Raw genomic sequence first — 288358 nt, 5'->3', positions numbered from 1 at the left:
CCTGGGGCAGGTAGTAGAGTGATACAATCCCTGGGGCATGGAGTAGAGTGATACAATCCCTGGGACAGGGCGTAGAGTGATACAATCCCTGGGGCATGGAGTAGAGAGATACAATCCCTGGGACAGAGAGTAGAATGATACAATCCCTGGGACAGAGAGTAGAGTGATACAATCCATGGGACAAAGAGTAGAGTGATACAATCCCTGGGGCAAGCAGTAGAGTGATACAATCCCTGGGGCACGGTGTAGAGTGATACAATCCCTGGGACAGAGAGTAGAGTGACACAATCCCTAGGACAGAGAGTAGAGTGACACAATCCATTTGGCAGAGAGTAGAGTGATACAATCCCTGGGGTAGGGAGTAGAGTGATGCAATCCCTGGGACAGAGAGTAGAGTGATACAATCCCTGGGACAGGGAGTAGAGCGATACAATCCCTGAGACAGGGAGCAGAATGATACAATCCCTGGCACAGAGAGTAGAGTGATACAATCCCTGGGACAGAGAGTAGAGCGATATAATCCCTGGGGCAAGGAGTAGAGTGATACAATCCCTGGGGCAGGGTGTAGAGGGATACAATCCCTGGGACAAGGAGTAGAGTGATACAATCCCTGGGACAGAGAGTAGAGTGATACAATCCATTTGGCAGAGAGTAGAGTGATACAATCCCTGGGACAGAGAGTAGAGTGATACAATCCATGGGACCGAGAGTAGAGTGATACAATCCATGGGGCAGGGAGTAGAGTGATACAAGCCCTGGGACAGGGAGTAGAATGATACAATCCCTGGGGCAGGGAGTAAAGTGATACAATCCCTGGGACAGAGAGTAGAGTGATACAATCCCTGGGACAGAGAGTAGAGTGATACAATCCATGGGACAAAGAGTAGAGTGATACAATCCTGGGGCAGAGAGTAGAGTGATACAATCCATGGGACAAAGAGTAGAGTGATACAATCCATGGGGCAGAGAGTAGAGTGATACAATCCATGGGACAAAGCGTAGAGTGATACAATCCATGGGGCAGGGAGTAAAGTGATACAATCCCTGGCACAGAGAGTAAAGTGATACAATCCCTGGGACAGAGAGTAGAGTGATACAATCGCTGGGGCAGGGAGTAGAGTGATACAATCCCTGGGGCAGAGAGTAGAGTGATACAATCGCTGGGGCAGGGAGTAGAGTGATACAATCCCTGGGGCAGAGAGTAGAGTGATACAATCGCTGGGGCAGGGAGTATCGTAATACAATCCCTGGGACAAAGAGCAGAGTGATACAATCCCTGGGACAGAAAGTAGAGCGATACAAACCCTGGGACAGAGAGTAGAGTGAAACAATCCATGGGGTAGAGAGTAGAGTGACACAATCCCAGGGACAGAGAGTAGAGCGATACAAACCCTGGGAAGAGAGTAGAGTGATACAATCCCTTGGGCAGGGAGTAGAGTGATACAATCCATGGGACAGAGAGTAGAGTGCTACAAACCCTGGGACAGAGAGTAGAGTGATACAATCACTTGGACAGAGAGTGGAGTGATACAATCCCTGGAGCAGGTCGTAGAGCGATACAATCCCTGGGACAGAGACTAGAGTGCTACAATCCCTGGGACAGAGAGTAGAGTGATACAATCCCTTGGGCAGGGAGTAGAGTGATACAATCCATGGGACAGAGATTAGAGTGATACAATCCCTGGGGCAGAGAGTAGAGTGATACAATCCATGGGGCGGGGCATAGAGTAATATAATCCCTGGGGCAGGGAGCAGAGTGATACAATTCCTGGGGCGTGGAGTAGTGTGATACAATCCCTGGGGCAGAGAGTAGAGTGATACAATCCCTGGGGCGGGGAGTAGAGTGATACCATCCCTGGGACAGAGAGTACAGTGATACAATCCCTGGGACGGGGAGTAGAGTGATACTATCCATGGGGCAGGGAGTAGAGTGATACAATCCCTGGGGCAGAGAGTAGAGTGATACAATCCAGGAGGCAGGGACTAGAGTGATACAATCCCTGGGACAGAGAGTAGAGTGATACAATCCCTGGGACAGGGATTAGAGTGATACAATCCCTGGGACAGGGAGTAGAATGATACAATCCCTGGGGCAGCGAGTAAAATGATAAAATCCCTGGGACAGAGAGTAGAGTGATACAATCCCTGGGACAGAGAGTAGAGTGATACAATCGGTGGGACAAAGAGTAGAGTGATACAATCCATGGGGCAGAGAGTAGAGTGATACAATCCGTGGGACAAAGAGTAGAGTGATACAATCCATGGGGCAGAGAGTAGAGTGATACAATCCCTGGGATAGGGAGTAGAGTGATACAATCCCTGGGACAGGGAGTAGAGTGATACAATCCCTGGGGCAAGGAGTAGAGTGATACAATCCCTGAGACAGAGAGTAGAGTGATACAATCCCTGGGACAGGGATTAGAGTGATACAATCCCTGGGACAGAGAGTAGAGTGATACAATCCCTGGGGCCGGGAGTAAAGTGATACAATCCCTGGGGCAGGGAGTAGAGTGATACAATCCCTGGGACAAAGAGCAGAGTGATACAAACCATGGGGCAGAGAGTAGAGTGATACAATCCCTGGGACAGGGAGTAGAGTGATACAATCCGTGGGACAAAGAGTAGAGTGATAAAATCCATGGGGCACAGAGTAGAGTGATACAATCCGTGGGACAAAGAGTAGAGTGATACAATCCATGGGGCAGAGAGTAGAGTGATACAATCTCTGGGACAGAGAGTAGAGTGATACAATCCATTTGGCAGAGAGTAGAGTGATACATTCCCTGTGGTAGGGTGTAGAGTGATTCAATCCCTGAGACAGAGAGTAGAGTGATACAATCCCTGGGACAGGGATTAGAGTGATACAATCCCTGGGACAGGGATTAGAGTGATACAATCCCTGGGACAGAGAGTAGAGTGATACAATCCCTGGGGCCGGGAGTAAAGTGATACAATCCCTGGGGCAGGGAGTAGAGTGATACAATCCCTGGGACAAAGAGTAGAGTGATACAAACCATGGGGCAGAGAGTAGAGTGATACAATCCCTGGGACAGGGAGTAGAGTGATACAATCCCTGAGACAGGGAATAGAGTGATACAATCCATGGGGCAGGGAGTAGAGTGATACAATCCCTGGGGCAATGAGTAGAGTGATACAATCCCTGGGCAGGGTGTAGAGTGATACAATCACTGGGACAGAGAGTAGAGTGATACAATCCCTGGGACAGAGAGCAGAGTGATACAATCCATTTGGCAGAGAGTAGAGTGATACAATCCCTGAGGTAGGGAGTAGAGTGATACAATCCCTGGGACAGAGAGTAGAGTGATACAATCCATGGGACAAAGAGGAGGGTGATACAATCCATGGGGCAGAGAGTAGAGTGATACAATCCCTGGGACAGGGAGTAGAGTGATACAATCCCTGGGGCAGGTAGTAGAGTGATACAATCCCTGGGGCATGGAGTAGAGTGATACAATCCCTGGGACAGGGCGTAGAGTGATACAATCCCTGGGGCATGGAGTAGAGAGATACAATCCCTGGGACAGAGAGTAGAATGATACAATCCCTGGGACAGAGAGTAGAGTGATACAATCCATGGGACAAAGAGTAGAGTGATACAATCCCTGGGGCAAGGAGTAGAGTGATACAATCCCTGGGGCACGGTGTAGAGTGATACAATCCCTGGGACAGAGAGTAGAGTGATACAATCCCTAGGACAGAGAGTAGAGTGACACAATCCATTTGGCAGAGAGTAGAGTGATACAATCCCTGGGGTAGGGAGTAGAGTGATGCAATCCCTGGGACAGAGAGTAGAGTGATACAATCCCTGGGACAGGGAGTAGAGCGATACAATCCCTGAGACAGGGAGCAGAATGATACAATCCCTGGCACAGAGAGTAGAGTGATACAATCCCTGGGACAGAGAGTAGAGCGATATAATCCCTGGGGCAAGGAGTAGAGTGATACAATCCCTGGGGCAGGGTGTAGAGGGATACAATCCCTGGGACAAGGAGTAGAGTGATACAATCCCTGGGACAGAGAGTAGAGTGATACAATCCATTTGGCAGAGAGTAGAGTGATACAATCCCTGGGACAGAGAGTAGAGTGATACAATCCATGGGACCGAGAGTAGAGTGATACAATCCATGGGGCAGGGAGTAGAGTGATACAAGCCCTGGGACAGGGAGTAGAATGATACAATCCCTGGGGCAGGGAGTAAAGTGATACAATCCCTGGGACAGAGAGTAGAGTGATACAATCCCTGGGACAGAGAGTAGAGTGATACAATCCATGGGACAAAGAGTAGAGTGATACAATCCATGGGGCAGAGAGTAGAGTGATACAATCCATGGGACAAAGAGTAGAGTGATACAATCCATGGGGCAGAGAGTAGAGTGATACAATCCATGGGACAAAGCGTAGAGTGATACAATCCATGGGGCAGGGAGTAAAGTGATACAATCCCTGGCACAGAGAGTAGAGTGATACAATCCCTGGGGCAGAGAGTAGAGTGATACAATCGCTGGGGCAGGGAGTAGAGTGATACAATCCCTGGGGCAGAGAGTAGAGTGATACAATCGCTGGGGCAGGGAGTATCGTAATACAATCCCTGGGACAAAGAGCAGAGTGATACAATCCCTGGGACAGAAAGTAGAGCGATACAAACCCTGGGACAGAGAGTAGAGTGAAACAATCCATGGGGTAGAGAGTAGAGTGACACAATCCCAGGGACAGAGAGTAGAGCGATACAAACCCTGGGAAGAGAGTAGAGTGATACAATCCCTTGGGCAGGGAGTAGAGTGATACAATCCATGGGACAGAGAGTAGAGTGCTACAAACCCTGGGACAGAGAGTAGAGTGATACAATCACTTGGACAGAGAGTGGAGTGATACAATCCATGGGGCGGGGCGTAGAGTAATACAATCCCTGGGGCAGGGAGTAGAGTGATACAATCCCTGGGGCAGAGAGTAGAGTGATGCAATCCCTGGGGCAGGGAGTAGAATGATACAATCCCTGGGACAGAGAGTAGAGTGATACAATCCCTGGGACAGAGAGTAGAGTGATACAATCCATTTGGCAGTGAGTAGAGTGATTCAAACCCTGGGACAAAGAGTAGAGTGATACAATCCATTGGGCAGGGAGTAGAGTGATACAATCCCTGGGGCAGGGAGCAGAGTGATACAATCCATGGGACAAAGAGTAGAGTGATACAATCCATGGGGCAGGGAGTAAAGTGATACAATCCCTGGCACAGAGAGTAAAGTGATACAATCCCTGGGACAGAGAGTAGAGCAATATAATCCCTGGGGCAAGGAGTAGAGTGATACAATCCCTGGGACAGGGAGTAGAGTGATACAATCCCTGGGACCGAGAGTAGAGTGATACAATCCCTGGGAAAGGGAGTAGATTGATACAATCCCTGGGGCAGGGAGTAGAGTGATGGAATTCATGGGGCAGAGAGTAGAGTGATACAATCCCTGGGGCAGGGAGTAGAGTGATACAATCCCTGGGGCAGAGAGTAGAGTGATGCAATCCATGGGGCAGGGAGCAGAGTGATACAATCCCTGGCGCAGTGAGTAGAGTGATACAATCCCTGGCGCAGTGAGTAGAGTGATACAATCCCTGGGGCAGAGAGTAGAGTGATACAATCCCTGGGGCAGGGAGTTGAGTGATACAATCCATTTGGCAGAGAGTAGAGTGATACAATCCCTGGGGCAGAGAGTAGAGTGATACAATCCCTGGGGCAGGGAGTTGAATGATACAATCCATTTGGCAGAGAGTAGGGTGATACAATCCCTGGGACAGAGAGTAGAGTGATACAATCCCTGGCGCAGGGAGTAGAGTGATACAATCCCTGGGACAGAGAGTAGAGTGATACAATCCCTGGAGCAGGTCGTAGAGCGATACAATCCCTGGGACAGAGAGTAGAGTGATACAATCCATGGGACAAAGAGGAGAGTGATACAATCCATGGGGCAGAGAGTAGAGTGATACAATCCCTGGGACAGGGAGTAGAGTGATACAATCCCTGGGGCAGGTAGTAGAGTGATACAATCCCTGGGGCATGGAGTAGAGTGATACAATCCCTGGGACAGGGAGTAGAGTGATACAATCCCTGGGGCATGGAGTAGAGTGATACAATCCCTGGGACAGGGAGTAGAGTGATACAATCCCTGGGGCATGGAATAGAGTGATACAATCCCTGGGACAGGGAGTAGAGTGATACAATCCCTGGGACAGGGAGTAGAGTGATACAATCCATGGGGCAGTGAGTAGAGTGATACAAGCCCTGGGACAGGGAGTAGAATGATACAATCCCTGGGACAGAGAGTAGAGTGATACAATCCATGGGACAAAGAGTAGAGTGATACAATCCCTGGGGCAAGGGGTAGAGTGATACAATCCCTGACGCAAGGAGTAGAGTGATGCAATCCCTGGGGCACGGTGCAGAGTGATACAATCCCTGGGACAGAGAGTAGAGTGATACAATCCCTGGGACAGAGAGTAGAGTGACACAATCCATTTGGCAGAGAGTAGAGTGATACAATCCCTGGGGTAGGGAGTAGAGTGATACAATCCCTAGGACAGAGAGTAGAGTGATACAATCCCTGGGACAGGGAGTAGAGCGATACTATCCCTGAGACAGGGAGTAGAATGATACAATCCCTGGCACAGAGAGTAGAGTGATACAATCCCTGGGACAGAGAGTAGAGCGATATAATCCCTGGGGCAAGGAGTAGAGTGATACAATCCCTGGGGCAGGGTGTAGAGGGATACAATCCCTGGGACAGGGAGTAGAGTGATACAATCCCTGGGACAGAGAGTAGAGTGATACAATCCATTTGGCAGAGAGTAGAGTGATACAATCCCTGGGACAGAGAGTATAGTGATACAATCCATGGGACCGAGAGTAGAGTGATACAATTCATGGGGCAGGGAGTAAAGTTATACAATCCCTGGCACAGAGAGTAGAGTGATACAATCCCTGGGACAGAGAGTAGAGCGATATAATCCCTGGGGCAAGGAGTAGAGTGATACAATCCCTGGGTCAGGGAGTAGAGTGATACAATCCCTGGGACAGGGAGTAGAGTGATACAATCCCTGGGACAGGAAGTAGAGTGATACAAGCCCTGGGACAGGGAGTAGAATGATACAATCCCTGGGGCAGGGAGTAAAGTGATACAATCCCTGGGACAGAGAGTAGAGTGATACAATCCCTGGGACAGAGAGTAGAGTGATACAATCCCTGGGACAGAGAGTAGAGTGATACAATCCATGGGACAAAGAGTAGAGTGATACAATCCATGGGGCAGAGAGTAGAGTGATACAATCCATGGGACAAAGAGTGGAGTGATACAATCCATGGGGCAGAGAGTCGAGTGATACAATCCATGGGACAAAGAGTGGAGTGATACAATCCATGGGGCAGAGAGTAGAGTGATACAATCCATGGGACAAAGAGTAGAGTGATACAATCCATGGGGCAGGGAGTAAAGTTATACAATCCCTGGCACAGAGAGTAGAGTGATACAATCCCTGGGACAGAGAGTAGAGCGATATAATCCCTGGGGCAAGGAGTAGAGTGATACAATCCCTGGGGCATGGAGTAGAGTGATACAATCCCTGGGACAGGGAGCAGAGTGATACAATCCCTGGGACAGGGAGTAGAGTGATACAAGCCCTGGGACAGGGAGTAGAATGATACAATCCCTGGGGCAGGGAGTAAAGTGATACAATCCCTGGGACAGAGAGTAGAGTGATACAATCCCTGGGACAGAGAGTAGAGTGATACAATCCCTGGGACAGGGAGTAGAGTGATACAATCCCTGGGACAGAGAGTAGAGTGATACAATCCCTGGGACAGGGATTAGAGTGATACAATCCCTGGGACAGAGAGTAGAGTGATACAATCCATGGGACAAAGAGTAGAGTGATACAATCCATGGGGCAGAGAGTAGAGTGATACAATCCATGGGACAAAGAGTAGAGTGATACAATCCATGGGGCAGGGAGTAAAGTTATACAATCCCTGGCACAGGGAGTAGAGTGATACAATCCATGGGGCAGGGAGTAGAGTGATACAAGCCCTGGGACAGGGAGTAGAATGATACAATCCCTGGGACAGGGAGTAAAGTGATACAATCCCTGGGACAGAGAGTAGAGTGATACAATCCATTTGGCAGAGAGTAGAGTGATACAATCCCTGGGGTAGGGAGTAGAGTGATACAATCCCTGGGACAGAGAGTAGAGTGATACAATCACTGGGACAGGGATTAGAGTGATACAATCCCTGGGATAGAGAGTAGAGTGATAAAATCACTGGGGCCGGGATAAAGTGATACAATCCCTGGGGCAGGGAGTCGAGTGATACAATCCCTGGGACAGAGAGTAAAGTGATACAATCCCTGGGACAAAGAGTAGAGTGATACAATCCATGGGGCAGAGAGTAGAGTGATACAATCCCTGGGCCAGGGAGTAGAGTGATACAATCCCTGGGGCATGGAGTAGAGTGATACAATCCCTGGGACAGGGAGTAGAGTGATACAATCCCTGGGACAGAGACTAGAGTGATACAATCCCTAGGGCAGCGAGTAAAGTGATAAAATCCCTGGGACAGAAAGTAGAGTGATACAATCCCTGGGACAGAGAGTAGAGTGATACAATACATGGGACAAAGAGTAGAGTGATACAATCCATGGGGCAGAGAGTAGAGTGATACAATCCCTGGGACAGGGATTAGAGTGATACAGTCGCTGGGACAGGGAGGAGAGTGATACAATCCCTGGGGCAAGGAGTAGAGTGATACAATCCCTGGGGCAAGGAGTAGAGTGATACAATCCCTGTGGCACGGTGTAGAGTGATACAATCCCTGGGACAGAGAGTAGAGTGATGCAATCCCTGGGACAGAGAGTAGAGTGACACAATCCATTTGGCAGAGAGTAGAGTGATACAATCCCTGTGGTAGGGAGTAGAGTGATACAATCCCTGGGACAGAGAGTAGAGTGATACAATCCCTGCGACAGGGAGTAGAGTGATACAATCCCTGAGACAGGGAGTAGAATGATACAATCCCTGGGGCAGGGAGTAAAGTGATACAATCCCTGGCACAGAGAGTAGAGTGATACAATCCATGGGACAGAGAGTAGAGTGATACAATCCATGGGGCAGGGAGCAAAGTTATACAATCCCTGGCACAGAGAGTAGAGTGATACAATCCCTGGGACAGAGGGAAGAGCGATATAATCCCTGGGGCAAGGAGTAGAGTGATACAATCCCTGGGGCAGGGTGTAGAGGGATACAATCCCTGGGACAGGGAGTCGAGTGATACAATCCCTGGGACAGAGAGTAGAGTGATACAATCCCTGGGACAGAGAGTAGAATGATACAATCCCTGGGGCCGGGAGTAAAGTGATACAATCCCTGGGGCAGGGAGTAGAGTGATACAGTCCCTGGGACAGAGAGTAGAGTGATACAATCCATTTGGCAGAGAGTAGAGTGATACAATCCCTGGGGTAGGGAGTAGAGTGATACAATCCCTGGGACAGAGAGTAGAGTGATACAATCCATGGGGCAGAGAGTAGAGTGATACAATCCCTGGGACAGGGAGCAGAGTGATACAATCCCTGGGGCATGGAGTAGAGTGATACAATCCCTGGGACAGGGAGTGGAGTGATACAATCCCTGGGACAGGGAGTAGAGTGATACAATCCATGGGGCAGGGAGTAGAGTGATACAATCCCTGGGGCAAGGAGTAGAGTGATACAATCCCTGGGGCACGGTGTAGAGTGATACAATCCCTGGGACAGAGAGTAGAGTGATACAATCCATTTGGCAGATGGTAGAGTGATACAATCCCTGGGGTAGGGAGTAGAGTGATACAATCGCTGGGACAGAGAGTAGATTGATACAATCCCTGGGAGAGGGAGTAGAGTGATACAATCCCTGAGACAGGGAGTAGAATGATATAATCCCTGGGGCAGGGAGTAAAGTGATACAATCCCTGGGACTGAGAGTAGAGTGATACAATCCCTGGGACAGAGAGTAGAGTGATACAATCCATGGGACAAAGAGTAGAGTGATACAATCCATGGGGCAGAGAGTAGAGTGATACAATCCCTGGGACAGGGAGTAGAGTGATACAATCCCTGGGGCAGGGAGTAGAGTGATACAATACCTGGGACAGGGAGTAGAATGATACAATTTCTGGGGCAGGGAGTAAATTGATACAATCCCTGGGACAGAGAGTAGAGTGATACAATACCTGGGACAGAGAGTAGAGTGATACAATCCATGGGACAAAGAGTAGAGTGATACAATCCTTGGGGCAGAGAGTAGAGTGATACAATCCATGGGACAAAGAGTAGAGTGATACAATCCATGGGGCAGAGAGTAGAGTGATATAATCCATGGGACAAAGATTAGACTGATACAATCCATGGGGCAGGGAGTAGAGTGATACAATCCCTGGGACAGAGAGTAAAGTGATACAATCCCTGGGACAAAGAGTAGAGTGATACAATCCATGGGGCAGAGAGTAGAGTGATACAATCCCTGGGCCAGGGAGTAGAGTGATACAATCCCTGGGGCATGGAGTAGAGTGATACAATCCCTTGGACAGGGAGTAGAGTGATACAATCCCTGGGACAGAGAGTAGAGTGATACAATCCCTAGGGCGGCGAGTAAAGTGATAAAATCCCTGGGACAGAAAGTAGAGTGATACAATCCCTGGGACAGAGAGTAGAGTGATACAATCCATGGGACAAAGAGTAGAGTGATACAATCCATGGGGCAGACAGTAGACTGATACAATCCCTGGGACAGGGATTAGAGTGATACAGTCCCTGGGACAGGGAGGAGAGTGATACAATCCCTGGGGCAAGGAGTAGAGTGATACAATCCCTGGGGCAAGGAGTAGAGTGATACAATCCCTGTGGCACGGTGTAGAGTGATACAATCCCTGGGACAGAGAGTCGAGTGATACAATCCCTGGGACAGATAGTAGAGTGACACAATCCATTTGGCAGAGAGTAGAGTGATACAATCCCTGGGGTAGGGAGTAGAGTGATACAATCCCTGGGACAGAGAGTAGAGTGATACAATCCCTGGGACAGGGAGTAGAGTGATACAATCCCTGAGACAGGGAGTAGAATGATACAATCCCTGAGGCAGGGAGTAAAGTGATACAATCCCTGGGACAGAGAGTAGAGTGATACAATCCATGGGACAGAGAGTAGAGTGATACAATCCATGGGGCAGGGAGTAAAGTTATACAATCCCTGGCACAGAGAGTAGAGTGATACAATCCCTGGGACAGAGAGTAGAGCGATATAATCCCTGGGGCAAGGAGTAGAGTGATACAATCCATGGGGCAGGGTGCAGAGGGATACAATCCCTAGGACAGGGAGTAGAGTGATACAATCCCTGGGACAGAGAGTAGAGTGATACAATCCCTGGGACAGAGAGTAGAGTGACACAATCCATTTGGCAGAGAGTAGAGTGATACAATCCCTGTGTAGGGAGTAGAGTGATACAATCCCTGGGACAGAGAGTAGAGTGATACGATCCCTGTGACAGGGAGTAGAGTGATACAATCCCTGAGACAGGGAGTAGAATGATACAATCCCTGGGGCAGGGAGTAAAGTGATACAATCCCTGGGACAGAGAGTAGAGTGATACAATCCATGGGACAGAGAGTAGTGTGATACAATCCATGGGGCAGGGAGTAGAGTGATACAATCCATGGGACAAAGAGTAGAGTGATACAATCCATGGGGCAGAGAGTAGAGTGATACAATCCCTGGGACAGGGATTAGAGTGATACAGTCCCTGGGACAGGGAGGAGAGTGATACAATCCCTGGGGCAAGGAGTAGAGTGATACAATCCCTGGGGCAAGGAGTAGAGTGATACAATCCCTGTGGCACGGTGTAGAGTGATACAATCCCTGGGACAGAGAGTAGAGTGATACAATCCCTGGGACAGAGAGCAGAGTGACACAATTCATTTGGCAGAGAGAAGAGTGATACAATCCCTGGGGTAGGGAGTAGAGTGATACAATCCCTGGGACAGGGAGTAGAGTGATACAATCCATGGGGCAGGGAGTAGAGGGATACAAGCCCTGGGACAGGGAGTAGAATGATACAATCCCTGGGGCAGGGAGTAAAGTGATACAATCCCTGGGACAGAGAGTAGAGTGATACAATCCCTGGGACAGAGAGTAGAGTGATACAATCCCTGGGACAGGGAGTAGAGTGATACAGTCCCTGGGGCAGGGAGTAGAGTGATACAATCCCTGGGGCATGGAGTAGAGTGATACAATCCCTGGGACAGGGAGTAGAGTGATACAATCCCTGGGACAGTGAGTAGAATGATACAATCCCTGGGGCAGGGAGTAAAGTGATACAATCCCTGGGACAGAGAGTAGAGTGATACAATCCCTGGGACAGAGAGTAGAGTGATACAATCCCTGGGACAGAGAGTAGAGTGATACATTCCATGGGACAAAGTGTAGAGTGATACAATCCATGGGGCAGAGAGTAGACTGATACAATCCATGGGACAAAGAGTAGAGTGATACAATCCATGGGGCAGAGAGTAGAGTGATACAATCCATGGGGCAGGGAGTAGAGTGATACAAGCCCTGGGACAGGGAGTAGAATGATACAATTTCTGGGGCAGGGAGTAAATTGATACAATCCCTGGGACAGAGAGTAGAGTGATACAATCCCTGGGACAGAGAGTAGAGTGATACAATCCATGGGACAAAGAGTAGAGTGATACAATCCATGGGGCAGAGAGTAGAGTGATACAATCCATGGGACAAAGGGTAGAGTGATACAATCCATGGGGCAGAGAGTAGAGTGATATAATCCATGGGACAAAGAGTAGAGTGATACAATCCATGGGGCAGGGAGTAAAGTTATACAATCCCTGGCACAGAGAGTAGAGTGATCCAATCCCTGGGACAGAGAGTAGAGCGATATAATCCCTGGGGCAAGGAGTAGAGTCATACAATCCCTGGGGCATGGAGTAGAGTGATACAATCCATGGAGCAGGGAGTAGAGTGATACAATCCATGGGGCAGGGAGTAGAGTGATACAAGCCCTGGGACAGGGAGTAGAATGATACAATTTCTGGGGCAGGGAGTAAATTGATACAATCCCTGGGACAGAGAGTAGAGTGATACAATCCCTGGGACAGAGAGTAGAGTGATACAATCCATGGGACAAAGAGTAGAGTGATACAATCCATGGGGCAGAGAGTAGAGTGATACAATCCATGGGACAAAGAGTAGAGTGATACAATCCATGGGGCAGAGAGTAGAGTGATATAATCCATGGGACAAAGAGTAGAGTGATACAATCCATGGGGCAGGAAGTAATGTTATACAATCCCTGGCACAGAGAGTAGAGTGATACAATCCCTGGCACAGAGAGTAGAGCGATATAATCCCTGGGGCAAGGAGTAGAGTGATACAATCCCTGGGGCATGGAGTAGAGTGATACAATCCCTGGGACAGGGAGTCGAGTGATACAATCCCTGGGACAGGGAGTAGAGTGATACAATCCATGGGGCAGGGAGTAGAGTGATACAAGCCCTGGGACAGGGAGTAGAATGATACAATCCCTGGGGCAGGGAGTAAAGTGATACAATCCCTGGGACAGAGAGTAGAGTGATACAATCCATTTGGCAGAGAGTAGAGTGATACAATCCCTGGGGTAGGGAGTAGAGTGATACAATCCCTGGGACAGAGAGTAGAGTGATACAATCACTGGGACAGGGATTAGAGTGATACAATCCCTGGGACAGAGAGTAGAGTGATACAATCACTGGGGCCGGGATAAAGTGATCCAATCCCTGGGGCAGGGAGTCGAGTGATACAATCACTGGGACAGAGAGTAAAGTGATACAATCCCTGGGACAAAGAGTAGAGTGATACAATCCATGGGGCAGAGAGTAGAGTGATACAATCCCTGGGCCAGGGAGTAGAGTGATACAATCCCTGGGGCATGGAGTAGAGTGATACAATCCCTGGGACAGGGAGTAGAGTGATACAATCCCTGGGACAGAGAGTAGAGTGATACAATCCCTAGGGCAGCGACTAAAGTGATAAAATCCCTGGGACAGAAAGTAGAGTGATACAATCCATGGGGCATGGAGTAGAGTGATACAATCCATTTGGCAGATGGTAGAGTGATACAATCCCTGGGGTAGGGAGTAGAGTGATACAATGCCTGGGACAGAGAGTAGAGTGATACAATCCCTGGGAGAGGGAGTAGAGTGATACAATCCCTGAGACAGGGAGTAGAATGATATAATCCCTGGGGCAGGGAGTAAAGTGATACAATCCCTGGGACTGAGAGTAGAGTGATACAATCCCTGGGACAGAGAGTAGAGTGATACAATCCATGGGACAAAGAGTAGAGTGATACAATCCATGGGGCAGAGAGTCGAGTGATACAATCCCTGGGGCCGGGAGTAAAGTGATACAATCCCTGGGGCAGGGAGTAGAGTGATACAGTCCCTGGGACAGAGAGTAGAGTGATACAATCCATTTGGCAGAGAGTAGAGTGATACAATCCCTGGGGTAGGGAGTAGAGTGATACAATCCCTGGGACAGAGAGTAGAGTGATACAATCCCTGGGACAGGGATTAGAGTGATACAATCCCTGGGACAGAGAGTAGAGTGATACAATCACTGGGGCCGGGATAAAGTGATACAATCCCTGGGGCAGGGAGTAGATTGATACAATCCCTGGGACAGACAGTAGAGTGATACAATCCCTGGGACAAAGAGTAGAGTGATACAATCCATGGGGCAGAGAGTCGAGTGATACAATCCCTGGGCCAGGAAGTAGAGTGATACAATCCCTGGGGCATGGAGTAGAGTGATACAATCCCTGGGACAGGGAGTGGAGTGATACAATCCCTGGGACAGGGAGTAGAGTGATACAATCCATGGGGCAGGGAGTAGAGTGATCCAATCCCTGGGACAAGGAGTAGAGTGATACAATCCCTGGGGCACGGTGTAGAGTGATACAATCCATGGGGCAGAGAGTAGAGTGATACAATCCATGGGACAAAGAGTAGAGTGATACAATCCATGGGGCAGAGAGTAGAGTGATATAATCCATGGGACAAAGAGTAGAGTGATGCAATCCATGGGGCAGGGAGTAAAGTTATACAATCCCTGGCACAGAGAGTAGAGTGATACAATCCCTGGGACAGAGAGTAGAGCGATATAATCCCTGGGACAGGGAGTAGAATGATACAATCCCTGGGGCAGGGAGTAAAGTGATACAATCCCTGGGACAGAGAGTAGAGTGATACAATCCATTTGGCAGAGAGTAGAGTGATACAATCCCTGGGGTAGGGAGTAGAGTGATACAATCCCTGGGACAGAGAGCAGAGTGATACAATCACTGGGACAGGGATTAGAGTGATACAATCCCTGGGACAGAGAGTAGAGTGATACAATCACTGGGGCCGGGATAAAGTGATACAATCCCTGGGGCAGGGAGTCGAGTGATACAATCCCTGGGACAGAGAGTAAAGTGATACAATCCCTGGGACAAAGAGTAGAGTGATACAATCCATGGGGCAGAGAGTAGAGTGATACAATCCCTGGGCCAGGGAGTAGAGTGATACAATCCCTGGGGCATGGAGTAGAGTGATACAATCCCTGGGACAGGGAGTAGAGTGATACAATCCCTGGGACAGAGAGTAGAGTGATACAATCCCTAGGGCAGCGAGTAAAGTGATAAAATCCCTGGGACAGAAAGTAGAGTGATACAATCCCTGGGACAGAGAGTAGAGTGATACAATCCATGGGACAAAGAGTAGAGTGATACAATCCATGGGGCAGAGAGTAGAGTGATACAATCCCTGGGACAGGGATTAGAGTGATACAGTCCCTGGGACAGGGAGGAGAGTGATACAATCCCTGGGGCAAGGAGTAGAGTGATACAATCCCTGGGGCAAGGAGCAGAGTGATACAATCCCTGGGACAGAGAGTAGAATGATACAATCCCTGGGGCCGGGAGTAAAGTGATACAATCCCTGGGGCAGGGAGTAGAGTGATACAGTCCCTGGGACAGAGAGTAGAGTGATACAATCCATTTGGCAGAGAGTAGAGTGATACAAACCCTGGGACAGAGAGTAGAGTGATACAATCACTGGGACAGGGATTAAAGTGATACAATCCCTGGGACAGAGAGTAGAGTGATACAATCACTGGGGCCGGGATAAAGTGATACAATCCCTGGGGCAGGGAGTCGAGTGATACAATCCCTGGGACAGAGAGTAAAGTGATACAATCCCTGGGACAAAGAGTAGAGTGATCCAATCCATGGGGCAGAGAGTAGAGTGATACAATCCCTGGGCCAGGGAGTAGAGTGATACAATCCCTGGGGCATGAAGTAGAGTGATACAATCCCTGGGACAGGGAGTAGAGTGATACAATCCCTGGGACAAAGAGTAGAGTGATACAATCCCTAGGGCAGCGAGTAAAGTGATAAAATCCCTGGGACAGAAAGTAGAGTGATACAATCCCTGGGACAGAGAGTGGAGTGATACAATCCATGGGACAAAGAGTAGAGTGATACAATCCATGGGGCAGAGAGTAGAGTGATACAATCCCTGGGACAGGGATTAGAGTGATACAGTCCCTGGGACAGGGAGGAGAGTGATACAATCCCTGGGACAGAGAGTAGAATGATATAATCCCTGGGGCCGGGAGTAAAGTGATACAATCCCTGGGGCAGGGAGTAGAGTGATACAGTCCCTGGGACAGAGAGTAGAGTGATACAATCCATTTGGCAGAGAGTAGAGTGATACAATCCCTGGGGTAGGGAGTAGAGTGATACAATCCCTGGGACAGAGAGTAGAGTGATACAATCCCTGTGTAGGGAGTAGAGTGATACAATCCCTGGGACAGAGAGTAGAGTGATACAATCACTGGGGCCGGGATAAAGTGATACAATCCCTGGGGCAGGGAGTAGATTGATACAATCCCTGGGACAGAGAGTAGAGTGATACAATCCCTGGGACAAAGAGTAGAGTGATACAATCCATGGGGCAGAGAGTAGAGTAATACAATCCCTGGGCCAGGGAGTAGAGTGATACAATCCCTGGGGCATGGAGTAGAGTGATACAATCCCTGGGACAGGGAGTGGAGTGATACAATCCCTGGGACAGGGAGTAGAGTGATACAATCCATGGGGCAGGGAGTAGAGTGATACAATCCTTGGGGCAAGGAGTAGAGTGATACAATCCCTGGGGCCGGGAGTAAAGTGATACAATCCCTGGGGCAGGGAGTAGAGTGATACAGTCCCTGGGACAGAGAGTAGAGTGATACAATCCATTTGGCAGAGAGTAGAGTGATACAATCCCTGGGACAGAGAGTAGAGTGATACAATCCCTGGGAGAGGGAGTAGAGTGATACAATCCCTGAGACAGGGAGTAGAATGATATAATCCCTGGGGCAGGGAGTAAAGTGATACAATCCCTGGGACTGAGAGTAGAGTGATACAATCCCTGGGACAGAGAGTAGAGTGATACAATCCATGGGACAAAGAGTAGAGTGATACAATCCATGGGGCAGAGAGTAGAGTGATACAATCCCTGGGACAAGGAGTAGAGTGATACAATCCCTGGGGCAGGGAGTAGAGTGATACAATCCCTGGGGCATGGAGTAGAGTGATACAATCCCTGGGACAGGGAGTAGAGTGATACAATCCCTGGGACAGTGAGTAGAATGATACAATCCCTGGGGCAGGGAGTAAAGTGATACAATCCCTGGGACAGAGAGTAGAGTGATACAATCCCTGGGACAGAGAGTAGAGTGATACAATCCCTGGGACAGAGAGTAGAGTGATACAATCCATGGGACAAAGTGTAGAGTGATACAATCCATGGGGCAGAGAGTAGAGTGATACAATCCATGGGACAAAGAGTAGAGTGATACAATCCATGGGGCAGAGAGTAGAGTGATACAATCCATGGGGCAGGGAGTAGAGTGATACAAGCCCTGGGACAGGGAGTAGAATGATACAATTTCTGGGGCAGGGAGTAAATTGATACAATCCCTGGGACAGAGAGTAGAGTGATACAATCCCTGGGACAGAGAGTAGAGTGATACAATCCATGGGACAAAGAGTAGAGTGATACAATCCATGGGGCAGAGAGTAGAGTGATACAATCCATGGGACAATGAGTAGAGTGATACAATCCATGGGGCAGAGAGTAGAGTGATATAATCCATGGGACAAAGAGTAGAGTGATACAATCCATGGGGCAGGGAGTAAAGTTATACAATCCCTGGCACAGAGAGTAGAGTGATACAATCCCTGGGACAGAGAGTAGAGCGATATAATCCCTGGGACAGGGAGTAGAATGATACAATCCCTGGGGCAGGGAGTAAAGTGATACAATCCCTGGGACAGAGAGTAGAGTGATACAATCCATTTGGCAGAGAGTAGAGTGATACAATCCCTGGGGTAGGGAGTAGAGTGATACAATCCCTGGGACAGAGAGTAGAGTGATACAATCACTGGGACAGGGATTAGAGTGATACAATCCCTGGGACAGAGAGTAGAGTGATACAATCACTGGGGCCGGGATAAAGTGATACAATCCCTGAGGCAGGGAGTCGAGTGATACAATCCCTGGGACAGAGAGTAAAGTGATACAATCCCTGGGACAAAGAGTAGAGTGATACAATCCATGGGGCAGAGAGTAGAGTGATACAATCCCTGGGCCAGGGAGTAGAGTGATACAATCCCTGGGGCATGGAGTCGAGTGATACAATCCCTGGGACAGGGAGTAGAGTGATACAATCCCTGGGACAGAGAGTAGAGTGATACAATCCCTGGGACAGAGAGTAGAGAGATACAATCCCTGGGGCAAGGAGTAGAGTGATACAATCCCTGGGGCAAGGAGTAGAGTGATACAATCCCTGTGGCACGGTGTAGAGTGATACAATCCCTGGGACAGAGAGTAGAGTGATACAATCCCTGGGACAGAGAGTAGAGTGACACAATCCATTTGGCAGAGAGTAGAGTGATACAATCCCTGGGGTAGGGAGTAGAGTGATACAATCCCTGGGACAGAGAGTAGAGTGATACAATCCCTGGGACAGGGAGTAGAGTGATACAATCCCTGAGACGGAGTAGAATGATACAATCCCTGGGGCAGGGAGTAAAGTGATACAATCCCTGGGACAGAGAGTAGAGTGATACAATCCATGGGACAGAGAGTAGAGTGATACAATCCATGGGGCAGGGAGTAAAGTTATACAATCCCTGGCACAGAGAGTAGAGTGATACAATCCCTGGGACAGAGAGTAGAGCGATATAATCCCTGGGGCAAGGAGTAGAGTGATACAATCCCTGGGGCAGGGTGTAGAGGGATACAATCCCTGGGACAGGGAGTCGAGTGATACAATCCCTGGGACAGAGAGTAGAGTGATACAATCCCTGGGACAGAGAGTAGAATGATACAATCCCTGGGGCCGGGAGTAAAGTGATACAATCCCTGGGGCAGGGAGTAGAGTGATACAGTCCCTGGGACAGAGAGTAGAGTGATACAATCCATTTGGCAGAGAGTAGAGTGATACAATCCCTGGGGTAGGGAGTAGAGTGATACAATCCCTGGGACAGAGAGTAGAGTGATACAATCCCTGGGACAGGGATTAGAGTGATACAATCCCTGGGACAGAGAGTAGAGTGATACAATCACTGGGGCCGGGATAAAGTGATACAATCCCTGGGGCAGGGAGTAGATTGATACAATCCCTGGGCCAGGGAGTAGAGTGATACAATCCCTGGGGCATGGAGTAGAGTGATACAATCCCTGGGACAGGGAGTGGAGTGATACAATCCCTGGGACAGAGAGTAGAGTGATACAATCCCTGGGACAGGGAGTAGAGTGATACAATCCATGGGGCAGGGAGTAGAGTGATACAATCCCTGGGGCAAGGAGTAGAGTGATACAATCCCTGGGGCACGGTGTAGAGTGATACAATCCCTGGGACAGAGAGTAGAGTGATACAATCCCTGGGACAGAGAGGAGAGTGATACAATCCCTGTGGCACGGTGTAGAGTGATACAATCCCTGGGACAGAGAGTAGAGTGATACAATCCCTGGGACAGAGAGTAGAGTGACACAATCCATTTGGCAGAGAGTAGAGTGATACAATCCCTGGGGTAGGGAGTAGAGTGATACAATCCCTGGGACAGAGAGTAGAGTGATACAATCCCTGGGACAGGGAGTAGAATGATACAATCCCTGAGACAGGGAGTAGAATGATACAATCCCTGGGGCAGGGAGTAAAGTGATACAATCCCTGGGACAGAGAGTAGAGTGATACAATCCATGGGGCAGGGAGTAAAGTTATACAATCCCTGGCACAGAGAGTAGAGTGATACAATCCCTGGGACAGAGAGTAGAGCGATATAATCCCTGGGGCAAGGAGTAGAGTGATACAATCCCTGGGGCAGGGTGTAGAGGGATACAATCCCTGGGACAGGGAGTCGAGTGATACAATCCCTGGGGCAGAGAGTAGAGTGATACAATCCCTGGGACAGAGAGTAGAATGATACAATCCCTGGGGCCGGGAGTAAAGTGATACAATCCCTGGGGCAGGGAGTAGAGTGATACAGTCCCTGGGACAGAGAGTAGAGTGATACAATCCATTTGGCAAAGAGTAGAGTGATACAATCCCTGGGGTAGGGAGTAGAGTGATACAATCCCTGGGACAGGGAGTAGAGTGATACAATCCCTGGGACAGGGATTAGAGTGATACAATCCTTGGGACAGAGAGTAGAGTGATACAATCACTGGGGCCGGGATAAAGTGATACAATCCCTGGAGCAGGGAGTAGATTGATACAATCCCTGGGCCAGGGAGTAGAGTGATACAATCCCTGGGGCATGGAGCAGAGTGATACAATCCCTGGGACAGGGAGTGGAGTGATACAATCCCTGGGACAGGGAGTAGAGTGATACAATCCATGGGGCAGGGAGTAGAGTGATACAATCCCTGGGGCAAGGAGTAGAGTGATACAATCCCTGGGGCACGGCGTAGAGTGATACAATCCCTGGGACAGAGAGTAGAGTGATACAATCCCTGGGACAGAGAGGAGAGTGATACAATCCATTGGGCAGAGAGTAGAGTGATAGAATCCCTGGGCCAGGGAGTAGAGTGATACAATCCCTGGGGCATGGAGTAGAGTGATCCAATCCCTGGGACAGGGAGTGGAGTGATACAATCCCTGGGACAGGGAGTAGAGTGATACAATCCATGGGGCAGGGAGTAGAGTGATACAATCCTTGGGGCAAGGAGTAGAGTGATACAATCCCTGGGCACGGTGTAGAGTGATACAATCCCTGGGACAGAGAGTAGAGTGATACAATCCCTGGGACAGAGAGTAGAGTGATACAATCCATTTGGCAGATGGTAGAGTGATACAATCCCTGGGGTAGGGAGTAGAGTGATACAATCCCTGGGACAGAGAGTAGAGTGATACAATCCCTGTGAGAGGGAGTAGAGTGATACAATCCCTGAGACAGGGAGTAGAATGATATAAACCCTGGGGCAGGGTGTAAAGTGATACAATCCCTGGGACTGAGAGTAGAGGGATACAATCCCTGGGACAGAGAGTAGAGTGATACAATCCATGGGACAAAGAGTAGAGTGATACAATCCCTGGGACAGGGAGTAGAGTGATACAATCCCTGGGACAGTGAGTAGAATGATACAATCCCTGGGGCAGGGAGTAAAGTGATACAATCCCTGGGACAGAGAGTAGAGTGATACAATCCCTGGGACAGAGAGTAGAGTGATACAATCCCTGGGACAGAGAGTAGAGTGATACAATCCATGGGACAAAGTGTAGAGTGATACAATCCCTGTGGCACGGTGTAGAGTGATACAATCCCTGGGACAGAGAGTAGAGTGATACAGTCCCTGGGACAGAGAGTAGAGTGACACAATCCATTTGGCAGAGAGTAGAGTGATACAATCCCTGGGGTAGGGAGTAGAGTGATACAATCCCTGGGACAGAGAGTAGAGTGATACAATCCCTGGGACAGGGAGTAGAGTGATACAATCCCTGAGACAGGGAGTAGAATGATACAATCCCTGGGACAGGGAGTAAAGTGATACAATCCCTGGGACAGAGAGTAGAGTGATACAATCCATGGGACAGAGAGTAGAGTGATACAATCCATGGGGCAGGGAGTAAAGTTATACAATCCCTGGCACAGAGAGTAGAGTGATACAATCCCTGGGACAGAGAGTAGAGCGATATAATCCCTGGGGCAAGGAGTAGAGTGATACAATCCCTGGGGCAGGGTGTAGAGGGATACAATCCCTGGGAGTGGGAGTCGAGTGATACAATCCCTGGGGCAGAGAGTAGAGTGATACAATCCCTGGGACAGAGAGTAGAATGATACAATCCCTGGGGCCGGGAGTAAAGTGATACAATCCTTGGGGCAGGGAGTAGAGTGATACAGTCCCTGGGACAGAGAGTAGAGTGATACAATCCATTTGGCAGAGAGTAGAGTGATACAATCCCTGGGGTAGGGAGTAGAGTGATACAATCCCTGGGACAGAGAGTAGAGTGATACAATCCCTGGGACAGGGAGTAGAGTGATACAATCCATGGGGCAGGGAGTAGAGTGATACAATCCTTGGGGCAAGGAGTAGAGTGATACAATCCCTGGGACAGGGAGTGGAGTGATACAATCCCTGGGACAGGGAGTAGAGTGATACAATCCATGGGGCAGGGAGTAGAGTGATACAATCCTTGGGGCAAGGAGTAGAGTGATACAATCCCTGGGGCACGGTGTAGAGTGATACAATCCCTGGGACAGAGAGTAGAGTGATACAATCCCTGGGACAGAGAGTAGAGTGATACAATCCCTGGGACAGAGAGTAGAGTGATACAATCCCTGGGGTAGGGAGTAGAGTGATACAATCCCTGGGACAGAGAGTAGAGTGATACAATCCCTGGGAGAGGGAGTAGAGTGATACAATCCCTGAGACAGGGAGTAGAATGATATAATCCCTGGGGCAGGGAGTAAAGTGATACAATCCCTGGGACTGAGAGTAGAGTGATACAATCCCTGGGACAGAGAGTAGAGTGACACAATCCATTTGGCAGAGAGTAGAGTGATACAATCCCTGGGGTAGGGAGTAGAGTGATACAATCCCTGGGACAGAGAGTAGAGTGATACAATCCCTGGGACAGGGAGTAGAGTGATACAATCCCTGAGACAGGGAGTAGAATGATACAATCCCTGGGGCAGGGAGTAAAGTGATACAATCCCTGGGACAGAGAGTAGAGTGATACAATCCATGGGACAGAGAGTAGAGTGATACAATCCATGGGGCAGGGAGTAAAGTTATACAATCCCTGGCACAGAGAGTAGAGTGATACAATCCCTGGGACAGAGAGTAGAGCGATATAATCCCTGGGGCAAGGAGTAGAGTGATACAATCCCTGGGGCAGAGTGTAGAGGGATACAATCCCTGGGACAGGGAGTCGAGTGATACAATCCCTGGGACAGAGAGTAGAGTGATACAATCCCTGGGACAGGGAGTCGAGTGATACAATCCCTGGGGCAGGGAGTAGAGTGATACAATCCCTGGGGCATGGAGTAGAGTGATACAATCCCTGGGATAGGGAGTAGAGTGATACAATCCCTGGGACAGTGAGTAGAATGATACAATCCCTGGGGCAGGGAGTAAAGTGATACAATCCCTGGGACAGAGAGTAGAGTGATACAATCCCTGGGACAGAGAGTAGAGTGATACAATCCATGGGACAGAGAGTAGAGTGATACAATCCATGGGGCAGGGAGTAAAGTTATACAATCCCTGGCACAGAGAGTAGAGTGATACAATCCCTGGGACAGAGAGTAGAGCGATATAATCCCTGGGGCAAGGAGTAGAGTGATACAATCCCTGGGGCAGGTTGTAGAGGGATACAATCCCTGGGACAGGGAGTCGAGTGATACAATCCCTGGGACAGAGAGTAGAGTGATACAATCCCTGGGACAGAGAGTAGAATGATACAATTACTGGGGCCGGGAGTAAAGTGATACAATCCCTGGGGCAGGGAGTAGAGTGATACAGTCCCTGGGACAGAGAGTAGAGTGATACAATCCATTTGGCAGAGAGTAGAGTGATACAATCCCTGGGGTAGGGAGTAGAGTGATACAATCCCTGGGACAGAGAGTAGAGTGATACAATCCCTGGGACAGGGATTAGAGTGATACAATCCCTGGGACAGAGAGTAGAGTGATACAATCACTGGGGCCGGGATAAAGTGATGCAATCCCTGGGGCAGGGAGTAGATTGATACAATCCCTGGGCCAGGGAGTAGAGTGATACAATCCCTGGGGCATGGAGTAGAGTGATACAATCCCTGGGACAGGGAGTGGAGTGATACAATCCCTGGGACAGGGAGTAGAGTGATACAATCCATGGGGCAGGGAGTAGAGTGATACAATCCCTGGGGCAAGGAGTAGAGTGATACAATCCCTGGGGCACGGTGTAGAGTGATACAATCCCTGGGACAGAGAGTAGAGTGATACAATCCCTGGGACAGAGAGTAGAGTGATACAATCCATGGGGCAGAGAGTAGAGTGATAGAATCCCTGGGCCAGGGAGTAGAGTGATACAATCCCTGGGGCATGGAGTAGAGTGATACAATCCCTGGGACAGGGAGTGGAGTGATACAATCCCTGGGACAGGGAGTAGAGTGATACAATCCATGGGGCAGGGAGTAGAGTGATACAATCCTTGGAGCAAGGAGTAGAGTGATACAATCCCTGGGGCACGGTGTAGAGTGATACAATCCCTGGGACAGAGAGTAGAGTGATACAATCCCTGGGACAGAGAGTAGAGTGATACAATCCATTTGGCAGATGGTAGAGTGATACAATCCCTGGGGTAGGGAGTAGAGTGATACAATCCCTGGGACAGAGAGTAGAGTGATACAATCCCTGGGAGAGGGAGTAGAGTGATACAATCCCTGAGACAGGGAGTAGAATGATATAATCCCTGGGGCAGGGAGTAAAGTGATACAATCCCTGGGACTGAGAGTAGAGTGATACAATCCCTGGGACAGAGAGTAGAGTGATACAATCCATGGGACAAAGAGTAGAGTGATACAATCCCTGGGACAGGGAGTAGAGTGATACAATCCATGGGGCAGGGAGTAGAGTGATACAATCCCTGGGGCAAGGAGTAGAGTGATACAATCCCTGGGGCACGGTGTAGAGTGATACAATCCCTGGGACAGAGAGTAGAGTGATACAATCCCTGGGACAGAGAGTAGAGTGATACAATCCATGGGGCAGAGAGTAGAGTGATAGAATCCCTGGGCCAGGGAGTAGAGTGATACAATCCCTGGGGCATGGAGTAGAGTGATACAATCCCTGGGACAGGGAGTGGAGTGATACAATCCCTGGGACAGGGAGTAGAGTGATACAATCCATGGGGCAGGGAGTAGAGTGATACAATCCTTGGGGCAAGGAGTAGAGTGATACAATCCCTGGGGCACGGTGTAGAGTGATACAATCCCTGGGACAGAGAGTAGAGTGATACAATCCCTGGGACGGAGAGTAGAGTGATACAATCCCTGGGACAGAGAGTAGAGTGATACAATCCCTGGGGTAGGGAGTAGAGTGATACAATCCCTGGGACAGAGAGTAGAGTGATACAATCCCTGGGAGAGGGAGTAGAGTGATACAATCCTTGAGACAGGGAGTAGAATGATATAATCCCTGGGGCAGGGAGTAAAGTGATACAATCCCTGGGACTGAGAGTAGAGTGATACAATCCCTGGGACAGAGAGTAGAGTGATACAATCCATGGGACAAAGAGTAGAGTGATACAATCCATGGGGCAGAGAGTAGAGTGATACAATCCCTGGGACAGGGAGTCGAGTGATACAATCCCTGGGGCAGGGAGTAGAGTGATACAATCCCTGGGGCATGGAGTAGAGTGATACAATCCCTGGGATAGGGAGTAGAGTGATACAATCCCTGGGACAGTGAGTAGAATGATACAATCCCTGGGGCAGGGAGTAAAGTGATACAATCCCTGGGACAGAGAGTAGAGTGATACAATCCCTGGGACAGAGAGTAGAGTGATACAATCCATGGGACAGAGAGTAGAGTGATACAATCCATGGGGCAGGGAGTAAAGTTATACAATCCCTGGCACAGAGAGTAGAGTGATACAATCCCTGGGACAGAGAGTAGAGCGATATAATCCCTGGGGCAAGGAGCAGAGTGATACAATCCCTGGGGCAGGGTGTAGAGGGATACAATCCCTGGGACAGGGAGTCGAGTGATACAATCCCTGGGACAGAGAGTAGAGTGATACAATCCCTGGGACAGAGAGTAGAATGATACAATTACTGGGGCCGGGAGTAAAGTGATACAATCCCTGGGGCAGGGAGTAGAGTGATACAGTCCCTGGGACAGAGAGTAGAGTGATACAATCCATTTGGCAGAGAGTAGAGTGATACAATCCCTGGGGTAGGGAGTAGAGTGATACAATCCCTGGGACAGAGAGTAGAGTGATACAATCCCTGGGACAGGGATTAGAGTGATACAATCCCTGGGACAGAGAGTAGAGTGATACAATCACTGGGGCCGGGATAAAGTGATGCAATCCCTGGGGCAGGGAGTAGATTGATACAATCCCTGGGCCAGGGAGTAGAGTGATACAATCCCTGGGGCATGGAGTAGAGTGATACAATCCCTGGGACAGGGAGTGGAGTGATACAATCCCTGGGACAGGGAGTAGAGTGATACAATCCATGGGGCAGGGAGTAGAGTGATACAATCCCTGGGGCAAGGAGTAGAGTGATACAATCCCTGGGGCACGGTGTAGAGTGATACAATCCCTGGGACAGAGAGTAGAGTGATACAATCCCTGGGACAGAGAGTAGAGTGATACAATCCATGGGGCAGAGAGTAGAGTGATAGAATCCTGGGCCAGGGAGTAGAGTGATACAATCCCTGGGGCATGGAGTAGAGTGATACAATCCCTGGGACAGGGAGTGGAGTGATACAATCCCTGGGACAGGGAGTAGAGTGATACAATCCATGGGGCAGGGAGTAGAGTGATACAATCCTTGGAGCAAGGAGTAGAGTGATACAATCCCTGGGGCAGGGAGTAAAGTGATACAATCCCTGGGACAGAGAGTAGAGTGATACAATCCCTGGGACAGAGAGTAGAGTGATACAATCCCTGGGACAGAGAGTAGAGTGATACAATCCATGGGACAAAGTGTAGAGTGATACAATCCATGGGGCAGAGAGTAGAGTGATACAATCCATGGGACAAAGAGTAGAGTGATACAATCCATGGTGCAGAGGGTAGAGTGATACAATCCATGGGGCAGGGAGTAGAGTGATACAAGCCCTGGGACAGGGAGTGGAGTGATACAATCCCTGGGACAGGGAGTAGAGTGATACAATCCATGGGGCAGGGAGTAGAGTGATACAATCCCTGGGACAGAGAGTAGAGTGATACAATCCATGGGACAAAGTGTAGAGTGATACAATCCATGGGGCAGAGAGTAGAGTGATACAATCCATGGGGCAGAGAGTAGAGTGATAGAATCCCTGGGCCAGGGAGTAGAGTGATACAATCCCTGGGGCATGGAGTAGAGTGATACAATCCCTGGGACAGGGAGTGGAGTGATACAATCCCTGGGACAGGGAGTAGAGTGATACAATCCATGGGGCAGGGAGTAGAGTGATACAATCCTTGGAGCAAGGAGTAGAGTGATACAATCCCTGGGGCACGGTGTAGAGTGATACAATCCCTGGGACAGAGAGTAGAGTGATACAATCCCTGGGACAGAGAGTAGAGTGATACAATCCATTTGGCAGATGGTAGAGTGATACAATCCCTGGGGTAGGGAGTAGAGTGATACAATCCCTGGGACAGAGAGTAGAGTGATACAATCCCTGGGAGAGGGAGTAGAGTGATACAATCCCTGAGACAGGGAGTAGAATGATATAATCCCTGGGGCAGGGAGTAAAGTGATACAATCCCTGGGACTGAGAGTAGAGTGATACAATCCCTGGGACAGAGAGTAGAGTGATACAATCCATGGGACAAAGAGTAGAGTGATACAATCCCTGGGACAGGGAGTAGAGTGATACAATCCATGGGGCAGGGAGTAGAGTGATACAATCCCTGGGGCAAGGAGTAGAGTGATACAATCCCTGGGGCACGGTGTAGAGTGATACAATCCCTGGGACAGAGAGTAGAGTGATACAATCCCTGGGACAGAGAGTAGAGTGATACAATCCATGGGGCAGAGAGTAGAGTGATAGAATCCCTGGGCCAGGGAGTAGAGTGATACAATCCCTGGGGCATGGAGTAGAGTGATACAATCCCTGGGACAGGGAGTGGAGTGATACAATCCCTGGGACAGGGAGTAGAGTGATACAATCCATGGGGCAGGGAGTAGAGTGATACAATCCTTGGGGCAAGGAGTAGAGTGATACAATCCCTGGGGCACGGTGTAGAGTGATACAATCCCTGGGACAGAGAGTAGAGTGATACAATCCCTGGGACGGAGAGTAGAGTGATACAATCCCTGGGACAGAGAGTAGAGTGATACAATCCCTGGGGTAGGGAGTAGAGTGATACAATCCCTGGGACAGAGAGTAGAGTGATACAATCCCTGGGAGAGGGAGTAGAGTGATACAATCCCTGAGACAGGGAGTAGAATGATATAATCCCTGGGGCAGGGAGTAAAGTGATACAATCCCTGGGACTGAGAGTAGAGTGATACAATCCCTGGGACAGAGAGTAGAGTGATACAATCCATGGGACAAAGAGTAGAGTGATACAATCCATGGGGCAGAGAGTAGAGTGATACAATCCCTGGGACAGGGAGTCGAGTGATACAATCCCTGGGGCAGGGAGTAGAGTGATACAATCCCTGGGGCATGGAGTAGAGTGATACAATCCCTGGGATAGGGAGTAGAGTGATACAATCCCTGGGACAGTGAGTAGAATGATACAATCCCTGGGGCAGGGAGTAAAGTGATACAATCCCTGGGACAGAGAGTAGAGTGATACAATCCCTGGGACAGAGAGTAGAGTGATACAATCCATGGGACAGAGAGTAGAGTGATACAATCCATGGGGCAGGGAGTAAAGTTATACAATCCCTGGCACAGAGAGTAGAGTGATACAATCCCTGGGACAGAGAGTAGAGCGATATAATCCCTGGGGCAAGGAGTAGAGTGATACAATCCCTGGGGCAGGGTGTAGAGGGATACAATCCCTGGGACAGGGAGTCGAGTGATACAATCCCTGGGACAGAGAGTAGAGTGATACAATCCCTGGGACAGAGAGTAGAATGATACAATTACTGGGGCCGGGAGTAAAGTGATACAATCCCTGGGGCAGGGAGTAGAGTGATACAGTCCCTGGGACAGAGAGTAGAGTGATACAATCCATTTGGCAGAGAGTAGAGTGATACAATCCCTGGGGTAGGGAGTAGAGTGATACAATCCCTGGGACAGAGAGTAGAGTGATACAATCCCTGGGACAGGGATTAGAGTGATACAATCCCTGGGACAGAGAGTAGAGTGATACAATCACTGGGGCCGGGATAAAGTGATGCAATCCCTGGGGCAGGGAGTAGATTGATACAATCCCTGGGCCAGGGAGTAGAGTGATACAATCCCTGGGGCATGGAGTAGAGTGATACAATCCCTGGGACAGGGAGTGGAGTGATACAATCCCTGGGACAGGGAGTAGAGTGATACAATCCATGGGGCAGGGAGTAGAGTGATACAATCCCTGGGGCAAGGAGTAGAGTGATACAATCCCTGGGGCACGGTGTAGAGTGATACAATCCCTGGGACAGAGAGTAGAGTGATACAATCCCTGGGACAGAGAGTAGAGTGATACAATCCATGGGGCAGAGAGTAGAGTGATAGAATCCTGGGCCAGGGAGTAGAGTGATACAATCCCTGGGGCATGGAGTAGAGTGATACAATCCCTGGGACAGGGAGTGGAGTGATACAATCCCTGGGACAGGGAGTAGAGTGATACAATCCATGGGGCAGGGAGTAGAGTGATACAATCCTTGGAGCAAGGAGTAGAGTGATACAATCCCTGGGGCACGGTGTAGAGTGATACAATCCCTGGGACAGAGAGTAGAGTGATACAATCCCTGGGACAGAGAGTAGAGTGATACAATCCATTTGGCAGATGGTAGAGTGATACAATCCCTGGGGTAGGGAGTAGAGTGATACAATCCCTGGGACAGAGAGTAGAGTGATACAATCCCTGGGAGAGGGAGTAGAGTGATACAATCCCTGAGACAGGGAGTAGAATGATATAATCCCTGGGGCAGGGAGTAAAGTGATACAATCCCTGGGACTGAGAGTAGAGTGATACAATCCCTGGGACAGAGAGTAGAGTGATACAATCCATGGGACAAAGAGTAGAGTGATACAATCCATGGGGCAGAGAGTAGAGTGATGCAATCCCTGGGACAGGGAGTAGAGTGATACAATCCCTGGGGCAGGGAGTAGAGTGATACAATCCCTGGGGCATGGAGTAGAGTGATACAATCCCTGGGACAGGGAGTAGAGTGATACAATCCCTGGGACAGTGAGTAGAATGATACAATCCCTGGGGCAGGGAGTAAAGTGATACAATCCCTGGGACAGAGAGTAGAGTGATACAATCCCTGGGACAGAGAGTAGAGTGATACAATCCCTGGGACAGAGAGTAGAGTGATACAATCCATGGGACAAAGTGTAGAGTGATACAATCCATGGGGCAGAGAGTAGAGTGATACAATCCATGGGACAAAGAGTAGAGTGATACAATCCATGGTGCAGAGGGTAGAGTGATACAATCCATGGGGCAGGGAGTAGAGTGATACAAGCCCTGGGACAGGGAGTAGAATGATACAATTTCTGGGGCAGGGAGTAAATTGATACAATCCCTGGGACAGAGAGTAGAGTGATACAATCCCTGGGACAGAGAGTAGAGTGATACAATTCCTGGGGCAGGGAGTAGAGTGATTCAATCCATGGCGCAGGGAGTAGAGTGATACAATCACTGGGGCAGGGAGTAGAGTGATACAATCCATGGGACAGAGAGTAGAGTGATACAATCCCTGGGGCAGGGAGTAGAGTGATACAATCCATGGGGCAGGGAGTAGAGTGATACAATCCCTGGGACAGAGAGTAGAGTGATACAATTCCTGGGGCAGGGAGTAGAGTGATACAATCCATGGCGCAGGGAGTAGAGTGATACAATCACTGGGGCAGGGAGTAGAGTGATACAATCCATGGGACAGAGAGTAGAGTGATACAATCCCTGGGGCAGGGAGTAGAGTGATACAATCCCTGGGGTGGAGCGTAGAGTGATACAATCCCTGGGGCGGGGAGTAGAGTGATACAATCCCTGGGGCATGGAGTAGAGCAATACAATCCCTGGGACAGAGAGTAGAGTGATACAATCCGTGGGGGAGCAGAAGGGGATTTTCTGTACCGTTGCATATTTTGCATTCAATGTTTTCCAGGTATGGGAGCACTGAGGGTGGTTAAGGCTTTGTGTGCACTGAAAGGGAGTCCCGGGATCTGGGAACAGTTAGGATGAATCCTGTCCATGAGGACTGGGGAGGGATGTCTGGAAGACAGAACCTAGCAGTATTGGGATGTTGCCAGATCTGGCAATATTTGATGGGTGTATCTAACAGCCTTGAGTGAAGAGTGGGGACAGTAGAATGGGATGCTCACTGCCGTTAGCCCCTTTTGAACCATTTGGCTCTTCCCAACCTGTTCCTGCACATTGACCTCCTCCCCTGGCTTATCTGTGGCCCCTTTTGGACTGTAGAACACCCTCCATCACTTTCTAAATCAATAAGGATAACAATAGTATCATATTAACATAGTAAAATGTCACAAGGCAATTGACAGGAAGGTTATCAGCCAAAAATTGACACTGAGCCACATAAGGAGATATTAGTGCAGGTCAAAGAGGTAGATTTTAAGATGTGTCTTAGAGGAGGCATGAGATGGAGCGATGGAGAGGTTTAGGTAGGGAATTTAGTAAAGCCAACCCCACCATCTCATAAATCAAGAGACAAACTCTTACAAGATCAAAAGATTTGGTGTAGAAATCATGAGTTGTTATAATTTTTAAAACATAAATCAATACAGATATATTGACAGTTGGTCTATTAACCTCATTTAGTAGCTTATTTAATCTCTAACAGGTTGTTGGAAAATGCTTTACACAAAGCTTTTTAAAAATCCTACCTGTTATCACCACCTTGCTATGCATCTCAGTTTAAGCCACTTCAGGAGGGGGCTGGGTGTTCTGGGTCACCTCAAATCATCAATACCAATACCAGCCTTCAGGGGGTGAGGGGCTGGTGGAGAACACACAGCAACCCACCTGCCTGGATTCTTGCAAGTAGCCTTGCAAATACATACACCCCCTGTTCCCAGAGAGCACCCTCACCATACAGAGCCCCCCTCACCTCTTGAGTTGTCAGCCGGCCATGCAGCAGCATATCCTTGTGTCTTGTTGAATGATTCTGGAGATTGTGGAGTGGAGTGGTGGCCCCACTGTCGCGACACTCGCAGGACAGCCTCACTCAGCTTTTGACCATTATTCTTTCCAGAACATAATCTCCTTCAGTCCTACCACCCTCAGAGATCTCTGCGCTCCTCCAATTCGGGCCTTTTGCACATTCTCAATTTTAATCACTCCACCATTGATTGCCCTGTCTTCAGATGCCTAGGCCCTAAGTTCTGGAATTCCCTCCCTAAATCTCTCCGCCTCTCTCTCCTCATTTAACACGCTCTTTAAAACCTATCTCTTTGACCGAGCTTTTGGTCACCTGCCTTAATATCTCTTTATGTGGCTCAGTGTCAAATTTTGTTTGCTAATCGCTGTGAAGCATCTTGGAAAGTTCTCCTACCTTAGAGGTGCTATATAAGTGCAAGTTGTTGCTGTTGTTGCTGTTATTGACTTCTGGCCCTCATTGCCATGTTACCACCTGCTCTGGCACTCAAATAACACCACGGGGCCACACACCCAGCCCGTTAAACCAATCTGACAGGAAGATGAGTTAAACACTGCGTTAAACATGGCTTAGATGGTGCCTCGATTTAATGTCTCACCCAAAAAGATGATACATGCGACAGTGCAGCATTCCATCAATACTGCATTGAAGTGTCTGCCTTGATTTTGTGCTCAGTACTCTGGAGTGAAACTTGAACCCACACCTCCTTTCTTAAGGGCAAGATGAGCCATGGCTGACACAGAAGGTTAGTGGAACAGGGAGCACTTTTACCACAAGTGGCCACTTGATCAGTATTTGGAAAAGAAAATTGCAAAAAAGTTACGGGGAATCATAGAATCATACAACAAAGAAGGCGGGCATTCGACCATTGTGCCTGTGCCACTGTAAACAGTGTTATATTGACGAAACCCAGGGCAAAGATCAGAGAGCTGAAATTTAGAAGAGCTGAATCAGAGTTAACACCTCATTATCGAAGTTCTAGCTAGATAGGGTGTGGATTTGCCCTTCCTTCACACCAGCATTGACTTTCACCATTATTCACTGGCACATTTGTGTCTGGGCAAGATGCAGTACGTGAGTCAGAGCAGCATTAAACTGTCCTGTGAGAGGTCACGGACACAAAGAACCTCTGATTAATCACTTCAGAAAAACAACCCCCAATGAAAACTGTATTTTCCTATCATCTTCAGTCTACTCAATCAGCAAGCTCCATGGCACAGTCAACGATCATTCTCCGTAAACTTGAGCTCATCCAAAACTCTGCTGCTCTTATCCTAACTCACACCAAGTCCTATTCACCCATCACCCCTGTGCTCACTGACCTACATTGGCTCCCACTCCAGCAATGCCTTGAATTTAAAATTCTCAGCCTTGTTTTCAAATCCCTGCATGGTCTCACCCCTCCCTATCTCTGAAACCTCTCCAGCCCATAAACCCTCAGAGAACTCTGCTCTCTTCCAGTTCTGGTCTCTTGTGCATCCCCGATTTCAATCACTCAACCATTGGCGGCTGTGGCTTCAGCTGCCTAGGCCCGAAGCTCTGGAACTCCCTCCCTAAATTCCACCACCTCTCTACCTCTCTCTCCCTCTTTAAGATGCTTCTTAAAACCTACATGCATGTGGAGCTTTTATCTTAATAACATAGCTGTAACAAAAACAAATCCCCATCATTGTCATGTAAAGCATTTCCACACTTCTTAGTTTTAATGCTTTTTTCTTTTTTCGCCTGGTGAATAATATCCCTTTCAAGCACAGCGCTTGCTTCTTTCAATCAGATTAATGGCTTGAGCTCTAAAAGGGGATTGCTAGCTCGCAAGCCTGGTCACATGTTTACAGTGGACTCTTTTGTGAAAGAATGTTTCTGAGTTACCCGTTTCACTGTAGGCGCACAGTCAGTTGATCTTTGTGTACTGGCACCCAAACAGAGTAAACTGAGCAGAAACCCAGGCCTCAGCCTGCAGTGCAGTCAGGCCCCACATCACATGAGTAGATTCTGAGCCAGGCAGACAGAAGGTCACTTTGGTTCATGCAGACGTTCACAGAAAAGGTTCTTGTGGGTACTAAATACAGCTTGACATATTTACACATCAGCTAGTGAGGGCATGTGATGGGAAGAGCTGAACAAAATTAGAAGTATAGATCTGTGCAACTGGGATATATTTGGGTAAATCCAAATGACTGAATTTCTGATGCAGACCAGTTTTATTTTGCAGATATAACACTGGCACTTATACATATAGTAAAACATGCCAATGCTTTTTGTAGGACCATAAATCAGACAAAAACTTGACACTGAGCCACATAAGGAGTCATTAAGACAGTTGATCAAAATCTTGGTCAAAGAAGAATGTTTTAAGGAGGTCTTAAAGGAGGAGCTGTGGAGAGGCGGAGAGGTTTGGGGATGGAATTTCAGAGCTTAGGACTTAGGCAGCTAAAGGGACATCAGCCACTGGTGGAGTGAAGGAAATTGGGGATGTGTAAGACCCCAGAACTGGAGGATTGCAGAGATCTCAGAGGGTTGTAAGGCTGGAGGAGGATACAGAGACAAAGAGGGGTGAGGCCATGGAGGGATTTGAACACAAGGATGAGAATATTAAAATCGAAGTGTTGCTGGACCAGTATCGGTGTAGATCAGTGAGCACAGAGATAATCAGTGAACAGGACTTGGTGGGAGTTAGGATACAGGATGAACACACGTTTACAGAGGGTGTAAGGTGGGAGGCCAGTAAGGAAAGCATTGGAATAGTCAAGTCTGGAGGTAACAAAAGCATGGATGAGGGTTTCAGCAGCACATGGGCTGAGGCAGAGATGGAGATGGGCGATGTTCTATTTATGAACCCATTAGGTCATATGAATCCCACTGCCACAGTCTCCTTAGTTTCTCTTACTCGCCGTTCTTAATTAAATAAATAATAAAATATAGTTTTAATTAAAGGTGATGAAGATGTCTCACAGAGCTAGATTTCCCTTTACCACAGGGATTGTGCCAAACTGCAGCATGGTGGGCTTTGCATACACTCATGGGATATAGGACACTTCGCGGATATAAGGAGGAGCCAGCCTCAGAATCAGCACGGCGGCCCTCCCCCCCCCCCCCCACAACCTATAAGGGAACACAGTCGGGGATAAAATGAAGAGCCAGCCACTGCAAGGAGCAGTGCGAGATGGTCAATGAGGGCGACTGGAATGACGTCACCAAAATCCAGGTTGATGACTGGAGCGTGGGTGGGACCAATGGTGGGGTCGGGACCCAGCAGGAGGAGAGGCAGGGTCGGGGCGGAGGAGCGGCGAAAAGTTGGGGCGGAGGAGCGGCGTGATCAGGACCCAGGAGAGGCGAGAGTTCGGGGCTGAGGTGAGGTGAGAGTTCGAGGCCCAGGAGAGGCGAGAGTTCGGAGCCCAGGAGAGGCGAGAGTTCGGGGCCCAGGAGAGGCGAGAGTTCAAGGCCCAGGAGAGGCGAGAGTTCGGAGCCCAGGGGAGGCGAGAGTTCGGGGCCGAGGTGAGGCGAGAGGTCAAGGCCCAGGAGAGGCGAGAGTTCAGAGCCCAGGAGAGGCGAGAGTTCAAGGCCCAGGAGAGGCGAGAGTTCAGAGCCCAGGAGAGGCGAGAGTTCGGGGCCCAGGAGAGGCGAGAGTTCGGAGCCCAGGAGAGAGCGAGAGTTCGGAGCCCAGGAGAGGCGAGAGTTCGGGGCCAAGGAGAGGCGAGAGTTTGGGGCCCAGGAGAGGCGAGAGTTCGGGGCCCAGGTGAGGCGAGAGTTCGGGGCGCAGGAGAGGCGAGAGTTCGGAGCCCAGGAGAGGCGAGAGCTCGGAGCCCAGGAGAGGCGAGAGTTCGGAGCCCAGGAGAGGCGAGAGTTTGGAGCCCAGGAGAGGCGAGAGTTCGGGGCCCAGGAGAGGCGAGAGTTCGGGGCTGAGGAGAGGCGAGAGTTCGGAGCCCAGGAGAGGCGACAGTTCTGAGCCCAGGAGAGGCGAGAGTTCGGAGTCCAGGAGAGGCGAGAGTTCGGAGCTCAGGAGAGGCGAGAGTTCGAGGCCCAGGAGAGGCGAGAGTTCGGGGCCCAGGAGAGGCGAGAGTTCGGGGCCCAGGAGAGGCGAGAGTTTGGGGCCGAGGACTGGCGAGAGTTCGGAGCCCAGGAGAGGCGAGAGTTCAGGGCCCAGGAGAGGCGAGAGTTCGGGGCCCAGGAGAGGCGAGAGTTCGGGGCCCAGGAGAGGCGAGAGTTCGGGGCCGAGGTGAGGCGAGAGTTCGGAGCCCAGGAGAGGCGAGAGTTCGGGGCCCAGGAGAGGCGAGAGTTCGGAGCCCAGGAGAGGCGAGAGTTCGGAGCCCAGGAGAGGCGAGAGTTCGGGGCTGAGGAGAGGCGAGAGTTCGGGGCCCAGGAGAGGCGAGAGTTCGGGGCCCAGGAGAGGCGAGAGTTCGGGGCCCAGGAGAGGCGAGAGTTCGGAGCCCAGGAGAGGCGAGAGTTCGGGGCCCAGGAGAGGCGAGAGTTCGGGGCCCAGGAGAGGCAGGAGTTCGGGGCCCAGGAGAGGCGAGAGTTCGGAGCCCAGGAGAGGCGAGAGTTCAGGGCCCAGGAGAGGCGAGAGTTCGGGGCCCAGGAGAGGCGAGAGTTCGGGGCCCAGGAGAAGCGAGAGTTCGGGGCCCAGGAGAGGCGAGAGTTCGGGGCCCAGGAGAGGCGAGAGTTCGGGGCCCAGGAGAGGCGAGAGTTCGGGGCCCAGGAGAGGCGAGAGTTCGGGGCCGAGATGAGGCGAGAGTTCGGAGCCCAGGAGAGGCGAGAGTTCGGAGCCCAGGAGAGGCGAGAGTTCGGAGCCCAGGAGAGGCGAGAGTTCGGAGCCCAGGAGAGGCGAGAGTTCGGAGCCCAGGAGAGGCGAGAGTTCGGAGCCCAGGAGAGGCGAGAGTTCGGGGCCCAGGAGAGGCGAGAGTTCGGAGCCCAGGAGAGGCGAGAGTTCGGGGCCCAGGAGAGGCGAGAGTTCGGAGCCCAGGAGAGGCGAGAATTCGGGGCCGAGGTGAGACGAGAGTTTGGAGCCCAGGAGAAGCGAGAATTCAGAGCCCAGGAGAGGCGAGAGTTCGGGGCCCAGGAGAGGCGAGAGTTCGGGGCCGAGATGAGGCGAGAGTTCGGAGCCCAGGAGAGGCGAGAGTTCGGAGCCCAGGAGAGGCGAGAGTTCGGAGCCCAGGAGAGGCGAGAGTTCGGAGCCCAGGAGAGGCGAGAGTTCGGAGCCCAGTAGAGGCGAGAGTTCGGGGCCCAGGAGAGGCGAGAGTTCGGAGCCCAGGAGAGGCGAGAATTCGGGGCCGAGGTGAGACGAGAGTTCGGAAGCCAGGAGAAGCGAGATTTCGGAGCCCAGGAGAGGCGAGAGTTTGGAGCCCAGGAGAAGCGAGAATTCAGAGCCCAGGAGAAGCGAGAATTCGGAGGCCAGGAGAAGCGAGAATTCGGAGCCCAGGAGAGGCGAGAGTTCAGGGCCCTGGACCAGTGGAGTCAAGGAGTGGCGGGGTTTTGGTCCAGGAGCGGTGATGTCAGAGGCGAGGAGCGATGGGATTATGGCCCAGGAATTGTGGTGTCGGAGTTGAGGAGCGGCGGGGTCGTGGCCCAGGAGCGGAGTAACAAATATCAACAGTGGGGTTGGGGCCCAGGGATGGCACAGCAGAGCTTGGTCTCCAGTCGTCTTGGTTAACCCCTGCTACTGGATCAAGGCCTTGCTCTGTCAAGCCTACGTGGTGGCTGGTGTGCAACAGCCACTCCACGTTAAAAGAATTCACGCACGGGCATCTTCCACCCTTCAAGATGTAGCTCATTGAAACACCTGTGAACTCATATTTTTTTGGTGTGGAAGCGGGTCATCCTCGACACGAGGGACTGCCTAATACTATACTACACACCCGCGACACTTGACATTGTCAGCTTTGGATTAGTTAGTAGCAGTCTTGCTCTGAGTCAGAAGGTTGTGTGTTCAAGTCCCATTCCAGAGACTTGAGCATAAAATTCAGGCTGACACTCCAGGGAGGGAGTGCTGCGCTGTCAGAAGTGCTGTCTTTTGGATGAGATGTTCAACCCAGGCTCCATCTGCTCTCTCAGGTAGATATAAAAGATCCCATGGCACTATTTCGAAGAAGAGCAGGGGACTGGTAGCCTGGCAATATTTATGCCTTAGCTTATTATCTGGTCATTATCACACTGCTGTTTGTGGGATCTGCTTTGTGCAAATTGGCTGTCACGTTTTCTACGTTACAATAGTGACTACACTTCAAAAAAGCGCTTCATTGGCTGTAAAGCATTTTGGCTCGGTGTCAAATTCTGATTGGTGAAGCGTCTTATGCTAAAGGCACTATATAAATGCAAGTTGTTGTTGTTGACTGACATTCTTACACTTCATTTCTCTTTGGCCTCTGGAGGCCTGTCAGGAAGAAACTCATGTAAGTGTTCAGGAAACAAAAGATGAAAGAAAGAATACAAATTACTTTCTATCTTAAAGCCTCACCTCCTATATTCAGGTCCGACAAAATTCCTTAATAATCTCAATTCTAATTGTGTTATGAAGTATAAAAAAAATCTCCCTATTCTCCTCAGGATAGGCCGACCCTATAATACACGGAGCTGATTTACAAATGAAACATGTGTCTATGGGGGAGGGGATATCCAGTAAAATAGAGACATTAAACCTTTTTCTGTTTCCCAATTTTAAAACATTCTAATTCAATTTCTCTGATTTATAGCCCGGCAGATATTCACAGCCTCAAGCCCAAAGCCTCAGTGTCCCTTGACAATTAGTGTCAGGGACCAACAGATAGCATTCATCACGAACCTGCTAAAAGGCCTGACTCAGTCAAACTCACAGGCCCAAAATAATTACATTACAGAGATAAAAATGTACTGAGGGCATGCGGGGTGGGGTGGGGTGGGGGGGGGGTGCGGGGGCCTTAGGAGAAAGATAAGTGCAGAGAAGGAAAGAGTGTTGGGGAGAGACAGAGAGGTCCAGGGAGTGGGAGAGAGAGAGAGAGAAAGAGGATGCAGAGAAAGAGGTACACAGAGGGAGAGACAGAGCAGTGACAAGACAGGGGAGATAGGAGTGCTGCAGAGTTCTGGATTTAGTTTTCGGGAATGAAGCTGGGCAGGTGGAAGGGGTATCAGTGGGAGAGCATATAGGTGCTAGTGACCATAATTCAGTTAGATTTAAGGTAGTTCTGGAAAAGGACAAGGTTAGACCAGGAATAAAAGTTCTAAATTGGGGAAAAACCAACTTTGCTCAGCTGAGAGATGATTTAGCTATAGTGGACTGGAATCAGCTACTTGAAGGTAAATCAGTGTCAGAGCAGTGGGAGGCATTCAAAGAGGAGATCCGGAGGGTTCAGACCAAATATGTGCCCTTAAAGAAAAAGGGTGGGATTAACAAATCTAGAGCTCCCTGGATGTCTAGGGACATACAGGGTAGGATAAAGAAAAAAGAGAAGCGTATGACAGATACCGAGGGGTAAATACTGCAGAATCTTTCGAGGAGCATAGAAAGTCCAGGGGTGAGATCAAAAGGGATATTAGGAAAGCAAAGAGAGAGCATGAAAAATTCTTGGCAAGTAAAATCAAGGAAAACCCAAAGATGTTTTATAAATATATTATGAGCAAGAGGATAACTAAAGAAAGGGTACGGCCTATTAGAGACCATGAGGATAGTCTGTGTGTGGAGGGGAAGATGTGGGTATGATTCTTAATGAATACTCTGCGTCTGTTTTCACAAAAGAGAGGGGCGATGCAGACACTGCTATTGAGGAGGAGGAATGTGAAATATTAGATGAAATAAACATAATGAGAGAGGAGGTATTAAGGGGTTTAGCAACTTTGAAAGTGGATAAATCTCCAGGCCCAGATGAAATGTATCCCAGGCTGTTAAGCGAAGCAAAAGAGAAAATAGCAGAGGCTTTGACCATTATTTTCCAATCCTCTCTGGCTTCAGGTGTGGTGCCAGAGGACTGGAGGACTGCTAATGTGGTACCTTTATTTAAGAAGGGAGAAAGGGATAGACTGAGTAATTACAGAGCAGTCAGCCTAACCTCAGTGGTAGGAAAATTATTGGAAAAAGTCTTGAAGGACAGGATAAATCTATATTTGGAAAGTCAGATTAATCAGGGACAGTCAGCACAGATTTGTTAAGGGAAGGCCGTGTCTGACTAACTTGATTGAATTTTTCGAGGAGGTAACCAGGGTGGGGGTGTGGTAGGATCAATGAGGGTAGTGCATATGATGTAGTGTATATGGATGTTAGTAAAGCTTTCAATAAGGTCCCACATGGCAGAAAGTAAAAGCCCATGGGATCCAGGGCAAAGAGGCAAGTTGGATCCAAAATTGGCTCAGAGGCAGGAAGCAAAGGGTAATGGTTGAAGGGTGTTTTTGTGACTGGAAAGTTGTTTCCAGTGGGGTTCTGCAGGGCTCAGTACTAGGTCCCTTGCTTTTTGTGGTATACATCAATGATCTAGACTTGAGTATAGGGGGTATGATTAAAAGTTTGCAGATGATACAAAAATAGACTTTGTGGTTGATAATGAAGAAGAAACATGCGGACTGCAGGAAGATATCAATCAACTGGTCAGGTGGGCAGAACAGTAGCAAATGGAATTTAATCCAGAGAAGTGTGAGGTAATGCATTTGGGGAGGGCCAACAAGGAAAGGGAATACACATTAAATGGCAGGACACTGAGAAGTGTAGAGGAACAAAGGGAGCTGGGAGTGCATGTCCAAGATCCCTGATGGTAGCAGGCTAGGTGAATAAGGTGGTTAAGAAGGCATATGGAATGCTTGCCTTTATTAGCCGAGGCATAGAATATAAGAGTAGGTGGGTTATGCTTGAACTGTATAAAACACTGGTTAGGCCACAGCTGGAGTACTGCGTTCAGTTTTGGTCACCACATTACAGGAAGGATGTGATTGCACTGGAGAGGGTACAGAGGAGATTTACGAGGATGTTGCCGGGAGTGGAGAATCTTAGCTCTGAGGACAGATTGGATAGGCTGGGTTTGTTTTCCTTGGAACAGAGAAGGCTGAGGGGAGACCTCATTGAGGTGTATAAAATTATGAGGGGCCGAGATATAATGGATAGAAAGGGCCTACTTCCCTTAGCGGAGGGGTCAACAACCAAGGGGCATAAATTTAAAGTAAGTGGTAGAAGGTTTAGACGGGATTTGAGGGGAAATTTCTTTACGCAGAGGGTTGTAGGGGTCTGGAACTCACTGCCTGAAAGGGTGGTAAAGGCAGTCACCCTCACCAAATTTAAAAAGTACTTGGATGTGCACTTGAAATGCTGTAACCTGCAGGGTTACGGACTTAGAGCTGGAAAGTGGGATTAGGCTGGATAGTCTCTTGTTGGCCGGCGCGGACACGATGGGCCATAAACTTCTATGATTCTATGAAAATAAAATAAAAATAAAGAGCATTAGAGAAACCAAGAGATACAGAGGGTAAATATAAAGATACATAGTGATATAAACCAGCAAAGATTCTCAATGATGGAAAAAGAATTGAACAGAAGGGAAAGAAAATCAGTAGGCAAATTGGCAATACTTGCTGTCTCCATAATATCAATCTCCTGCATCTATAAAAGAGGTTCATTCTAGTTTAAAATTATGATCTGTTGTGAAATATCACACTCTTACAAAGTTAAACAGCTCCTGCCATGTTTAGCTCCTATAATCTACCACATACCTTTGACCACAAATCCCGATCCAAACATTCCCTCAGTGTTGACAGCTCTGCTATGTATTATCGCAACAGAGGAGGCTGAGGGTTAACCTCATTGAGGTATATAAAATTATGAGGGGACGAGATATAGTGGATAGAAAGTGCCTATTTCCCTTAGCAGAGGGGTCGACAACCAAGGGGCATAAATTTAAAGTCATTGGTAGAAGTTTTAGAGGGGATTTGAAGGGAAATGTCTTCACCCAGAGGGTTATGGGGTCTGGAACTCACTGTCTGAAAGGGTGGTAGAGGCAGAAACCCTCACCACATTTAAAAAGTAATTGGATGTGCACTTGAAGTGCTGTAACCTGCAGTGTACGGACCTAGAGCTGGGAAGTGACATTAGGCTGGATAGCCTCTTGTTGGCTGGCATGGACACGGTGGGCCAAAATGGCCTCCTTCTGTGCTGTAAATTCCTATGATTCTATGATTCTATGACCTCAGGACATCCCAAAGTGCTTTACAACCAATGAAATACTTTTGAAGTGCAGTCACTCTTGTAATGTAGGACACACAGCAGCCAATTTGCGCTCAGCAAGGTCCCACATAGAGTAACTTGGGTAAGAAAGAGAGACAGGGAGATTAAATTTTCGTAGCCAATCTTTCCAATTCTTTGTCAGATCACAAACGCCAGAGGTCACCTTGCACACATCAAGGATCACCCTGCGCTAATGCTCTTAGCCAAAAGGCCTAGAGCCCAAGCACCGTTCCTGGAAGTACTGCAATACCAGGTTCGTGCCATGGAGGTGGATGGGTCAGCAACCCCACACACCTCCGTGGAGGTGGATGGGTCAATCCACCCCACCCACCTCCTATTTCCAAAAAGCATAGGAGAACCACCTTCCTGATCCAGGGAGAACCACGCTGGGGTCATGGTTACTCCCCTGTCAGGTCAGTTACGCATGATCTTAGCCAAAAGGCCGAGATTAATGCGGATAGGAAGAGTGTCAGCTGTGGCTCACTGATAGCTCTCTCAGAAGGTTGTGGGTTCAAGTTCCATCTCAGAGACGTAAGCACAAAATCAAGGCTGGCACTGAGGGAGTGCTGCACTGTCAGATGTGCTGTCTTTCGGATGAGATGTTGAACCGAGGTCCCATCTGCCCACTCAAGCAGATGTAAAAGATCCCACAGCACTATTTCAGAGATGAGCAGGGGAGTTATCCCTGGTGCCCTGGTCATATTTATCCCTCAACTACCATCACTAAAAGAAAAAGTTGATCTGGTCATTATCACAGTACTATTTGTGGGATCTTGCTGCATTTCCTACATTACAATAGTGACTACACTTCAAAAGCACTTTGGGACAACCTGAGGTTATGACAGGTGCTATATAAATGCAAGTCTTTATTCTAACGCAGACAGCAAGAGATACAATGACAGCAGGAAACAGACACAGAGCATGTGACAGATCAAGAGAAATGGAGCAAGACTGTGTGTGAGCAGGGAGAAGAACAGAACAAAGGAGGGAGAGGGAGACGGAAATAAAAACAGCAGAAGAGAGATAGCAAGGCAGGAGACAACCTCAGACCCTGGAGGGGTGGAGGCATGTACAATGGGGGTGAAGCTCCTTTTATAAATGGAAAACAGCAGCTTGCCTGCAGCTCTAGTGAATGATCTCGGTAACTAAACTCACATTCTCAGAAATCGCACACACATTTCAAACCCTACAATTGCAATGGGTCTTTCACTACAGAAGCGATGCAGACCTTCTCCTGATCTGGTTTAAAGTGAAATTTCACTTGGAATATATATGAGAGAGAAACAGTTTGCTGGGGATGGTAGGAGGTGGGGGGGGGGGGGCCGGGTGGGTGGTGGCACGGCATCTCTGCCCTTTACAACCACTTTTAATTAAACATTTCCTTCTCATAGTAAAATGTGCCCCTAATGGATGCCACTTTGACAATAGACTGATAGATAGACTGCCTCTGTTACAACAGGCTATGTCAATTACCACAAGGAGAGAATGAAAGTGTAAAATACTTTGTAATTGAGTCCATCCATCAGCCAGCTCGTCAGTTCCTCCCAAGCAGCTTGCTCTTCCCTGTGAGTCGAAGTTCAGAGACCCAGAGGTAGGGTTGCCAACCCTCCAGGATTGCCCTGGGGTCTCCAGGAATGAAAGATTAATCTCCAGGACACTGCTAAGAACAACCCGGGAGAAAAATCATCAAATAATTGTGTTTTTTCCCCATTTTCTTTGAACAGTTTTGTTCATTAGTTATAAAAATGTTGGAGATGGGAAGGAAGGCGGGGCAGTTGAAGGTCAGCGGTCATGTGATGAAACCTCCAGGAATACATCCAATTAGAGTTGGCAACCCTACCCAGAGGTAATTTGATGACTCTTGTACAGAGGCTTGTTGTCTTTCAATACCATGCCAGTGAAATAGTATTTAAATAAACCGGACACACATTAGCAGGTGCCCAGTTAACAAATGCATTCCTTACACCACACCCTTCGAGAGCCCTAGTTTCCTCCCGATGTATTTGAATTAGTTCAGGTACATGCTCTTTAATAAGCCTGGCTCTATGTTAAAGAAAGAAAGACTTGATTTTAACAGCGCTTTTCTCGACCTTAGGACATCCCAAAGCACTTCACATCCAATGAAATATTTTTGAACTGGAGTTACAGCATTCTCCAAAAACCATTGTCTTCAGCCTCTGCCACAAACTCTGATCCCTAGCCAACTATTCCATCCCTCTCCCTGGCCACTGTCTCAGGCTGAACCAGCCTGTTCACAACCTGAATCTAATTGACCCCAAGGTGAGCTTCCGACCCCATATTCTCTCCATCACAAAGACTGCCTACTTCCACCCCCGTAACATCGCCCGTTTCCACCCATATCTCAGCCCATCTGCTGCTGAAACCCTCATTCTTGCTTTTGTTACCTCCAGACTTGACTATTCCAATGCTCCCCTGGCCGTTCTCCCATCTTCCACCTTCCATAGACTTGAGCTCATCCAAAACTCTGTTGCCCGTATGCTAACTCGTACCAACTCCCACTTACCCATCATCCCTGTGCCCGCTGACCTACATTGGCACCCAGGCTGGCAATGCCTTGATTTTAAAATTCTCAGCCTTATGTTGAAATCCTTCCATGGCCTCAAGCTATGGAAGGATTTGAACATGTGATGTGAATTTGAAAATCAGGCCTTAAGTTGATATTCTTCCCAGAGCTTCTAATAGCTAAAGAAGCATAACAACTGTACCCATTCCTGCAATATTAGTGTGTGCAACTGTGGAGAACCTTACGACATAGATTAGCACGATTCTCCCAGCTCACACGTGGGACAACTTGAGACTTATCTTTCCTCAGCCTACCACTGTGATCAGGAATTTGATTTTTAAAATCATTTTAAATTGGAGCATGAACTTTAGAACCTTTTTCAAAAAGGCTTTAATAGGGAAACTATTTACGTTCTCATTTTCACTTCATAGAGAGGGGAGTGAGAAAGAGAGACAGACAGAGAGACTGTATGGTTGTAACACTGGTCTTTTCTGTTTACACTCAGTGCAGTCTCCACCACGTAAAACATCCATGTTTAAGCCAGTCAGTCAGCAAAAAGCAATAACTATTATCTATTTGCATTAACATCGATTTCATAGTTGCCAGTTATAGCATCTTAAGTGCTCCATTTCAGACATAAACAACTGTACTTACTCACTAGTTCTTACCTCGTTAAGGTGCACTGAATGTCATAAAATAACTTTATTGAGGCAGACTTCATTTATAAATTATTGGATGAGAATCCTTCACCAAAATCCACATGGCTGTGCAGGATATTCCCACCCCATTGAGGACTGACCGAAGCAAAGAGAGAACCCTCTTTACCTACCCAATGAATTGGTGTCACCAGCTGTAATGAATGGCCCAGGTTTGAAAGCTATCTGGTAAATATAGACCTACTTCAGCGTGAAATTAATCTCTCCTCTCTCTAGCAATCTTTAAAACTGTAGTTGAAATTATGTAACATTTTATTAACACTAACCTGTTATCCCGGCCGTCATATACAGCAGGCAAATCGCATTCACATGTATGTGCCTGTTATAAGCAGTGGCGCCTGTATTCAAAAATGAGATACTTATTCACAGAGTAGATTTTTTAAAACCTCTGTGATATCTATTTAATTGTCCAATTACAGTCGGTAAGATTAGTAGCCTTCAAGGGACAGGATAGTGTAGCAACGAAATATCACAATCAGGATCCAGACAATCCATGAGCAATGCCACAGGGGATCTGCTCATACTTACAATAAACAAGGAAACAGAAAGCATTAATGAATATATGTAGCCTCACTAATAATAACATTCAATTTTATGGATTAAAAAATGCCACAAAACTAAAATACGTTTTTTCCAATTGGGCAGCAAACTAATTAAAATCAGATCAAAATGAAAGAAGAAAAGGAACACAAGAAAATGAGAGGATTCTGCAGACCGAAGCCAAATTTAAATGAAACGAGGACCTATCATTGATTGTATCATGTCAGTCAACTCCCCCAGCTGCCTGCTATGAAGAGACAGACACAAACAAACAAAGCTGTAAGAGGGCAGAAAGAAAAAATGAAAAGAGAAATCACAAGGGATATTAAAGCAAACAGCAAATGTTTTTATAAATATATTAAGAGTGGAAAAAGGAATAGGACCCCATTAAAATCAGATGCTGGTCAGTCTGTAAGGGACAATATGGAAATGGCATACTTATGAGTACTTTGCATCCAAAGAGAGGTCTGGATTTCTAGTACCTTTTGTGTGAAAAAGTGCTTCTTGATTTTACTCCTAAAGCTCTAATTTTAAGGTTATGTCCCCTTGTTCTTGATTCTCCCACCGGAGGAAATAATTTCTCTGTATCTACCCTATTGAATCCTTTTATAATTTTAAACACCTGGATACAAGTTTGGTTTATGCAACCTGCCCTCATAATTTAACCCTCAAAGCCCGGCTATCATTCTGATGAATCTGTGCCGCACCCCCTCCAAGGCCAATATATCCTTCCTGAGGTTCAGTGCCCAAATCTGAACGCAGTACTCCAGATGAAGTTTGACCAAGGCTCTATACATTGCTTCCTCACTTTTGTATTGCAGCCCCCTTGAGAGAGAGGCCAACATTCCATTAGCCTTTTTAATTACTTTTTGCACCTGTGTACTAGCTTTTAGTGACTTGTGTACATGGACACCCAAATCTCTTCACTACTTCACAGCTCCTCGTATCTCACTATTTTGAAAATATTCCGATTTGTCTTTCTCACATTTAAAATGGATGACCTCATATTTCTCCAGATTGAACTCCATGTCGCAGTTTTGCCCATTCAGTTAATCTGTCTATGTCCCTGTATAACTTCCGGCTCCCATCTACACAACTGTGTCTCCTAATTTGGTGTAATCTGCAAATTTGGAGATACAACTCTCTATTCCTTCACCTAAGTCATTAATATATATGGTGAAAAGCTGATGCTCTAGTACCCTGAGGAACACCACTTGTCACATCTCGCCAATCAAAGAATGAACTCTTTGTCACTTACTTCCCAACCAATTACCAGCCCATGTCACAAAGTTACCTCCAATTTCGTGCACTTTTCTTTTTGCCAATAGTCTCTGGTGTGGAACCTCTTCAAATACCTTCCAGAAGTTCAAACAGACATCATCCATAGATACTTCTTATCCACACCATGCTAGTGACCTCCTCAAAAACATCAAACTAGATTAGTCAGACATGATCTACCTTTCACAAATCCACATTAATTCTCTGTGATCTGCTCATATTTGTCCAAGTCACTGATGATAGATTCCAATAACTACCCCACAAGTGATGTTAAACTGACGGGTCTGTAGATGCCTTATTTCTTCCTCCCTCCCTTCTTAAACAATAATCTGGTGTTTGATATTTTCCAATCCAAAGGTACAATTACTGAATCTCGATATCTTTGGAAGATTATGACTAAAATTAAGTCATTAAACCGAGGACACGCCTGCCTGTTCTGATAGATGTTGACTATGACAACATTTAAAGAGGAGCAGGGAGTTTGCCCAGTATCTGGGCCAACATTCCTCCATCAACCAGGAACAGATGAACTTACCATTCTTCAGTCACTGTTTGCAGGATCTTGTTTGCAGGATTTTGGCCCCTGCATTCGCCTATGTAAGTAGTTCATCATATGTGAAGCAAATTTGGGACCTCACCGGGAGTCAGTACTACAACTGTACAGGGCCTTGGTGAGACCACACCTGGAGTACTGCATACAGTTTTGGTCTCCTTATTTAAGGAGGGATACACTTGCATTGGAGGCAGTTCAGAAAAGGTTCACTAGGTTGATTCCTGAGATGAAAGGGTTGTCTTATGAAGAAAGGTTGAGCAGGTTGGGCCTATACTCATTGGAGTTTAGAAGAATGAATGATGGTCTTATTGAAACATATAAGATTCTGAGGGGGCTAGACAGGGTAGATGCAGAGAGGATGTTTCCCCTCATTGGGGAATCTAGAACTAGGGGGTATAGTTTCAGAATAAGGGGTCGCCCATTTAAAATGGAAATGAGGAGGAATTTCTTCTCTTACAGAGTCATGACTCTTTGAAATTCTCTACCTTTGAATAAATTTAAGGTGGAGATAGACAGATTTTTGAACTACAAAGGAGTCGAGCGTTATGGGGAGCAGGCACGAACGTTGAGTTGAGACCAAGATCAGATCAGCCATGATCTTATTGAAGGGCGGAGCAGGCTTCAGGGGCCAAATGGCCTACTCCTGCTCCTATTTCTTATGTTCTTATGTTCTAATTCGGGGCTACTTTCTGCAGACCTGATCACAGATTGCTTTAGTTTCGTGGTGAGTGTAGAGAACATAAGAACATAACATAAGAACATAAGAATTAGGAACAGGAGTAGGCCATCTAGCCCCTCGAGCCTGCTCCGCCATTCAATAAGATCATGGCTGATCTGGCCGTGGACTCAGCTCCACTTACCCGCCCTCTCCCCGTAACTCCGCTGAGAGCAGAGAAGGTTAAAGGGAGATTTGAAAGATGTGTTCAAATTAATGAGGGTTTTCTATTGAGTAAATAAGGAGAAGCTTTTTCCACTGGCAGGAGGGTCGGTAACCAGAGGACACATTTTTAAGATTGATGAGGAGAATTTTTTTTACGCAGCGAGTAATGATCTGGAATGCACTGCCTGAAAGGATGATGGAAGCTGATTCAATTGTAACTTTCAAAAGGAAATTGGATATATATTTGAAAAACAAATATTTGCAGTGCGATAGGGAAAGAACAGGGGAGTAGGACTAATTGAAAAGCTCTTTCAAAGAACTGGCACATGCACGATGAGCTGAATGGCTTCCTTCCGTATGATTCTCAGATTGCGTTTTCAAATGTCTTTTTTCAGCAGCAATGAAAAATCTACACACACTTGCCCATTTCCTGACCATCAACGGTAAATTTGATTACACGGATTACACAGAAGACCATTATCTGATTTCCTGTTATCGGAACCTTGGCATTTTCCAAACCACTTTTACATCAATCTAACCCAATTATCCAGCTCCCTCTTATCCAAATTCATTAGACACCAGAACAGTTTGGATCACGAACATCTGACTTGGCAGGGAAGGTGGCGCGCAGAAGCAAATCATTGTCAGTGTGTTGTGACACCTAGTGGATAAGCAGGTTACAGCAGACGTTTAACTGCGAACAAAACAAAAAGAAAAGACAAAAAATAACTTTATTTAGTGCCTTTCATGACCTTAGGATGCCATAAAGCACTTTACAGCCACTGATGTAATGTAGGAAATGTAGCAGCCAATTTGTACACAGCAAGGTCCCACAAACAGATAATGACGAGATAATGACCTGTTTTTAATGAGTGATATTGCTTGAGGGATAAATGTTGACCAGGACACTGGGAATAACTGTTCTGCTCTTCTTCGAATAGTGACATAGGATCTTTTACATCATCCTGAGATGGCAGAAAGGACCTTGATTTAAAATCTCATCGAAAGACGGCACCTCTGACAGTGCAGCACTCCCACAGTACATTTGTGCCATACAAGTGCCAGGCAATGACCATCTCCAAAAGCGAGAATCTAATCACCACCCTTTGACATTCAATGGCATTACCATCGTCAAATCCCCCACAAGCAACATGTTGGGAGTCACCATTGACCAGAAACTTAACTGGACCAGCCACATAAATACTGTGGCTACTCAGGTCAGCGGCTAGATATTCCTAGGCAAGTGATTCCCCTTTTGACTCCCCAAAGCCTTTCCACCATCTACATGGCACAAGTCCGGAGTGTGACGGAATACTCTCCACTTGCCTGGATGAGTACAGCTCCAACAATCACTCAAGAAGCTCGACACCATACAGGACAATGTAGCCTGCTGGATTGGCACTCCCTCCACCACCGGCGCACGTGTACCAACTACAAGATGCACTACAGCAATTGGCCAAGGCTTCTTCGACAGCACCTCCCAAACCCGCAACCTGTACCACATAAAAGGACAAGGGTAGCACGCACATGGGAACACCATCATCTACAAGTTCCCTTCCAAGTTACACACTATCCTGACTTGGAAGTACATCACCATTCTTTCATTGTCACTGGGTCAAAATCCTGCAACTCCCTCACAAATATCACTGTGGGAGTAACTTCACCTCACGGACTGTAGCTGTTCAGGAAGGCGACTCACAACCACCTTCTCAAGGGCAATTAAGGATGGACAATAAATGCTGGGCTTACCAATGACGGCCACATCCCAGGAACGAATAAACAACAGTACTGCACTGGGAGGGTCAGCCTAGATCTTGTGTTCAAAAGTCTCCGGAGTGGAACGTGAAGCGACGACCTGCTGACTCAGAGGCAAGGATGCTACCACAGAGCCACAGCTGCTACCTGGAGATATAAGGGAGCCAGTTTTCATGACATTAGCAAGACAGAATCCGGTATGGGCTGGGGCGGGGAGGGGGGAGAACACCGACTTACTGCTGGAGTTGCACCCCATTTTGATTTTTCAGGGGGGCGTTGATTTAGGGGATTGGTTCACCCATCAGAAATAGGCAGAGGCCCCAACTAAAATTTTGCAAATGGGTCAACTGCAGTTGTCAGGAGCCGGACACCAACCGGCACTGCCACCGATACTTCCTCACCCTGCCCACAAGCCTGGGGCAGTACAGGTTGGGAGGTGCTTTGGGATGTCTTGAGGATGTGAAAGATACTATTTAAATGTAAAGTAAAACCCAGAAAATGCTGGAAATTCTCAGCAGGACAGGCAGCATCTGCAGAGAGTGAAAACGTTAACGTTTTAGGTCGATAACCTTTCATCAGAATGTAGATGCTTTATAAATATTGGGAACACCGAAGCCACTGCCTTCAGTCCCCGCTACAAACTCCATTCCCTAGCCACCAACTCCATCCCTTTCCCTGGAAAATGTCCGAGGCTGAACCAGACCGTTCGCAACCTTGGTGTAATTTTTAACCCCGAGCTGAGCTCCCGACCAAAGGCGTTATATACATGCAAGTCTTTCTTTATATCCACTTCATCATCAAGACTGCCTACTTCCACCTCTATAACATCACCTGACTCCGCCGCTGCCTCAACTCATCTGCAGCTGGAACTTTCATCCATAGGAACATAGGAACAGGAAGAAACTATTTAGCCCCTCGAGCCTGTTCCACCATTCAATAAGATCATGGCTGATCTGTGACCTATCTCCATTTACTTGCCTTTGCCCCATATTCCTTAATACCTTTGGTTACCGGGCATCTATCAATCTCAGATTTAAAATTAACAATTGACTTAGCATCAACTGCCCTTACCTCTTTAGTCCTCTATGGCTGCTATTTTGGCAAGTAGAGCGCTTGCCCCTTAGGAGTATAAACTGGTTCAGTATCACGTTAAATTCTTTTTCAAACACCTCCCATTGATCTTCTGTCATTTAACAGATTTGCTCAGTTTACTGTGGACAGTCTCTGTCTCGGCCTGTTGAAGTCAGCCTTACCAAACCTAGAATTTTAATAGCTCGGGTGTAGGGAGCAGCATTATAACATTTGCAGATGATACAAAACTTGGCAACGTAGCAGATACTAATGAGGATAGTTGTAGACTTCAGGATGACACAGACAGGATGGGGGGATGGGCAGAAGCATGGCAAATGGAGTTCAATGCAGCTAAGTGTGAAGTGATGTACTGTGGGAGAACTAATATGGAAACACAGTAAACTATAAATGGCATGATTTGAAAAATGTAGACGAGCAGAGAGACCTTGGAGTCCATATACACAAGTGCTTAAAGGTGGTAGGGCAAGTTGATAAGGTGGTTAAAAAAGCACATGGTTACTTGGGTTTATAACAAGAGGATTAGAAAATAAAAGCAAAGAGATCATGCTGGAACTTTATAAATCACTGGTTATGCCTCAGCTGGACTATTGTGGACAAGTCTGGGCACCATACTTCAGGAAAGATGTAAAGGCCTCAGAAAGGGCACATAGGAGGTTTACCAGGATGCTATCAGGGATGAGGGACTTTAGTTATGAGGAGAGATTTGAAAAGTTAGGACTGTTCTCCTTGGAACTGAGAAGGTTAAGAAGTGACCTAATAGAGATTTTCAAGAACATGAGAGGTTTTGATAGAATAAATAGGGAAGAAATATTCCCTCTGGTGAGTGGGTCTATAACCTGAGGTCACTAATTTAAAATCATTGACAACAGATCTTAAGGGGAGATGGGAAGAATTATTTTCACTCAGAGTTGCTGGGGTCTGGAACGCTCTGCCTGAAAAGTTGGTGGAAGCTGATTCCATAAATAATTTGAAAAGGGAATTGGACAGGTACTTGAGGAAGAGGAACTTACGGGGTTACAGACAAAAAGCAAAGGAGCGTGGGACTAAGTATGACTGCTCCTTCAAAGAGCCAGCATAGGCACGATGGACCAAATGGCCTCCTTCTGCGCTGTAAGTTTCTATGATTCTATCTCTGTGTTCCTCCAATTCTATCCGCTTGCACCAATTTTAATCATTGCACCATTGGTGGTCGTGCCTTCAGCTGTCCCAACCCTAAGCTCTAGAATTCCCTCCCTAAACCTCTCCACCTCGCTACCTCTCATTCCTCCTTAAAACCTACCGCTCTGACCAAGCTTTGGTCATCTGTCCTGATAACTCTTTATCTGGCTCGATGTCCAACTTGCTTGATAACACACCTGTTAGAAATTAAGAAACTCAAAAACCTGAATTCGGGCACAGACCATTGCTTCCTTGAATATGAATTCAAACGTAATCAAAGTTAATGCTCTGATGAAGATTTTGTCTATAAGAACATAAGAACATAAGAAATCGGAGCAGTAGGCCATTTGGCCCCTCGAGGCTACCCTGCCATTCAATAAGATCAAGGCTGATCTGATCTTGGCCTCAACTCCACTTCCCTGCCCGCTCCGTATAACCCTTCACTCCCTTATCCTTCAAAAATCTGTCTATCTCCACCTTTAAATATAGTCAATGACCCAGCCTCCACAGCTCTCTGGGGTAGAGAATTCCAAAGATTCATGACCCTGTGAGAGAAGAAATTTCTCCTTATCTACATTTTAAATGGGCAACCCCTTATCCTGAAACTATGCCCCCTAGTTCTAGATTCCCCCACGAGGGGAAACATCAAGCTCCCTCAGAATCTTATATGTTTCAATAAGATCACCTCTCACTCTTCTAACCTCCAATGAGTATCGATCCAACATGCTCAACCTTTCTTACCGACGCCCTGTACAGTTGTAACAGGACTTCCCTACTTTTACATTCCATTCCCTTGCAATAAAGGGCAACATTTCATTTGCCTTCCTAATTACTTGTTGTACCTGCATACTAATGTTTTGTTTCATGTACAAGGACCACCAGGTCCCTCTGTACCACAGCATTTTGTAATCTTTCCCCATTTAAATAATAATTTGCTTATTTATTTTTCCTACAAAAGTGCATAAACTCACATTTTCCCACATTCTTATCTATAGATATGTAAAGAGAAAAAGGTTAGTAAAGACAAACGTAGGTCCCCTGCAGTCAGAATCAGGGGAAGTCATAACGGGGAACAAAGAAATGGCAGACCAATTGAACAAGTACTTTGGTTCGGTATTCACTGAGGAGGACACAAACAACCTTCCGGATATAAAAGGGGTCAGAGGGTCTAGTAAGGAGGAGGAACTGAGGGAAATCCTTATTAGTCGGGAAATTGTGTTGGGGAAATTGATGGGATTGAAGGCCGATAAATCCCCAGGGCCTGATGGACTGCATCCCAGAGTACTTAAGGAGGTGGGCTTGGAAATAGCGGATGCATTGACAGTCAGTTTCCAACATTCCATTGACTCTGGATCAGTTCCTATCGAGTGGAGGGTAGCCAATGTAACCCCACTTTTTAAAAAAGGAGGAAGAGAGAAAACAGGGAATTATAGACCGGTCAGCCTGACCTCAGTAGTGGGTAAAATGATGGAATCAATTATTAAGGATGTCATAGCAGCGCATTTGGAAAGAAGTGACATGATAGGTCCAAGTCAGCATGGATTTGTGAAAGGGAAATCATGCTTGACAAATCTTCTGGAATTTTTTGAGGATGTTTACAGTAGAGTGGACAAGGGAAAACCAGTTGATGTGGTATATTTGGACTTTCAGAAGGCTTTCGACAAGGTCCCACACAAGAGATTAATGTGCAAAGTTAAAGCACATGGGATTGGGGGTAGTGTGCTGGCATGGATTGAGAACTGATTGTCAGACAGGAAGCAAAGTGTAGGAGTAAATGGGTACTTTTCAGAATGGCAGGCAGTGACTAGTGGGGTACCGCAAGGTTCTGTGCTGGGGCCCCAGCTGTTTACACTGTACATTAATGATTTAGACGAGGGGATTAAATGTAGTATCTCCAAATTTCCGGATGACACTAACTTGGGTGGCAGTGTGAGCTGCGAGGAGGATGCTATGAGGCTGCAGAGTGACTTGGATAGGTTAGGTGAGTGGGCAAATGCATGGCAGATGAAGTATAATGTGGATAAATGTGAGGTTATCCACTTTGGTGGTAAAAACAGAAAGACAGACTATTTATCTGAATGTTGACAGATTAGGAAAAGGGGAGGTGCAACGAGACCTGGGTGTCATGGTACATCAGTCATTGAAGGTTGGCATGCAGGTACAGCAGGCGGTTAAGAAAGCAAATGGCATGTTGGCCTTCATAGCGAGGGGATTTGAGTACAGGGGCAGGGAGGTGTTGCTACAGTTGTACAGGGCCTTGGTGAGGCCACACCTGGAGTATTGTGTACAGTTTTGGTCTCCTAACTTGAGGAAGGACATTCTTGCTATTGAGGGAGTGCAGCGAAGGTTCACCAGACTGATTCCCGGGATGGCGGGACTGACATATCATGGAAAGACTGGATCAACTGGGCTTGTATTCACTGGAGTTCAGAAGAATGAGAGGGGATCTCATAGAAACGTTTAAAATTCTGACGGGTTTCGACAGGTTAGATGCAGGAAGAATGTTCCCAATGTTGGGCAAGTCCAGAACCAGGGGTCACAGTCTAAGGATAAGGGGTAAGCCATTTAGGTCCGAGATGAGGAGAAACTTCTTCACCCAGAGAGTGGTGAACCTGTGGGAATTCTCTACCACAGAAAGTTGTTGAGGCCAATTCACTAAATATATTCAAAAAGGAGATAGATGAAGTCCTTACTACTAGGGGGATCAAGGGTTATGGCGAGAAAGCAGGAATGGGGTACTGAAGTTGCATGTTCAGCCATGAACTCATTGAATGGCGGTGCAGGCTAGAAGGGCCGAATGGCCTTCTCCTGCACCTATTTTCTATGTTTCTATGTTTCTATCTGCCAAATTTTTGCCCACTCACTTAGCCTAAAACTCTTTGTAGATTCTTTGCGTCCTCCTCACATAAATTATTTAATTTTAGGACAGAACAATTTCAGATAACTCCTTGGGATGTGTTGTCCTGGCAGCGCCGCGCCCCGTACCCCTCACTGCCCCGCTCTGACCCCTTTCTATCCCACAGGGGAAAATTCCCCACAGGCCGCGAGGCTGGCATGGGAGGATGTCAATGGCAGCTTCGCGAGGTCAGGCGCTGCCGGGGCATCCCTTAAAGGGGAGGCCTTTAGCGCCCTGTGCCGCCATCTTTATTTGTCGGCCGACTCATGGGTCAGCCCGACAATGGTGGCCCTTGCGTCGATCGGGCTGCCATTGTACAGCCTGGCACTCCATTTTGGGTGCCGGGCTGCTGGCCCGGTCGATCGCTTCACTGGGAGCCCAGTGACAGCAGCCAAAGGGCTTACAGAGTATGCAGCAGTCCTCCCCTTTAATGGAAGGGGAGAAGCGTGTAGCTAATCAGTGCTATGCGGAGTATGCGTGTAGCGTTGGCCTGCTCCGTACAATGCTGGACTCAGCACCATGCTGCCACCCCGGGAGCGCCCACCTGCTTCCTTTGAGGAGCGTATGGCCCAATTCCGAATGGGGAGGGGGGGGGTGCGGAACCTCTGGGCCGGGCGCAGGAAGTCCCGGTCCTGGAAGGTTACACCTGCCAATCGGGGCAAAGGGAAATTTCCTGGCCTTTATCTGGTCATTATCTCAGTGCTGTTTTTGGGACCTTGCTGTGTGCAAATTGTCCTACATTACAACAGTGGCTATACTTCAATAGTACTTAATTGGTTATGAAGTGCTTTGGAACAACCTGAGTTTGTAAAAGATGCTATATAAGTTAAGTCTTTCTTTTGCCCATCTTCCCCGTAATTCCATGTTTGAATCACTCCAATCTGGCTTCTGCCCTTGCCACTGTACCGAAGCAGCTCTTATCAAAGTCATAAATGACATCCTTTGTGACTGTTGTTACAATGGCAAACTATCCCTCCTTCTTGACTTGTCTGCAGCCTTTGCCATGGTTGACCACTCTACCCTTCTCCAATGCCTCTCCACCGTCATCCAGCTGGGTGGGATTCCACTCGCCTGGTTTCATTCTTATCTACCTAATCGTAGCCAGAGAATCACCTGTAACTGCTTCTCTTCCCGTCCCCGCATCGTTATCTCTGGTGTATCCCAAGGATTTATCCTTGGTCCCCTCCTATTTCTCATATACATGTTGCCCTTTAGCGACATCATCGAAAACACAGCATCAGTTTCCACATATACGCTGATGACACTCAGCTCTACCTCACTACCACTTCTCTCAACCCCTCCACGGTCTCTAAATTGTCAGACTGCTTGTCCGACATTCAGTTCTGGATGAGCAGAAATTTTCTCCAATTGAATAATGGGAAGACTAAAGCCATTGTTTTTAGTCCCCGCCACAAACTCTGTTCCCTAGCCACTGACTCCATCCCTCTCCCCAACTTCTGTCTGAGGCTGAACCAGACCGTTCACAACTTTGGTGTCATATTTGACCCTGAAATGAGCTTTTGACCACATATCCGCAGCATAACTAAGACTGCCCATTTCCACCTCTGTAACATTGCCTGTCTCAGCTCATCCGCTATTGAAGCCCTCATCCATGTCTTTGTTACCTCTAGACTTGACTATTCCAATGCACTCCTGGCTGGCCTCCCACATTCTACCCTATGAAAACTAGAGGTGATCCAAAACCAGGCTGCCCATGTCCTAAGTCGCACCAAGTCCCGTTCACCCATCACCTCTGTGCTCGCTCAACTACATTTGCTCCCAGTTAAGCAACACCTCGATTTCAAAATTCTCATTATTGTTTTCAAATCCCTCCATGGCCTCACCCCTCCCTTTCTCTGAAATCTCCTTCAGCCCCACAACCACCCGAGATCGCTGCACTCCTTTAATTTTGCGCTGCCCTCTTGAGCATCCCTAATTATAATCACTCAACCATTGGTGGCTGTATCTTCTATTGCCTAGGCCCCAAGCTTTGGAATTCCCTGCCTAAACCTCTCCGTCTCTCTACCTCTCTTTCCTCCGTCAAAACGCTCCTTAAAATCTACCTCTTTGACCAAGCTTTTGGTCACCTGCGCTAATTTCTCCTTATATGGCTCGGTGTCAAATTTTTTGTCTCATAATATTCCTGTGATGTGCCTTAGGACATTTCACTACATTCAAAGCGCAATATAACTACAAGTTGTTGTTGTTGTTGTTGTTGCTCTGGTTGGACCACACTTGAATATTGCGTCCAGTTCTGCTCAGCAAGAAATAAGGGAGAGATTCAAGTGCTGGATGCAGTGAGACAGTGCAGAGAAGAGGCACCAGGTTGATCAACCAGTGTCAGCGGTCTGTATTAACAGAACAAATATTGCTTTTTAGTCAAGTAAAGAGGCATCTGAGTGGTGATCTTTATAGAGGTATACAAGACAGTTAGAAAAAGTTTGACTGAAATATTAATTAAAATTAAACTGCGGAAGTAGAATTAGGGGACACGGGTTCAAACTAGTAAAAGATAACTTTAGGACTCATATCAAGGAAATTGTCACCACACAAAGAGTAATCAATATGTGGAAGAAGCTTTCAACTAATCTCATGGAGTCAAAACCCAGGAATAATTTAAGAAACAGTTAGAAAACTCAGTCGGGTAGGGGGAGTGATAGGATCTCACTGGATGGATGGACTAAGATGGGCAGAATGGCCTTCCTCATGTGCAACTATTTTGTGATTCCTGATATGTCAGTGCGCTTGGTGAGCGGGCACCGTTCAATAAACTACTCCACACAATGCAAATATTAGGCATTACAAGAGGGCCACCATGTGGAGACAAGAGACCATAACAATTGCCACACTGAGCCCACAAAGATAAAAGCAGATCAATTCCAAGCTGGGATCTCCACATTGTTTTCTGAAAACTAGGGATGCATCTAATCTAAGAAGACCTGCCCACGACCACAGTCTGCTCACCAACACACTCTGCCCACGGGAACACACTCTGCCCACGAACACACTCTGCCACGGGAACACACTCTGCCCACGGGAACACACTCTGCCCACGGGAACACACAATGCCTACGGGAACACACAATGCCCACGAGCACACTCTGCCCACGGGAACACACAATGCCTACGGAAACACACAATGCCCATGAGCACACTCTGCCCATGGGAACATACGCTGCCCATGGGAACATACGCTGCCCATGGGAACACACTCTGCCCACGAACACACTCTGCCCATAGGAACAATCTGTGAACAAACACACACCTCCCACTGGTACACACTACTCCCATGGAAACGCATTCTGCCCACGAGTACACTCTCCCACACACACATTCTGTCCATGAATACATTCTGACCACGAAAACACTCAGCCCACCAGAACACACTTATCCCACAAGAACACACACTGCCCATGGAAAAGCATTCCTCCAACAGGAACACACTCCTCCCACGGGAACACACTCTGCCCATGGGAATACACTCTTCCCACGGGAAAACACTCCTCCCACAGAAAGACAATCAGCATACGGGAACACATTCCTCCCACGGGAACTCACTCTGCCCATGAGCACACTCTGCCCACAAACACACTCCTCACTCTGCATATGGAAACACACTCCTCCCACGGGAACACATTCTGACCATGAGAAAATTTTTCCCACGGGAACACACTCATCCCACAGGAACACACTCTGCTCAGAAAAAACACTCTGCCCATGAACAAACTCTGCCCCCGGGAACACTCCTCCCACGGGAACACACTCCACCCACGGGAACACACACTGCCAACAAACACACACCTCCTATGGGAACATATACTGCCCACGGACACACACTCTTCCCACAAGAACACACATTGCCCATGGGCATACACTCAGCCCACGAGAGCACGCTCCTCCCACGGGAACGGACTCCTCCCAGGAGAACACACTCCTCCCACAGGAACAGACTCCTCCCACAGGAACACACTCTGCCCATGGGAACACTCGGCCCATGGGAAAACACTCTGCCCACGGGCACAGTCTATCCTTGGGCACATACTTTGCCTACAGAAACACACGCCTCCCACGAGAACACATTCTGCCTATGGGAACACACTCTTCCCACTGGAACACACTCCTCCCACAGGAAGACACTCTGCTCACGGGAACACATTCCGCCCACGGGAACACACTCCGCCCATGGGAACATACTCCTCCCACGGGAACATACTCCTCCCACGGGAACACGCTCTGCCCATTGAAACAAACTGTACCCACATGAACAGACTCTGCCCACGAGAACACATTCCGCCCACGGGAACGCAATCTGCCCACGAATACACTCCTCCCACGGGAACACACTTCTCCAATGGGAACATACTCTGCATATTCGAAGACTTTCCTTCCACAGGAACACACTCTGCCCACGGGAACACATTCTGCCCATGAACACACTCCTCCAATGGGAACACTCTGTCCACAAACACACACTGTCCACGGTAACACACTCCTCCCATGAGAACACATACTCTGCCCACGAGCACACTCCTCCAAAGGGAACACACCCTGCCCATGAACACACTGCTCCCACGGGAATACACTCTGCCCACGGGAACATACTCCTTCCATGGGAACACATTCTGCCCACGAGAACACACTCCTCCCACAAGAACACACACTGCCCATGGGAACACACCCCTCCCACGGGAACACACCCCTGCCACGGGAACACACTTTGCCCACGCGAACACACTCAGCCCACTCTAACACTCTCCTCCCATGAGAAGGCACTCCTCCCATGAAAGCACTCTGCCCACGATACACATTTCTTCCACGGGAACACACTCTGCCCATGGGAACACACTCCTAACATGGAAGCACATCCCTCCTAGGGTAACACACTCTTCCCACAGGAACACACTCTGCCCATGGGAACACACTCTGCCCATGGGAACACACTCAGCCCACCATAACAGACTGCTCCCACGGGAACACACTCTTTCCATGGGAACAAACTCTGCCCATGGGAACACACTCCTCCCACAGGAACATACTCCTCCTATAGGAAAACACTCCTCCCACGGGAACACACTCCTCCCTGGAAACAAACTCTGCCCACGGGAATACACTCGTCCCACGAGAACACACCCTGACCACGAACACACTCCTCCCACGGAAACATACTCCTCCCACGGGAACATACTGTGCCCACGGGAACACACTCCTCCCACGGGAACGCACTCCTCCCACGGGATCGCACTCCGCCCACGGGATCGCACTCTGCTCACGGGAACAAACTGTGCCCACAGGAACACACTCCTCCCAAGGGAACACACTCTGCACATGAGCACACTCTGCCCACGGGAACACACTCTGCACAGGCAAAGACATTCTTTCCACAAGAACACACTCTGCCCATGAGATCACAATCTGCCCATGAACACATTCCTCCGATGGGAACACTGTCCACGAGCACACACTGACCACGGGTACATATTCTGCCCATGAACACACTCCTCCCACGGGAACACACTTCTCCCACGGGAACACACCACGCCCACAAGAACATACTCCTCCCACGGGAACACACTCTGCCCACGGAAACACACCACGCCCAGGAGAACATACTCCTCCCATGGGAACACACTCTGCCCATAGGAACACATTCTGCCCACGAACACACTCTGCCCGTGAACATACTTCTCCCACGGGAACACTCGTCCAATGGGAACACTCTGCCCATGAGCAAACTCTGCCCACAAACACATTGTGCCCACGAAGACACTCTGTCCACGGGAACACACATCTCCCATGGGAACACACTCTGTCCACAGGAACACATTCCTCCCATGAGAACACACTCCTCTCAAGGGAACACACTCCTGCCATGGGAACACACTCCTGCCATGGGAACACACTCCTGCCACGGGAACACACTCTGCTCACGGGAACACATCCTGCCCACGAACATTCTCCTCCGATGGGAACATTCTATCCACGAGCACACACTGCCCATGGGAACACACTCCTCCCATGGGAAAACACTCTGCCCACGGGAACATATTCCTCCCATGGGAGCAGACTCTGCCCGTTGGAACACACTCTGTCCACGGGAACACATTCCTCCAATGGTATCACACTCTGCCCACTGAAAACACTCTTCCCACTGGAACATACGCTGCCCATGGGAACACAAACTGTGCCCACAGGAACACACTCCTCCCAAGGGAACACACTCACGGAAACACACTCTGCCCATGGGATCAAACTCTGCCCACGGGAACACACTCCTCCCACGGGAACACACTCTGCCCACAAGAACACACTCCTCCCACGGGAACACACTCCTCCCATGGGAACACACTTCTCCCCAGAAACAAACTCTGCCCACGGGAACACACTCGTCCCACGGGAACACACTCTGCCCACGGGAACATACTCCTCCGATGGTAACACTATCCACGAGCACACACTGACCACAGGTACACATTCTGCCCATGAACACACTCCTCCCATGGGAACACACTCTGCCCACGGGAACACACTCTGCCCACGGGAACACACCCCTCCCATGCGAACACACTTTGACAACGCGAACACACTCAACCCACAATAACACCCTCCTCCCAAGAGAACACACTCTGCCCATGTGAACACACTCCTCCCACGGGAACACACCCCTCCCACGGGAACACACTACTCCCATGGGAACACACTTTGCCCACGCGAGCACACTCAGCCCAAGGGAACACACTCTGGCCATGAATACTCTCCTCCCACGGGAACACACTTCTCCCATGGGAAACACACTCTGCACATGCGAAGACATTCCTTCCACAGGAACACACTCTGTCCATGGGAAGACATTCTGCCCATGAACACACTCCTCCCATGGGAACACAATGTCCACAAACACACTCTGCCCACGGTAACACACTCTGCCTACGGGAACACACTCCTCCCACAAGAACACATACTGCCCATGGGAACACACTTCTCCCACGAGCACACTCCTCCTCGTGAACACACCCCTCCCACGGGAACACACCCCTCCCATGGGAACACACTTTGCCCACGCGAACACACTCAACCCATAATAACACCCTCCTCCCAAGAGAACACACTCCTCCCATGGGAACACACTCCTCCCATGGGAACACACTCCTCCCATGGGAACACACTTCTCCCACGGGAACACACCACGCCCACAAGAACATACTCCTCCCACGGGAACACACTCTGCCCACGGAAACACACCACGCCCAGGAGAACATACTCCTCCCATGGGAACACACTCTGCCCATAGGAACACATTCTGCCCACGAACACACTCTGCCCGTGAACATACTTCTCCCATGGGAACACACTTCTCCCACGGGAACACTCGTCCAATGGGAACACTCTGCCCATGAGCAAATTCTGCCCACAAACACATTGTGCCCACGAAGACACTCTGTCCAATGGAACACACATCTCCCATGGGAACACACTCTGTCCACAGGAACACATTCCTCCCATGAGAACACACTCCTCTCAAGGGAACACACTCCTGCCATGGGAACACACTCCTGCCACGGGAACACACTCTGCTCACGGGAACACATCCTGCCCACGAACATTCTATCCACGAGCACACACTGCCCATGGGAACACACTCCTCCCATGGGAAAACACTCTGCCCACGGGAACATATTCCTCCCATGGGAGCAGACTCTGCCCGTGGGAACACACTCTGTCCACGGGAACACATTCCTCCAATGGTATCACACTCTGCCCACTGAAAACACTCTGCCCACTGGAACATACGCTGCCCATGGGAACACAAACTGTGCCCACAGGAACACACTCCTCCCAAGGTAACACACTCATGGGAACACACTCAGCCCATGGGAACACACTTCTCCAACGGGAACACACTCCTCCCATGTGAACACTCTGCCCACGGTAACACACTCTGCCCACGAGCACAGTCTGTCCACGGGCACACACACTGCCTAACGGAACTCACGCCTCCCACGGGAACACACCTCTCCCACGGGAACACGCTCCTCCCACGGTAACACACTGCTCCCACAGGAACGCACTCTGCCCACGAGAACACACTCCTCCCACGGGTACACACTCTACCCAAGGGAACACACTCCTCCCACGGTAACAACACCCTGCCCATGAACATACTCCTCGCACGGGAACACACTCCTCACATGGGAGCACACTAATCCCACGGGAATACACTCTGCCCATGGAAACAAACTGTGCCCACAGGAACAGATTCTGCCAACGGGAACACATTCTGCCCACGGGAAAACATTCCACCCACGGAAACACACTCTGCCCACGAACACACTTCTCCCACAGGAACACACTTCTCCCACGGGAACACACTCTGCACATTTGAAGACTTTCCTTCCACGGGAACACACTCTGCCCATGGGAACACATTCAGCCCATGAACACACTCCTCCGATGGGAACACTCTGTCCACAAACACACACTGCCAACAGGAACACACTCCTCCCACGGGAACACACCCTGCCCATGAACATACTCTTCCCACGGGAACACACTCCTCCAATGGGAACACACTCTGCCCACAGGAACATACTCCTCCCATGGAAAAACATTCTACCCACGAGAACATATTCCTCCCACAAGAGCACACACTGCCCATGGAACACACTCCTCCCACGAGAGCACACCCTCCCACGGGAACACACTTTGCCCACTCGAATACACTCAGCCCACCATAACACACGCCTCCCACGAGAAAGCACTCCTCCCACGGGAACACACTCTGCCCACGATGCACACTTCTTCCACAGGAACACACTCTGCCCATGGGAACACACTCTGCCTATGGGAACAGACACAGCCCAACATAACAGACTACTCCCACGGGGACACACTCTTCCCACGGAAACAAACTCTTCCCATGGGAACACACTCCTCCCACAGGAACAGACTCTGCCCACGGGAACAAACTCTGCCCACGGGAACAAACTCCTCCCACGGAAACAAAGTCTTCCCACAAGAACACACTCCTCCCACAGGAACACACTCCTCCCACGGGAACACACTCTGCCCACGGGAACACACTCTGCCCACGGGAACACACCCTGCCCACGAACACACTCCTCCCACGACAACACACCCTGACCATGAACACACTCCTCCCACGGGAACACACTGTGCCCACGGGAACACATTCTGCCAATGGGAACAAACTGTGCCCACAGGAACACACTCTGCACACGAACACACTCCTCCCACGGGAACACTCTCCTCCCACGGGAACACACTCTGCCCACGAACACACTCTGCCCACGAACACACTCTGCCCACGGGAACACATTCTGCCCACGAACACACTATTCTGATGGGAACACTATCCACGAGCACACACTGACCACGGGTACACATTCTACCCACAAACACACTCCTCCCATGTGAACACACCTCCCACGGGAACACACCCCTACCACGGAACACACGCCTCCCATATGAACACACTTTGCCCAAGTGAACGCACTCAACCCACAATAACATCCTCCTCTCAAGAGAACACACTCTGTCCATGGGAACACACTCCTTCCATGGGAACACACCCCTCCCACGGGAACACACTACTCCCATGGGAATATTCTTTGCCCACACGAACACACTCAGCCCACGGGAACACACTCCTCCCATGGGAACACACTCCTCCCCGGAAACAAACTTTGCCCACGGGAACAAACCCATCCCATGGGAACACACCCTTCCCACAGAAACACACCCTGACCACAAACACACTCCTCCCACAGGAACACACTCCTCCCACGGAAACAAACTCTGCCCACGAACACACTCTGCCCACGAACACACTCTGCCCACGAACACACTCTGCCCACAAACACACTCTGCCCACAAACACACTCTGCCCACAAACACACTCTGCCCACAAACACACTCTGCCCACGAACACACTCTGCCCACGAACACACTCTGCCCACGAACACACTCTGCCCACGAACACACTCCTCCCATGGGAACACATTCCTCCCATGGGAACACACTCCTCCGATAGGAACACACTCCTCCAACAGGAACACACTCCTCCAACAGGAACACACTCCTCCCACAGGAACACACTCTGCCCATGAGAATAAATTATGCCCACAGGAACACACTCTGCCCACGAACACACTCTGCCCACGAACACACTCTGCCCACGAACACACTCCTCCCAAGGGAACACACTCTGTCCACGAACACACTCTGCCCATGGGAACACACTTCTCCCACGGGAACGCACTCTGCCCACGATATACACTTCTTCCACGGGAACACATTCTGCCCATGGGAAACCACTCCTACCAAGGGAACACATCCCTCCCACGGTAACGTACTCCTCCCACGGAAACACACTCTGCCCATCGGAACAAACTCTGCCCACGGGAACACACTCCTCCCACGGGAACACACTCTGCCCACAAGAACACACTCCTCCCACGGGAACACACTCCTCCCATGGGAACACACTTCTCCCCAGAAACAAACTCTGCCCATGGGAACACACTCGTCCCACGGGAACACACTCTGCCCACGAACACACTCTGCACATGCGAAGACGTTCTTTCCACAGGAACACACTCTGCCCACGGGAACATACTCCTCCGATGGTAACACTATCCACGAGCACACACTGACCACGGGTACACATTCTGCCCATGAACACACTCCTCCCATGGGAACACACTCTGCCCACGGTAACACACTCTGCCTACGGGAACACACCCCTCCCATGCGAACACACTTTGACAACGCGAACACACTCAACCCACAATAACACCCTCCTCCCAAGAGAACACACTCTGCCCATGTGAACACACCCCTCCCACGGGAACACACTACTCCCATGGGAACACACTTTGCCCACGCGAGCACACTCAGCCCAAGGGAACACACTCTGGCCATGAATACTCTCCTCCCACGGGAACACACTTCTCCCATGGGAAACACACTCTGCACATGCGAAGACATTCCTTCCACAGGAACACACTCTGCCCATGGGAAGACATTCTGCCCATGAACACACTCCTCCCATGGGAACACACTGTCCACAAACACACTCTGCCCACGGTAACACACTCTGCCTACGGGAACACACTCCTCCCACAAGAACACATACTGCCCATGGGAACACACTCCTCCCACGAGCACACTCCTCCATCGTGAACACACCCCTCCCACGGGAACACACTCCTCCCACGGAACACACCCCTCCCATGGGAACACACTTTGTCCACGCGAACACACTCAACCCATAATAACACCCTCCTCCCAAGAGAACACACTCCTCCCATGGGAACACACTCCTCCCATGGGAACACACTCCTCCCATGGGAACACACTCCTCCCATGGGAACACACTCCTCCCATGGGAACACACTCCTCCCCGAAAACTAACTCTGCCCACGGGAACAAACCCGTCCCATGGGAACACACCCTGATCACAAACACACTCCTCCCACAGAAACACACACCTCCCATGGGAACACACGCCTCCCACGGGAACACACGCCTCCCACAGGAACACACAGTGCCCATGGGAACATACTATGCCCACAGGAACACACTCTGCCCATGACCACACTCTGCCCACGAACACAGTCCTCCCAAGGGAATACACTCTGTCCACAAACACACTCTCCCATGGGAATGAACTCTGCAAATGTGAAGACATTCCTTCCACATGAACACACTCTGCCCACAGGAACACACTCTTCCCACAGGAACACACGCTGCCCACGAACACACTCCTCCAATGGGAACACTCTGTCCATGAGCACACATTGCCCACGGGTACATATTCTGCCCACGAACACACTCCTCCCATGAGAACACACTCTGCCCACAGTAACACACCCTGCCTACGGGAACACACTCCTCCCACGAGAACACATACTGCCCATGGGAACACACTCCTCCCACGAGCACACTCCTCCCACGAGCACACTCCTCCCTCGTGAACACACCCCTCCCACGGGAACACACCCCTCCCACGGAACACACCCCTCCCATGGGAACACACTCAACCCATAATAACACCCTCCTCCCAAGAGAACACACTCCTCCCATGGGAACACACTCCTCCCATGGGAACACACTCCTCCCATGGGAACACACTCCTCCCATGGGAACACACTCCTCCCCGGAAACTAACTCTGCCCACGGGAACAAACCCGTCCCATGGGAACACACCCTGATCACAAACACACTCCTCCCACAGGAACACACACCTCCCATGGGAACAGACTCCTCCCACGGGAACACACTGTGCCCACGGGAACACACGCCTCACACAGTGCCCATGGGAACATACTATGCCCACAGGAACACACTCTGCCCATGACCACACTCTGCCCACGAACACAGTCCTCCCAAGGGAATACACTCTGTCCACAAACACACTCTCCCATGGGAATGAACTCTGCAAATGTGAAGACATTCCTTCCACAGGAACACACTCTGCCTACAGGAACACACTGTTCCCATGGGAACACACGCTGCCCAAGAACACACTCCTCCAATGGGAACACTCTGTCCATGAGCACACATTGCCCACGGGTACATATTCTGCCCACGAACACACTCCTCCAATGGGAACACTCTGTCTATGAGCACACATTGCCCACGGGTACATATTCTGCCCACGAACACACTCCTCCCATGAGAACACACTCTGCCCACAGTAACACACCCTGCCTACGGGAACACACTCCTCCCATGAGAACACATACTGCCCATGGGAACACACTCCTCCCACGAGCACACTCCTCCCACAAGAACACACTCCTCCCATGAGAACACAACCCTCCCACGGAAACACACTTTGCCGACGCGAACGCACTCAACCTACAATAACATCCTCCTTTCAAGAAAACACACTCTGCCCATGGGAACATACTCCTCCCACGGGAACACACCACTCCCACGGGAACACACTACTCCCATGGGAACACACTTTGCCCACACGAACACACTCAGTCCACGGGAACACATTCCTCCCAGGGGAACACACTCCGCCCACGAGAACACACTTCGCCCATGAGAACACACTCCCCCCATGGAAACACACTTTGCCCATGCGAAACACTCAATTCACAATAATACCCTCCTCCCAAGAGAACACACTCTGCCCATGTGAACACATTCCTTCCACGGGACCACACACCCCTCCCACGGGAACACACTACTCCCATGGGAACACAATTTGCCCACGCGAACATACTCAGCCCACCATAACACACTCTGCCCACGGTAACACACCCTGCCTACGGGAACACACTCCTCCCACGAGAACACATACTGCCCATGGGAACACACTCCTCCCACGAGCACACTCCTCCCACGAGAACACACCCCTCCCATGAGAACACAACCCTCCCACGGAAACACACTTTGCCGACGCGAACGCACTCAACCTACAATAACATCCTCCTTTCAAGAAAACACACTCTGCCCATGGGAACATACTCCTCCCACGGGAACACACCCCTCCCATGGGAACACAACCCTCCCATGGGAACACACTTTGCCCACACGAACACACTCAGTCCACGGGAACACATTCCTCCCAGGGGAACACACTCCGCCCACGAGATCACACTCCGCCCACGAGAACACACTCCCCCCATTGAAACACACTTTGCCCACGCGAAACACTCAATCCACAATAATACCCTCCTCCCACTGGAACACACTCCGCCCATGGGAACACACTCCTCCCCGGAAACAAACTCTGACCACGGGAACAAACCCGTCCCATGGGAACACACCCTGCCCACGAACACACTCCTCCCACGGGAACACACCCTGACCACAAACACACTCCTCCCACGGGAACACACTCCTCCCACGGGAACACACTCCTCCCACGGGAACACACTCCTCCCATGGGAACACACTCCTCCCATGGGAACACACTCCTCCCATGGGAACACACTCTGCCCATGGGAACATACTATGCCCACAGGAACGCACTCTGCCCACGAACACTCTGCCCACGGAACACATTCTTCCCAAGGGAACATACTCTGTCCACGAACACACTCTGCCCATGGGAACACACTTCTCCCATGGGAACACACTCTGCACATACGAAGACTTTCTTTCCACAGGAACACATTCTGCCCACGGGAACACATTCTGCCCACGAGCACACTCCTCCGATGGGAACACTGTCCACAAGCACACACTGACCACGGGTACACATTCTGCCCATGAACACACTCCTCCCACGGGAACACACTCCGCCCACGGGAATACACTCCGCCCACGGGAATACACTCCGCCCACGGGAACACACTCCGCCCTCGGGAACACACTCTGCTACGAGAACACACTCCTCCAATGAGAACACTCTGTCCATGAACACACACTGCCCACGGAAACACACCACGTCCAGGAGAACACACTCTGCCCACAGGAACACACTCTGCCCACAGGAACACACTCTGCCCACAGGAACACACTCTGCCCACAGGAACACACTCTGCCCACGGGTACACACTCTGCCCACGGGTACACACTCTGCCCACGGGTACACACTCTGTCCATGGGAACACACTCTTCCCACAGGAACATATGCTTCCCATCGGAACACATTGTGCCCAAGAGCACACTCGGCTCACGGGAACACGCTCGGCCAACGGGAACTCACTCCTGTCACAAGAACACGCTGTGCCCATGGGAACTCACTCCTCCCAAAGGAACAGACTCCTCCCATGGGAACAGACTATGCCCACAGGAACACACCCTGCCCACGGGAACACATTCTTCCTATGAACACACTCCTCCCAAGGGAACACACTCTGGCCATGAACACACTCCTCCCACAGGAACATACTTCTCCCACGGGAACACACTCTGCACATGCGAAGACATTCCTTCCACAGGAACACACTCTGCCCACGGGAAGACATTCTGCCCATGAACACACTGCTCTCATGGGAACACACTCTGCCCACGGTAACACACTCTGCCTAGGGGAACATACTCCTCCCACAAGAACACATACTGTTCATGGGAACACACTCCTTCCACGAGCACACTCCTCGCATGGGAACACATCCCTCCCATGGGAACACACCCCTCCCACGGAACACCCTCCTCCCAAGAGAACACACTCTGCCCATGTGAACACACTCCTTCCACGGGAGCACACCCCTTCCATGGGAACACACTACTCCCATGAGAACACACTTTGACCATGCGAATGCACTCAGCCCACCATAACACACTCTGCACATGGGAACACATTCCTCCCATGGGAACACACTCTGCCCACGAGAACACGCTCCTCCCATGGGAACACGCTCCTCCCCAGAAACAAGCTCTGGCCATGGGAACTATCCCGTCTCATGGGAACACACCCTGCTCACGAACACACTCCTTCCAAGGGAACACACCCTGACCACAAACACACTCCTCCAATGGGTACACTCTGTCCATGAGCACACATTGCCCACGGGTACATATTCTGCCCACAAACACACTCCTCCCACGAGAACACATACTGCCCATGGGAACACACTCCTCCCATGAGCACACTCCTCCCACGAGAACACACTCCTCCCATGGGAACACAACCCTCCCACGGAAACACACTTTGCCGACGCGAACGCACTCAACCTACAATAACACCCTCCTTTCAAGAAAACACACTCTGCCCATGGGAACATACTCCTCCCACGAGAACACACCCCTCCCACGGGAATACACTATTCCCATGGGAACACACTTTGCCCACACGAACACACTCAGTCCACGGGAATACATTCCTCCCAGGGGAACACACTCCGCCCACGAGAACACACTTCGCCCACGAGAACACACTCCCCCCATGGAAACACACTTTGCCCACGCGAAACACTCAGTCCACAATAATACCCTCCTCCCAAGAGAACACACTCTGCCCATGTGAACACATTCCTTCCACGGGACCACACACCCCTCCCACGGGAACACACTACTCCCATGGGAACACAATTTGCCCACGCGAACACACTCAGCCCACCATAACACACTCAGCCCACGGGAACAAATTTCTCCCACGGGAACACACCCCGCCCACGAGAACACACTCCTCCCATGAGAACACACTCTGCCCACAGTAACACACCCTGCCTACGGGAACACACTCCTCCCACGAGAACACATACTGCCCATGGGAACACACTCCTCCCACGAGCACACTCCTCCCATGAGAACACACCCCTCCCATGGGAACACAACCCTCCCACGGAAACACACTTTGCCGACGCGAATGCACTCAACCTACAATAACATCCTCCTTTCAAGAAAACACACTCTGCCCATGGGAACAAACTCTGCCCATGGGAACACACTCCTCCCACAGGAACATACTCCTCCTATAGGAAAACACTCCTCCCACGGGAACACACTCCTCCCTGGAAACAAACTCTGCCCACGGGAATACACTCGTCCCACGAGAACACACCCTGACCACGAACACACTCCTCCCACGGGAACATACTCCTCCCACGGGAACATACTGTGCCCACGGGAACACACTCCTCCCACGGGAACGCACTCCTCCCACGGGATCGCACTCCGCCCACGGGATCGCACTCTGCTCACGGGAACAAACTGTGCCCACAGGAACACACTCCTCCCAAGGGAACACACTCTGCACATGAGCACACTCTGCCCACGGGAACACACTCTGCACAGGCAAAGACATTCTTTCCACAAGAACACACTCTGCCCATGAGATCACAATCTGCCCATGAACACATTCCTCCGATGGGAACACTGTCCACGAGCACACACTGACCACGGGTACATATTCTGCCCATGAACACACTCCTCCCACGGGAACACACTTCTCCCACGGGAACACACCACGCCCACAAGAACATACTCCTCCCACGGGAACACACTCTGCCCACGGAAACACACCACGCCCAGGAGAACATACTCCTCCCATGGGAACACACTCTGCCCATAGGAACACATTCTGCCCACGAACACACTCTGCCCGTGAACATACTTCTCCCACGGGAACACTCGTCCAATGGGAACACTCTGCCCATGAGCAAACTCTGCCCACAAACACATTGTGCCCACGAAGACACTCTGTCCACGGGAACACACATCTCCCATGGGAACACACTCTGTCCACAGGAACACATTCCTCCCATGAGAACACACTCCTCTCAAGGGAACACACTCCTGCCATGGGAACACACTCCTGCCATGGGAACACACTCCTGCCACGGGAACACACTCTGCTCACGGGAACACATCCTGCCCACGAACATTCTCCTCCGATGGGAACATTCTATCCACGAGCACACACTGCCCATGGGAACACACTCCTCCCATGGGAAAACACTCTGCCCACGGGAACATATTCCTCCCATGGGAGCAGACTCTGCCCGTTGGAACACACTCTGTCCACGGGAACACATTCCTCCAATGGTATCACACTCTGCCCACTGAAAACACTCTTCCCACTGGAACATACGCTGCCCATGGGAACACAAACTGTGCCCACAGGAACACACTCCTCCCAAGGGAACACACTCACGGAAACACACTCTGCCCATGGGATCAAACTCTGCCCACGGGAACACACTCCTCCCACGGGAACACACTCTGCCCACAAGAACACACTCCTCCCACGGGAACACACTCCTCCCATGGGAACACACTTCTCCCCAGAAACAAACTCTGCCCACGGGAACACACTCGTCCCACGGGAACACACTCTGCCCACGGGAACATACTCCTCCGATGGTAACACTATCCACGAGCACACACTGACCACAGGTACACATTCTGCCCATGAACACACTCCTCCCATGGGAACACACTCTGCCCACGGGAACACACTCTGCCCACGGGAACACACCCCTCCCATGCGAACACACTTTGACAACGCGAACACACTCAACCCACAATAACACCCTCCTCCCAAGAGAACACACTCTGCCCATGTGAACACACTCCTCCCACGGGAACACACCCCTCCCACGGGAACACACTACTCCCATGGGAACACACTTTGCCCACGCGAGCACACTCAGCCCAAGGGAACACACTCTGGCCATGAATACTCTCCTCCCACGGGAACACACTTCTCCCATGGGAAACACACTCTGCACATGCGAAGACATTCCTTCCACAGGAACACACTCTGTCCATGGGAAGACATTCTGCCCATGAACACACTCCTCCCATGGGAACACAATGTCCACAAACACACTCTGCCCACGGTAACACACTCTGCCTACGGGAACACACTCCTCCCACAAGAACACATACTGCCCATGGGAACACACTTCTCCCACGAGCACACTCCTCCTCGTGAACACACCCCTCCCACGGGAACACACCCCTCCCATGGGAACACACTTTGCCCACGCGAACACACTCAACCCATAATAACACCCTCCTCCCAAGAGAACACACTCCTCCCATGGGAACACACTCCTCCCATGGGAACACACTCCTCCCATGGGAACACACTTCTCCCACGGGAACACACCACGCCCACAAGAACATACTCCTCCCACGGGAACACACTCTGCCCACGGAAACACACCACGCCCAGGAGAACATACTCCTCCCATGGGAACACACTCTGCCCATAGGAACACATTCTGCCCACGAACACACTCTGCCCGTGAACATACTTCTCCCATGGGAACACACTTCTCCCACGGGAACACTCGTCCAATGGGAACACTCTGCCCATGAGCAAATTCTGCCCACAAACACATTGTGCCCACGAAGACACTCTGTCCAATGGAACACACATCTCCCATGGGAACACACTCTGTCCACAGGAACACATTCCTCCCATGAGAACACACTCCTCTCAAGGGAACACACTCCTGCCATGGGAACACACTCCTGCCACGGGAACACACTCTGCTCACGGGAACACATCCTGCCCACGAACATTCTATCCACGAGCACACACTGCCCATGGGAACACACTCCTCCCATGGGAAAACACTCTGCCCACGGGAACATATTCCTCCCATGGGAGCAGACTCTGCCCGTGGGAACACACTCTGTCCACGGGAACACATTCCTCCAATGGTATCACACTCTGCCCACTGAAAACACTCTGCCCACTGGAACATACGCTGCCCATGGGAACACAAACTGTGCCCACAGGAACACACTCCTCCCAAGGTAACACACTCATGGGAACACACTCAGCCCATGGGAACACACTTCTCCAACGGGAACACACTCCTCCCATGTGAACACTCTGCCCACGGTAACACACTCTGCCCACGAGCACAGTCTGTCCACGGGCACACACACTGCCTAACGGAACTCACGCCTCCCACGGGAACACACCTCTCCCACGGGAACACGCTCCTCCCACGGTAACACACTGCTCCCACAGGAACGCACTCTGCCCACGAGAACACACTCCTCCCACGGGTACACACTCTACCCAAGGGAACACACTCCTCCCACGGTAACAACACCCTGCCCATGAACATACTCCTCGCACGGGAACACACTCCTCACATGGGAGCACACTAATCCCACGGGAATACACTCTGCCCATGGAAACAAACTGTGCCCACAGGAACAGATTCTGCCAACGGGAACACATTCTGCCCACGGGAAAACATTCCACCCACGGAAACACACTCTGCCCACGAACACACTTCTCCCACAGGAACACACTTCTCCCACGGGAACACACTCTGCACATTTGAAGACTTTCCTTCCACGGGAACACACTCTGCCCATGGGAACACATTCAGCCCATGAACACACTCCTCCGATGGGAACACTCTGTCCACAAACACACACTGCCAACAGGAACACACTCCTCCCACGGGAACACACCCTGCCCATGAACATACTCTTCCCACGGGAACACACTCCTCCAATGGGAACACACTCTGCCCACAGGAACATACTCCTCCCATGGAAAAACATTCTACCCACGAGAACATATTCCTCCCACAAGAGCACACACTGCCCATGGAACACACTCCTCCCACGAGAGCACACCCTCCCACGGGAACACACTTTGCCCACTCGAATACACTCAGCCCACCATAACACACGCCTCCCACGAGAAAGCACTCCTCCCACGGGAACACACTCTGCCCACGATGCACACTTCTTCCACAGGAACACACTCTGCCCATGGGAACACACTCTGCCTATGGGAACAGACACAGCCCAACATAACAGACTACTCCCACGGGGACACACTCTTCCCACGGAAACAAACTCTTCCCATGGGAACACACTCCTCCCACAGGAACAGACTCTGCCCACGGGAACAAACTCTGCCCACGGGAACAAACTCCTCCCACGGAAACAAAGTCTTCCCACAAGAACACACTCCTCCCACAGGAACACACTCCTCCCACGGGAACACACTCTGCCCACGGGAACACACTCTGCCCACGGGAACACACCCTGCCCACGAACACACTCCTCCCACGACAACACACCCTGACCATGAACACACTCCTCCCACGGGAACACACTGTGCCCACGGGAACACATTCTGCCAATGGGAACAAACTGTGCCCACAGGAACACACTCTGCACACGAACACACTCCTCCCACGGGAACACTCTCCTCCCACGGGAACACACTCTGCCCACGAACACACTCTGCCCACGAACACACTCTGCCCACGGGAACACATTCTGCCCACGAACACACTATTCTGATGGGAACACTATCCACGAGCACACACTGACCACGGGTACACATTCTACCCACAAACACACTCCTCCCATGTGAACACACCTCCCACGGGAACACACCCCTACCACGGAACACACGCCTCCCATATGAACACACTTTGCCCAAGTGAACGCACTCAACCCACAATAATATCCTCCTCTCAAGAGAACACACTCTGTCCATGGGAACACACTCCTTCCATGGGAACACACCCCTCCCACGGGAACACACTACTCCCATGGGAATATTCTTTGCCCACACGAACACACTCAGCCCACGGGAACACACTCCTCCCATGGGAACACACTCCTCCCCGGAAACAAACTTTGCCCACGGGAACAAACCCATCCCATGGGAACACACCCTTCCCACAGAAACACACCCTGACCACAAACACACTCCTCCCACAGGAACACACTCCTCCCACGGAAACAAACTCTGCCCACGAACACACTCTGCCCACGAACACACTCTGCCCACGAACACACTCTGCCCACAAACACACTCTGCCCACAAACACACTCTGCCCACAAACACACTCTGCCCACGAACACACTCTGCCCACGAACACACTCTGCCCACGAACACACTCTGCCCACGAACACACTCCTCCCATGGGAACACATTCCTCCCATGGGAACACACTCCTCCGATAGGAACACACTCCTCCAACAGGAACACACTCCTCCAACAGGAACACACTCCTCCCACAGGAACACACTCTGCCCATGAGAATAAATTATGCCCACAGGAACACACTCTGCCCACGAACACACTCTGCCCACGAACACACTCTGCCCACGAACACACTCCTCCCAAGGGAACACACTCTGTCCACGAACACACTCTGCCCATGGGAACACACTTCTCCCACGGGAACGCACTCTGCCCACGATATACACTTCTTCCACGGGAACACATTCTGCCCATGGGAAACCACTCCTACCAAGGGAACACATCCCTCCCACGGTAACGTACTCCTCCCACGGAAACACACTCTGCCCATCGGAACAAACTCTGCCCACGGGAACACACTCCTCCCACGGGAACACACTCTGCCCACAAGAACACACTCCTCCCACGGGAACACACTCCTCCCATGGGAACACACTTCTCCCCAGAAACAAACTCTGCCCATGGGAACACACTCGTCCCACGGGAACACACTCTGCCCACGAACACACTCTGCACATGCGAAGACGTTCTTTCCACAGGAACACACTCTGCCCACGGGAACATACTCCTCCGATGGTAACACTATCCACGAGCACACACTGACCACGGGTACACATTCTGCCCATGAACACACTCCTCCCATGGGAACACACTCTGCCCACGGTAACACACTCTGCCTACGGGAACACACCCCTCCCATGCGAACACACTTTGACAACGCGAACACACTCAACCCACAATAACACCCTCCTCCCAAGAGAACACACTCTGCCCATGTGAACACACCCCTCCCACGGGAACACACTACTCCCATGGGAACACACTTTGCCCACGCGAGCACACTCAGCCCAAGGGAACACACTCTGGCCATGAATACTCTCCTCCCACGGGAACACACTTCTCCCATGGGAAACACACTCTGCACATGCGAAGACATTCCTTCCACAGGAACACACTCTGCCCATGGGAAGACATTCTGCCCATGAACACACTCCTCCCATGGGAACACACTGTCCACAAACACACTCTGCCCACGGTAACACACTCTGCCTACGGGAACACACTCCTCCCACAAGAACACATACTGCCCATGGGAACACACTCCTCCCACGAGCACACTCCTCCATCGTGAACACACCCCTCCCACGGGAACACACTCCTCCCACGGAACACACCCCTCCCATGGGAACACACTTTGTCCACGCGAACACACTCAACCCATAATAACACCCTCCTCCCAAGAGAACACACTCCTCCCATGGGAACACACTCCTCCCATGGGAACACACTCCTCCCATGGGAACACACTCCTCCCCGAAAACTAACTCTGCCCACGGGAACAAACCCGTCCCATGGGAACACACCCTGATCACAAACACACTCCTCCCACAGAAACACACACCTCCCATGGGAACACACGCCTCCCACGGGAACACACGCCTCCCACAGGAACACACAGTGCCCATGGGAACATACTATGCCCACAGGAACACACTCTGCCCATGACCACACTCTGCCCACGAACACAGTCCTCCCAAGGGAATACACTCTGTCCACAAACACACTCTCCCATGGGAATGAACTCTGCAAATGTGAAGACATTCCTTCCACATGAACACACTCTGCCCACAGGAACACACTCTTCCCACAGGAACACACGCTGCCCACGAACACACTCCTCCAATGGGAACACTCTGTCCATGAGCACACATTGCCCACGGGTACATATTCTGCCCACGAACACACTCCTCCCATGAGAACACACTCTGCCCACAGTAACACACCCTGCCTACGGGAACACACTCCTCCCACGAGAACACATACTGCCCATGGGAACACACTCCTCCCACGAGCACACTCCTCCCACGAGCACACTCCTCCCTCGTGAACACACCCCTCCCACGGGAACACACCCCTCCCACGGAACACACCCCTCCCATGGGAACACACTCAACCCATAATAACACCCTCCTCCCAAGAGAACACACTCCTCCCATGGGAACACACTCCTCCCATGGGAACACACTCCTCCCATGGGAACACACTCCTCCCATGGGAACACACTCCTCCCCGGAAACTAACTCTGCCCACGGGAACAAACCCGTCCCATGGGAACACACCCTGATCACAAACACACTCCTCCCACAGGAACACACACCTCCCATGGGAACAGACTCCTCCCACGGGAACACACTGTGCCCACGGGAACACACGCCTCACACAGTGCCCATGGGAACATACTATGCCCACAGGAACACACTCTGCCCATGACCACACTCTGCCCACGAACACAGTCCTCCCAAGGGAATACACTCTGTCCACAAACACACTCTCCCATGGGAATGAACTCTGCAAATGTGAAGACATTCCTTCCACAGGAACACACTCTGCCTACAGGAACACACTGTTCCCATGGGAACACACGCTGCCCAAGAACACACTCCTCCAATGGGAACACTCTGTCCATGAGCACACATTGCCCACGGGTACATATTCTGCCCACGAACACACTCCTCCAATGGGAACACTCTGTCTATGAGCACACATTGCCCACGGGTACATATTCTGCCCACGAACACACTCCTCCCATGAGAACACACTCTGCCCACAGTAACACACCCTGCCTACGGGAACACACTCCTCCCATGAGAACACATACTGCCCATGGGAACACACTCCTCCCACGAGCACACTCCTCCCACAAGAACACACTCCTCCCATGAGAACACAACCCTCCCACGGAAACACACTTTGCCGACGCGAACGCACTCAACCTACAATAACATCCTCCTTTCAAGAAAACACACTCTGCCCATGGGAACATACTCCTCCCACGGGAACACACCACTCCCACGGGAACACACTACTCCCATGGGAACACACTTTGCCCACACGAACACACTCAGTCCACGGGAACACATTCCTCCCAGGGGAACACACTCCGCCCACGAGAACACACTTCGCCCATGAGAACACACTCCCCCCATGGAAACACACTTTGCCCATGCGAAACACTCAATTCACAATAATACCCTCCTCCCAAGAGAACACACTCTGCCCATGTGAACACATTCCTTCCACGGGACCACACACCCCTCCCACGGGAACACACTACTCCCATGGGAACACAATTTGCCCACGCGAACATACTCAGCCCACCATAACACACTCTGCCCACGGTAACACACCCTGCCTACGGGAACACACTCCTCCCACGAGAACACATACTGCCCATGGGAACACACTCCTCCCACGAGCACACTCCTCCCACGAGAACACACCCCTCCCATGAGAACACAACCCTCCCACGGAAACACACTTTGCCGACGCGAACGCACTCAACCTACAATAACATCCTCCTTTCAAGAAAACACACTCTGCCCATGGGAACATACTCCTCCCACGGGAACACACCCCTCCCATGGGAACACAACCCTCCCATGGGAACACACTTTGCCCACACGAACACACTCAGTCCACGGGAACACATTCCTCCCAGGGGAACACACTCCGCCCACGAGATCACACTCCGCCCACGAGAACACACTCCCCCCATTGAAACACACTTTGCCCACGCGAAACACTCAATCCACAATAATACCCTCCTCCCACTGGAACACACTCCGCCCATGGGAACACACTCCTCCCCGGAAACAAACTCTGACCACGGGAACAAACCCGTCCCATGGGAACACACCCTGCCCACGAACACACTCCTCCCACGGGAACACACCCTGACCACAAACACACTCCTCCCACGGGAACACACTCCTCCCACGGGAACACACTCCTCCCACGGGAACACACTCCTCCCATGGGAACACACTCCTCCCATGGGAACACACTCCTCCCATGGGAACACACTCTGCCCATGGGAACATACTATGCCCACAGGAACGCACTCTGCCCACGAACACTCTGCCCACGGAACACACTCTTCCCAAGGGAACATACTCTGTCCACGAACACACTCTGCCCATGGGAACACACTTCTCCCATGGGAACACACTCTGCACATACGAAGACTTTCTTTCCACAGGAACACATTCTGCCCACGGGAACACATTCTGCCCACGAGCACACTCCTCCGATGGGAACACTGTCCACAAGCACACACTGACCACGGGTACACATTCTGCCCATGAACACACTCCTCCCACGGGAACACACTCCGCCCACGGGAATACACTCCGCCCACGGGAATACACTCCGCCCACGGGAACACACTCCGCCCTCGGGAACACACTCTGCTACGAGAACACACTCCTCCAATGAGAACACTCTGTCCATGAACACACACTGCCCACGGAAACACACCACGTCCAGGAGAACACACTCTGCCCACAGGAACACACTCTGCCCACAGGAACACACTCTGCCCACAGGAACACACTCTGCCCACAGGAACACACTCTGCCCACGGGAACACACTCTGCCCACGGGTACACACTCTGCCCACGGGTACACACTCTGTCCATGGGAACACACTCTTCCCACAGGAACATATGCTTCCCATCGGAACACATTGTGCCCAAGAGCACACTCGGCTCACGGGAACACGCTCGGCCAACGGGAACTCACTCCTGTCACAAGAACACGCTGTGCCCATGGGAACTCACTCCTCCCAAAGGAACAGACTCCTCCCATGGGAACAGACTATGCCCACAGGAACACACCCTGCCCACGGGAACACATTCTTCCTATGAACACACTCCTCCCAAGGGAACACACTCTGGCCATGAACACACTCCTCCCACAGGAACATACTTCTCCCACGGGAACACACTCTGCACATGCGAAGACATTCCTTCCACAGGAACACACTCTGCCCACGGGAAGACATTCTGCCCATGAACACACTGCTCTCATGGGAACACACTCTGCCCACGGTAACACACTCTGCCTAGGGGAACATACTCCTCCCACAAGAACACATACTGTTCATGGGAACACACTCCTTCCACGAGCACACTCCTCGCATGGGAACACATCCCTCCCATGGGAACACACCCCTCCCACGGAACACCCTCCTCCCAAGAGAACACACTCTGCCCATGTGAACACACTCCTTCCACGGGAGCACACCCCTTCCATGGGAACACACTACTCCCATGAGAACACACTTTGACCATGCGAATGCACTCAGCCCACCATAACACACTCTGCACATGGGAACACATTCCTCCCATGGGAACACACTCTGCCCACGAGAACACGCTCCTCCCATGGGAACACGCTCCTCCCCAGAAACAAGCTCTGGCCATGGGAACTATCCCGTCTCATGGGAACACACCCTGCTCACGAACACACTCCTTCCAAGGGAACACACCCTGACCACAAACACACTCCTCCAATGGGTACACTCTGTCCATGAGCACACATTGCCCACGGGTACATATTCTGCCCACAAACACACTCCTCCCACGAGAACACATACTGCCCATGGGAACACACTCCTCCCATGAGCACACTCCTCCCACGAGAACACACTCCTCCCATGGGAACACAACCCTCCCACGGAAACACACTTTGCCGACGCGAACGCACTCAACCTACAATAACACCCTCCTTTCAAGAAAACACACTCTGCCCATGGGAACATACTCCTCCCACGAGAACACACCCCTCCCACGGGAATACACTATTCCCATGGGAACACACTTTGCCCACACGAACACACTCAGTCCACGGGAATACATTCCTCCCAGGGGAACACACTCCGCCCACGAGAACACACTTCGCCCACGAGAACACACTCCCCCCATGGAAACACACTTTGCCCACGCGAAACACTCAGTCCACAATAATACCCTCCTCCCAAGAGAACACACTCTGCCCATGTGAACACATTCCTTCCACGGGACCACACACCCCTCCCACGGGAACACACTACTCCCATGGGAACACAATTTGCCCACGCGAACACACTCAGCCCACCATAACACACTCAGCCCACGGGAACAAATTTCTCCCACGGGAACACACCCCGCCCACGAGAACACACTCCTCCCATGAGAACACACTCTGCCCACAGTAACACACCCTGCCTACGGGAACACACTCCTCCCACGAGAACACATACTGCCCATGGGAACACACTCCTCCCACGAGCACACTCCTCCCATGAGAACACACCCCTCCCATGGGAACACAACCCTCCCACGGAAACACACTTTGCCGACGCGAATGCACTCAACCTACAATAACATCCTCCTTTCAAGAAAACACACTCTGCCCATGGGAACAAACTCCTCCCACGGGAACACACCCCTCCCACGGGAACACACTACTCCCATGGGAACACACTTTTCCCACACGAACACACTCAGTCCACGGGAACACATTCCTCCCAGGGGAACACACTCCGCCCACGAGAACACACTCCGCCCACGAGAACACACTCCCCCCATGGAAACACACTTTGCCCACGTGAAACACTCAATCCACAATAATACCCTCCTCCCACGGGAACACACTCCGCCCACGAGAACACACTTCTCTCATGGGAACACACTCCTCCCATGGGAACACACCCTGCCCACGGGAACACACCCTGACCACAAACACACTCCTCCCACGGGAACACACTCCTCCCATGGGAACACACTCCTCCCATGGGAACACACTCTGCCCATGGGAACATACTATGCCCACAGGAACGCACTCTGCCCACGAACACTCTGCCCACGAACACACTCTTCCCAAGGGAACATACTCTGTCCACGAACACACTCTGCCCATGGGAACACACTTCTCCCATGGGTAATAACTCTGCACATACGAAGACTTTCTTTCCACAGGAACACATTCTGCCCACGGGAACACATTCTGCCCACGAACACACTCCTCCGATGGGAACACTGTCCACGAGCACACACTGACCACGGGTACACATTCTGCCCATGAACACACTCCGCCCACGGGAACACACTCCGCCCACGGGAACACACTCAGCCCACGGTAACACACTCAGCCCACGGTAACACACTCAGCCCACGGTAACACACTCAGCCCACGGGAACACACTCCTCCGATGGGAACACTCTGTCCATGAACACACACTGCCCACGGAAACACACCACGTCCAGGAGAACACACTCTGCCCACAGGAACACACTCTGCCCACGGGTACACACTCTGACCACGGGTACACACTCTGACCACGGGTACACACTCTGCCCACGGGTACACACTCTGCCCATGGGATCACACTTCGCCCATGGGATCACACTCTTCCAACGGGAACATACGCTGCCCATCGGAACACACTGTGCCCACGAGCACACTCGGCTCACGGGAACACGCTCGGCCAACGGGAACTCACTCCTGTCATGGGAACACGCTGTGCCCATGGGAACTCACTCCTCCCAAAGGAACAGACTCCTCCCATGGGAACAGACTATGCCCACAGGAACACACCCTGCCCACGGGAGCACATTCTTCCTACGAACACACTCCTCCCAAGGGAACACACTCTGGCCATGAACACACTCCTCCCACAGGAACATACCTCTGCCCATGAACACACTGCTCTCATGGGAACACACTCTGCCCACGGTAACACACTCTGCCTACGGGAACATACTCCTCCCACAAGAACACATACTGCTCATGGGAACACACTCCTTCCACGAGCACACTCCTCGCATGGGAACACATCCCTCCCATGGGAACACACCCCTCCCACGGAACACCCTCCTCCCATGAGAACACACTTTGACCATGCGAATGCACTCAGCCCACCATAACACACTCTGCACATGGGAACACATTCCTCCCATGGGAACACACTCTGCCCACGAGAACACGCTCCTCCCATGGGAACACGCTCCTCCCCAGAAACAAGCTCTGGCCATGGGAACTATCCCGTCTCATGGGAACACACCCTGCTCACGAACACACTCCTTCCAAGGGAACACACCCTGACCACAAACACACTCCTCTCACGGGGAGCCACTCCTCCCATGGGAACACACTCCTCCCATGGGAACACACTCCTCCCACAGGAACATACTATGCCCACAGAAACACACTCAGCCCACGACCACACTCTGCCCACGAACATACTCCTCCCAAGGGAACACACTCTGTCCACGAACACACTCTGTCCACGAACACACTCTGCCCATGGGAACACACTTCTCCCACGGGAACGCACTCTGCACATGCGAAGACATTCCTTTCACAGGAACACACTTTGCCCATGGGAACAAATTCTGCCCACGAACACACTCCTCCAATGGAACACTCTGTCCACGAGCACACACTGACCATGGGTACACATTCTGCCCACGAGCACACTCCTCCCATGGGAACACACTCTGCCCACGGTAACACACTCTGCCTACGGGAACACACTCCTCCCACAAGAACACATACTGCCCATGGAAACACACTCCTCCCACGAGCACACTCCTCCCATGGTAACACACCCCTCCCATGGAACATACCCCTCCCATGGGAACACACTTTGCCCACGCGAACACACTCAACCCACAATAACCCCCTCCTCCCAAGAGAACACACTCTGCCCATGTGAACACACTCCTTCCACGGGAGCATACCCCTCCCATGGGAACACACTACTCCCATGGGAACACACTTTGACCATGCGAACACACTCAGCCCACCATAACACACTCAGCCCACAGGAACACATTCCTCCCATGAGAACACACTCCTCCCCGAAAACAAACTCTGGCCATGGGAACAAACCTGTCCCATGGGAACACACCCTGCCCACGAACAAACTCCTCCCACGGGAACACACCCTGACCACAAACACACATTCCCACAGGAACCCACTCCTCCCACAGGAACACAATGTGCCCACGGGAAAACAATTTGCCCACGGGAACACACTGTGCCCACGGGAACATACTATGCCCACAGGAACACACTCTGCCCACAAACACACTCCTCCCAAGGGAACACACTCTGTCTACGAACACATTCTGCCATGGGAACACACTTCTCCCACGGGAACGCACTCTGCCACAGGAACACACTCTGCCTACGAACACACTCCTCCAATGGAACACTTTGTCCATGAGCACACATTGCCCACAGGTACACATTCTGCCCACGAGCACACTCCTCCCATGGGAACACACTCTGCCCACGGTAACACACTCTGCCTATGGGAACACACTTCTCCCATGAGAACACATACTGCCCATGGGAACAAACTACTCCCACGAGCATACTCCTCCCATGGGAACACACTTTGCCCACACAAACACACTCAGCCCACCATAACACACACAGCCCACGGGAACACATTCCTCCTACGGGATTACACTCCGCCCACAAGAACATACTCCTCCCATGGGAACACACTCCTCCCCAGAAACAAACTCTGCCCACGGGAACAAACTCTGCCCATGGGAACACACCCTGACCACAAACACACACCTCCCACAGGAACACACTCCTCCCACGGGAACACACTCCTCCCACGGGAACACACTCTGACCACGAACACACTCTGACCACGGGAACACACTTCTCCCACGGGAACATACTCTGCACATGCGAAGACATTCCTTCCACAGGAACACACTCTGCCCACAGGAACACACTCTGCCCACGGGAACACACTCTGCCCACTAACACACTCCTCCAATGGGAACACTCTGTCCATGAGCACACATTGCCCACGGGAGCACACTCCTCCATAAACATAGGACCCTTGCACTAGATTCAGGTAATTTATAATGGGGAACAAAGAAATGGCAGACCAGTTGAACAAATACTTTGGCTCTGCCTTCACGAAGGAAGGCACAAATAACCTTTCGGAAATACTAGAGGGCCGATGATCTAGTGAGAAGGACGAACTGAAGGAAATCCTTATCAGGCGGGAAATTGTATCAGGGAAATTGATGGGATTGAAGGCGATAAATGCCGGGGGCCTGATAGTCTGCATCCCAGAGTACTTAAGGAAGTGGCCCTAGAAATAGTGGATGCATTGGTGATCATTTTCCAACAGCCTATCGACTCTGGGTCAGTTCCTATGGACTGGAGGGTAGCTAATGTAACACCACTTTTTTTAAAAGGAGGGAGAGAGAAAATGGGAAATTATAGACCGGTTAGCCTGACATCAGTAGTGGGGAAAATGTTGGAATCAATTTATTAAAGATGAAAAAGCAGCACATTTGGAAAGCAGTGACAGGATCGGTCCAAATCAGCATGGATTTATGAAAGGGAAATCATGCTTGACAAATCTTCTTGAATTTTTTGAGGATGTAACTAGTAGAGTGGACAAGGGAGAACCAGTGGAAATGGTGTATTTGCACTTTCAAAAGGCTTTTGACAAGGTCCCACACAAGAGATTGGTGTGCAAAATTAAAGTACATGGTATTGGGGGTAATGTATTGACGTGGATAGAGAACTGGTTGGCAGACAGGAAGCAGAGAGTACGGATAAATGGGTCCTTTTCAGAATGCAAGGCAATGACTAGTGGGGTGCCACAGGACCCCAGCTATTTACAATATACATCAATGATTTAGCTGAAGGAATTGAGTGTAATATCTCCAAGTTTGCAGATGACACTAAGCTGGGTGGCGGTGTGAGCTGTGAGGAGGATGCTAAGAGGCTGCAGGGTGACTTGGACAGGTCAGGTGAGTGGGCAAATGCATGGCAGATGCAGTACAATGTGGATAAATGTGAGGTTATCCACTTGGGTGGCAAAAACACAAAGGCAGAAGATTATCTGAATGGCGGCAGATTAGGAAAAGGGGAGGTGCAACGAGACCTGGGTGTCATGGTACATCAGTCATTGAAAGTTGGCATGCAGGTACAGCAGACGGTGAAGAAGGCAAATGGTATGTTGGCCTTCATAGCTAGGGGATTTGAGTATAGGAGCAGGGAGGTCTTACTGCAGTTGAACAGGGCCTTGGTGAGGCCTCATCTGGAATATTGTGTTCAGTTTTGGTCTCCTAATCTGAGGAAGGACGTTCTTGCTATTGAGGGAGTGCAGCGAAGGATCATCAGACTGATTCCCGAAATGGCAGGACTAACATATGAGGAGAGACTGGATCGACTGGGCCCGTATTGAATGGAGTTTAGAAGGATGAGAGGGGATCTCATAGAAACATATAAAATTCTGACAGGACTGGACAGGTTAGATGCAGGAAGAATGTTCCTGATGTTGGGGAAGTCCAGAACCAGGGGACACAGTCTAAGGATAAGGGGTAAGTCATTTAGGACTGAGATGAGGAGAAACTTCTTCAGTCAGAGAGTTGTTAACCTGTGGAATTCTCTACCGCAGAGAGTTGTTGATGCCAGTTCATTGGATATATTCAAGAGGGAGTTAGATATGGCCCTTACGGCTAAAGGGATCAAGAGGTATGGAGAGAAAGCAGGAAAGGGGTACTGAGGTGAATGATCATCCATGATCTTATTGAATGGTGGTGCAGGCTGGAAGGGCCGAATGGCCTACTCCTGTACCTACTTTCTATGTTTCTATATCTATATTTCTCCCATGGGAACACACTCTGCCCATGAGCAAACTCAGCCCACGAACACATTGTGCCCACGAAGACACTCTGCCCAAGAACACACTCTGCCCACGGGAACACACTCTACCCATGAACACACTCCGCCCACGGGAACACACTACTTCCACGGGAACACACTCTGCACATGCGAAGACATTCCTTCCATAGGAACACACTCTGTCCAAGGCAACACATTCTGCCCATGAACACACACCTCTGATGGGAACACCCTGTCCATGAACAGACACAGCCCACGGGAACACACTCCTCCCATGGAAACACACTCTGCCCACGAGCGAACTCTGCCCACGGACACACTGTGCCCACGAAGACACTCTGCCCATGAACACACTTTGCCCACCGGAACACACTCTTCCAATGGGACACACTTTGCCCATGGGAACACACTCCGCCTACGGGAAAACACTCCGCCCACGGGAACACTCTCAGCCCACAATAACACACTCCCCCCATGAGAACACACTCCTCCCAAGGGAACACACCCTGCCCATGAACACACTCCTGCCACGGGAACACACTCCTCCCTCGGGAAGATACTCTGCCCATGGGAACAAACTGTGCCCATGAGAACACATTCCTCCCACGGGAACACACTTCGCACACGATAACATGCTCCTCCCACGGGAACACACTCCTCCGATGGGAACACTGTGTCCACGAGCACACACTGCCCACGGGACAACGCTCCTCCCATATGAACACACTCTGCCCACGAATAAATTCTGCCCATGAAGACACTCTGTCCACGAACACACTCTGCCCACGGGAACACATACCTCCCATGAGAACACACTCTGCTCATGGGAACACACTCCTCCCACTGGAACACACCATGCCCACGAGAACATACTCCTCCCACAAGAACACACCATGCCCACGACAACACACTCCTCCCACAGGAACACATTCCTCCCGCGGGAACACACGCCTCCCAAGGAACACACTCTGCCCATGGGAACAAAGTCTGCCCAAGGGAACACACTCTGCCCACGAACACACTCTGCCCACGAACACACTCCTCCCACGGGAACACACTCTGCCCACGGGAACACACTCTGCCCACGGGAACACACTCTGCCCACGGGAACACACTCTGCCCACGGGAACACACTCTGCCCACGGGAACACACTCTGCCCACGGGAACACACTCTGCACATGCGAAGACGTTCGGCCCACGAACTCACATCTCTGATGGGAACACAGTCCGCCCACGGAAACACACTCTGCCCATGTGAACAAACTGCGCCCATGGGAACACACTCTGCCCATGAGCAAACTCTGCCCATGAACACACTGTGCTCACGAAGACACTCTGCCCACGAACACACTTCTCCCACGGGAATACAGTCCGCCCACGGGAACACACTCTGCCCATGGGAACAAACTGCGCCCATGGGAACACACTCCACCCATGGCAACACACCTTGCCCACGAACACACTCCTCCCACGGGAACACAATCCTCCCATGGGAGCACACTCTGCCCATGGGAACAAACTGTGCCCAGAGGAACACACTGTGCCCATGGGAACACATTCTGCCCATGAACATAATCCTCCGATGGGAACACTCTGTCCATGAGCACACACTGCCCACGGGATCACATTCCTCCCAAGGGAATGCAATCTGCCCACAAACACACTCCACCACCCACGGGAACGCACTCCTCCCACAGGAACACACTCCTCCCACAGGAACACACTTGGCCCATGGGACCACACGCTTCTCACGGGAACACTCTCCTCCCACGGGAACACACTCTGCCCATGTGAACAAACTGCGCCCATGGGAACACACTCTGCCCATGAGCAAACTCTGCCCATGAACACACTGTGCTCACGAAGACACTCTGCCCACGAACAGACTTCTCCCACGGGAACACAATCCGCCCACGGGAACACACTCTGCCCATGGGAACAAACTGCGCCCATGGGAACACACTCCACCCATGGCAACACACCTTGCCCACGAACACACTCCTCCCACGGGAGCACAATCCTCCCATGGGAACACACTCTGCCCATGGGAACAAACTGTGCCCAGGGGAACACACTCTGCCCATGGGAACACATTCTGCCCATGAACATAATCCTCCGATGGGAACACTCTGTCCATGAGCACACACTGCCCACGGGATCACATTCCTCCCAAGGGAACGCAATCTGCCCACAAACACACTCCACCACCCATGGGAATTCACTCTGCCCAGGGGAACACACTCCTCCCGCGGGAATACACTCTGCCCACGAGCACACTCTGCCACAGGAACACACTCTGCCCAAGAACACACTCTGCCCACGGGAACACACTCATCCCACAGGAACACACACCCTCCATGGGAACACGCCTCCCAGGGGAACACACTCTGCCGTTGAGCACACTCTGCCCAAGGGAACACATTCCCCCCACGGGAACACACTCTGCCCACGGGAATACATTCTGCCCACGGGAACACATGTTGGCCATGGGAACACACTCTGCCCACGGGAACAGTCCTCCCATGGGAACACACTCTGCCCAGGGGAACACACTCAGCCCATGGGAACACACTCAGCCCATGGGAACACACTCAGCCCATGGGAACACACTCTGCCCATGAACACACTCCTCCCACTCAAATACAGTCAGCCCACGAGCACACTTTGCCCCCAGGAACACATTCTGTCCATGGGAATACACTCCTACCGTGAGAACACACTCTGCCTACGAACACATTCCTCTCACGAGAACACACTCTGCCCACGGGAACACATTCTGCCCAAGTGAACACACACTGCCCACAGGAACACACCTCCCTCGGGAACACATCTCCAATGGGAACACCTTCCTCCCATGGGAACACCTTCCTCCCATGGGAACACACTCCACTCATGAGAACACACTCCACTCATGGGAACACACTCTGTCCATGGGAATACACTGCCCATGAACACACTTTGTTCTCGAGAATACACTCCCCCCGCGTGAACACACTAATCCCACGAGAACACACTCTGCCCACGGGAATACTCCTCCCATGGGAATACATTCAGCCCACGGGAACACATTCTGCCCATGGGAACACACTCCCCCCATAGGAACACACTCTGGCCACAGGAATACACTCTGGCCATGAACACACTTTGTCCTCGAGAACACACTCCTCCTGCGTAAACACACTAATCCCACGGGAACACTCCTCCCACGGAATACATTCAGCCCACGGGAACACATTCTGCCCATTTGAACACACTCATCCCACTGGAACACACTCTGCCCATGCGCACACTCTACCCATGAGAATGCACTCTGCCCATGAACACACTCTGCACATGGTAACACGCTCTGCCCACGAGCACACTCTGCCCATGAACACACTCTGCCCACAGGAACACACTCTGCCCACAGGAACACACTCTGCCCACAGGAACACACTCTGCCCACAGGAACACACTCTGCCCACAGGAACACACTTCTTCCACGGGAACACACTCTGCACATGCGATGACATTCCTTCCACAGGAACACAGTCTGCCCACGGGAACACATTCTGCCCACGATCACACTGCTCTGATGGGAACACTCTGTCCACGAGCACACACTGCCCACGGAAACACACACCTCCCATGGGAACACACTCTGATGATGAGCAAACTCTTCCCACGAACACATTCTGCCCACGAAGACACTCTGCCCACATGAACACACTCATCCCATGGGAACACACTCTGCCCATGATAACACAATCTGCCCACGAGCATACTCTGTCCAAGGGAACACACTCTGCCTACCGGAACACACTCCTCCCACGAGAACACACATTGCCCATGGGAACACACTCCTCCCACGGGAACAAACCCCGTCCACAAGAACATACTCCTCTCACGGGAACACACTCGGCCCATGATACACTCTGCCCATGAACACACTCTGCCCACAGGAACATAGTCTGCCCACTGGAACACACTTCTCCAAAGGGAACACACTCTGCACATGCGAAGACATTCCCTCCACAGGAACACACTCCTCCCATGGGAACATACTCTGCCCATGAGCAAATGCTGCCACAAACACATTGTGCCCACGAAGACACTCTGCCCATGAACACACTCTGCCCACGGGGACACACTCCTCCCACAAGGACACACTCTGCCCACGCGAACACTCTGAGGCCACCATAACACACTCCACCCATGAGAACACACTCCTCCCAAGGGAACACACTCCTCCCAAGGGAACACACTCCTCCCAAGGGAACACACTCTGCCCACAAACACACTCCTCCCACGGGAACACACTTCTCCCACGGGAACACATTCTGCACATGCGAAGACATTCCTTCCACAGGAACACACTCTGCCCACGGGAACACATTCAGCCCATGAACACACTCCTCCGATGGGAACACTCTGTCCATGAGCACATGCTGCCCACGTGAACACACTCCTCCCATGGGAACACACTCTGCGCACGAGCAAACTCTACCCAAGAACACATTGTGTCCATGAAGACACTCTGCCCTCATGAACACACTCCTCTGATGGGAACACACTCTGCCCATGGTAACACAATCTGCCCACAAGCGCCCTCTGTCCACGGGAACACACTCTGCCTACTGGAACACACTCCTCCCATGAGAACACACACTGCCCATGAGAACACACACCTCCCACGGGAACAAACCTCACCCACGAGAACATACTCCTCCCATGGGAATACACTCTGCCCACAGACACATTCTGCCCATGGTAACACGCTCTGCCATGAGCACACTCTGCCCATGACTACACTCTGCCCACAGGAACACAGTCTGCCCACGGGAACACTCCTCCGATGGGAACACTCTGTCCACGAGCACACACTGCCCATGGGAAGACACTCCTCCCATGGGAACACACTCTGCCCATGAGCAAACTCTGCCCACGAACACATTGTGTCCACGAAGACACTCTGCCCACATGAACACACTCCTCTGATGGGAACACACTCTGCCCATGGTAACACAATCTGCCCACAAGCGCCCTGTGTCCACGGGAACACACTCTGCCTACTGGAACACACTCCTCCCATGAGAACACACACTGCCCATGAGAACACACACCTCCCACGGGAACAAACCTCACCCACGAGAACATACTCCTCCCATGGGAATACACTCTGCCCATAGACACATTCTGCCCATGGTAACACGCTCTGCCATGAGCACACTCTGCCCATGACTACACTCTGCCCACAGGAACACAGTCTGCCCACGGGAACACTCCTCCGATGGGAACACTCTGTCCACGAGCACACACTGCCCATGGGAAGACACTCCTCCCATGGGAACACACTCTGCCCATGAGCAAACTCTGCCCACGAACACATTGTGTCCACGAAGACACTCTGCCCACATGAACACACTCCTCTGATGGGAACACATTCTGCCCATGGTAACACAATCTGCCCACAAGTGCCCTCTGTCCACGGGAACAAACTCTGCCTACTGGAACACACTCCTCCCACGAGAACACACACTGCCCATGAGAACACACTCCTCCCACGGGAACAAACCTCACCCACGAGAACATACTCCTCCCATGGGAATACACTCTGCCCACAGACACATTCTGCCATGGTAACATGCTCTGCCATGAGCACACTCTGCCCATGACTACACTCTGCCCACAGGAACACAGTCTGCCCATGGGAACACACTCTGCACATGCAAAGACATTCCTTCCACAGGAACACACTCTACCCATGGGAACATATTCTGCCCATGATCACACTCCTCCAATGGGAACACTCTGTCCACAAGCACACACTGCCCATGGGAAGACACTCCTCCAATGGGAACATACTCTGCCCACGAGCAAACGCTGCCCACGAACACACTGTGCCCACGAAGACTCTCTGCCCATGAGCACACTCTGTCCACGGGGACACACTTCTCCCACAAGGACACACTCTGCCCAAGCGAACACTCTCAGCCCACCATAACACACTCCACCCGTGAGAACACACTCCTCCCAAGGGAACACACTCCTCCCAAGGGAACACACTCCTCCCAAGGGAACACACTCTGCCCATGAACACACTCCTCCCAGGGGAACACACTCCTCCCATGGGAACACACTCTGCCCACGAGCAAATTCTGCCCATGAACACATTGAGCCCATGAAGACACTCTTCCCACCAACACACTCTGCCCACATGAACACACTCCTCCCATGGGAATACACTCTGCCCATGGTAACACAATCTGCCCAAGAGCAAACTCTGTCCACGGGAACACACTCTGCCTACCGGAACACACTCCTCCCACAAGAATATACTCCACCCATGGGAACACACTCCGCCCATGGAACACACACTGCCCATGTGCACATTCTGCCCACGGGAACACTCTCTACACATGTGAAGACATTCCTTCCACGGGAACACACTCTGCCCACGGGAACACATTCTGCCCACAAACACACTCCTCCGATGGGAACACACCCTACCCACGAACACACTCCTCCCACGGGAACACGCTCCTCCCATGCGAACACACTCTGCCCACGGGAACACACTACTCCCACGGGAAAAAACACTATCCACGGGAACAAACTGTGCCCAAGGGAACACACTCCGCCCATGGGAACACACTCTATCCACGATAACACACGCCTCCCATGAGAACACACCCTGCCCATGGGAACACACTCCTCCCACAGGAGCACACTACACCCACAGGAACACACTCTGCCCACGAACATACTCCTCCCACGAGAACACACTCTGCCCACAGGAACACACTCTGCCGTTGAGCACACTCTTCCCAAGGGAACACACACTGCCCACAGGAACACACCTCCCTCGGGAACACATACCTCCCACGGGAACACACTTTCCATGGGAACACCTTCCTCCCACGGGAACACACTCCCCCCATAGGAACATAGTTTATCCACGGGAATACACTCTGCCCATGAACACACTTGTCCTCGAGAATACACTCCTCCCGCGTGAACACACTCTGCCCACGGGAACACTCCTCCCACGGGAACACTCCTCCCACAGGAATACATTCAGCCCACGGGAACACATTCTGCCCATGGGAACGCACTCCTTCCACGGGAACACACTCCTTCCACGGGAACACACTCTGCCCATGGGAACACTCCTCCCACGGGAAGACACTTGTTTCATGAGAACACCCTCTGTCCACTGGAACAGATTCCTCCCACGGGAACACACTCCTCCCACTGGAACACACTCTGACCACGAGCACACTCTACCCATGGGAACACACTCTGCCCATGAACACACTCTGCCCAAGTGCACATTCTGCCCATGAACACACTCTACCCATGGGAACACGCTCTGCCCACGAGCACACTCTGCCCATGAACACACTCTGCCCACGGTAACACGCTCTGCTCACAGGAACACACTCTGCCCATGAACACACTCTGCCCACGGGAACACACTCTGTCCACGAGCACATTCTGCCCACGTGCACATTCTGCCCACGTGCACATTCTGCCCACGGGAACATGCTCTGCTCACAGGAACACACTCTGCCCATGAGTTCACTCTACCCACGAACACACTCTGCCCACGGGAACATTGAACACACTGCTTGGTCTGCAGCATGATAGGGAGAATGAGCACAGGCAACACAGAGCAGGACAAGCTGCTCGAAGAGGGTGAGGATGAGGGAGAGAAGATCTCTCAGCAGGCGGCCAGACCATCCAGGGTCTTCAGGGAATAATTCTCCTGCCTCAACCTCAGTGAGGAACAGTGTATGCGACATCTTCACTTCACTAAGGAATACTCACTGAAATCTGCCATCCACAGCCTCAGAGCAGGGCAAGGATGGCACTGCCCATGTTTGTGAAGCCGACTATGGCCATGAATGTTTATACTTCAGACTCCTTCCAGCTGGTGCAGGCGATATTACCAACAGCTCGCAATTCGCCATCTGCCGTTGCATAAGGGAGGTCACTGAAGTTCTGTATGCAAAGAGATAAATAGATTTCATTCTCTCATGCCAGAGAGAAGGAGGCTGAGCGAGCACATGGCTGCGGCAGGATAGCAGGCTTCCCCATGATGCAGGGTGCCATTGACTGCACACATATCGCTGTGCGGGAGCCACATCTCAATTTGGACCTGTACCGCAAGTGGAAGGGATTCCACTCCCTCAATGTCCAGCTGGTGGGTGACCATATTCAGCGCATCATGCAAGTCAATGCTGGGTATCCTGGCAGCAGTCATGATGCCTTCATTCTGGTGCAGTCCACCGTATCCTCTGCATTTGAGCCACCATGACAAACCAGAGCGTGGTTACTGGGCAATAAAGTATCCAGGAGAAGGCAACCAACTTCGTCTCTTTCTGTCCGGGCTCTCGATGATTGATTCATCTGACTGCAATACCAATGAATGGAACCCAAAATCCCCATTCACCAACAGTCCCACATCGTACCTTCCCTCTGTTACTGACCATCACAGCGCCCTCTTGGCCACAATGCTACAATAAAAGCCACCACAAAACAAACATTCCAAAACAAATGTATAAATCAAACCATCCAATATTACATACCAAAGTCAACTTGTGAATTCTTACATACCCTTGTGCATTCCCTTAGTGCCTATCTTCCATGTACATTTTCCTGTCCTAGTGCTCCTCGGCAGTACTACCCCAGTGGCTGCAGCATGGCTAGTGGACGGCTGCTGACTTTCAGTGGGGGAGACCTTGCAGGATGACTTCAAACAGCTCTGGCCCTAGAAGGACCGGTTTCGAACTGCACCATCTCAGCATGTGAGGCAGCAGTCTGGGCTGGCAAAGGCACTAGTGGATTGGCAGGACGAATGCTGTCATCCTGAGCGAGGATAGCAGGTTCATTCTCTACAGAGCCACTGCCACTCGCCCGGGGCAGGGCCTCAACAATCCTAGTCATCTGTTGTTAGCTGGACTGCTGTGATACCCTTTGAACACTGGTATCGGCAGCCATGATGGCAACAGTCTGAGCTTGCATGGCAACAAGCTGAGCTTCCACTGCAGCACTCAAATGTTGGATGGCTTCTGCTTGCACTGCAATGGCTGTTCCTTCTGCTGCTTCTCTTTCTTTTCTGTTTTCTTTGTAGATTCCTTGGAAAAATAAGGAAGGCAAACCCCGGATCCCAGAGGAAAGGAGTATGACTTCAATGTGAAGTGTGCACCAAGTACACCTTTAAGGTATTATTACAGAGAAATGGTGTCAAAGTGAAGCATTGTGGGACCTTCACTTGCAGTAAATGTGTCCAGGTTTTGTCTCTGCAGCCAGAGATCGTTTCCCTAAAGGAGAAGATGAGCAATTGATGTTCTTAGTGGATTTTGATGACTTCCTGACTGAGATTAAAAGTATGACTTTATTGTCTCTTACCACTTTGAATTATCTTATTACTTCAAACAGGTATGCCCCGCTTCGTGATTTGGATAATGTGAGGTCAGCACCAGTGACACCGAACCTCATTGCTCATATCAGCACCTTGGAAAAGGTAAGGGGAAGGCTGCAAAGTCCAAGACAACGTTGTTTAAACAGTCAAGGAAGAGCTAGAGGCAATGTGAAATCCTCACGGGGGACTCCTTCATCAGGCACACAGACAGCACCCTTTGTAGAGGTAAGGTTCTGTCGAGAGCAGTTTTCTGTATTTCCAGGGGCCAAAGTAGCTGATCTCCAGAATCGTGTGGATGAACTGATGAAAGGTGAGTGTGAAAATACTGTAGTAGGTTAGAACTAATGATATTATGGATAGAAGACAATTTGTTTTGCAGGATTCCTACAAAAGTCTCATTAATGCCCTTCAGCAAAGATGTGCAATAGTCTCCGGGCTATTACCAGTCATGTCCCGATCGATTGAAAGGAATAGCTATCGTGGGATTCAACATCTGGCTTCGGGACCTCTGAAGCTTCACTCCATCGATAATTGGGAGGTGTTCGCTGGACAAGGTAAGTTGTTTAGGAGGGACGGCCACCATCTTAACTTCGTGGGAGCAAAAAGGCTGGCAGAGGGTGTTGGGCTGGCAGAGGGTGTTGAGCATGGTTTCAGAAAGCATTTAAACCAATTTAGCACTGGGATAGTGCAGATCAGTTCAAAATTAAGCTTACAGCATGGGATAACTATATAGATGTTAAGCATGAAGATGAATCTGGCAGGAAGCAAACAAGAATTAATAACTTTAAGAAATTAGATGGGAGACCTTTAAATTGCTTTTATGTAAACGTAAGGATTGTTAGAAGCAAATTGTTAGAATTGCAATCCTTTGCTGTGTTGGAGAATTTATTGTGTATTTCTGAGACATGGCTAGGTGACAATGTTGGCACAGAAATTCACCTAAAGGGCCTCAAAGGTTTCAGAAAGAATAGGGTAGGTCAAAGGGGAAGTGGGGTTGCTATTTCTATCAGTGAGAATCTAACTGCTAGAGAGAGACTTGATATTGGCTCAGCTGAAGCTATCTGGGTTCAAGTGGACCAAGCTCACAGGCAGGGATTAATTATCGGTAATTGTTATAGTTCCCCGGGTCAGACACTTGAATGTGATGAGTTATTATGGAAACAGATCACTGATGCTTTTAATATAAAATGCCACCTTTGTTTGGTGGGTGATTTTAATTTTCCTGGCATCAGTGGCACGACACCACCCATCAGCAATGGCGGCTGAGCGACTCGACGTGATTTGAGCCTCCTGGCTGGGCCTCCTACGGAGACTCGACGCAGCTGGGCCACCTGCTGTGACTGGGCAGTTGGGCTTGGCTATCGGACCTCCACCGACCCCTCCAGCGGCAATCGGAACACCTCCAACAGCGGCAGGTGGGCGGCAGATGGGCCCCTCCTCCATTCCGCAGCATGCTACCCGCCACCACCTCAGTGAGACCCCAACACTGCACGAGGTACAAAAAGCCATAAGAGAGCTAAGAAACAGCTACGGGCGCAGATGGAATCTCTGCTGAGGCACTGAAGTATGGCGGAGAGGCACTGCTGGTGCGAATACATGACCTCATCCCTCCCATTTAGATGGAGGAGAGCATGCTGGGAGATCCTAGTGAAGGAGGCAAAATTCACGAGAACCCCCCCAGTAATTGGGCTCATTCGAAAGGAAATTTAATTTGGGACTATCTACCGGAAAGTTTGAAACCCTAAAGTGCTTATGGAAGAAACTACAAACTTTAATCAAATTTTAGACTTTTACAAGACAAATTCAAGCCTGTGGGCGGGCTTGGGGAACAAAAGAAGCCCACTTGATTATTAGAATTGTCTGGGTGTTGGGACTAAGTTAACTTGTCTGGAGGAATGGACATTCGAAAACCCTTCCCCACAGGAGACATTTACATTACAACAATAATTCAGAGATGGCCAGCCATCAAACCAAACTGAGAAAAGCCATCTTCAGCATGAATAGGAACAACGGGCCCACTATAGCCTGTATGCGAAAAACTAAGCACAAAAGGACATTGCGATTAGCAAGCTAATATTTTCATCAGGAAATAGATTTAGAAATACAACCCACCATAGACATATCACCTTTTAACGAGCCCGCCAAAATATTACAAAGAAAAGTCAAGCCCGTCAAATTTAAACAAAGATTTCTGAACTGATTTGGCGCGAAGATTAGAACACCTCAAATGGTATAACTGGCCCTATTTCAACAGAGAGTATGACATACTTTGCCACAGTACGCCTAGTACCATACTACGCTTGTGAGAAACCAACGCGACAGTTGTAAACTAACTTCTCTAGCCTCGAAGTCCTGAAGTCTTGAAGGAAGGAAGAACATCACCATCGCGGCAGCAACCAACCACAGCCAACATGGTATCAACGAAAACCCACCGCGATCGACCAAACTTGAAACAAATCTTCAACAGGAAGAAACCGAAGAATCGAAAGTTTCCCCTCTACAATCTAAGGCCTGACTACCAACAGGTGAAAACATTACCTAAAGAGACTTTGAACTCATTTCTAATGGAGAAAACCGGGTACTTACCCCATAGATCCAAAACGCGCCTTGCCGCATCAGCGGACTCAACCCAACTGAAGATTGCGCAGTAAGAAGTATTCTGTGACGTTCGGGGTGCGGCAAGCAGAACCTACAGAATCCAACGAACCCCGAAATCGCGAACTACCGCTAACTGACCAGAAAGGATTGGTAAGCATAGTCCCTGCCTGCCCTGGAGTCTAACCTAGCTAGGATTAGGTATTGGGAGGTGGGAGGTGTAATTTTACTGTAACCCCCCTTGAATGTGTAATGTATTGTTCTTTATTAGAGTGATTATAAGTTTGACATTATATTTTCTTGTTTTAATAAAATCAAAGTTCTTTTGCACCAAACCAGTTGTCCTTTGCACTTTATCACATCCCCCAAATAAATCCAGAGTCGAGAACCCAAGGGAGTGGGAGTGATTCGAACCACTCAGGTAGGTCAGAGGTGAACCTGGCCCCTGGGACCACCCCCTTACATAGAGATGCAGTGATCGTGACCATCTTTAAAAAAGGGGACAAGTCAGACTGCGGCAACTACAGAGGAATCTCCCTGTTATCAGCCACTGGGAAAGTTGTCACTAGAGTCCTCCTCAACTGTCTTCTCCCTGTGGCCGAGGAGCTCCTCCCAGAGTCGAAGTGTGGATTTCGTCCCCTACGGGGCACAACGGACATGATTTTTGCAGCGCAACAGCTGCAGAAATAATGCAGGGAACAGCGCCAGCCCTTATACATGGCTTTCTTCGACCTTACAAAGGCCTTTGACACTGTCAACTGCGAGGGTCTACAGAGCGTCCTCCTCTGCTTCGGATGCCCCCAAAAGTACGTCACCATCCTCCGCCTGCTTCATGACGACATGCAGGCCGTGATCCTTACCAATGGATCCATCATAGATCTAATCCACGTCCGGACCGGGGTCAAACAGGGCTGCGCCATCGCCCCAACCCTCTTCTCAATCTTCCTCGCTGCTATGCTCCACCTCACAGTCGACAAGCTCCCCGCTGGAATGGAACTAAACTACAGAACCAGTGGGAACCTGTTCAACCTTCGCCATCTCCAGGCCAGATCCAAGACCACCCCAACCTCTGTCGTCGAGCTACAATACGCGGACGATGCTTGCGCCTGCGCACGCTCAGAGGCGAACTCTAGGACATAGTCAACGTATTTACTGAGGCATGGGCCAAACGCTAAATGTCAGTAAGACAAAGGTCCTCCACCAGCCTGTACTCGCACACAGCACTGCCCCCCAGTCATCAAGATCCACAGCACGGCCCTGGACAAAGTGGACCACTTCCCTTATCTCGGGAGCCTCCTATCAACAAGAGCAGGCATTGACGACGAGATCCAACACCGCCTCCAGTGAGCAAACGCAGCCTGAGGAAAAGAGTATTTGAAGACCGCCCTCAAAACTGTCACCAAGCTCATGGTCTACAGGGCCATAATAATACCCATCCTCCTGTATGGCTCAGAAACATGGACCATGCACAGTAAACATCTCAAGTCGCTGGAGAAATACCACCGACGATGTCTCCGCAAGATCCTGCAGATCCCCTGGGAGGACAGACGCACAAACATTAGCATTCTCGACCAGGCCAACATCCCCAGCATTGAAGCACTGACCACACTTGATCAGCTCCGCTGGGCAGGCCATGTAGTTCACATGCCAGACACGAGACTCCCAAAGCAAGCGCTCTACTCGGAACTCCTTCACAGCAAACGAGCCAAAGGTGGGCAGAGGAAACGTTACAAGGGCAACCTCAAAGCCTCCCTGATAAAGTACAACATCCCCACTGACACCTGGGAGTCCCTGGCCAAAGACCGTCCTAATTGGAGGAAGTGCATCCGGGAGGGTGCTGAGCACCTCGAGACTCATCGCCGTGAGCATGCAGAAATCAAGCACAGGCAGCAGAAAGAGTGTGCGGCAAACCAGTCCCACCTACCCCTTCCCTCAACGACTATTTATCCCACCTGTGACAGAGACTGTGGTTCTAGTATTGGACTGTACAGCCACCTAAGAACTCATGTTAAGAGTGGAAGCAAGTCTTCTTCAAATCCAAGGGACTGCCTATGATGATGCTGATGATGATGGATTATCTGTTATTGTGGTGGGAAGTGCAGCTGAAAAATTTATTGAAAATAAACAAGACTGTTACTTCATTAACATGTTGAGTCAGGTAAGAGAAAATCATATATTGGATCTGGTGTTTAGTAGTGAGCCTGACGTATCAGGCCCTCATGTGAGGGAACATCTGGGCAACAGTGATGACAACATATACACTTCCGATTGGTTGTAGTACTAAAGGTAGTGAGAACCTGCAACTTGTGCCAGTTTTCAGAAGGGAAAACTTCTCCAAAATGGCAGGTGATTTGGAACAGGTAAATTGGCTAACTATCCTCGGTGGTGATGCGACCGATGTTGAATATAAATGGAAAGTTTTTAAGAATAAGATAAAAAAATGTGGAAAGCAAACATGTACCCAAAATCAAAAGCAGGAAATATGGTAAGAAAAAGCCAAGGTGGCTGACTAGCTATCTACAAAGCTAAATAAGATGTAATCAGAAATGTTTCGATAAGTTAAAGAAATTTAACACTCAAATAAATAGGATACATAAGAACATAAGAATTAGGCCCAGGAGTAGGCCATCTAGCCCCTCGAGCCTGCTCCGCCATTCAACAAGATTATGGTTGAACTGGCCATGGACTCAGCTCCACTTACCCGCCCGCTCCCCATAACCCTTAATTCCCTTATTGGTTAAAAATCTATCTATCTGTGATTTGAATACATTCAATGAGCTAGCCTCAACTGCTTCCTTGAGCAGAGAATTCCACAGATTCACAACCCTCTGGGAGAAGAAATTCCTTCTCAACTCGGTTTTAAATTGGCTCCCCCGTATTTTGAGGCTGTGCCCCCTAGCTCTAGTCTCACCGACCAGTGGAAACAACCTCTCTGCCTCTATCTTGTCTATCCCTTTCATTATTTTAAATGTTTCTATAAGATCACCCCTCATCCTTCTGAACTCCAACGAGTAAAGACCCAGTCTACTCAATCTATCATCATAAGGTAACCCCCTCATCTCTGTACCCCCTCCAAAGCTAGTATATCCTTCCTTAAGTAAGGTGACCAAAACTGCACGCAGTACTCCAGGTGCGGCCTCACCAATACCCTGTACAGTTGCAGCAGGACCTCCCTGCTTTTGTACTCCATCCCTCTCGCAATGAAGGCCAACATTCCATTCGCCTTCCTGATTACCTGCTGCACCTGCAAACTAACTTTTTGGGATTCATGCACAAGGACCCCCAGGTCCCTCTGCACCGCAACATGTTGTAATTTCGCCCCATTCAAATAATATTCCCTTTTACTGTTTTTTTTTCCAAAATGGATGACCTCACATTTTCCTACATTGTATTCCATCTGCCAAACCTTAGCCCATTCGCTTAACCTATCTAAATCTCTTTGCAGCTTAACCTATCTAAGAACAACTAAAGAAAACTAAGGATGCTATTAGATCAGCAAAAAGGCTAATGGAAAAAAGGATTGTAGACAACTGTGACAATAATAGGAAGAGCTTTTTTAGTTATATGAAGAGTCAGAGAACTATCAAAGACTGTATTGGGCCACTAAAGGGTGCTCAAGGACAGGTTACAAATGACTCACTGTGTTATGTCTTGAATAAAGAATCTGACAAGATACTGTCAGCTTAAAGTGATGTGTGACCACAGTCCTTTATTACAGGTCGCCAGAGTGCCTCTCCAGCCTGTAAGGCCTCCTTATGTACAGGTGCTCCCAAGGAATTGTGGGATCCCTTGGGACTCCAGGGAATGAGCCCTCTGGTGGTTAAACAATGTATTTTCAGGTTTACATATGTGACAACACTCCCCCCCACTACCCCCCCCCCAAAGTCAATAGTATAACTATTTACAATATGAGTCGATCTGGGGCCTTCCTTTCCCTGGATGATCGTCTCGATGCAAATGCTGGTTTTCATGAGTCATTTGTTGGGCCCTCGAAGGGCTGCTGGGTATGGTGAGTCCTGCTGGGCTGCTGCAGGTGATGGGTTCTGCTTCGTGGTCAACCGCTGGGTCAGTTGCCACTTGTGTGTATGTTGGGGGGTTGAAAAAGGTAGAGTTTATTGTGGGTTGTACTGGATAGTCCATGAATCTGAGTTTGGTTTGGTCCAAGTGTTTTCTGCAGGTGAGTCCATTTGAAAGTTTGACCAGAAACACCCTACTCCTCTCTTTGGCCAAGACAGTGCCTGGAAGCCACTTGGGACCTTGTCCATACTTCAACACAAATACAGGATCATCAATCTTGATTTTTCATGACACATTTGTGCGATCATGATATGTATTCTGTTGAAGCCGCCTGCTCTCTACCTGTTCGTGTAGATCAGGATGGACTAATGAGAGCCTTGTCTTAAGTGCCCTTTTCATGATCAGTTCAGCGGGGGGAACCCCAGTGAGCGAGTGGGGTCTTGTGCGGTAACTAAGCAGGACTCGGGATAGGCGAGTCTGCAGTGAGCCTTCAGTTACCCTCTTCAAGCTCTGCTTGTTTGCACTACTCACTCTGCCTGACCATTGGAGTGGATATGATATGTTTGATCCCATTGTGGGCCATGGACTCTTTGAACTTGGCACTGGTGAAGCACGACCCATTGTCACTCACAAGGACATCAGGCAGGCCGTGCGTGGCAAACATGGCCCGCAGGCTTTCAATGGTGGCAGCGGTTGTGCTTGCCGACATTATCTCACATTCAATCTATTTGGAGTATGCATCTACAACCACAAGGAACATTTTACCCAAGAATGAGCCTGCATTATCGAAATGCACCCTGGACCATGGTTTGGAGGGCTAGGGCCATAAATTTAGTGGCGCCCCCCTGGGTGCATTGCTTAACTGTGAACATGTGTTACATTTGTGCATGCAGGACTCTTAAGTCCGCATCGATACCGGGATCTGGCCACACATGGGATCTGGCTATCATTTCATCATTACGATGCCTGGGTGGGTACTGTGGACGTAACTAATGAAAGTGTTCCTGCTCTTTTTTGGCACCACTACTCGATTACCCCATAGGAGGCAGTCTGCCTGTATGGACATTTCATCGCTGCGCCACTGGTACGGCTTTGTTTCTTCCTGCATCTCTAACGGGTCACTAGACCAACTCCCGTGGAACACACAGTTTTTTACTCAGGACAGTAAGGGGTCCTGGCTCGTCCAGGTTCTAATCTGTCGGGCGGTAACAAGTGATTGCTCACTCTGGAATGCTTCCATTACCATAACTAAATCTGCGGGCTGTGCTATCTCCACAGTTGTGGTGGGCAATGACAGCCTACTGAGAGCATCGGCACAGTTTTCTGTGCCTGGCCTGTGGCGGATGGCGTAGTTGTATGCGGACAACGTGAGCGCCTATCTCTGGATGCAGGCCGATGCATTCATATTTATTCTCTTACTTTCAGAAAAGAGGGATATAAGTGGCTAATGGTCGGTTTCCAATTCAAATTTGAGCCCAAACAGATATTGTTGCATTTTCTTTACCCCATAAACACACGCTAACGCTTCTTTTTTGATCATGCTATAGGCCCTCTCAGCTGTAGACAGACTTCTGGATGCATAAGCAACCGGTTGCAATTTCCCAGATTCATTAGCTTGTTGCAATACACACCCAACACCGTATGACGAAGCATCACATGCTAGTACCAAACGCTTACATGGATCATACAACACAAGCAATTTGTTTGAGCATAACAGTTTTCTAGCTTTCTCAAAGGCATTTTCTTGGCTTTTACCCCATACGCATTCATCTCCTTTACGCAGTAAAGAGTGCAGGGGTTCTAACAGTATGCTAAGACCTGGTAAGAAATTACGAAAGTAGTTCAGGAGTCCTAGAAATGACCGCAGCTCCGTCACATTCTCGATGCGTTCTTGATTGCCTCCGTCTTTGACTCGGTGGGCCTGATGCCGTCCCCTGCGATTCTTCTCCCCAGGAACTCCACTTCAGACGCCAGTAAAACGCACTTCGAGCGTTTTAACCTGAGCCCCACATGATTAAGCCGACTAAGAAGCTCCTCCAGGTTCTGCAGATGCTCGATGGTGTCCCGACCTGTAATCAAGATGTCGTCCTGGAAGACCACAGTGCATGGGACCGACTTCAGCAAGCTTTCCATGTTCCTCTGGAATATCGCTGCGACTGATCGAATCCCAAACGTGCATCTGTTGTAAATTAAGAGACTTTTGTGCGTGTTGATGCAGGTGAGGCCCTTCGATGATTCCTCCAGCTCCTGCGTCATGTAGGCTGAGGTCAAGTCCAGCTTCGTGAATGTTTTTCCTCCCGCCAGAGTCGCAAATAGGTCATCTGCCTTTGATAGCGGGTATTGATCCTGCAGGGAGAAACAATTGATAGTTACTTTGTAATCACCACAGATTCTGACGGTGCCATCTCCCTTGAGGACTGGAACAATCGGACTGGCCCACACGTTGAATTCGATCGGTGAAATGATGCCCTCTCGTTGCAGCCTGTCCAGCTCAATCTCCACCCTCTCTCTCAACATGTACGGTACTGCTCTCACCTTGTGATGGATCGATCACGCCCCCAGAATCAAGTGGATCTGCACTTTTGATCCTTGGAACTTCCCAATGCCCGGTTCGAACAGCGAGGGGAACTTGTTTGGGACCTGGGCACATTAAGTGTCGTTAATGGACGAGAGTGCTCGGATGTTGTCCCAGTTCCAGCATATCTTTCCCAGCCAGCTCCTGCCGAACAGCGTGGGGCCATCACCCGGTACCACCCAGAGTGGTAAATTGTGCACCGCTCCATCGTAGGAGACCTTTACGGTAGCACTGCTGATTACGGGAATCAGTTCCTTTGTGTATGTTCTCAGTTTAGTATGAATGGGAGTCAGGACTGGCCTTGAGGCCTTGCTGCACCACAATTTATTGAAAGTCTTTTTGCTCATTATGGACTGGATCGCGCCCACGTTCAGCTTAATTTGACACCGAGAGTCCATTTAATTCAACCTTGTGATAAATGTGTGCACCCCATATACTTCTGCCTCCTCAGTCTGAGGCTCTGGTTCGTCATGATCCACCGTGGATCTGTCCTCCTCTGCAACATGGTGGTTTGCAGGATTAGCAGGGTTTGCATCTCGCCTGCACATATGTTGTAGGTGTCCTATTGTTCCACAGCCCTTGCAAACGTATCCTTTGAAGCGGCATGAATGAGAACGATGATCACCTCCGCAGCGCCAACAAGATGTTAATGGCCTTGCATTCACCACCCTTGATGGTGGACTCTGAGACATCTGCGGATACACAGCTGCAGGCAGGTGAGTCCTGCCCTGTACGTTACGATTCAAAAACAACATTACTTTGTTCACAGTACTTGCAGCAGCACTAGTGTGCTGAGAGATTTGTTTGGTATTGTCACTGGTGGCGATAAACGCCTGGGCTATCGCTATGGCTTTACTCAAGGTTGGGGTCTCTACAGTCAAAAGTTTGTGAAGTATAACTTCATGGCCAATGCCAAGTACAAAGAAGTCCCTGAGCATGTGCTCCAAGTGTCCTTCAAATTTACAGTGTCCTGCAAGGTGCCTTAGCTCGGCAAAGTAGCTCGCCACTTCCTGGCCTTCACACCTCTTGTATGTGTAGAACCGATACCTCGCCATCGGAGTGTTTTCCTTCGGGTTTAGATGCTCCCGGACCAGTGTGCACAAATCATCGTATGACTTGTCTGTGGGTTTTGCTGGAGCAAGCAGATTTTTCATGAGGCCATACGTTGGTGCCCTGCAAACGGTGAGGAGAATCGCCCTTCATTTGGCAGCATTCGCTTCTCCTTCCAGCTCATTGGCCACCAAGTATTGGTCGAGTCGCTCCACGAAGGTTTCCCAATCATCTCCCTCCATAAATTTCTCCAGGATGCCCACAGTTCTCGGCATTGTTGCGGTGGGGTTCGTCATCTGTATCTCATCACCAGTTGTTATGTCTTAATAAAGAATCTGACCAGATACTGTAAGCTTAAAGTGATGTGTGACTGTAGTCCTTTATTTCAGGTCTCCTGAGTGCCTCTCCAGCCTGTGAGGCCTCCTTATGTACAGGTGCTCCCAAGGAATTTTGGGATCCCTTGGGACTCCAGGGGATGAGCCCTCTGGTGGTTAAACAAGGTATTTACAGGTTTACATATGTGACACACTGAGTATAGCGGAAATATTAAATGCGTACTTTGCATCAGTATTCACCCTTAAGGATGATGCTCAAATATTAGAACTAAATAATACTAGTTTTATCAGTAACATTAACCTGAAAAAGCCTATTGTTATAGAAAGAATTAAGAGCTTAAAAATAGATCGAACAGCAGGGCCGGATGATATCCACCTGAGAGTCCTCCGGGAGATGGGACATGAGATGTGTGAGCCCCGGGCCTGTATTTTTAATAGCTCACTGCACTCTGGAATGGTTCCTAGATTGGAAGGAGGCTAATATAGTCCCCATTTTTAAGCCCATCAGTTTAACATCAGTAATAGGCAAGATGCTTGAAAGAATCATAGGGAATGCAATATATGAATACTTGGATAGAGAGGAACATATTAGGGACACCCAACTTGGCTTCATAAAAAAAAGGTCATGTCTCACAAATCAAATTGTATTTTTGGAAGAAGTTACAAAGTTGGTGGATGAGGGAAGCCCAGTAGACATTGTCTACTTAGATTTCTAAAAAGCTTTGACAAGGTACCATACAAGAGGCTTCTCTATAAAATCAAAGCCTCTGGTATCAGTGGAAATATATTGAGCTGGATTCAGAACTGGCTGGCAGGACACAGGCAAAGAGTAGTTATAGATGGATTTGGATTTGTTTGGAGACTGGTCACCAGTGGTGTCCCGCAGGGATCAGTGTTGGGACCGTTGCTTTTTACTATTTTTATTAATGATCTGGATTCAGAGGTTGGCAGCACAATTTGCATATTTGCAGATGATACCGAGATTTGTGTGAGTGCTAGAACTGTAAAAGAGGCTTGTCTAATTCAGGCAGATCTTAATGTGTTGGGAGACTGGGCTCGTGACTTGAAAATAATGTATAACATAGATAACTGCTGTGTTATGCATGTGGGCAGGGCAAATGCTCAATATTCATACACCCTCCAGGGAAAGACATTAAAGATGGTGGCGATAGAAAGAGATTTGGGCATTCTAGTGCATACATCCTTAAAGGCACACGAGCAATGCCGTGCAGCAGTAGCTAGAGCAAATAGGGTGTTGGGGTGCATCCATAGGACAATTGAATATAAGATGAGGCATACTGTTTTGTCCTGGTACAAGACCTTAACCAGGCCGTACTTGGAATGTTGTGTCCAGTTTTGGTCTCCTCACATGGTGGGTGATATTGAGGCTCTGGAAAGGGTGCAGAAGAGGGCCACTAGACTATTTCCAAGTCTAAAGCATCTTAGTTATCAAGATAGGTTAAAAGAGTTGGGACTCTTTACCTTAGAACAGCGCAGACATAGGGGGGATATGATTGAGGTTTATAAGATAATGAAGTGAATGGACAGTGTTCATTGGTTAGGCAGGACCAGGGGGCATAAATTTAAATTGTATAAGGCAAGATCTAGGTTAGATGTCAGGAGGTGGTTCTTTTCACAGAGAATAGTAGACCTCTGGAACAAGCTGCCTCTCATGTGGTGAATGCAGACTCACTGAACTCCTTCAAGCAAAAGCTGGATTTGTTTCTGGCTGCAGCGGAGATCAACTCTTACAAAAGGTAGGTACTGCAGGGAATTTAATGGCCAGAGTGATCGCTTGGACTAGTTTCAATCGCCAAGATAGGTCGGAGAGAAATTTCCCAGATTTTTTTTCCCCAAATTGGCCTGAGATTTTTTTTTTGCCTCTCCCAGGAGTTCACATGGTTTCGGGTGATGTGGAGTATATATGTTGTGATACACAAGGCATTGCAATTGTGTGGGACAGGCTTGGTGGACCAGATGGTCTTTAGCTATCCGTTATTTTTCGTATGCTCGTATGTATTGATACATGGGCCACCAGACGCTGCATCATGGTTGGGTCTACAAGTGCACTAATGGCGTTTCCCACCACATCCAGGCTGGAAAGGATGGGATCGAAACTCTGCGCAAAGCCGTGTGCCAAGTTGATGCTGGATTCCTCCATGCCCCTTGACCTTGCACGCAGGCTTTCTGGCAGACACCAAGTATTTCATTGTGCATACCCATCAGCCTTCTTCTGTAGGCCGCCCCATCGAAGTCCTCATTTGTGTCCTATGTGACCAAACTTGTGTGTGACCTCAGCAACCTGGCACCTGCACTGCCCTTTCCCCCTGGAGCACACATGTGCCTGCTGACTCACCACGTGCAGATCCTCCATCTAAGCCCTCCTCTAAATGATGCAGAATGTCAATCTATCTATCTCACCCTTGAATACTCAATGACTAAGCATCCGCAGTCCTTTGGAGTAGAGAATTCCAAAGATTCACAACCTGAGTGAAGAAATTCCTCCTCATCTCGGTCTTAAATGGCCAACCCCTTATCTTGAGACTATGGCCACTAGTTCTAGACTCGCCAGCCAGGGGAAACAACCTCAGCATCTACCTTGTCAATCCCCCTCAGTATCTTGTTTGTTTCAATGAGATCACCTCTCATTCTTCTAAACTCCTAGCATAGGCCCAATTTATTTAATCTCTCTAAATCGGACAACCCTCTCATCCAAGGGATCAATCTCGTGAACCTTTGTTGCACCGCCTCCAAGGCAAGTATAACCTTCCTTAGATAAGACCACCAAAACTGTGCACAGTATTCCAAGTGTGGTCTCACCAAAGCTCTATACAATTGTAGAAAGACTTCCTTACTCTTGTACTCCAACTCCCCTGCAATAAAGGCCTACATGCGATTTATCTTCCTAATTGCTTGCTTCACCTGCTTGCTAACTTTGTGTTTCCTGTATGAGGACACCTGAAACTCTTTCTGAACACCAGCTTTTAATAGTTTCTCATCATTTAAAATATATTCTGTTTTTCTATTCTTCCGACTAAATTGAATAATCTAACATTTCTCCACACTATACTCTATCTGCCACCTTATTGCCCATGAACTTTACTTGTCTATATCCTTTTGCAGGCTCTTTGTGTCCTCCTCACAACTTACTTTCCCACCTACCTTTGTATCATCAGCATACTTGGATACATTGCACTCGGTCCCTTCATCTAAGTCATTAATACAGATTGTAAATAACTGAGGCCTAAGCACTGATTCTTGCGGGACCCCACTAGTTACAGCTTGCCAATTGGAAAATGATCCATTTATCCCTACTCTGTTTTCTGTCCATTAATCAATTCTCTATCCATGTTAATATACTACCCCCAACCCCATATCTTGCATAGCAACCTGATCGAATGCCTTTTGAAATCCAAATATAAAAGACTTACATTTATATAGCACCTCTCAAAGCGCTTGGAGTGTAGTCACTGTTGCAATGTTGGAAATGTGGCAGCCAATTTGCAGATAAACTGTTTTTATTATGTTGATTGACAGATAAATATTGGCCAGGACACCAGGGATAACGCCCCTGCTCTTCTTCGAAATAGTACCATGGGATCTTTTACATCCACGTAAGAGGGCAGACGGGGGCTCAGTTTAACATCTCATCCAAAAGACGTCACCTCCATCAGTGCTTCACTCCTTCAGCACTGCACTGGAGTGTCAGCCTAGATTTATGTGCTTAAATCCCTGGAGTGGGACCTTCACCCACAACTTTATGACTCAGAAGTGAGTGCACTACCCACTGAGCCACAGCTGACCTATGTATAATATGACAAATATACTAAATCCACTGGTTTCCCTTTATCTACCCTGCTAGTTACAACGTCAAAAAACTCTCATTTGTTAGAATACGATTTCCCTTTCATGAAACCATGTTGACTCTGCCTAATCATATCATGATGTTACCACTTCCTTGATAATGGATTCCAACATTTTCCCGACAACTGATGTCAGGCTAACAGGCCTGTAGTTCCCCGTTTTATCTTCCCCTTCTCTCTTGAATGGCGGGGTTACATTTGCTACTTTCCAATCCGCTGGGACTATTCTAGAAACTAAGGAATTTTGGAAGATCACGATCAATGCATCCTCTATCTCTGCGGCCACCTCTTTTAGAACCCTAGGATGTATACTATCAGGTCCAGAGGCTTTGTCAGCTTTTAGTCCCATTAATTTCTCAAGTACTTTTTCCTCTACTGATATTAATTACTTTAAGTTCCTCAATCTTATTAGTCCCTCTGCTCCCCAGTATTTTTGGTATGCTTTTTGTGTCTTCTACTGTGAAGACAGATACAAAATATTTGTTTAAAATCTCTGCCATTTTGTTATTTCCCATTATAATTTCACCTGTCTCAGCCTCTGAGAGGACCAACACTTACTTTTGCTGCGCCCTTCCTTTGTACATACTCGTAGAATCTCTTACAATCTGCTTTTATATTTCTTGCTAGTTTACTCTCATTCTATTTTCTCCCTTATCAATTTTTTGTTCATCCTTTGCTGGATTCTAAAGCTCTCCCAATCCTCAGGCTTACAACTATTCTTCACAACACTGTAAGCCTCTTCTTTTAATCTAATACTATCCTTAACTTTTTTAGTTAGCCACGGAGGGATCACTTTTCCCATAGTTTTTATTTCTCAAATGGACTCAGTTAAATTACAAGGAGAGGTTACACAAATTAGGGTTGTATTCCCTAGCATTTAGAAGGTTAAGGAGTCATTTGGTTGTAGTTTCCAAAATATTAAAAGGGAACAGATAAGATAGAGAGAAACTATTTTCGCTGGTTGGGGGTCCAGGACTCGAGGACATGGTTTAAAAATTAGAGTTAAACCTTTCAGGAGTGAAATTAGGAAACACTTCTACAAACTGCAATTGATGCTGGATCAATTGTTAGTTTTAAATCCGAGATGGATAGATTTTTGTTAATCAGTGGTATTAAGGGATATGGGCCAAAGGCGGGTATATAGAATTAGGTCACAGCTCAGCCATGAACTCATTGAATGGTGGAACAGGCTCGAGAGGTTGAATAGCCTACTTCTGTTCCTATGTTCCTAATTTTGGAATATTTCTTCAAATATGTGCCATTGCTTATCGACTGTCATACCTTTTAATCTAATTTCCCAATCTGCCTTAGCCAACTCATCCCTCATACCTATGTAATTGACTTCATTTATGTTAAAGACTCTCATTTCAGATTTAAAGTATTTCACTCAAACTCAATGTGAAACTATCATATTATGATCACTCTTCTGCAGAGGATTTTTTACCATGAAATTACAAATTAATCCTGTCTCATTACACAATACAATATCTAAAATAACCTGTTCCCTGGTTGGTTCCATGATGTAATGTTCTAGGAAACTGTCTTGAATGCATTCGATGAACTCATCCTCCAGACTACCTTTGCCAATTTGATTTGCCCAGTCGAAATGAAGATTAAAGTTCCCCATGATTATTGTATTACCTTTACATGCTCCTATTATTTGTTGATTAATATTATGTCCAATGGTATAGCTGCTATTAGGGAGCGTATAAACTACTCCAGCCGGTGTTTTCTGCCCCTTGTTATTTCTTATCTCTACCCATACTGATTCTATTTCCTGATTTTCCAAGCCAAGATCCTTTCTCACTACTGTCCTTATGTCATCCTTTATTATCAGGGTTACTCCCCCCCCCCCCCCCTTCTCCCTTTTCCATTCTGCTTGTCTTTTCGAAATGTCAAGTACCCTGGAATATTTAGTTCCCAACCTTGGTCACCTTGCAACCATGTCTCGAATGGCTATTAGATCAAAGCCATTTCTCTCTATTTGTGGCACTAATTCATCTATCTTGTAATGAATGCTTCAGGTATTCAAATAAAGAGCCTTTAATTAAAAAATTTTACCATTATTTGCTGATACACTATTACGGTTAAGCTCTCTGTCCCTTACTGTCACTTTCTGCTTTTTACCCAAATCGCAACACTGCTCCATTGCCTTGACTTTTCTCTTTGGATTTCTAAATTTCTCCTCACTTCCCTTTTCTGTTTAAAGCATTATACACAGCCTAATTATTCGATTCACTTGGACATTGGTCCCAGCCTGGTTTAAGTAGAGCCCGTCTCAATGGAACACCTCCCACTTTCCCCAGTACTGCTGCCAGTACCTCATGAATCAAAATCCCTTCCTACCACACCACTCTTTGAGCCATGCATTTAATTCAATTGGGGGGGGGGGGGGGGAGAAGTAGAGACATTACAGGGTGAGGGAGAGAGACACGGCAGAAGGGGGAGGATAGACCCGGGAGGGAAGAGACAGATCGGGGGGGACATGGAGGGAGAGACCAGCGGGGAAGGGGGGGGGGGCGAGGGGGGAGAGACTGGGGTGGGGGTACCTGTTGCTGATTGGTCCCCTTGGAGGATAAGCCACACCCTTAAGTTTCTCTGGAATGAGTAAATGGAAGCACCCAGCCCAAGTTCTGACTGACTTTGCAAATTTACATTTGATACATTCTGACTTCAGAAGCCAGAGAGGACAGATCTTAACAATCTAGCAAAAGCCATCAAGTTCCAGCCGAAGTCCCTTACCCCAGTGCAAGTGCATCCCTCCCCCAGCTGAAGTCCCTTACCCCAATTCTGGCCAGCCTCCGACATTCTACCCTCTGTAAACTTAAGGTCATCCAAAGCTCTGCTGCCCATGTCCTCACTTGCACCAAGTCCCATTCGCCCATCACCCCTGTGCTTCCTGACCTACATTGGCTTCCGGTTAAGTAATGCCTCAATTTTAAATTTTTCATCCTTGTTTTCAAATCCCTCCATGGCCTCACCCCTCACCATCTCTGTAATTTCCTCCAGCCCCACAACACCCCCACCCTCCCCCAAGATATCTGCACTCCTTTAATTCTGGCCTCCTGAACATCCCCGATTTTCATCGCTCCACCATTGGTGGCCGTGCTTTCAGCTGCCAAGGCCCAAAGCTCTGGAGTCCCTCCCTAAAACTCTCTCTCCTTAAGATGCGCCTTAAACCTACCTCTGCCTTAATAACTCCTTATGTGCCTTGTATCAAATTTTGTTTTCTAACACTCCTGTGAAGTGCCTTGGGACGCTTTACTATGTTAAAGGTGCTATATAAACACAAGTTGTTGTTGAATTAAAAATTGAGTGACTGGAGATGGGGGGGGGGGGGGGGTGTGTGGGGGGCGGTGCAAGAAGGAAAACAACAATAAAACATAGTGCAACTTCTTAATAGCAGAGAAATCAACATTTTCCATATAAAAACATCCAGGTAGGGAGAGCATTTAGCTCCCTGGACTCCCAACTATACTGGATGGCAAGGGACCCAACTGTCCTATCCTACTGTCTCACCAACCTTCCCGCCCAACATGCCCATGAAAGGCTAATCTTGCCAATCTCCTCCCTGTCCAACTCACCTCTTCAAGCTCTGACCTTGTGGATGTTGACAGTGAATCAGCCATCACCAACTCTCTCCACTCCTCCCTGCAGAATGTCCATTCGCTTGCGAACAAGGCCCTTGCCATCCATAAACTTATCGTGGATGATTGCATTGACATCATGACCCTGATGGAAACTTGGTTGAGGAGTGATGATAGCTTACCTTCAATGAAGCCTCCCGTCGGGTGATATCTTCCACCACTTGCCCTGCTCAGACTGCCAGTGTGGCTCTCATCACCAAATCACATCCTGGTCTGTTCCCCTCCCCCCGCATCCCACCGCCCCACCCCCGCTCCACTCCTCTGGCTTCCTTTGAGCTTCTTACCTTGTTCCACCCCTCTCATTTAAAATTATAATTCTCTACTGCCACACAAGTATGATAAAAAATTTATCAGAGATATATTCACTGCTTTCCTCCCTCAGCACCGAGTGACTTCTCATCCTTGGTGATTTCAACCTCCATCTCACTTCATCATGTTCTCTCTCTGCTGAGTTCACTACTCCCATATTATCCCTTAATCTCTCCCTCCATGTAAGCTCTCCATATTCATGGCCACTCCTTTGACCTTGCCATCTCTCGTAGCCTCGCTGTTCCCACCGTGTCAATCATAGATAAGGCTATCTCTGACCATTTCATTGTATTGCTCTCCACCCACATCACCCTTCTCCCATCCAATCCTACTTCCTTCTGTGTCCTGGAAAAAAAAACTCTCCTAACTCTTACAACTGCACTTACGAAATCCCAACTGTTCAACCTTTGGCCCTCCATCCACATTTCTGCAGCTACCAATCTGCTCAACACACCCTCATCACCACCTATTATTCCCCATTAAAACAATTACTCTCTCACCCTAACCGTTCCTCCTGGTACAGCTCTTATCTTCACTAACTTAAGTCCAAGCGACGCAGACTTGAATGGATATGGTGGACAACTGGCTTAGCCATTCACCACATTTGGCTGGACCTGGGTCCTCCTCGTCTACCATAATTGCTCACTATTCAAAGATCATTTTGGAATGCAAAGATAACCCCCGGTTACTATTCTCTACTCTATCCATCTTCTTAAACCCCTCTCCCATCTCCTCCCCACTCATCTCCAACAAGTACAAGGAGCTCATTGAGATATGATCAGCTGCCACTTCCCTTCCTTCCCCTAGGCAACAAAGCTAAACTTCCTGAGGTTCACCCCTATCCGAGCCCTGAACTCACATCTCTCTTCAGTTTCTCTCTAATCTCGTCTCTTGACCACTTTACACTAATCTTGTCCATAAGATCCACTTCCTGCTCCCTCAACCCTATTCCCATTAAACCACTGACTACCTAACTTCCTTTTCTGGTTCCCATGTTAGCCAACATTGTTAACGGTTCACTCACCTCAGGTACTGTCCCCTCTCCTTCAAATCTGCCGTCATCACCTCTCCTCAAAAATACAACTCTTGACCCCTCCATCCTTGAAAATTACTGCCCCATCTCCAAACTCCTTTTCCTCTCCAAAGTCCTTGAACGTATTGTCGCCTCCCACATCCATGCACATCTTTTCCCAGAACTCCATGCTTGAATCCGTCCAATTTGCTTTCCCCCCTGCCACAGTACCAAAACGGCTCTCAGTCACAAATGACATCCTTTGTGACTGTGATAAAAGTAAACTATTCCTCTTTGTCCTTCTTGACTTGTCTGTAGCCTTTGACACAGTTTACCACTCCATCCTCCAGGTGGGTGGAACTGCACTCACCTAGTTCCATTCTTATCTATAGGCTAAACCTGTATCAAACCTTGGTTAGATTCTGCATACAGTTCTGGTTGCCAGATTATAAAAAGGATATAGAGGCACTGGAGAGGGTTTACAACGATAATACCAGAAATGTGAGGGTATATGTATCAGGAAAGGATGAACAGGCTGGATATTTTTTCTCTTGAAAAAAGGCTGAAGGGTGACTGAATTCAGATCTTTAAAATTATGAAAGGTTTTAATACAGTGGATAGAGAATGTTTCCATGTCCGGGGGGGAGGTTGAAAGAGAAGAGAACCATAACTAGAGGCGATCAATATAAGATAGTCACCACGAAATCCAACAGACAATTTAGAAGAAAATTCTTCACACAAAGAGTGGTGAGAATGTGGAACTTGCTACCACAGAGTGGTTGAAGTGAATAGTATTTATAGAAACATAGAAAATAGATGCAGGAGTAGGCCATTCGGCCCTTTGAGCCTGTACCACCATTCAATAAGATCATGGCTGACCATTCACCTCAGTAACCCTTTCCTGCTTTCTTTCTGCTTAATCTACATATTGATTGGTAGCAATGCGGTGGAGGAGGATTTCCTGGAGTGTATTAGGGAGGGTTTTCAAAACCAGTATGTCGAGGAACTAACCAGAGAGCTGGCCATCCGAGACTGGGTGATGTGTAATGAGAAGAGACTAATTAGCAATCTTGTTGTGCGAGGCCCCTAGGGGAAAAGTGACCATAATATAGTAGAATTCTTTATTAAGATGGAGAGTGATAAAGTTAATTCAGAAACTGGAGTCTTGAACTTAAGGAAAGGTAACTTTGACGGTATGAGGCGTGAATTGGATAGATTAGACTGGAAAATTATACTAAAAGGGTCGACGGTGGATAGACAATGGCAAACCTTAAAAGATCACATGGATGAACTTCAACAATTGTACATCCCTGTCTGGAGTAAAAATAAAACGGGGAAGGTGGCTCAACCGTGGCTAACAAGGAAAATTAAGGATAGTGTTAAATCCAAGGAAGAGGCATACAAATTAGCCAGAAAAAGCAGCAAACCGGAGGACTGGGAGAAATTTAGAATTCAGCAGGGGAGGACAAAGAGTTTAATTAAGAGGGGGGAAATAGAGTACGAGAGGAAGCTTGCCGGAAACATAAAAACTGACTGCAAAAGCTTCTATAGTTATGTGAAGAGAAAAAGAATAGCGAAGACAAACGTAGGGCCCTTGCAGTCGGATTCGGGTGAATTTATAATGGGGAACAAAGAAATGGCAGATCAATTGAACAAATACTTCGGTTCTGTCTTCACAAAGGAAGACACAAATAACCTTCCGGATGTACTAGGGGACTGAGGGTCGAGTGAGAAGGAGGAACTGAAGGATATCGTTATTAGGCGGGAAATTGTGTAAGGGAAATTGACGGGATTGAAGGCCGATATATTCCCAGGGCTTGATAGTCTACATCCCAGAGTACTTAAGGAAGTGGCCCTAGAAATAGTGGATGCATTGGTGATAATTTTCCAGCAGTATATTGACTCTGGCTCCATTCCGATGGACTGGAAGGTTGCTAATGTAACACCACTTTTTTTAAAAAGAGGGAGAGAAAACAGGTAATTCAAGACCGGTTAGCCTGACATCAGTAGTGGGAAAAATGCTGGAATCAATCATTAAGGATGAAATGCCAGCGCATTTGGAAAGCAGAGATAGGATTGGTCAAAGTCAGCATGGATTTATGAAAGGGAAATCATGCTTGACAAATCTTCTAGAATTCTTTGAGGATGTAACTAGTAGAGTGGACAAGGGAGAACCAGTGGATGTGGTGTATTTGGACTTTCAAAAGGCTTTTGACAAGGTCCCACACAAGAGATTGGTGTGTAAAATCAAAGCACATGGTATTGGGGGTAATGTACTGACGTGGATAGAGAACTGGTTGGCAGACAGGAAGCAGAGAGTCGGGATAAACGGGTCCTTTTCAGAATGGCAGGCAGTGATTAGTGGAGTGCCACAGGGCTCAGTGCTGGGACCCCAGCTATTTACAATATACATCAATGATTTGGATGAAGGAATTGAGTGTAATATCTCCAAGTTTGCAGATGACACTAAACTGGATGGTGGTGTGAACTGTGAGGACGCTAAGAGGCTGCAGGGTGACTTGGACAGGTTAGGCGAGTGGGCAAACACATGGCAGATGCAGTATAATGTGGATAAATGTGAGCTTATCCACTTTGGGGGCAAAAACACGAAGGCAGAATATTATCTGAATTGGTGGCAGAATAGGAAAAGCGGAGGTGCAACGAGACCTTTGGGTCATGGTTCATCAGTTACTGAAAGTCAGCATGCAGGTACAGCAGGCGGTGAAGAAAGCAAATGGTATGTTGGCCTTCATAGCTAGGGGATTTGAATACAGGAGCAGGCAAGACAGGGCCTTAGTGAGGCATCATCTGGAATATTGTGCTCAGTTTTGGTCTCCTAATCTGAGGAAGGACATTCTTGTGATTGAGGGGGTGCAGCGAAGGTTCACCAGACTGATTCCATGGATGGCTGGACTGTCATATGAGGAAAGACTGGATCAACTGGGCCTTTATTCAGTGGAGTTTAGAAGGATGAGAGGGAATAATGGGTCCTTTTCGGGTTGGAAATCGGTGGTTAGTGATGTGCCATAGGGATCGGTGCTGGGACCACAACTGTTTACAATATACATAGATGACCTGGAAGAGGGGACAGAGTGTAGTGTAACAAAATTTGCAGATGACACAAAGAGTAGTGGGAAAGCGGGTTGTGTAGAGGAGAGGCTGCAAACAGATTTAGATAGGTTAAGCGAATGGGCTAAGTTTTGGCAGATGGAATACAATGTAGGAAAGTGTGAGGTCATCCACCTTGGGAAAAAAAAAGTTAAAGGGAATATTATTTGAATGGGGAGAAATTAGAACATGCTACGGTGCAGAGGGACCTGGGGGTCCTTCTGCATGAAACTCTTTTAGATAAATGAAACTCTTTTTTTTTTGGAGTTCACCTGCAAAACATAAAACATTAAACGGTGCCACCCGACCTGGGTGACACTCCAGACATTTACAAGGCCCTTTTTTTTTCCCCCCTTTTTTTTGTGTTTTTCTTTTTTTGTTTTTTTTTGGGCACTAAAATCACAATTTTCCCCAGTGCCCCCTATAAAAGGGAAGGGGGACACTAAAAGCACCGGCAATTAAAACAAATTAAACTTAAAAACGTAAAATCAAATTAAAATTTGGTTGCCGGGCGTGATGATGCACTCCAGTCCCTCCGGTGCCTACCTCTCGCGGAAGGCCGCGAGCGTACCGGTGGACACCGCGTGCTCCATCTCCAAGGACACCCTGGACCGGATGTAAGAGCGGAAGAGAGGCAGGCAGTCAGGTTGAACGACCCCCTCGACTGCCCGCTGCCTGGACCGGCTGATGGCACCCTTGGCTGTGCCCAGGAGCAGTCCTACGAGGAGGCCTTCGGACCTACCCGCTCCCCTCCGCACAGGGTGCCCAAAGATCAGGAGAGTGGGACTGAAGTGCAGCCAGAATTTCAGGAGCAGCCCCTTCAAATAATGGAACAGGGGCTGCAACCTCGTGCACTCAATAAAAACATGGAACACGGACTCCTCCAGACCGCAGAAATTGCAGGCGGCCTGGGAGTCCGTGAACCGGCTTAAAAATTTGTTGCACAGCACTGCTCCGTGCACCACCCTCCAGGCCAAGTCCCCGATGAATAGTGGGAGGACCCCTGCGTAGAGTGCCCTCCATCGGGGACCCCCGCCTCCTCCGGACGGCAAGATGGTACGCCATGGCGTGTCCGGACGGCCGGCGAGGATGGCAAAGTTGAGGGTGTGCAGGAGCAGCCCGTACAGGAAACCCCTCCGCGCGGAACTGAAAGGCACGGAGGGGATTTCCCCGAGGCGGCTCAAGTTGTGAGGCGCCGGCCCCCGAGGGAGGTTCCGGGGTTTGGCGCCGATGAGGAATTCCGTCCGGACGGGGGTCAGTTCGGACGGGATCTCCCCACGTGCTTGAGCCTCCTCGATGCACCTAACGGAGTCAGGGCCCAGAGCTGTTTTTAGCGACTCGATGGCATCGGCCGCGTGGCGGACGTTGGCAGAATTTAGGCGCCGCGCCAGCGTGTCTGGCGCCATCCAGCCCGCTCCTCCGCCATCGAGCAGGTCCCTGACCCTGGTCACCTCACCAGCCACAGCCCTCTCTTCCGACCGCCACATGAAACCTCGGCCGTGGAGGTACGGATTCCAGAGCAGCGGCTCCTGCAGGACGGCCGCCACTCCAGCCGGCGGAGAGCTGCGCTTGGTGGAGACTTTGTTCCAGACCCTGATGAGTTCCCTGTAAAAGACAGGCAGCTCCCGGAGGGCGGTCCTGGCACCCCCCAAGTTCACAAACAGGAGCTGCGTGTCATAATTGAGGTCGCGCTGCTGGCGGAAGAAATACCTCGCCAGAGCACACCACCTAGGAGGGGGCTCGACGTAAAGGTATCTCTGCAGGGTCTGAAGACGGAAAGTCGCGAGCTGGGCGCTGACGCACACCAACGACTGACCGCCCTCCTCAAGCGGGAGACTCAAGACCGCGGCAGAGACCCAGTGCTTCCTGTTGTTCCAGAAGAAGTCCACCAGCTTCTTCTGTATCTTGGCGACAAACACAGGGGGAGGGGTCAAAGTGACCAGCCGGTACCACAACATTGCGGCCACCAGCTGGTTTATGACTAGCGCTCGACCCCTGTAGGACAGCACTCGGAGCAGTCCTGTCCAGCCCCCTAGGCGAGCGGCGACCTTGGCCTCCAGCTCCTGCCAGTTCGCCGGCCAGGCTCCCTCGTCGGGGCTAAGGTAGACTCCCAGATAGAGGAGATGGGTCGTGCTCCAGGCAAAAGGCCTGAGCTCCTCCGGCAGGGAGTCCACCCGCCACTGACCCACCAGGAGTCCGGAACATTTCTCCCAGTTGATCCTGGCGGAGGACGCGGCCGAGTAAATCTCCTGGCACTCACGCATCCTCCGCAGGTCAGCGGGATCCTCTACCGCGAGGAGCACGTCATCGGCGTAAGCCGAGAGGACGACCTCCACGCCCGGCCCTTGCAGAGCCAGTCCCGTCAACCTCGTCCGCAAGAGGCGCAGGAAAGGCTCCACGCAAACGGCGTATAACTGGCCGGACATGGGGCATCCCTGGCGCACCCCTCTCCTAAAGCGAAGGGGCGCCGTCAAGGACCCGTTAACCTTAATCAGACACTCCGCGGCGGTACAAAAGTCGGATCCGGGCGACGAAATGCGTCCCGAACCCGAAAGCGCGCAGAGTTCCGAGCAGATAGTCGTGATCCACCCTGTCGAACGCCTTCTCTTGGTCGAGGGATAGGAAGGCGACCGACAGACCAGCCTCCTGGGAACAATGGATGAGGTCCCGGACCAGATGGATGTTATCGTGGATTGTCCGGCCCGGGACCGTGTAGGACTGGTCGGGGTGGATCATGTGGTCCAGCACGGCACCAAGGCGAGCAGACATCGCCCTGGCGAAGATTTTGTAGTCCGTGCTGAGGAGGGAGACCGGGCGCCAGTTCTTAAGGAGGCGGAGATCGCCCTCCTTCTGCATGAATCCCAAAAAAGTTAGTTTGCAGGTGCAGCAGGTAATCAGAAAGGCGAATGGAATGTTGGCCTTCATTGCGAGAGGGATGGAGTACAAAAGCAGGGAGGTCCTGTTGCAACTATATAGGGTTTTGGTGAGGCCGCACCTGGAGTACTGCATGCAGTTTTGGTCACCTTACTTAAGGAAGGATATACTAGCTTTGGAGGGGGTACAGAGACGATTCACTCGGCTGATTCCGGAGATGATGGGGTTACCTTATGATGATAGATTGAGTAGACTGGGTCTTTACTCGTTGGAGTTCAGAAGGATGAGGGGTGATCTTATAGAAACATTTAAGATAATAAAACGGATAGACAAGATAGAGGCAGAGAGGTTGTTTCCACTGGTCGGGGAGACGAGAACTAGGGGGCACAGCATCAAAATACAGGGGAGCCAATTTAAAACCGAGTTGAGAGGGAATTTCTTCTCCCAGAGTGTTGTGAATCTGTGGAATTCTCTGCCCAAGGAAGCAGTTGAGGCTAGCTCATTGAATGTATTCAAGACACAGATAGATAGATTTTTAACCAATAAGGGAATTAAGGGTTATGGAGAGTGGGCGGGTAAGTGGAGCCGAGTCCACGGCCAGATCAGCCATGATCTTGTTGAATGGCGGAGCAGGCACGAGGGGCTAGATGGCCTACTCCTGTTCCTAATTCTTATGTTCTTATAATCTCATAGAAACGTATAAAATTCTGACGGGACTGGACAGGTTAGAAACATAAAAACATAGAAACATAGAAAATAGGTGCAGGAGTAGGCCATTCGGCCCTTCGAGCCTGCACCGCCATTCAATGAGTTCATGGCTGAACATGCAACTTCAGTACCCCATTCCTGCTTTCTCGCCATACCCCTTGATCCCCCTAGTAGTAAGGACTATATCTAACTCCTTTTTGAATATAATTAGTGAATTGGCCTCAACAACTTCCTGTGGTAGAGAATTCCACAGGTTCACCACTCTCTGGATGAAGAGGTTTCTCCTCATCTCAGTCCTAAATGGCTTACCCCTTATCCTTAGACTGTGACCCCTGGTTCTGGACTTCCCAAACATTGGGAACATTCTTCCTGCATCTAACCTGTCGAAACCCGTCAGAATTTTAAACGTTTCTATGAGATCCCCTCTCATTCTTCTGAACTCCAGTGAATACAAGCCCAGTTGATCCAGTCTTTCCATGATATGTCAGTCCCGCCATCCAGGGAATCAGTCTGGTGAACCTTCGCTGCACTCCCTCAATAGCAAGAATGTCCTTCCTCAAGTTAGGAGACCAAAACTGTACACAATACTCCAGGTGTGGCCTCACCAAGGCCCTATACAACTGTAGTAACACCTCCCTGCCCCTGTACTCAAATCCCCTCACTATCAAGGCCAACATGCCATTTGCTTTCTTAACCAACTGCTGTACCTGCATGCCAATCTTCAAATGATTGATATACCATGACACCCAGGTGTCGTTGCACCTCCCCTTTTCCTAATCTGTCACCATTCAAATAATAGTCTGTGTCTCTGTTTTTACCACCAAAGTGGATAACCACACATTTATCCACATATCTGTCATGCATTTGCCCACTCACCTAACCTATCCAAGTCACTCTGCAGCCTCATAGCATCTTCCTCGCAGCTCACACTGCCACTCAACTTAGTGCCATCCGCAAATTTGGATACACAATTAATCCCCTCGTCTAAATCATTAATGTACAATGTAAACAGCTGGGGCCCCAGCACAGAACCTTGCGGTACCCCACTAGTCACTGCCTGCCATTCTGAAAAGTACCCATTTACTCCTACTCTTTTGCTTCCTGTCTGACAACCAGTTCTCAATCCACGTCAGCACACTAACCCCAATCCCATTTGCTTTAACTTTACACATTAATCTCTTGTGTGGGACCTTGTCGAAAGCCTTCTCAAAGTCCAAATACACCACATCAACTGGTTCTCCCTTGTCCACTCTACTGGAAACATCCTCAAAAAATTCCAGAAGATTTGTCAAGCACGATTTCCCTTTCACAAATCCATGCTGACTTGGACCTATCATGTCACCTCTTTCCAAATGCGCTGCTATGACATCCTTAATTATTGATTCCATCATTTTACCCACTACTGATGTCAGGCTGACCGGTCTATAATTCCGTTTTCTCTCTCCCTCCTTTTTTTTTTAAAAAAAAGTGGGGTTACATTGGCTACCCTCCACTCGATAGGAACTGATCCAGAGTCTATGGAATGTTGGAAAATGACTGTCAATGCAGCCGCTATTTCCAAGGCCACCTCCTTAAGTACTCTGGGGTGCAGTCCATCAGGCCCTGGGGATTTATCAGCCTTCAATCCCATCAATTTCCCCAACACAATTTCCCGACTAATAAGGATTTCCCTCAGTTCCTCCTTCTTACTAGACCCTCTGACCCCTTTTATATCCAGAAGGTTGTTTGTGTCCTCCTTAGTGAATACCGAACCAAAATACTTATTCAATTGGTCTGCCATTTCTTTGTTCCCCGTTATGACGTCCCCTGATTCTGACTGCAGGGGACCTACGTTTGTCTTTACTAACCTTTTTCTCTTTACATATCTATAGAAACTTTTGCAGTCCGTCTTAATGTTGCCTGCAAGCTTCCTCTCGTACTCTATTTTCCCTGCCCTAATCAAACCCTTTGTCCTCCTCTGCTGAGTTCTAAATTTCTCCCAGTCCCCAGGTTCACTGCTATTTCTGGCCAATATGTATGCCACTTCCTTGGCTTTAATACCATCCCTGATTTCCCTTGATACCCACGGTTGAGCCACCTTCCCTTTTTTATTTTTACGCCAGACAGCGATGTACAATTGTTGTAGTTCATCCATGCGGTCTCTAAATGTCTGCCATTGTCCATCCACTGTCAACCCCTTAAGTATCATTTGCCAATCTATCCTAGCCAATTCACGCCTCATACCTTCAAAGTTACCCTTCTTTAAGTTCTGGACCATGGTCTCTGAATTAACTGTTTCATTCTGCATCCTAATGTAGAATGCCACCATATTATGGTCACTCTTCCCCAAGGGGCCTCGCACGAGAATGCTAATTAATACTCTCTCATTACACAACACCCAGTCTAAGAGGGCCCCCCCCCTTAGATGCGGGAAGAATGTTCCCGATGTTGGGGAAGTCCAAAGCCAGGGGACATAGTCTTCGGATAAGGGGTAGGCCATTTAGGACTGAGATGAGGAGAAACTTCTTCACTCAGAGAGTTGTTAACCTGAGAAATTCCCTGCCGCAGAGAGTTGTTGATGCCAGTTCATTGGATATATTCAAGAGGGAATTAGATATGGCCCTTACGGCTAAGGGGATCAAGGGGTATGGAGAGAAAGCAGGAAAGGGGTACTGAGGGAATGATCAGCCATGATCTTATTGAAGGTGCAGGCTCGAAGGGCCGAATGGCTTACTCCTGCACCTATTTTCTATGTTTCTCTCCATACCACTTGATCCCTTTAGCCGTCAGGGCCATATCTAACTCTCTCTTGAATATATCAAACGAACTGGCAACAACTCCTCTCTGTGGTAGAGAAATCCAGGGGTTAACAACTCTCTGAGTGAAGAAGTTTCTCCTCATTTCAAATGGCTTACCCCTTAGCCTTAGACTGCGACCCCTGGTTCTGGACATTCCCAACATCGGGAACATTCTTCCTGCATCTAACCTCTCCAGTCCCATCAGAATTTTATATGTTTCTATGAGATCCCCTCGCATCCTTCTAAACTCCAGTGAATACAGGCCCAGTCTCTCCTCATATGTCAGTCTCCTTCATCCCGGGGATCAATCTGGTGACCTTCGCTGCACTACCTCAATAGCAAGAACGTCCTTCCTCAGATTCGGAGACAAAAACTGCACACAATGTTCCAGGTGAGGCCTCACCAAGGCCCTGTATAACTGAGGTAAGACCTCCCTGCTACCATATTCAAATCCCCTCGCTATGAAGGCCAACATGCCATTTGCCTTCTTCACTGACTGCTGTACCTGCAGGCCAACTTTCAATGATTGATGTACCATGACACCCAGGTCACGTTGCACCTCCCCTTTTCCTAATCCGTCGCCATTCAGATAATATTCTGCCTTCATGTTTTTGCCACCAAAGTGGATAACCTCACATTTATCCACATTGTACTGCATCTGCCATGCATTTGCCCACTCACCTGACCTGTCCAAGTCACCCTGCAGCCTCTGAGCATCCTCCCCACAGCTCACACCGCCACCCAGCTTAGTGTCATCTGCAAACTTGAAGATATTACACTCAATTCCTTCAGCTAAATCATTGATGTATATTGTAAATAGCTGGGGTCCCAGCACTGAGCCCTGTGGCACCCCACTAGTCATTGCCTTGCATTCTGAAAAGGACCCATTTATCCCTACTCTCTGCTTCCTGTCTGCCAACCAGTTCTCTAACCACGTCAATACATTATCCCCAATACCATGTGCTTTAATTTTGCACACTAATCTCTTATGTGGGACCTTGTCAAAAGCCTTTTGAAAGTCCAAATACACCATTTCCACTGGTTCTCCCTTGTCCACTCTACTAGTTACATTCTCAAAGAATTCTAGAAGATTTGTCAAGCATGATTTCCCTTTCATAAATCCATGCTGATTTGGACCGATCCTGTCACTGCTTTCCAAATGCGCTGCTTTTTCATCTTTAATAAATTGATTCCAACATTTTCCCCACTACTGATGTCAGGCTAACTGGTCTATAATTTCCCATTTTCTCTCTCCCTCCTTTTTTAAAAAGTGGTGTTACATTAGCTACCCTCCAGTCCATAGGAACTGACCCAGAGTCGATAGACTGTTGGAAAATGATCACCAATGCATCCACTATTTCTAGGGCCACTTCCTTAAGTACTCTGCGATGTAGACTATCAGGCCCTGGGGATTTATCGGCCTTCAATCCCATCAATTTCCCTTACACAATTTCCTGACTAATAAGGATTTCCTGCAGTTCCTCCTTCTCGCTAGACCCTTGTTGCCCTAGTATTTCCGCAAGGTTATATGTGTCTTCCCTTAGTGAAGGCAGAACCAAAGTATTTGTTCAATTGTCTGCCATTTCTTTGTTCCCCATTATAAATTCATCTGATTCTGATTGCAAGGGACCTACGTTTGTCTTCATTAATCTTTTTCTCTTCACATATTTATCAAAGCTTTTGCAGTCAGTTTTTATGTTCCCAGTAAGCTTCCTCTCATACTCTATTTTCTCCCTTCTAATTAAAAGCTTTGTCCTCTGCTGAATTCTAAATTTCTCCCAGTCCTCAGATTTGCTGCTTTTTCTGGCCAATTTATATGCCTCTTCCTTGTATTTAACACTATCCCTAATTTCCCTTGTTAGCCACGGTTGAGCCACCTTCCCCGTTTTGTTTTTACTCCAGACAGGGATCTACAATTGTTGAAGTTCATCCATGTGATCTGTGCCATTGCCTATCCACCATCAACCCTTTAAGTATCATTTGCCAGTCTATTCTAGCCAATTCAAGTCTCATACCATCAAAGTTACCTTTCCTTAAGTTCAGGACCATTGTCTCAATTAACTATCTCAATTATCTTAATGAAGACTTCATTAAGGGGCCTCGCACAAGATTGCTAATTAGTCCTTTCTCATTACACATCAGTCAGTCTAGGATGGCCAGCCCTCTAGTTAGTTCCGCGACATATTGGTCTGGAAAACTATCCCTAATACACTCCAGGAAATCCTCCTCCACCGTATTGCTACCAGTTTGGTAAGCCCAATTTTTATGTACATTATCACCCATGATAACTGCTGTACCTTTATTTCACGCATCCCTAATTTCTTGTTTGATGCTGTCCCCAACCTCACTCCTACTGCTCGGTGGTCTGTACACAACTCCCACTAGCGTTTTCTGCCCTTTGGTAATCCGCAGCTCTACGCATAGATTCCACATCATCCAAGCTAATGTCTTTCCTTACTATTGTGTTAATTTCCTCTTTAACCAGGAACGCTACCCCACCTCCTTTTCCTTTCTATCTATCCTTCCTGAATGTTGAATACCCCTGGATGTTGAGTTCCCAGCCTTGGTCACCCTGGAGCCATGTCTCCATAATCCCAATTATATCATATTCGTTAATAGCTGCCTACGCAGTTAATTCGTCCACTTTATTACGAATACTCCTCGCGTTGAGGCACAGAGCCTTCAGGCTTATCTTTTTAACACACTTTGTCCCTTTAGAATTTTGCTGTAATGTGGCCCTTTTTGATTTGTGCCTTGGGTTTCTCTGCCCTCCACTTTTATGTGCATTTAAGTGGAGGCTAAACAAGCACATGAGGGAAAAGGAAAGAGAGGGTTATGCTGATCGAATTAGATGAGGATAAGAGGGTTGCACTGATAGAGTTAGGGAGGAGGCACGAATGGAGCTTAAATGTCACCATGGTCTGGTTGGGTTGAATGACACTCCAATGATGTCACTTGTAATACATGCACCGAGCTTTCCAAGAAATCTGGTGTGGGTTTAAAGGGGCTTGGAAGAATGTGATCCGTCTTCCGAATTCTCTCTCCCCACCACCCGTCTGTCTCCCTTTCCCCGCTGTCCGCAGGCTCGGAGGAACAACTTGGTCAATTGCGGGGCCTCATTTCCAGTACTGGGCAGGGTGTGGAGTCCAGAGGACGCAGGTGCAGAAGGAACAGAAAAGGATTAGTACAAATAGTCACTGTTCTTTCATTTCTAGTCAGAACTATTCTAAAGCTTTGCTCTGTTGAATGTTCTGCCTTTATTTCCTCCCTCTAAGATTGAAGGCCAATGCAGCTGCTTCAAGCTGAAGTGACTTGCTCTTTGACACTTACTGATGTTCAGCATTCAATAACCACACACGATTAAACAAGCACTCTCCTCTGCTGCGTCCTCAGCGACATGAATATATAAACACTCCTCCCTCTGGATCTCACCTCAAAGTATCTTCAGAGGTCTTGGATAACCCACTAGGTGGTCACTCTTCACGAATGAATCTAGACAGCGAGTGTCAACGACCTATTTGACTACATTGTCTTCACACACACGCAATTTCCAGCAGGATTTATTAGACAACAATCAAGAGAGGGACTCTTGTTGATTTTTCCCTCACCTGCCCCACACTTCCTAGCCCGGGGATACTAAGGCACACGCCCAGCGCTTTCCCGATTGAAATCCGCTAACTCAGCCTAGACACGGGGTTAAATTATGGTCGTCAACTCTGGTTTAGAAAAGAGAAGGCTGAGGATGACCCGATCAAGGTCTTTAAAATTATGAAGGGAGTTGATGGGGCAGATGTTTCCACTTATGATATAAGTCATTAATAAATCCAATAGAGGATTCAGGAGAAAGGTCTTGACCCCAAGAGTGGTTAGAATATGGAACAAGGAGTGGTTGAAGTGAATAGCATGGACGCATTTAAAGGGGAAACTAGATACAGTTGAGGGAGAAAGGAATAGAAGGATATACTGATAGGGTGAGGTGAAGGAGGTTTTTGTGGTGCATAAACTCCAGCATGGACTAGTTGGGCCAAATGGCCTGTTTCTGTGCTGTACATTCTCTGAAAAGAAGATGGCGATAGTGAAAGGCATGCGCCATTTTATGTGTTGTTTGGAGCACCCAACCCAGCTGCCGTTATTTTGACTCGGACACACTTTAAAAGAAAAACACCTGGGCTCTTTATAAAAATACAGGCTGTAACTTTTGTTTTAACTGCAAATTCCCTGAAATACTTCATACAAATAGAAAAAAAAAATCACAATTGACGACGTGTGTGGGTGTGGGCCCTCACTTCCTCTTGCGGGTGCCATGGCGCGGGTTGTGGCGGTGTGTCACCTTCTCGCGGGCCACTGCCACCTCGCCGCCTTCCACTTCCCTCTGCGCCATCTTGTCGCCCAACGACGGCCCGCCCTTGTCGGCGGCTGCCACCCGCACACCGGATCGCAAGCGCGGCCTGTGAGGCAGCGGAGGGCCAGTACCGGCCGGAGTCCTCGAGTCAGAGCGAGAAGACACCCCCCTCAGGTTGTAGAGCGGTGTCTTCCGCGGGTTCTCCTTCTCAGGGGCCCGCCGGCTCCGCGGGCCCACGTACACGTTGAGCCTGCCAAAAGGAGACTCAGGGGTGTCTCTCCGGAGCGGCGACAGCACCACGCCCTTGGAATCAGAGTGGCGGCGTGGTGGCGGGGCGTCGGAGCCGAACAGCGAGCGGGACAGAGAGGTCTGCAGGGAGCTGGAGCTCTTGGATGGGCAATCGCTGCCGGGATTCTCCCCCAGCGCCCGCTCCTTGCCCTTGGCGCCAGCCGTCCACGGTGTCGAGGAGGCAGCGTTGCCGGCGTGCAGGAGGCTGCTGCCGGCCACGCCCGCTTTCAGCCGGCTCTTGCGCTCGTCGGTGGGCCGCCCCATATTAATGTCAGGGCTGAGGCTCCGGAAGAGCTGGCGGACGTAGAGAGACGAGCGGCTCATCCGCTCGGCCCTGAAGGTGCCGGGCGGCATCTTCAGGATCCTGTTCGTGGCCGGGTCATAATACTTCACCGGAGACTTCTTGTATTTGTATTTGGTTGGACTGGCACTGTCCTCCGAGGCTCTGGATATCTTCTTGTCTTCCCTGGAAGCAGCTTGCGCCACCGACGTGAATTCAGGCGAAGAGAGGACGTAAATGACCGTCCTGGGCTGGACTGGGCTCATGATTTTGCTGTAGGACCTGGGTAACCTCAAGGAGCACAGCCTGGTTTTCATGTCAGACCTCTCTTCCTGCCCTGGCCCGCTCCAAACGTTCTCCGGCTCCTGTTCTATCCTTCTGGATTTCTTTTTCACCACTGGGTAGCTGACCTCACTGGTTTGAGTGCCATGACTGACTTTGACAACCTGGCATCTGGAGGCCAAGCGACAGTGCCGCGAGGCTGGCTTCTTGTGTAATACTGGCTTGCACAGTGCAGGGGAAGGCCCAGCCTCATCATTCCCCTCTTGCAAGTGTGGCAGTGTTTCAAGCATTGGGACATCGAGGCTGCTTTCAGCCGACACCTTTGATGTGTCTTTCACGCCAGATCTGTGCTTCTTCCTTTGCTTCTTTCCGTGGTTGGCCAAAGACTCGCTATCAAAATAACACAGATATCGCCCCTCCTTGAACTCTTTCACAAGTGCCTCCACTTTCAGATCATCTTCTGCCATAATTTCTGACCAAGTCTTTCCAGCAAAAGTTGCAGGTACGTATGGTAGTGACCGAAGCTTCCGCTCGCTTTCAAGGGGTTGCACTTTTTCTTCAACGGGTTCTGCTTTCACATCGTTCTCTGAAGGGGCGGGATTTTCTTCTTCCATTTTGCCACATTCGTCTGGTTGGAAATGGAGCACGGAGCTCAATTGAGTTTTATAGCCACGGTCTTCGAGGGTTATTTGAGTTTCTGTAAGCACCTCCAAATCCTTAACTGCTGTCTTTGAACAGTCCTTCTCTATCTTTACAGAGGCATCCCATTCAGAGCTGCTGGTAGAGTTCAAGCGTCCCAGTTGACTGCCAAGAGAACACATGCTGCCGCCAGAACTACCCACATCATCACCCGTGCCCTGGCGGTGCACTCTAGACTTTCTTTCACTTGAGAGGGTTAAAGACAGCATTTTCTTGAAGCAAGAAGCTGTATCCCGTATTGCCTGCCTGCTGCAAACCATTTCACAATTGTTCGAAGGTGTACAAGAATGGTGATTTCCTTCAGGGGCCCATTTCGTCACTGGAACACTGTTCTGCGGGCTTCTCTCTACTGTTTTTCTTTGCTTTTCAAGCGGACAATACGTAGGTGTTCCTTTCACCTCAGCTGCTGAATTCTCACTGCCGCTGTCTTGCGGATGTGATATTTTCCTGTTACAATATTTCTGAATGACTGTCTCAATGGTCTCAGAGACCAAATCCTCTATGCGGTCTGCCATTTCGGTTTCTTTGAGAGTACTCAAGCAAGTGACCGTGTTCCTGTTCTGTGGCTTGCATTCCTCAGTTTGACTTGGCCCACCAGTACAGCGCGGGCTACAGGCCCCTGCATAGTCCCTGAGTTGAGGAAGAGGCGGTCCAGCTATTGTGCCCTGAAAGTTAACATTGTGCAATTTAGAAAACCTAAAAGCTGGCCCTGAGGAGACATTAGGAAAGTTCATTTGAGGAGACGTAGGACTCCAATGTTCAGGGTGCTCACATCTGTGAGGGCTGATGGCTAAGGGTTTATTGTGGTCCTTTATTCCTTTCCTTGGTACCGGCTTATATAGCCCCAAACTGAGGCAACGTCCTTGCCTATCCACTTTATTGTAAGATAGGATGCCCTCACTCACACCTAAAAAAGCAGTCCTGCGTAACTCTTTATGGGTAGGGGAGCTGATGTCAGCCAACTGCTCTCCAGCTGCTGGCTCTTTACTGATGGTCTCCTTTCTATTTAGTGGATCCCCAATGAGCAGTGAAGATGCAATGCTGTCTTTGGCCCGATTGCAACTCGCAGTGTTTCTCCCAATCAGCAAGTGTGCTGATCGAATGGATTCGTTATCCGTGCTCGGTAACTCCTCTCTGGTTCCAATGGTCTCCTTGTCATCTTGATAAGAATGTACGTCTGCAAGCTCCTTCTTGGGAACAAGCGGGGCACTAATTGATGGCAGGTCCATGTACGTTGACCTGAGAAACACAAATAGATGTTACCTCATGGGAGAAAAAAATATAACAACCTTCCTGCAAGAAATTAGGATCAGCTGGTCTCTTGGTTCATTGATTCCAGCAGGGGAGCAAATTGGCAAGCCATCCCATTGCATATCCTGCCACTGAAGCACGCTTTATTGAGCAGTCCCACTTAAGCCAGGGAGTACACCTGGCATTGGAGCTCTCTTCCCCTTCAGGAGGGAATACCTGACATTTGTATCCCCTTAGGAGGAACTCCTGGCGTTGGTTACCCTTCCCCTTTAGGGAGGAACTTATAGCACTCCCTTAAAGGAGTGCCTGGCATTGGTACTCCCCTACCCCCAATCATAGGGCGGCAGCAATGAAAAGAAAAGGACTTGCATTTATATAGCACATTTTATGATCTCGGGATGTAAAGCACTTTACATCAACATTCTGCTTTTATTTAATTGGGACCAGAATAAATTTCAGCATTAACAGTTCTATTTTTCAGGCTGTTATCACAGTCCTGCATCCTTGGAAGCCTCATCAAGAGAAGGAAGGTACTGAACATTTCATCTGGACGCAACATGTTACTTTTTTCTAACCATCAAAATATTCCTGGTGCTGAAGGCCTTACAACCTGGCCATTGCAGAATCAAGGAGCTAGGCACCCCATTTGCAATCATTTGTACCTTGAAATAACATTGTAGTTTTGTGTTATGTTACAAAAATGAAGCAATTATGTGCATTGACAGCGACAGGTGGCTGCACACAGAAGCCAGCTGCTAACTGGCAAAGAGATACAAGATTACAGATCAAGTCTAACTAAGGCTGCCTTTCTTTACCTGTTGTCATTGTATCTGGATGGATGGTACTGTATGACATCCTGCAGGAAGCGCTCCATGAGGCTTTTAGCTGCTACCTGATTCCTGGACTCGCTGGCAAACCGCCTGTGCCGAGTGGTCTGGAGATGCTGAACCAAAAATAAAGTACGGTCAATCAATGCGAGCGCAACTCTACCAACATTAGACTCTGTTTTATTGTAACTTATTCCCATCCCTGCCACAATTTTCTTTGCCAGCTTCTCCCTTCCTCGCCTGAAGGCAGTTGACTCTTACAGGGGTTTAGTTTCAGGCGTGCCAGCAGCTCTCTCCATTTAGTGCCATCCCAATGAGCACCACTACACAGCACAACCCGATGCTGTTCTCTTTCATGTGCTCTCAAACAGGCATTGATGGACAGCAGTTAGGATTGGCAAGCCTCGCACATTTTCTTCTTCTCTACTGGGAGGCGCTGCAGCCAATTGGAGCCCCATTCCCCAGCCAACTGCTGTGGCAGCAGTGATCGGTGCAGGTTGGGAATGGAGCCTGGGATCTTCTCCGAATGGCTAAGCTGCAACTGTCTTAACCAACAGCCATCCCCAGTGGGAGAGGTCGTACACTGGAGTTTTAACCTAAAATCTGCCTGGATTCACATTTCTTCTACCAGTGTACCTGCTCCTAGATGTTTGGCAGTGCCTTCACTGGTTGGTCATGAGATACCAGCGAGACAGAACGCCCATGTTCAACCTTCCTTCACTCTGCAGGGTGATGCAGTCCCTGCTCAACTCCCTGTCTGGATTGGATCAGACATTAGGTCAGGAACTGAGCCTGGGGAGGAAATAATTGAAGCTGCAACTCCCAGTGTTACCATCAAATCCAATTCTCAAGGATGCCCAATAAATCAGCTTTATTTTACTGCAACTTCTCAGCTACCCATCTAAGCTTCCTAAATTTTTGCACTCCAGGCAAGGGATGTAAGTGCTGAGAATTGATCTCTTCACATTTCAAGCACACTTATGAGGAGCAAGACAAGAAAAAAATATTTTCATTCATAATCACACCTTTCATGACCTCCGGACATCCCAAAGTGCTTTACAGCCAAAAAAGTACGCTAGGAGTGTAGTCACTGTAGCAATGTACAAAACATGACACCCAATCAGCAATGTGATAGTGATGTTGGTTGAGGGATAAATATTGGCCAGGACACAGGGGAAAAACTCCCCTGCTCTTTGAATAGTGCCATGGAATCTTTTACATCCACCGAGAGGGCAGACTCTGTTCAACGCCTCATCTGAATGCTGGCACCTCAGACAGTGCAGCACTCACTCAAGTATGGCACTCGAGTGTCAGCCTAGATTTTGTGCTCAAGTGTCTGGAGTGGGATTTGAACCCACAACCTTCTGACTCAGAGGCAACAGTGCGACCAAAACTTACGCATATCTATTCTAACTATTTTCAACCCCACTAGAATACACAATGGATGAAAAGCAATGTTGCGAGGAGTAGGGAAAGACAAAGCACAACAATAAAAGAAGAAATCAGTGCCACGGGCAAATGGTCCTCATGAAACCAGAATTCCTTTTGCAATTTATACAGTACGAGTTTTTCGTTGTAGCTTATACTGCAGTATCTGGGTTATTCCCCATGTAATATAGTGTGACTGTTATTCTCCGATAACGTAAGCACTGAGGCCAATTTTCAACATAAGTCAGTTCTAAATAGTTAACGTGCTAACAGCATTCAATTTTCATGGGTTGGCCTTCTTAGAGAACTGGGGTTGATTTTGAGTGCAAAGCAAAAACTATTGTGTTCCTAACACAGATGAGACGGCACACGGAGGTTAAAGTAACAATGACCTCAGTCTTTATTAAGACACTCCAGAGTCAGGAACAGGTCTTAGGGGCCGGCTTATATAGTGCTTCCAATGGCCTTCTTCGACCTTACAAAGGCCTTTGACACTGTCAACCGCGAGGGTCTATGGAGCGTCCTCCTCTGTTTCAGATGCCCCCCAAAAGTTCGTCACCATCCTCCGCCTGCTCCACGACAACATGCAGGCCGTGATCCTTACCAACGGATCCATTACAGACCCAATCCACGTCCGGACCGGGGTCGAACAGGGCTGCGTCATCGCCCTAATCCTTTTCTCAATCATCCTCGCTGTCATGCTCCACCTCAGTCAACAAGCTCTCCGCTGATGTGGAACTAAACTACAGAACCATTGGGAACCTGTTGAACCTTCGCCATCTCCAGGCCAGGTCCAAGACCACCCAAACCTCTGTCGAGGAGCTACAGTACGCGGACGACGCCAGCGTCTGCACACAGAGGCTGAACTCCAGGACATAGTCGACATATTTACTGAGGTGTACAAAAGCATGGGCCTTACACTAAACATCCGTAAGACAAAGGTCCTCCACCAGCCTGTCCTTGCCGCACAGCACTGCCCCCTTAGTCATCAAGGCCCTGGACATTGTGGACCACACCTCAGGAGCCTCTTATCAACAAGAGCAGACATTGACGACAAGATTCAACACCGCCTCCAGTGCAGCCTTTAGCCGCCTGAGGAAAACAGTTTTTGAAGACCAGGCCCTCAAAACTGCCACCAAGCTCATGGTCTACAGGGCTGTAGTAATACCCGCCCTCCTGTATGGCTCAGAGACATGGACCATATACAGTAGACACCTCAAGTCGCTGGAGAAATACCACCAACGATGTCTCTGCAAGATCCTACAAATCCCCTGGAGGACAGACGCATCAACATTAGCGTACTCGACTAGGCCAACATCCCCAGCATTGAAGCACTGACCACACTTGATCAGCATCGCTGGGCAGGCCACATTGTTCGCATGCCAGACACAAGACTCCCAAAACAAACGCTCTACTCGGAACTCCTTCACGGCAAGCAAGCCAAAGGTGGGCAGAGGAACCGTTACAAGGACACCCTCAAAGCCGTCCTGATAAAGTGCAACATCGCCACTGACACCTGGGAGACCCTGGCCAAAGGCCGCCCTAAGTGGAGGAAATGCATCCGGGAGGGCGCTGAGCACCTAGAGTCTCATCGCCGAGAGCACGCAGAAATCAAGCGCAGTCAGCGGAACGTGCGTGCGGCAAACCAGTCCCACCCACCCCTTCCCTCAATGACTATCTATCCCACCTGTGACAGGGACTGTAGTTCTCATATTGGACTGTTCAGCCACCTATGGACTCATTTTAAGAGTGGAAGCAAGTCTTCCTCGATTCCGAAGGACGGCCGATGATGTTGGAGCAACTGGAAGCCGCCATAACCTAGTAAATTATATACCATGTCAAAATGAATGCTTGATTCTCATCGCATACAAGAAGATAGCAACATTGGTGAGCAAGTTTGATGCAACAATTGCACCACCTGCAAGTTCAGATGGTTTCCCTGAATTGTGAAATTACTGCTTCACAACTCACTCCCTGATATTGCTCAGAATCTTATAACACAAAAGGAGGCTCATAGTGATTTCAAAGAGTTGGCACAGGCACAATCAAATTAGTCTCGCTCCCCTGCTCTTTTACCATAGAAGCGCCAATCTTTCCTTTTCAAGTCCAATTTCCTTTTAAAAGTTACTACTGAATCTGCTTCCACCACCTTTTCATTCGAGATCATAAGCGTCAAAAATATTCTCTACTTCTTCCCCTGGTTCTTTTGCCAGTTACAAATCTGGTGCCTGACCCTCCTGCCAATGGAAATAGTTTCTCCTTGTTTACTTGATCAAAACCCTTCACAATTTTGAACACCTCTATTAAATCTTCCCTTCACCTTCCTTGCTGTAATGAAAAAAATCCTCACTCCTAGTCTCTGCACATAACTGAAGGTCCTCATTCTTGGTACCATTTGTGTAAATTTCACTTTGCACCCTGTCCAAGGACTAAAGTGTGGTGCCCAGAATTGGACAATACTCCAGCTTTGGCCCAGCCAGCGATTTAGAATGGTTAAGCATAACTTCCTTGCTTTTGTTCTCTTTGCCTCTATTTATACAGCCATGGGTCTCGTATTTTTTAAATTTAAAAACAGCTTTATCAAATTGTCCTGCCATCTTCAAAGATTTGTGTATGTGAACCCCCTGGTCTCAGTTCTTGCACCCCCTTTAAAATTGTATAATTTAGTTTATATTGCCTCTCATGTTCCTCCCAAAATACATCCGTGGTAGAAATTGTGGTCGCAGGTTTCTGGCGGGCGGATGCCTCCAACCTGCAAAAAATCTACACATTTACCTGGTGGTCTAGGAAGTTCGTAGATTCGCAGTCCTGGGCCTCTCCAGGTACCCGCGGGTAGAGGCCTGCGTATCTCAGGGGTACATGCGGTTCGCAAGCGCCCCTGGGTTCACGTGGGCTTGCTCAACCAATAAAAGGGAATCTCCATTCATTCTTATGGGATTTCCCTTTGTACGGAATTGCCAGAAGTATGAAAGGGAATCACTTAAAAAAAAATACATAAACATATGAAATAAAATTTTTATTAACTCTACATGTTTAAAATTAATTGAAATGCTATTTAAATATTTTAAATAAAAATTTAATTTTTGAAATTTTTTAATATGTTTTAACGAGGCTAAAAATAAACTGACCTTATTGGACAGGGTTTTTAATGTATAAATGAGGATAACATTTAATTTCTTATTTTTTTTTTTTTTAAACTCTTACGCTGGCAAAAGTAGACCTTACACCTGCTTTTACCATGCGTAAGAATTTCAAGGGCATTCGCTGGGCAGAAGTTGGGCTCCAATGCCCTTTTCTTTCGGATTCGTACAATCTGTCAGGAGGATTCTTGACAGCTCGCAAGTTCCGGGTTTTAGCACATGCGCAGGGGACCGCTCCAGGCGGATGTGCACCTCGTACGTACCCATAGGGGCTGCAAATCCAGCCCCATCACTTCACAAGTAACATTGCAACTGGAAGGGAAAATGGATGGAACTCTGTTATATGACATTGCAGCAATCGTAGTTGGAGCGAGCTCTTCCAAACTGAACAAACTAATGACTCACTATCAGCATTCAGCCACTACACTCACATATGGAACTGGTACGAGGTAAAATAAAAACACGTAGAAGAGGAAGCAATAGATTCAAGCTCGAGCTTGCACAGTGAAACCGTGCCGAAATCCAGAACCATTTTACCAAGGAACCCAACATTAGGATTACAACTGGAACTGAACTACGCAGATAAAAGCTGGCTCAATCCTTAAGATCGGTGTACCGTGGGCCCATTTAATAATCCATTCAGAAGTTCATTCTATTGAAAGATCTAACCAAACAATTAGACTGGGAGCAGCTCATACCTCTAGATAATTAGCAGCGAATGATCCATTTTTATTTTACAAATTTTTAAATTGCAAGTTATTGCCTGGCACTTGCTCCTCATCTGTTTAGAGGTTGAGCATTCGCCTGCTCCAAGACCACTGCCAAGAGAGAAAATAATTACGTTTCTTTGTCTGTGCTTTGATCTCAGTCAGAGCATCAGATTGAGGGTTGGGGGTGCGAAGGGGCTACAAATGGCCTCAGCACTGCTAGACAGAAAGGAAAAGGAGAAGGGGTGGCATTGCTGGTTAAAGAGGAAATTAATGCAATTGTAAGGAAAGACATTAGCTTGGATGATATGGAATCGGTATGGGTGGAGCTACGGAGCGGAGAAAACGCTAGTGGGAGTTGTGCAGAGACCTTCAAACAGTAGCAGTGATGTTGGGGAGGGCATCAAACAGGAAATTAGGGGTGCATGCAATAAAAGTGCAGCAGTTATCATGGGCGACATTAATATGCATATAGATTGGGCTAACCAAACTGGAAACAATACGGTGGAGGAGGATTTCCTGGAGTGCATAAGGGATGGTTTTCTAGACCAATATGTCAAGGGACCAACTAGGGGGGAGGTCATCTTAGACTGGGTGTTGTGTAATGAGAGAGGATTAATTAGCAATCTCGTTGTGCGAGGCCCCTTGGGGAAGAGTGACCATAATATGGTGGAATTCTACATTAGGATAGACAATGAAAAAGTTAATTCAGAGACCATGGACCAGAACTTAAAGAAGGGTAACTTTGAAGGTATGAGGCATGAATTGGCTAGGATAGATTGGCGAATGATACTTAAGGAGTTGACAGTGGATGGGCAATGGCAGACATTTAGAGATCGCATGGATGAATTACAACAAATATACATCCCTGTCTGGCATAAAAATAAAAAAGGGAAGGTGGCTCAACTGTGGCTATCAAGGGAAATCAGGGATAGTATGCCAAGGAAGTGGCATACAAATTGGCCAGAAATAGCAGCGAATCCGGGGACTGGGAGAAATTTAGAACTCAGCAGAGGAGAACAAAGGGTTTAATTAGGGCAGGGAAAATAGAGTAAGAGAGGAAGCTTGCAGGGAACATTAAAATGGACTGCAAAAGCTTCTATAGATATGTAAAGAGAAAAAGGTTAGTGAAGACAAACGTAGGTCCCCTGCAGTCAGAATCAGGGGAAGTCATAACTGGGAACAAAGAAATGGCAGACCAATTGAACAAGTACTTTGGTTCAGTATTCACTAAGGAGGACACAAACAACCTTCCGGATATAAAAGGGGTCAGAGGGTCTAGTAAGGAGGAGGAACTGAGGGAAATCCTTATTAGTCGGGAAATTGTGTTGGGAAAATTGATGGGATTGAAGGCCAATATATCCCCAGGGCCTGATGGTCTGCATCCCAGAGTACTTAAGGAGGTGGCCTTGAAAATAGCGGATGCACTGACAGTCATTTTCCAACATTTCATAGACTCTGGATCAGTTCCTATGCAGTGGAGGGTAGCCAATGTAACCCCAATTTTTAAAAAAGGAGGGAGAGAGAAAACAGGGAATTTCAGACCGGTCAGCCTGACATCGATAGTGGGTAAAATGATGGAATCAATTATTAAGGATGTCATAGCAGCGCATTTGGAAAGAGGTAACATGATAGATCCAAGTCAGGATGGATTTGTGAAAGGGAAATCATGCTTGACAAACCTTCTGGAATTTTTTGAGGATGTTTCCAGTAGAGTGGACAAGAGGGAACCAGTTGATGTGGTGTATTTGGACTTTGAGAAGGCCTTCAACAAGGTCCCACACAAGAGATTAATGTGTAAAGTTAAAGCACATGGGATTGGGGGTAATGTGCTGACGTGGATTGAGAACTGGTTGGCAGGCAGGAAGCAAAGAGTAAAAATGGATACTTTTCAGAATGGTAGGCAGTGACTACTGGGGTACCGCAAGGTTTTGTGCTGGGGCCCCAGCTGTTTATTACATTTGTACATTAATGATTTAGACGAGGGGATTAAATGTAGTATATCCAAATTTGCGGATGACACTAAGTTGGGTGGCAGTGTGAACTGCGAGGAGGATGCTATGAGACTGCAGAGTGACTTGGATAGGTTAGTGAGTGGGCAAATGCATGGCAGATGAATTATAATGTGGATAAATGTGAGGTTATCCACTTTGGTGGTAAAAAGAGAGATAGACTATTATCTGAATGGTGACAGATTAGGAAAAGGGGAGGTGCAACAAGACCTGGGTGTCATGGTACATCAGTCATTGAAGGTTGGCATGCAGGTACAGCAGGCGGTTAAGAAAGCAAATGGCATGTTGGCCTTCATAGCAAGGGGATTTGAGTACAGGGGCAGGGAGGTGTTACTACAGTTGTATAGGGCCTTGGTGAGGCCACACCTGGAGTATTGTGTACAGTTTTGGTCTCCTAACTTGAAGGACATTCTTGCTATTGAGGGAGTGCAGCAAAGGTTCACCAGACTGATTCCCGGGATGGCGGGACTGACATATCAAGAAAGACTGCATCAACTGGGCTTGTATTCACTGGAGTTCAGAAGAATGAGAGGGGATCTCATAGAAACGATTGGAATTCTGACGGGTTTAGACAGGTTAGATGCAGAAAGAATGTTCCCAATGTTGGGGAAGTCCAGAACCAGGGGTCACAGTCTAAGGATAAGGGGTAAGCCATTTCGGACCGAGATGAGGAGAAACTTCTTCACCCAGAGAGTGGTGAACCTGTGGAATTCTCTACCACAGAAAGTTGTTGAGGCCAATTCACTAAATATATTCAAAAAGGAGTAAAATGTAGTCCTTACTACTAGGGGGATCAAGGGATATGGCGAGAAAGCAGGAATGGGGTACTGAAATTGCATGTTCAGCCATGAACTCATTGAATGGCAGTGCAGGCTCGAAGGGCCGAATGGCCTACTCCTGCACCTATTTTCTATGTTTCTATGTTTACAGAAGGGAGAACAGGAAATAGCCAGGCATCACCGCCTTGATTTGTCATATTGGAACGCTCACCGGTGTCGACTCAGCGCTGATGCCCCCATGGTAAGTTGGCCAGCCAACGTCACCCTCTAGTCTCCCACATGGGAGACTGGCCACTTAGGTGAGGTACAAATGAGTCACAGCTGTTTGCAGAATGTCTGCCAGAACACTGGGAGAACTGTCTGCACTTCAAACCTGAACCACTGCAACAGGCAGATGTGGTCTTTTGAAATGTACTCAACGAAAGTCATCTTAAACAATGACTTGTATTTTTAGAGCTGCTTTCACAACCTCAGAATGCTCCAAAGCACTTTACAGCCAATTAAGTACTTTTGAAGGGTAGTCAGTGTTAGCCAATTTGCACACAGCAAGGTCCCACAAAAAGCAATGAGATAGCTGTTGTAGTGATGTTGCCCGAGGAATAAATATTGGCCGGGATACCAGGGAGAACATCCCCCCACTCTTTAAATAGTGCTATGGAATATTTTACGTCCACATGAGTGGGAAAACAGGAACTCTGTTTGATGGCACCTCTAACATTTCAGCATTCTCTTAGCACTGCACTGGAATGTCAGCCTAGATAATGCGCTGAAGTCTGGAGTGGAGCTTGAAGCCACGCTCTTCCAACACAGAAGTGAGTATGCTAGCACCGAGCCAAGGCAAATATGAACAAGGCTGGCATCCTCAAATATTGCTGTGCTGGATTAACTTTTTTTTGTATACGCAATAGCCAGCGACAGACTGAACCTTTAATAATAAAACCATTATCGTGCCCACATGAAATCCTCACCTGTTCCAGACAGGTGTAAAGTTCTTGACAGCAGCCGCAATAGCCCCTCCTGCTCTGCCTCACGAACGTCTCTGGAATAGGCCGCTCCGCGTATGGTCCATTGCCACTGCAAAGGTCAAAAGCAGAATAATAAATGAATTAAAAACATCATGCGGCAAGCTGACTTGCACCAAGCCGGGCAGGGTTTTAAGTAGAATTGGTAAATGATGGAATGAAGCTACTTGCAAAGGATGTGGAACATGCCCGTCTGATGCTTTCCCCAATAAGGACACACTCCTGCTGTGTAACATTATGCGGGTGGTGTAGTGGAGATGTTACTAGTGAACTAGTAATCCAGAGAATGGAGTTCAAATCCCACCATGCAGTTTGAGAATTTCAATTCATTTTAAAAAATTATCTGGAAATGAAAATCTGATATTAGTAAGTGACTGTGAAGATGTTGGATTGTCGTAAAAACCCAACCAACCAGTTCACTAATGTCCTTTAGGGAAAGAAACCTGCCATCATTACCTGGTCTGGTCTGTATCAGACTCCAGTCTCACACCAGTGGTTGACTCTTAAACTGCCTTCTGAAGTGGCCTAGCAAGCCATTCAGTTGTATCACCACCTCAGGGCAACTAGGGATGGGTAATAAATGCCAGCCTTGCCAATGATGCCTTCATCCCCAGAGTTAATAAAATTAAAGGCGAAAAAAAGAGAGCATGTTCCCAGAATCTCCCAGAAACAGTGCCTGGTTAAGCTTGGTGCCCTAATGCACTGAGAATTTTCCTTCCACTTTATATAACATATACAAGTTGTAATCACTTCCACGGTTTACCATCTATTGCTACTGTATTGCCACTCAGTCACTGCAGTTTTCTGCCCTTCTCCCCTGAAGGCACTAACTTCTTGCTGGGGCACAGTTCCATTTGATGTCGGATGCCCTCTTTCAAGTGGCTGATCTTCATGTCCGAGTCTAGACAATGATGCCTATAGTGTGGGATATGTCAGAGCAGAGTTCCTTCCTGTCCTCTCACTTTCTAGCTGTGCAGGGAGGGGGTTGTCACAATCAGGAACAGGAAACTCAGCTGATTTTGTCTGCCCACTTCCCCAGCCCAGGCACATGGAGGATCTATGCTAAGACCAGCTAACTCATCACGCAGTGGTTGTACCCCAGGGCCTTCCTCGAAATAACTGTGCTGACCCGATGCTGCCACTAGGTGCCCAAAGTGTTCAGTGTGCCATGTTGTACTCACGTTGGTGAACAGTAAAGTACACATATTCAAAGGGAGATCATTGCTCCTGCTGCAAAATAAACAATTCAGTTGCAGCATCCCGCACTTGTTCTTGCATCTCCTAAAGAGCTTTTAGTTGCTTTCTACCTGGAACTGTTGCTGATGAATATTCTAGGCTTCCACCACTGACTGATTTTCACAGTGGCCCGAGGCACTCTCCTTCAACAGAAAGAACACACTACCATTTTCTTTTCCCAATATTCCAACTTTCTAAATACCATTTGTGCTAAATCACAGTGACGGGTATTAGTGCTGGGAAGTATGGTACTTTGCACTGTGGGCAACCGTTGCCTAGGTCAGATAGAGCAGAATAAATGCTATAATCATTCCCAATGCATTTCCTGGGATGGTGGAGCAGGCTCGAGGGGCCAAATGGCCTACTCCTATTGCTTATGTTTCAGAAAATAAACCGTACTGTCTCAACATGACATTTTTCATTTCTTATACCAGGTAGCAAATGGCCACTGAATGAGGCGGCCAAACTTCGGGGCAGTTTTGTGCTATAAGCCCACACCTACTAGGAGTTGGGTTAGGACCGCTCAACACCATTTCCGACAGGACCCTCGCAACCAGCAGAGACAACCAAGCTAGTTTGAAAGGATCCCAGAACTGAAAGGCTGGTGATTAACCCAATGCACCATCCATTTCCTTCAAATGCTGTCATTTGCTAATGAAAATATTTCACTCTCTGCCATATTCTATCCCTTTCCCTCAATGTGATCTCTTTCCTTCATGAGGCGCGGCTTGTTCTTTGATATTTTGCACAATGTAAACACTCTCCTTCAACAAAATCCTTTCATGACCATTTCCTTAAGGCAATTGCAACTTCAATAATATGTCCTTGGTACCATTTCTAATTTCCCTCCTTAACCATCTAGCTGCAGGTTTTGGTAATGGCCTTTTACTTCTCCATGGTGTATATGCAACCTGCCTCCTCTGCCAACAGATCACAATCCCTTTTTGTTTTTCATTTGTCCTTAGGGTTATTAGACTTACCTGGCACTGTCATTCATCTCTGCGAAGCACTCACTCATTCCCCTTTGTGCATCTGTCACGGATCAAATGAGAATTAAATATTATTGAATTCTACTCTTAATTTGCTGGTTACAAATTCAGGTGTTGCTTTACATACATAGGTATAATGGTCCCAGCAACTTCGGTTTAGGCAAATTTTACATTTAGGGGTGTACCTGAAATGCACTTTATCCAAATATAAATAAAGAACTTGCATTTATATAGTGCCTTTCATAACCTCAATGATCCAAAGCACATTAGAGTCAATTAAAGGGGTGGATGATGACAGCCTTCTCGCGGCCCGCCCTGTTATGTGATCTTGGCGCTTAGATCACAACTAATGTCATCTCGAAAGGACAGTTAAACCAATAGTAACAAACCGAGCAAAATCGAATGGTCCTCTCCAAAGAAAACTACATGTGAGCCTAGCCATCTGAATATGCCAACTCAACATTGAAGGCATCTCTCGTTCAAAATGCAATTACTCAAGGTTACTCAAGGAACACAATGTCGATGTTCTGGTGCTTCAAGAAACACACATTGAACACATCCACCAGTTTGACACAAGAGGACGGATCACAGGTTTTGACCTAATCGCATTCAATAACCATCTCAAATTTGGCCTGGCATGCTAGGTTAAACAAGGCATCGAAGACTACACTGTACTTGAGCATACCAGTATTGCCGGAGTTTTCACTACAGCAATACGCATAGGAGAGCCAACAATCTCCAATGTCGACAAACCACCACTTGTACAGTGGCCTGGTCCACCGCTCCCTCCTAAAGCAACATCCATCCATTCATCTGAGAGACTTTAATAGCCACCACACTATACAGACGCCAATTATAATGGAGAAGCAATTGTACAGTGAGCTTTACTGGAGAATAAATTCTTCCTTTTTGACGTCAAAAATCGAGGTATGTTCCATTCGTCAAGGTGGCAGAGAGATTATAACCCAGACCTATGTTTCCTCTCTAAAGACAGCAAAGAAAACTCAATCGCTGCCTCCAGAACTGTTCTCGACGAATTCCCCAACAGTCAATACAAGCCCTCAATTATCAATTTTGGCATCAAAACTCCTGTCATGACATCAACACCGGAAACACGATGGAACTTCAAAAAAGCAGCCTGGGAAACAGTTAACACCATCAGGTAGATTCCGCCAACCACCAATGCTTTCAACAGATTTATAGGAATTATTCAAGCTGCCGCAAAACGCAGTATACCTTGGGGGTTTAGAAAGCCACATAGTCCTTGTTGGTAGGAAGAAAGTGAGGTTCGCTACCAGGAGTATTCGCTGAACAAGAACCCAGCCACAGCTACCGCAATGCTAGAGTCCTTGAACTTTGCGGGACATGAAAGGTGAAGGAGCCTTATGGAGACGACTGACTTCATTCACTCCAGCAGGAAAGCATGGACCTACTCCTTCAACTTAGCGGGGCAAACCCTGCCTATAAATATAGCACAACCATCAGAGCGGACGGTATTGCATCCCACTTGATACAAACATCAAAGGCTCCGGTGGTCAAAGAATTTAGTCGACAGATGAAGCTGCAGCTTTCGACAGCAGCACCAAGACCGTCAACTATGTCTGATCCGGACAAACTAAATGCAGCCCTGTCGACAACCAAATATGGAAACGCTGCTGGTCCAGATGATGTTTACCCAGCATTGTTAAAAGCACTGGGACCCAAAGCGAAGAGATGGTTGACCATCTCCGAGGTACTGGCAAAATTCCACCTATTTGGAGGGAGTCTAAAATAATTGCTCCCCTGAAGCAGGAGAAGAATGCTTGTGAAGCCTCCAACTACCGCCTGATCTCCTTACTTTATACTTGTTATAAAGGTGAAGAGACTACTACTCCACAGAATAGCCCCCATCATCGAGCCAACTGTCCCTAAGGAGCAAGTGGGCTTCTGGAGTGGCCGTAACTGCTGCGACCAAGTGGCAGCTTTAGCAACGCACATTGAAGCAGGCTTTCAGCACGAGCTCAAGACTGCCATAGCACTTGTGGCTGTCAGCAGCACATGACACAGTTAGGAGGCATGGACTGCTTTTCAAACTCTCCAACATTTTACCCTGCAGATCAACGATCCATCTTCTCAACTCCATGCTTAGCAACTGCTGCATCAGTGTGTACACTGGCACCCAGAAGAGCAGATATAGGACATCCCACAGGGTTCTGTCTTGGCATCAATGTTATTCAACATTTACACCAGTTATCTGCCCAAAACAGAGTCCCACAAGTTAGTATACACTAACCTGTCCATCATCGAAGAGACCCCAACCAGTGATTTAGAGGATGGAGGCCTATTTCCGCCGTTGGCGGCTCCGGCCAAACCCGCAAAAGACTCACCTCAACACCCGTCAAGCAAACTAAGCTTTCAAGTCCCCTTTTGTGGCGCAAAGATAAACCATGCCAAAAAAAACTTCTATTTAGAAGTCACGCTTGATCGCACCCAGTCATAAAGACAACGTCTCCAGAGCATTGGGAAGAAACTAAAGAATAAGGTCAACTTGATCCAGAAACTCACCGGATCCACATGGGGAACAGACGCTCAAACCTTATGTATGGCAGCACTCGTCCTGGTGTACTCTACAGCAGAGTACTGCTCTCCGGCATGGCTATCAAGTCCACATGTCAAATCCGTTGATGTCCAGCTGAATTCTATGAGAATTATCATCAGTAAACTTTAATCGACACCAACACCTTGGCTCCCCATGCTTGCAAATATTGCACCGCCACACCTGCACCGTGGATATCTAGTCTCCAGGGAATACAACCGCTACACCAACAAAGACATGCCGATCCAGGATGACTTGAACAACCAAACACCAACCCGTCTCAAATCTAGGCGGCCATTTTGGACCGTTACCACAGTCTTTCAGTGATCTCCCCTCAGCCTTGATGACAAAATATTTGGAAGAACTACAACATTCCTTTGAGGAGCAAAAAGTGCAACCTGTAGGATCAAACCTTCTTCGAAAACAGTGAATAACCATCAACCGCCTCAGAACTGGTCATGGTGGATGCTGCCACCTTCTCCATAGATGCAAGATTAAAGCATCCCCATCATGCAACTGTGGAGCTCCTAATCAGACCCTGGAGCACATCATTGAGCACTACTCAGAAAATCTGCTGTTACACCAGAAGCTTTGGCTTGGATATCCAAATTGGACATTGATGCTTGATTTACCACTACCATACAAAAGAGTCAATTAATTACTTTTTGAAGCATAGTCACTGTTGTGATGCAGGAAATGTGGCAGCGAATCTGTGCACAGCAAGCTCCCACAAACAGCAAGGTGATAATGACCAGACAACCTTTTTCTTTGTGATTTTGGTTGAGGGATAGATATTGGCCAGGACACCAGGAAGAACAGCCCTCTTCTTCAAATAGTACCATGGAATCTTATGTCCAGCCAAAAGGGCAGACATGTCTCATCCAAAAGACAGCGGGGCCAAAAAGACCCTCAGCGCACAATTCGAAGTAAATGATTATCCTCTCCCCCAATCCATGGGGATTTTGCTCACTTTTCGTCTTTGATTTAGTTGGGGCGGTGTTTTGGGCAGCTGCTGGTGAAAGTGGGTCGGAAGGCGGGCGGTATCAGCGTTGCGCTGATGTGTAGCAACGTCCCTCTCCTTCAGTTAAAGGAGAGGGCCTCTGAGCTTTGCAGCCACTTTAGTGGTGCCGGGTTTCCCAAGTCGGAGTGCCGGGCTGCCTGTTTGCAGCCCGGCCGAACCCGTGGCCACCATTGTCGAGCCATCTTCAGAGTCGGCTGACAATTAAAATTAAATGGTGGCCACAGCGGAGCGCCCTCCACTTCAAGAGTGGACATGCGCCCAGCCACTGGTAGCTTCACACAGGGAAAAACTGTCGGGGGCATTGAGCTGCGGCCTCTCTGCTCCCACGGAGCAATTTTCCTTGTGGGGCGGAAAGGGGTCGACGCATGCCCTGTTTCCGCTGCTCCCGGCCCAGGGGCAATTTCTGATGGGTCAGCCCATCCGCCTGCCCCCGGTCGAAAAGGCCTTACCACTCCATTATAATGGACCTTAAGGAAGGGGTGGGGAAAGGAAGAGAGGGAGACAATTTTGTCCCCAGAATCTCTGACAGTGCAGCACTCCCTCAATATTGCACTGGAGTATCAGCAGCCTAGATTTTGTGCCCCAAGTCCCTGGAGTGGGCAACCTTCTGACTCAGGAGAGAGTCCCACCAACTGAGCCTTGGATATTTGCCAGCGTAACCCAGGGGTGTACTGGCTCTCTCGTGATCTGAAATGGATAATTTTGTCTTTCACATATGTATCTTCAATGTCTTGGAAGAGGGAACAAAGGAAACACTCAGTAATACAGAGACAAGTCATTAAACAGTTATATTTCACAGTAAGTGAACATGCAGATCAACAGCCGCGATCAGATTAATTTAGTTTAAAATATAGTTCAGCTTATCTTCACATTATACAAAACAATTAATAGCTGCTTCATCAATAATCTTCCCTTCATGATGTCAGAAATGGGGATGTTCACTGATGATTGCACAATGTTCAGTGCCATTCATAACTCCTCATATAATGAAGCAGTCCATGCCCGCTTGCAGCAAGACCTGTACGACATCCAGGGTTGGGCTAAGTGGCAAGTAACATTCGTGCCACACAAGTGCCAGGCAATGATCATCTCCAACAAGCCAGAGTCTAACCACCACCCTTTGACATTCAACAGCATTGCCATCGCTGAACCCCCACCATCAACATCCTGGGGCGGTGGGGGGAGTCACCATTGACCAGAAACTTAACTGGTCCAGCCACAGAAATACAGTGGCTACAAGAGCAGGTCAGAGGCTGGGTATTCTGCAGTGAGTGTCTCACATCCTGACTCCCCAAAGCCTTTCCACTATCTAAATGGCACAAGTCAGGAGTGTGATGGAATACGCTCCACTTGACCGGATGAGTGCAGCTCCAACAACACAAGAAGCTCGACACCATCCAGGACAAAGCAGCCTGCTTGATTGGCACCCCATCCACCACCTTAAACATTCACTTCCTCCACCACCGGCACACGGTGGCTGCATTGTGTACCATCTACAAGATGCACTGCAGCAATTCGCCAAGGCTTCTTCGGCAGCAACTCCCAAATACGCAACCTCTACCACTTAGAAGGAAAAGGGCTGCAGACGCTTGGAAACACCATCACCTGCAAATTCCCCTCCAAGTTACACACCAGCCTGACTTGGAAATGTATCGCCATTCATTCATCGTCGCTGGATCAAAATCCTGGAACACCCTCCTTAACAGCACTGTAGGAGTACCTTCACTAATACTGAAGCGGTTCAAGGTGGTGGTGGTAAGGGCAATAAATGCTGTACTTGCAAGCGACCCCGCATCCCATAAACAATTTTTTTTAATTTTTTTTTTAAAAACACGCCTCACTTCCCCACATCAGTGCAGGGTGCTTAACTTAAATTAAAGACACCCAACTACCCTTTTGCATGCTAAACCACTTAGCCTGGCTAAAGCTTGCCCATTGCAACTTGCTGTTTAAAGCTTGAACATCTTTGGCCTTTGCAGAACCTGACTATCCTTGCAGTATTTGATTTAAGTGATGTGTCACGTCTAGGTTTAAAAAAAATCTATCTGTTCAGAAGAAATCAAAGACTTGCTAACACAATGGACCCAGATGCTTCTCATTAATTGAGACAAGCTAACAAATTGCTTGTTTAAGATTTTTGGATAATGCAACTTCAATTAACAATTTTATTCCAAAAGGCCTTTGATAAGGTACCCCATAATAGACTGCTGAACAAGGTCAGGGGACAAGTAGAAGAATGGATCGCTAGCTGGCTTAAAGACAGAAAGCAGCTAGGGGTAAAAGGCAGCTATTCACAGTGGCAGAAGGTGGGTAATGGTGTTCCACAAGAATCAGTGCTGGGACCAATGCTGTTCCCAATTTATATTAAAAATTTAGACTTTGAAATCAAACACACAATTTCTACATTTGCAGATGACACTAAATTGGGGCGAGTCAACACTGAGGGGGACTGCAACAAATTACAGGAGGACATTGATAAACTTGCAGACTGGTCATATAATTAGCAAATGAAGTTCAACACAAATGTGAGGCAACGACTGATGTAAATAATAAAAGATCATGTGGCAAGATCACATGACGACAGTTTTCTGTTCAGGAGCCATCTTGCGTAATGTGGTGTGTTAGTGATGTCGTAAAAATATCACATTGGCGATGAAGATAGGATAATCGGATTCCCTAGCTGAGATTTTTGTTGGTGGATGATCCAGCCAACTGACAAAGTGGCTTTGAGAGATTCTTTGTTTTGCAGAACAGCTAAAAATCCAAAGTAAATTACAAGTACACTTAGATGAACTGTTGACATTACCACAGTGCCTCTGGGAATAATAGGGTGCTTGGGCGAGTTCCATGGAACATATGTGGAGCGGCTAGAAATGTTTTTCACCGCAAAGAGTATCGTCGAAGATCCCGATGATGAAAACCGTAACAGGGTTGTTTTAGAAAGAAAACGGGCTATTTTTTTTGAATGAAGCAGGCTTCGAGGTATATGAAAACCTGAAAAATGTGCTTGTTCCCATCAAGCCAGAGCATGCCACTGACAGAGATGCTAACCAAGTTAGAACAGCACTAAAGTCCTGAGCCCCTGGAAATTGCTGAAAGTTATTGTTTTGGAACACAAGATCAATTAATTGACGAGGGTATCTGTGAGAACATTGTAGTTTTAACGAAACTATCCAGTCACTGTCATTTCGGAAATTTTCAGGACCGAGCATTGTGTGATCACTTTGTTTGTGGGATGAAAAATGAAGCAATCAGAGGAAAATTGTTGACAACCCCTAACTTGACTTTTGATTCAGCTTGTCAGACAGCTATGTCGATGGCCGACCAATACTCTCGAGTCTTCAGACAACCGAGGTGAATCACCTGCAGGTTAGAAGTAAAAGGCAGTAGGGCCCCCAAGGCCTCAGCAACTGGCCATGGTAACAGCACATTGAAGTCATGCTATCGTGCCTGGGACAATACATTGCTCAAAGCTGTCCATGTGTGAGGCAGAATGTTTCTTCTGCAAGAAAACTGGCCATCTTGAAGGCATGCCGACTGAAGAGTAAACCGACTTCCAATGCTACAAGTAGAAATCGCCTGACATTACATAACATTGAAGAGAAGCAACAGGACGAGGAGGTTCTGAAGATACAAGTCATCAGGAGCAAGAGGGTATCCAACAGCGATTCGCGAAATATCGTCATCCAAGTAGACGTTGCAGGAACCAGGATACCCATGGAAATCGACACTGGTGCATCTGAGAGCATAGTACTGGAATCACTATGTTTAGACAAGTTACATGATTTTCGACTGGAGAAATCCAAGATAGAGCTGTGAGGCTACTCCGGAGAGAAAATCCCTGTTGTAGGACCTATCACCATACTGGTGAAATACAAGGATCCATTTCAGAGCTTGCCTCTAATAGTAGTGGCAGAAGACAAGTCTGCCTTGATAGGTAGAAATTGGTTGGGATCACTGAAGCTGGATTGGAATGAAATTTTGCGTGTGGAAATGAAATTTGCATCAAAATATGTCGTCATCAAGCAGTATCCGAAGATATTCTGCGAAACAGGCAGTCCGATCCAAGACTTCAAGGAGAGTGCCAGAGTGCAGAAGGACGCAAGACCAATTTACTGCAAGCCATGTTCTGTACTATACGCACCCAAGGAGAAAGTTCAGCAAGAACTCAAGACTAGAGACTGAGAACATTATCTCTAAGGTACATCTAAGTAACTGGGCTACACCCATTGTTGTTGTATGCAAGTCAGATGGTAATGCTGATGCTATGTCCAGGTTGCCATCCGCATCACACGTTACACCCAATAGGGAAGAAGTGTTCTATTTTTCATATATTGATGAACTGCCAGTCACAGTTGAAGAGATTGGTAGAGCAACCAAACGTGACCCAGTTATGTCAAAGGTGCATGATTATATAGCAAATGGCTGGCCAAACTAAGTATCAGAGGAAGATATTCATCCATACTTTGTTTGTAGGAATTAATTATCAGTTGATAAAGATTGTATCGTGGGATGCAAGAATGGTTATACCAAATAAATTCAGGTCCAAATTATGAGGAGCTTTGCATGCAGTTACTTATGGTGGCCAGGTTTAAAGATATAGAGTACACCATTCGTCAGTGTACAACATGTCAATCGGTAAGCAAGAAACCACCATCAGTACCATTATTGACATGGAAATGGCCTCCCAGGGTGTGGCAAAGGTTACATAGATTTTGCTGAGCTAGAAGGACAATTGTTCATTGTGATTAATAATCATTCGAAGTGGGTAGAGGTGTTTCCGATGCGGAAAACAAGTAAAACATTAGACAATTTGCGAAGATCATTTTCTTCATATGGCCTCCCAGAAGAAAGTGTATCTGATAATGGGCCGAAATGTTGTTAAGAATTTGCACAGTTCACGGGCAGAAACATACCAGAGTTCCACCGTACCACTCTGCTTCAAATGGTGCAGCAGAGCACATAGTACAAATTGTAAAACGTGCCCTCATCAAACAAATGTTGGATTCAAATTCAAGGAAATAGAAATTGTCATTCGACCATAAGTTGGCAAATTTACTAATTACATATCATAATACTCCTCATACAACTACTGGTAGAACACCAGCAGAGTTGTTTCTCAAACGACAGCCACGAACCAGGTTCTCGTTGTTAAAGGCAAACTTGGCAGAGTCAGTGGAAGAGAAATAATTGAGAGAGAGAATCATGATAGAGGTAGAGCAAGAGAGAAAAGTGTGAAATTGTCAGGTTAGAGTGAAGAACCATTACCATAAATGGTTAAAGTGGTTACCAGGAAGAGTAGTGAAGATATGTGGCCCTCACACATATTTGGTCAAGATGTTTGATCATGCAAAGGTTAGGTTTGTTCACATTGATCATATTTTACCTACAGATGTGGAAGGAGTTGAAAGTTGGAATTATTCTATTATTTCTGCTGAGTCAGATAGTCTTGTTACAATTAGAGTACTAGTAGCAAATCCTAGATCAAATGTACTAGAAACAAGTCCAGGAGAATGTCAGAATTTAAGTCCGAGTCCAAGTCAAGCAGACAAACCCTCTGAGGTTGAACAGAGTCCACAAGTAGATCAAGGGTTGCCCCTGGAGAAAAACTCCTCAGGATCAGCCCAATGAGTCTAAATTCTACAGCTTAGTTTGGAAAGTTCCGTTCGAGAGCAAAAGGTATCCACTTCGAACAGAAAACCAGTGGTTACATTTGATTTGTAAATATGGAAAAATAAGTCCATTGGCTGGAATTTCCTAACAATCCGCCAGCACCCGATTGCTGCCCAAAAGACCGCTAAGATCCCCATGATTATCACTGGCAAAAACTCCCCCCACCCCAAAAAAAGAAAAAAATCTGCCCAGCAAAAAAAATGAGTGTTGCACCCTGATTCTCGGTGAAAAAGGTGAACTTTGGGTCAATTGGGCAGTTCTTAAAGAAAATGAGCGACAATTAATAAATTTACCACAAATTTACCCTGGGTTGGGCCTAGGAGAAAAACAATATTTTTTCAAAAAACATTAAAAAAATCAGAGAGAGACACATTCTTAGGACCCTTTTAACTTAAATCACAACAGAATTTTAAAATAATTAGTAAAAAAACAAATTACTTACCTTTTTTTTTTGCACAGCTACGCACGCTGAGTCTCCTGGGCTTTAATACTTACCTACAGGTCACCGCTGAGCCAAATATCACACCATGGCGATCTGTGAACGGTGCACACTGGCGGTCCGCTCCCCAGCGGTATTTCGAAACCGCCGGCATAACTCAGCTGGGCAATTTCTCGCCAACCCGGTTATCATCCAAAACGGCTAATACCACCCAGAAACTGGGCGGTGAGCCACTGCAAATTCTAGCTCTATGTCTTATGTATACCATGCAAGTTATGTATAATTATTATTTTGTTGTGATTACTTCTTTATTAGGGAGGGAGAAGTATAGGAGCGCCCCCTAGTGGGCTACCGCTCCACCTAGAAGACTACTGTGGTAATGCAACTACTGATGTAAATAATAAAGGATCATGTGGCAAGGTCACATGATGACAGTTTTCTGTCAAGGAGCCATCTTGTGTAGTGTGCTGTGTTAGTGATGTCATAAGAATATATCACAGGGCGGTTAGACAAGCTTATGAATGCAAAGGGAATAGAGGGTTATGCTGATAGATTTAGATGAGGAAAGACGGGATGAGGCTTGAGTGGAGCATGGATTGGTTGGGCCGAATGGCCTGTTTGTGTCGAATATTCTATGTAATGTAATTAACCACCTCGGTGCCCCCACCCCTTCCTAAATGTGCAAATTCACTTTGCTTTAAAAACTAAAAACATTCAAATCCTCTCTGTGGAAATATAGTAAAAGAAATTCTGACAAGTAACATCCCCACCTCCCAATTACTCTCCCTCTTCTCTCAAGGGACAGACCTGTACTAAAATATGGTTCTGCAGTAGCACAAGATCAAGGGTAGGCCATTCCGCCCCTGAAACCTGTTCCACCAGTCAATTAGATCATGGCTGATCTATATCTTAATTTCATCTACCCACCATGGTTCCATAACCCTTAATACCCTTACCTAACAAATCTATTGATCTCAGTTTTGAAATTTTCATTTGACTCCCAGCCTCAGTTTTTGGGAGTTTTCTAGATTTCCACTATCTTTTATGTGAAGAAGTGCTTTCTTACATCACCCCTGAATGACCTGGCTCTATTTTTAAGGATATGCCCCTTCGTTCTGGACTCTCCCAAGAGGAAACAGTTTCTCTCCATCTACCCTAACAAATCCTTTTAATCATCGGAAATACCTCAATTAGATCACCCCTTAATCTTCTATATTCAAGGGAATACAAGCCTAGTCTATGCAACCCATCCTCATAATTTAACCCTCTTAATTCTGGTGAATTTGCACTGCACCTCCTCCCAGACCAATTTATCCTTCCCGAGGAGCTGAATGTAGTATTCCAGATATATAATAAACGATGTATATTTTACATTTGTGAGCTTAAAGAGTGCTTGCCCTGATGCAGTGGTAGCACATTTGTCCCCACATCAGAAGGTTTTGGCAATAATCAAGACCGACAGCCTTTTCTGGGGTGTCATCTCTCAGCTGAGACATTAAACTTGAATCCTAATGGCCAGTTCAGGTGATGGGATATAACCCATGGCACTACTTGAAGAGCAGAAGCAATTTCTTCCATTATCCTGGCCAACATTCCTCCCTTAACTCAACATCACCAAAATAAAAACGCCTGAAGTGGTTATTTAACATTTACAGAATGTTGCTGCCTGGTTTGCCTACAGTTACTTAACTTAAAAAATTGGCAGAATTGGCTTTTTGTGAAAATCATGATATAAATGCAAATTTTTCATCTGGTGAATGTTGGCAGGCTGTTTTACTAAATAGCCCATCACATCCTAATGTCCATGTGTGTTCTTTTAGGTAGGAATTATTGGACTGTGATCAGGACCCTGACTTATCTGATACTTCCCTAGCTGAAGTGTAATGAGCCCTTTCTGCCAACCTGGCTGTGTTTACCCAAGTCACTGCAGAACTGGGATCAAACTTGGCTCAATGCCGTACCAGGTTGTGCATTTATCAGGGAAGCTACATGCTAAAAAAAATGTATGTATTTAATAGAGCAGTATATATGGCTCAGTGGTAATATTCTAGTCTTAGTCAGTTGGTTGTGGGTTCAAGCCCCGCTCGAGTTTTGAGTGTAATAGTCTAAGCTGACACTCTCGTGCTGTACTGAGGGAGTGCCACACTGTCGGAGGTTCCATCATTCAGATAAGGAGCTCACCTGGCCAATGTTAATCCCTCAACCACCATCACAAACAGATTATCTGATCATTATCACACTGTTGTTTGTGAGAGCTTGCGGTGCACAAATTGGCTGCCGCGTTTCCTGTATTGCAAGAGTGACTACACTTCAATAGTATTTAATTGGCTAGAAAGTGTTTTGGGTTGTCCTGTGGTCGTGAAAGGCACTATATAAATGCAAGTCTTTTACTGTTTCAAACTGAATCCCTAGATTTGAACCGATTAACATTTCCATTATAAAATTTTTTGCCCTACATCACGCTTGAACTCAGCCAGAACCACTATCCACTCTCCTGTCAGCAGCCCCATCAACCAGCCAATCAGATTACCATCCTTCAATCCCCACCATCCACTCTTGTCCCAGCCAGTGCTGCTCTGTCACAGAGTGAAGTCCTTTGTCTTCACACGATGCAGGCTTCCCTTTGGCCTGTGCCTGTTCATACACCATGCCCTGTGCAAGTATTGTCAGGTTATTTTTAACCAAACTGCAGTGGGGTTTCTGGTTAATTTCATCACTATTACCACCAACTGAAAACAAATGGGGTAGATGTAGAGAACATGTTTCCACTTGTGGGGAGTCCAAAACAAGGGGCCATAAATAAGATAAGTCATTAATAAACCACCAAGAACTCCGGATAAATTTATTTACCCAGGGAGTGGTTAGAATGTGGAACTTGCTACTACTAAATTCAGTTAAGTCAATAAATCTGGAATAAAAAGCTTGTATCGGTTATGTATTGGAGAGTGACTGACCAGATACTGTAGGCTCAAAGTAGTGTGTGACCGTAGTCCTTTATTGCAGGTCTCCAGAGTGCCTCTCCAGCTTGTGAGGCCTCCTTATTTACCTGTGCTCCCAAGGGATCCCACAATCCCTTGGGATTCCAGGGGATGAGCCCTCTGGTGATTAAATACTGTATTTACAGGTTTACATATAACACCTTCCCCCCTTGTCAATAGTGTAACTATTTACAATGCGAGTTGATCTGGGGCCTTCCTTTCCCTGGTTGATCGTCTCGGTGCAAATGCTGGTTTTGGTGAATCGTTTGTTGGGCTCTCGCTGGGCTCCTGTGTTGGCCTGCTGGGCGTGGCGAGTCCTGCTGGCTGCTGCGGGTGATGGGATCGGCTTCGTGGTCAACCGCCGAGTCTATTGCCACTGGTGTGTGTGTGTTGGGGGGAGGGGGTCAGAAAAGGTAGACTCTATTGTGGGTTGTTCTGGATAGTCCGTGAATCTTAGTTTGGTTTGGTCCAAATGTTTCCTGCAGGGGAGCCCATTTGAAAGTCTGACCTGAAATATCCTACTCTCCTCTTTGGCCACGATAGTGCCGGGAAGCCACTTGGGACCTTGTCCATAGTTCAACAGAAATACAGGATCATTAATCTCAATTTCACGTGACACATTTGCACGATCATATGTATTCTGTTGAAGGCGCCTGCTCTCTACCGGCTCGTGTAGATCAGGGTGGTCTTCTCTTTAGTGCCCTTATGAGTTCAGCAGGCAGAACCCCAGTGAGCAAGTGGGGTCCTGTGCAGTAACTAAGCAGGATTTAGGATAGGCGAGTCTGCAGTGAGCCTTCAATTACCCTCTTCAAGCTCTGCTTGATTGTTTGCACTGCCTGACCATTGGACGTTGGTTTGAACGGGGCCGAAGTGACATATTTGATCCCATTGCAGGTTATGAACTTTGAACTCGGCCCTGGTGAAGCAGGGCCCATTGTCACTTACAAGGACATCAGGCAGGCCGTGCATGGCAAACATGGCCTGCAGGTTTTCAAATGGTGGCAACGAACGTGCTTGCAGACATTATCTCACATTCAATCCATTTGGAATACGCATCTACAACCACAAGGAATATTTTTCCCAAGAATGGGCCTGCACAGTCGTCATGAACCCTGGTTTTAGGGCCAGAACCATAGTTAGTGGCACCTCTCTGGGTGCATTGCTTAACTGGGAACATGTGTTAAGAGTCCTGCATGCACACATGTAAGTCTGCATCGATACTAGGGCATGACACATGGGATCTGGCTATCGCTTTCATCATTACAATACCTGGGTAGGTACAGTGGAGGTCACTAATGAAAGTGTCGCTGCCATTTTTACCCCACAGAAGGCAGTATGGACATTTCATCGCTGTGCCGCTGGTCTGGCTTTATTTCTTCCTGCTTGTCTAACGGGACACTAGACCAACTCGCGTGGAACACACAGGTTTTTTTTAAACTAAGGACAGTAAGGGGTTCGTTCAGGTTCTAATCTGTCTGGGGGGGGGTAACAGGTGATTGCTCACTTTCGAATGCTTCCATTACCATAACTAAGTCTGCGGGCTGCACCATCTCCACCTGTGGTGGACAATGGCAGCCTACTGAGAGCATCGGCACAGTTTTCTGTGCCTGGCCGGTGACGGATGGCGTAATTGTATGCGGACAACGTAAGCGTCCATCTCTGGATGTGTTAATCTCCTTACTTTCAGAGAAGAGGAACATAAGTGGCTTATGGTCAGTTTCCAATTCAAATTTAGGCCCAAACAAATATTGATGCATTTTCTTTACCCCATAAATACATGCTATTGCTTCTTTTTCGATTATGCTGTAGGCCCCCTCAGCCTTAGACAGACTTCTGGATGCATAAGCAACCGGTTGCAATTTCCCAGATTCATTAGCTTGTTGCAATACACATCCGACACCTTATGACGACACATCACATGCTAGTACCAAACGCTTACATGGATCATACAACACAAGCAATTTGTTTGAGCATAACAGCTTTCTAGCTTTCTCAAAGGCATTTTCTTGGCTTTTACCCCATGTCCTTTCATTTCCTTTACGCAGTAAAGAGTGTAGTGGTTCTAGCAGTGTGCTGAGACCCGGTAAAAAGTTACCAAAGTAGTTCAGGAGTCCAAGAAACAACCACAGCTCCGTCACGGTTCTGTGGTCTCAGCGTGTTCTTGATTGCCTCAGTCTTCGAATCGATGGGCCTGATGTTGTCCGCCGCGATTTTTCTCCCCACTTCAGTCACCAGGAAAACGCACTTCGCGCGTTTTAACCTGAGCCCCACATGATTAAGCCAACTAAGAACCTCCTCCAGGTTCTCGACCCTGTCCCGACCTGTAACCAAGATGTCATCCTGGAAGACCACGGTGCGCGGGACCGACTTCAGCAAGTTTTCCATGTTCCTCTGGAATATCACCCCGGCTGATCGATACCCAAACGGGCATCTGTTGTAAATGAAGAGACCTTTGCGCGTGTTGATGCAGGTGAGGCCCTGCGATGATTCCTCCAGCTCCTGCGTCACGTAGGCAGAGGTCAAATCCAGCTTCGTGAACGTTTTTCCTCCTGCCAATGTCGCAAAAAGATCGTCTGCCTTTGGTAGCGGGTATTGACCTGCAGGGAGAAACGATTGATTGTAATCGCCACAGATTCTAAGTAACTGATGGTGTCGTCTTCCTTGAGGACTGGAACAATTGGACTGGATCACATGTTGAATTCGATTGGCAAAATGATGCCCTCTCGTTACAGCCGGTCCAGCTCGATCTACGCTCTCTATGTACAGTACCGCTCTCGCCCTGTGATGGATGGGTCGCGCCCCCACAATCAAATGGATCTGCACTTTTGCGCCTTGGAACTTCCCGATGCCCAGTTTGAACAGCGAGGGGAACTTGTTTAAGACCTGGGCACACGAAGTGTCATCGACGGACGAGAGCGCTCGGATGTCGTCCCAGTTCCAGTGTATCTTTTCCAGCCAGCTCCTGCCGAACAACGTGGGGCCATCACCCGGTACCACCTAGAGTGGTAATTTATGCACCGCTCCATCGTAGGAGACCTTTTCTGTAGCACTGCCAATTACGGGTATCAGTTCCTATGTGTACGTTCTCAGTTTAGTACGAATTGGAGTCAGGACTGGCCTTGAGGCCTTGCTGCATCACAGTTTATCGAAAGTCTTTTTGCTCATTATGGACTGGCTCACGCCCGCGCTAAGCTCCATTGACACCAGGAGCCCATTTAATTCAAACTTCAGCATTATCGGGGGACACTGTGGTAAATGTGTGCACCCCATATACCTCTGCCTCCTCAGTCTGAGGCTCTGGTTCGTTGTGATCCACCGTGGATCGGTTCTCCTCTGCAACATGGTGGTTTGCAGGATTAGCAGGGTTTGCATCTCACCTGCACATACATTGGAGGTGTCCCATTGTTCCACAGCCCTTGCAAACTTATCCTTTGAAGCGGCATGAATGGAAGCGATGATCACCTCCGCAGCACCAACAAAGTGTTAATGGCCTTGCATTCACCACCCTTGATGGTGGATTCAGACACCTGTGTACGTGCAACTGCAGGCATGCGAGTCCTGCCCTGTATGTTAAGATTTGTAAAAAACATTACTACTTTGTTCACAGTACTTGCAACAGCACTTGTGTGCTGAGATTTGTTTGGTATTGTCACTGGTGGCGATGATGGCCTGGGCTATCGCTATAGCTTTACTCAAGGTTGGTGTTTCTACAGTCAGGGTTGGTGTCTTTACAGTCAAAAGTTCATGGCCAATGCCAAGTACAAAGAAGTCCCTGAGCATGTGCTCCACGTATCCTTCAAATTCGCCATATCCTGCAAAGCGCCTTAGCTCAGCGACATAGCTCGCCACTTCCTGGCCTTCAGACCTCTTGTACGTGTAGAACCAATACCTCGCCATCAGAACACTTTCCTTCGGGTTTAGATGCTTCCGGACCAGTGTGCAAAAATCATCGTACGACTTGTCTGTGGGTTTCGCTGGAGCAAGCAGAATTTTCATGAGGCCATACGTTGGCACCCCACAAACGGTGAGGAGAATCGCTCTTCGTTTGGCAGCGTTCGCTTCTCCTTCCAGCTCGTTGGCCACGAAATATTGGTCGAGTCGCTCCACGAAGGTTTCCCAATCATCTCCCTCCGAAAATTTCTCCAGGATGCCCACGGTTCTCTGCATTGTTGCATTGGGGTTCGACATCTGTATCTCCTTGCCAGTTGTTATGTCTTGAAACATAGATAGAAACAGAAAATAGGTGCAGGAGTAGGCCATTCGGCCCTTCGAGCCTGCACCGCCATTCAATGAGTTCATGGTTGAACATGCACCTTCAGTACCCCATTCCTGCTTTCGCCATACCCCTTGATCCCCCTAGTAGTAAGAACTACATCTAACTCCTTTTTGAATATATTTAGTGAATTGGCCTCAACAACTTCCTGTGGTAGAGAATTCCACAGGTTCACCACTCTCTGGGTGAAGAAGTTTTTCCTTATCTCGGTCCTAAATGGCTTACCCCTTATCCTTAGACTGTGACCCCTGGTTTTGGACTTCCCCAACATTGGGAACATTCTTCCTGCATCTAACCTGTCTAAACCCGTCAGAATTGTAAACATTTCTATGAGATCCCCTCATTTTTCTGAACTCCAGTGAATACAAGCCCAGTTGATCCAGTCTTTCTTGATATGTCAGTCCTGCCATCCCGGGAATCAGTCGGGTGAACCTTCGCTGCACTCCCTCAATAGCAAGAATGTCCTTCCTCAAGTTAGGAGACCAAAACTGTACTTGGTGAGGCCTCACCAAGGCCCTGTACAACTGTAGTAACACCTCCCTGCCCCTGTACTCAAATCCTCTCGCTATGAAGGCCAACATGCCATTTGCTTTCTTAACCTCTTGCTGTACCTGCATGCCAACCTTCAATGACTGATGTACCATGACATCCAGGTCTCATTGCATCTCCCCTTTTCCTAATCTGTCACCATTCAGATAAGTCTGTCTCTTTGTTTTTACCACCAATGTGGATAACCTCACATTTATCTCCATTATACTTCATCTGCCATGCATTTGCCCACTCACCTAACCTATCTGCAGCCTCATAGCATCCTCCTCGCAGCTCACACTGCCACCCAATTTAGTGTCATCCGCAAATTTGGAGATACTACATTTAATCCCCTCGTCTAAATCATTAATGTACAATGTCAACAGCTGGGGCCCCAGCATAGAACCTTGCGGTACCCCACTAGTCACTGCCTGCCATTCTGAAAAGCACCCATTTACTCCTACTCTTTGCTTCCTGTCTGCCAACCAGTTCTCAATCCACGTCAACACACTACCCCCAATCCCATGTGCTTTAACTTTGCACATTAATCTCGTGTGGGACCTTGTCGAAAGCCTTCTGAAAGTCCAAATACACCACATCAACTGGTTCTCCCTTGTCCACTCTACTGGAAACATCCTCAAAAAATTCCAGAAGATTTGTCAAGCACGATTTCCCTTTCAAAAATCCATGCTGATTTGGACCTTCCAAATGCGCTGCTATGACATCCTTAATAATTGATTCCATCATTTTACCCACTACCGATATCAGGCTGACCGGTCTATAATTCCGTGTTTTCTCTCTCTTTTTTTTTTAAAAAGTGGGGTTACATTGGCTACCATCCACTCCATAGGAACTGATCCAGAGTCTATGGAATGTTGGAAAATGACTGTCAATGCATCCGCTATTTCCAAGGCCACCTCCTTAAGTATTCTGGGATGCAGACCATCAGGCCCTGGAGATTTATTGGCCTTCAATCCCATTAATTTTCCCAACACAATTTCCCGACTAATAAGGATTTCCCTCAGTTCCTCCTTCTTACTAGACCCTCTGACCCCTTTTATATCCGGAAGGTTGTTTGTGTCCTCCTTAGTAAATACCGAACCAAAGTACTTGTTCAATTGGTCTGCCATTTCTTTGTTCCCAGTTATGACTTCTCCTGATTCTGACTGCAGGGGACCTACATTTGTCTTTACTAACCTTTTTCTCTTTACAAGCTTTTTCTCTCTATAGAAGCTTTTGTAGTCCATTTTAATGTTCCCTGCAAGCTTCCTCTCGTACTCTATTTTCCCTGCCCTAATTAAACCCTTTGTCCTCCTCTGTTGAGTTCTAAATTTCTCCCAGTCCCCGGGTTCGCTGCTATTTCTGGCCAATTTGTATGCCACTTCCTTGGTTTTAACACTATCCCTGATTTCTCTTGATAGCCACAGTTGAGCCACCTTCCTTTTTCTATTTTTATGCCAGACAGGGATGTACAATTGTTGTAGTTCATCCATGCGGTCTCTAAATGTCTGCCATTGCCCATCCACTGTCAACCCCTTAAGTATAATTCGCCAATCTATTCTAACCAATTCACGCCTCATACCTTCAAAGTTACCCTTCTTTAAGTTTTGGACCATGGTCTCTGACTTAACGGTTTCATTCTCCAACCTAAAGTAGAATTCCACCATATTATGGTCACTCTTCCCCAAGGGGCCTCGCACAACGAGATTGCTAATTAATCCCCTCTCATTACACAACACCCAGTCTAAGATGGCCTCCCCCTAGTTGGTTCCTCGACATATTGGTCTAGAAAACCATCCCTTATGCACTCCAGGAAATCCTCTTCCACTGTATTGTTTCCAGTTTGGTTCGCCAATCTATATGCATATTAAAGTCACCCATGATAACTGCTGCACCTTTATTGCATGCACCCCTAATTTCCTGTTTGATGCCCTCCCCAACATCACTACTGCTGTTTGGAGGTCTGTACACAACTCCCACTAGCGTTTTCTGCCCTTTGGTATTCTGCAGCTCCACCCATACCGATTCCACATCATCCAAGCTAATGTCTTTCCTTACTATTGCATTAATTTCCTCTTTAACTAGCAACGCCACCCTGCCTCCTCTTCCTTTCTATCCTTCCTAAATGTTGAATACCCTTGGATGTTGAGTTCCCAGCCTTGGTCACCCTGGAACCATGTCTCCGTGATGCCAACCACATCATATCCGTTAACTGCTATCTGCACTGTTAATTCGTCCACCTTATTCTGAATACTCCTCGCATTAAGGCACAGAGCCTTCAGGCTTGCCTTTTTAACACACTTAGACACTTTAGAATTTTGCTGCAAAGTGGCCCTTTTTGTTTTTTGCCTTGGGTTTCTCTGTCCTCCACTTTTACTCATCTCCTTTCTGTCTTTTGCTTCTGTCTCCATTTTGTTTCCCTCTGTCTCCCTGCATTGGTTCCCATCACCCTGCCATAAAGAGTCTGACCAGATACTGTAGGCTCAAAGTAGTGTGTGACCGTAGTCCTTTATTGCAGGTCTCCAGAGTGCCTCTCCAGCATGTGAGGCCTCCTTATATACCTGTGCTGCCAAGGGTTTGTGGGATCCCTTGGCACTCCAGGGGATGAGCCCTCTGGTGGTTAAACAAGGTATTTACAAGGTTTACATATATAACAGTATCAGCAATAGTGACCATGAAACTATTTGTGTCAGAAAAACATAGTTGGTTCACTGATGTCCTTCAGGAAAGGAAATCTGCTGTCTTTACCTGGTCTGGCCTATATGTGACCCACAGCAATGTAGTTGACTCTTAACTGTCCTCTGAAATGCCCCAAGCCACTCAGTTCTAACAAATAAAAATAAAACCAGACGGACCACCCTGCTTCAGACACGAAAACAGCACGCCCAGCCCACTCAACTCTACTAACATGGCGACTTGTCAAAATTGGGGGAGCTGTTCCATGGACTAGTCATGCAACAGCCTGACAATCATACTAACAGAATCATACATTTCAACCAACGTCTCAGACTCCTCAGGTCACCATGGTATACAGTCGCAAAGGAGGGAGTGGCCCTGGGTGTCCACAACATTGACTCCTGACCCCATGAAGTCTCATGACTTCAGGTCAAGCATGGGCAAGGAAAGCTCCTGCTGATTACCACCTACCACCCTCCCTCAGCTGATGAATTAGAACTCCTCCACGTTGACCACTTGGCAGAAGCACTGATGGTAGCAAAGGCACAGAATGCACTCTGTGTGGGGGGCTTCAATGCCAAACACTAAGTGGGACTTGGTAGCACCACTGCTGACAGAATCCTGAAAGACATAGCTGCCAGACTGGGCCTGCAGTAGGTGGAGAGAGAACCAACATGAGGAAAAACACACTTTACTTCATCCTCACCAATCTACTTGTCGCAGATGCAACTATCCATAACAGCACTGGTAGCAGTGACCACCGCAGTCATTGTGGCGACGAAGTCCTGTCTTTACACTGAGGACACCCTCCACTGTGTTGTATGGCACTACCACAGTGCTAACTAGGATAGTTTCAAAACAGATCTAGCAGCTCAAAACTGGGCATCCATGAGGCGCTATGGGCCATCAACAGCAGAATTGTATTCCACCACAATCAGCAACCTCATGGCCTGGCATATCCTTCACTATTACCACCAATTCAGGGGACCAACCCTGATTCAGTGAGGAGTGTGGAAGTGCACCAGGTGTACCTAAAAATGAGGTACCAACCTGGGGAAGCTGCAACACAGGACTAACAATGCTTGCTAAAATGGTGGAAGCAGCATGCTATAGCCGGAGCTAAGCAATCCATGGATAGACGGATCAGATAAAAGCTCTGCAGTCCTACCCCATCCAGTCGTGAATGGTGGTGGACAATTAAACAACAGGAGGCGGCTCCACAAATATCCCCATCTTCAACAATGGTGGAGCCCAGCACACGAGTGCAAAAGACAAGGCTTAAGCATTTGCAGCCATCTTCAGCCAGAAGTGCTGAGTGGATGAACCATCTTAGCCTCCTCCTGAGGTTCCCACCATCACAGAAGCCAATCCGATTCATTCCATGTGATAAAGAAACAGTTGAGTGCACTGGATATAGCAAAGGCTATGGGCTCCAATAACATCCTGGCTGTCATGCTGAAGACTTGTGCTCCAGAACTAGTCGCGCCTCTAGCCAGTACAACCCCTACAACCTGACAATGTGGAAAACTGCCCAGATATGTCCTGTCCACAAAAAGCAGGACAAATCCAATCCGGTCAATTACCGCCCCATCAGTCTGCTCTCAAATCAGCAGCAAAGTGATGGAAGATGTTGTCGACCATGCTATCAAGCGGCACTTACAACAACCTTGTCGATGCTCAGTTTGAGTTCTACCAGGACCACTCAGCTCTAGACCTCATTACAGCTTTGATCCAAACATGGACAAGAGAGTTGAATTCCAGAGGTGAGGTGAGAGCGACTGCCCTTGACATCAAGGCAGCATTTGACCGAGTGTAGCATCAACGAGCCCGAGTAAAACTGGTCAATAGGAAAACTCTCCACTGGCTGGAGTCATAAAGGAAGATGGTTGTGGTTGTTGGAGGTCAATCATCTCAGCCCCAGGACATCACTGCAGGAGTTCCTCAGGGCAGTGTCCTAAGCCCAACTATCTTCAGCTGTTTCATCAATGACATTCCCTCCATAAGGTCAGAAGTGTCGATGTTCGCTGATGATTGCAAAGTGCAGTTCCATTTGCAACTCTTCAGATAATGAAGCAGTCCATGGTGACATGCAAAAAGACTTGGATGACATTCAAGCTTTGCCTGAAAACTGGCAAGTAACAGTCGCACCACACAAGTAACAGGCAATGACTATCTCCAACAAGCGAGACTCTAACCACTGCCTCTTGACATTCAACGACATTACCACCGCTAAATCCCCCAACATTCAAACCCCGTGGGTAACCACTGACCAGAAACTTAACTGGAGCAGCCACAGAAATATTGTAGCTGCAAGATTAGGTCTCACCTCCTTACTCCCCAAAGCCTTTCCACCATCTACAAGGCGCAAGTCAGGACTGTGATGGAATATTCTCCACTTGCCTGGATGAGTGCAGCTCCAACACTACTCAAGAAGCTTGACACCATCCAGGGCAAAGCAGCCTGCTTGATTTGGCACCCCACCTTAAACATTCACTCCCTCCAACATCAGCACACCGTGGCTGCCACGAGACACACTGCAGCAATTTGCCAAGGTTTCTTCGGCAGCAACTCCCAAACCCGTGACCTCTACCACCTAGAAGGACAACGGCAGCAGCTACATGGGAGCACCATTATGCAACTTTCCCTCCAAGTAACACACCATCCTGACTTGGAAATATATCTCCCTTCATCGTCGCTGGGTCAAAATCCTGGACCTCGCTCACTAACAGCATTGTGGGAGTGCCTTCACACACTGATTCCAGTGGTTCAAGGCAGCAGCTCACCATCCTTATTGTCTTTGAGACGGTGGTGGGCAATAAATGCTGATCATCACAGCCACACCCACATTCCATGAACGAATATTAAAAAACAACATGGAGTGTCTGGTGCAAAGAGCATAGATGCATTTAAGGGGAAACTAGATAAGTACATAAGTAAAGAATAGTAGGAATTGCTGATAGGGTTAGATGAAGGAGGAGGCTAGTGTGGAGCATAAACATAGACAGACGAATGCCCTGTTTCTGTCCTGTACATTCTATGTAGTGCTATCATCAATAAACCAAAATATGTAAGTGGTAACCTAGGAAGAGTACCTGGAGTGGGAGGACCCGGAGTGGGAGGAAGGAGACCCGGGTTCAGGAGTGGGAGGACCGGGAGGAGTACAATTTCTGATGCAAGAATGTCCTTTTTCAACTACAAATCAGAATCTCAGCGACAGAATCATAGTCATAGAAGTTTACAGCACAGGAGGCCATTTCAGCCCATCGTGTTCATGCCAGCCAAGAGGCTATCCAGTCTAATCCCACTTTCAAGCTCTAGGTCCGTAACCCTGCAGGTTACAGGGCATCAAGTGTCCATCCAATTACTTTTTAAATATGGTGAGGGTTTCTGCCTCTACCACCCTTTCAGGCAGTGAGTTCCAGACCCACCACAACCCTTTCACAAGAAATTTCCCCTCAAAACCTTCTACCAATTACTTTAAATTTATGCCCCCTGGTTGTTGACCCCTCTGCCAAAGGGAAATAGGCCCTTTCTATCTACTATATCTAGGCCCTTCAATTTTATACACCTCAATGAGGTCTCCCCTCAGCCTTTTCTGTTCCAAGAAAAACAAACCCAGCCTATCCAATCTGTCCTCATCGCTAAGATTCTCCATTCCTGGCAACATCCTCGTAAATCTCCTCTGTACCTTCTAGTGCAATCAAGTCCTTCCTGTAATGTGGTGATCAGAACTGCACACAGTACTCCAGCTGTGGCCTAACCATTGTTTTATACAGTTCAAGCATGACTCACCTGCTCTTATATTCTATGCCTCAGCTAATAAAGGCAACCATTCCGTATGCCTTCTTAACCACCTTATCTACCGGCCCTGCTACCTTCAGGGTGCTATGGACATGCACTCCAAGGTCCTTTTGTTCCTCTACACCTCTGTCCTGCCATTTAATGTGTATTCCCTTTCCTGGTTAGCCCTCCCCAAATGCATTACCTCACACTTCTCCAGATTAAATTCCATTTGTCATTGTTCTGCTCACCTGACCAATTGATTGATATCTTCCTGCAGTCCGCGGCTTTCTTCATCCACACAGCCAATTTTAGTATCTTAATCGTACCCCCTATATTCAAGTCTAGATCATTGATGTATAGCACAAAAAGCAAGGGACCCAGTCCTGAGCCCTGCAGAACCCCAATGGAAACATCCTTCCAGTCACAAAAAGACCCATCAACCATTACCCTTTGTTTCCTACCTCAGCCAATTTTGGATCCAACTTGCCACTTTGCCCTGATCCCATGGGCTTTTACTTTTCACCAGTCTGCCATGTGGGACCTTATCAAATGCATTGCTAAAATCCATATACACTACATCATATGCACTGCCCTCATCAACCATTATGGTTACCTCCTCGAAAAATTTAACCAGGTCAGTCAGACACAACCTTCCCTTAACAAATCCGTGCTGACTGTCAGTGTCTTTCTAAATGAAGATTTATCCTATCTTTCAGGGTTTTTTCCAATAATTTTCCCACCACTGAGGTTAGGTTGACTGCTCTAATTACTCGGTCAATCCCTTTCTCCCTTCTTAAACAAAGGTACCACATTTGCAGTCCTCTGGCACCACACCTGAAGCCAGAGAAGATTGGAAAATGGTCAAAGCCTCTGCGATTTCCTCTTTTGCTTCACTTAATAGCCTGAGATACGTTTCATCTGGGATTGGGGACATATCCATTTTCAAAGCTGCTAAACCCCTTAATACCTCCTCACTGTTTATTTCATCTAATATTTCATATTCCTCTTCCTCGACAGCAGTGTCTGCATCACCCCTTTCTTTTGTGAAAACAGATGCAAAGTATTCATTAAGAACCATACCCACATCTTCTGCCTCCACACAAGTTACTTTTATGGTCCCCAATAGGTCCTACCCTTTTAGTTATCCTCTTGCTCTGAATATATTTATGAAACATCTTTGGGTTTTCCTTGATTTTACTTGGCAAGAATGTTCCATGCTCTCTCTTTGCTTTCCTAATAGCTTTTTTAATTTCACCCCTTGGCTTTTTATACTCCTCCAGATATTCTGCAGTATTTAGCCCTCGGTATCAGTCATAAGTTTCCCTTTATCCTACCCTGTATGTCCCTCGACATCCAGGGGCTAGAGATTTATTAGTCCCACCCTTTTTCTTTAAGGGCACATATTTGATCTGAACCCTTCGGATCTCCTCCTTGAATGCCTCCCACTGCTCTGACATCGATTTACATTCAAGTAGTTGTTTCCAGTCCACTATGGCTAAATCACCTCAGCTTAGCAAAGTTGGCTTTTCCCCAATTTAGAACTTTTATTCCTGGTCTATCCTTGTTCTTTTCCATAACTACCTTAAATCTAACTGAATTATGGTCACTAGCACCTAAATGCTATCCCACTGATACCCCTTCAACCTGCCCAGCTTCATTCCCTAAAATTAAATCCAGAACCACCCCCTCCCATGTTGGGCTTGCTACATCTGCCCTTTATTTGTCACCCTCAAACAGTTGATCAATTACCAAGAGAAAAAAAATGAAATATTATGTATTTAATTACACTACAGAAGTAATTGGCTGTAAAGTGGTTTGGGACATGGTGAGGTTGTGAAAGGTGATATATATGCTGCCATCACATCACCCAACAGATGCCACAAAGGAATTATGCCACAGGATCTAAAACAGAATTTAAGATAAAATGAACTTAGCATAAATTATATTAGCACCAATGGCAGCTCCTGTTCATCAGTTAAAACCGAGATATGCAAACTCACGCATCCACAACTCGTGACGTCCTACCCTCGTTGCAGTGGGGAAGCAGAGAGCAAAACTGAGAAATGTGCCCATGGAAGGGAACGAGGGCTACGACTGATAGACCAGGTGACCTGAACTTTACCGGTTCCCGTGCACGTACAATTTATTTATTTTTATTCCATCTACAGTGAATTATTTTTGGACCCTTCAACATCAGTTTTAAGGAAACTAAAGGACTGATTAGAGCCCTGGAGCTGAATTTGGTTAAAGGAACTGTTAAACTGACTGTTCAAGGGAGCGTGTGTCCTTTATCTTACTAAACAGATCGTGGGGATAGGAAGGACCCATTTCCCCTAGCAGCAAGGTCAATATCCAGCAGGCTTAGATTTAAAGTAATTGGTAGAAGGATTAAAAGGAGAGTTGAGGACAACTTTTTTTAACCCAGAGGGTGGTGGGGGTCTGGAACTCAGGAACTCACTGCCTGAAAGGGTGGTAGAGGCAGAAACCCTCATCGCATTTATAAAGTATTTGGATGTGCACTTGAAGGGCCACCAACAGGGCTGTGGACCAAGAGCTGGAAAGTGGATGGATCTTTTTTGGCCAGCAGACACAATGGACCAAATGGCCTTCTTCTGAGCTGTAAATTTCTATGATTCTATGCTGGGTTGACCACATTCAAAAAACCTTATACAGCAGACTGTCTAGAAGGTTAAAGATAAGACAGCTGCAAGGCCTTGAAAGTCTGAGCAGTTGTAAATATCAGAAGCTGTAGCATGGGAGAGAAAATGGAAAGTTACTGAAAAGCATGTTTTTACCAGCAAGGGCATAAAACAAGCCTTTTTACTAAGATCAAGGACACAGTTCTGCAGAGTAATCGGACCAATCCATAAAACAGACCACAAGACCACTACACAGGATATCGAATGATCAGTCGCCCGAAGCTGTATTATTGACTTATGAAGATAGGTTGAGTCTATACACATTGGTGTTAAGAATGAGAGGTGATCTTATTGAAACAAATAATGAGGGGGCTCGACAAGGCGAAAGCAGAAAGGATATTTCCACTCATAAGGTAAACTAAAACTAGGGGACATAGTCTCAGAATAAGGGGCTATCCATTTAAAACTGAGATGGAGGAATTTCTTCTCAGAGGGTTGTAAATCTCTGCTTTAAATATATTCAATGACCCAACCTCCACAGAGAGCTGTGGAGGCTGGGTCATTGAATATATTTAAAGCAGAGATAGATTTTTGAGCGATAAAGGGAATAAAGGGTTATGGGGAGCGAGCAGGGAAGTGGAGCTGAGTCCATGATCAGATCAGCATAATCTTATTAAATGTCGGAGCAGGATCAAGGTGCCAGATTGGCCGACTCCTTCTCCAATTTCTTATGTTTGATGGATTTGTCTGTTGGTCCTCACCTCAGCCAGCCATTCTTCAAGTATGGGCATGAACAACAAATAAACAGGTTATTCAATGGTGAAAGCCATCCAGCTATCCAGAAGAACCCACTCCTGTCCTCAGCTAACACACAAGAACACGAACAGCAGGATCACTGTACAGCATTCAGGACAGGAACTAGACTAAATTCATCCACCCAGGCCAGTGATAATTGAATTTTACTGCAGTGCCTCCATTGCCCCTGTGCTCCCTGAAAACAAACCTGGATTAAAATCCAAATCAAATGCTCAACTGTTTGACCAATAGCTATGCAAGGGAGCATCTTGCTCAAAATCAGAAACTTGCATTTATATAGCACCTTTAACATGGTAAAACGTTCCAAAGCACTTCACAGGAGCATTTTCAGACAGAATTACACATCAAGCCACATAAGGAGACAGTTGGACAGACTTGGCCAAAGAGGTACTTTTTAAGGAGCGTCTTAAAGGAGGAGAGAAGTAGAAAAAGAGGTATAGGGAGGGAATTCCAGAACTTGGGGCCTAGACGGCTGAAGCATGGCCAGAACTGGAGAAGTGCGGAGATCTCGTAGGGTTGTAGGGCTGGAAGATGTTAGATAGGAGGCAGCGAAGCCATGGAGGGATCTGAACACAAGGATGAGAATTTTAATTTTGAGGCACTGCTGGACCGGGAGCCAATGTACATCGGCGAGCATCTGGGGTGAGGGGGAAATGATGGGTGAACTGGACTTTTTACCTTTGTCAGTTGGAGTGATGGTCAGCCTCATTCGTTTATATATCAAGGCTGGGTTAGCACATCAGTGCCTTATCAATTTTTTTCCTATTTTTTCATAATTTATTGAAATTACAGCATATTCTAAATTGTAGGCACCTTCTTTTGAAATTTTGTCTCCGTATAGGCATTCCAAACCCACATTGCATAATAGATGGAGAATGTTCACAGCATAAACATTCTAAACCCACACCACACAATAGACAGAGAATGTTCGCAATCACAACATTCTAGCCATTTTCCACTCATACAGCACAGAAGGGACCATTAGGCCCATCATGCCTTTGCCAGCTCTTTGAAAGAGGCATCAATTAATTTCACTCTCCTGCTTTTTCCTCAGAGCCCTGCAAATTTTTCCTTTTCAAGTACTTAACCAATTCCCTTTTGAAAGTTACTACTGAATCTGTTTCCACCACCCTTTCAGGCCATGTATTCCACATCATAATGTGCTGCAACAAACATGTCTCATCTTCCCGCTGGTTCTTTTGTCAGTCACCTTAAATTTGTGTTCTCTGTTTACCAACCCTCCTGCCAGTGGAAACAGAATAAGTAAGGAGAAACTATCAAAATAATTTTGAACACCGCTATTAAATCTCCCCTTAACCTTCTCTACTCCAAAGAAAACAATCCCAGGTTGTCTAGTCTCTCCACAGTCCCTCACTGCTTGTACATTCTATTAAATCTCTGCACCCTCAAGGCCTTGACACACTTCCTAAAGTGTGGCGTCCAGAATTGGACACAATATTCTAGCGGAGGCCTAACCAGTGATATATAAAGTAGACCGAATGAATGGTAACAGTGTGATCAAAATTGAAAGCATATCTAGAAAGATTTTTTAAAATTACTGCAACTATGGATACGGTAGCATAGTGATTATGTTACGGGATTAGTAATCCGGAGACCTTAATGATCTGAAAACACATTCAAATCCCACAACGGCAGCTGGGGAATTTAAATTCAGTTAATTAAATAAATAGTGAATAAAAAGCCAGCATCAGTAATGGTGACCACATACCAGATTGCTGTAAAAACCCATCCGATTCACTAATGTCCTTTAGGGTACTGTCCCTTACCCGGTCTGGCCTTTGTGTGATTCCAGATCCATCATCATCGGCAGTCCCTCGGAGTCGAGGAAGACTTACTTCCACTCTTAGCATGAGTTCTTTGGTTCCCGTATTGGACTGTACAGCCACCTCAGTCTCTGTCACAGATGGGACAGATAGTTTGAGGGAAGGGTGGGTGGACTGGTTTGCCGCACGCTCTTTCCGCTGCCTGTGCTTGATTTCTGCATGCTCTCGGCGACGAGACTCTAGGGGCTCAGCGCCCTCCCGGATGCACTTCCTCAACTTAGGGCCGTCTTTGGCCAGGGACTCCCAGATGTCAGTGGGGATGTTGCACTTTATTAAGGAGGCTTTGAAGGTGTCCTTGTAATGTTTCCTCTGCCCACCTTTGGCTCGTTTGCTGTGAAGGAGTTCAGAGTACAGCGCTTGCTTTGGGAGTCTTGTTTCTGGCATTCGAATTATGTGGCCTGCCGAGCGCAGCCGATCAAGTGTGGTCAGTGCTTCAATGTTGGGGATGTTGGCCTGGTCGAGGACGCCAACATTAGTGCATCTGTCCTCCCAGGGGATTTGTAGGATCTTGCGCAGACATCATTAGTATTTCTCCAGTAACTTGGTGTTTACTGTACATGGTCCATGTTTGAACAATACAGGAGGGCGGGTATTACTACAGCCCTGCAGACCATGAGCTTAGTGACAGTTTTGAGGGCCTGGTCTTCAAACACTCTCGCTCAGGCAGCCAAAGGCTGCACTGGGACACTGGAGGCGGTGTTGGATCTCATCAATAACTGCTCTTGTTGATAGGAGGCTCCCGAGCTAAGGGAAGTGATCCACATTGTCCAGGGCTGCGTGTGAATCTCCACTGGGGGAGGGGGGGGGGCAAGTGCTGTGCGGCGAGGACAGGCTGGTGGAGGACCTTTGTCTTACTGATGTTTAGCGTAAGACCTATGCTTTCGTACGCCTCAGTAAATTCGTCGACTATGTCCTTGAGTTCAGCCTCTATGTTCTCAGACGCAGGCGTCGTCCCTGTACTGTAGTTCGACGAGAGATTGGTGTGGTCTTGGACCTGGCCTGGAGATGGCGAAGGTTGAACAGGCTCCCACTGGATCTGTAGTTTAGTTCCACTCCAGTGGGGAGCTGGAGCATGACAGCGAGGAAGATTGAGGCTTGGGGCGATGACGCAGCCCTGCTCAACCCCGGTCCGGACGTGAATTGGGTCTGTAATGGATCCGTTGGTAAGGATCACGGCCTGCTTGTCATCGAGGAGCAGACAGAGGATGGTGACATACTTTTAGAGGGCATCCAAAACAGAGGAGGATGCTCCATAGACCCTCGCAGTTGACAGTGTCAAAGGCGTTTGTAAGGTCGAAGGCAGCCATGTATAAGGGCTAGCGCTGTTTTCTGAATTTTTCCTGCAGCTGGTCGCGTTGCAAAAATCATGTCCGTTGTTCCCCGTAGGGGACGAAATCCGCACCGTGACTCCGGGTGGAGCTCCTCGGCCACAGGGAGAAGATGGTTGAGGAGGACTCTAGCAACAACTTCCCCAGTGGCTGATAGCAGGGAGATTCCTCTGTAGGTGCCACAGTGGACTTGTCCCCTTTTTTAAAGATGGTCACAATCACTATAACTCCAAGATCTCCCGGCATGCTCTCCTCCCTCCAGATGAGAGAGAGGTGGTCATGCATTCGCGCCAACAGTGCCTCTCCGCCAAACTTCAGTGCCTCAACAGGGATTCCATCCGCTCCCATAGTCTTGGTTTTTTTTTTTTAAGCTGCCTCGTGCAGTGTTGGGGCCTTACTGAGGTGGTGGCGGGCAGCATGCTGCGGAATGGAGTCGAGGACACTCGAGTCAAAGGCAGAGTCTCGATTGAGGAGATCTTCGAAGTGCTCCTTCCAGCGGGCCCTGACTGCCTCGGTGTCCTTGATGACTCCAGACCCACAGCAATGGTAGCTCACCACCACCTTTTCTCAAGGACAATTAAGAATGGGCAATAAATGCTGGCCTTCCTCACATCCCATGAATGAATAAAAAAAAGTGAAAGTAAGTTTCATCATGTTTTCCTCAATCCCAAAATGTCAGACTAGCTCCAGCTCATTGGGAGAGCAAGCAGCTGCAGGCCATTCTTTGATCCAACAACCAAGGAAAGCCAATGGTTGAAGTCCAAGCTCTAGAACTCCCAGCTTAAACTTCTCCGCCTCCTTCAAGACACTCCTTAAAATATACCTCTGACCAAGCTTTTGGTCACCTGTGCTAATTTCTACTTACAGCTCGTTCCCGTCAAATTTTTAATCACATAATACTCCTGTGAAGTGCCTTGGGACGTTTCACTACATTAAAGGCGCTATATAAATACAAGTTGTTGATGTTACATATAGCCAACATCAAAATATGTTGTTGATACGTAAACAATTGGGGTCAGCTGTGTCCACAAAAATTGCATCTGTTGAGTGCCTAAGCCACATTGTTGCAGCAAAGTAAAGGGACTTCAAGTTATACATTTAAACATGCTCTATGTATATCTAACCCGAAAGAACTTAATGGCAATAACAGATGCTACAAATGCAGTGTGCTATTCCCCAATGCTAACATTCCTCAAATTGATTGAATATTCATATAATCTACAGCACAGAAAGACATTTCAGCCCAACTAGTCTATGTTCCACACCAGCCTCCTCCCAACCCCATCAGTATATCCTTCTATTCCTTTCTCCCTCACTTATATAGCTTCTGCTTAAATCAATCTATGCTATTCACCTCAACTACTCCTTGTGGTAGTGAGTTCCACATTCTAACCACTCACTGGATAAAGCTTCTCCTGAATTCACTATTAATTTAATTTAGAAGCATAGAATGGTTAAAGAAGCAGGCCATTGAGCCAGTGCTGACACACTGCAAAAAGAAAATCCAATTGTTAGGCGAGAATATCTGATTGCAATGTAGGACATGGTATTACACTTGTGCCAATTGTAACTTCCTTGCAAACTTCTTGTTGAATGCAAGTCCCACCACATGGCTTTCAACATATCGCCCAGACATAATACATGACACGGTATATTGCAGAATGTAGAGCATCCACTACTTGCATCAAGGCACAGACTTGAGACAATCTTATGTCTCGACCATGTGTTAGCCATGGCTCAGTGAAAGCACTCTCACCTGAGTCAGAAGGTTGTGGGTTCAAGTCCCATTTCAGAGATTTGAGCATATAATCCAGGTCGACACTGAGGGAATGCTGCACTGTCAGAGGTGCCATCTTTTGGATGAGACATTAAGCAGCCCTGTCTGCTCTCAGGTGGATGTAAAAGATCCCATGGCATTATTCAATGGAGAAGGAAAGTTTTCCCCGGTGTGCTTGCCAATATTTATCCCTCTACCAACACCCAAGAACAGATTATCTTGTCATTAGCAAGATTGCTGTTTGTGGGACCTTGCTGTGCGCTAACTGGCTGCCACATTTCCTACATTACAATACAGTGACTGCACTTCAAAAGTACTTCATTGGCTGTAAAGAGCTTTGGGACGTCCCAAGATTGTGAAAGGCGTCATATAAATGAAAGTCTTTTCTTCAACCCCACAATTCAGATGCAGGAAATGGAACAAATCACAAACCTTGGAGCCTGACTAATGCATTAAAATGGTCTATTTTAAAGCCAGGCTAAATGTGTAACTTCTGCAATACCAGATTACCCCTATAAACTGGACCAGAGGTGATGATTAGTGCAGGGGCTACTTGTCAATTTGCATACACATTAAGATCCACTGAGCCGGACGCTAAATCAGCAGTACCTGACCATAATTTTTCAATCCTCACCAACAGAATTTTCAGGATAAAATTGGAGATGTAATCAACATCAATAAGGGCACAATTCTAATAGACAACCCCGGACATTGCAAAACTCCCAGAGCCGTCACTGGATCCCTGCCATCTTTTCAACAGCATTAAGGAGGGCTCTGCAATTTAACACAAGAATGCAAATACAGTAAGCTAACTTGCTACTGCAGCCCTCACTCCAGTTAATGCAGAAGGAAACCAGAGGTTTGAAGAAAAGATGTTAACAATTTTCAGAAAAACGTTTTTCAAAACAATGACTTTAAAGGAAAAAGGTAAATGGGATTAATTCAAAATATATCATTTTTAATTCGAAATAAGCCTAATCTGACAAATTTGCGAATACTGGTCAATCTTCAGAGCGACTGATAAATCTGGACTATATATTAGGTGTTTGAAAGGACAAAATGAGTCGCTTAGGGCTTACCAACAATATATTTTTAAATACATTCAGTTGCAGGTTGTGAAGGAGAGCTTAAGTGTTGCATGTGAACAGGCTCAGAACTGAAATGTTTAGCAATAACTGCTCGTTGTGTTTTTAAATTTAGAAATTGTCCCGTTTTGATAAATACTCTTCAGAAAATACACGCGTATGTAAGTGGGAATGCTCTTGCTCACCATGAGTATCACTTGCAACAGTCTTTACCACCGCCCCCCCCCCCCCCCGCCCACCCCACTCCGTCCCAGACATTGACAGCTTACAGACCGGGGGGGCGGGCGGTGTTCAGAATCCAGTGTGCAGGTCAAGCATATTAATAAATTCAATTCATTTTGGGGGCATCTATATTAAGTTGAGCACAGTGCACTTGATTCCACAGTAGGGCTCGCACTTTTTCGCCAAAACAAACTCTAATCTGCTCCCTCAGCGTTTCGAAGACATAGAAACTGACACCATGCAAGTTGCAACATTAAAGTAACATTGCAAAGCGTTACTAAATGAGCGCTCCCGCCCACATTCATCTCTCCCAACCCACCGGCCGCTTCCCACCCACCCACCCCCCCGCGCGGTTTATATCGTCCCCAACCCCCCTCCCCCTTACCGTGTATTTCCAGCACGCTTAATGTGCTTCCACTCTCACGGTCAGAGTTCAACTCCTTGCTTCTCTACTTCCTGGCCACTTTTAAAGGGACAGAGACCATTTAGTGGCCGCCGACGCCAAAGCATGGCCGCGCCCACCATTAAAGGGATCCTGCACAAGCAGTTCGTGTTTCTAAAAGGCAGGGAGGAACGCCCACTCTGCTCAACACTTCAAAGACAGGCAAGAATATCTGCCTAAAAAGCAAAAACGAAAAACGCAGCGTGCCGATGCTAGAAATCCGAAACAAAACTGAAAATGATAAACACTCAGGTCAATCAGCATCAGTGGAGAGCAGGTGGGTCCTTGGTCAGAACATCACCTGCCAACAGCATTGGAGGATCAATTTTAAAATGTTTCATCTACCTCAGCATTCCTGAGTGTAATGTACAAATTCAATCTGGCCATCTCCATTTGAAACCATGCATGGTTTGAAGACCAGCTGTCCGGATAGAGGTTAGTGCATTCTTTAAAATTACTCCACATTAATGGACTAGAGCAAAGGTTCTCAAACTGGGGACAGGCACAATAAAATTTGGGAGGAGGGAAGGAGATGATAAGGATCGGCTGAGATAATAGCAAAGCACCAAAGTTCACCCAACTACTCATCCTCTCACCGTTATGAACACCACATGGGTTTTTTTTCTCTCAGATTTTACGATTACTGATGCATAGTACTAAAGCATCATCGACAAGTGTGCTCAGCTACCTCAGTGTTCCTAGATACCACATGTTATAACTAAAGGGTGAGCGCGTTTTTTGAAGTGTAAAGTTGATCCCTGTAAAGGAACAAATCGTCGGCAACAAAGGTAGTAAACATGATGCTTCCTGCTTGGATTTAGAATTCACAATTACTGATTCTAAAAGATCCTTAGCCGCAATGTGTTGGTTCTGTCGACGGTCTTACTCAGGATAGCAAACTAAATTGCTACTTTGGAGACCGAACATCTTGCTCATTAAACCAGCAGATTTTTTCACCCAAATAGCTCTCAACTGAAAGGGCAGATAATGAGAATTGAAAGTCTGCCAAAATACTTACAGCATCCGATGCTGTCTCATACCAAATAGCAAGTGGAACGTCTCTGACTATTTACGAAAGTCTTTGACTGCTAGCAGCAATTGAAATGGCATCAATAGTATGGAAAAAGAAATCTGCTGACCAACGAAGTCTCATCCCAAACTCTGACACCACGAACTAAACTGCAGAATTGCTGATATGGCTGGAGACATCAAGGAGCAGCTAGCTGAAGCAATAAGGAAACGTCCTTTCTTCGCAATACAAATCAACGAGTATAGACTGCCAATGCGGCACAAATTATAGCTTTTGTTCGATACATCAGCGATCAAACATTTTCTCCTCGTTGCCCTTCTGTCCCAACGAGAATTACTGCCGAGTCGTTAAAAATGACACCCAATACATGACGAGGTTAAAAAAATTAAGTCATGACTGGTATCGGACTTGACGCGAGTATTCACCATACAGTGTATGGTGGAACGGTTGCACGCACAGGGAGGCGCTTGCTGCAAAAATCAACACCGTAAGAGCTGTCAGACTGACTGCTGCTATAACTGAACTTTCTAATAGATCGACCACTGAACTCACCTTGTAATGCGAAGAGAAAGGATTATAATACCAGCAACTATCTTATGTCAAGTTTGATGGCCGTAAGAATCTAAACTCATGGGAGCAGTTTCAGATCAACTGAATCATCACTACCTCGACCGCTTCCAGGATTTATTGGACTAATTTGGCCAACATAAACAATAATTTCAGTGAACTTAGTTCTTTGCAGAGTAATAACTCAACATTTTCATTGTGCACAAAAAGTATTGAGCTTTTCTGAAAAGCTGTTTGGCAGCTACTTGGTGCAAGATTGTTCCAGACATTGAAATATCAGTCGCTGAAGTTAAAGATGCGATTCTGGAGAAATTCTTAAGCTTTGTACAAAATTCAGAAAATATTTTCCCAAAAGAAAAATAAACTTGCATTTATATAGTGCCTTTCACGACCTCGTGACGCCCCTTTTTAAGTAGTCCCTGCTGGAATATAGGAAACCAATTTGCAAACAGCAAGGTCCCACAAACAGCATGTAATAATGACCAGATAATCGAATGATTTTGGTTGAAGAATAAACATTGGCCAGGACATTGGGGAAGAACTCCTTTGCTCTTTGAAATAGTGCTAAGTGATCAGTTATAGCCACCCAAGGAAAGGACTGAACCTGTTCAACATCTCATATCAAAAAAATGGCACCTGCGACAGTGCAGCACTCCCTCAATACTGTACTGGGAGTGTCAGCCTAGTTTTTGCACTCAAGTCTCCGGAACAGAATTTGAACCCACAACCATTTAACATTGAGGCGAGACAAACCACAACCAAGGCTGACACCTGAAAGAGGCAAATGAATTGCAGGATTTTATATGGGTTTGAAGCCAATTTTCAGGACTTTGTAGCAAAGGGCCAATATTGTCACAAGTCTAAAAGAATTTGATAGTGCTGGTGAAACTGAAAATTGTACCTCGAGTTCAGGCTCATAATTCAAAGAGCTCTGCAAATTGTCCAAAACACTTAAAATACTTGACCACTGCCTCAATGTACACACGGTGTTTTTTCTTCACTTGCATCAAAAACATGTATGGAAGTCAGCAGTGCATAAATTGATGTGGTTGACCTCCCAAAATCATGGGGCCTACCAGGTCGGTACAGAGTGTGTACGGACCCTGGAAGGCATTGCAAAAGCAGAGAGCATGCAATGAAAACCAGCTTTTCCGAATCTGTCAAGCTCTTGGCAGCCAGGACATTTGCATGGGCAAGATTGCGGTATTTACCCACATTTTTCCCAGCAAATGTCCTGAAAACTCTTGTGCCTGATAAAAGCAGGCGCATAGCCTACTTTTACAGGTGTTGAGTTTTGAAACACTTGAAAAATAAATAAAATTATAAAAATTGTTTAAAAACCCTGCCCACTACATTAAATTTATTTTAAAGCACAACTTAAAAAACTTTAAAAATCAGGAACTTGTTTAAGTATATAAATAACGAATTTAATGTTAAATATGTAGTGTATTTATTAATGCGTTCAAGGGAGGTGGGGGGGCGAGAGGGTTCTCATTCATAATAATGGGAACTCCAGTTTACTGAATTCCTGTTATGGGAACATACTTTACCCTATTGGCTGCCCAGAGCCATGTGACTGCAGCTCCAGCCCTGCTTACGTCCTGACATGCACGTAGTCAGTGGAGGACTCAGGACCAGGAAGTCACATGGGTGCAGCAGCTTCAGGTTTTTTTTTAAAACCTGATCGCCCATGGGAAGCAGCCAACCAGGATTTCTGGGCCCATATTGCACAAACTTAACAGGCTTATCCTGCTCACAAACAGCAAGTCATCAAATACTCTTATTGGTCAAGTTAATTTAGTGGTACTGTGCTTTTTATGTTAATTTCTGTCTTCAGCAATAAGCTAGCCTAGAAAATAAAATTTCTTGTTCTATACAAAAATACTTTCAGAAAGCAGGGTTACAAATCTCCAAATATGTGCATGAGTGGAAAATGAGCAACATTTGGGAACCTCTGGTCAAGAGTATAGGAGAATGCAACATATTCTGACAGTTAAACTAGCTAGCTTTTTAATGGTCCAATTATGTGACTTATTTTCCTAAAAGTAAAGACTCATGCTGGTGAGTAGTTCCAGAGCTGATGGGTAGCCCTCAAGCATCTTAGCCATTCCTCATTTCCATACCAAGTCCAGGAACATTGAAGTAGATTGTACTATTCCCAACAACTGCCCCAGCCAAAAGAATGCTACGTGCACCATTCCAACACCAACCAATATTTCACTACAATTCCATAAAACAAATAGCAGGATGGTAATGTTGGCAAATCTACTTGGCCCCACCCAGATGCATTATCTTTGGATTCATCTGCACTTAACATAATTAGGACCAGGAGTAGGCCATACAGCCCTTCAAACCTGGGGCAGAGGATTCCAAAGATTCACAAGCCTGAGTGAAGAAATTCCTCATCAGTCTTAAGTGGCCAACCCCTTATCCTGAGACTATGCCCCCTAGTTATACTCTCCAACTAGGGAAAGCAACCTCAGCATCTATCCCATCAAACCCCTCAGAATCTTGTGCGTCAGATTGCCTCATTCTTCTAAACTCGAGTATAGGCCCAATTTACTCAGTGGGACAATTCTCATCCCAGGAATCAATCTAGTGAACCTGCGTTGCACCACCTAAGGCAAGGACATCTTTCCTCGGATAAGGAGGCAAAACTGCACACTTGCCCCAAACTAAATTATCCCATATACCAGAAAAATTTGGGTTAATGGAACACACTGTACCAAGAGCAGAAGCAACCACACGTTTGCAAGTGAAACCAGTTCTGTCATATTCGACTTCAGTACTGCATCAGCTTGACCCACAGCACCACTTTACCAGAATAGTCAAACCCCGGGTTCCCTCTCGGATGCAACATTAAATCAAGGTGGACGTAAAATACTTCACAGCACTATGCGAATAGCTACCCCACAGCACTATGCGAATAGCAGGAAGCTCATTGTGCTGGCCGATATGTATTCCTCAAATCAACACCCAACAGTTTGGCTGGTCAATTATCTCACTTGCTGTGGGATTTTGCTCTGTATATTGTAGCAGCTGCTTTAATCTAAACCACTCCGTTGACTTCAGCTCAATTAATTACATTTGAAGTCTAAAGTGCAATGGAATATCCCAAGGATATTAAAAAGCATGATATAAATGCAAGTTCTGAAAAGTTCCCACTTCAAATCAGTGCCGTATTTCGCTAATGGTTTACCATTACATTTAATTTTAATACAAAAATGTTGGGGAAACCCCCTTCATTCCAAAGATTTCATCTACAGCTGATTGCCTGATGCCAATTTCATCATTGATTTAAAGCTAATAAAATGTGATATAATTCTGAAGAGGGATCAGAGTTGCAATAAAAAATCTTCAATTCCTGATGTAGAAAAGTATCTATTCCAGACCAGATCAGTCTGTTGTAGTAACAGCACAGAATTAGTTTACATCCATACAAAACTTTGCCTTTCATACCAATAAGCAGTTCAAATTTTCAACCCAACAGTTTAGACCATTTTGGTTTACTGGCAGAGACTATTTCTAGCTTTAAAAAGAATCTCCACATCAGAGATTGCCCTGAACATCTTGTGCATCATGAATGAGAGAACAGACACACTGAACTTGATCAAAGTCTCCAAATGAAATTAACAGCTGCTGTTTATTGTACAGTTGAAACCACACTATAGGAATAAAATTGCAGTGTCAAAATTGTGCTGCAGTTTGAGGTTCGACAGGAAGGAAAACACTCAATTCCATCTCTTTTCACAAACCATGTAAATAACCAATTCTGGAAACGGTCACACCTTCATGCACCTTGTGCAGTATGAATGGAGACCCCAACATGATGTGCAACTTTACAACAACATTTTTGCTACAAATGTAAAGTCCAGAGGACCCAATCAGTGCAAAAAAAACTCCACAGCAGACTTCTTTGATCTCCTGATCAGCTTCCTTGGTCATCTGGAGTTCAGTCCCACAAAACCCACCTCAAGAAGACAATGACCAGATCAAGTTCTGCACATCAAATTTTATTAAGTGTTCATTAGTTGCTGTTTTACACTTTGTTGAAGGCTGCCACATCAACAGACTGCACGTAATCTTCAAATGCAGTGATAGCTTCTTCCAGCAAATCTGTTCCCACCTGAAAAGAAATATTCAATTAGAATATTCTAAGATGTAAACTGCAATGAGAGTTCACAATGTCCAGGTTTGGGATTCAGAGCACAAGCAATAACAAATATTTGTGTAAGCAATAGGAAAATTAGATTATCCACTGATGAGAATTGTGGTAAACAGCTAATTCTTCACAATGAATTCAAACAGGAAATATTATTTAACATCTTAACCAATTTGTTGACCCTTCCCCCTCCCATTGATTTTCATTCTAGACAACAATCGAAGTGTCATTTGGAATCCAGTTTCATACTTGTGCACCACTATCATACTAGAAAATACAACAGGCAAGTGATCCTATCTACCAATTTGTAGGCAAGAAATTCAGAAAGTCCAACTCAATAAGGAGCAGCAACTCATGGATAATTGTAGGCACCACAATGTATCTTCAAAAAGAAGATAAATGAACCTTTTTTTAAAAAACAAAAAATCTATTTTGAAACATGTACCCACTCCCAATTCTGCACCTCCAATTTCTTCCCCAGACCTTAAGGACACTGGGAAATCACAAACAATTCTGGCATTGATTTGTAATTAGCACATTACACAGGTATGACAATATGGAGGCTACAGCCATCAGATTCAGCTTCCCAGACTTGATGGGAATGTTACCATTTACACACCACCACATACATATCCAACTCATCTTGATGGCTTAAGTCTTGCTTTGAGTAAACGTATGCACTAGAACCACCAAAACAGGTGTTTTCATTTTGGAGCATATTGCTTCATAGAGCACTACATCCATGTTATAAACAGGTTCCTGATGACAAGCACGTGCAATCTCAGCAGTTGGAACAGCACTATGGAATCTGATCCAAGCCATACACCAATTTCAGCATCCACATCTGACACAGCCCCAAATATACTGCCTTACTGGACAGAACATAAGGAAAACTGAAAAAAGGCTTTAAGGGAAAAGAAAAATAAATTACACATGCAATACTTGAGAAAGGTGCCTCAAGCACTGAAATTTAACATCGACTTGGAGGTTGCCTACATAACATTTTATTCAAGCCTACCCAATTCAGCAGCAAATCAGAAATACCTGTAACTGCCATCTCCAAAAATCACATTGAAAGGAAAACACGGTCACTTAATTCTCCCAATTGCCTTGAAGCTTCCGAGGAACAGCCCAAAACTGAATTTACAGAAGCATTTCATTCTTAAATAGGCCACCTTCACTCATACATGATTCGGGTTCAATATTCCAAAAGAGCAGTTGACAAAATGTCTTTTTGAACCACTAAATGCTTGAAAATCCAGAAAGCCAGTAATGCCAAGGGAAATTGGGAAAACAGGTTTTAAGAATGCCCATAAAGACCTCTGGAAGACTTGGCTACTCAAAGAAATAATGGGCACTTCGATGAATGACAAACTGATCAGATGCCTAATATTTTCTGCAATATCAGTTTAGCACTCCAAGTGTTTTCTCAATTGCCAACAATCCATTAGCAAAATGCAGTAAAGCAAGCTTTAAAAAAATTGCATACATGCACACAATATTTTTAGTACAGACTTACAAGTATTAGCAGTAGCCAAGAGTTTTAGTAATGAAACTACGTCTACTTCAGGTAAAGAAACTAGTAGCACTCAGTTGAAATTATCAGGAGAAATGCGTTCACTAACCAGTGACTGAAACCACATTCTTACCTTGTTATCTTCAACCACACACTGAATCTGTAGCTTCCTGATGCCATAGCCCACTGGAACTAGCTTGGCTGTAATGAAACAGACAAGCTGAAGAAAAAGATATTCAAAACAAAAACCCTCCCATATCAGATTTAACCCAACTGACAGCAGAGAAGCCAACTCTCAAAGGCAATGGTTTTACCACAAATGCATGAAAATTAGCCCTTTCCTGTCAGTTTATTTTGTAATCTGGAAGTAAAATCAATCCCACCTCCAGCTATGAAAACCAAGGCAACAATGAGATGTAGAAAATCTGAGCAATCTAGAAGAAAACAAAGCCTGCCTTCCTGCATGTTCATGGATTGTCTATCAACTACATTTCCATATGCAACTATTTCTCGTCAGAAACTGCAGTTCAGGAATTTAAACAAATGACAGCCCTCAGCATAAATACTGAAAGGCAGCCAGCTTTCCAGCTTGTGTACAGCTTTGTTACTTGTCCATCAAGAAACTGTACATGAGGCTGGAAGAATTCAGTTGTCCTGAATCATGCATCTATTTCCAGGATATTTCACCATAATTTACAAGTTCCATCCTATTTATATTGTAATGAAAGACATGAACTAAGCCCATTATAATACATGGATATGGAATATTAAAATCCAACCTAAAGACTTGGTTTGAAAGAAATCGTATTAATCTACATGCAGCTAGAATCACCCATGTGAAAATCCACCAAAATGGATAGAAATGTCAATGAAATTTTGCTAGGAACTAATTGCACATTATCCAAGCATAGTCAATGTCTCTGCTTTAAACTGTAGGATAATCAAGGAGACCTGGCAATGGAAGGGTGCAAACCTTGTGGACAGCTTCAACTTGCAATCAGAAGGGGACTTTATGATGTGCAGGAACTGACAACACCTATAATGCAGGTCAAACAACCAGCTGGAAGCCAAATATAGAAATACTTGGATTTGCCAAAACTGGCAGCCTAAAAGACCCACTAAAAATGGATCTTGCCAAAAGCTGGCCCAACAAGTCCCAAGCTTCACGAATCTGCCAACATTAGTGCAGGTCTCACATAATACAATAGCAACACAAGAGACTGTGTCTATTTGCAATGTTGCTGTGAAGTGCAAATCAAATTATACTCACAGGAACCCCAAACTAAGCCATCCATTAACACTGAACGTACACATTCTTCCAGTTTGGACATGTCAGTTTCATCATCCCATGGTTTCACATCCAGCAAAATAGATGATTTAGCAATGAGTGCTGGCTCTAAAAGCAAATATCACAAATTAAATGTGGTAATTAATTGCAAGGACTCACTTCCAAGTACATACACAAGTACAGTTATGCATAGAATTTACTGGACAGAATTAGGCCATTTGACCCAAATAGTCTAGGCCAGTCTTTATGCTCCACACAAGCCTCCACCCACCCTACTTCATCTAACCCTATATACCCTTCTATTCCTTTCTATGCCATGTACTGATCTAGTTTCCTTTTAAAAGGCATCTTATGCAATTCACTTCAACTACTCCATGCAGTTACTTCAAAATCTGAATCCCAGATATATTTACATTTGAGAATCAAAACTGCCATTTAAAAATAAAAACTGCCATTTAAAATGCTTTAAATTAATAGAAGTGCAAATTGAATTTGAATAGTCTAGGCATACAAAGTAGTCACACATATTGCAAAAACAAATACACTATTTACATAGTAAGACATAATTTAATTTACATTTCCAATATCTACAAACTCGAACAATACTGTTTTTAAAAACTCTCCCAATTTTGCCCAGCACATTAAAACAGATTGGTTTTGTCAGATTAGATGAATTCACATCATTGATTCAGTCGAAAGATGGTGAATTGGAATCATCATTAAAACCAAGCTCCAAGTTTTTCATTGTACAGCTATCAGAGTATAAATCCACTTAACGGTGCAAGTTACTGGGCATCTTCAGTATAGCAATAACTTAAAAATTAAGCCAAAATGCTTCTTTAAACGTTAAAAATCACACTTCTGGCACCAACACTTCACCTGCGCTTAAACTCTCAAAACATCTGCATGGACAAAATCAACACCCTAATTGTACCATTGGATGTTTTCAGTTCAAATAGACAATAGCATTTCACATGCCCAAAATGCTTTACTGAAATACTAGTGGGGAAATACCTAGCGTGGCTGCAAGAAGGTTTTGCAGTCACTGTAATCTTTGACCATTGTGCTAAACAGTCAGTTGCAACGGAGTTGAAACTCAGTTAACAAAAGGGAAAAGTCGAACTTAGAGCAGCGTTTCCTTCAGCATTAACAATTCTGCTTTAGTATTAACCCTCCGTGGCATGCTCAGTAACCAGTACTTGAATTAAACTGGCGAGTAGTCAATGGGCCCTGGAGTGGCAGACTATCACAGGAAGCTCAGATTCCTCCCACTCTGCAGACCAATGGACTCATTCATTCTGCTTAGCTGTGCTATTTTAACTATTTAACTCTTGTATTACCCCACACACTTGGGTGTCCAAGTCTTGGCTGCTGCCAACCCACACAGCTATCTGAACTTGAGGGTTTTGCTCTATGGGAGTGTATCTATGTGGATTTCTGAGCAAAGGATCTGAAGAACAAGACATATATTGTGATAATCATATCTGCCACAGTATTAGCACAATGCTGGTAATTTATACATTTAACACCAGCAGTGAGGCATGATGCAAGACCCCATACTACAACCAGTTAGGGAGCCTTTTCAAAGTAGTCATCTTTTAGTTTATAAAAATTAAGCATTCTTGAGTATAGCGAATAAAGCAGATGAGCTAAGAGCACAGGTAGACACTTGGGAGTATGACATTATAGCCATTACAGAAACATAGCTGAAAGAGGGGCAGGTTTGGCAGATCAATATTCCTGGCTACAGGACTTTTAGACAAGAGAGGGGGGGGTAAAAAATGTAGGGAGGGGGGGTTGCAGTACTGATTAAAGAAAATATTACAGCGGCGAGGAGGGATATGTTATGTTAGAGGGATCATCAAATGAGGCCATATGGGTCGAATTGAAAAATTAAAAAAAGGGCAATCACACTGCTGGCCATGTATTATAGACTCCCAAACAAACAGTGGGAGGGAGATAGAGGACCAAATATGTAGCCAAATTGCTGTGAAGTCCAAAAACCATAGGGAAGTAATAGTAGGGGTTTTTAACTATCCAAATATTGATTGGGGTAAATAGTGTGAAGGGATAGAGGATGCATAATTCTTGAAATGCATTCAAGAGAACTTTTTTTTAAGTCAGTATGTAGCAAGCCCAACATGAGAGGGGGAGGTCTTGGATTTAGTTTTGGGGAATGAAGCTGGACAGGTTGAAGGGGTATTATAGTAGGAGAGCACTTGGGTGCCAGTAACCATAATTCCGTCATGTTATAGATAAGGACAAGAAGTGGCCTGCAATAAAAGTTCTGAATTGGGGAAAAGCTAATTTTGCTAAGTTAAGGAGTGATTTGGCCATGGTGGACTGGAAACAGCTACTTGTTGGTAAATCAGTGTCGGAACAGTGGGAGGCATTTAAATGAGGAAATCCGGAAGGCTCAAGCCAAAACATATGCCCTTAAAAGAAAAAGGTTGAGAAAAATAATTCGAGCCCCCTGGATGTCTAGGGATTTACAGGGGAGGATTAAGAAAAAAGCGACGCTTATGTCATATATCAACAGCTAAATACTATAGAATCTTTAGAGGAATATAGAAAGTTACAAGGCAAAATTAAAAAGGATATTAGGAATGCTAAGTGAGCATGAGAAATTCTTGGCCAGTAAAATTAAGGAAAACCCCAAGATGTTCTATAAATATATGAAGAGGGTAACTAAAGAAAGGGTAGGGCTATTAGAGACCATGAGGGTATTCTTTGTGTGGAGGCAGATGTTGGGAGAGTTCTTAAATTCTTTGCAACTGTTTTCACAAAAGAAAGGAGCAATGCAAATACTGCAATCGAGGAAGAGTGTGATATTCTGGATGAAATAAATGTGTGAGGGGAAGTATTAAGGGGTTTAGCAGTTTTGAAAATAGCCAAGTCCCCAGGCGCAGATGAAATGCATCCCAGGCTGTTAAGTGAAGTAAGATGAAATAGCAGGGGCCCTGACCGTCAATTTCCAGTCCTCTTTGGATCTAGGCATGGTGCTGGAGGATTGGAGGACTGCTAATGTAGTATCTTTGTTTAAGAAGGGAGAAAGAGATAGGCCAAGTAATTACAGGCCTGTCAGCCTAACCTCCGATGGTGGGAAAATTATTGGGGAAAAAACCTGAAAGACAGGATAAATTTACATTTGGAAAGACCAGGATTAATTAGGGACAGTCAGCACAGATTTGTTAAGGGAAGATGATGTCTGACTAACTTGATTGAATTTTTTGAAGAGGTAACCATGAGGGTCGATGAGGGTAGTGCATACGATGTAGTATATATGTACTTTAGCAAAACTTTTGATAAGATCCCACATGGTAGACTGGTCATGAAGGTTAAAGCCCATAGGATACAGGGCAAAGTGTCAAGTTGGATCCAAAATCAGCTTGGAGGAAGGAAACAAAGGGTAATGGTTGATGGATGTTTGTGTGACTGGAAGAATGTTTCCAGTGGGGTTCCACAGGGCTCAGTACTGGGACTCTTGCTTTTTGTGGTATATATCAACGATTTAGATTTGAATATAGGGAGTATGATTAAGGTGGTTGCGGACGACACTAAAATTGGCTGTGTGGCTGATAATGGAGAAAACTCATGGGCTGCAGGAGGATATCAATCTACTGGTCAAGCGGGCAGAGCAGTGGCAAATGGAATTTAATTCAGAGAAGTATGAGGTGATGCACTTTGAGGGGGCCAATAAGGAAAGGGTATACACATTAAGCAGTAGGCCACTTAATAGTATAGATGAACAAAGAGACCTTGGAGTGCTTGTCCACAAATCCCTGAAAGTAGCAGGCCAAGTTGATAAGGTGGTTAAGAAGGCATACGGAATGCTTGCCTTTATTGGCCGAGGCACAGAATACAAGAGCAGGGAGGTTATGCTTAAATTGTATAATACATTGGTTAGGCCACAGCTGGAGTATTGCGTGCAGTTCTGGTCACTGTATTATAGGAAGGACATGATTGCACTAGAGGGTGCAAAGGAGTTTTACTAGGATGCTGCCTGGAATGGAGAATTTTAGTTATGAGGACAGATTGGATAGGCTGGGTTTGTTCTCATTGGAACAGAGGTTGAGAGGAGACTTCATTGAGATGTACAAAATATTGAGGGGCCTGGAAATAGTAGATATGGGTCTATTTCCATTGTTGGAGGTGTCTGTTATGAGGGGGCATTGTTTTAAGGTTGTTAGTGGAAGGTTTAGAGAGGATTTGAGGGGGGCTTCTTTACATAGAAGGTTGTGGGGATCTGGAATTTGCTGCCTGGAGGAGTGGTGAATACAGAAACCCTCACCACTTTTTAAAGAGTTGGTTGGATGAGCACTTAAAAGTGCAGCAACCTGCAGGGTTACGGACCTAGAGCTGGTAATTGGGATTAGACTGAATGACCTTTTGTTGGACGGAGCAGAAATAACGGCAAGTATTGCAGGAAATAGAATACAGCCGGGGTGAACTCCTGGACTAGTTTCGATCGCCTAGATGGGTCGGAGAGGAATTTTCCCAGATTTTTTCTCCCTAAATTGGCCTGGGTTTTTAATCTGGTTTTTGCCTCTCCCAGTAGATCATGGCTCCGGTTGGGGTGGAGTGTAGAATGTTTTAGTCTAACAGGTGTTGCAGTTGCAGCGAGGTGGATTGGTTGGGCTGGGTGCTCTTTGCTTTTCTGTCATTGTTCATAGGTATAGGGCTGCTGACCAAGGGCCATGTGGCTCTGTCGGCCGGCACGAACACGATGGGCCGGAATGGCCGCCTCCTGCACTGTAAATTTCTATGTTGACTCCAGACCATGTTATACTAAATTATTACATACTCTTGGATTTTTTAGCTTCATATTGAGCTAGACGTTCTTCCTTGATCCTCTGAGCCTCTGCACTTTCCTGTAAGAGATAGATATAAATAGTCAATGATATTCATAATGGAACTTCAACATACAAGGAAATTTGACTGGTTTTGTCAGATAGTTTACAGTATAATCATGAATTCAGCCGAAAGATGGTGAATTAGAATCATCATGAAAACCAGTCTCAGATACTAGGAAATCACAAACAAGCCAAAATTAATTTGGCAGGATGAACATGACAACCTATTTAAGGGATTATGATTTGTCTCTTCACCCCAGACATATTTTCAAGCCTCTGCCAATTCTAATGATCAGCCAGCCTTCACTATCCTGAGAGATCAGACACAAACCTGGATCTTCTACATGTACTCAATAGCTTCAATTTTGTAAGTGAACCTACAAATTCTAAGTAAAATTTTGCGACAACAGTTTTGGAATTGCCAGTTGGAGATACTTAGTTTCACATCATACTGTTACTCAGAGAGATTAATACATTTTAATAGTAGAGTTTGAGGTTTACGGTTTGAAGTATAATAAAGGTGTGAATCCATCCAATGCTACACTCTGACCAATGTATTAACTTAAGAGCACTGGCATTTAAAAATATTAAGATAGGGTATCTAAAATATTCACACTACTTCATATAACAAAAGTATGGGTAACATTTTCAGGCTTGGAGGGATGCTGTCACATGATAGCACAGGTCCAGCTCTGGTAAATCTGTTGGCACAGAACCCACCTCATCATCATCAGATCCAAATAGATCAATGTCATCGTCATCGTCTGCCACTGCTTTTGTTGGTGTTGTATCTGCTACGTTTTGTGGCCCATATTTACCAAGAGGCTGCTTAACACCTGGAAGGCTGTCAGAGGTTAAAGGTCAGAATTGCAATCAAGAATTAGGCAGACACCAGAATTGGGGCTAAAACATTCTGGTTTGGATTTACACCATAATCTAAATCGCCAGTAATTCAGCTTTTGCAATCTCACCACATCCAGTTCCAATGTTTCCCAAAATTAATGCAAGACGACATCTAACTCCGTCGCCAAATCTACAAAATTGATAAAATTATTTGCGATAGAAAATCTCAGCCCCCTCCCCCCACAAATCACCATCTAATTTTCCTTCACGATCAACAGTTCAGCTCAATTTTTTCCTACATTATAACAGTGACCACACATCAAAGGTACTTTATTCATTGTAAAGTGTTTTGGGTGTCCTGAGTTTGTGGAAGGTGTTGTATACTGGCAAGTCTTTCTTTATGGGATAAGTGATTTGCAGCAGGGCAGCAAAAGACTTTTAAAAGGGCAATAAGTTAGAATTGTCTCGAGAATATTTTTGGAAATTTACTTTAATATAGATCCCAAGGCAAAAAGGTTGCTGCCACTTTAATAGTGCACATTTCTAGTGTATTGCAAGCAACCCACAAATTAAATAGCTAGTACAGAGAGACTTTGGACTAACAGTAGGCCCTCCACTTTCAATGGAAAGGCATTTGGAAAGAAATAGTATGTTGAAGTCACAGCTATAAAAGTGGAGTACATGTCCATGGTTTTGCAATGCCGAGCTCAGACCAGAGTACTGGGTCTTTTTGATAACTGGGGCCACTGATTTGCAGTGATGAATAACTTTTGTTCTTAAGGGATTCTAGTAATATTTAACAGCCTTTTCAGAACCAAATTCCTTCCATATTGCTGTGAAAACTGCATAAAGTTGGCTTTGGTCATATGCCAGAAGGGATGAGTGCACATTGAAGGTTTAGAGTACAGCAAGCATGCTCTACAATTAGAGGGCACAAACAGCTGTATTTGACCAAAAACATTTTATTTATATAGCACCTTTGTAAAACATCACAAGGTGCTTCACAGGTGTGTTATCAAATAAAGTTTGACATCAAGCCATATTAGGAGTCATTAGGACAGGTGACCAAAAACTTGGGTCTCAGAAGGTTTTAAAGGAGTGTTTTAAAAAGGAGGAGGCACTCAGAATAGTTCAGGGGGGAAATTCCAGAGATTAGGGCCCAGGCAGCCAAAGGCCAGAATTGGAGGAGGGCAGAGATCCCTGAGTGTTGAAGGGCTGGAGGAGGTTACGGTGATGGGGCTGGACAAGGCAGTCAAGGGATTTGAAAACAAGGATGAGAATTTTAAGACCGCAGCATTGCCAGACTGGTAGCTAATATAGATCAGCGAGCACAGGGGTGATGAGTGAGCAGGACTTGGTGCAAGCAGTTTTCTAAGAAATAAAATCAGAAAACGCTGGAAATACTCAGATGATCAGGCAGCATCTGTGGAGAGAGGAACAGTTAACGTTTCAAGTCGATGACCTTTCATTAGAACTGGAAGTAGTTAGAGATGTAAGATTTTAAGCAAGTGTAGGGAATGGGGGGAGGGGAGGAAAGCACAAAATGGAAAGTGTGTGACAGGGTGGAAGGCAGGAGTGATGAAATGAAAAAAGGTAAGATTATACAAAGCAAAAGGAAATGGGATAAGTAAAGAAACAAAAGATGAGTCCAGAAGAGGTGTAAATGGGAATGGCAGAATGAGCTTTATAGGAGTTCAAGTTTATAGGAGACCTGCCAGGAGAGCATTGAAATAATCAAGCCTATATGTAACAACAGTATGGATGAGTGTTTCAGCAGTAGAGGAGCCGAGGCAGGAACATACAGGCAATGTTATGGAGATGGCAGTAGAGTCATGGTGACAGAGCAGATGTGGTTGGAAGCTCATCTCACGGTTAAATTGGACGGCATGGTTGTGAATGGTCTGGTTTGCAAGATTTTATCAAGTTACAACTAATTGGAAGTCAGGAGTTATCATCTACATTATCTATTCACACTAGTGAGATGACCAATAAAAAGGAAATCAACATCAGCCTGAATGAACAGTTCCAAAGTTCTATGAAACTTCTCTTACAATCTTAAAATGTGTTCAGTTTTTTATTCTATCGAAATCTAATCCATCTCAAAGCAGCACAGGTGGGTTGTCCTCCTTTTAGATCAACTGAAGTGACATCCTCAACAGAGAGCCCGGGTCACACATTGTCCGTTAAAGTCAAGTAACATTCAAGTTTGTGCAGGGTAGGAGTGCAGTCTTGAAATAAATCTCTAATATGCATTCTCTAAACAGTGCTTCCCACCAACTATGAAACTTGGCTGGACAACTAATAAGAGTTAAAGAATCAAGGCCATACAAAGTACACTGTTAACTCAGACTAGGGTCCTGAACGTAAAGAAAGCAAACTTCGATGGTATAGATATGAATTGGCTAGGATGGATTGGCGAATGATTCTTAAAGGGTTGACGGTGGATAGGCAATGGCAGGCATTTAAAGATCACAGGGATGAACTTCAACAATTGTACATCCCTTTCTGGCGTAAAAATAAAACATGGAAGGTGGCTCAACCGTGGCGAACAAGGGAAATTACGGATAAATCCAAGGAAGAGGCATATAAATTGACCAGAAAAAGCAGCAAACCTGAGGATTGGGAGAAATTTAGAATTCAGCAGAGGAGGACAAAGGGTTTAATTAGGAGGGGGGAAATAGAGTATGAGTGCAAGCTTGCAGGGAACATAAAAACTGACTGCAAAAGCTTCTATAGATATGTGAAAAGAAAAAGATTAGTGAAGACAAATGTAGGTTTCTTGCAGTCAGAATCAGGTGAATTTATAATGGGGAACAAGGAAATGGCAGACCAATTGAACAAATACTTTGGTTCTATCTTCACTAAGGAAAACACAAATAACCTTCCGGAAATACTAGGGGACCGAGGGTCTAGCGAGAAGGAGGAACTGAAGGAAATCCTTATTAGTCAGGAAATTGTGTTAGGGAAATTGATGGGATTGAAGGCCGATAAATCCCCAGGGCCTGATAGTCTGCATCCCAGAGTACTTAAGAAAGTGACTCTAGAAATAGTGGATGGATTGGTGGTCATTTTCCAACATTCTGTAGACTCTGGATCAGTTCCTATGGATTGGAGGGTAGCTAATGTAACAACACTTTTTAAAAAAGGAGGGAGAGAAAAATAACAGGGCATTATAGACCAGTTAACCTGACATCAGTAGTGGGGAAAATGTTGGAATAAAGTATGTAATAGCAGCGCATTTGGAAAGTAATGACAGGATCAGTCCAAGTCAGCATGGATTTATGAAAGTGAAATCATGCTTGACAAATCTTCTAGAATTTTTTGAAAATGTAACTACTAGAGTGGACAAGGGAGAACCAGTGGATGTGGTGTATTTGGACTTTAAAAAGGCTTTTGACAAGGTCCCACACAAGAGATTAGTGTGCAAAATTAAAGCACATGGTTTTGGGGGTAATGTATTGACATGGAGAGAGAACTGATTGGAAGACAGGAAGCAAAGAGTAGGAATAAACAGGTTCTTTTCAGAATGGCAGGCAGTGACTAGTGGGGTACAACAAGGTCCAGTGCTGGGACCCCAGCTATTTACAATATACATTAATGATTTGGACAAAGGAATCTCTAAGTTTGCAGATGACACCAAGCTGGGTGGCAGTGTGCGCTGTCAGGAGGATGCAGGATGACTTGGACAGGTTTAGGTGAGTGAGCAAATGCATGGCAGATGCAGTATAATGTAGATAAATGTGAGGTTATCCTTGGTGGCAAAAATAGAAAGGCAGATTATCTGAATGGTGACAGATTAGGAAAAGGAGGGGTGCAATAGTACATCAGTCATTAAAAGTTGGCATGCAGGTACAGCAGGCAGTGAAGACAGAAAATGGCATGTTGGCCTTCATAGTGAGAGGAATTGAGTACAGGAGCAGGGAGGTCTTACTGCAGTTATGCAGGGCCTTGGTGAGGCCACACCTTGAATATTGTGTAGTTTTGGTCTCCTAATCTGAGGAAGGACATTCTTGCTATTTGAGGGAGTGCAGCGAAGGTTCACCAGACTGATTCCCAGGATGGCAGGACTGACATATGAAGAAAGACTGGATCAACTAGGCTTATATTCACTGGAATTTAAAAGAATGAGGGGATCTCATAGAAACACAAAATTCTGATGGGATTGGACATGTTCAATGCAGGAAGAATGCTCCTGATGTTGGGGAAGTCCAGAACCAGGGGTCACAGTTGAAGGATAAGGGGTAAGCCATTTAGAACCGAAATGAGGAGAAACTTCTTCACTCAGAGAATTGCAAACCTGTGGAATTCTCTACCACAAAGTTGTTGAGGCCAATTCATTGGATATTTTCAAAATGGAGTTAGATGTGGCCCTTACGGCTAAAGGGATCAAGGGGTATGGAGAGAAAGCAGGAATGGGATACTGAAGTTGCATGATCATATTGAATAGTGGTGCAGGCTCAAAGGGCTGAATGGCCTACTCTTGCACCTCTTTTCTATGTTTCTATGTCCCATGATGAACCTGAAGCACTCAGCTTTTAATAACTCCCATTCCAGAATTTAACCAAATAATCTAGGCTTGAACCAGTGAGGGAATAATAAATTGTTTCAGGTGATATCCGTTGGATGAACTGTTAAACTGACCACACCGACCTCTTTGTATGAATGATAAATATCCTTAGGCTATTTGAACAACAGCATTCTCCTGGGTAATATACCTCAATATTCAAAATAGTCATCTATAGCTTTGCAGTCTTCATAATAAACTCACCGTCAAAATGCCTATAATAGTCACTATTTGAAGGTTATTCACTAGTATGAGAAGTACTTCAAGTCACAATAAAGTACCATATAAAATTAACCTTTCTTGTATCCGCAAATATGTACAGTTCACATCAAGTACATCATACCTAGACTTTGTGCTTTCATAGGACCGGATGTGATTGTACCACCGAAGTGCATGGAAGAAGGCAGCCGAAGGTGGAGTACCAAGAGCTTCAAACACAGCGATGTCAGCTTGTGATGGAACATACCTTTAATCAAATAAAAGCAATTAAAAAAAAAGACAAAGGCAATTATCAACCATATAAAAGTTTGTTCCCTGATAGGAAAGACAGGAGGGCAGAAGATGGGATCGGGACCGGGGGAGCCAGAGTGGGGGAGGGGAGGAGAGCCCGGGGGCCGGGGGGGAAAAGAGGAGGGGAGAGAGTTGGGGCGGCGTTGAAGAGAGAACGCATATCAAGACGGAAAATAACGCTATCCGCTTTAATGAGTTTCTCGCCGCCCTATGCCTCGGCCTCTGCCTTTCGCTCACTCGGCCAAGGCCCCGCAGACACCACCCGGCCCCCTCGTCCCACCTTACCCACCCCTCGATGTAGCTCCTGTCCGCCAGGAAGTCGTTGAGCAGCTTCAGGCCGGAGGCGGATTTCAAGTCCCCGAACCCCATGGCGGTGGATGGATTGATTGATTGATTGATTGATTGGGGATGGCGGCGGGTTTGCGAGCGAGCGCAACCTTGAGACTCCACAGCAACTACACGCGCGGCAGCCGTTAAAAGAGACCGGAAATTTCGCGTGCCGCCTTTATATGGCACGCCGGAAATGGCCCGGTTGACCCCGCCATCGACCGAGGCCCTCGCGTGGCGCTCCAATAAAATAAAACTCCACTTAAAAATAAAGATCAGTACACGCTTTTTAATAATGCGATTCTTTAAACAGCGAGCTCTGATAAATTGAACATTAAAGTAGATCGGTCCGGGTTCGGAAACTCACGAAAATTACCGAAGCCGCATACGGGTTTTTCCGAACATAACGATTTTATGTTGAACCGTTTTGATGTGTTTATTTGATGGTTTTAAAGATAATTGCTAGTATTTACGACGAGAGGGAGGAAAATAAGTTCGAAACGTGTAACGTTCATGATTTGCGTCGTTCCAGAAAGAGCCGGAAATTGCCGAACCGTTATCGGAAGGAGCCGAGCCGCCATCAAGCCATGTCGCTGTTCTGGTTGAGAAGGCCAACTAGCGTCCAGGTAACGAGAGCATCCCTGGGAACCGCTTCTTATTGCTTTCGACCGGTAATTGGCGTTTCTGCGGGGCGAATTGCAGACTTTTGATACAACGTGCCGTGTACCGTGAGAAGTGCGAAGGGTTGCGCTCGGGCTTGTGGGCTTTGCCCTTGACGGGAGTCCCTGTCGGTATCCCGGGTGAGAGCCGGGAGACTTCATTACCTGGCGGTCTCGACAGCCATGTTAGCGCTGACCAATAAGCCTGTGTGGTGTGTGTGTATGTTATTTATTAATTGATCTAGTTTGATGAGGTGAGCTGTTTTAATGTAGCTCACTCTGCAAAGTAAACACAGTCTCCTCTCCCCCCGCTCTTTAAATTGGGTTCTGATCTGTCTCGCTGTTATTTTTCATAACATTCCCTCATTGTTGACCGCTCTTGTTTTTATTGTGCAGAAGCTAAGTTGTGTAGACTGTGAATAGATGCTGTCATACTCCATTCTATACTGATAACTTCATAAAACGTAAAGTTTGAATCATTGTTTAAATATCTAACCTGTAGCTGCTCAAAAATCAGTTTGTGCAGACTTGTGCGTTTGGTGTGCAAAATCAAAGCGCATGGTATTGGGGTTACTGTATTGACGTGGATAGAGAACTGGTTGGTAGACAGGAAGCAGAGAGCCGGGATAAATGGGTCCTTTTCAGAATGGCAGGCAGTGACTAGTGGGGTGCCGCAGGGCTCAGTGCTGGGACCCCAGCTATTTACAATATACATCAATGATTTAGATGAAGGAATTGAATGTAATATCTCCAAGTTTGCAGATAACACTAAGCTGGGTGGTGGTGTGAGCTGTGAGGAGGATGCTAAGAGGCTGCAGGGTGACTTGGATAGGTTAGGTGAGTGGACAAATGCATGGTAGATGCAGTATAATGTGAATAAATGTGAGGTTATCCACTTTGGTGGCAAAAACAGGAAGACAGAATATTATCTGAATGGTGACAGATTAGGAAAAGGGGAGGTGCAACGAGACCTGGTGTCATGGTACATCGGTCACTGAAAGTTGGCATGCAGGTACAGCAGGCGTTGAAGAAGGCAAATGGCATGTTGGCCTTCATAGCTCGAGGATTTGAGTATAGGAGCAGGGAGGTCTTACTGCAGTTGTACAGAGCCTTGGTGAGGCCTCACCCGGAATATTGTGATCAGTTTTGGTCTCCTAATCTGAGGAAGAACGTTCTTTCTTTTTAAGGAAGTACAGCGAAGGTTCACCAGACTGATTCCTGGGATGGCAGGACTGACATATGAGGAGAGACTGGATCAAAATGGGCTTGTATCCACTGGAGTTTAGAAGAATGGGAGGGGATCTCATAGAAACATATAAAATTCTGATGGGATTAGACAGGTTAGAGGCAGGAAGAATGTTCCCGTTGCTGGAGAGTTCCAGAACCAGGGGCCACAGTTTAAGAATAAAGGGTAAGCCATTTAGGATTGTGATGAGGAGAAACTTCTTCATTCAAAGATGTTAACCTGTGGAATTCCCTTCCGCAGAGAGTTGTTGAGGCCAGTTCGTTAGATATATTCAAAAGGGAGTTAGATATGGCCCTTACAGCCAAGGGGATCAAGGGGTATGGAGAGAAGGCAGGACAGGGGTACTGAGGTTGAATGATCAGCAATGATCTTATTGAATGGCGGTGTAGGCTGGAAGGGCCGAATGGCCTGCTCCTGCACCTTATTTCTATATTTCTATTATGTGCTCAGGCCTCTGGAATGGGGCTTGAACCCACCACCTTCTGAGGTGAGAGTGCTACCACTGAACCAAGTCTGACACCTAAATATAAATCAAATGAGGCTAATGCTGAGTCGCCCCGGTATCATTATCAAGAAAACAAATTTGCATATGTCCCCTTGCAAGGAGGCATAGCTATTGGAATTCTTTAAGCATAAAGTCTAATTTAAACCAAACAAAGAGAAACTTATTGTGTGTGTCTATCCCTTTGGTGCCCACCAGTCACTTGATTCTAACTGAACCCTTTTGCTTTTCATTCAGGTCACCATCATGCTGCGATTGCCTCTGATGCGCAGGACGCTAACGGGCGTTTCACAGTCTGCCAAAGATATCCTGGCAGCAAAGAACAATGGTAGGAAAAGTAGTAGGGACGAGATGTTACCCCATTGTCAGCCGTTTCACTGTACTACTATCAGCATTGTGTGTGAGCTTACTAAGGTTTCTAGCCGTGTCTTCAGCTGCCAAGGCCCCAAGCTCTGGAATTCCCTCCCTAAACTACTTCACCTCTTCCCCCTCTCCTCCTGTTAATTGTCCCTACAATGTTGGAAGAGCATTACCTTGCATCAGATACATGACCTTGGGCTGATTTCTAGGGCAGTGTAGGACCGTACTATTCCTGGGAGTTGAGGCTGTTCTACTTTTGCCCTGCTGACACCCCACACCTTTATGAACATAACATTTTAAGCAGTAATTTGATGGGAAGCATTCTTGGAGCCTCAGCTGAGGAATATTTTTTTCAATTTGTTTTATTATTTATCTCTGTGGGGGGAGGAGAGTTATTAAATATTACAATTCTTGAAGTTAATTCTGTAATATAAGCCAAAAGGCTGAGGTGGTTCTCTCACGACTTCTAATGTTGTATAGATCATTCTTTTTTTAAAGTAATTTGGTGCTCATCAGTTGGTAGCACTCCATTCCCTAAATCTGAAAGTCATGGGTTCAAGCTCTATTTCATTACTTGAGAAAATAATCTAGGATGACACATCAATGCTGCATCATCCTTAAGATGAGTCCTTGGCACAGAAATTGCGGGTGGAGGCCTCCAACTGCAAAAAAAAAAGAAAATACCTGGTGGTCCTGGAGGAACGATCACTTCCGCTCCGAGGCCTAGATGCGCAGCCCAGTCCAGAGGCCCACGCATTCCAGGAGCGTAAGCGCATCCTGGGATCGTGTGGGTCGGACCACCAATCGAAATGACGTATTTTCTCATTGATAATAATGGTAGCTCCTTTTCCATGGAGATCCCATCACTAAGAATGGGAATACACGCAAAAACAAAGAAAACACAATACTTTTTTTTTTTAAAAACACCTCAACTATTTAAAATTCTAGAAATTGAATTAAATGTTTTAGAAAAAAAAATATATATATTTTAATATGCTTTATTAGTGTCAAAAATAAACTACTTAATGGACAGGTTTTTAATATAAAAATCTGTCATAAAATTAATTTTTTCTATCTTTTAAAACTCTTACACTGGTAAAAGCAGGCCTTGTGCTGGGCAGGAGTTGGGCAAGTAGCCCAAATCTTCACCCGTGGAGGCCCTTTACTTTCGCATTCGTACGATCTGTCAAAATTTCTTTTTTGGTAATGGGATGGATAGTGCATGCCTAAATTTGTGGGGCATTTTTGGGAGTGTGCCGTACGCACCCAGAAAGGCTGCATTTTAGGGCCCCTTAAACCTAGGCCCCATCTGCCTGTTACTTTGTTTAAAGATCCCTTGGCACTATTTGAAGAGGAGCAGAGACTTTCCCGGTGTCCTGGCCAATATTCCATCCTCATCTCATCGCTGATTGTGGGATCTTGACATGTAAAATGGCTGCTGTGTAACAACAGTGACTGCACTTGAAAGTAATTCATTTTTGAAATGTTTGAGAGGGATATGATATGGCATTATATACATGCAAGTGCTTTCTAACTTTAATCTAAAACAATTTCAAAAAATTATTCTCTCTCTCTTAGGCAGTCCCCCAGAGTCGATGATGACTTGCTTCCACATTAAAATGGGTTCGAAGGTGACTGATGAGACCAGTGCGGGATCTACAGTCTCTGTCACAGATGGGGCAGATAGTGGTTGGAGGGACGGGTGGGTGGAGTGCTTGATGTGTCATATGCTTCTCCCCGGTTTGTACTTGGCCTTCGCAAAGATCCCGGGAAGTGTTTGACGCCTTTTCGGATGCTTGACCTCCACTTTAAGCAGTTTTGGGCCAGGGATTCCCAAGAGTCTGTGGGGATGTTACATTTTTTCATGGAGGCTTTGAGGATGTCCTTGACGCATTTCCTGGGCTCGCCTGCCGTGACATAGCTCGAAGTAGAGTGCTAGTCTCGGGAGTCTACTATTGGACAAATGGACAATGTGGCTTGTCCATCGGAGCTGATCGAGCGTGGTCAATGCTTCGATGCTAGGGATGTTGGCCTGAGAGAGCGCTCACGTTGGTGCGCCTATCCTGCCAATTAATTTGCAGGATTTTGCGGAGGCAACGTTGGTGGTACTTCTCCAGTGCTTTGAGGTGCCTCTACTGTACATAGTCCATGTCTGTGAAGCATATTGGAGGACAAGTATTACTACTGTTCTGTAGAAAATGAACTTGGTGCCAGGTTTCAGGCCCAAATTTTCCCCAGCACTGGCCGTCGTTTCTTCGGTTATACCATGGCCCCGTCTGCCCCCTCGGGTGGATGTAAAAGATCCCACGGCACTATTTCAAAGATGAGATGGGGAGTTCTCTCTAGTGTTCTGGCCAATATTTATCCCTTAACCAACGTCAGTAAAACAGATTTATCTGGTGATTATCACGTTGCTGTTGGTGGGAAATTCTGCATCTCCTACATTACAACAGTGACCAGTTTCATTGGCTGTAAGCGCTTTGGGACGTCCTCCGGTCATGGAAGGTGCTATAATCATAGAATAGTGCAGCACAAAAGGGGGCCAATTAGCTCATCTTACCTGTGTCTGCTTTTTGAAAGAGCTATCTAATTAGTCCCACTCCTCTGCTCATTTTCCCATATCCCTGACATTTTTTACCATATAAATGTAAGTGCTTTCTTTTTTTACATTTTATCCAACTTACCCTCTCCCCCCCCCCCCCGCAGAACAAGTCACTTGGTGGCAGTTTCCTTGTCTGGCAAACGCAGCTCAAGTGACAGAAACCAAATGCATTGTTCACTTATGTGTCAGCTGTGGCTTGCCTCTGAGTCAGAAGGTTGTGGGTTCAAGTCCCACTCTAGGGACTTGAGCGCAAAAAAATCTAGGCTGACACTCCAGTGCAATACTGAGGGAGCGCTGCACTGTTGGAGATGCTGTCTTTCGGATGAGACGTTAAACCGAGGTCCCGTCTGTTTTTTGAAGTAAAAGTAAAAGATCCCATGACATTTCGAAGAAGAGCAGGGCAGTTATCCCCGGTGTCCTGGCCAATATTTATCCCTCAATCAACATAACAAAAAAACATTATCTGGTCATTACCACATTGCTGTTTGTGGGTGCTTGCTGTGCACAAATTTGCTGCCGCATTTCCTACATTACGATAGTGACTACGTTCCAAAAAGTACTTAATTGGTTGTAAAGCGCTTTGAGACGTCGATGGTCGTGAAAGGCGCTATATAAATCCAAGTTTTTCAAGTCTTTCTTTACGTACTGCAGTTCAAAAATGACACTTTTCAATGCATGTCTTTGTAGTGATTCCCTGCCGGTATCACAAAACTGCTCGTTGCTCTCGTCTTGTGTTTTTCAGTTCGTACTACTGCTACAGCAGCTAGCAATCTGGTTGAGGTGTTTATTGATGGCAAGCCAGTAATGGTGGAGCCTGGAACCACTATCCTACAGGTACAGTAGCTGACTGTGTGTCCATATATTCAAGCACTGTGGATTTAGACTTGGGTCATGCTGAAAAGGGTTAAGAGGAGATTTCTAGTGATTTATTTTGGCAGGAGAGGAAACCGAGAGACAAATAAAACTACTGGGAGTGGTTGACACTTTTGGTACTAAGCGCATTGCTAATGTTTGTTGCCATTAGATCCTGTGTCCCTGGAGTTTCCAAGTCATAAATAGGACCTAGTTGCCTGGGCTTTGTGAGCTGGATTGATAGGGGAAAGGGCATTCTGAGCTCCACAGGCCTAATTTTGGATACCCTGGCTGCTCAGTGGTCACAATTATTTAAATGGTAAATGGGGTCGCGAGCCACATATCCTAGTTTAATAATTAGAGCCAGGTCTTTCAGGAGTGAAGTTAGGAAAAACTTCTACACTCAAAGGGTGGTAGAAGTTTGGAACTCTCTTCCACAAACGGCAATTGATGCTAGAATCATAGAATAGTTACAGTACAGAAGAAGGCCATTCAGCCCATTGAGCGCATGCTGGCTTTGCAAGAGCACCTCAGCTAGCCCCACTCCCCCACTCTTTCCCTGCAGCCCTGCAAAAAACATTATTTCAGGTACTTCTCCAACTCCCTTTTGAAAGCAGTGATTGAGTCTGCCTCCACCACTCTTTCAGGCAGTTCATTCCAGATCCTAACCATTTGCTGTGTAAAAAAAGTTTTTTCTTATGTCACCTTTGGTCCTTTTGCCAATCACCTTAAATCTGTGTCCTCTGGTGCTAGAACCTTCTCCCAATTGGAACAGTTCTATCGATCTACTATGTCCAGACCCCTCATGATTTTGCTAGGTCAATTGTTAATTTTAAATGAGATAGATTGTTGTTAACCAAAGGTATTAAGGGATATGGGGCAAAGGTCACAGGACAGCAATGATCTCACTGAATGGTGGAACAGGCTCGAGGGGCTAAATGGCCTACTGTTGCTATGTTCCTATATTCAAATTACGAGTGCATTTTCACTATTCAGAAAGGGTTGCCAGAAAGTAAACAATTTAGTTCATGGTGACGTGAGTTTTGAATGAAATTTTACCGGATTTAATTTCTTATTTTACATATTGCAAACAACTCCGTGTTTATTAAGTGGCTGATAAGGGTGTCAAAGTCAGTACCCTCAGATATGACCAACCTCAAGGCAGTGTGCTGCCCATATGGAAAATATAAGAACTTTGTCCACAAAGACTTGATTTTAAATAGGTATAGGGGATAGTAAAATGAATGAGAGAGTTTCAGACAAATAATTAGTGCAGCAAAAAATAAATGAGCTAACGACAGACCAGGAAACTGACATGATGGTGTGAATGGGCCATTAGCCTCGGACATAAAATTGGAAATATTTTCCGATAGTTCAGTGGCGTACGGGTTTTTTGTCCTTTTCGGCCTCTTGACTGGAGATGGTGATTCATGGGCAGTCCTCAAGTACTTCAACCTAAGTGGCCGTTCCTCTACTGTGGGCAGACTGAGCTTTGCCTCTGAGTGAGAAGGTTGTGGGTTCAAGGCCCACTCCAGGGCATTGAGCACAAAATCTGGGCTGACGCTCCAGGCAGTACGAAGGGAGTGCTACGCTGTCAACGGTGCCACCTTTTGGATGAGACGGTAAACAGAGGCCTCGTCTGCCTTCTCAGGGGGGACGTAAAAGATCCCATGGCACTATTTCGAAGAAGAGCTGTGGAGTTCTCCCGGCCAATATTTATCCCTCAACCAACCTTACTAACACAGATGATCTGGTCATTATCACATTGCTGTTTGAACGACCTTGCTGTATGCCAATTGGTTGCCACGTTTCCTACATTACAAAAGTGACTACACTTGAAAACTACTTCATTGGCTGTAAAGCACTTGGGATATCCTGAGGTTGTGAAAGGTGCTATATAAATGCAAGTTATTTTGTTTATTTTCTTTAATTGCCGGATTGCTTCACCATTGCGGGGGATGAGGTAAGGGGGCAGGGCAGAAGCGAGATCACAGTTCAGCCTGTTTTCTTTGACCTTAATCAACATCCACATGCATACAAGTACTTCCCTGCAGGAGTCACCTGGATGATAGTCAGATGTAATATCCCACAGACAATTGTAGTGCCCCAGTTGACACGGTGCAGCAGTGGCTCTGTGCCATGTAACGCAATGCAATGCATCTGTCATTAGCTGAGCACTTCTCCCCATTTTAAGCAAGAAAACGTGCCAAAGAAAGGTAAAATGGAACATAACTCGGGAAGTAGTGTGACAAGTTTGGTGTCTTTTCTGATTACAGGCCTGCGAAAAAGTTGGCATACAGATCCCCCGGTTTTGTTACCATGACAGGCTCTCCGTCGCTGGGAATTGCCGAATGTGCCTGGTGGAGATCGAAAAGGCTCCTAAGGTAACGGGAGAGTTTGTATTTTATAATGAACTCCTAGCTGGATGCATGCAGTGGAAAGGATGGGAAATACAAAGCGATGGTACCAGAAAATAAATTGCATTCGTCATGAAATAGGGCAATTTAAAGAGAGGATCTCTGTGCCAGGGAAACAATCATCCCACAGGAAAAGAGCTGAGAGTACGGACTTATCTACCAGAGGGATAAATGATTGATCTTTAGTTTGAGAAATAAGAATTGGAGCATATTGGAGTAAAGTAGAAGGGCTTTTGAACCATTGTACCAATGCTGCTTCCCCCACTGAAGCTACGCTATTTTTTTTGGTCTCGGTTCTCTTGCTTCCCTCTCTTTGCGCTCCCTCTCTCACCTGCCCACTGGTCCCCTCTCCTTCGAATACCAAGAAGTGTGATTTGCCAGCTGATACTGTGCTGTCAGTGGCAGGGGCATTACACACCTGTCACCATCAAAAGATTATCAACATAAAACATCTTAACATACCTAAGAAGTAAAAGCTAATAACTTTTGAAATAGATTTACTTTTAAGACAGATCAAAAGCAAGACCACCCCCTTAAAATGAATTGATCAGAAAATAATATAAGCATTGGATCCCCCTCAAAATCATGTTGAAAACAATTTATAGATATATATTTGTTACTCTTGGGCTCTGTTGAACTACTTTCTTTTTCATCTTGTTACTTTAACTGCCAGATTACACACACACACACAGTTGTAGCAATGCAGGATCAGGACTTTATTGAAACTCCATACTGCCCAAAACCAGTGTGAGAGCTCTGAGATATCATACTCTCTCAATTCCAGCATGAACTGTTGAACTCTTACACCAAATTTTACCTTTGATCACTTCATTCCGTACATACCACTAACAAATTAAAGTACATCAACGATGCATACAAATGACAACAGAATAACAGCATAAACCTAACAAACATGCATTTAACTCTTAATTTTATTGCCATAACCAGAAGTGACCTAATTTCCATTATTAATTCTTTCCATTCCCCTAAACACAAGTGACCAAGCGGACATATTCCAGACTATTACAAATATAGCTGACTCTTCCACATTCTACTATTATACTTTGTTTTTAGGCCTGTTTACAACACATCATGTGCTGATCCTACAGACTGCCCAGCAGGAATATTAAATTTTTAGGTTGAGAAATAAAAATCAAATAATTACTCGGATAATGCGGACTTTCGCTCCCACAGACTCAATATACTAATCTGTTGATAATATTAGTTGACTACCAATTGTGTTGTCTTTTGCTTTCTTAGCCTGTGGCTGCCTGTGCTATGCCTGTAATGAAAGGGTGGAATATCCTTACCAACTCAGAGAAAAGCAAGAAAGCAAGGTATAGTATGGATGAAATTCCTTTGTAGATTGCTGTGTGACTGTGCAGATAAAAAGAACTGAAAGCGTCACTTATCTGTATTGCTCAGTTGCAATCTATACAAATAATTAATAAAGGAATTTGTTGAGCTGATATTAATAGACCAGCTTGTAACATGGTGAATTTCGTGAAAAATCGTGAAAAAGGGACGGGCAAATAATTTGCTGGGGAAGGGGAGCAATGTCCCCACTGTATTTCAGGATAATAAGATATACGGTCTTGGACGTGGATTGAGAGGTATTTGTGAAATACATTTGTCTTTCTGTTAGAATATTGCTTGTACCAGAAACCCTACATAATCCAATGATGCACTGTGTTATTGGGACATTCACTGTTCAGTGTACAACATAGAAACATAGAAAATAGGTGCAGGAGTAGGCCATTCGGCCCTTCGAGCCTGCACCGCCATTCAACAAGATCATGGCTGATCATCCACCCCAGCACCTCCCCCCTCCACATCCCCCCGACCCCCCCAGACGCAAGGACCACATCCAACTCCCTCCCGAACGCATCCAATGAACTGGCATCAACAACTCTCCGCGGCAGGGAACCCCACAGGCCAACAACTCCCCGAGTGAAGAAGTCTCTCCCAATCCCAGCCCCAAACAGCCCACCCCCCCATCCCAAGAGCATGCCACCCTCCGTCTCTGGACCCACCCAACACCAGGAACACTCCCTCCGCACCCAACCCGCTCCGGCCCATCAGAATTCTTCCAAAATGCCGACCACCCCTGGATGTCGAGCCCCCAGCCCCAGCCACCCTGGAGCCACGCCCCCACAAAGCCAACCACACCACATCCACCAACCGCCATCTGCACAGTCAACCTGTCCACCCCACTCTGAACACTCCCCGCACCGAGGCACAGAGCCCCCAGGCCCGCTCCTCCAACACACACTTCGCCCCCCCCCCCCCCCACCTTCGCTGCAATGTGGCCCCTCCTGTCCCCTGCCCTGGGTTTCTCCGCTCCCCTACCTCCACCACTCCCCTCCATCCCCCGCCCCCCCCCCCCCTGTCTCCCCTCATCTTCCCTCTGCCTCCCCGCACAGGCTCCCATCTTGGGGGCGGTAACCTTCTGGGGCAGGGAATTTTAGCCCCCAGCGTGGAAGTACTGCTCCCGCCGCAGAATTGGCCTTGCCACCCCTCAATGGAAGCGGAGTGCAATTTCCCACACTCCACTTCCTTTGGGGGCACTTACCGGGGCACGACTGGATGTTCCTGTGACAGTTGGAACTGGTGCTTTCCATTCTCCCATCCTGTGACAGTTTGAACTGAAGATGGTATTTCACTATCCTGTGTATATTGTAGCCAGATATTGTGCTTCATTTTTATTTTGTCTAACAGGGAGGGTGTGATGGAGTTTCTGCTGGCCAATCACCCATTGGACTGTCCCATCTGTGACCAAGGAGGGGAGTGTGATCTCCAGGTACCACTGCCATTGATAGTAATGAATGCAAAAGATTGTTTCTCCACGAGTGAAGGTATAGCGGGATAAAGATGTTACAATATTGGTGCCTTCCACCAGATATTTTGCTTGTGTTCCATGCCAAGGATCATTTCTGTATGAACTTAAGTTCATGAATCTGGCAATTTTGTGTTGCCCAGGGGTCAAATAGAGCCTTTTTTACTATAAGATGCTCACCGCTATCGGTTGGAGCCTTCTTGGTTCTACTCTCCTTCAGACTGCAGAAGAATACATCAGCTGTACAGCGAGACTTAAGCTATAAATACAACTGTGTTTATTAAAAATTAAACAGGAGCAGACAATTCGTATAGCAGATCCTTTAATTTGCCCCTCCTCCAACACAAAAATACTAAATCATGGAATATTTTGTGCCTAAGAATACCAAAACCTTGACAAGCACCAGAACATGACTTGTATGTGAGGTTTTGTTTATGGGTTCCTCATGTGCTCACTTCTACATGAGCTGCAATACAATGGAACAGACAGGACTGAAGATCTGCTGCAGACTGGCGTGAAAGATATCTCCCATTTCCAAAGCTGTCGGTCACCCATTGGAGATTACCTGTTGCCCTGAAATCTCATTAATTGGTGAATTACCAGCCATAAGAGATAGCTTTTGTCTCTTTCCCGTGAACAGAGTTTATAGGTGTTTACAGCACTTGTTTGGACTGTGAGATTGTCTCCCAACCCAGGCTGTGTGGCATTATTTAACAGAATCTGTTTTAATCCAGTAAATAAACAGAAATACACCGTAGACTGAAAAATCATTTATCAGTAAAGGTTCCAATGTTTTTTAATACTGAGTGATGGTGGTTAGCATGCTTTGTGGCAATGGTGTTAATTCACCTGCTGTTAATTGGGCACATGTTCACAATGACATCAGCTATTGACCTGATTTAAATAAATGATACCAGGGCTAAAAGTGTTCAAATTATGATATGTTGCATGGATGAGGCTTGAATTGCCTTGAGTCTAGAAGATGAAGGGTTGATCTAATTTGAGTTGTTTACAGGATTTGAAATGGTAGCTAGAGATAAACTATTTTCTCTGGTGGGGGAATGTAGAACAAGGGGGCATAAACCTTATAATTAAAGCTAGGCTATTTAGGGATGATGTCTGGAAGCACTTCTTCACACAAAGGGTAGTGGGAATCTGGAACTTTATCTCCCCAAAAAACCGTTGAGGCTGGGAACCAATTGAAAATTTCAAAACTGAGATTGATAGATTTTTGTTAAGCACGGATATTAAGAGTTACAGAACCAAGGTGGATAGGTGGAGTTAAGGTACAGCTCAGCCATTATCTAATTGAATGGTGGAACAGGCTCGAGGGGCTGAATGGCCTACTCCTGTTCCTGTGTTTCCCCTGCTTTGTTACAAACCTTGGATCTTTATCCCTTTAAAAGTATATCTGAGGTATGTTGCTCGTAAAACATATTGCAGAGTGCCACGGAGTGATGGAACAAAGCTAGTATCTGAAATGTTTGCCCAGTGACTGCCCATTCAGGGGAGTGTGTCAAGTGGATGCTCGAGTTCTTCCTAGCAGGAAATTAAGGTAAATTCTCAGGAAGCGAGTTTAAGTTGCACTTCCATGCAGCACTTCAAAGAACAGCATCAGGAAATTAAAGGTGCAGAGTGTTTCAGGAGGAGAGCTGAGGCTGTCGGGAAAGGGGTCGAAAGTGAAAACTTGAGGGGGAAGAAAGAATTAGAATTAAGTGAAACTGTTCAATTTTTCCAAGAATACTATACCACATGGAATTCTATTGGTTTTTGTTTTTGGTGGAGAACGAGGAGATGGCACTGACAAAGGAACTCCTACAAAGTTGATTGTTGCAGTCCAGTTTTACTGAGGAACTGTAACGAGAATAATTTTATGAACATTAAAACTGGCTTTGTTGAAAATAAATCCAACAGAATTTCTACGGTATTCTTTATGCTGAAATTAGTTTCAAATGAGTGCTCCAGATATTTAGAAACATAGAAACATAAAAAATAGGTGCAGGAGCAGGCCATTCAGCCCTTCTAGCCTGCACCGCCATTCAACGAGTTCATGGCTGAACATGAAACTTCAGTACCCACTTCCTGCTTTCACGCCATACCCCTTGATCCCCCGAGTAGTAAGGACTTCATCTAACTCCCTTTTGAATATATTTAGTGAATTGGCCTCAACTACTTCCTGTGGTAGAGAATTCCACAGGTTCACCACTCTCTGGGTGAAGAAGTTTCTCCTTATCTCGGTCCTAAATGGCTTACCCCTTATCCTTAGACTGTGACCCCTGGTTCTGGACTTCCCCAACATTGGGAACATTCTTCCTGCATCCAACCTGTCCAAACCCGTCAGAATCTTAAACGTTTCTATGAGGTCCCCTCTCACTCTTCTGAACTCCAGTGAATACAAGCCCAGTTGATTCAGTCTTTCTTGATAGGTCAGTCCCACCATCCCGGGAATCAGTCTGGTGAATCTTCGCTGCACTCCCTCAACAGCAAGTATGTCCTTCCTCAAGTTAGGAGACCAAAACTGTACACAATACTCCAGGTGTGGCCTCACCAAAGCCCTGTACAACTGTAGCAACACCTCCCTGCCCCTGTACTCAAATCCCCTCGCTATGAAGGCCAACATGCCATTTGCTTTCTTAACCGCCTGCTGTACCTGCATGCCAACCTTCAATGACTGATGTACCATGACACCCAGGTCTCGTTGCACCTTCCCTTTTCCTAATCTGTCACCATTCAGATAATAGTCTGTCTCTCTGTTTTTACCACCAAAGTGGATAACCTCACATTTATCCACATTATACTTCATCTGCCACGCATTTGCCCACTCACCTAACCTATCCAAGTCACTCTGTAGCCTCATAGCATCCTCCTCGCAGCTCACACTGCCACCCAACTTAGTGTCATCCGCAAATTTGGAGATACTACATTTAATCCCCTCGTCTAAATCATTAATGTACAATGTAAACAGCTGGGGCCCCAGCACAGAACCCTGCGGTACCCCACTAGTCACTGCCTGCCATTCCGAAAAGTACCCATTTACTCCTACTCTTTGCTTCCTGTCTGACAACCAGTTCTCAATCCACGTCAGCACACTACCCCCAATCCCATGTGCTTTAACTTTGCACATTAATCTCCTGTGTGGGACCTTGTCGAAAGCCTTCTGAAAGTCCAAATATACCACATCAACTGGTACTCCTTTGTCCACTTTATTGGAAACATCCTCAAAAAAATTCCAGAAGATTTGTCAAGCATGATCTCCCTTTTACAAATCCATGCTGACTTGGACCTATCATGTCACCATTTTCCAAATGCGCTGCTATGACATCCTTAATAATTGATTCTATCATTTTACCCACTACTGAGGTCAGGCTGACCGGTCTATAATTCCCTGCTTTCTCTCTCCCTCCTTTTTTAAAAAGTGGGGTTACATTGGCTACCCTCCACTCGATAGGAACTGATCCAGAGTCAATGGAATGTTGGAAAATGACTGTCAATGCATCCGCTATTTCCAAGGCCACCTCCTTAAGTACTCTGGGATGCAGTCCATCAGGCCCTGGGGATTTATCGGCCTTCAATCCCATCAATTTCCCCAACACAATTTCCCGACTAATAAAGATTTCCCTCAGTTCCTCCTCCTTAATAGACCCTCTGACCACTTTTATATCCGGAAGGTTGTTTGTGTCCTCCTTAGTGAATACTGAACCAAAGTACTTGTTCAATTGGTCTGCCATTTCTTTGTTCCCCGTTATGACTTCCCCTGATTCTGACTGCAGGGGACCTACGTTTGTCTTTACTAACCTCTTTCTCTTTACATACCTATAGAAACTTTTGCAATCCGCCTTAATGTTCCCTGCAAGCTTCTTCTCGTACTCCATTTTCCTACCCTAATCAAACCCTTTGTCCTCCTCTGCTGAGTTCTAAATTTCTCCCAGTCCCCAGGTTCGCTGCTATTTCTGGCCAATTTGTATGCCACCTCCTTGGCTTTAATACTATCCCTGATTTCCCTAGATAGCCACGGTTGAGCCACCTTCCCTTTTTTATTTTTACGCCAGACAGGAATGTACAATTGTTGTAATTCATCCATGCGTTCTCTAAATGTCTGCCATTGCCCATCCACAGTCAACCCCTTAAGTATCATTAGCCAATCTATCTTAGCCAATTCATGCCTCATACCTTCAAAGTTACCCTTCTTTAAGTTCTGGACCATGGTCTCTGAATTAACTGTTTCATTCTCCATCCTAATGCAGAATTCCACCATATTATGGTCACTCTTCCCCAAGGGGCCTCGCACAATGAGATTGCTAATTAATCCTCTCTCATTACACAACACCCAGTCTAAGATGTATTTGATAATGTATGATGGTGATTCCAAGCTCTTTGTCTTCAAAAGCCACATAGATGTGTACCGTAGAGCTTCAGCCTACATAATATATATATTAAAAGGCTCGTATGTGCATAAATTTCCTGTGAACTCTTCCATTATAAATTCCTTTGTCCCTGTTTATAATGACAACTACCTGCATAAATGTGTCATGCTGCAAATACAACAATAACTTATATTTATATAGTGCGTTTAATTAGTGAAACGTCCCAAGGTGCTTCACATGAATACTATAAGACACAAAATTTGACACCGAGCCACATGAGGAGAAATTAGGGCAGGTGGCCAAAAGCTTGGTCAAAGAGGTAGGTTTTAAGAAGCGTCTTGAAGGAGAAAAAAGAAATAGAGGTTTAGGTAGGGAATTCCAGAGCTTAGGGCCAAGGCAACAGAAGGCACAGCCACCAATGGTTGAGCGATGCTCAAGTGGGCAGAATTAGAGGAGCTCAGACATCGGGGGGTGGGGGGGGTGGAGCTGTGAGTTGTGGGGCTGGAAGAGATTACTGAGATAGGGAGGGACAAGGCCATGGAGGTATTTTTAAAAACCAGTATGAGAATTTTGAAATCGAGGCATTGCTTAACTGGGAGCCAATGTAGGTTAGCAAGCTCAGGGGTGATAGGTGAGTGCGACTTGGTGCAAGTTAGGACACAGGCAGCTGAGTTTTGGATTACGTAGGGTAGAATAGAAACATAGAAAATAGGTGCAGGAGTAGGCCATTCGGCCCTTCTGGCCTGCACCGCCATTCAATGAGTTCATGGCTAAACATGCAACTTCGGTACCCCATTCCTGCTTTCTCACCATACCCCTTGATCCCATTAGTAGTAAGGACTACATCTAACTCTTTTTTGAATATATTTAGTGAATTGGCCTCAACAGCTTTCTGTGGTAGAGAATTCCACAGGTTCACCACTCTCTGGGTGAAGAAGTTTCTCTTCATCGCGGTCCTAAATGGCTTACCCCTTATCCTTGGACTGTGACTCCTGGTTCTGGACTTCCCCAACATTGGGAACATTCTACCTGCATCTAACCTGTCTAAACCCATCAGAATTTTAAACATTTCTATGAGGTCCCCTCTCATTCTTCTGAACTCCAATGTATACAAGCCCAGTTGATCCAGTCTTTCTTGATAGGTCAGTCCCGCCATCCCGGGAATTAGTCTGGTGAACCTTTGCTGCACTCCCTCAATAGCAAGAATGTCTTTCCTCAGGTTAGGAGACCAAAACTGTACACAATACTCCAGGTGTGGCCTCACCAATGCCCTGTACAACTGTAGCAACACCTCCCTGCCCCTGTACTCAAATCCCCTCGCTATGAAGGCCAACATGCCATTTGCTTTCTTAACCGCCTGCTGTACCTGCATGCCAACCTTCAATGACTGATGTACCATGACACCCAGGTCTCGTTGCACCTCCCCTTTTCCTAATCTGTCACCATTCAGATAATAGTCTGTCTCTCTGTTTTTACCACCAAAGTGGATAACCTCACATTTATCCACATTATACTTCATCTGCCATGCATTTGCCCACTCACTAACCTATCCAAGTCGCTCTGCAGCCTCATAGCATCCTCCTCGCAGCTCGCACTGCCACCTAACTTAGTGTCATCCGCAAATTTGAAGATACTACATTTAATCCCCTCGTCTAAATCATTAATGTACAGTGTAAACAGCTGGGGCCCCAGCACAGAACCTTGCGGTACCCCACTAGTCACCGCCTGCCATTCTGAAAAGTACCCATTTACTCCTACTCTTTGCTTCCTGTCTGACAACCAGTTCTCAATCCATGTCAGCACACTACCCCCAATCCCATGTGCTTTAACTTTGCACATTAATCTTTTGTGTGGGACCTTATCGAAAGCCTTCTGAAAGTCCAAATATACCACATCAACTGGTTCTCCCTTGTCCACTCTGCTGGAAACATCCTCAAAAGATTCCAGAAGATTTGTCAAGCATGATTTCCCTTTCACAAATCCATGTTGACTTGGACCTATCATGTCACTTCTTTCCAAATGCGCTGCTATGACATCCTTAATAATTGATTCCATCATCTTACCCACTACCGATGTCGGGCTTACCGGTCTATAATTCCCTGTTTTCTCTCTCCCTCCTTTTTTAAAAAGTGAGGTTACATTGACTACCCTCCACTCCATAGGAACTGATCCAGACTCAATGGAATGTTGGAAAATGACTGTCAATGCATCCGCTATTTCCAAGGCCACCTCCTTAAGTACTCTGGGATGCAGTCCATCAGGCCCTGGGGATTTATTGGCCTTCAATCCCATTAATTTCCCCAACACAATTTCCCGACTAATAAGGATTTCCCTCAGTTCCTCCTCCTTACTAGACCCTCTGACCCCTCTTATATCCGGAAGATTGTTAGTGTCCTCCTTAGTGAATACCGAACCAAAGTACTTGTTCAATTGGTCCGCCATTTCTTTGTTCCCCGTTATGACTTCCCCTGATTCTGACTGCAGGGGACCTACGTTTGTCTTTACTAACCTTTTTCTCTTTACATATCTATAGAAACTTTTGCAATCCGTCTTAATGTTCCCTGCAAGCTTCTTCTCGTACTCCATTTTCCCTGCCCTAATCAAACCCTTTGTCCTCCTCTGCTGAGTTCTAAATTTCTCCCAGTCTCCAGATTCACTGCTATTTCTGGCCAATTTGTATGCCACTTCCTTGGCTTTAATACTATCCCTGATTTCCCTTGATAGCCACGGTTGATCCACCTTCTCTTTTTTATTTTTACGACAGACAGGAATGTACAATTGTTGTAGTTCATCCATGCGGTCTCTAAATGTCTGCCATTGCCCATCCACAGTCAACCCCTTAAGTATCATTCGCCAATCAATCCTAGCTAATTCACGCCTCATACCTTCAAAGTTACCCTTCTTTAAGTTCTGGACCATGGTCTCTGAATTAACTTTCATTCTCCATCCTAATGCAGAATTCCACCATATTATGGTCACTCTTCCCCAAGGGGCCTCGCACAACGGTATTGCTAATTAATCCTCTCTCATTATACAACACCCAGTCTAAGATGGCCTCCCCTCTAGTTGGTTCCTCGACATATTGGTCTAGAAAACCATCCCTTATGCACTCCAGGAAATCCTCCTCCACTGTATTGCTTCCAGTTTGGTTAGCCCAATCTATGTGCATATTAAAGTCACCCATTATAACTGCTGCACCCTTATTGCATGCACCCCTAATTTCCTGTTTGATGCCCTCCCCAACATTACTACTACTGTTTGGATGTCTGTACACAACTCCCACTAACGTTTTTTGCCCTTTGGTGTTCTGCAGTTTTACCCATATAGATTCCACATCATCCAAGCTAATGTCCATTCTAACTATTGCATTAATCTCTTCTTTAACCAGCAATGCTACCCCACCTCCTTTTCTTTTTATTCTAAACTTCCTGAATGTTGAATACCCCTGGATGTTGAGTTCCCAGCCCTGATCATCCTGGAGCCACGTCTCAAATCCCCTCTAAACCTCACCCCAATTACTTTAAATCTATGCTTCTTGGTTGAATGTTGAATACCCCTGGATGTTGAGTTCCCAGCCCTGATCATCCTGGAGCCACATCTCAAATCCCCTCTAAACCTCACCCCAATTACTTTAAATCTATGATCCTTGGTTGTTGACCCCTCTGCCAAAGGAAACAGGGTCTTCCTATCCACTCTATCCAGAGCCCTCATAATTTTATACACCTCAATCAGGTCTCCCCTCAGATTCCTCTGTTCCAAAGAAAACAGACCCGGCATCTCCAATCTTTCCTCCTAGCCAAAATTCTCCAGTCTGGGCAACATCTGGGTGTGGGTGCGAAGGCTGTCACAGAACTTTATTTGGACACTCTACCCTCCTGACAAGGTTCTCCCACAGAACCCTACCGCACAGAATCACTAACCTATTGGCAAATGCTGATGCTTTGACACAGAGCTGAAAAATCAGCTATTGTACAAGTTGCAGCTGCCTCTCAGTGCCTGCACACTGATGCTCTCATCAACGAGCAAGGGACTGCCAGTTCTTTCTCACTTCCGTATCATCGCTTGATCATTAACGTTATATTTACTGAAGCATGTCAAAGCCTGTCTGTTTCTGGAAGACTCAAATGATGATCACACTCTCACCCTGCATAAGCACAGAGGGATATGTCTGTCCCAGCAAGCCCAACACTGTTAAATGGCCTGTTTTATAAAGCGCAGCTCCAAGCATTTGCACAGCTTTGGACTGAATTCCCATAATGTGAAGAAGAAACAGCATCATGAACAGTGGATCCGACGTTTCTGCTCACTGGTGAACCGGCCTGGATTCCAGATTCACTGCTTTAAGCCGCTAAGATGCCTTGATGTAATCAGAAGTTTCTGTATTCCAAAAGAGCAATGGACAACTGCTGCTCCGATTTCTGAGAGCAAGTGATTTGATTGGGCGTCGGCAGTGGAGGCTGCTCAGACAGATGCATTTTGCTCTGTGCGCACTCCATCACGTCAATGATTTAGGGTTTCGTTTCTCTCTCACCTTGCATTTATATGAAAGTAAATATTGTTAAATCTGTCCGGATCTCTGACTTCAAGAGGAATGAAAATGCGTTAAACCACAAATTGACTGCAGTCCTCAGCTCCTGAGTTCTGGGACTAGGTCCGAGGATTGGATATTGTGTGGCCCACATGCCGCACATCACAACTGCATTTCAAGTCAAGCTCAAGTGGGGAAGAGAGGATCAAACACAGCTGGAATTTTCTACTCCAAATATACAAAGACATTACTCAGACTGAGCCATTAACTGATTATGAACTTTGCTCAACATGCATTCTTGTAGTGGTCGTATTTCCATTGAACTGTATGGGGAGTATTTAAGCTGCTTCATCCTGTGAGACTCTTGTCCATGTTCAATATCCATCCAGGTCAGCACAAGACAGCATTTAATTCAGTGGATAGATCACTGCAATCTATGGGTGGGTGTTAATCTTCAGGTTAACCAGTTTTTTCAAAGCAAGAGCTTCTTGGGGCAAAGTCGCCAATCAGTTTGTACAAAACTTTCGTCATTTGTGCAAATGAAAGACATCTCCAGTAGTTCTTGATGGCACGGCTGCACAGCACCTCCACAGACATGGTGCATGAAAGCCTCTCCATACCAGCTCACACCCTCATTATTCCGGAGCTGAAGATAGAGCTAGACGCGCAGGATTCTCAAAGGCCTAGCTGAAAGAGCAGTGCTTGGAACTGCTCTGTATGCAATCAACAGGTGGCCTGGGAGCTCAGGCAACTCGGAGAGCCGTGAGACATGCATAAGCATTTGGGAGTTAAATACCAGATTTCTTCCAACTACCTCCATCTGGAGATTTCTGGGATTTGTAAACTTGGTTTAAACCTGCACTTCAAGTTAAGAGCACTGAAAAGGTTTCAAATATTATCTCTTCAGCAACAATTGCTGATTTAAAAAAAAGTTTAAATCTATGCTGAGCAGTCAGTTAAAATATAAGAATCATAGAACAGTTACAGCACAGGAGGCCATTGGGACCATCGAGCCCGTGCCGGCTCTCTGCAAGAGCACCTCAGCCAGCCCCACTCCCCCGCCCTTTCCTTCAGGTACTTATCCAACTCCCTTTTGAATGTGGGAGGCCAGCCAGGAGTACGTTGGAATAGTCAAGTCTAGAGTTATCATGGGCGACTTTAATCTACATATAGATTGGGCTAACCAAACTGGTAGCAATATGATGGAGGAGGATTTCCTCGAGTGTATTGGGGATGGTTTTCTGGACCAATATGTTGAGGAACCAACGAGAGGGCTGGCCATCCTAGACTGGGTGATGTGTAATGAGAAAAGACTAATTAGCAATCTTGTTGTGCGAGGCCCCTTAAGGAAGAGTGACCATTATATGGTAGAATTCTTTATTAAGATGTTGAGTGACACAGTTAATTCAGAGACTAGTGTCCTGAACTTAAGGAAAGGTAACTTCGATGGTATGAGACGTGAATTAGCTAGAATAGACTGGCAAATGTCACTTAGAGGGTTGACAGAGGATAGGTAATGGCAAACATTTAAAGATCACATGGATGAACTTCAACAATGATACATCCCTGTCTGCAGTAAAAAAATAAAACGGGAAAGGTGGCTCAACCGTGGCTAACAAGGGAAATTTAAGGATAGTGTTAAATCCAAGGAAGAGGCATATAAATTGGCCAGAAAAAGCAGCAAACCTAAGGGCTGGGAGAAATTTAGAATTCAGCAGAGGAGGACAAAGGGTTTAATTAGGAGGGGGAAAATAGAATATGAGAGGAAACTTGCCGGGAACATAAAAACTGACTGCAAAAGCTTCTAGAGATATGTGAAGAGAAAAAGATTAGTGAAGACAAACGTAGGTCCCTTACAGTCAGATTCAGGTGAATTTATAATGGGGAACAAAGAAATGGCAGACCAGTTGAACAAATACTTTGGTTCTGTCTTCACGAAGGAAAACACAAATAACTTTCTGGAAGTACTAGGGGACCAAGGGTCTAGTGAGAAGGAGGAACTGAAGGATATCCTTATTAGGTGGGAAATTGTGTTGGGGAAATTGATGGGATTGAAGGCCGATAAATCCCCGGGGCCTGATAGTCTGCATCCCAGAGTACTTAAGGAAGTGGCCCTAGAAATTGGTGATCATTTTCCAACAGTCTTATCGACTCTGGATCAGTTCCTATGGACTGGGGAGTACTAATGTAACACCACTTTTTAAAAAAGGAGGGAGAGAGAAAACTGGTAATTATAGACTGGTTAGCCTGACATCAGAAGTGGGGAAAATGTTGGAATCAATTATTAAAGATGAAATAACAGCGCATTTGACACTGACAGGATCGGTTCAAGTCAGCATGGATTTATGAAAGGGAAATCCTGCTTGACAAATGTTCTGGAATTTTTTGAGGCTGTAACTGGTAGAGTGGTCAAGGGAGAACCAGTGGATGTGGACTTTCAAAAGGCTTTTGACAAGGTCCCACACAAGAGATTGGTGTGCAAAATTAAAGCACATGGTATTGGGGGTAATGTACTGACGTGGCTAGAGAACTGGTTGGCAGACAGGAAGCAGAGAGTCGGGATAAATGGGTCCTTTTCAGAATGGCAGGCAGTGACTAGTGGGGTGCCGCAGGGCTCAGTGCTGGGACCCCAGCTCTTTACAATACACATTAATGATTTAGATGAAAGAATTGAGTGTAATATCCCCAAGTTTTCAGATGGCACTAAACTGGGTGGCGTTGTGAGTTGCTAAGAGGCTACAGGGTGACTTGGACAGGTTAGGTGAGTGGGTAAATGCATCTCGGATGCAGTATAATGTGGATAAATGTGAGGTTATCCACTTTGGGAGCAAAAACATGAAGGCAGAATATTATCTGAATGGCAGCAGATTAGGAAACGGGAAGGTGGAACGAGAAAAGGACCCATTTATCCAGACTCTCTGCTTCCTGTCTGCCAACCAATTCTCTAGCCACGTCAGTACATTACCCCCAATACCATGTGCTTTAATTTTGCACACCAATCTCTTGTGTGGGACCTTGTCAAAAGCCTTTTTGAAAGTCCAAATACACCACATCCACCGGTTCTCCCTGGATGTCATGGTACATCAGTCATTGAAAGTTGGCATGCAGGTACAACAGGTGGTGAAGAAGGCAAATGGTATTTTGGCCTTCATAGCTAGGGGTTTTGAGTCTAGGAGCAGGGAGGTCTTACTGCAGTTGTACAGGGCATTGGTGAGGCTTCACCTGGAATATTGTGTTCACTTTTGGTCGCCTAATCTGAGGAAGGACGTACTTGCTATTGAAGGAATGCAGCGAAGGTTCACCAGACTGATTCACGGGATGGCTGGTCTGACATATGAGGAGAGACTGGATCGACTGGGCCTTTATTCACTGGAGTTGAGAAGGGTGAGAGGGAATCTCATAGAAACATATAAAATTCTGACGGGACTGGACAGGTTAGATGCAAGAAGAATGTTGCCGATGTTTGGGAAGTCCAGAACCAGGGGACGCAATCTAAGGATAATGGGTAAGCCATTTAGGACTGAGATGAGGAGAAACTTCTTCACTCAGAGAGTGGTTAACCTGTGTAATTCCCTACCACAGAGAGTTGTTGATGCCAGTTCGTTGGATATATTCAAGAGGGAGTTAGATGTGGCCCTTAAGGCAAAAGGGATCAAGGGGTATGGAGAGAAAGCAGGAAAAGGGTACTGAGGTGAAAGATCAGTCATGATCTTATTGAATGGTGGTGCAGGCTCGAAGGGGCGAATGGCCTACTCCTGCACCTATTTTCTATGTTGCTATGTAACAAATGCATGGATGAGGGCTTCAGCAGCAGATGAGTTGAGGCAAGGATGGAGGCCGGCGATGTTAAGGAAGTGGAAATAGGCATTCTTTATTCTACTGCGGATATGTGGTCGAAAGCTCATTTCAGAGTCAAATATGACATCAAATATGGTGAACAGTCAGGTTCAGCTTCAGACAGAAGAGAGATGAAGTTAGTGGCTAGGGAATGGAGTTTGTGGCAGGGACTGAATACAATGGCTTCAGTCTTCCCAATATTCAACTGGAGAAATATTCTGCTCATCCAGAACTGGATGTCGGACAAGTAGTCTTGACAAGTTAGAGACCGAGGAGGGGTAGAGAGAACTGGCAGTGAGGTAGAGCTGGGTGTCATCTGTGTACGTATGGAAACTGATGCTGTGTTTTCAGATGATGTCGTCAAGGGACAACATGTAGATGAGAAATAGGAAGGGGCCAAGGATAGATCCTTGGCGGATACCAGATGTAATGACGTGGGGGCGGGAAGAGAAGCCATTGCATGTGATTCTCTGGCTGCTATTGGATAGATAAGAATGGAACCAGGCAAGTGCAGTCCCACCCAGCTATATGACAGTGGAGAGGCGTTGGAGAAGGATAAAGTGGTCAACCGTGACAACTCCAGAAGGACGAGGAGGGATAATTTGTCTTTGTCACAGTCACAAAGGATGTCATTTATGACTTTAATGAGAGCCGTTTCGGTACTGTGGCAGGTGCAGAAACTGTATTGGAGGGATTGAAACATGGAAATGCGGGAAAGATGGGCACGGATTTGGGAGGCGACAATACATTCAAGGACTTTGGAGGGGAAAGGGAGGTTGGAAATGGGGCAGTAGTTTGCAAGGACGATGGTGTCGAGGGTTGGTTTTTTGAGGAGAGGGATGATGATGGCAGATTTGAGGGAGAGGAGTACCTGAGGAGGGAGAACCGTGGGAGCCAAAAAGAAGTTGGTGGTCAGCAATTTGGTGTGAGTAGGGTCAAGGGAGCAGGAAGTGGGTCTCATGGACAGGATGAGCTCGGAAAGGTCATGAGGGGAGATCGGAGAGAAACTGGAGTGAGGTCAGGGCTAGGATAGTCGGAGGATCCTTAGAGGAAGTTTGGCCGGGTGGGCTAGGGGAAGGAAAGGAAGAGGCAGAGGTGGCCGAACAGATGGTCTCACACTTATAAAATAAAAGGAGAGACTTACATTTATATAGCGCCTTTCACGACCACTGGACGTCACAAAGCGCTTTATAGCCAAGCAAGTACTTTTGGAGTGTAGTCACTGTTGTAATGTAGGAATGTTATTGTCAGAGGTGAGGCTGGAGACTGGGGAGAGGGGTTTAAAAAGACGATTAGCAGTGGAGAATAGAAGCTGGGGTTCATCTTTACATTCCAGAATTATTCTGGAATAGTGAGCAATTTTGGCAGACTAGAGCAGGACCCGGTAATACTTTGTGGTCTAGCCAGATCTGGCGGTGAATGGCTAAACCAGTTGTCCGCCATATCCATTCAAGTTTGCTTGGACTTAACGGAGTGAAGATCATGGCTGTACTGGGGGAATGGCCAGGGTGAGGGAGAGTAGTTGTTTTAACAGGGACGAGGGCATCATAAGGGTGTGATTGAGCAGATCAGTAGCTACAGAAATGTCATGGTAAATGGAGGGCCAAAGGTTGGACAGTTGGGCGTTTGAAAGAGAGTCAGGAGAGAGTTTTTTTTCCAGGGGTGGACACAGAAGGAGGTAGGGTTGGGGTTGGAAGGAGGATGTGGGTGGAGAGCGATATGATGAAGAGGTCAGAGATGGCCTTATCTGCGATTGACATAATGGAGTAGCGAAGCCACGAGAGATGGCAAGGTTGAGGGGATGGCTGTGAATATGGGTTGTGGAGTTTACATGGAGGGAGTGATTAAGGGAGGACAAGAGACTAGTGAACTCAGGAGAAAGAGCATGATGAATTGAGATGGAAGTTGAAATCACCGAGGATGAGAAGTCGTTCAGTGCAGAGGGAGGAAAGTAGTGAAGAAATATTGGTAATAACATTTTTATGGTACTTGGGTGGGCGGTAGAGAACGAGAATTTTGAGAGAGGCGAGAGGTGTGGAATAAGGTGAGCTGCTCAAAGGATGGGAAAGTGTAAGAGGAGTAGGAGGATAGAGCAAGGTGTGATTGGTGAAAGCCACACCACTACGGCAAGTAGCGGAAGGTATAGCCAGGCAGAGAGGCTTCATTTAAAGGTAAGGTGTTATCGCCCCTCAACCAAGTTTACGTCAGGGCCATGATGTCGATGTCATCATCCACGATATGCTCATGGATGGGAAGGGCCTTTGTTCGCAAATAAACGGACATTCTGGAGGGAGAAGCGAAGGGAGTCGGTGATCGTTGACCCACTGCCAGCATCCACAGGGTCAGCGTTACTGGGAGGGGCGGGGGGATGGGTTGTTGAATGGGGAGGAGATTGGCAAGATTAGCCCCTGGTGGGCGGGAAGGTTGGCAAGAAAGTGGGATGGGACAGTTGGGGTTGCTGCTCATAAGGAGGCAGTACTGAGTGCGTCAATGGGCCCTTCGTAAGCGGCCAAGAGAGGCACATAGGGAAGCTGTAGGCTTATCTAGGAGGGAGTCAAACCTGGGACGGCGGCAGGAGAGTAGGAAGATCAAAGTGTAATGAACGATTGGGGTAGGGATTTGGAAGGGCAGAGTATCTGAGAGAGGAGAGATGAAAGAAGGCATGAACACAGGTGAGTACGGTCAGGGAGGGATCAAGAGAAAAAGAAAGAGGGGTAAAAGTGCAAAAGTATTGAATGGCTTGGGTCCGGGCATCCCCTCACCACCCCCCCCCCCCCTCCCCCCCACAGTGGAGGTGCTGTAATTACAGTATGACAAATTTACAAAGACAGAAAAAGTATAAAACGGGAAAGCAAGCAGCATAGACAGGAAATGCGTGCAGATGTAAGATTTTACATCTCTCAGACTCACTAAAATAGTGCCAGCCATTCCTGTTCGCTCTCTAACTTGTTGCCTGCTGTCATTCCGATTTTATATTTCCTGTGTAATAATGTGATTGGTATAGGATCAGTCAATGATGTTCGGCAGTGACAGGAGCAGATTTACAGAGGGCAAGAGGGCTGTGGAGGACAAGAACATTGGGCCACTCGTGAAAACGATAATGACCAGGTGTATCCACTGCACACGCTGCATCAGGTAACTGCCACAATGACTTTATTTTAGTAACTGGATATCTTGTGCATATTGAAGCAGCTAATGGCCTAGTCGGGGAACGCACTGCGACACTGCAAGCATCCATAAAGACAAGAAGGTATGTGCAAAAGTAGCTGGGGAAAGAATTGGGCTGCTACTGTAAGTGTTGGCCATGGCTCAGTGGTAGCTTTCCTCTGAACTCCCTACTGCAGAGACTTGAGCACAAAATCTAGGATAATACTGCAGTACAGTACTGAGGGAGTGTTGCGATACTGGAGGATCCGTCTTTCAGATGAAACCTTAAACTGATGCCTGTCTGCCCTCTTGGGTGGACGTAAAAGATCTCATGGTACTATTTTGAAGAAGAATTCTCCCTGGTGTCCTGACCAATATTAATCCCACAACCAATATTATTAAAGTAGATTATCTGGTCATTTATCTCCTTGCTTGCTTGTGCGCAAATTGGCTGCCACGTTTCCAACATTACAACAGTGACTACACTTCTAAAGTACTTCATTGGCTGTAAAGCCCTTTGGGTTATCCTAATGTCTTGAAAGGTGCTATAAAAATATAAGTTCTTACTTTTACACTAGTTTCAGCATCTCCGTGTTAGGGAGGGAACACAAATTATGAATGAACTCAGCTATTTTTTTTAAGATTAATTAGACTTTATAGTTTTAGAAGGACACTCCTACACACTAGCAGAAGAATAATGCATGGTGTTTTGTATAGAATGATGTTTGCATTGTTATAAAACAGCCCATCTTCTGACATGTGTGAGCGTACCTTCGGAGATTTACTAGTCTATTAAAACCAGGAGCCAATGTGCATTGGTGTCACGTTGAAAACATTACACTTCGTCATTCACAACACAATTGTAACAAAACAAAGATTTACAATTTGTTGCAGCTAAAGTGCCTTACTAAGGAAGAAGAGAGGGAGCTTTTCTGTGCATCTAACCAGTGTTATACCTGACTGGGAGACAGTCAGGACAAAAAATGGGAAAATGTTCAATTTCCCTTCACCTTGATGAGCACAAAAATTCATAGAGAAGGGAAACATTATGCAATTCTTTTTCGTTCTTTGACAGGTTTGCCAGTGAGGTGGCAGGAGTAGATGACCTGGGCACCACAGGAAGAGGTAATGAGATGCAGGTTGGCACATACATCGAGAAGATGTTCATGTCTGAAGTGTCGGGGAACATCATCGACCTTTGCCCTGTCGGAGCTTTGACATCGAAGCCCTACGCCTTCACCTCCAGACCCTGGGAGACCAGGTGTAGTATTTGCTCAACCATTTAAGTACTGTACCCTGTTGCTGTATCTTGTGGTTATTTGTGCTTATGTATTCCCATAGGATACTGTGTATTCAGCAGCATAGGTTTGTGTTACGGATAGAAGCATACAGCAAATCTTTGCCTGCCTGGTAAGGAGAATAGGAACAGGAGAGGCCGGCCATTCAACCCCTCAAGCCTTTTCCACTATTCAATTAGATCATGGCTGATCTGTAACTCAACTCCATTTACCAGCCTGGGTTCAATATTCCTTCATACCCTTACCCAGCAAAACTCTTATCAATCTCAGTTTTGAAATTTTCAATTGACCTCCAGCCTCAACGGCTTTTTTACGGAAGTGAGTTTCAGATTTCCACTACCCATGCAGCAAGTGGTTAGAATCTGAAATTCACTGCCTGAAAGGCTGGTGGAAGCAGACTCAATCGTGGCTTTCAAAAGGGAGTTGGATAAGTACCCAAAATAAATAAATTGCACGGTTACGGGGAAGAGGACAAGGTAGGGGAGTGGGACTAGCTGAAGTACTCTTGCAGAGACCAGGCACGGGCTCAACGGGCTGAATGGCCGCTTTCCATGTGTCACCATCTGTGATTCTAAGAAGTGCTTCCAGACATCACCCCTGAATGGCCTAGCTCTAAAGTTAAGATTGTGCCCTCTTGTTCTCGACTCCCCACCAGAGGAAACAGTTTCTCTCTATCTCCCCTATTAAATCCTTTAATCATCTTGGACAACTTAATTAGATCATTCCATAATCTTCTGTACTCAAAGGAATACAAGCTTAGTCTATGCAACCTCTTCTCATAATTTCACCCTTTTAGCCTTGCTATCATTCTACATAAGAACATAAGAAATAGGAGCAGGAGTAGGCCATACGGCTCCTCGAGCCTGCTCCGCCATTTAATACGATCATGGCTGAACCGATTATGGACTCGGGTCCACTTCCCTGCCCGCTCCCCATAACCCCTTATTCCCTTATCGGCTCAGAAACTGTCTATGTCTGCCTTAAATTTATTCAATGACCCAGCTTCCACAGCTCTCTGAGGCAGCGAATTCCACAGATTTACAACCCTCAGAGAAGAAATTTCTCCCCATCTCAGTTTTAAATGGGCAGCCCCTTATTCTAAGATTATGCCCCCTAGTTCTAGTCTCCTATATCAGTGGAAACATCCTCTGCATCCACCTTGTCAAGCCCCCTCATAATCTTATACGTTTCGATAAGATCATCTCTCATTTTTCTGAATTCCAATGAGTAGAGGCCCAACCGACTCAACCTTTCCTCATAAGTCAACACCCTCATTTCCGGCATCAACCTAGTAAACCTTCTCCGAACTGCCTCCAAAGCAAGTATATCCTTTCTTAAATATGGAAATCAAAACTGAACTCAGTATTCCAGGTGTAGCCTCACAAATACCGTATTTAACTGTAGCAAGACTTCCCTGCTTTTATACTCCATCCTCTTTGTAATAAAGGCCAAGATTCCATTGGCCTTCCTGATCACTTGCTGTACCTGCATACTATCCTTTTGTGTTTCATGTACCAGGGCTCCTAGGTCCCGCTGTACTGCAGCACTATGCAGTTTTTCTCCATTTAAATAATAACTTGCTCTTCGATTTTTTTTCTGCCAAAGTGCATAACCTCACACTTTCCAACCTTCTACTCCATCTGCCAAATTTTTGTCCACTCACTTAGCCTGTGTATGTCCTTTTGCAGATTTTTTTTTTGTGTCCTCCTCACACATTGCTTTTCCTCCCATCTTTGTATCGTCAGCAAACTTGGCTACGTTACACTCAGTCCCTTCATCCAAGTCGTTAATATAGACTGTAAATAGTTGGGGTCCCAGGACTGATCCCTGTGGCACCCCACTAGTTACTGATCGCCAACCCGAGAATGAGCCACTTATCCCGACTCTCTGTTTTTTGTTCGTTAGGCAATCCTTTATCCATGCTAATATAATACCCCCAATCCCGTGAACTTTTATCTTGTGCAGTAACCTTTTATGTGGTACTTTGTCAAATGCCTTCTGGAAGTCTAAGTACACCACATCCACTGGTTCCCCTTTATCCACCTTGTTCGTTACATCCTCAAAGAATTCCAGCAAATTTGTCAAACATGACTTCCCCTTCATAAATCCATGCTGACTCTGCCTGACTAAATTATGCTTTTCCAAATGTCTGCTACTGCTTCTTTAATAATGGACTCCAACATTTTCCCAACCACAGATGTTAGGCTAACTGGTCTATAGTTTCCTGCTTTTTGTCTGTCTCCTTTTTTAAATAGGGGCGTTACATTTGCAGTTTTCCAATCTGCTGGGACCTCCCCAGAATCCAGGGAATTTTGGTAAATTACATATAATGCATCCACTATCCCTGTCGCTACTTCTCTTAAGACCCTAGGCTGCAAGCCATCAGGTCCAGGGAATTTATCCACCTTTAGTTCCTACTGAGTACCACCTCCTTAGTGATTTGTGGGAAGTTCTTCCCCACATCCCCACACACCCCCATCCCCGCCCCCTCATAACCCCTTGACTATCCACTGATGGGATATTTTTAGTGTCCTCTACCGTAAAGACTGATACGGAATATTTGTTCAGAGTTTCTACCATCTCCATGTTCCCCATCACTAATTCCCTGGTCTCGTCCTCTAAGGGACCAACATTTACTTTAGCCACTCTTTTCCTTTTTATATACCTGTAGAAACTCTTGCTATCTGTTTTTATATTTTGTGCTCATTTACTTTCATAGTCTATCTTCCCTTCTGTTGTGTATCTGTAAAGCATGCACTCCCATGTTCCGCCACAAGGGCGCGCATCCCCTGAAGTCCCAAGGGATCCCAGCATCCCTTGGGAGCACTGTATATAAGCCGGCCCCTAAGGCCTGTTCCTCACTCTGGAGTGTCTTAATAAAGACTGAGGTTACTGTTACTTTAACCTCCCTGTGTGCAGTCTCCTCTGTCAGGAACACAGTACCTTTCTTAATCATTTTTTTAGTCATTTTTTCCTGGCTTTTAAAAGCTTCCCAATCTTCTGTCCTCCCAGTAGTTTTGGCCACTTTTGTATGCCCTTATTTTTAATTGGATACTATCCTTTATTTCTTTAGTTAGCCACAGATGACTCTCTTTTCTTTTACACCCTTTCTTCCTCACTAGAATATATTTTTCTTGAGAATTATGAAATTCTGGTGAGTTGAAATCTCAGCTGTGCTTGGAGGTCGCAAACAAATGACTTGTGCTTCACCTTTCAAGAAGGGAGGGAGGAGAATTGGAGGCTGTGTCAATCAAGGCCATTTTCATACAGCTCCTAGTGACTGTGTGACGGAGCAGGATTGCCTGAGACCAGGAAGTGAGTTGTATAACCACCTACGGTGACACGGGAGACCTAAACGCTTTTGGATTTGATGTATAGAAGCTCTGGTGATGAGGGTGTTGGGGGACCATTTCCCATATTTTGGGAGCCTCTTGTCAACAAAAAGCAGACATTGAGACAGAGATTCAACACCGCCTCCAGTGCAGCCTTCGGCCACCTGAGGAAAAGAGTTTTCGAAGACCAGGCCCTCAAATCTACCACCAAGCTCATGGTCTACAAGGCTGTAGTAATACCCGCCCTCCTGAATGGATCCGAGGCATAGACGATGTACAGAACACACCTCTAGTCGCTGGAGATATATCACCAACGATGTCGCCGCAAGATCCTGCAAATCCCCTGGGAGGACAGGCGCACCAACATTAGTGTCCTCGTCCAGGCTAACATCCCCAGCATTGAAGCACTGAACGCACTCGATCAACTTCGCTGGCCAGGCCACATGGTTTGCATGCCAGACACGAGACTCCCTAAGCAAATGCGTTATGCGGAGCTCCTTCACGGCAAACAAGCCAAAGGTGGGTAGCGGAAATGTTACAAGGACACTCTGAAAGCCTCCCTGGTAAAGTGCGACATCACCACTGACACCTGCGCATCCCTGGACAAAGACTGCCCAAGGTGGAGAAAGTGCATCCAGGAGGGCGTTGAGCTCTTCGAATCTCAACACTGAGAGCGTGAAGAGGTCAAGCGCAGGCAGCGGAAAGAGCGCGCAGCAAACCAGTCCCACCACCCCTTCCCTCAACGACTATCTGTGATAGGGTCTGTGGCTCTCATATTGGGCTGTTCAGCCACCTAAGAACTCATTTTAAGAGTGGAAGCAAGTCTTCCTCAATTCTGAGTGACTGCCTATGATGATGACAGAAGCTCTTAACTTTCAAATCACAGTGACCAACATCAAACAATATGGTGCTCTATCTAACTGTGATGTTGTATGTGGTTTTATTTCAATGTGCTGTGCTTCGGGACCTTGTTTAAGTACAAAGTGGGCTTGATGAGCTTAATGCTAGATTCTTGTCACAATTCCTCAACCCAAATTGCCACACAAGATACTAATCTATTCTGTCTGTCTGTGCTTAACTTTGTCACAACTGTCATAATGCTTTTACAACAGGAAGACCGAGTCCATTGATGTGATGGATGCTGTCGGAAGCAATATCGTCGTGAGTACACGGACTGGGGAGGTGATGAGAATCCTGCCGAGGTTAAATGAGGACGTGAATGAGGAGTGGATCTCCGATAAGACCAGGTAATGGATTTTAACAGGATGGGGTGTTTTGTACAAAGTGGTGCCCGACATAAAATCCTCCAACTTTGTCAATGAATTGGCAAGGATTAATGAACCTCACATTTGGAAGCATTAGCATTGAAGAGGAATAGCAATCCCACTCCTTCCAAGTGTCAGCTGTGAGTCAGTTGTAGCACTCTTGCCTCCGAGTCAGAGGGTTGAGGATTCAAGTCCCACTCCAGAGGCTTGAGCACAAAATATCGACTGACCTTTTAAAATCATGAGGGGTCTGGACAGAGTAGATTGAGAGAAACTGTTCCCATTGGCGGAAGGGTCAAGAACCAGAGGACACAAATTTAAGGTCATGTGCAAAAAAACCAACGGCGCCAAAAGAAAAAACTTTTTTTTAACACAGCGAGTGGTTAGGATCTGGAATGCACTGCCTGAAAGGGTGGTGGAGGCAGACTCAATCACTGCTTTCAAAAGCGAATTGGATAAGTACCTGAAAGAAAAAAAATTGCAGGGCTATGGGGAAAGAGCGGGGGAGTGGGACTAGCTGAGGTGCTCTTTCAGAGAGCCGGCATGGGTTTGATGGGCCGAATGGCCTTCTGTGCTGTAACCATTCTATAAATCTATGACACTCTAGCGCAGTACTTTCAGAGATGTTGTCTTTCTGATGAGACATTAAACCAAGGCCCCATCTACCCTCCCAGGTGGATATATTTCAAAGAAGGGAGTTCTCCATGGTGGCTAGCCCATATATTTCTCTCTCAATCAATCATATAAACATATAAACAGATTATCTGGTCATTATCTCATTTCTGTGCACAAATTGGCTGCTGTATTTCCTACATTACAACAGTTACTACACTTCAAAAGTTCTTAATTGTCCATAAAATACTTTGGAATGTCCTGAAGTTCTAAAAGGCACGTTATAAATGCAAGTTCTTTCTTTCCAGCCCATCAGATGGTGTGGAAGAAGATGACACTTGTTACACTGTAGAATCATAGATAGAGTGGATCGGAAGGTCCTATTTCACTTAGCAGAGGGGTCAACAACCAGGAAGTATAGATTTAAAGTAAAGTAAGATCTAAAAAGGAGGTCTAGAGAGGATTTGAGGGAAAATGTTTACATCCAGAGGTTGTTGGGGTCTGGAACTCTGCCTGAAAGGGTGGTAGAGGCAGGAACCCTCACCACATTTAAAAAGTGCTCGGATGTGCACTTGAAGTGCTGTAACTTAAAAGGCTACGGACCAAGAGCTTGAAAGTGGGATTAGACTGGATTGCTCTTGTCAGCCAGTGCAGACACAATGGGCCGAAATGGCCTCCTTCAGTGCTGTAAATTTCTGATTCTATAATATTACAGCGTAGGAGGCGATCACATGGCCCATCGAAAGATTGATCTTTCGAAGAGTAATCCAGTTAATCCCACTCTTTCCCCATATCAGTGCAATTTTTCTCCTCCAAGTATTTAACCAATCTCCTTTTAAAAGCTACTATTGAATCTTTTCCCCCTCCCCCATCCTATCAGGCTGTGCATTCCAAATCCTGACCACTTTACGTTAACAAGTTTTTCCTCGTGTCGTCTCTGGTTCTTTTGCCACTCATCTTTCATATGTGCCCCCTTCAGTCATTGGAAACAGTTTCTCTTTATTTTCTCTATCAAGACTCTTCATGATTTTAAACACCTCTATCAAATCTCGACGTCGCCTTCTCTGCTCTAAGGAGAACAACCCCAGCTTCTCCACTCTATCCACTTAACTGTAATGCCTTATCCCTGGAACCTTGTGGCTAGTTAACTAATGTACAAACATTGGTAGAATTGAAAGGTATTCGGCCAATTCAGTGTACTGATCCTTAACATAGATAATGTACTGTTTCATACAGATAATACATACTGTACAGGTGATGAGCAACCCAGCCTCTCCGCTTCCAATTCCGTGATATGTGCCATGTTGGAAATATTTTATCGTTCAATTTTTTAAAATTTATTTTTGAAGTGGTTGCAATTTTTAGTTTTGCCTACTGCACTGTTTTGCTCTGCAGGTTTGCATATGATGGCCTTAAGCGTCAGCGCTTAATTGTTCCCATGGTCAGGGGTTCTAAAGGGCAGCTGGTGTCCGCATCCTGGGAGGAGGCATTAGCACAGATTGCTGAAGTGGTAAGGAACTTGCAATAAGCTAAACTCGTTCATCAAACATTGTGTAGTGGGGGAGAGAAGACCTGATATAATGCAGCATATCTGCAAGTTGACCAAACATGGTATCTGCGTGCTTTTCCTTGAAATCAAATCGCTCCATAGCCTCACCCCTCCCGATCTCTGTAACCTCCTCCAGCCCTACAACCCTCGGATCCCTACGTTAACCAATTCTGGTTCTCTTGCGCACTCCCGGTTTCCTTCGCCCTAACATTGGTGGCTGTGTCTTCAACTGTCTAGGTCCCAATCTCTCTCATTCCCTCTCCAAACCTCTCCAGTGCTGAGGAGATGTCCACATCAAGATCAAATATGCTACCGTAAAAGGTTTTGTTTCCTCCATCCCTCCCTCCTCCAAGGGGGCTGAGTGAGCTGCCAGCATGCACTCTGGTATCTAAATACCCCGAAAGATATGCTTGCCACCCCAAGGTAGGGCTGCTGGCTTTTGTCCAGTCCTAAATCAGACAAGAGGGGAGGGAGGGGCGGTTGGGAGAAGTATTTAAAGGTATAGGGTGTGTGAAACAAGGCTTCTCGCGCGGGACACACCATTTTTATTCATATGCAATCAGCAAACTTTTTTTTCAACCCTGTTTCCAGTCATCAAAATGAAGGCTATTCTTAGCTGAATACAAGATTTACAAGAAGTGAAGATTTAAAAGATTATGAACGGTGTTGTTAGAGTAGATGAGGAGAAAATGTTTCCACTGACAGGACAGTCAGTAACCAGAAGGCACAGATTTAAGATAATTGGCAAAAGAACCAGAGGGGAGGTGAGGCGAATTTCTTTTACGCAGTGGCTTGGTTTTGATCTGGTATGCACTGCCTGAAAGGGTGATGGAAGCAGATTCATATTAGCTTTCCAAAGGGAACTGGATAAATACTTAAGAAAAATTTGCTGGGCTAAAGAGAAAGAGCAGGGGACTGGGACTAATTGGATAGCTCTTTCAAAGAGCTGGCACAGGCACAATGGGGCAAATGGCCTCCTGTGCTACATGATTCTATGAAATGCAAGATTTTTCTTCCCCTTCCTGCGCTCGCTCGCTCTTTCTTCCCCCTTCCCCGCAGAAAAAAATCTACTGATATTGTGGCTCCAGTTGCAGGGAGTGCAGGATAAAGGCGTGGCCGCTATTGCTGGAGGAATGGCCGATGCCGAGGCTCTCGTGGCCCTGAAGGACTTAATCAACAGGTTAAACAGCGATGCACTGTGTACAGAGGAGATCTTCCCTATAGCTGGAGCTGGGTAAGATTGCCACATTAGCAGTTGTATGGAATTGGAGAATACAGTACAGGATGAGGATAACAAACCCAAGATTATAGTTTTTTGATTCGCTAACTAGTTGTAGTTATAACAATTTCAAGAAGGAAATTTTCCATCCTTATTCGGACTGGCCTATATGTGACTCCAGACCCACAGCAATGTGGTTGACTTTAACTGCCCTGAAATGGCCTCTCAAGCCACTCAGTTGTAACAAACCACTACAACAAAGTATAATAAGAATAAAACCGGATGGACCACATGGCATCGACCTAGGCTTGGATTCAGACATAACAAAATTACACTCAGCCCAGTTGACCCTGCAAAGTCCTCCTCACTAACATCTGGGGACTTGTGCCAAAATTGGGAAAGCTGTTCCACAGACGAGTAAAGCGACAGGCTGACATAGTCATACACAGAATCATACCTTTCAGCCATCGTCCCAGACTCCTCCATCACCATCGCTGGGTATGTTCTGTCCCACCACCATCTGCTTAAAAGTGCCATTTTTTAAAAAGTCGTTGGGGATATTTGATACCGGCACACTTAACAAGAAAAAGCTGACCATTTGGATATGAGCCTGTCATAATGGAAAGGATTATGTTTTTGAATACTCTACACCACCATGTCCATCTAAGGATCTTACAGAATCAACACAAGCCAAGGGTTGTTTATAAAAGTAAAAGGCAAGCTGTTATATGGTGTTTTGTTTAACGGTTGAATTTTTGCTGTTTTCAAACAGTACTGACTTGCGTTCCAATTACCTGCTGAACACTAAGATCTCAGGAGTGGAGGAGGCTGATGTCCTGCTGCTGGTCGGCACCAACCCACGCTTCGAAGCCCCACTTTTCAACGTTCGGGTTAGGAAGAGGCGAGTACATTAACAGTCACTAAACTGGAAAAGGAGGCTTGTATATTCCTGGGTGGAAATGGCTGTAGTTCTCTTGGCTTGTTAATGCTTCCCTTCACTCTCTGGCTTAGGCCGACAAGGTAGCGGACAAAACAATAATAATAACTTGCATTGATATAGCACCTTTAACGTAGTAGAACGTCCCAAGGCATTTCGCAGGATTGCAATCAAACTAAATTTGGCACCAAGCCACATAACGAGTTAATAGGACAGATGGCAAAAAGCTTGATCAGAGAGATAGCTTTTAAAGAGCGAGGTAGAGAGGCGGAGAGGTTTGGTGAGGAAATTCCAGAACTTGGGGTCTAGACGATTGAAGGCATGGCCGCAATGGAGCGATGAAAATCGGAGATGCGCAAAAGGCCAGCTTTGGAGGAGTGCAGAGATTTCAGAGGGTTGTAGGGCTGAAGAAGGTTACAGAGATAGGGGGGAGTGAGGCCGTGGAAGGATTGGAACACAAGGATGAGAATTTTAAAATTGAGGCATTGCTGAACTGGTGGTTAATGTAGATCAGTGATGGGTCAACAGGACTTGATGAGAGTTAGTTAACAGGCAGTAAATTTTTGGATGAGCTTAGTGTAGCATGGAAGATGGGAGGCTGACCAGGAGAGCATTGGAATAGTTAAGTCTAGGGGTAACAAAGGTATGGATGAGGGTTTCAGCAGCAGATGAGCTGAGGCAAGAGCAGAGTTGGCGTTCTTGGTGATGTGGTCGGAAGCTAAACTCGGGCTCAGATATGACACCAAAGTTGCAAAGTGTCTGGTTCAACCTCAGAGGGTTGGAGTTGGTGGCTAGGGAAAGGAGTATGTGAGTTTGACCCAGGACAAAGGCTTCAGTTCTCCCAATTTTTAGTTGGAGAAAATTTCTGATCATTCCAGCAATTGATGTCGGACAAGTAGTGTGACAAATTAGAGACAGTGGGGGGGTCGACAGAGGTGGTGGTGAGGTAGCTAGATGTCGTCAACATACATGTGGAAACTGACGCTGTGTTTTCGGATATTGCCGAATGCAGCACGTACATGAGAAATAGGGGATCAAAGATAGATCCTTGGATGATTTCAGAGGTAATGGTGCGAGAGTGGGAAGAGAAGCCACTGCAGGTGATTCTCTGGCTATGACTGGATAGTTAAGAACCAGGTGAGTGCAGTCCCGCCCAAGTGGATGGTGGAGGAGAGGCGTTGGAGGAGGATGGTGTGGTCAACTGTGTCAATGCCTGCAGACAGGTCGATAAGGGCAAGGAGGGATAGTTTACCATAGTCACATAGGATGTAATTTGTTACTTTAATAAGAGCCCTTTTATTACTATGGTAAGGGCGGAAACCTGATTTGGAAGGATTCAAACGAGTTCTGGGAAATATGGGCAAGGATTTGAGAGATGACGGTATGTTCAAGGAGAGAAAAAGGAGGTTGGAGATGGGACGGTAGTTTGCAAGGACAGTGGGGTCAAGGGTGGGTATTTTTGAGTTGTAAGTGTCTTGGGGGGTGAGTTTTTTCCAGGATGGACACACAAGGAAGTGGGGTTGGGAGGGGAAAGGGTTATGTAGGTGGCGAACGACACAAGGATGTGATCAGAGTTGGGCTTATCGGTGATTGATATGATGGGAGTAGTGAGGCCACGTGAGAAGGCAAGGTGAGAGTGTGGCCGTGAATATGGGTAGGTAAGTTTATGTCGAGGGAGAGTTTAAGGCAGGATAGGAGGACTCAGGGGAGAGAGAGCATGAGATGGAAGTTGAAATCATCGAGGATGAGAAGTCAATTGGTGCAGAAGGGGGAAAGCTGAGGAGGTGAAGATATCTCGGTGAGAAAGTTGAGTGGGCGATAGAAAAAGAGGATTTTAAATCCGAGGCGAGAGTGGTGGAACATGATAAGATGCTCCAAATGAGGAGAAGGTACTAGAGGAGTAGGGGGACAGACCAAGGTGTGATTTAGTGATGAGAGCCACAACGTCATCGCAGCCGTTTGACCGGGGCAAGTGGTGGAAGGTATAGCCAGGGATGGAGGTTTCATTTAGGGTGAAGTTAACATCACCCCTCAGCCGGGTTTCTGTCAGGCCATGATGTCAATGCAATCTTTTACAATAAGCTCATGGGTGGCAAGGGCCTTATTCGCAAATGAACGAGTAAAGGGAAAAGAAGAAAAAAAGGATGAAAAAGGGGAAATAAAAGAGATGTGCTCGGGTCAGGAGTGACAGGCAAAACGCATATGCGAATGGACACTAGGAAACTCGTGTTATGTAGGCCTGGTCACGTAGCAAGATTAGGATCCATATGCCCTACTAATAAATGGGCAATAGAGGGGAGATGATAACAACAATAACTTGTATTTTTATAGTGCCTTTAATGTAGTGAAATGTCCCAAAGCGCTTCACAGGAGTATTATGAGCCAAAAAATTTGACACCAAGCCACATCAGGAGAAATTAAGGCAGGTGACCAAAAGCTTGGTCAAAGAGGTAGATTTTAAAAAGCGTCTTGAAGAAGGAAAGAGAGGTAGAGAAGTTTCGGCAGGGAATTCCAGAGCTTGGGAGGAAGTCTAGTGTTAAAGTCAGAGGTCCCGTGATGGGAAAAAGTTGATGCAGGTAGGGTGAAGTCAGCTTGGAGCATTGACAAACTGATGTCAGGTTCGGAGACAGATGTGGAGGGCGAGTGTGTCCATAAGCTATTTGAAGGGTGGAGTATCAGAGGACGCACTGCTGGAGGTATTTCCATGGGAATGAAGATCCAAGAGGTGTGCAGAATCGATTGTGGGGCAGAGAAACCGTGGCAAAGTTCCGTCTCTCTATAATCCATAGGTGGCGGAGAAATGGACTTCGGCTCAGGAGAGTGAATTTCTGGCCAGGAACCAAACTGTAAAGAAGACTGAAGCTGAAAAATCAATAGGACCAGTAATACAGTCATAAGCTCAGCAGGTAACTGCAGCTGTGGGGGATGCAACTGAATAGCAGATCAGAGACAAAGCAGTTCAGTCCTACACTGTAGTTCAGTGGAGAAGTGTAGTCTTGATGTCCAGAGAAGTCGAGGAATTTGGAAACCAAATTTGAGCCAAGATCCAGTGCTCACTGAGGAAGACAAAGAGCAGGCATGGTCAGATGATGGGCAGTTTTATCCCCTTCCACCACAAGGCACAGAACATATGAAACTCCACGGTACTGCTTTGGATGGGTATGAGTTGTATGCAGCCACAGAACTGAAATATGCCGTACAATGGGCTGAAAGGCTTTACTATTGGGCTGGCTATTCCGTTGGTAAAAAGCCATTCCCAACAAACTTTCACCACCTCGTGTTATTTATGTCATCTCTGAATTATTAAACCATTTCACATGTGTGGTTCCTCCAGCTCTACGAGAACTCTGTATTCCTCGAACTCTGGCCTTTTGCACATCCACGATCCTTTGCTCCGCCATTGGCAATTGTGCCATCAGCTGTCCAGGCCTTAAGCTCTGGAATTCTCTCTCAAAACCTCTCCGCCTCTTCAGCGCTCTCTCCTCCTTTAAGACACTCCTTAAAATCTACCTCTTCGATCAAGATTTTGGTCACCTGTCCTAATATTGTGTGATGGTGTCAAATGTTGTTTAATAATGCTCCTGTGAAGTACCTTGGGATATTTTACTTGATTAAAGGTGCTATATAAATGCAAGTTGTTGCTTCCATGCGTGTGCGCGTATGGGATCGGACTGAACTGTGACCGTTCTCTTCTCTTCCTCCGCAGCCAGCAATTGAATAGTTCTAATCGCATTAATCAGGCAAAGTCTGTCATAATAGTTGTTTCATTCCTTCCAAATATTTATGCCTATTTACAGCTGGCTACACAATGATCTCCAAGTGGCTTTAATCGGGACAAATGTGGACTTGAGCTACACCTACAATCACCTTGGAGACTCTGCGCAGGTGTTACAGGAGATTGCATCAGGAAAGCACCCTTTTAGCCAGGTACAGGCTTGCCTCTCCATGTTATCCTAACCATGTGCAATTCATATTTCTTCGTTATTTTAATCCATCCATTATTCATATTTCACTTAATATAGTTGCTGATGGAGCAACTGCTATGCATTTGGTGCCATTGGTATGGAATTGACTGTCCTAGCACAGTGAATTTTGGCTGATTTGAAACTCTCAAAAGGAATTTGGGATAGATATTAGCAGGGAGTTGAGACGTCTTCTTTCGTATGGTAGTAGCAAAGCAAATCAAATGTCAATATCTAAGTTGGATATCCAGGCCAAAGCTTCCGGTGCAACAGCGTGGATATCTTGTAGGCTGTGAAAATTTCCTCTGAGGGCAGTGCTCAAAGATGTGCTCCAGGGTCTGATTAGATGTTCCACAGTCGCCTGATGGGGCTGCTTTAATCTTCCATCTATGGAGAAGGTGGCAGCATCTACCATGACCGGTTTTGAGGCGGTTGATTGTTCACTGTTTGCAAGGAAGGTTTGATCCTACAGGTTGTACTGTGGGGTCCTCTATAAGGAATCAATTCTGTACATTGCAGTTCTTCCAAGCATTTCGCCATCGGTCATCAAGGCTGACGGAAGATCGCTGAAGTCCATCGGCAACGGTCCAAAATAGTCTTCTAGATTTGAGATGGGTTGGTGGTAGATTGTTCAAGTCGTCCTGGATCGGCATGCCTTTGCTGGTGTAGTGGTTGTATTCTCTGGAGACTGCATATTCACAGTGTAGGTGTGATGATGCGATGTTTGCAAGCACAGCCAGCCAAGGTGTTGGTGTCGATAAAAGTTCCGATGATAATTCTCACGGTAGAATTCAGCTGAACATCAACAGATTTGACATGCGGACTTGATAGCCATGCCGGAGAGCAGTACTCCGCTGTAGAGTACACTAGGGCGAGTGCTGCAGTATGGAGGGTTTGAGCGTCTGCTCCCCATGTGGATCTGGCGAGTTTCTGGATAAAGTTGACCCAACTCTTTAGTTTTTTTCCAATGTTCTGGAGATGTTGTCTATATGTCAGTGTGCGATCTTGCATGACCCCTACATAGGAGGGTTTTTTTGGCATGGTTGACTTCTGTGCCACAAAGGGAGTAGAGTGATTTGCCCTTTTGACACAATAAATGGCCACTGTCCTAAAAACAGGGCCTTGATTGAGTGAATTAACATGCTTCTATAATCTGGTGTTTTTATAGAATTGGGTTTCCTCTTTGATTTCACAATGGTGTTTGTAAGTGGATTTGATCACTCAAAATCTGAAACTACCTTTTCAGTATTCTGCCCTTGCAGAGGTTTGTGACCTTGACCAGTACAATTTCTTCAGAAATATGTATACTGGATTTTATAGTCTTCTGCTACAATATGCAAGTGGTTTTGCCCTTGGTGGCTTTGAATCACCCCCCCCCTTACAACAGTTCTAGACACCGTAATTATAGTAGTGAACAGAAATATACAGTTATAGCTAGATCTTTTGGTCTCCACCATCACAATGCTTTCATTCAAGTTAAAACACACCCTGGTGGTGTAAAACAAAAAACACACACAGTATAACACTCAACCCTGGCCCATCTGAACAGGCCCCTAACACGAAGTACCCATGACTAAAACACCCCTGCTTGGTTAGATAGGGTACCACCGAATCTTTCCAACAGAATGCGCGTACGCCTACGGTCGTTGCAGTGAACCTCCACACTAAACCCCTAAGGCTTGGTTGGGATACACGACACCCCTTCACACTATGCGGTGGTCTTAAAGATGTGCGGGCTGGGATAAATGCTCACCAATTACCCCTCTGGCTTACTCGCTGCTTCTCCCGATGAGCGAGGCTCTCTTTGCTCATAGATGGTGTTTCTTCTCTCCGGCCCAGACGGAATGCTCAGTCCTTGTGCGTTGAACGAAACAAGCAAGTGTAGAAGAGGAGAGAGAGATGGCAGCCAAAACTGCCTCTCTTATACCTGCAAAAATGCTTCCTCTCATGCCAAAAGTTAGTCATTCACCTGAGGCAGTTCAACTGAAAGCAAAAAAAACTCCCCTTCGGACGGAGTCTTTGTCAACTGTGTTGTTCCGAGGGACACGGTTCCAATGAGTCTGGGTGGGCGAAAAACTTCCTTTGTGTCTTGAGCACCCACCAATCTTCTTGATCTCTCACTGATGGGTTCCATTACATGACAAAGGGCCCCCCCAATCAACTATCTTCCTGCCATTTCAGCCATTGATCCATTCCTGCCCACCTGATGTGTATTCCTGTGGGACATGTTTGGACCTGTCCCACGTCATGCTGTCTGCCCTTCTGCGGTAACAGCCAAGTTAAGAGCAATGTCCAAAACTTAAAGTCCAAAAGTTTGTGCTTTTGCTGTCGATGTTTTCACCGACTTCTTACAGTTCCCCCGATGATAGTTCAAGAACCCTTCTGGAATATCAAACGTCCGCTGGTGAAAGAACATCGTGGCTTCCAACCAACCCTATATACTTTACTTTTAAACCCCCCCGAATACATCCCTTAAAATACAACACCAACACATTCATACAACATATTTACAGAGAAAAACATTCTGGTTCAACCTTTAACCAAGGCCTCCCACCGACTTCAGAGCGCCTTGCTTCGCCTTTTGCAAGACAGCCGCAACAAATACATTACAATGAGAAATTGTATAATTACAGGAGTGTGCGAGCAAATCTGGATCCACAGAGGAAATTCTACATTCAAACTAATATCCCACCAGAGCGGGGAATTTATCTCTTTAATTTCCCCCCCTCCCCCCGTGTTCTGGTTTGTCTGTTCCAGTGTAAAATAATGTTTCTGCGAGAGCTCAGCGGCTTTTATTAACGTTGTGAGGTGTTCGGGCAGAAAAGGAATCTGATACCCGAACTGTGTGATTTACTTCTGCAGATTATGGATTGTGTTATTCACCATGATGTGTACCATGGATGGCTCTGGGATTGGAAGGATGCGCTCTTGGGCCACTTGAACTTTGCAATGGAGTTTGAAGCAGAAAGTCGTGTCGGTGACCGGACCCCAAGTGTCACGGTGCCCATGCTCTTCGTGACGCACTATGTCCCGTTGCCCGCATGTGCTTCCCGAGGTGGAACGTTGCTCTGGGCTATCGCCTCCATGGTGCAATTAATAGGCTCGGCACTCTATGATTCAAACCCGCACTCTGGCCAATCGAACGCGTTCAAGTGCTGGGGACACAATATGACGTGTGTGCCCCTGCTCTGGCATCCCTTGAGATCAGTGCCGGTCATGGCGTGTTCCCACTTTATCACAAACAGTGGGGCCCCATGGTACCGCATGTGCACCCACTCCTGTGAGACGCCAATGTTTTCCACTCGGTATACCGCCGCTGGCTGTGGTGTCCCGCCCATCACCGGCATACACAACACAATCCCTATCACCGAGTGGTTGGACCGACCGCAATCCACTTGGACTGGGTAGGCTTCGGAAGCTAAACTGAGCTGACACAGACTCATCGAATTATGATACAGGCTGAGCGCTGCAAGGTGCCGGTTGCTGACCCACGATGGGACACGTCCTTGCTGGAGGTCCTCCAAATTATTGCGTCCATCGCCTAGCAACTAGGCACCGTACAACACGCACACTTCATTCATGGCTGCCTGTGCCGAGGCATTCCTATCCTCCCGTATCAATTCATTAACCGTTTTAGCATGTGTCTCCAGCTCCGCAGTGACCTTTTTTTTTTAAGTGAATAGTCATCACCTGGTCCTTCTTTAGCTCCGACCCTATCACTTTATTCCCTTCCCCCAGGATCTTTCGCAGCTGGTCCTTTAAACCGCTAACCTGCATCTGCAGCTGCACGTCGTCCGTACTATTAATGAGCGATGTACTCTCGCTAAACGCCGTAGCAACATCATTGAGCACCCCTCGCCTCTGCCTCCCGGACTAATGTTATCGTACACTCCCATGTTGTACAACTTTTCCCGACTCACATCCACATAGCTGAGTTCAAAGAACTGGCGGAACATTTCTTTAATGAGGGCCTCATACAGCTGCTCAGTTTCTTTTGGACACCACTCGGGCAGATGTACCCCGGTTAGGTTTAAAATGACCGATGCGACCGCTTAATGCACCCCCTGGAATAAAACCTTCCCGATCGGGACTAAAACTAAACCATTCCCTGGGCCTGGTGTGGTGGCGGGACACCTATCGTCTGTCGCCTGTACCGTTGGGGCTGTGGGCCGGGGCTTCCTCTTGCGTGCGACAAGTTCCGTGAAATTTATTGTGTTGTGGAGAGTCTGGGATCACGCAGGAGTCCATACTCTGATCCCATCTGATCCCAGCCCCAGCGTCCTGCCATTGCCTCAAAAAGGCAGTCGACACACCCGCTGGGCAGATCCGCTCTAACTCCCACATACACACAAATTCCCTGTTCCTCCTCCTACCCTTGTCCCAGTCACTTCCACTCCCCCCGTGTCTCCATAACCTGTCGGTACGTATCGTTCCCTAGTCTTTCCCAGTCCGCTGTCTGGTTCCCCGTGTCCTGGCTCAATTTTCAAAAATATAAGCAAAATTCACACTTGTGCCAACTTCTGTTCGTACTTGCACGAGCATGTTAGTAAGGTGTGCTATGTGTTTGTACATGCCATTACTTGGGTCATTTAGATCCTGGTCTGTGAAATACTGAAGTCCATGTTACAATAAAATAAACAACCAAATCTGTTTTGGTTTACTGTCTAGGGAACAATTTAGTTGAAGGAAAAAAGCCAATGAATTGATGTTAAATGTCCCATTACCAGATTAGAGTTTGAAGTGTTTGGCTTAGTTCGGAAAGTATCTTCATTTGTGATGATCGATCTAGACAGTCAAACATTTCTGTAGTTAAAATCTAATTACAGGAATAATAGTTTAGCACTGGTCTCGGTACGCTGTGTGTGACTCAACCTGTAAAACGGATCCTAAATTGAATGCAAGTGAAGGGCAAAGCATACGGGTACACTGACATTTACTTACTTCTGTTCTTCCGATTCCACCCCACTGCAAAATAGGTCCTAAGCAAAGCAAAGAAGCCCATGGTGGTGGTGGGCAGTTCGATTCTCCAGCGGAGCGATGGTGCAGCTATACACGCCGCAGTCAGCACCATTGCACTAAATGCCCGAGCAGGCAGTGAAGTTGGAGGTGACTGGAAAGTTTTAAATGTCCTCCAGAGGTCAGTGCTGTGATCATTACTGCTGTGAAAGCATTTTGTAATTTGGGTGTAATGTTTGGTGTTTTAAGCTGCTCCCTAAACTTCAGGTTCCAGTTCAGGCACTGGTTCAGTGTCAGCTGTGGCTCAGCAGGTAGCACTACTTGAACACAAAAATCTATGCTGACACTCAAGTGCAGCACTGTCATAGGTCTCGTCTTTCAGATGAGATGTTAAACCAAGGCCCTGTCTGCTATCTCCGGTGAACATAAAAGATCCCATGGCACTATTTAAGAAGAGCAGGGAAGTTATCCACAATGTCTTAAACAATATTTTTAGCCCTCGATCAACATCACAAAAAACGCATTATTTGGTCAATATCACAACGCTGTTTGTGGGACCTTGCTGAATGCAAATTTGAGGCCGCTAATGTTCTCTTTAAGCTACGCGGCCACGCAGCACTTCAGAAGTCTCGTGCAACCCATTAAAGGGGCTGTGTGGTTCCAAATAAAGTTAGTGAACATTGGCTGCCACATTTCCTACATTACAACAGTGACTACACTTCTAAAGTACTTCATTGGGTGGAAAGTGGTTTGGAGATGTCCTGAGGTTGTGAAAGATGTTATATTAATGCAAGTTCTTTTTGCATAACTCCTACCAGTCAAACTAGTAGTGAATTTTGTCAGATTACTGTACAGTGTCCCATCTAACTTCACATGCAATACTGAATAAAGAAACTGGCATTTATATATGGAGACTTTCACGACTTGAAGATGTCCCAAAGTGCTTTACAGCTGATGAAGTACTTTTGAAGTGTGGTCACTGTTGTAATGTAGGAAATGCAGCAGCTAATTTGCGTATAGCAAGGTCCCACAAACAGCAAAGTGTTAATCACCAGATAATCAGTTTTAGTGATGTTGGTTACGGCATAAATATTGGCCAGTACACTGAGAACTCCCCTACTCTTCTTCAAATAGTGCCATGGATCTTTTACATCCACCTGATTTGGCAGATGGGGCCTTGGTTTAATGTCATATCCAAAACACGGCTTCTCTGGCATTGCAGCACTCCCTCAACACTGAACTGGAGTGTCAGCCTAGACTTTGTGCTAAAATCTCTGGAGTGGGATCCTCGGACTAAGAGGCGCGAATGCTACCCACTGAGCAACAGCTGACATGCAGTACTGAGTCAGTGAGTTATGGTTTAACACTATCTCAATGATCTAATAACCTGCCTATGCTTCGTGATTGATCTTGGGAACCCCTGAATTGTATTACAACAACACACCCCTACCAACTGCAGATCTCGTGTAGAAATGTTGATAGTCAGGCAATATGCTGTTTTATATCAAAAATCTGACAGGAAGTAAGTATGATGCTTATAGGAAGTATGCGGTATGCACATGACTTTCTATACATTGTAGGCATCAGTGTATATGTATCTCTTGCATCTGACACACATAAGGCATCGCCGTTCAAAGTATCCAATTTTGTTAAATGATCGAGATAAAAGAAAAAAAGAAAGGCAATCTTTGATCTGACATTGGACATTTATAGGTGATTTCAGCTGTATTCAGTAGTTTACAAGCAGCTAGGTTTGTCTAATAAGAGCAGTGGCCATTCCGAGACCTGCCAGTTAAGAGGGCTAAAAGTCACAACTGTGTTCCAGATCCTTAAATAGAAGATCACACATCGGGGGTGGGGGAGGAAAATCTTTGCATTAGTGAGGATGAAAGAAAATAACATTTAAAGTACCTCATCACAGCATGTAGAAAAGCAATTCATATGTCATGAGTTACTCAGAAGCACAGTTGCTTCTGTTTTTCCTACAAAACAAAAGTTTTTTGTGCACAGCATGATCCCACTAATAGCAATTGGATAAATGATGAGCAAGTCTCTTTTTTTTGTCCTCGAGGGAGAAATTTTAACCAGGTGTCCAGACCAATATTTATCCCACCAGCACTGTCACTTACACCGATTATCTGGTCATTTATCACATTGTTGTTTGTGGAATCTTGCTATGTGGAAAATCGGCTGCAGCGTTTGCTTACATTAAGCATTGACTACCCTTTAAAACTGTTTCATTGGTTGTGAAGTGAAAGGTGCTATATGAATGCAAGTCTATTATTTTAACTAGTGCCAGCGGATCTTTAATGTCTGCTGACCCATAGGCAACATTTTGTGGTCTCTCTCCATTTAAATAATTTGCTTTCTTATTCTTCCTTCCAAAGTGGATAACGTTATATTTTCCCACATTATATTCCATCTGCCACATTTTTGCCCACTCATTTAACCTATCCCTTTATAGATTCTTTGTGTCCTCTTCACAATGTGCTTTCCCACCTATCTTTGTATCATCAACAAATTTGGCTACGTTACACTCGGTTCCTTCATTCAAGTCATTTAATATAGATTGTAAATAGTTGAGGCCCTAGCACTGATCTCTGTGGCACCCCGCTAGTTACAGTTTGCCAACCTGAAAATGACCCATTTATCCCGACTCTGTTTTCTGTTAGTTAGCTAATCCTCTATCCATGCTAATATATTACTCCAACCCATGAACTCTTATCTTGTGCAGTAACCTTTTATGTGGCACTTTATCGAATGTTGCGAAGATTAGTGGTAGGCCAGAGGATTGGGAAATTTTTAGAAACCAGCAAAGGAACTAAAAGAGAAAGAGAAAAGATAGATTGTGAGAATAAACTAACAAGAAATATAAAAACAGACAGTAAGAGCTTCTGCAGATATCTAAAAAGGAAGAGAGTAGTTAAATTAATTGTTGATCCCTTAGAGGATGAAACTGCAGAATTAGTAATAGGAAATGGAAATGGTAGAGACTTTGAATAAATATTTTGTATCCGTCTTCACAGTAGAAGACACTAAAAGCATCCGAAAAATAATAGATAATCAAGGGGCTGTAGGGAGGTGGAAACTTAAAACAATCACAAGAGAAAAAGTATTTGGCAAACTAATGGGACGAAAGGTGGATAAATCCCCTGGACCTGATGGCCTGCATCCTAGGGTCTTAAAAGAAGTGGCTGCAGAGATAGTGGATGCATTGGTTGTAATCTACCAAAATTCCATGGATTCTGGTGAGCGCTCAGAAAATTGGAAAACTGCAAATGTCCCTATTCAAGAAAAACTTGAAAGCAGGAAACTATAGACCAGTTAGCCTAACATCTGTAATTGGGAAAATGCTGGAGTACATTATTAAGGAAGTAGTAGCAGGACATTTAGAAAATCATAATACAGTCAAGAAGAGTCAGCGTGGCACTATGAAAGGGAAATCATGCTTGACAAATTTGCTAGAATTCTTTGAGGATGTAATGAGCAGGGTGGATAAAGGGGAACCAGTAGATGTTGTGTATTTGGATTTCCAGAAGGCATTCGATAAGGTGCCACATAAAAGGTTACTGCACAAGATAAGAGCTCATGGGGTTGAGGGTAATATATTAGCGTGAACAGAGGATTGGCTAACTAACAGAAAAAAGAGTCAGGATAAATGGGTCATTTTCAGGTTGGCAAACTGTAACTAGCGGGATGCCACAGGGATCGGTGCTGGGGCCTCAACTATTTACAATCTATATTAATGACTTGGATGAAGGGGCAGAATGTAATGTAGTCAAATTTGGTGATGATACAAAGACAGGTGGGAAAGCAAGTTGTGAGGAGGACACAAAGAATTTGCAAAAGGATATAGATATTTTAAGTGAGTGGGCAAAAATTTGGCCAATGGAGTATAATGTGGGAAAATGTGATGTTATCCATTTTGGTAGGAAGTTTAAAAAAAGAGAATTATTATTTAAATGGGGATAGACTACAAAATGCTGCGGTACAGAGAGATCTGGGAGACTTTGTGCATGAAACACAAAGTTAGCATGCAGGTACAGCAAGTAATTAGCAAGGCAAATGGAATGTTGGCCTTTATTGCACGAGGTATGGAGTACATAGAAACATAGAAAATAGGTGCAGGAGTAGGCCATTCGGCCCTTCTAGCCTGCACCGCCATTCAATGAGTTCATGGCTGAACATGCAACTTCAGTACACCATTCCTGCTTTCTCACCATACCCCTTGATCCCCCTAGTAGTTAGGACTTCATCTAACTCCTTTTTGAATATATTTAGTGAATTGGCCTCAACATCTTTCTGTGGTAGAGAATTCCACAGGTTCACCAATCTCTGGGTGAAGAAATTCCTCCTCATCTCAGTCCTAAATGGCTTACCCCTTATCCTTAGACTGTGTCCCCTGTTTCTGGACTTCCCCAACATTGGGAACATTCTTCCTGCATCTAACCTGTCTAACCCCGTCAGAATTTTAAACGTTTCTATGAGGTCCCCTCTCATTCTTCTGAACTCCAGTGAATACAAGCCCAGTTGATCCAGTCTTTCTTGATAGGTCAGTCCCGCCATCCCGGGAATCAGTCTGGTGAACCTTCGCTGCACTCCCTCAACAGCATGAATGTCCTTCCTCAAGTTAGGAGACCAAAACTGTACATAATACTCCAGGTGTGGCCTCACCAAGGCCCTGTACAACTGTAGCAACACCTGGAAAAGGGAAGTTACATTTGCGATTTTCCAATTTGCTGGGACCGCACCAGAATCCAGGGAATTTTGGTAGATTACAACTAATGCATCCACTATCTCTGCAGCCACCTCTTTTAACACCCTAGGATGCAGGGGTTTTGTCCACCTTTAGTCCCATTAGTTTGCTGAGTACTTTTTCTCTTGTGATTGTTTTAAGTTTCCATCTCCCTACAGCCCCTTGATTATCTATTATTATTGGGATGGTTTTAGTGTCTTCTACTGTGAAGACTGTTACAAAATATTTGTTCAAATTCTCTGCCATTTCCGGTTCCCATTATTAATTCCGCAGTCTCATCCTCTAAGGGATCAAGATTAATTTAATTACTCTTCCTTTTTATCTTACTGTCTGTTTTTATATTTCTTGATATAGAGAGAAGATAGATTGTGAGAGTAAACTATTTTTTTTAGTTCCTTTGCTGGTTTCTATAAATTTCCAAATCCTCCAGCCTACCACTAGGCCTGCTCCTATTTCTTATATTCTTATGCTCGGAGTTTAACGTCTGAATTGAAGGAAGGCACCTCCCAACAACGTAGGACTTCCCCTGTACTGCATTGAACTGCCAGCTTAGCTTATGTGCTCGAGGCCCGGAGTGGGGCCAATTGGCCATCAAACTGGCCAACCCATGTTGCAGTACTTCCAAAGATAATATAAAAAGTAATAAATGCCCAATACTTTAGTTGTAGTATTACATTACATAGAATTTGAAATACAGAAACAGCATCTGGCCCAACTGGTTTATGCCTGTGTTTATGCTCCACACTAGCCTCCCCTCACCCTACTTCATCTTGCCCCATCCTTCTATTCCTTGCTCCCTCATGGATTTATCTAGCTTCCCCTTTAATGTGTCCATGCCACAACTACTCCATGTGGTAGCGTGTTCCACATTCTCACCACTCTCTGGGTAAAGAAGTTTTTCCTGAATTCCTTATTGGATTTATTAGTGACTATCTTATATTTGTAGCCCCTAGTTTTGGACTCTGCCAATAATGAAAACATCTTTTCTATGTCTACCCTATTGAACTCCTTCATAATTTTAAAGATCTCTATTAGGTTTTCTCTCTTTTCTGGAGCCCCAGCCCGTTCACTCTTTCCTGATAGTAACTATAATATGCAAGGAGACTCTCTTAGCCCACACACCGACAGTTGTTGGAGAAACACTAGGAGAACCAACAGCTCGAGCAGGTGTAGCAGCTGTTTTTACTGAGCTTGGTTTCTGTGGTGCTATTTCGCAGTGTAACTGACATCCCTATTAGAACTGCAGGCATTCACTTTGATGCATCCAGGATTGTCGCTCTGAAGCACAATATAAATGTGACAGCAGTGAATTTGGGGTTCAAAATGGAAATCATAAACCATTTCTCAAGTTTGGATTCAGAGTTGGTGTAATCCTTCGAACTCTTCAATTGAGTTGTTCTAAATCACTTGGAGCAGTCTCAAAGAATAATACCAGAGATGAAGGACTTGTGTTATGTAGAGAGACTAGAGAAGTTGGGATTATTGTTCTTGGAGCAAAGTATATTTAAGGGGAGATTTACTAGAGGTGTTCAAAATTATGAAGGGTTTTGATAGAGTAAATAAGAGGTAACTAACCAGAGGACACAGATTTAAGATAATTGGCAAAAGAACCAGCAGGGAGGTGCTATAATTTTTTTTACACAACGAGTTATGATGATCTGGAATGTACTGCCTGAAAGGGTGGTTGAATCAGATTCGATAGTAACTTTCAAAAGGGAATTTGATATATACTTGAAAAGGAAAGAATTTGCGGGGCTGTGTGCAAAGAGCAGGGGAGTACGATTAATTGGATAGTGATTTCAAAGAAATAGATAGTAATTTCAAAGAACCGGCACAGGCACAATGGGCTGAATGGTCTCCTTCTGCACTGTATGATTCTTTGAATTTATCCAGCACTGGGATGTTAAGATTAAGCAACCTTGTTGAGGCAGTGTGACGGGAGCTGTGCCCTGGATCTAGCCCATATTGTACTTGATCAGCAGATGTTTATTTGATTTTGAAGTAACAAAGCTGCTTGTGTCTTTCTGCAGGGTGGCCAGTCAAGTAGCTGCTTTGGATTTGGGATACAAAGCTGGTGTGGATATTATCCGGAAAAATCCACCTAAGGTACTGTACCTTCTCGGAGCAGACAGTGGCTGCATCACACGACAGGATCTTCCAAAGGACTGCTTCATAATTTATCAGGGTAAGTGTCATCTACAAAGACTAATGAACCTCTGGAATGCATTGCCAGCTGGTGTAGTGGGTGCTGACTCTCTGCTTGCCTTCAAGAGTTCTTGACTGGGGCAGAGATCATGTAATATGGAAGGCAAGTGTTTTTATAGATAACACTTGGCCCATGTGATCTCCTGGACTGGCTTCAATCGCGGGGGGTCGGATAGGAATCTTCCAGAGTATATTTTCCCTTATTGGTGCTAGATTTTTTTCTCTCTTTCTTTTTACCAGATTATATGGCTGCAAGCAAGGGGTCAGGGGGAAGTGGGAGAAAATGTTTAGTCATGATTCTGCAGTGATGATGGTGTGGGGCAGGCTTGATGGACCAGCTCGTCTGTTCCTGCCTGTCAATTTCGTATGCTCATATGTCAACATCGTAACAGGAAAATCCCAGTCGTTTTATCACAGCATCTTCATCACTACGTCCTGATCAAAATCCCATCTCCCGTTGTCAATGGCGATTGAGTGTCACAGTAGATCTGAGCACCTTTAGCTCTGCAACCTGGGTGAGAGAGTGCAGTCCAGGGAGAGGAAGTTCTTGTCTCTGATAACTGAACTGAAATTCAGTACCTAATACTAGTCAGCGACTTAAGGACTTCCCAAAGTGATTTAGAAACATTGAAAGTTACAGTGCAGAAGGAGGCCATTTCGGCACATCGTGTCCACACTGGCCGACAAAGAGCCACACGGCCCTCAGTCAGCAGCCCTGAAGGTTACATATAAACTTATGAACAATGAACGAAAGGTAAAGAGCACCCAGCCCAACCAGTCCACCCCACACAACTGCGACATCCCTTACACTGAAACATTCTACACTCCACCCCATGTGGTCTCCTGGGTGAGGCAAAAACCCAGGCCAATTTGCGGCAAAAAATCTGGGAAAATTCCTCTGACCCATCCAGGTGATCGAAACTAATCCAGGAGATCACCCTGGCCGTATTCGATTCCCTACAGCACTTGCCATCATATCTGTGCCGGCCAACAAGAGGTTATCCAGTCTAATCCCAATTACCAGCTCTAGGTCCATAACCCTGTAGGTTACGGCACTTTTAAGTGCTCATCCAACCATCTTTTAAATGTGATGAGGGTTTCTGCATTCACCAGGCATCGAGTTCCAGACCCCACAACCCTCTGCATGAAGAAGCCCGCCCTCAAATCCCCTCTGAACCTTCCACCAACCATCTTAAAACTATGCCCCCTCCACCAATAGAAATAGGCCCTTGCTATCCACTATATCCAGGCCCCTCAATATTTTGTACACCTCAATGAGGTCTCTCCTCAACCTCCTCTGGTCCAGTGAGAACAAACCCAACCTATCCAATCTGTCCTCATACCTAAGATTCTCCATTTCAGGCAGCATCCTCGTAAATCTCCTCTGCAATCCTCTCTAGTGCAATCACGTCCTTCCTATAATATGGTGACCAGAACTACACGCAGTACTCCAGTTATGGCCTAACCAAAGTGTTATACAATTTAAGCATAACCTCCCCGCTCTTATATTCAATGCCTCGGCCAATAAAGGCAAGCATTCAGTAGACCTTCTTAACCACCTTATCCAACTGACCTACTTTCAGGGATCTGTGGACAAGCACTCCAAGGTCCCTTTGTTCATCTACACTATTAAGTGGCCTATCACTTGAATGTGTATACCCTTTCCTTATTAGCCCTCCCAAAGTGCATCACCTCACACTTCTCCGAAATAATTCCATTTACCGCTGCTCTGCCCATCTGACCAGTAGATTGATACCCTCCTGCAGCCCATGACTTTCCTCTTTATTATCAACCACGCAGCCAATTTTAGTGTCGTCTGCAAACTTCTTAATCATACTCCCTATTTTCAAATCTAAATCATTGATATATACCACAAAAAGCAAGGGACCCAGTACTGAGCCCTGCGGAACCCCACTGGAAACATTCTTCCAATCACAAAAACATCCATCAACCATTACCCTTTGCTTCCTATCTCCAAGCCAATTTTGGATCCAATTTTCCACTTTGCCCTGGATCCCATGGGCTTTAACCTTCGTGACCAGCCTACCCTGTGGGACCTTATCAAAAACTTTACAAAGGCTTTTGACACTGTCAGCCGTGAGGGTCTATGGAGCGTCCTCCTCCGTTTCGGATGCCTCCAAAAGTTTGTCAACATCCTTCGCCTGCTTCACGATGACATGCAGGCCGTGATCCTTACCAACGGATCCATCACAGACCCAATCCACGTCCGGACAGGGTCAACAGGGCTGCGTTATCGCTCCAACCCTCTTCTCAATCTTCCTTGCCGCCATGCTCCACCTCACAATCAACAAGCTCCCCGCTGGAGTGGAATTAAACTACAAAACCAGTGGGAAGCTGTTTAACCTACACCACCTCCAGGCCAGGTCCAAGATCACGCCAACCTCTGTCATTGAGCTACAGTATGTGGACGATGCCTGCGTCTGTGCACGTTCAGAGACTGAACTCCAGGATATAGTCAATGTATTCACTGAGACTGATGAAAGCATGGGCCTTACACTGAACATCCGGAAGGTGGTCCTTCACCAGTCTGTCATCGCCGCACAGCACTGCCCTCCAATAATCAAGATCCACGGCGCAGCCCTGGACAATGTGGACCATTTCCCATATCTCAGGAGCCTCTCATCAACAAAGGCAGAAATTGATGCAGAGATTCAGCATCACCTCCAGTGCACCAGCGCAGCCTTCGGCTGCCTACGGAAAAGAGTGTTTGAAGACCAGACCCTCAAATCTACCACCAAACTCATGGTCTACAGGGCTGTAGTAATACCCGCCCTCCTGTATAGATCTGAGGCATGGACGATGTATAGAAGGCAACTCAAGTCGCTGGAGATATATCACCGATGTCTCCAAGATCCTGCAAATCCCCTGGGAGGACAGGCGCCACCAACATCAGTGTCCTCGACCAGGCTAACATCCCCAGTATTGAAGCACTGACCACACTCTATCAGCTTCGCTGGGCAGGCCACATAGTACGCATGCCAGATACGAGACTCCCTAAGCAAATGCTTTATGCGGAGCTCCTTCATGGTAAACGAGCCAAAGGAGGACAGCGGACACCCTTATAAGGACACCCTCAAAGCCTCCCTGGTAAAGTGCGACATCACCACTGACACCTGGGAGACTCTGGCCGCAGACCGCCCGAGGTGAAGAAAGTCCATCCGGGAGTGCGTTGAGCTCTTTGAGTCTCGATGCAAGGAGCATGAAGAGGCCAGGCGCAGGCAGTGGAAGGAGCGCGCAGCAAACCAGCCCTACCGACCCCTTCCCCAGACGAATGTCTGTCCCACCTGTAATAGGGTCTGTGGCTCTCGTATCGGACTGTTCAACCATCGAAGAACTCACTTTGGGAGTGGAAGCAAGTCCTCCTCGATTCTGAGGGACTGCCTATGATGATGATATCAAAAGCTTTGCTAAGGTCCATATACACTACATCGTACGCACTACCCTCATCGACCCTCTTAGTTACCTCCTCAAAAAATTCAGTCAGGTTAGTCAAATGTGATCTTCCTTTAACAAATCCGTGCTGACTGACCCTAATTAATCCTTGCCTTTCCAAATGTAGATTTATCCTATCTTTCAGGATTTTTTCCAATAATTTTTCCACTGAGGTTAAGCTGACAGGCCCTGTAATTACTTGGCCTACTACTTTCTCCCTTCTTAAACAAGGGTACCACATTAGCAGTCCTCCAATCCTCCGGCACCATGTCCAAATCCAAATAGGACTGGAAATTGATAGTCAAGGCCTCTGCTATTTCCTCTTACTTCACTCAACAGCCTGGGATGCATTTCATCTGGGCCTGGGGACTGATCTACTTTCAACGCTGCTAAACCCCTTAATACTTCCTCCCTCTCTGTTTATTTCATCCAGAATATCACAGTCCTCCTCGATAGCAGTATCTGCCTTGCCCCTTTCCTTTGTGAAAACAGATGCAAAGTATTCATTAAGAACTGTACCAACATCTTCTGCCTCCACACAAAGATTACCCTGATGGTCTCTAATAGGCCCTACCCTTTCTTTAGTTACCCTCTTACTCTTAATATATTTATAGAACATCTTAGGGTTTTCCTTAATTTTACTATCCAAGAATTTTTCATGCTCTCTCTTCGCATTCCTAATATCCTTTTTAATTTTGCCTCTTAACTTTCTATTTTCCTCCAAAGATTCTCGTAGCTGTCAGTATATGACATAAGCTTTCCTTTTTTTCTTTATCCTCCCCTGTAAGTCCTGAGATATCCAGGGGGCTCTAGAATTTGTTATTCCTACCCTTTTTCTTTTAAGGGCACATGTTTGGCCTGAGCCTTCCGGATCTCCTCCTTGAATGCCTCCCACTGTTCCGACACTGATTTACCCACAAGTACCTGTTTCCAGTCCGTTGTGGCCAAATCACTCCGCAACTTAGCAAAATTAGCTTTTCCCCAATTTAGGACTTTTATTCCAGGCCTATCCTTGTACTTATCCATAACCAACTTGAATCTGACTGTATTATGGTCACTGGTACCCAAGTGCTCTCCCACTAATACCCCTTCAACCTGCCCAGCTTCATTCCCCAAAACTAAATCCAAAACCGCTCCCTCTCGTGTTGGGCTTGTTACATACTGACTAAAAAAGTTCTCTTGAATGCATTTTAAGAATTTCACAACCTCTATACCATTCACACTACATTTGTCCCAATCAATATCTGAATAGTTAAAATCCCCTACTATTACTTCCCTATGGTTTTTGGACTTCACAGCAATTTTCCTACATATTTGCTCCTCTATCTCCCTCCCACTGTTTGTTAGGGAGTTTATAATACACGTCCAGCAGTGTGATCGTCCCTTTTTTATTTTTTAATTCGACCCATATGGTCTCATTTGATGATCCCTCTAACATATCATCCCTCTTCACCTCTGTAATAGTTTCTTTAATCAGTAGCGCAACCCCCACCCCCCACCCTCTGTCTTGTCTAAAAATCCTGTAACCAAGAATATTGATCTGCCAAACCTGCCCCTCTTTCAGCCATGTTTCTGTAATGGCTATAATGTCATACTCCCAAGTATCTACCTGTGCTCTTAGCTCATCCGCCTTATTCGCTATACTCCTTGCATTAAAATATATACCATTTAACACAGGAAAACCTCCTTAATTACTATACCAATAATAAACCTTTTTAGAAGTATAGTCACTGCTATAATTTAGGAAACACAGCAGTCATTTTTGCACATCAAGATCCCACAAACAGCAGTGAAATAAATAACCAGATCATCTAATTTAGATGTTGGTTGAGGGATAAATGTTGACCACAACACTAGGAGAATTCCCCTCCTCTTCTTCGAATAGTGCCATGGGATCTTTTACATCCATCTGAGGGGGCAGACAGGGCCTCAGTTTAACATCTCATCCAAAAGACAGCACCTCTGAGTGCAGCACTCCCTCAGTACTGCACTGGAGTGCCAGCCTCAATTACGTACTCAAGTTTCTGGAGCAGGTCTTGAACCCATAAGCCTCTGACTCGGGCGAAAGGGCTGCTACGGCTGACTCATACTCGACCCACAATGGATGCAAGTCCACAGTACAAACCTACCCATCATTGGGAACTGAACTCCTTAGAAATCTTGTTCCGAGAGGTCAGAAGAGTGACAGTTGTAGGAAATAGAAATATTGTTGGAGAGCAATAGGTGCCATTTTGAAGTTGTGGTGAAAATCTGTCGGGCAAAATAGAGGGAGCTTTACTCTGCAAAGTGCTTGATGCTGACTGTGGTTGCTGACTTGATATTTGCTTTGTGTTGATGTCCTTCACCTTGGTGAGCATGAAAGTCATCAAAAAACAGATTATGGATTTCACACACAGCCCATGTAAAGTGATCATTGGTTGTCCTTATTCCCTATTTAGGACACCATGGAGATGTCGGAGCACCCTTGGCAGATGTTGTTCTTCCTGGAGCTGCTTACACAGAGAAGAGTGCCACGTATGTCAACATCGAGGGCCGTGCCCAGCAGACCAGAGTGGCAGTAACTGCACCAGGCATGGCCAGGGAGGATTGGCAAATTATCCGTGCAGTTTCTGAGGTAATGTTGGAGTGTGCATGGAATAGGAACATAATAACCGGAGGTGATGATTCAGCCCCTCAAGCCTGTTTGGCCATTTGATTAGATCATGCCTGATCTGTATATTAACTCTATCTACCAACCTTGGTTAAATATCCCTTCATACCCTTATCTAACAATAACCCATCAATCTCATTTAAGAAATTTTCAGTTGACTCCCAGCCTCAAAAGCTTTTTGGGGAAGAGTGTTCCAGATTTCCATTATTAACCTTCACTGCTGAGTATGGAAGGCGTCAAATAATACCACAGGCATCGTGTTTTCTTCCTCTCCCTACCCCTCCCCAAAGATAAAGCAGGGCCCAAACTGGCACATCAGATTCCAAGAGAAACCAGGACAATTGGAAGAATTCAAAAAATGCTCTTCAGGTATGCAAAGGAATAATTTCTTGACTTCTCTTAGCCTTAAAGTATATTCCTTAAAAAAAAAATGACACCTGTATGTTAGTACTATCTAACACGCCAAGGGGAGCAACCGTGTCCAAGACTGACTTGAGTATAGCCATTTTGGCGCCGATGCTTACATCTGCCAATCCTTTCTCAAATTGCTGGTGGCGCTTCAGAACACAGCTGTCCAATCTGGAGTGAGTCTTCAATCCACCACCTTCTGATTCTAACTGAGACAAGTTGGCATCATTCAGTTGTGACTCATAGGCAATCCCTCGAACGAGGATGACTTGCTTCCACGAGTTCACAGGTGTTTCAGTCCTAAACGCCAATTGAGGGTGTGGAAGATGCCCGTGCGTGAATTTTTTTAACGTGTGGTGACCATTGCACACCAGCCACCACACGGGCTTGACAGAGCTAGGCCTTTATCCAGTGGCAAAGGTTAACCAAGACAACTGGAGGCCTGCTCTGCTGCATGGACCTAGCGCGCACACATATCGCAGTGTGGGCTGGTCCATGCTGCCCCTGGGCCCTCGGCTCTTCTGGGCCCCGTTTGTTGCAGCTCCGCCACAATCTCGCCGCTCCTCTGCCACAAACATTCACCGCATCTCCGCAACGATCTCTCGCCGCTCCTCTGCCAAATATTCACCTCACCTCTCCTACGCCACGATTTCTTACCGCACCTACGCTACAAACTCTTGCCGCTCATCCGCCCAACCTTCCCACTCCTCTGTACCCGGGCCCTGCCAAGGTTCCTGCCCACGCTCCAAAACGGAGACCAAGGTTTGTTTTGATGACATTACCCAGTCGTCCATCTCAAAATCGTCGCACACTTGGAGCAGCGCGCGCTGGAGGTTGAAGTGGTACGGCGCTCCAGCTCTTTTATAGCCCGACCTGCGGAGCTGTTCTCTCGCAGGTCGGGGGCCACGATGTCCCAGGCCCGCCACTCCAGCTCTTTTATAGCCCGACCTCCTCGTAATGAAACGCACTGTTGACTGCAGTGAGCATATCATTTATAAGAAGACTTCCATTGATATAGCGCTTTTCACAACCTCAGAACATCACTGTTGTAAAGTTGGAAATACGGCAGCCAATTTATGTACAGCAAGCTCCCACAAACACAATCTGATAATCTGCTTTTAGTGATGTTGGTTGAGGGATAAATGTTGGCTAGGACACCAGAGAGAACTCTCTTGCTCTTTTTCATGGGATCTTTTATGTCCACCTGAGAAGGCTGATGGGGTCTCGATTTAACATCTCATCCAAAAGACTCCACCTCTGATAATGCAGCACTTCCTCAGTACTGCACCGGAGTGTCAGCATAGACTTTATGCTCAAATCTCTAGAGTGGGACTTGAACCTACAACCTTCGGACCACGGCTAACACCAGGGATCAAGCCTGGAATTTATCTTCCTGATCTGTATGGTTCAGTACAACATTGTATGGTATACTTATTTTTTTTGAACCATTAGGAGAATCTGCATGAAAACTCTTTGTTTGCTTGCTTTCAGTTTGAGTCCTTTATATTTACCCAGACTGAGTTCCTAAACAGGGATTGACCAGTGAAAATAGAACAGTGGTGGTTTAATTTGAGAGTGTGGTCTCCTGTATTCCGAATGCTTTCTCCCTCCTCAGGTAGCTGGTATGACACTTCCATACGATACTCTGGATGAGGTCCGTGACAGGCTGGCTGAGATATCTCCTAACCTGATCTGCTACAATGATGTAGAGGAAGCCAACTTTTTCAAACAGGCAAACGAACTGGCAAAGGTCAGTGCGACTTCACTATTAACCTTGGAGAGTTTACATATTGCTGTATAAACACACTTTGTCGTGCAGTTTACAATGATATTATTGCATGGGGCTATAACAACAACTTGCATTAATGTAGCACCTTTAATGTAGGGAAACATCCCAAACCTAATGAGATAAAAGGGAGAAGTTAGGAGGGGTGATGAAAAGCTGGGTTTAGCAGGTGGGTTTTAAGGAGCATCTTGAAGGAGGGGAGAGAGAGAGGTCGAGAAGCAGTGATGTTTAAGCAGGCAATTCCAAAGCATAGGGCCTAGATGGCTGAAGGAATAGCAGCCAACGGTGGTGTGAAAGGAGTGAGGGATGCACTCGGGCTAGAGTTGGAGGAACGCAGAATTCTCATAAGGTTGTAGGGCTGCAGCAGATTACAGATATAGGGAGAATAGAGGTAATGAGAATTGAACATCTAAGACATATGGGAATGATGAAGGTCACCGAAAACTGGGAACGGTGAGCGGGACTTGGTGCTTGGAGAATGTTTTTAGAATTACGCTGTCTGAGTACCTAATGCTGGTGGTGAAGTGGATTTTAATTTCTATTAATTTAACGTTATTCTTCTGTTTTGTTCCATTTGTCCAGGCATCCCTTTTTAACTGCCGCTGACCATTTTCTCTGCCTTATTACAGCTGGTGAATCAAAAGATCCTAACTGAACCACTCGTTCCACCCCAACTTACAATTAAAGATTTTTACATGACTGGTATGTCTTATTAGAATATTGATGGGACAGTGTTTGGGAACCAGGGGTAATTGTGCTCATATAAGGATAAAATGTAGAGAGTTCCTTCTTGGATTAACGGATTAAATGTGCTATTTACCAGCAGTAGCTGTGCTTAATGGACATGAGGCACCTTCTAAAAACATAAGAAATAGGAGCAAGAGTAGGCCATAAGGCCCTTCGAGCCTGCTCCGTCATTTAATGGCTGATCTTTGGCCTCAGCTCCATTTTCCTGCCCGATTCCCCATATTCCTTAATTCCATCGAGTCCAAAAATCTTATCAATCCCCACATTGAATATACTCAACAATTCAGCATCCACAGCTCTCTGGGGTAAAAAAATTCCAAAGATTCACAACTCTCTGATTGAAGAAACATAGAAAATAGGTGCAGGAGTAGGCCATTTGGCCCTTCGAGCCTGCACCACCATTCCAAGAGTTCATGGCTGAACATGCAACTTCAGTACCCCATTCCTGCTTTCTCGCCATACCCCTTGATCCCCCTAGTAGTAAGGACTACATCAAACTCCTTTTTGAATATATTTAGTGAATTGGCCTCAACAACTTTCTGTGGTAGAGAATTCCACAGGTTCAACACTCTGGGTGAAGAAGTTTCTGAAAAGTACACATTTACTCCTAACTCTTTGCTTCCTGTCTGCCAACCAGTTCTCAATCCACGTCAGCACACTAACCCCAATCCCCTGTGCTTTAACTTTGCACATTAATCTCTTGTGTGGGACCTTGTCGAAAGCGTTCTGAAAGTCCAAATACACCACATCAACTGGTTCTCCCTTGTCCACTCTACTGGAAACATCCTCAAAAAATTCCAGAAGATTTGTCAAGCATGATTTTCCTTTCACAAATCCATGCTGACTTGGACCTATCATGTCACCTCTTTCCAAATGCGCTGCTATGACATCCTTAATAATTGATTCCATCATTTTACCCACTACCGATGTCAGGCTGACCGGTCTATAATTCCCTGTGTGTTCTCTCCCTTTTTTTAAAAAGTGGGGTTACATTGGCTTCCCTCCACTCCATAGGAACTGATCCAGAGTCTATGGAATGTTGGAAAATGACTGTCAATGCATCTGCTATTTCCAAGGCCACCTCCTTAAGTACTCTGGGATGCAGACCATCAGGCCCTGGGGATTTATCGGCCTTCAATCCCATCAATTTCCCCAACACAATTTTCTGACGAATAAGGATTTCCCTCAGTTCCTCCTTCTTACTAGACCCTCTGACCCCTTTTATATCCGGAAGGTTGTTTGTGTCCTCCTTAGTGAATACCGAACCAAAGTACTTGTTCAATTGGTCTGCCATTTCTTTGTTCCCCGTTATGACTTCCCCTGATTCTGACTGCAGGGGACCTACGTTTGTCTTTACTAACCTTTTTCTCTTTACAGATCTATAGAAGCTTTTGTAGTCCATCTTAATGTTATTATCTGAATGGTGACAGATTAGGTAAAGGGGAGGTGCAACGAGACCTGGGTGTCATGGTACATCAGTCATTGAAGGTTGGCATGCAGGTACAGCAGGTGGTTAAGAAAGCAAATGGCATGTTGGCCTTCATGGCGAGAGGATTTGAGTACAGGGGCAGGGAGGTGTTACTACAGTTGTATAGGGCCTTGGTGAGGCCACACCTGGAGTATTGTGTACAGTTTTGGTCTCCTAACTTGAGGAAGGACATTCTTGCTATTGAGGGAGTGCAGCGAAGATTCACCAGACTGATTCCCGGGATGGCGGGACTGACATATCAAGAAAGACTGGCTCAACTGGGCTTGTATCCACTGGAGTTCAGAAGAATGAGAGGGGATCTCATAGAAACGTTTAAAATTCTGACGGGTTTAGACAGGTTAGATGCAGGAAGAATGTTCCCAATGTTTGGGAAGTCCAGAATCAGGGGTCACAGTCCAAGGATAAGGGGTAAGCCATTTAGGACCGCGATGAAGAGAAACTTCTTCACCCAGAGAGTGGTGAACCTGTGGAATTCTCTACCACAGAAAGTTGTTGAGGCCAATTCACTAAATATATTCAAAAAGGAGTTAGATGTAGTCCTTACTACTAGGGAGATCAAGGGGTATGGCGAGAAAGCAGGAATGGGGTACTGAAGGTGCATGTTCAGCCATGAACTCATGGAATGGCGGTGCAGGCTCGAAGGGCCGAATGGCCTACTCCTGCATCTATTTTCTATGTCTATGTTTCCCTGCAAGCTTCCTCTTGTACTCTATTTTCCCCGCCCTAATCAAACCCTTTATCCTCCTCTGCTGAGTTCTAAATTTCTCCCAGTCCCCGGGTTCGCTGCTATTTCTGGCCAATTTGTATGCCACTTCCTTGGCTTTAATACTATCCCTGATTTCCCTTGATAGCCACGGTTGAGCCACCTTCCCTTTTTTATTTTTACGCTAGACAGGGATGTACAATTGTTGTAGTTCATCCATGCGGTCTCTAAATGTCTGCCATTGCCCATCCACTGTCAACCCCTGAAGTATCATTCGCCAATCTATTCTAGCCAATTCATGCCTCATACCTTCAAAGTTACCCTTCTTTAAGTTCTGGAACATGGTGTCTAAATTAACTGTTTCATCCTCCATCCTAATGTAGAATTCCACCATATTATGGTCACTCTTCCCAAAGGGGCCTCGCACAACGAGATTGCTAATTAATACTCTCTCATTACACAACACCCAGTCTAAGATGGCCTCCCCCCTAGTTAGTTCCTCGACATATTGGTCTAGAAAACCATCCCTTATGCACTCCAGGAAATTTCTCATCTCAGCCATGCATGGTGACCCTAAACCTGAGGCTATGACCCCTAGTTGTCGACTCTTCAGCCAGGGGGAAACGACCTCACTGCATCTACCCTGTCAAGCCCTCTCAGAATCTTGTATGTTTCAATGAGATCACCTCTTATTCTTCTAAACTCCAGAGAGTAGAGGCCCATTCTACTCGATCTCTCCTCATAGGACAACCCACTCATCCCAGGAATCAATCTAGAAAACATTTATTGCACCCCCTGTAAGGCAAGTATATCCTTCTATCCTTCCTCGGGTACGGAGACCAAAAATGCACACAGTACTCCAGGTGTGGTCTTACCAAAATCCTGTACAATTGCATCAAGGCTTACTTGCTCTTGTATTCCCTTGCAATAAATGCCTTTCTCCTCATTAGTTGTATACAATTTTGGTTTAATGTATTGTTGCACAAGTTGTGGCATTAAAAAAATGCTCTTGAGGTTTACAAAGTATGCTTAAATTGCTCAATCACATGACTCTCAACTTTCATTTATAAAGCACCTTTAACGTAGAAAAAGGTCCCATGGTGTTCGCAGAAGCATAATCAGAGAAAAATCGACACTGAGCTAAAGGAGGAGATAATAGAAGGGATGGCTCAAAAATGGGCTAAGAAGGGTCTTGAAGAAGGAGAAGGGGCTGTAGAGGCAGAGGGGTTTAGGGAGGAAATTCCTGAGCTTTTGGCCTAGACAGCTGAAGACACGGCCACCAATGGTGGGGCAAAGGGATGCACAATGAGCCAGAATTAGAGGAACACAGAGTTCGCAGAGAATTGTAGGGCTGGAGAAGATTCGAGACAGGAAGAGGTAAAGCCACGATCACATTTGAACACGAGGATGAGAATTTTAAATTTGAGGCATTGAGAGATCGAGAGCCAATGTTGATCAACGAACAAAGGCAGCAGAGTTTTGGATGAGCTGAAGTTTAGTGAAGGAACACAATGGGAAGCAGGCCAGAAGTGTATTAGAATAGTCAAGTCTGGAGGTGACTGGTATGGACAAACACAGCACATACATTATGCAATGAAAGAAAGACTTGCATTCATATAGCACCTAATCACAATTCAGATATGTATCAAGGCACTGCAGAGAATGAATTACTTTGAAGTGAAGTGTCTGTTATTTTAGCAAATGTGGTACTGTGCTGTGCACAGTAAAATCCCACAAGCAGCATTGAGATGAATCATCAGTTGATCTATTTTTGCCATTGTTGATCGAGGGAGGAATATTGACCAGGACACCAGACGAACCTGCTGTTCAACAAGTGTCATAGGACCTTTGGAATAGCTCCTCTAGAGGATGGCATCTCCAACAATGCAGCACTGCAGTGGAGTGCTAGCCAAGATTAGAAGTGATCAAGTCTTTATGGACCCAAAAGACAACAGAACACCATGGAGCCTCAGGCTGCCATAGATTTAAGTTTATTCCCTTGTTTCCCTTAATCCTCCTGATGGTGCTGTGGCTTTGAATTAGGATTTATGCACCAATGAGGCACAGCCCTTTCCAAACATCCACAATTCAAACTGGACAAACCAGCCTGAGAAATCAAAGTGTATATAGGACTGAATTGCCTGGGCTTTGAAAGTCAGATTGTCATGGCTCGAGGGCTGTATGTGGCACCCACATCATTGTTTGGATAACCCTGGCTCAGATTATATGCTCAAATCCTGTCGTGCAGATTGGAGCCACAACCTTCTGACTTAAGGGGGCAATCAGCAATAACAGCATTGTGTTTGTGGGTGGGATTTTCATTGTGAAGAAACTTGCTTACTATTGTATGTTGTGTGCTGCAGTGAACAGGTTCCACTATTTGTGCAACAGGTTTCAGCAGGAACCAGCTCTCGTTCAAGATCCTTTAAAGTCTTTTGTGTTACTGTTTCCCTTTTCCTACAGATCCAATCAGCAGAGCTTCCCAGACGATGGCAAAGTGCGTCAAAGCGGTTACAGAAGGAGCCAGTGCGGTGGAGGAGCCTTCCATCTGCTAACGTACACTGACAAAATGACCTCAAATCAATCCGTGCTATGCTGCTGTAGCTGAATTCTGTGTAACTGTGTGAAAGACAGGCCTCCAATGAGCACTGAATTCACGCCCGGCCATAGAGTTGCAGCATTATTAGCAAAACTGTATGCTACTCAATGTGGGGGAAAATACAAGTCACACTCTGCCCATCTACGTGTTGCACTAAGTCATGGTACAGTTAACATCTGTTGTGTAAAATATAAACTTCCACATGTAATTCATATAGTTTAGTATGATAATCAGGCTGTGTAATAAGTGTGTGATTACACTGACTCTTGTGTTCAAGACATTTATGATTTTTGTGTGTTTAAGACTTCCCCAAGGACAACAACAGCTCCTGTATCACTCCTACCAGGTTTTCACAGGAAATAAATCTATACCACAAGGCTGAAAGCCAGTGAAATGTGTTCTTTGTGTGACTGTGATTAATATCCTACATCATTGGTATTGTGCAACATAATATCTGACATTCATCCAGTGGGAGATGTATCCCCGATGGAAAGTGCCAGTCGGGAGCAGCAGCGGGAGCGGGTGGACCTGTGAGGGAAGCGGCGGCAGCGGAGCGCATCAATAAAGCCCGAGGCTCGAGGCCCAGTCCGAGCTAGTCGGGAGCAGCAGCGGGAGAGGACGGACCTGTGAGGGAAGCGGCGGCAGCAGGGTCAAAAGTAAGAGAGAAGTAAAAAGTAATCGAAGTGTGACGTCACAGCCAAGTGGGTAAGTGATTGGCTGGTTGAGTGGTGAGTAGTTTTCTTTTTCTTGATCTTTTTTTCTTGTTATTCGCAGTAGGAAACCTTTTTGCATTGTTGCCAAATTAAGTAATTTCAGGGTTAAGTCATGGCAGGAGAGCCCAGACCCGTGTCATGCATCTCCTGTGCTATGTGGGAACTCGGGGATGCTTCCATGACGACTACATGTGCAGGAAGTGTATCCAGCCACAGCTCCTGACAGACGGCATTGCGGCACTGGAGCTACGCATGGACTCTCTGCAGCATCCGCGATGCTGAGGATGTTGTGAATAGCACGTTTAGTGAGTTGGTCACACCGTAGGTAAAGGTTACACAGGCAAAAAGGGAATGGGTGACCATCAAGAAGAGCAGTGGAAGGAAGGTAGTGCAGGGGTCCCCTGCGGTCATCTTCCTCCAAAACAGATACACCATTTTGGGTACTGTTGGGGGAGATGACTCATCAGGGGAAGGCAGCAGCAGCCAAGATCATGGCAGCATGGGTGGCTCTGCTGCACAAGAGGGCAGGAAAAAGAGTGGGAGAGCTATAGTGATAGGGGATTCTATTGTAAGGGGAATAGATAGGCGTTTCTGCGGCCGCAATCGAGACTCTAGGATGGTATGTTGCCTCCATGGTGCAAGGGTCAAGGATGTCTCTGAGCAGCTGCAGTACATTCTGGAGGGGGAGGGTGAATAGCCAGCTGTCTTGCTACATGTAGGTACCAACGATATAGGTAAAAAACGGGATGAGATCCTACAAGCTGAGTTTAGGGAGCAAGGAATTAAATTTAAAGTAGCACCTCAAAGGAAGTAATTTCAGGGTTGCTACCAGTGCCACGTGCTAGTCAGAGCAGGAATGGCAGGATAGCCAAGATGAATAAGTGGCTTGAGGAGTGGTGCAGGAGGGAGGGATTCAAATTCCTGGGACATTGGAACCGGTTTTGGGGGATGTGGGACCATTGCAAACCGGACAGTCTGTACCTGGCAGGACCGGAGCCAATGTCCTAGGGGGAGTGTTTACTAGTGCTGTTGGGAAGGGATTAAACTAATCTGGTAGGGGGATGGGAACCTATGCAGGAAAAAAGAGGGAAGTAAAATGGGGGCAGAAACAAAAGATAGAAGAAAATTAAAAGTGGAGGGCAGAGAAACCTAAGGCAAAAATCAAAAAGGGCCATATTACAGCAAAATTCTAGAAGGGAGAAAGTGTGTTAAAAAGACAAGCGTGAAGGCTGTGTGTCTCAATGCGAGGAGTATTCATAATAAGGTGGACGAATTAACTGCACAGGCAGCTATTAACGAATATGATATAATTGGGATTGCGGAGATATAGAACCAGCATGACCAAGGCTGGGAACTCAACAGCCAGGGGTATTCAACATTCAGGAAGGATAGACAAAGGAAAAGGAGGTGGGGTAACATTGCTGGTTAAAGAGGAAATTAACGCAATAGTAAGGAAGGACATTAGCTTGGATGATGTGGATTCTGTATGGGTAGAGCTGCGGAATACCAAAGGGCAGAAAACGCTAGTGGGACTTGTGTACAGACCACCAAACGGTCGTAGAAACATAGAAAATAGGTGCAGAAGTAGGCCATTCTGCCCTTGGAGCCTGCACCATCATTCAATAAGATCATGGCTGATCATTGACTTCAGTACCCCTTTCCTGCTTTTTCTCCATACCCCTTGATTCCTTTAGCCATAAGGGCCATAATCTAACTCCCGATTGAGTATATCCAATGAACTGGCATCAACAACTCTGCGATAGGGAATTCCACAGGTTAACAACTCTGAGTGAAGAAGTTTCTCCTCATTTCAGTCCTAAATGGGTAACCCCTTACCCTTAGACTGTCCCCAGGTTCTGAACTTCCCCAACATCGGGAACATTCTTCCTGCATTTAACCTGTCCAGTCCTGTCAGAATTTTATAAGATACCCTCTCATCCTTCTAAACTCCAGTGAATAAAGGCCCAGTTGATCCAGTCTCTCCTCATATGTCAGTCCAGCCATTCAGGGAATCAGTCTGGTGAACCTTCGCTGCATTCCATCAATAGCAAGAACATCCTTCCTCAGATTAGACGACCAAAACGGAACACAAGTATTAAAAGAGATGGCGGAAGTTATAGCAGATGCATTCGTTATAATTACCAAAATTCTCTGGACTCTGGGGAGGTACCAGCAGATTGGAAAGCAGCTAATGTAACGCCTTTGTTTAAAAAAGGGGGCAGACAAAAGGCAGGTAACTATAGGCCGGTTAGTTTAACATCTGTAGTGGGAAAAATGCTTGAAGCTATCATTAAGGAAGAAATAGCGAGACATCTAGATAGGAATAGTGCAATCAAGCAGACACAGCATGGATTCATGAAGGGGAAATCATGTTTTAACTAATTTACAGGAATTCTTCGAGGATATAACGAGCATGATGGATGGAGGTGTACTGATGGATGTGGTGTATTTAGATTTCCAAAAGGCATTCAATAAGGTGCCACACAAAAGGTTACTGCAGAAGATAAAGGTACACGGAGTCAGAGGAAATGTATTAGCATGGATCGAGAATTGGCTGGCGAACAGAAAGCAGAGTCTGGATAAATGGGTCCTTTTTCGGGTTGGAAATCGGTGGTTAGTGGAGTGCCACAGGGATCGGTGCTGGGACCACAACTGTTTACAATATACATTGATGACCTGGAAGAGGGGACGGAGTGTAGTGTAACAAAGTTTGCAGGTGACACAAAGATTAGTGGGAAAGCGTGTTGTGTAGAGGACACAGAGAGGCTGCAAAGAGATTTAGATAGTTAAGCGAATGGGCTAAGGTTTGGCAGATGGAATACAATGTCGGAAAATGTGAGGTCGTCCACCTTGGGGGGGGGGAAAAAAACAGTAAAAGGGAATATTATTTGAATGGGGAGAAATTACAACATGCTGCGGTACAGAGGCACCTGGGGGTCCTTGTGCATGAATACCAAAAAGTTAGTTTGCAGGTGCAGCAGGTAATCAGGAAGGCGAGTGGAATGTTGGCCTTCATTGCGAGAGGGATGGAGTACAAAAGCAGGGAGGTCCTGCTGCAACTGTACAGGGTATTGGTGAGGCCGCACCTGGAGTACTGCGTGCAGTTTTGGTCACCTTACTTAAGGAAGGATATACTAGCTTTGGAGGAGGTACAGAGACAATTCACTAGGCTGATTCCAGAGATGAGGGGGTTACCTTATGATGATAGATTGAGTAGACTGGGTCTTTACTCGTTGGAGTTCAGAAGGATGAGGGGTGATCTTATAGAAACATTTAAAATAATGAAAGGGATAGACAAGATAGAGGCAGAGAGGTTGTTTCCACTGGTTGGGGAGACTAGAACTAGGGGGCACAGCCTCAAAATATGGGGGAGCCAATTTAAAACCGAGTTGAGAATGAATTTTTTCTCCCAGAGAGTTGTGAATCTGTGGAATTCTCTGCCCAAGGAAGCAGTTGAGGCTAGCTCATTGAATGTATTTAAATCACAGATAGATAGATTTTTAACCAATAAGGGAATTAAGGGTTATGGGGAGCGGGCGGGTAAGTGGAGCTGAGTCCACGGCCAGATCAACCATGAGCTTTTTGAATGGCGGAGCATGCTCGAGTGGCTAGATGGCCTACTCCTGTTCCTAATTCTTATGTTCTTATGTTCCTACAATATTACAGATGAGGCCTCACCAAGGCCCTGTACAACTGCAGTAAGACCTCCCTGCTCCTATACTCAAATCCCCTAGCTATGAAGGCCAACATACCATTTGCCTTCTTCACCGCCTGCTGTACCTATGTGCCAACTTTCAATGACTGATGTATCATGACACCCAGGTCGTAGTGAGGTTGGGGATGGCATCAAACAGGAAATTAGGGATGCGTGCAATAAAGGTACAGCAGTTATCGTGGATGACTTTAATCTACATATAGATTGGGCTAACCAAACTGGTAGCAATACGGTGGAGGAGGATTTCCTGGAGTATATTAGGGATGGTTTTCTAGACCAACATGTTGAGGAACCAACTAGAGGGCTGGCCATCCAAACTGGGTGATTTGTCATGAGAAAGGACTAATTAGCAATCTTGTGTGCGAGGCCCCTGGGGGAAGAGTGACCATAACATGGTAGAATTCTTTATTAAGATGGAGAGTGACACAGTTAATTCAGAGACTAGGGTCCTGAACTTAAAGAAAGGTAACTTCGATGGTATGAGACGTGAATTGGCTAGAATAGTCTGGCGAATGATACTTAAAGTGTTGATGGTGGGTAGGCAATGGCAAACATTTAAAGATCACATGGATGAACTTCAACAATTGTACATCGCTGTCTGGAGTAAAAATAAAATCGGGAAGGTGGCTCAACCGTGGCTAATAAGGGTAATTAGGGATAGTGTTAAATCCAAGGAAGAGGCATATAAATTGGCCAGAAAAAGCAGCAAACCTGAGGACTGGGAGAAATTTAGAATTAAGCAGAGGAGGACAAAGGGTTTAATTAGCAGGGGGAAAAATAGAGTATGAGAGGAAACTTGCCGGGAACATAAAAACTGACTGCAAAAGCTTCTACAGATATGTGAAGAGAAAAAGATTAGTAAAGACAAATGTAGTCCCTTGCAAAGAAATGGCAGACCAATTGAACAAATACTTTGGTTCTGTCTTCTCTAAGGAAGACACATATAACCTTCCGGAAATACTAAGGGACCAAGGGTCTAGCGAGAAGAAGGAACTGAAGGAAATCCTTATCAGGAAATTGTGTTCGGGAAAGTGATGGGATTGAAGGCCGATAAATCCCCAGGCCTGATAGTCTGCATCCTAGAGTACTTAAGGAAGTGGCCCTAGAAATAGTGGATGCATTGGTGATCATTTTCCAACAGTCTATCAACTCTGGATCAGTTCCTATGGTCTGGAGGGTAGCTAATGTAACAGCACTTTAAAAAAGGAGGTAGAGAGAAAATGGGGAATTATAGACCGGTTAGCCTGACATCAATAGTGGGAAAAATGTTGGATTTAATTCAGAAAGATGAAATAGCAGCACATTTGGAAAGCAATGACAGGATCGGTCCAAGTCAGCATAATTTTATGAAAGGGAAATCATGCTTGATAGATGTACTAGAATTTCTTGAGGATGTAACTAGTAGAGTGGACAAGGGAGAACCAGTGGATGTGGTGTATTTGGACTTTCAAAAGGCTTTTGACAAGGTCCCACACAAGAGATTGGTGTGCAAAATTAAAACGCATGGTATTGGGGATAATGTATTGACGTGGATAGAGAACTGGTTGGCAGACAGGAAGCAGAGAGTAGGGATAAATGGGTCCTTCTCAGAATGGCAGGCAGTGACTTGTGGGGTGCCGCAGGGCTCAGTGCTGGGACCCCAGCTATTTGCAATATACATCAATGATTTAGTTGAATGAATTGAGTGTAATATCTCCAAGTTTCCAGATGACACTAAGCTGGGTGGCAGCGTGAGGAGGATGCCAAGCGGCTGCAGGGTGACTTGGACAGGTTTGGTGAGTGGGCAGATGCAGTATAATGTGGATAAATGTGAGGTTATCCCCCAGTTTGGTGGCAAAAACATGAAGGCAGAATATTATCTGAATGGTGACAGATTAGAAAAGGGGAGGTGCAACGAGACCTCGGTGTCATGGTACATCAGTCATTGAAAGTTGGCATGCAGGTACAGCAGGCAGTGAAGAAGGCAAATGACATGTTGGCCTTCATAGCTAGTCGATTTGAGTATCGGAGCAGGGAGGTCTTAATGCAGTTGTACGGGGTCTTGGTGAGGCCTCACCTGGAATATTGTGATCAGTTTTGGTCTCCTAATCTAAGGAAGGATGTTCTTGCTATTGAGGTAAGGCAGTGAAGGTTCACCAGACTGATTCACGGGATGGCAGGACTCACAAATGAGGAGAGACTGGATCTGTATTCACTGGAGTTTAGAAGAATGAGAGGGGATCTCATAGGAACATAAAATTCTGACAGGACTGGACAGGTTAGATGCAGGAAGAATGTTTCTGATATTGGGGAAGTCCAGAACCAGGGGTCACAGTCTAAGGATAAGGGGTAAGCCATTTAGGACCGAGATGAGGAGAAACTTCTTCACCCAGAGAGTTATTAACCTGTGGAATTCTCTACCGCAGAGAGTTGTTGATGCCAGTTCATTAGATATATTCAAGAGGGAGTTAGATATGGCCCTGACGGCTAAAGTGATCAAGGGGTATGGAGAGAAAGCAGGAAAGGGGTATGAGGTGAATGATCAGCCATGATCTCATTGAATGGTGGTGCAGGCTCGAAGGGCCGAACGGCCTACTCCTGCACCTAATTTCTATGTTTCTCTGTTTCTATGCCAGTGCATCTCTCAACTCCATCAATTTCCCATCTGCCACTAAGGCAACAACTCAAACTGCTAGACCTGAACTCTGCTTCCTCTACCATACCTGATCCCTTAACCAATACTACTTTATTTCACCGGCCTATGGCCCTACTTCTCCCTCTCTATTGCTGAAACCGCTATGCATACCCTTACTGCTTTGATACTCTTTCCAGCACACTCTCCTGGCAGGCCATCTTGCCTCCACAAACTACAACTCGTGCACAGTGTTGTGCTCCGCATCTTTCAGCCATGGCTCAGTCCTTGCAGTCTCGCCTCTGAGTTGGAAAGTTCTGGGTAAGTCCCACTCCAGAGATTTCAACACAAAAGGTAGGCTCACGCTCCAGAGCAATACAGAGATAGTGCTGCACTGTTGGACGTGCCTGCTTTCAGATGAGACATAAAACCAAGGCTCCATCTGCTCCCTCGTGTGAATGTAAAGGATCTCATGACACACTTTGAAAAAGAGCAGGCAAGTTCTGCTCCTTATGCTGGCCAATATTTATCCCTCAATCAGCATCACTAAAAACAGATTATCTGGTCATTATCCACATTGCTGTTTTTGGCACTTTGCTGTGTGGCGATTGGCTGCTGCTTTTCCTACATTACGACATTAACAATACCTCAAAAATATTTCATTGGCTGTGAAGAGCTTTAGGACGTCCTGATTGTGAAAAGCGCTATATCAATTCAAGTTTTGTTTATGTATAGCTCCATCACCCATATCCATGCTCAGATCCACTTACTCCCCAGTGAATTGTCGAAGGCGCTCGACTATCCCCTTCAAATACTCATCATCATCACAGGCAGTCCCTCGGAATCGAGGAAGACTGCATCCACTCTAACATTGAGTTCTCAGGTGGCTGTACAGTCAAATGTGGAAATTATAGTCTCTGTCACAGGTGGGGCAGACAGTGCTTGAAGGAAAGGGTGGGTGGGGAGCCCGGTTTGCCACACACTCCTTCCATTGCGCTTGTTTTCTGCATGCTGTCAGCGCTGAGACTTGGTGCTCAGTGCCCTACCGGATGCTCTTCCTCCATTGAGGTGCCGGTGGGGATGTTGCACTTTATCAAGGAGGCTTTGAGGATGTCCTTGAAACGTTTCCTCTGCCCACCTGGGGCTCGCTTGCCCTGTTGGAGTTCTGAGTAGAATGCGTGCTTAGGGAATCTTGAGTCGGACATGTGAACAATGTGGCCCACCCAACGGAGCTGGTCGAGCGTGGTCAGTGCTTCGATGCTGGGGATGTTGGTCTGAGCGAGAGCACTGACATTGATGCATTTATCCTCCCAGTGGATTTGAAGGATCTTGCGGAGGCAGCGTTGGTACTTCTCCAGCGCTTTGAAATGTCTGCTGTATATGGTCCACGTCTCTGAACCATGCCCTGTAGACCATGAACTTGGTGCCAGATTTGAGGTCCTGTTCTTCAAACACTCCTCAAATCGACCAAAGGCTACGCTGGCACACTGGAGGTGGTGTTGTACTCGTCATCGACATCTGCCCTTGCTGATAGTAGGCTTCCGCAGTATGGAAAATGGTCCACGTTGTCCAAGGACACGACATGGATTTTGATGACCGGGGGGGCGGGGCGGGGGGGGGCAGTGCTGTGTGGCGGGGTCAGGTTGGTGGAGGAAATTTGTCTTACGGATGGTTAGCGTAAGGCCTATGCTTTCGTATGCCTTGGTGAAGGTGTTGACGATGGCTTGGAGTTCGGCCTCCGAGTGTACGCAGCCGCAAGCGTCATCCGTGTACTGTAACTCGATGACAGGATGGGACGACCTTGGATCTAGCCTGGAGGTGGCAAAGGTTGAACAAGTTTCCATTGGTTTTATAGTTTAGTTCCACTCCAACCGGAGAGCTTGTTGAGTGAGATGGAGCATTGCAGCAAGGAAGATTGAGAAGAGGAGCATTGGAGCATTGACGTGATTGCACAGCCCTGTTTGACCCCGGTCCGGACGTGGATTGGGTCTGTGGTGGATCCGTTGGTCAAGATCACGGCTTGTATGTCATCGTGGATCATGTGGAGAATGGTGACAAACTTTTGGGGGCAGCCGAAATGGAGGAGGACGCTCCATAGCCCCTTGTGGTTCAGTGTCAAAGACCTTTGTGAGGTCAAAGAAGTCTATGTACAAGGTTGGTGCTGTTCCCTGCATTTCTCTTGTCATTGCGCAGTGAAGATCATGTCCATTGTACCCCTTAGTGGAGGGAATCCTCATTGCGACTCTGGGAGGTGCTCCTCAGCCACAGGGGGATGATGATTGAGGAGGATTCGAGCGATGATTTTCCCAGTGGCCAACAGCTGTGAGATTCCTCTGTAGTTGCCGCAGTTGGACTTGTCCCCTTTTTTGAAGATGGTCACGATTGCAGCATCTCTGAGGTCTCCTGGCATGCTTTCCTCCTTCCAGATGAGAGAGGTGAGGTCATGCACTTGTGCCAATACTTTAGTGTCTCAGCGAGGATTCCATCTGCTCCAGATGCCTTGTTCTTGAGCTGATGGATGGCCTTTTCTACCTCGTGCAGGGTTGGGGTTTTGCTGAGATGGTGGCGGGTAGCATGCTGCGGGATGGAGTCAAGGACACTCACGTCGAAGGCAGTCTCAATTAAGGAGATCTTCAAAACGCTCCTTCCAGCAGACCCTGCCTGCCTCAGTGTCCTTAATGAGTGCCTCTACGATCTTGGCCAGCAATGGGGTGGGGCTTTGGGTGTTTGGGCTGTAGGTGGACTTGACTGCGGTGAAGAAACCTGGCACATCGTAGTTGTCGGCCAACTGTGGGATCTCCTGTGCTTTCTCCACCCACCAATTATTCTTTAGGTCACGGGTTTTTTGTTGAACCTCGGCCTTCAGCCTTTTGAGCTGCTTTGCTGCACCCGAATTGGGTTGCTGCTTTAGGTTAAGAAATGCCTTGCGCTTGCAGCTGATGAGCTCCTGGATCTTCTGGTCGTTCTCATCAAATCAGTCTTGGTGTTTCCTGGTTGAGTGACCGAGCATCTCTTCGCAGGTGCTGATTATGGAGGCCTTGAGGGCAGACCAGGCGCTGTGGGCACTCTGTGTCTCGGGGTCATCGAAGGTCTTCAGGTTGGCAGTGAGGCATTGGCTGTATCGGGCTTTGTTAACTGGCTCTGAGTGCACCAGTGCTGGATTTTCTGCGGCATTGTTTCTGTTACCGTCGCTGTTTTGGGGCTATATTGATATTAATGACAGAGCGGATTAGGCGGTGGTCAGTCCAGCAGTTGTCGGCGTGGGTGATGCGCACGTCCTTGCGGTCCTTCGATCGGACTATGACGTAGTCGAGCAGATGCCAGTGTTTGACATTCTAGACTGGTTTCAACCGACCAGTCTTCTATGTTCAAAGTAACTCATTGTTTCAGGAGTTGTGTTAATATCTGGTGCTGAAGGCAGAGGTGACATACAACAGCCACATGAATTTCTACAGCGTTTCTCACATGCAGAGATGTCTGAGATTGCTTTACAAAGTTGTGGGCAAAGAAGAGGCACTGAACCAGGGAGGGTGCCTACCATGGTCTCGCCTCACCCAACCTCAACAGTTTCCTACTGCTGTACATCCCTATATGCCGTCTCCACTCCTCAGACAATGCACCCTGTTTCATATAGCACCATCATCACACACTCCTTCAGCCACTGTGCCTTCTGGACCTTCCTGTCCCACCACCTCGGCACTGTTATGTCCCTCCCTACTTTCAAAAAGCCGCCTTGAGACCCCTCCTCAAAACCATGTTCTCACCTGCGCCCGCCCCGGTTCAGTGCCTCTTCTTTGCCCACAACTTTGTAAAGCAATCTCAGACATCTCTGCATGTGAGAAACGCTGTAGAAATTCAGCTGGCTGTTGTATGTCACCACTGCCTCCAGCACCAGATATTAACACAACTCCTGAAACAATGAGTTACTTTGAACATGAAGACTTGTAGGTTGAAACCAGTCTAGAACGGCAATATTAGGCTCTGCAATTCCCTCTTTAAATCTACCTCTTTGATCAAGCTTTTAGTCACCTGTCCTAATATCTCTGATTACACTATTGTGAAGAACAGCGTGAGAAGTTTTACTATGTTAAATGCTCTTTCTAAAAGGCAGGTGGCTGCAGAGATAGTGGATGCATTGGTTTTGATCTTCCAGAATTCCCTAGATTCTAGAACTGTCCCCACCGATTGGAAGGTAGCAAATGTTACTCTGCTATTCAAGAAAGGAGGGAGAGAAAAGTGAACTATAGGCCAGTTAGCCTGACATTAGTAGTAGGGAAAATGCTAGATTCTATTAGTAGGGACATGGTAACGGGGCATTTAGAAAATCATGTTTGAGCAGAGTCTACACGGATTTATGGAAGAGAAGTCGTGTTTGACAAATCGATTTGATATTTTTGAGGTTGCAACTAGCAGATAAGGAGGAACCAGTGGCTGTAGTGCGTTTGGATTTTCAAAAAAAATTCGATAAGTTGTCAAGAGGTTATTACACAAAATTAGGGCTCATTAGATTGGGGGTAATATATTAGCATGGATTGAAGATTAGTTAACAGACAGAAAACAGGGTAGGAATAAATGGGTAATTTTTCCAGTTGGCAAGCTGTAATTAGTGGGCCTCAGCTATTTACAACCTATATCAATTACTTAGATGAGGGAACCGAATGTAAAGAGGATACAAAGAGGCTGTAAAAGGATATAGACAGGTTAAGTGAGTGGATAAGAACATGGTAGATGGAATATAATGTGGAGAAATATGAAGTTATCTACTTTGGTAGGTAGGTAATATAGAAATATATATATTTTTTTAAATAGAGAGATTGGGAAATGTTAGTACTCAGAGGTTGTCTGTGTACACGAATCACAAAGTTAACATTCAGGTATAGCAAACAATTAGGAATGCAAATATGTTCTTCTTTATTACAAAAGGATTAGAGTATAAGAGTGAAGAAGTCTTACAGCAATTTTATAGGGCCTTGATAAGATCTCACCAAGAGAGACAGGGCAGGGCAGCTCAGTCCCATGGAGTGCACATCCTGTGCCATGGGGGAAGTCCTGCATGCTTCGCAAGTCTGGACGACCATATGTGCAGCCAGCTACAGCAACTCGAGCTCTACGTTTCAGTGCTTGAGCGGCAGCTGGAGTCACTCCAGTGCATCCACCAGGCTGGGAACTTTGTGGATAGCATGTTTCTAGCGGTGGCCACCCCACAGCTTAAGAGTGTGAAGGCAGAGAGAAAATGGGTGACTGCCAGACAGAAGAGGACCAGACAGGTAGTACAGGAGACCCCTGAGAACAGAATACAGGTTGGAGTGTGAGATGCACTGAGTACTGGTGGGGGCGATGGTTCCTCTGGGGAGTGCAGCCAGAGCCAAGTCCACAGCACCACAAGTGGGAGGAAGAAGAATGGAAGAGCAATAGTGGTAGGTGTTATGTATGTTAACCTGTAAATATCATGTCTAACCACCAGCGGGCTTATCGCCTGGAGTCTCAAGGGATCCCACAATCCCTTGGGGGCACCTGTATATAAGGAGGCCTCACAGACTGGAGGAGAGGCACTCAGATCTCTAATAAAAGGACTACAGTCACATCTTACTTTGAGCTTGCAGTATCTAGTCTGACTCTTTTTATTCAAGACATAACAACTGGCGACGAGATACAAATGACAAACCCCACTGCAACAATGCAGAGAACCGTGGGTATCCTGGAGAAATTTTTGGAAGGAGATGATTGGGAAACCTTCGTGGAGCGACTCGACCAATACTTCGTGGCCAACGAGCTGGAATGAGAAGTGAACGCTGCCGAACGAAGGATGATCCTCCTCACCATTTCCGGGGCACCAACATATGGCCTAATGAAAAATCTGCTCACTCCAGCGAAACCCACAGACAAGTCATACAATGAGTTGTGTACACTGGTCCGGGAGTATCTAAACCCAAAGGAAAGCGTTCTGATGGCAAGGTATCGGTTCGACACGTACAAGAGGTCTGAAGGCAAGGAAGTGGCGAGCTATGTCGCCGAGCTAAGGCGTTTTGCAGGACATTGCGAATTTGAAGGACACTTGGAGTACATGCTCAAGGACTTCTTTGTACTTGGCATTGGCCATGAAGTAATACTTTGCAAACTTTTGACTGCAGAGACCCCAACCTTGAGTAAAGCCATAGCAATATCCCAGGCGTTCATCGCCACCAATGACAAAGCAAACAAATCTCTCAGCACATAAGTGCTGCTGCAAGTACTCTAAACAAAGTAATTTTGTTTTCGAATCGAAAATGTGTAGGGCAGGACTTACACGCCCGCAGCTGCAAGTCCGCAGATGATTCAGAGTCCACCCTCGAGGATGGTGAATACTAGGCCAGTAACACCTTGTTGGCGCTGCGGGGGTGATCATCATTTCCATTCATGCCACTTCAAAGGATACGTTTGCAAGGGCTGTGGAACAATGGGACACCTCCAACATTTGTGTAGGCAAGCTACAAACTCTGCAAACCACCATATTGCAGTGGATCACGACGAACCAGAGCCTCAGAGCGAGGAGGCAGAGGTTTATGGGGTGCACACATTTATCACAAAGTGTCCCCCGATAATGCTGAAGGTTGAGTTAAATGGACTCCCGGTGTCCATGGAGCTGGACATGGGCACAAGCCAGTCCATAATGAGCAGAAAGACGTTCGATAAATTGTGGTGCCACAAGGGCACAAAGCCAGTCCTGGCTCCCATTCGTACTAAACTGAGAATGTACACAAAGGAACTGATTCTCGTAATCGGCGGTGCTACGGGAAAGGTCTCCTACGATAGAGCAGTGCACAAGGTACCGGTGGTACCGGGCGATGGCCCCGTGCTGTTCGAACCAGGCATAAGGAAGTTCCAAGGAGCAAAAGAGCAGATCCATTTGATTCCGGGGGCACAACCCATCCATCACAAGGTGAGTACCTTACATGATGAAAGAGAGGATGGAGATCGAACTGGACAGGCTGCAACGAGAAGGCATCATTTCGCCGATCGAATTCAATGAGTGGGCCAGTCCGATTGTTCCAGTGCTCAAGGGAGACTGTACTGTCAGAATCTGTGGTGATTATAAAGTAACTATCAATCATTTCTCACTGCAGGATCAATACCCACTACCGAAGGCTGATGACCTATTTGCGACACTGGCGGGAGGGAAAACGTTCACTAAGCTGGACTTGACCTCGGCCTACATGACGCAGGATCTAGAAGAATCATCAAAAAGCCTCACCTGCATCAACACACACAAAGGTCTCTTCATTTACAACAGATGCCCGTTTGGGATTGATCGGCTGTGACGATATTCCAGAGAAATGTGGAAAGCTTGCTGAAGTCGGTCCCACGCATCATAGTCTTCCAGGACGACATCTTGGTTACAGGTCGGGACACCGTCGAGCACCTGCAGAACCTGGAGGAGGTTCTTAGTCGTCTTTAATCCTGTGGGGCTCAGGCTAAAACGCTTGAAGTGCACTTTCCTGATGCCTGAAGTGGAGTTCCTGGGGAGAAGAATCGCAGGTGAAAGCATCAGGCCCACCAACTCGAAGACAGGCAATCAAGAACACACCGAGAACGTGACGGAGCTGCCGAAGTTTCTAGGACTTCTGAACGATTTTGGTAACTTCTTACCAGGTTTAAGCACATTGTTTGAACCCCTGCACTCTTTACTGCATAAAGGAGATGAATAGGTATGAGGTAAAAGCAAAGAAAATGCCTTTGAGAAAGCTAGGAAGCTGTTATGTTCAAACAAATTGCTTGTGTTGTACGATCCATGTAAACATTTGGTTCTAGCATGTGATGTGTCGTCATGTGGGTTTGAGTGTGTATTGCAACATGCTAATGAATTTGGGAAATTGCAACTGGTTGCTTCTGCAGCCAGCAGTCTGCCTAAGGCCGAGAGGGCCTACAGTATGATCGAAAAAGAAGCATTAGCGTGTGTTTACGGGGTAAATAAAATGCATCAATATCTGTTCAGGCTCAAATTTGAATTGGAAACTGACCATAAGCCGCTTATATCCTTCTTTTCTGAAAGCAAGGGGATAAATACGAATGCATCGGCCCACATCCAGAGATGGGCACTCAAGCCATCCGCCACAGGCCAGGCACAGAAAATGGCTGATGCTCTCAGTAGACTGCCGTGTTTTACCAGTGCCGAGTTCAAGGAGTTCATGACCTGCAATGGGATCAAACAAGTCACATCTACCTCATTTAAACCAGTGGCAGAACGAGCAGTTCAAACAATCAAGCAGAGCTTGCAAAGGGTAACTGTAGGCTCACTGCAGACTTGCTTATCCAGAGTCCTGCTTAGTTACCACACAAAACCCCAGTCGCTCATTGGGGTCGCTCACTGGGGTCCCTCCCGCTGAACTGCTCATGAAAAGGGCACTTAAGACAAGGCTCTCGTTAGTTCACCCTGATCTACACAAACATCAACAGAAACATATCATGAGCGCGCAAATGTATCACGCGAAATTGAGATAAATGATCCTGTATTTGTGTTGAACTATGGACAAGGTCCCAAGTAGCTTTCTGGCACTGTGTTGGTCAAAGAGGGGAGTAGGGTGTTTGTGGTCAAAGAGGGGATTAGGGTGTTTGTGGTCAAACTGTCAAATGGACTCACCTGCAGGAAACACTTGAACCAAAGCAAACTCAGATTCACAGACCATCCAAAACAACCCACAATACACTCTACCTTTTTTGACCCTCCAACACTTGACCACGAAGCAGAACCCATCACCCGCAGCAGCCGAGCAGGACTCACCACTCCCAGCAGCCCAGCAAGGCTAGCTGTACAGCAGCCTTCAAGGGCCCAACAAACAACTCACCAAAACCAGCATTTGCACCGAGATGATCAACCAGGTTGACTCACATTGTAATTAATTACACTATTGACTTTGGGGTGGGGGGGGGGGGGGAAGAGAGGAGAAGAGAGTGTTATGTATGTAAACCTGTAAATACCATGCCTAACCACCAGAGGGCTTATCCCCTGATATCCCAAGGGCTCCCACAATCCCGTGGAAGCACCTGTACATAAGAATGCCTCACAGGCTGGAGAGGCACTCGGAGATCTGTAATAAAGGTCACACCTTACTTTGAGCTTGCAGTATCTGGTCTGACTCTTTATTTAAGACATAACAGTAGGGGATTCAACAGTTGGGGGAGCCGACAGACGTTTCTGCGGCCACAGATGTGATTCCAGGATGCTATCATGCCTCCCTGGTGCCAGGGTCAAGGATGTCATCAAGCAGCTGCAGGACATTCTGGGTGAAGAGGGTGAACAGCCAGAGGTCATGGTACATATCGGTACCAATGACATAGGTAGAAAGAGGGATGATGTCCTGCAGGCAGATTTTAGGGAACCAGGAGAGAGATTAAAAGCAGGACCTCAACTTTGTGTTCGAGAGTATAGCAATAGGAGGATAGAACAGATGAATGCATGGCTGGAGGGATGGTGCAGGAGGGAGGGCTTCAGATTCCTGAGGCATTGGGACCGTTTCTGGGGGAGGTGGGACCTATACAAGACGGACAGGTTGCACCTCAACAGAGTCAGGACCAGTATCCTCATGGGTAGAGGGTTAAATTAGCTTGTCAGGGGGATGGGAACCGGAGAATAGATTTAGAAGGGAGAGCAGCAACGCTGGAATTGGAAAGCAGAAAAGTAGAAAGTGAGTTTGGATGACAGAGGAAACAAGGGCTGGAAAACAGACAAGTGCTAAATGCAAGGAGTATATGGAATACGCCAGATGAACAGAGCACCGATAGATACTTGGGAGTATGATATTATAGCTAATACTGAGACATGGCTGAAAGGGCAGGTATGGTAGCTCAACATTACAGGTTACAGGATTTGCACATGGGATAGAGAGGGGGGATAAAAAAAGGAGAGAGAGTCGCAGTATCGATGAAAGAAACAATTATAGCTGTGAGGAGGGATATGTTATGTTGGAAGGATCATCAAATAAGGCCATATGCATTGAATTGAAGAACAAAAAAGGGGCGATCACACTACTGGGAGTGTACTATAGACCCCCCAAACAGTCAGAGAGAGATAGATGAGCAAATATGTAGGCAAATTTCTGAAGTGCAAAAACTATAGGGTAGGAATAGGGGATTTCAACTATTCTAATATTAACTGGGATAAAATTAGTGTGAAAGGTATAGAGGGTGCAGAATTCCTAAAATGCATTCAGAACTTCTTTTAGCCAGTATGTAGCAAGCCCAACAAGGAAGGTACGGTTCTGGACTTAGTTTCAGGGAATGAAGCTGGGCAGGTGGAAGGGGTATCAATGGGAGAGCATTTGGTGCTTGTGATCATAATTCAGTTAGATTTAGGGTGATTATGGAAAAAGGACAAAGATAGATCAGGAATAAAAGTTCTCAATTGAGGAAGCGCCAATTTTGCTAAGCTGAGATGGGATTAGTTGACTGGAAACAGTTACTTGAAGGTAAATCAGTGTCAGAGCAGTGGGAGGCATTCAAGGAGGAGATCCTGAGGCATCAGAGCCAGTATGTTCTCTTCAACAAATTTAGAGCCCCCTGGATGTCAAGGGACACACAGGGTAGAAGAAAGAAAAAAAGGGAGGCTCAAACATATATAGAAATTTGGAAAATAGGAGCAGTTGTAGGCCATTCAGCCCTTCGAGTCTGCACCACCATTCAATATGATCATGGCTGATCCTCTATCTCAACACCATATTCCCGCTTTTTTCCCATACACCTTGATTTCTTTTGTTTCTAGAAATCTATCTATCTCCCTCTTAAATATATTCAGTGACTTGGCCTCCACAGCCTTCTGTGGTAGAGAATTCCACAGGTTCCCCAACTCAGTGAAAACATTTCTCCTCATCTCAGTCCTAAATTTCCTACTTAGTATCCTGAGACTGTGACCCCTTGTTCTAGACTTCCCAGTCAGGGGAGACATCCTACCCGCATCCAGTCTATCCAGCCCAGTCAGAATTTTACATGTTTCAATGAGATCCCCTTTCATTCTTCTAAACTCTAGTGAATACAGGCCTAGTCGACCCAATCTCTTCTCATAAGACAGTCCTGCCATCCCAGGAATCAGTCTGGTGAACCTTCGCTGCACTTGCTCAATAGCAAGAATGTCCTTTCTCAGATTAGGGGACCAAAACTGTACACAATATTCAAGGTATGGCCTCACCAAGGCCCTGCACAACTGCAGTAAGACCTCCCTGCTCCTTTACTCAATTCCTCTCGCTATGAAGGCCAACATGCCATTTGCCTTCTTCACCGCCTGCTGTACCTGCATGTCAACTTTCAATGACTGATGTACCATGACACCCAAGTCTCGTTGCACCTCCACTTTTCCTAATCTGCCACCATTCAGATAATATTCTGCCTTCCTGTTTTTGCCACCAAAGTGGATAACCTCTCATTTATCTACATTATACTGCATCTGCCATGCATTTGCCCACTCACCTAACCTGTCCAATTCATCCTGCAGCCTCTTAGCATCCTCCTCACAGCTCACACTGCCACCCAGCTTAGTGTCATCTGAACAACTTGGAGATATTACATTCAATTCCTTTGTCTAAATATTTAATGTATATTGTAAATAGCTGGGGTCCCAGCACTGAACCTTGCGGCACCCCACTATTCACTGCCTGCCATTCTGAAAAGGACCCGTTTATTCCTACCCTTTGATTCCTATTCTGTTACATTCTCAAAAAACACCAGTAGGTTTGTCAAACATGATTTTCCTTTCATAAAATCACGTTGACTTTGTTTAATCCCGTTGATATTATCTAAGTGTGCTGTTATCACATCCTTTATGACAGACTCTAGCATTTTCCCTACTACTGATGTTAGGCTAACCGGTCTGTAGTTCCCGGTTTTCTCTCTCCCTCCTTTTTTAAATAGTGGGGTTACATTTGCCACCCTCCAATCTGTAGAAACTGTTCCATAACCTATAGAATTTTGAAAGATGACAACCAATGCATCTACTATTTCCATGGCTACCTCTTTTAGTACTCTGGGATGCAGATCATCTGGCCCTGGGAATTTATCAGTCTTCAGTCTCATTAGTTTCTCCAGCACTATTTTCTTACTAATAATCATTTCCTTTAATTCCTCTTGCTCACTACACCCTTGGTTCCCTAGCATTTCTGGCAGTTATTTGTGTCCTCTTGTGAAGACAAAACCAAATTATTTATTTAATTTTTCTGCCATTTTCTTGTTCCCCATTACAAATTCTCCTGATTCTGTCTGTAAAGGACCTACTTTGTCGACACTAAATTTTTTCTCTTTACATACTTGTAGAAACTTTTGCAGTTGGTTTTTATGTTCCTTGCAAGTTTATTCTCATACTCTATTTTTCCCCTCTTACTCAATCTCTTGGTCCTTTTTTGCTGAATTCTAAACTGCTTCCAATCCTCAGGCTTGCTACTTTTTCTGGCAACTTTGTATAACTCCACTTTGCATCTAATACTATCCTTAATTTCTTTTGTTAGCCATGGTTGGGCCACTTTTCCTTTTGTGTTTTTATGCCAGAAAGGAATGTAGAACTGTTGCAATTCATGCATTTATTCCTTAAATATTAGCCATTGGCTATCCACCATCATGCCTTTTAATGAATCTTCCAATATCATAGCCAATTCATTCCTCATACTTTTGTAGTTTCCTTTGTTTAAATTTAGGACCTTGGTTTCGGATTGGACTACTTCACGTTCCATCTTAATAAAGATTTCAATCATGTTATGGTCACTCTTCCCTAAAGGACCCCGCACAAAAGACTGTTAATTAACCCCTTCTCATTACACAAAACCCAATCTAGGATAGCCTGTTCCCTAGAAGGCTCCTCAACATACTGGTCTAAAAAAAAAACATCTCGTACACACTGCAGGAATTCATCTGCCACAGTTTTATTACTAATTTGGTTTGGCCAGTCTATATGCAGATTAAAGTCACCTACAGTTACTGTAGTACCCTTGCGACATGCATCTCTAATTTCCTGTTTGACGCCATCCCCTACACTACCACTACTGTTTGGAGGCCTATAGACAACTCCCAGCAATGTTTTCTGCCCCTTGGTGCTCCTTAGCTCCACTCAGACTGATTCTACATCTTGATTTTCTGAGCCAATATCCTTTCTCACTATTGCTCTGATTTCATCCTTTACTAACAACAGCACACCACCCCCTCTTCCTTTTTGCCTGTCCTTCCTAAATATCGAATATCCTTGGCTATTCAGTTCTCAATCCTGGTCACCCTGCAACCATGTCTCCGTAACCGAGGGCTCAATGCTGCAGAAATCCGAGAGGAGTATAGAAAGTGCAGGGGTGCAATTAAAAAAGGATACTAGAAAAGCAAAGAAAGAGCATGAAAAAATGTTGGCAAGGAAAACCCAAAGATGTTTTATAAATAAATTAAGAGCAAAAGGATAACTAAAGAAAGAGTAGGGCCGATTGGTGATCATAAAGGTAGACTGTGTGTGGAGGTGGAAGATGTGGTATGGTTCTTAATGAATACTTTGCTTCTGTTTTCACAAAAGAGAGGGGCAATGCAGACATTGCAAGCAGGGAGGAGGAGTGTGAAATATTAGATGAAATAAACAGTGAGAGAGGAAGTATTCAGTGGTTTGGCAGCTTTGAAAGTGGATAAATCCCCAGGGCCGGATGAAATCTATCCCAGGCTGTTAAGAGA

At 46.8% G+C, this 288358-nt stretch overlaps 3 protein-coding genes across 7 annotated transcripts; 1 reads left to right on the top strand and 2 right to left on the bottom strand.

Annotated features, from left to right (window-relative positions):
* Window positions 1–131492: 131492 nt before the first annotated feature.
* zdbf2 (zinc finger, DBF-type containing 2) lies at window positions 131493–180707 on the bottom strand. 5 transcript variants are annotated; one of them, XM_070874906.1, is made up of 5 exons: window positions 180668–180707; window positions 146617–146668; window positions 144347–144452; window positions 135301–135428; window positions 131493–134473 (listed from the first exon to the last, which is right to left on the bottom strand). In XM_070874906.1, the coding sequence occupies exons 2-5, from the start codon at window positions 146652–146654 to the stop codon at window positions 131626–131628; spliced, it is 3120 nt and encodes a 1039-aa protein (XP_070731007.1). In that variant the 5' UTR covers window positions 146655–146668; window positions 180668–180707; the 3' UTR covers window positions 131493–131625. The 5 variants fall into 5 exon arrangements, with proteins under 5 accessions (XP_070731007.1, XP_070731009.1, XP_070731008.1 ...); XM_070874908.1 differs by lacking the exon at window positions 180668–180707 and adding an exon at window positions 180246–180264; XM_070874907.1 differs by lacking the exon at window positions 180668–180707 and adding an exon at window positions 179610–179853.
* Window positions 180708–186318: 5611 nt separating this feature from the next.
* Window positions 186319–200545, bottom strand: eef1b2 (eukaryotic translation elongation factor 1 beta 2). Its single transcript, XM_070876203.1, has 7 exons — window positions 200347–200545; window positions 199891–200013; window positions 194861–194984; window positions 194092–194158; window positions 189270–189395; window positions 188133–188200; window positions 186319–186447 (listed from the first exon to the last, which is right to left on the bottom strand). Exons 1-7 carry the CDS (start codon window positions 200424–200426, stop codon window positions 186361–186363), a joined length of 675 nt encoding a protein of 224 aa, XP_070732304.1. The 5' UTR covers window positions 200427–200545; the 3' UTR covers window positions 186319–186360.
* Window positions 200546–200974: 429 nt separating this feature from the next.
* Window positions 200975–268044, top strand: ndufs1 (NADH:ubiquinone oxidoreductase core subunit S1). Its single transcript, XM_070876202.1, has 19 exons — window positions 200975–201055; window positions 203029–203119; window positions 206496–206587; window positions 208882–208989; window positions 210283–210359; window positions 211741–211822; window positions 227592–227722; window positions 228810–228995; window positions 233477–233611; window positions 235637–235751; window positions 236879–237024; window positions 237782–237910; window positions 241744–241873; window positions 246885–247045; window positions 253651–253805; window positions 259717–259892; window positions 261952–262086; window positions 262752–262824; window positions 267525–268044. Exons 2-19 carry the CDS (start codon window positions 203038–203040, stop codon window positions 267614–267616), a joined length of 2205 nt encoding a protein of 734 aa, XP_070732303.1. The 5' UTR covers window positions 200975–201055; window positions 203029–203037; the 3' UTR covers window positions 267617–268044.
* Window positions 268045–288358: the final 20314 nt, after the last annotated feature.

This window comes from Pristiophorus japonicus, chromosome 3, assembly GCF_044704955.1.
Source record: "Pristiophorus japonicus isolate sPriJap1 chromosome 3, sPriJap1.hap1, whole genome shotgun sequence".
NCBI lineage: Eukaryota > Metazoa > Chordata > Chondrichthyes > Pristiophoridae > Pristiophorus > Pristiophorus japonicus.
This window is presented reverse-complemented; position numbering and strand designations above follow the sequence as displayed.

Bases quoted from the DNA above. Each gene is read 5' to 3' on its own strand.
- zdbf2 (XM_070874905.1), bottom strand. From the start codon at position 179,051: ATGGCACCTCTGACAGTGCAGCATTCCCTCAGTGTCGACCTGGATTAT. The intron at 146,669-178,954 runs GTGAGAGTGCTT...GATCCGTGACAG, and splicing joins CCCACAACCTTCTGACTCAG to ATGCACAAAGGGGAATGAGT. The intron at 134,474-135,300 runs GTAAAGAAAGGC...TGTGTTTCTCAG, and splicing joins TCCAGATACAATGACAACAG to GTCAACGTACATGGACCTGC.
- eef1b2 (XM_070876203.1), bottom strand. From the start codon at position 200,426: ATGGGGTTCGGGGACTTGAAATCCGCCTCCGGCCTGAAGCTGCTCAAC. The intron at 189,396-194,091 runs GTATGTAATAAT...ATTTGCTTTTAG, and splicing joins TGAAGCTAAAAAATCCAAGA to AGCCAGCACTCATTGCTAAA. The intron at 188,201-189,269 runs GTGAGTATAATT...GTTTCATTACAG, and splicing joins TGGCTTAGTTTGGGGTTCCT to CCAAGCTAGTTCCAGTGGGC.
- ndufs1 (XM_070876202.1), top strand. From the start codon at position 203,038: ATGCTGCGATTGCCTCTGATGCGCAGGACGCTAACGGGCGTTTCACAG. The intron at 206,588-208,881 runs GTACAGTAGCTG...TTCTGATTACAG, and splicing joins CTGGAACCACTATCCTACAG to GCCTGCGAAAAAGTTGGCAT. The intron at 227,723-228,809 runs GTAACTGCCACA...GTTCTTTGACAG, and splicing joins CACTGCACACGCTGCATCAG to GTTTGCCAGTGAGGTGGCAG.